The 261,009-nt window shown below is 43.1% G+C and overlaps 7 protein-coding genes across 9 annotated transcripts; 5 read left to right on the top strand and 2 right to left on the bottom strand.

Annotated features, from left to right (window-relative positions):
- Nucleotides 1–14,365: 14,365 nt before the first annotated feature.
- syt10 (synaptotagmin X) lies at nucleotides 14,366–28,282 on the top strand. 2 transcript variants are annotated; one of them, XM_069139867.1, is made up of 7 exons: nucleotides 14,366–14,800; nucleotides 15,544–15,937; nucleotides 19,315–19,876; nucleotides 22,375–22,495; nucleotides 22,769–22,940; nucleotides 23,108–23,237; nucleotides 24,585–28,282. In XM_069139867.1, the coding sequence occupies exons 1-7, from the start codon at nucleotides 14,599–14,601 to the stop codon at nucleotides 24,690–24,692; spliced, it is 1,689 nt and encodes a 562-aa protein (XP_068995968.1). In that variant the 5' UTR covers nucleotides 14,366–14,598; the 3' UTR covers nucleotides 24,693–28,282. The 2 variants fall into 2 exon arrangements, with proteins under 2 accessions (XP_068995968.1, XP_068995969.1); XM_069139868.1 differs by having other exon boundaries at nucleotides 14,366–14,785.
- Nucleotides 28,283–38,442: 10,160 nt separating this feature from the next.
- tnnt2c (troponin T2c, cardiac) lies at nucleotides 38,443–39,317 on the bottom strand. Its single transcript, XM_069139824.1, has one exon. It carries the CDS (start codon nucleotides 39,297–39,299, stop codon nucleotides 38,493–38,495), a length of 807 nt encoding a protein of 268 aa, XP_068995925.1. The 5' UTR covers nucleotides 39,300–39,317; the 3' UTR covers nucleotides 38,443–38,492.
- A 3,768-nt stretch (nucleotides 39,318–43,085) lies between these two features.
- LOC138192433 (transcription termination factor 2, mitochondrial-like) lies at nucleotides 43,086–45,724 on the top strand. Its single transcript, XM_069139819.1, has 2 exons — nucleotides 43,086–43,140; nucleotides 43,991–45,724. Exon 2 carries the CDS (start codon nucleotides 44,001–44,003, stop codon nucleotides 45,156–45,158), a length of 1,158 nt encoding a protein of 385 aa, XP_068995920.1. The 5' UTR covers nucleotides 43,086–43,140; nucleotides 43,991–44,000; the 3' UTR covers nucleotides 45,159–45,724.
- A 10-nt stretch (nucleotides 45,725–45,734) lies between these two features.
- Nucleotides 45,735–56,150, bottom strand: LOC138192432 (cryptochrome-1-like). Its single transcript, XM_069139818.1, has 14 exons — nucleotides 55,185–56,150; nucleotides 51,655–51,763; nucleotides 51,411–51,553; nucleotides 51,127–51,311; nucleotides 50,946–51,034; nucleotides 50,647–50,787; nucleotides 49,311–49,622; nucleotides 48,545–48,696; nucleotides 48,230–48,432; nucleotides 47,770–47,886; nucleotides 47,565–47,663; nucleotides 47,393–47,449; nucleotides 47,116–47,217; nucleotides 45,735–46,638 (listed from the first exon to the last, which is right to left on the bottom strand). The coding sequence occupies exons 1-13, from the start codon at nucleotides 55,340–55,342 to the stop codon at nucleotides 47,120–47,122; spliced, it is 1,863 nt and encodes a 620-aa protein (XP_068995919.1). The 5' UTR covers nucleotides 55,343–56,150; the 3' UTR covers nucleotides 45,735–46,638; nucleotides 47,116–47,119.
- Nucleotides 56,151–59,946: 3,796 nt separating this feature from the next.
- LOC138192446 (ankyrin repeat and BTB/POZ domain-containing protein 3-A-like) lies at nucleotides 59,947–216,927 on the top strand. Its single transcript, XM_069139842.1, is given in 18 exon segments — nucleotides 59,947–61,139; nucleotides 168,767–168,916; nucleotides 190,113–190,320; nucleotides 197,643–197,795; nucleotides 198,628–198,793; nucleotides 202,046–202,135; nucleotides 204,368–204,469; nucleotides 205,265–205,358; nucleotides 207,597–207,732; nucleotides 209,436–209,668; nucleotides 212,004–212,182; nucleotides 212,471–212,576; nucleotides 213,880–213,982; nucleotides 214,291–214,372; nucleotides 215,328–215,396; nucleotides 215,502–215,615; nucleotides 216,606–216,712; nucleotides 216,714–216,927. Coding segments are annotated over 18 exon segments (3,081 nt in total). The 5' UTR covers nucleotides 59,947–60,274; the 3' UTR covers nucleotides 216,838–216,927.
- Nucleotides 216,928–221,800: 4,873 nt separating this feature from the next.
- LOC138192464 (zinc finger protein 11-like) lies at nucleotides 221,801–228,118 on the top strand. Its single transcript, XM_069139864.1, has 7 exons — nucleotides 221,801–222,133; nucleotides 223,674–223,876; nucleotides 224,051–224,152; nucleotides 224,276–224,371; nucleotides 224,462–224,572; nucleotides 224,958–225,081; nucleotides 225,309–228,118. The coding sequence occupies exons 1-7, from the start codon at nucleotides 222,106–222,108 to the stop codon at nucleotides 227,906–227,908; spliced, it is 3,264 nt and encodes a 1,087-aa protein (XP_068995965.1). The 5' UTR covers nucleotides 221,801–222,105; the 3' UTR covers nucleotides 227,909–228,118.
- A 10,109-nt stretch (nucleotides 228,119–238,227) lies between these two features.
- On the top strand, nucleotides 238,228–254,788 carry igf1 (insulin-like growth factor 1). Of its 2 annotated transcripts, none has more exons than XM_069139841.1 (5): nucleotides 238,228–238,477; nucleotides 239,874–240,033; nucleotides 250,049–250,302; nucleotides 250,933–250,968; nucleotides 252,574–254,788. In XM_069139841.1, the coding sequence occupies exons 1-5, from the start codon at nucleotides 238,430–238,432 to the stop codon at nucleotides 252,631–252,633; spliced, it is 558 nt and encodes a 185-aa protein (XP_068995942.1). In that variant the 5' UTR covers nucleotides 238,228–238,429; the 3' UTR covers nucleotides 252,634–254,788. The 2 variants fall into 2 exon arrangements, with proteins under 2 accessions (XP_068995942.1, XP_068995941.1); XM_069139840.1 differs by lacking the exon at nucleotides 238,228–238,477 and adding an exon at nucleotides 239,167–239,234.
- Nucleotides 254,789–261,009: the final 6,221 nt, after the last annotated feature.

A 261,009-nucleotide genomic window follows, 5' to 3' on the forward strand; every position in this document is an offset into this window, starting at 1 on the left:
CGGTCCCTCAAAACTTCTGGAGGAAGTCATCATCTCTAAATCATCCATCAGCAGCATCGGTGTTTTTTATCCTTGTTCTTTTTTTGTCTCAAGCATCAGCCTCTTAAGAGTGAAAAAAAAAAAGCCTGAAAACCCAAATTGCCGGCTTCTACATTTCCGCCCCATCCGTTCCTTGAAACCATTAACCCGAGTCTGATAATCCGGTCTGATAAAAAAAAAAGAAGATAGACCAAGGCTGAAGCGGCGTCTCTGTTAGCTGTGATTACACAACAGTGTTATCCCTTCGTCCGGCTTTGGCCTTTTGTCCCAGGTGATGTGCTGATGAGCTGCTTCTCCCTATAGACACGCTATCTCTGAGGATAACCCGTGGAGAGGCTGCAGACAGCGAGATAAGATGATCGCCTGTTTGCCGGGGAGCCGAGCCGGAGGCAAGACAGGGTGCTGCTTTTATCTAGTGTGTCCTTTGTCAGGTTGTTTCACAGATTCTCCGTCGTTCTGGAGAAAGGAAGAATCAACAAGTGACGGGAACACTGTATGTTTGGAGACTGTCCCTTTCGAAGCAAATGCAGAGTGGCACGATGTTAAAGCCTGTAGCGTCCTTTTCAGCTTTTATAACAGATCTTATGCAACATGTTCAGTGGAAGGAGTCGCTCTGAGACAATTCTAACATATTTTATGAAATATTAGGGATATTCAATTCAAATTATTTGTCTGTTATTCGTGGTTAGTTATGTTTGTATTTCATGATAGAAGTTAATGCCTTTTTAATGGGAGTCTGTCAGAGCCAGAGAGTTTTGTGGAGCCAGCCCCTAGTGGCCCCTCACTGGTATTGCACTTTAAGGCTCCCTCCGCATTGGCTTCACGTTTCAGACATAGAGGCTACGTGGATTTTTATTTGCAATGTTTGGTTTTACTGGAGCCTGGTAGTTAACAGGCTCTCCTCCTCTTTTTGTTGCTAAATGATGATTAGCAAACAGCTTTTAGGTGCATTACCGCCACCATCTGGTGGTAGTAACAGACTACTACCAAGCAGTGGTAAAAACAAGACAATACAATCTAACTATTTGAAAATTCTAAAAAGTAAAAAAAAAAAAGTTATTATTTGTAATAAATGTGCAAATTCAACTATATTTATCAGAGAGTATCAGGTATCTATGCCAGAAACTTAAAATGATTTTGAGGCTTACAATGCAGAGGTTTTAAAGCCTTTCTAGTTTTGTTTCCCATTATTATTGCAAGTACAATAACTCATATTATTATAAAACTAATTATAGCTTCATTTAAATGTTTTTGTTTATCTGCTATACTTCATTGTGTTCGGTAGCATGACTCATTCTCTTAATGGTTTTGAAAGGACATTCAATGTCATCTCGGTTTGTTGTCGAATCTATTAAGGAACTGATTAAATGGGTCTGCTCTGTAGGTTGCAATATTATATATAAATTGAAACTGAATGACACATAAATAGAAAAACTAAAAGTACAATTTAAAACCTAGTTTAAAATATATTTTTTGATCCCATTTCAAAAGGAAATAAGCACTCTATCAGGTAAAAACAACATGATTATTAATAGGAAACTTAATGATCTTTGTATTTAACTTTCTTAAATAATCATATTCTTAATCTAAATTCATATCAACCAACAACAACCAGCTTTGAACCCTGAAAAATACGACAATGATTCAGGTAGCACACAACAAACACAACTAATAAGAGGCAGGAAATCAATCCATCAATCAACCCGGAGCCGGTTTGTTGTTGTTACAGGATTTGTTGGGTGTCTCTGAGTGAAAAGAAGCTTTTTTTTTTTTTGCAGGCGCTGCACTTTGCATAACAGGTGTTATGTAACACAGCACCTATCCCCTCTTATGTGACCACCCCGGTGAAACTTAGCCTTCCCCTTTATTAATAACTGCAGTGTTAAGTGTTGTGCCTCAGTATCTTCTCTAATAACTTTGGGAATAAAAAATAAAAAAAATAAAAACACGCGGGGGAAGAAGACGAGTCCTTCAAAGGAACTTTCATTCATGGCGACGAAACGCATGTAGCTCGATATACCAAACGCTTTGCAGCCTTGTTTGTTTGGGCGTCTGCGCCGTCGATTTCTATCAAAGCGCACCTCAGGATTCTAATAAAGTCGCACAGGCCTTGTGACTTTATCGGGGATTATGTGTTCCTGTCTCGTCTCCTCTCATGAGATTTATTTCCAGCTACTCGGGGGGTGGGAGGGGAGGAGGGGGGGGGGGGAGGAGAAGACGCGGTCGAAGTGAACAAATGAACGAGTTATGGTCACTTCTGTTTTCTCATCGACTGGGGATTATCTAAAGACTCATTTATTCTTCGGACTTGTTTGAATTGTGATTTTTCACGATAATTGAAACCCCCTTTGGTCTCATCATACTTCTGCTCTCCTGTTATCCTGCTCAGATCAATCGATGATTAACCAGACTGATCAGATTTTATAACACATGCGGTACATGCTCACAAACAAGCAGCAAACGCACTACATTTAAATGATGTAACTGACCTACGAAGAGGGAAACAACTAATGGCACACGCTCTGACCGATGTGAGGAACACACCGAGTTTTGTTGAGTTAGCACACACACACACACACACACACACACACACACACACACACACACGCGCGCGTGCACACGCACATCCCTGCAATATCCACAACTGCCGAGAGATTAATGCCGTGGTTCTCTCTTAATTGTGTTCCATTACAGCTCTGAGAGAAGTGGGGAGAGACTCTCCGGTCCAGCCCGGTATCTATTGAACATCCAGGTAACCATGACAACAGCTCAATCAAGGACCAACACCGAATGATTTGCGGATGTCTGCACTGAAGTAATCTCTGGATGGAGGAGTGGACCTGATCGGATGCGAAGGTTTGGTTTCCCCCAGCAAAAGGAATATAACAAGCAAAGCACGAGTTACTTTTACAACGACGGAGCAAATTCTGCTTCTATTATCATCTCACCAAAACATCCTGAATCAATAATTCATGTAGCACACAGCATTCATAGGAGGATCTTGTTTTCTCAGGAGTAACATTTGGAGAGAGCGGCGAGAGTGGCAGGAGGTGATTTGAAAATTGAATCAGTGTGGAGGGAGAAAAAAATCTAAATAAAAAAAAATAAAATGCCATGAATCATGAGTGACATGTTTCATTTCCATCTCCTGGTAGGAGTGAAAGCACCCCACCTCCCCCCCCCACCTCTCCTCACAACCTTCCCCCAACTCCCAGTTATTGATTAGTTAATCTGAAAGAGAATACATTAGATGGAAAGGACACACTTTGGTCTGGCGGAGGGTCGAGCAGACACGTTTTTATTAGTTTGGAGATGAATTCAAATCGTCCGTATTGTCGGGCGAAGGTGCACCAACTTCACATGTTATTGTTCCCCATCAGAACTCAGGAATCTACAGCGAACACGAGGCTCTTTGTCTCTACGGACTACAGCTCGACCTCGGCGATGCCATCCCCACCTCAGTGCCTTTAATCAGAGCGATATGACTGCAGACAGCGCAGTGATTATTGTAATTACGGCGGCCTCGGGTCAGAGCTACATCGATGTACAGTAAAAAGGAAAATTAGTCTGAACTGAAAGCCGGGAGAAAGACACTTTCACGCAAAGCGAGGCTGTCAAATTCCCTGATGTAATCACGATGTCCTTGTGTGTTCTTGTTCTGAACTCAAACGTATAAAAAAAAAAAAAATACAAAAATCACACAAAGAAGATGGAAAATAAAATCGGCTTTTTCTCTAAATCATCTACGACGCTGCACTTGAGCAAAGGAGGTTTTACATTTAACCTCCAAACATAACTTCCTGTTTCAATAGCATTGTCAATTCCCTACTTTTGTTGGCAGTCCATGATGGTTATGGTTTAGTCAGGTTCACTAAAGGTCATGGTTTCAGTTTAAAAAAAATATTATTATTAAAATATTAAATGACGACTTAACTTTGTCCACATGGCTTTGAGAATAAAAGCATTATGAAAAAGTTTGGTTGCACTTAAAAACAAAAGTGATGACTTTCATTAAAAAAACAAAACAAATGGCGATTTTCTCTGTTAGAATCGGACATTTTGTTGTTCCTGAAGCTGCTACAGTAAACTATTTGCCATCTATTTAAGATCATTTAAAAGAAATGAAATGTCACATATGGGGATTTCCAATAATAAAGTGGCCGTTTCTGTTTGTACAATTTGTTCTGCAAGAGCACAAACTGATCTGCTTTGCAAATATGTCCACTTCTGACTGATGAGACCTGTTTTCTGTCTCTCATATCCGTGTGCGGTCAGCGAGCTGACTGGATCAGAGAGAAAGCTCTGGCTTTTAAAAGTGTCTCTGTCTTCACTACTCTTGTACCTTCCGCCTGAATCTTTGTGCTTTTGGAGTTTACTTTCGCTCCCGCGCTCCGGTTTGCTTACTTCGCAGATATCAGCCATATTCTCAATGTTTACTTTCTGTCCAAACTACCGACAGTTTCTCCCCTCTTTGTCTTTGTTTTTCTCTCTGACAGACTCAGATGCTCTCTTGGCATTTTGAAATAAACAAAAGGACAAATGATGAAATCATTCACGTCACCTGACTTCCCACAAAGTCCCGCTCGAAGTCGCATAATTAGCAATTTACTGGCGAAACAAGACTTTTTAGGAAATTTGTTAACGTAAAAATGGACCATGGAGAAGTGGATTCTGGAGGGATTTAAGATGTTTTGACTCCTTAATTGTGATCGTTCATCTTCCTCACTTGCTAATGCGTAAATTTAAAATAAGATTAACAAACGCAAATACCAATTTTTATGTAACTGTAAAAGTCAGACCACCTGTTGCCTCGGATTGTCTGGGATTCATTGTTTTGAGTTCATGCTGGGGAGATTAGATAACACCAAAAGAGACAAGATGGAGGCGAAACAGAGAGAACATGAGTCCTACTTAATGACTGAACATGAGGGAATTAACGACCGCAGGCCTATTGTGAAATACAGTGAGTGGTCTGAATCAGATCCACAGGGAAACAAGATAAACCACATGTCCTTATAAGAGAAAATGATCTGCTCACAGCTGCTCTTTACAGGCCCGGCGCCGTGAATGCTGTTTTATAAAAGAGAAAATATCCTCCTATATAAGAGGTTTAAAAGATGCAAATGAAGTAAATCCCTTTTTCTTTCTTTTTTTTTTATCTGAAGATGACGTTGCCTTTCTTTTGTAAGGCAACCTTCCCAAGAGTGCTCTTTCGCTTCGCAGCGACAGGAATGAAAAGTCCCTTTTTTTCTCGAGGACCTTGCCTTGTCCAGTAATGAGTATAATTGGAGCCATGCATCCAGATGGCCCTGGTGGCCCAAGCTGCACTGTTAACGTGAATTAATTGTGACTGTAGTGAGCAGCCTCTGGTTAAGATAATGACTTCACCTGAGGGGTCCTGAGTGGCAGCCAGGCAGAGGTAATTGTTCCGAACATCCCAGTGAGGCGCTCGCAGCGTGATCAGTCACCACACTTGCCCGAGTGCGTCCGAGCTGAGAGAGTGTGTGTGTGTGTGTGTGTGTGTGTGTGTGTACATCTGAAACGGAGATGAAGAGTGGGAAAAATTGGCTCCTCGTTACTGGGGTATATCAATGATTGAAGGACTACGAGCTTTAGTATTTCAGAAGCAACACCCACGAATCAACTAGAAAACTGTTCCAGTTCAAGTCCAATCCCGGTTTATCTGTAAATGGCAGCGTCTACTGATAGTCTGTAGGTGAGGTGTTTAGGGAACGTCGGTAATTTGTAGCATTTATTGATAGCCTGCGTATGAGGCGTTTAGGGAACATCAGCAGCTTGTAGCATTTACTGATGGTCTGCATGTGAGGCGTTCAGGAGACATCTGTCAATGGGTAGCAGCTACTGATAGTCTGCATGTGAGGCGTTTAGGGAACATCCGTAGTTTGTAGCGTCTTATCTCGAGCCTGCATATGAGACGTGTAGGAAACATCTGTACGTTGTAGCTACACTTTACAGATGTCTGCATGAAAACTAAAGATTTGTAACGTGTGATTTAATTTTCTTTTTCTTAAAAAGGATTCAAATAAAATAGGTATTAAAAAGAGTATAGTTCAAGAACCGGTATCAAAGATGCGGTACTGGTATCAAACATTTTTGATCAACACCCGGCCTGATCACAAAATGCACCCTGAAATGACATAAACTGGTTACAGGGTGATAAAAGTATACATATTACACTAATTAAAAAATCATCCTCCAGTACAATACACAACAGTCTGATCAATATTAATGAATTTGTGGTGATTGTGTCTGACACATCCATTCCTCGGTTTAACTATTGTGCTTCTTTGGCGTTAATATGAGCACACAAAACAAGGCACAGAGCACAGATCATGCAGGCTGCAAAGAAAAACTCGTAAAATGTAATTGTTTGTCGTTTCTGCTTCTGTCGGAGGTTTATTCCTGTTAAAAGGGAGTTTTTCCTCCCTTCTGTCGCCAAGTACTCCTTTCAGGGAAAATTACGGGTGTCCCTATATAATATTGGAAATTCTCGACTACGTTAAACGCCCTGAGATTACTTATATTGTGATTTGCCGCTGATTAAATAAAGAACAGGGTGAAAATAGAGGGGTGTGCTCATCGATATAAAGCCGAGAGGCATAATGTGAGGTTTTCTTCTCGTTTAACGAATGATCAAATAAAATTAAACGTATTGTTTCAGCTCAAATATTTTAACTGCATTCTGCGTTCGATGCGGTGTGTGTGTGTGTGTGTGTGTGTGTGTGTGTGTGTGTGCGTTCGTGTGCGGGAGAACAAATACGAGTATTTCCTATGGAGACCTGCGGTGACAAATGAGTCTGTAGGCCTTTGTGTGCAAGGCAACGTGGGGCGAGTGCATGCTGGGAAAACGTTTATTATTTATATAAAAGTACATGGCGATAAACAGGCACCCTGTCTGTTTTTTTCCAGAGTCGCAGGTGGAGCTGGGGTGGTGAACGATGCCGGCCCGGTGTGGACGTGGGGGCAGGCCCGGCAGTTAACCTTTAAATGGCCTAATTAGACCACTGAGCCATTAGGAAATCCGTGATTAAATCAGACCCGCTCCATGAGGGGAATGAAAGATGTCTTTTTTTGACAGTTTATCCGCAAATCAAGCTTTTTTTTTTTATTTCACTGTTGAACCCATTTCCTCCTCTTTTGCAATATAAGTGGTGAAATTGCGCGTTGACTCATCTACCGAACGTCAGCTTTGAGATAAGCAGGCACTTCCCATCATGTATGAACAAAAGCAAACAGGCCATCCGTGTCACCCATGGATTTATGTTTTTTAAGATTCATTTCTGTACAATATGAGCATCTTGTGAGAGAGTCGTGGGGTGTTTACTCCACCACAGCGAAAGGTCAATTTTAATTATCATCACGTGTCTGCAACACAGTTACACCAACTGTCAAGATTTTCATAATGTTCAATTCATAACATACAGAAACCAATCAAAAGCAATCTCCTCAATAATTGCAGGAGTTTGAAAGTTGTAAAAAAATTTAAAAAAAAAATGTCTTCAACAAAAGCGCTGCTAAAAAAAAAAAATATCACGGCCAGAAAATATTAGCCTTTCTAGACAAAATTCACTTTATTAGCTACACTTTTCAATTTATTTTTTTATTTCTGCAATTTTACAGCAAAAAACTCAAAACTCTGCATATTACATCAGAATTGTTCAATCTTTATCAGCTGATCAAGACAGTTGGAGACAATTGAATGCTTCTAAAAACTAAAAATAGTGAGTACACCTCGAGTTAAAATATATTTTGTTGAAGTATATACAAACAAACATTTCAAACTAGACCATTTCAGCCGTATTTTTAAACTATGTAAACGTTTTGTGAGTTGAACAGCAGATAATTTGTAGCAAAGCGAGGCGGACGGTTCAAAGTGGTCGCATTGTGTCTCTTAACTAATCCTGAATGCGTTTTGTGTAAAACGGGAAATAAACGTCATCTCTCGTTCCCTTCAAAAGCCAGGTGTTCTTGCACTTTGGGCAGATTGTGATCGTGACGGCAGATTTGGTGAGTGCGGTCGGAAAGATTTCTTCCCCCGCAGAGAAAACAGATCTGCTCCTGTGCAGATTGAGCTGCTTGATGTAAAGTCATCGCATTTTAATCTTTTTATTTTTCAATCTTTTTGCACAGGTGTGTATTCGCTGCTGCATGTCCCTTATCCCTGCATGTGTCTTAATAATGCACCATTAAAATAACGGTACTGCCCCCGTTGGCATAAAACCAGGTTTTTATTGGTCAATTTATTGGTGACAACTATCAGTTATACTGCAAAGACACTGCTAATTTGCAGAGTACACCATTTTTTAAACAAACTACTAAATAAGAATGGACGTCAAACTGTGACTTTAGAATTGAAACAACAGAACGGTGAAGAAGTCAAATGTCCAGAGATGTTTTCTGGAGTCCGATAAGTTTTATAGGTGCAAGTGCACCTGAAAAATCAAAGAGCTTTTGTGTTGCCATTATCATTTTACGTGTATACCTTGGCTGTTGTTTCCAGTACGAAGGCCTTACATACTCAAAACTTGAAAAGCAGAAAGTGATTTTAAACAAATCACAACGTGTGGCCTTGAAGTTGGAATCAAAGTGCGATATTTCCATCACTATTGTGACAGAAAACTATTGAGATTTAGCTCATTACTCGCTGCGTGTTTTTGTGTTTAAACAGCTCAGTGTGTTCTCATTTCAAAAAAATGTATTGAGTGCGGAAGGCAAAACTCTCCTGGGTGTAAAAACATGAGAAAATAATCCCCGTCATGTCGCTTTGGCTTTTAAATCTTGACAAAATGGCACTCATCGGCAACAAATCCCAGCTTCGGCGGCTTCGAGTGGACGTGAGGATAATTAACACCAAGCAGTGGGGTTTTTTAGCTCTGGGGGTGGGGGGGCGGCGGGGTCAGTAAACGGTTTGGTAATAAATAGATGGCGCCTCACTCATCGCACAAGTCAAGAAGGACTGAGACCCCACAGCTTTTGTACAAACAAGCCACGAAAAGTTACGCCGCCCTTCAGAGATAAAAGATAAAACACTCTGTAACTGCGTTAAGTGCTCTTTGCGATCATCTTTTTTTTGTTTTTTTTGTTTTCCTTCCCCGCAATCAGTGCGCCTGACATCGACAGAGGACTGTCTCTCTCTTCCTCATGTTGTGCCGATGCATTCGGATTCCTGATGATGTTCTCACCGTCTCCAAAATAATCAATTAGGGGCTGTAATTTCACTGTTGTGCTGTCTTGTGTTTTTGTTTTAGGCAGCAGCACAGCGTGCTGGAAGCCACCCATGCTCCCGCTCATGAATGTTAATGACTAAATCATCTCTCATTCGTAATGTCAGCCAATGTAACAGACCATGTTTTTGTGGAGGGTTTTTTTTTAAACAACAAAAAAAAAAAGCCTGCCTGTCGCCACAAGGCTCCTCTGCCGACTGATTATAGCACTGAAGATGATGAACAGCTTTCTTTTTCATTTGTTTTCATGCCAAAAATAAAAAAGCGGCTGCTGATGCTACAAAATTATTTTTTTTAACCAAACAGTGTTTCTGCTTCATATGAAGTTTGCTCTGATTTAACATGGCGGCACTCCTCTGTTCGCCATGTTTATCTTGTGAGTAACATGAACTGAACATTTTGTACCCTCCGCTGCCGTGCTGGTGGCCACCTCTCTGACATTTACCGTGACATTTGACATTCTCACACTCCAACACAATGAAACACAACCAAAGATCAGGAATTTCGTCGGCGGCCACAAAATACCAATTTTTCTTCTCTACCGACCGTGTGAAAAAAAGGCTGAAGATTCTTGTGGGTTTTTGTTTTTTTTTCTTGCTCGTTTGTTGAGGTTTAAATGCAAATTCACGTGTTTTGTATTCCCGTCTCGACCGCTCTCATCTCCTAAACTCATTTTGCACCCGGTTATTGTCGACAGATAAGAACTGTGTGATACAATTTGATATTTGTGTGATATTGTATGGAAATGTCAATTGAATGAGCCTGACCGGTATGAAATCTGGAACAACGTTGCCAAAGATTTAAGATAAAGTAGAAGTGAAACTTTGAGGCCGACTGAATATTAAACTGTTACACGTGGTGACAGAGTCGGGGTTGATGTTATCTCTGGGAACGACTGAGCAAGATAATTTTGTCTCCGAGGGAGTAATTATGAAACAAATTGTAAACGTACCTTCATCCAATCAGTCATCTGTCCGTGGACAGATAAAGCCTTCAAAGTGTCCGTGGATGCTGACACCGAAGGTTTAGTAATAATCAATGAGACATGAAGAATGTGTTACTGAATCGATTCAAATTCAATTTCCAATGACAAATGATGGGAACATTAGTTTGGAAAGAAAAAAAAGAAGCCCCACGACAACCTCCACTGAGGCCGTCACCGTCTCCAAAAAGACACCACTCGTCACCACGGCGTCTGATTGCTGCCGAGGAAACGTCGCGACTGTCGGCCGCAATTCCTTGAGAGAATAATCCTCACGAGAAAAACAACTGCGTTGTTTTTATTTTTTGTAGAATAACAGCAAAGAACTCTCAGTAGCAAAGGCCGAAGTGTAGGATCATGTTGTACAGCCCCCCCCCCCCCCAAAAAAAAAAGCCTTCTGGTCTCAGGTGGTTGTTAAAATAAATAAATAACATTGCACTCTCAATCAGATGACAAAATATGTCATTTCTAATTGCCCCCCAGAAACAGACATAAGCGTTTTGTGATCTGACGCCATCGTTTGTCAGCGGCACCTTCAAAACTGTCATAAATCATCTGTGTAAAACGAAGTGAACCGACGCAGACGGAGTAAAGTCTTCTATTTTAATGTGGTTGTTTACGGTTTTCTTTGTGATTGAAAGTTGAATTGAGACCGCGTTGCCGGGTGATTCTGCACTTTAACACGAAGAAGAATACAAAATAAAATAAGCTGCAAAAAGCCTGGTTTCCCCACCGTGATGTCAGCGTCCCTTTCAGCACGAGGTTGCGACTTCACTGCAGTTCATGTCCTGTCGCTTAACATTAGTCAGCCATGGTTTATTCAAACCATGACTGTGATCTTCCCACACAGTTGATGAACTTTGCCTGAACTCGGCAACAACATCAGAGAATGATCATACGAGTGTTTTCTTATTGAACATGCAGGTTGTTTTGGAAGAATCTGACCTAATATATTGTTGTTGTTTTTGCAGCGTTTTGCAGTCGCCTTTTCATGAAAGTTTGTTAATATCGAACATGTCGCAGGTGTCGCATGTCCAAATCGCACAAAAGCCGCAACCCAGCAACGCACCTACCGAGTTTGAAGCAGGTTGGACGAACGGCTGAGGAGATATCCCGAGGACAAACAGATAGACAAGAGATTTCTGAAATTACATCCTGAGATATATTATTATTAAAGTATTTCCGCAAAGCACTTTGAATTTCCTTGTGTCCGAATGCTTCTATATAAATAAATGTGCCTCTTCTTGCCTGGTCTATGAAGACTTGTTGGACAATGCAGGACAATGACAACAAACTAGAAGATTTTCCTAAGAAGCCGTACCATAATTTGTCAGGACCAAACTAGTTTTGTTTGTTGAGAACAGACATTATGGTAATGTGAATCAGTCCTGATACAATAACTACAAATCACATCTTTTAGAGGAACAGCATGTTAGTTTGCCTTCTGCCTTTGTGCTTAAGAGCCGAATGGAAATACCAGCAGGGAAATAGAAAATAAATGGGCCATCATTACTTTTGAGTTTAAAAGTTAGCATTAACATAATCGCGCACTAACTCCTCATCGTTCACCGCTCCGTCCTTTCAGCGTGCCAATTAGTCACCTGTAACTGCCATTAAAATGCTTTTTGAGAACATCCCAGCAGGCTCGGGCCTCACAGCAAACACGGCTTATTTCTCTCCGCAATGCCACTCCAGACGTAAAGAGAGGACATTAAATCAGACGCGAAAGCAATCTCGCACACGGTTTCCTGACGATGTATGTGACGCTGTTGTTTAAGAGCCACACTCGCTCGGATTCACGTCCCTCAGAAGATTTGAGATTGGAAATCAGCTGCCGCGGGAAATAAAAACGCTCTGGAGGCAAACCGTTGCAGCAGTCGTGTCGAACACACAGAAAGAAGTGCTTCACAAAAGGTTGACGCGATGTTTGGCGAGGAGTTCGAGTGTGGATATCAAAGTTATTCACGGCTGCGAGAGGCTTCTGAAAATCCTTAACAGCGACGTCCAATTAAATAATTACGCAGCAGTCCGCGCTGCCAAATTGCTGCCTGTGACCATGTGGGTCATATCAGTCGCATGACACTAGATCGAGTCCGCTTTGCCAATTCCAGCTCGGTGCAGCAGTTGATTATTTTGCCCTTCTGTTGATTTAATTCCCAGTTCTGGAAGTCTGCCAAACACCTTTCTGGTTTTGGCTTCACAACACAGTCCTTAAAAGTCTGATGCGCGGCTCTAATGACGTAGTGTCGCTCTGTGATAAGGAAGAAACTGTCTTCTTTTGAGAAACTAAAGTCACGGATGAAGTGAAATTTGGATCTCGTGATGTTGAGAGTTTGTCTTCCTAATTTATTTAATAGCCTGCATCTGAGGAAAAAATGTTGATCTTCCCAACGGCCTTCGTCTTTTTCCTCTGTGCCTTTGCATTTCCTGCATTTTGTTACCCCCCCCCCCAACCCCCCACCTCCTTTGTTAGCTTGCTAAATTCTCTAGACGCCGTCCATGTCGCCGTTACCTAGCAACAGTGTTTTTACGACTTGAACGCCAAGCCTACGATGCGTTCGACATTCCCAGTGTTGTAACTACGAGCTCACGAGTTCCATTTGAACGCAGCGTGAGCATATTAGCAACAAGTTGCCAACTCTCCGGCTACACCGCCACGTTATCGGTACGTTAAGTAACTTACGTAACATACGGTAAGTACCTAAAATGACTTATTATTACCCAACCATGACCTTTTCCTAAGCCTGACCAACTAGTTTCGGTGCCTAAACCTAAAAGCAGCTTACTTTTTCACGCCTGAACGAGGCAAAAGGTATTGTTTAATACACTGACAGGTGTATTACATGCACCTTATATGCATGTCAATATTATCTTACTACCTTTTTTTTTTTCCGCACTCACTATTCCCTGTCCGTCCTGTGCACATGATTGGTCTCAATTACCACACAGCTGTGGTTGGACTGTGAAAAGGGAGTTTTATTTTTTTATTTTCCTTCCGGGACAAACACTAAAGTAACCATGGCTGCAAAATGTTTAACCCCCCACCCCCCGCAGCTCTATTTGTCACTCTTTCATTACAGCCGTTATATTGTCCTCTCCTATCCACTGTAATTTCCAGTTTCCCCTGGCTAAAGTTTTGAGCCATAACAGACCATATTTGCATAAAATTAGTTGCTCATTCAAAATCAAGGACTTTCACAATATTCCCCCTGACATCAGTGTGTTGAAAATCAAAAGCACTAATGACTGGTTGATTGTTTAAGCACTGATCAAGTCCCTGCAGTAAGAAAAAAACAATAAGATATAAAACTGTGAGGGAGGTTTTTTTGAAAACAAGCTGTGAGCAATCAAACAGCAAAAGTCTCAAAAGTACCAAAGGCAGACACCTGCTTAAAAACATGAATTCAAGTTTTTTTTGAAGGATTAATTATGATCATTTTTAGACTGAATAATGAGTCATGTCAACACTCCTGACATGTAACTGAACAGGGCAAGTGAATTGTGATTTCAACTCCTATTAATAAATAAACAAAAATATATAATTGTATAAATGATGTTCCAAATCTATTTTGACCTTTCTAACAGAATTGTGCAAATATTCATGCGAATATTTATTAAAGAACAAACCGTTATTGAGGTGCAGTGACTTCTTAAGTGTAATACCAATGTAAAAAAAAAAAGTAAAAAAAAAAAGTAGGGTAAGTGTATGTCGCCTATAGTGCGTATATAAGTGTGCATAATAAATACCATGCATAACCATGCAGTCTTTCCCTCTAATGCATTTCGGAAAACATGTTCTATACCTGCCACATCACAATAATTAGAAGCAGTGCTGCAGCTGTAATCATGTTTAACTCTATTAAAGAATTATGGCCCCTTTTTGATTTGTAAAATCCCACTCCATTTGATTTAAAAGGTGGGAAAATAATGACTTATTCTGCATCCCTCCGCCCCTCCCTTATCATCCAGGCTTCTATTTATCTTCTATTTTTGAGGGTCACGGGGGACAAAGACCTGTTGAGGGTTGGAAGGAGCGGAGCCAATGAAAGAGGCGAAAAGGCGGGGACGGGTCCCTCACGGTGAACACGCCAGTCACTACCAGAGAAAGTAATCCCGTTATTGGCACCACACCGCAGGACGCGCTCTCCAACGGATCGCTATCGGACGCGGTGAGAGTTGGACTCGAGCACCCCGCCGATTGTTATTCAAGCGCACGGAGCGCGTGTGGCCAATCGCTCCTCGTTGCGCGCTGGATATGGATCAGGACGCCGCGCGCCTGCCTGCTGTCTCCCGCGGACAGGCTGCACTCCGCGGCGCATAAACGGCGCCCAAATGAACCGCAATCCTACCGGCTCCACCGGCGTGCAATGGCTTAACAGGAGAGCCATGAGTGTCCGGACGGAGGACAGCATCACCTTGTGCCAAAGGGCTCTCCAAATCGTAACGGAACTTTGTCTCACGGGACACGTAGACAGGGAGAAATGTTCGGATATATTCCCGCTGGAGAGCAACATACCAGGTAAAGGACACGCAGGTAAATAGAATAAATCATTATTATCTCACGTCAGTTCCCTCAATTAATCACTTTCCTCTGATCTTCTGGAAATAGAGACACCGAGTAGTTGCAGCCTTTTGAAAAAAAAAAAAAGAAAGCTAAACTAATCATCAACTCTCACTAGTTAAAACTTTATTATAACACTTGGTTTGGTTTATTTCGTGGTGTTGAACTGCTCTGAGTGTTTATGTAGTCTACCTGTTACGCATCTTGCTGCAGCTCAGTCCACACTGATGAAATAGCAACAGGTGGGAAATAGACTGAGGGAATGATTCCCCTGTACCCCTATCGTCTTTATTTCCTTTTTCACTTCTCAATCTGTAGAATTTATTCAATGTGTGATTAACCAGTTTTGATTAAAAAAAAAAAAAAAAAAAAAAGCTGCATGTATGACATGAATTAAGCTTGTTAAGAGCAAATTTAGCATTTTTATATATCAGCAGGAACAGGAAAAGTGAGCAGAAGGAGCTCAGACTGATGTTTTTCCTCTTCATGTGATTTTCTTGATGCTACGTGGCTCCTCTTGTATGACTTCATATTGTCCTGCGTTATCAAACAGGTGCATAATGCTGCCCCCTCTTTCTTACAGCTTGCTTTTCTCTCCTTTTTTTCTCCTTCTCCCGTGCATGTTTGTCTGTCATATTTTGTCCCTCGCCTGCTTCCCCTGTCCTCTCTATTCTTCATGTCTCCCTCTCCGGGGTCTCTCCATGGTTACACCGTAGACATCTCTATTAGCCTCCTTGCTGTGGTCGTGGGTTTCTGTGGCCTCGCCCTGTTGGTAGTCTCTCTCTTTGTCTTTTGGAAGCTGTGTTGGCCCATTTGGAGGAGCAAGGCTCTGTCGGCGCACGCCGAAAATGGCCTGCGCGCGGGTTTCCCCGAGGCGCCTCCGCCCAACTCCCCGACGGTCACCGAGTGCAAAGTGGCCGAGCTGGAGAAGAAGTACCCGCTGGAGGTGAAGGTGAACGGACGGAGCACGGTCAAGCTCCTGGAGGCGGCCATGAAAATCAGCCAGACGTCTCCAGACATCCCTGCTGAGGTGCAAACGGCCCTGAGGGAGAAGCTGACCCAGCAGGCTAAAATCCAGAGACAGACCACCGAGCCGACCTCCTCCTCCAGGTACCCTCACATGAACCCGCTGCAGTCGCAACCCCTCCCAGTCTCCCCTCTGCATTGAGGACATAGTAACGATGGCAAGCTATTTATACACGGCGTGTATCTGGCGCCGACAACCACGGCACAATGGTAGCGTTTTCAGTGCCACTTTGGTCGGCGTCCTCCGCCCCTCCTGCAGTACAGAAGCAGCTCACACAGTGCAAAAAAAAAACACGTCCTGACAGTTCGTGACAGCGGCGCCACTGTCCTCGAGGTAGTTTGGCACGTGTCGTGCGGATCGTCACCGACTGGCTGGTGACCTTGACATGGCGTTGCGCAGAGCAAAATATCTGATCCCGTGGCGTCGCTGACACGTCTTCTTGCCGCAGTTCCAACCCTGTAATCGCTCCAGTCAAACTGCTGTGATTTTAGCAGGAAGCAACCCCGGTAATTAAACAATCAGCTCTTGCTTCTTTGTGTTTTCCAGCGCTGCGTTCGAACCAGAACGTCCATAATTAGCGTTGCTGTGGGGTGGGAGCTGTCATGGCGGAGGTTTGGTTTCTCGTGAGCGGCACCAGGCAGCTGTGCTCAGTATCTCAGAGGAAGCCGTTATTGACGTTTGCTTTTCGTTTGTGTCGTTAAGGGCACGTTCATTAAATGATTTTGCGGCCGGGGTCTTGATGAATTATACGCCCACCGGTGATGCAGAAAGGCCAAGTTAAAGATTACGACGCCCACTCTCTCAATCCTTCCACCTACTTTTTTTGACGGTGAGGGTTGGGACAATGTGGCAGCGATGTCATTGATTATCTCTTTTCTTTTTTTTAAATGAGTCCAAAAACACCTTCAACATAACTTAAAAAGCTACTTTTAGTGGGGAAAAAAAGAGGAAAACTTAACACCCTGTAGCTTAGTGAAGTTACAGATATGATCCTGTTTGTTATCAACTCATGAATCGTTGAAGAAAATGATGGTCGTTGTAATATTTTTATGAGTTGTGTTTACCAGCAGGCCAACGAAACCAGGGGTTAGACGTAAGCGCAGTAGGAGTGCAACCGTAGATTGTATATTAAAGTGAACGTAGCTTCCAGGTCTAAAAAACGAGGCCGATACAGAAGTGCCATGAAGTGCAATACCACCGAGGACCACTAGAGGTCGGCTCCAAAAAGCCTCCGTCTCCATACACTCCCATTCAACTTCTCTCAGGAAACACAAAGTCAACCATTTTTTTTTCTCACGCTATTTCAGTTTTGATAACTAAAGTCATTTCTTCTCATTAGTTTTCTGGCGGTCCATCTGAAAATTCATTAATTCGAAATTAAGCTTCAAAAAGTTGTGTTTTTTTTGGGCCATGTCTGTTTGGTGGGTTCAGGTTTCCACTTTTGGTGGGAGGGGCTTAGCGTCCTTGCGTTTCCAATCAGGTTTGAGTCAGATCCACAAATTTGAGAAGCTAGAAGCAACAATTTGGCATCAAAATAGTTTCAATAATTTCCGATTTCAGCTCTAAAGCACGGACAGCCAGAAATGTTGACGCCGTCTTGAAAGCACACAATAAACACGAGATGTTTTAGACGCTTGGAGATTATTTTGAGAGATTATTTTTGGGGAAAGCATAAAATCCCAGCATGATTTTTTTCCATCAACATAATCCATGAGATATAAAAAAAAAGAAAAAAAAAAAAAAGGCATTTCAATTCGGAAAAACCCAAAGCGCCTTCAACTTTTGCAGCGTGTTGAATCTATTTGTAACTTTCTAAGTTTTAGGAGTCAGGAAGAAGAGAGATGAAGATTTGGGTTGAGATTGTGTCGGAGGGGTGAAAGAGGATTAAAAACTGACGACACAAACCACGAGGAGTAAAGATTGTACTAATCTATGTTCAGTTAGTTAGCGTTCGCCGTGTTTTTGGTATTTCAGGCATTTATTTCTCATTTTCTTTGAGGTTTATGCGTGGCTCCGAAACAACACCCAGGCCCCTGTGTCGATAGCAAAACTTGAGTGTAGTATTTAATCTTCGGCTGCACTTCCTGCGCTGTGTCGTTTGTGCCACGGCTGTCAGTTCACTGCGATTGTCTTACTGTCAGAAAGGAGGAGGGCCAGTTGCTAGGTGACGAGATTGGCGAGCCAAACACAGCCGTGGTTTTCTCACAAAGATGTCAACTTCACTGAGATTTGCAGCATGCAGGTAATTCGTATAAAAACTTCAATCTAAAAGGATGGACATGTTTCTTTTCATTTCCTAAAGCAACAGACAGTGGTGGCAAAAATCAGTTGTGATTTTAAAGGTGCCATATTGTATAAATTCAGATTTCCATTCACTTTTTTTTTTTTTTTATTATAAGGCAGGTACTGCTATGTAAATACTGTGAAAGTGTCAAAACGCTTTGTCCAGAGAAACACACAGCCTGTATTCAGCGACTGTGCTACTTGGACTTCCTCAAGTTTGTGATGTCACAAACCCACACTCACGTCATATATCCGCCCTCAGCACAGACCACTTCTCAACCTTTTAAGTGGGAAAAAAAACCCAGAGCGATCATTTCTTCGTGGAGCTAGCAGGCTACAAGACCTGTGATTGGCTTGGGCATGTGTCACTTACAAAAGAGTCAGCCAATCAGAAGAGAGGGTCCTCGATATAACTGTGCCTTAAAGACACAGACACAAAACAGCCTGTTCTTGGCAGAGCTGCGGAGAGAAGCTCAAAAGAGGACATGCAAAACTCTACTGAGGTGGTTTCTGGTACTTAAAAGCACAAAAATAATTTCTTTTTTGATATCAAGGTTGGAAATAAAACACAGGAAAAGTATAACATATCGGACAATTAATATTATTTGGTACTATTTGCAGGATAAAACCAGCCATTTCCAATCAAAACGATGTGTTGGATTTGCCGTTGTGTCCTTTGGGTGTCTAAAGAAAAATCAAGGTTGGGATGTCTTCATTTAAATAACAAACTTCACAAGGCTCAAAAGGACATTATTTCAATTGGGAAGTCAATTGTGAAAATCTTTAGCTCTTTCCGGTTCACACGCATCAAGCATATTTACTCTGTGATCTTCGTGTCATTCCTGGTCGGTGGGATTGGCTTATAGAGCTACAGTCAGTTTGGGCCTCAATTAATGCGGCACTGCTTTATATCAGGGGAGCGTCGGGTGTTTTTTCAATCAACATTTCATACTTCTGTGCTTTTGGTGCTTTGTCTCGAAGACAAAAGACCAAGCGAGGACAGTGTTTCGAGCTGTTGAACCAAACTGTAACGTGAGCGCCACATCATTATGCCTCATGGTCTTGAGATGTAGTTCTCTCCTGACAAACCATTAGAGCCCATCATAACAAAGCCACTCATGCATAACACCGAACCCTCTTGAGACATTTACCAGATGCCCTCTACCCTTTTCAACAGGCACAATTCATTCCGGCGCCACCTGCCTCGTCAGATGAATGTCACCAGCTTCGACTTCAGCATGGACACGGCGCCTCTCCGCCAGTCCTCCACGGCGAGCATCGGAAGAATAAAACCCGAACTCTACAAGCAGAAGTCTGTGGACTCGGAGGACGAGGCCAGAGAGCCCGTGGAGACTTGCGGGAAGCTCAGCTTCTCCCTTCGGTACGACCACGAGGAGCAGGCCTTAGTGGTGAGAATCCTCAAGGCCTTGGAGCTGCCGGCCAAAGACTTCACGGGCACCTCGGACCCGTACGTGAAGATCTACCTGCTCCCCGAGAGGAAGAAGAAGTTCCAGACGCGCGTCCACCGCAAGAACCTCAACCCCATGTTCGACGAGGCCTTCTGTTTCCCCGTGGTGTACGATGACATTTGCAACCGCAAGCTGCATTTCAGCGTCTACGACTTTGACCGATTCACGAGCCACGATATGATCGGCGAGGTGGTGGTGGACAACCTCTTTGAACTCTCTGACCTTTCCAGGGAGGCGGTAGTGTGGAAGGACATTCACGCGGCAACTACGGTGAGTTGGCGTTCACGCAAAAGACGCGGCCAAAATGCTCACAAATGTGGATGTTGTTGCCGTGCAAACGAAGCTTTGGCGCTGTCGCAGAGAAAATAACTCGTTTTTAGTTGGTTTTTTTTTTTTTAGAAAGGTCTGATGAAGAAATATTGTACTTGTTCATTTCTGAGACTTCATTAACACGCTTCCACGAGAGAGGCAGGTGGATCACAATGCATAATTCAAATGCTTTGGGAAATGCATTACATCAAGCCAAACACCCACACGCATTTCTCCAGAAACTGCTGGGTAATCTGCAGACGAAAATAAAGCAACAGAGAGTAAAAAAAAATATCCAACGCCAGATCCAACAACAGCTAAACCTCTAATGAAAGCAAACAAACAGCCACTGCAGATAGTTTGTCTTTGTTTTAATACAGAATGTTTCCATTGTGATAAATATCCATTCACTGTTTCCAGGTTCCACTTCAGCGCCTGTGGACTAAATTATAGTTCAAGGCAGAACTATAAATGTAGTTTCAGACCGACCTAACTGGATGATATTCACTTGCCTTTTTATATTGCTAGTACATTCAAACTCAAGAGACTTCCTGCAGTTTACTTTCGCGACAATCATTTTCCCTCTGAGCACGAAGGCGATCACCTTTTCAGTCCTATTTGTAAGTCAGCCGGATATTTCAGCTCCAGAGATATCAGTGAATTTTTGCCGTCTTCAGCTGAAGAACAAGCGAAAAGTTATTATTGATTTTTGTAACATCGTGAAACCGGGGAATTTCTTAACATTTCTGCTACTTCTCTCCTCAACTTAATTTGGTTAAACGCATCTCACGATGGTTCATGCCTTGGATTCTGGGATCATTTCATCCCGAGTGTTGATACACCCGAGGGCAGCTTCATGGATTTTCGCTGAGACCTAGGTGTTAGTTTACAGTGTGAGAGAGCTTTTATGGCGCATTTCGCTTTTCCAAGAATTGAAGGGTGGAAGGTAGAGCTGCTCATTTGACCGGAAAATAATAACATTTTTTGTTCTACGATAGTTATACAACTTACAATACAATGAGAACTGCAAGGCCAACAAAACGAAGCAGTATTGGATCAAAGTTTGTTCAGATACTGAGAGAATTTGCAGATGCTGCACTGCTTTCTAAACATCTATTGAAGGCTTTAAGTCCCCCCCCCCCCTCCAAAAAAAAAAAATGCTTTTATTCAAAAGTAAGATGTTGTTCTGATGCATTTTGCCGATTTCCTCTTTGAAATTTGAAAATACAGCATTTTCTAAATTACAAGAATAGGAATATTTAGGTTTGGTAACACGGTTATAAAGAACTACAACTCACCTGTTGTTTGGACGAGAAGCAAAAAACACTACAAGCTTTTAGCTGAATCTATTAAATTACAAACATTTTGTGGCCACAATCTGACAATCAATACTGAAATTTCTGAAATAACACGCTGACACTCACCACTTTGCTCGCCAGCACATAAATCTGAGCAGACTCAAATGCGACTAATCAGATATGGATTGAAGAAGGCAGCCGCTCCGTGAGGTGAACATCCTCACGATGTCGATGTTTAACAGACACTAAAACATAAAGTACAGCTGAGGGTAACGTTTTTTGGTCAGAAACTATAATATTGTGCAAATCAAAAATGTTAACGTTTGATGAAACGTCAACTGTGGTGGTGCTTACAGACGTATTCCAACGGCGGTCAGGTTTTTACCTCGCTCACGTGTCCACGTGGCGTTTTCTTTTTTAGACGCTACGAGACTTGTCACGAGTAAAAAGAAGCTGCCGACACCTCGGCGGAGCATTTCCACCTTTTAACTGCGGCGACAGTTTAACGGTGACAGCCAGGCTTTCATTAGTCACACACCTGAAGAACCTCCTTCTCCGTGTCATCAAACTGCCAGCTTGAACTGCAGGTATTAGCAGCAGAGGGCTGCAGGCAGCAGCAGGGAGTAGCTGCTCGTCATAGATCAGCACCAACAGCTCCTCTCATCAAAGTCACATAAAAAAGAAAATCCCCCCCCCCCCCCCCCCCCCCAAGAAAAAAAAATGACGATTGCCTTTAAGTAGACAGCAACACGTGCAGAAAAAACACCACCTGGACATGTTACCAAGGTTACAAACTGTATTTTCATTGGAATGGGAAAATTGAGGGACTTGACCACCATTACATTTTTATTTATTTTTTTTACTGCTCCTTGTGGATTAATTTAGGTTTTTATTGCTTTTTTTCCTCATTATGATAACGTCTATCTGACTGTTTTAATTCTGAAGAATTAGAATAACTAAATGTTAAGTTCAGGTGCTTATTCTTCACATGAGGCTGCTACATCGTGCTGATGAAATGCTCAGTGCTTGCTACAGCCTCCTTTATATGCTGACTGTTTACTCCTTTGGCATTTGTATTCACAGAATTCACCCGGAGCGTTTAAAATGGTCTAAATGCACTCTGCTATCTTTCTTCTTCTTTTTTTTTTTTTCATCCCGCAGGAGAGTATCGACCTGGGAGAGATCATGTACTCGTTGTGCTACCTGCCCACAGCGGGGAGAATGACCCTAACGGTCATCAAATGCAGAAACCTCAAAGCCATGGACATCACAGGCTCTTCAGGTAACCTGAGGCAAAAAGCCGGGTTCATAAATTAAAACTCGGTTGGAATGAGGCAGCAGGTGGCCACTTTGAATGGAAATAGGAAAGAGACGCCAGTAAAAGTCTCAGCTGCTCTTTTACCTGTTAAAAAAAAAAAAAAAAAAAAAGCGAGGAGTGTTCGGTATCCCGTCGACCTTCGGCACCGCTGAATGTTAAAACGCGGGTTCGGGAAGACGTCGAACGACGCTTGTTCGATCCCAGTCAGCCGTGATTTCAACACGCGTGTCTCCACAGATCCCTACGTGAAGGTTTACTTGATATGCGACGGACGCAGGTTGAAGAAGCGAAAAACGACAACCAAGAAAAGCACACTCAATCCGGCGTACAACGAGGCCATCATCTTCGACATCCCGCCGGAGAACGTGGAGCAAGTCAGCCTGTCCATCATGGTGATGGATTACGATCGGTCAGCTGCGCCGCCGTATTGTGTGCATGCGTACGGGAGAGTCTGGTGTTTTTTTTTTGTTTTTTTTTGCGTTGCAGGTCTTTCTAGAAGCTCCGAATGTGCATTAACGTGTGTGTTTTTAACCCCCCCCCTCCCCCCTCCCCTCCCTTCCTCCACCCCCCCGGCAGGGTCGGACACAACGAGGTGATCGGCGTGTGTCGCACCGGGCCGGACGCCGAAGGCCTTGGACGGGACCACTGGAACGAAATGCTGGCGTACCCGCGGAAGCCCATTACTCACTGGCACGCTCTGGGAGAGGTACAGACATCTTCTACTTTATCGATTTCATTTTTTATTCCACACTGTTTTGTTCCCCCTTCTTTTTTTTCTCTCTCTCTCTCTCAAAGAACTCACATTTACAGAGCTTGCTGCAAGCTCCTGAATGTGACATTGACTAGATTGCGCACGATCCCCATCAGATTTTTCTGGATGTCCTTCCAGCTTTGTCCTGCCGAGCTCCTCCCTCTCCTCCTCCACGTTATGTTTGTCTTTTGATTTGATTTTTGATTTTGATTTTTTTTTTAACAAACAACCAAACATCCAATGCTGTGAAAAACTAGAAAATCTGATGGAAATTTTTTTTTTTAAATAGTCCAAATATTCTGTCCGTTTAGTTGTTGAAATCATGTATTATTACTTTAATAATAAAAAACAATTTGCTTGAAGGGATGTTACCAGTTTTTGGCTAATTTATTAGCCGTCTCGCTAAAAGTCAGGTGAGAAAATCAATTTCATCTCTGTGGGCTCAGCGCAGAGACGGCGAATGTGTTTTTCTAGAAGGAAACAGCTGGCTTGGCTTTATCAAAGCTGATCGCCGACACTGTCTGACTGCAACATGTTGCGTGTCAATTAACACATGTAGAAAAAAAACAGACACATTTAATGAGCGGTTAAGCGTGTGAACGGTACCGGTGACTAATACACACGCTTAATAAGATGCAAAAGTGTGACGAAAAGACGAGTTTAAAATTCGCTGGAAGGCTTTTTGCCAGAAGCCAGCTGTTTCACTACAGTTAATGTAATTTCATATTTTTACATGTTTTTTTTTCCTCTTTTGCCACACCTACTTCCCACCTGACGAATAGGAAAACACAGGTGATTACACGTTTTCAGTGGTAAAAAAAAACAAAAAACTACTTCATGCTTTGATGAAAACTGTGATCATAGGCACACACACACAAAAAAAAAGAAACGTATTCTCATTTTAAACGAGTTCTCGACAGCCTGAGTTGTTTTTTTTCCTTTATTAAAGACTATGGATCTATTCTTTGGGACGCTTTGTGCAGTGGGAACAGAAGGGACGTCTGCTTAGTCAACAAAGCGGCAGGAGACGGGAGCTCTAATAAGTACTTGTAAAGCCCATCGTGTGTGACAAGCTGTATGAAATGAATACGTTTTCAGACGATACCAAGCGCACACATAAACGGCAGAAAAGTAGATTACTCCGAACTCTTTGTGTGTTTCGGGACGACCCTGACTGGGCAAAATCTGCCTATGATCACAGAGAAATACCTGCTTAGTTACCATTAAAAAAAAAAAAAAAAAAAAAAAAAAAAAAAAATGCCTCTGTAAAGTTGTGTCGCTTTGTGATGTTTTACCTTGCAGTGGCCGGGAAGAGCAGCAAGCTTTGAGAGTCAAGGTTCGTGTTCTTCGCCCAAAACCTCGGCAGACACCCTGACGGCCGCGGGCAGAGCGATCCCGGCGCCTCTGTAAGAAACCCAGAAGTTTTGTTTAGAGTCACCGAGAAGCCGTGTCTTATCGATGAGAAAGCATGACAACCACTGAATTCTTTTTCTTTTTTTTTCTCTCATGCCGTGTGGTTGTACTTGACCTTTTGTGTTTATTCATCTGAATGCAACTCTTTTCAAGTTGTCTACAGAGCTGCCTATGCACAGCACTCACCGTTGGGTTTCACACATTCGTGCTCGGCAAAATACTCCAAGGTTGTTGTTGTTTTTTTTTTGTTTTTTTTTTTTGCCAAACATCCACACAGGCAACGTGATTCACCGCCGTCTGTATCGACCTTTTCAAACAGCGTTTTCTTTTTTCTGGCCCCCGGAGTTCTTTTAGCGCGTCAAGCATTTTCCTCTGAAATGGCACAAAGTTAAAGGGCTACGCCGCTCGGTGCCACGTTTACTCGATCAAAAGAAACAACAACGACAACAAGAAAAATCCAGTGAGTGCCCGTCTGGGTTGAAGGATGCGGGGGAGCTGAGCGTCGATCGAGGGCTGGGGAAACCTCTCAGATAAAGCCCTCGGTCACAGCTGTCGCAGACGTGTCAAACGGTAGCGGACACCTGTAGCAAACGTGTGCACAGAGACATGAATCAAACACAAAATTAAACCAGGCTGAACCTTACAATAAAAACTAAAAGTGCTATTTACTTTTGTACACGAGAACGACGCAGTTTGTCAACTCTGACAGGGAAAAAAAACAAAACAAAAAAAACACACGTTTTCCACGCGTGACCGCGTTTACGACACGTTTAGCCACACGCATGATAACGCGAGGAAAATATGTGGACAGTTTTTCACGTGGGAACCGACGTGAGCTTTTGCACATGTGGAATTCATGTGTTGTTGTTTTTGTTTTTTTTCTGCAAGGTAAGATACTAAAATTCTGCCTGGAACATGGTGCTTTATCCTCATGATGTTGTAGCAATCAACTGCAGATTTAAGTCCCGTTAAGACGTTTTAAATGGAGTCAGCTGAGAGCGTCAAAGAGTCGGTTATTGTCAGTCAACTTATTATCTTAAGCTGAGACACGACAGGTGAACATTTTCACTAAGACAGTTTTTGCATTATAGATTTTCAGAAAACTGTATGCTCAAATATGCAAATGAGGCATTATCTACCGAAGTACGTGCAAATTTACATACTTTTACCGAACAGAAATCTGACCATTGATTAAAGCCAGGTTCAAAATTCTTGTTTTATTTGGTTGGCATATTAAAGTTGAAGGTTTTTACTGAGAGGATTTTTTTTTTTTATATATATATCGCTCTGTAATACTCAACTGTCAACAGCCATAAAAAAAAATTAAAAAAAGAAAATCTATTTTCGCCATGTATTTATTTAGAAATAAATAATGAATGAATGAAGAAAAACTCCTATTGAGAAAAAAAAAAATCTCAATGATTTATTTTCTTCTCATTCTGTGTCAGAAATCTCAACTTCAGTAGCACTTACACACGTCAAACTTTCCCATTTTATCCAAATCTATATCCTGAAGCTTTTTACACAGGGGTTTGTTCACATCGTTTAGAGCCTGATTTATATTACAGTTCATACACGCTAACAATAAGGGAATGTACAGATGCAAATATACCAAGCGTAATCAAATAAGACACCTAAAGGTCTATTTTGGAGGTTTCCTTTCCACTAGTCTGAAAGAGGACACGTTATGGAAGCAAAAATAGACCACAATCTAAAAATGTACGTGAAAAAAAAAAAAAGATGCCTTTGCCTGAAGTGTCCCGTCTTAATTAACAAGCTAGCTGCTGCTGATGAAACCTGCAAGTGACAGCTGTCAATCCAGGCGAGAAAAATTCGAAGCTGGCTTGTTGTTGTTTTGTTTTTTTTAAATTAAACGGCAACTGAAACTTCACCGTACAACGTTTCCTCTTCGATTATAAATTCAGGGAAATTATAATCCACACAAAGAAGTTCCACACACATCCATGCATTTGCAGATGTTATGTCTATTTTCACATGAAGCCATATGGACTTAAGTTCAGTGCATCAAACACAGAACACGAACTCAGCTCCTCCTTCTATGTGAGTAATAAGGAACTAATAAGAAACCGACATAGCAAATAGAAAAAAGGCAATGTACTGTTATCTGACTTGCACACACACATGCAGTTAATGTTTCCCCCCCCTCCTGCTTTGCCCTTAATATATATAAAAAAAGAAATATTTTTACATGTAGCATGCCTGTCACCACTTAAAAAAAAAAAAGAATTATTGAGGGAAAATGTGAGTAATGATGTTAAGAGTATTTCAAATTTTGAACTTTGTGTTTACAGTTGTATATATATATACTTGTCACTGGCACTGTTTGTATATATTGAAAAGTGAAATCTAAGAAACGTTGTCGTCAATTTATGGAACTAGAGACATCACAATGTATTTCTATTGTTTGGTGATTCTTTGAGCAGCTCAGACTTGTAATCGAGTGACATTTATACACGTTCTGTGATAGTTGTGAACAATTAGTCCAACTGGGAACCCGGTGAAGCCGACTCTACCTTATCAACTTATTCCATGTTTAGGAGTTTAGAGCTTTGAGCTGTATTTGTTTGCCTATTGGTTGAATCTATATCGAGCAAGAACAACTACCGTCATGATGTGTACAGTTTGTGATAACTTTTGTAACAATTTAAAGTAAGCATTTGGGATATAATTTATTGTATCTGTTTGTATTTTAACAACATAAATAAAAAAAAAAAATGAAGGGTCACAGCATGTCTCTGTCTGAGGAGGAAATAGATGAAGAGGTTCAGTCTTACAGCGGCCGCAGGAACCTAAAGGGACCAAAAGGTGTCGAAAGTGAAGGAGATCCGACTCCTTATGAAGCGGGTGATCAGGCCGGTTATTTATTCCTGATGACCCCTTTCACCCCAGGCATGTCAATCAAACCAGGCATGCTCCCAAACATAAGCTCCGTTTGAAGCCTAATATCTCATTAATCACGGAGTTATTTTCAGAAGGACCACCAGAACACTGATCGGACCACTGAGTTTTACCCCCCCCTCCCTAGTGGCCCTCGGTGGTATTGCACTTTGAGGCAGTTCTGCGCTGGCTTCACTTTTAAGACCTGGAGACGACACCCACTTCTGTATAGTCTTTGGTCACACGTAACCCAGACAATGGTCTCCTCAACCTAACCACGTGGTTCCGGCCATTGCTCTGCGGCTATTAAACATTCACACGCGGCTCTCGGTTAACACACACAGGCAGAGTCCACTGGTCAAAATGGTGCAAACACAGGGAGGTGAAAATCGACTAGACGCTCAGGCTGCGAGTGATAACAGGACGTCGCTCTGCCAAAAGCTTCACACCTGTCTCACACCGAGTAAACCGGTTCCTTTAATTACGGTCCCGTCACGACCGCTGCTTCCCTCTGCTGCTCTTTTTCTTTGACTCTTGTCTGATGCAGCCCTCGTGATTTCTCAACACGCTGTCAGGACAACAATAAGAATAACTTTCTCTTCGGAGCGGAGAGCAAGCAGCATTGTTGGATAATTGCTCAAATCAAAATGTCTCGGACTCTTTCAGAGTGACAAACAGCGTGAAATAAAGCAGCAGGGAGACGATATTTCTTCGTTCGTTCGTTTTTGTTTTTTGTTTGTTTTTTTCCACAAACGCAGAGCTGCGTTTCATTCTGTCGTCTTTACTTGTAAGCGGGATGATAAAGAAGCCGCCGTCAGTCTCCAAACACTTGTTTGGCACCCCGGCTGCATCCTTGAACCACTGCTCTTAATAAATGTTATATAACTTCCCATCTGAGCGACACAAGGTTTGTGCTTTTCAAACCTTTAAGACAAAAAGAAAGAAAGAAGGATCCCTCCTTTTCAAACCTGCGTGTGTTTGATGGTTGAAAAATGAAGAGGATTTTGATCTCGCATGCAGCGCGACACGAAGCATAACTTCCTTTTGATCCACACTATAGGACGGCGTTTGTTTCATTAGTTTCCTTGGCAATGAAAGCTGCCCACTCTCTGTCTGCCAAACCCGTATTTAGAGTGGACTCGTAGCCTCGGTTAGCGGCGGCTAATGGCTGCATGTGGTGATGATGCATGTAATTAAACCGTTGCCGTTTCCTGGATGCTTGTCTGAGCTATGTGTTTAACACCTCTGCCCGGATGAAGACCGGAGAGGGGATTGGACGTTATTTGTGAGGAGTTGTCGATCCCAGTTATAAAATCGTCAACATGGAGATGATATCAAATAAAGATAAGCTTCTTTCACTTCTTGTTTAAAAAAAGAAGAAGAAGAAAAAAAAAAAAAAGGCCTCTTTGTAAGACTTTAATGAACCATCGGTGGCTCATCAAAGAGCCTGAGTGCTGGCGCCGTGATTTCATTCATGATCAAATATTCAGTGCATTGCAGACAAAGTATTTTTCTTCGTATTAATTGAGACCAAGTCAAGTGGAGTTACAGAAAATCAGGTTGATGTCTCGGAGATTGAACGGCACAGACAGGTCCGGCTTTATTCTGGTGCGATTTTCCATGGTGCTCCGGGTGCGGCGGGTCAAAGGTCAACTCATTAATAGAGAGGCAGCGGGGGCGGTTTCTATTTAAAGAGCAATTATGGTTAAAGGGGTAAGTGGGCAGACAGTTATGTAATGCCACCACCCATTACAGCTTAATGGGGGGGTTTTATTATGAAGGTATTTTTGTGTCTCATGTAAAGCAAAAAAAAAAAAAAAAAACAGTTTTGAAAGCAAATTTCTTACACTGCAATCAAAAATCAAGTAAAAAAAATATATAAACCGAGAACATAATTATTTGCCAGGCAAATAAAGTTGCTCTTATTGGCTTTCGGGGCCGCCATTAAAAAAGAAATCGCGGCTCTCACACGCGTGGTCGAGTCTACAGTGCATCCGGCGGGGAGGCCGGATTACATCAATCACATATCGAATGCGTGGAGGGAAAAGATTTTCCAAGCAAATATGCAAATGATCTTGTCATTATAGAATCAAGCAAGCAAAGGAATCCTCCGGTCATTACTCTTCCTCCTTACGATTGATGCGTCTCGACAGAAAACACCCCGACTCGCGGATAAACCCGTGACGCGGATCCACGTTTAGACCAGGCGAGGAACCTTTGAACCTAAACGCGTTCGTCGTCGCCCCTGAAGGATGAGAGTTACTAATTACTATGTTTTGATAGTGTCGTTGAAAAAAAAAAAATCGAATAATCTCAGGGCACCGGTGGGAGGAGAATATCGTCGGCGTTGCTTCACGTAGAAACAAAAAAAAAGCTCTGCCGGAAAAAAGTGACAAAAGATTGATGTAATTATATCTGAACTCGGGGTGCTTCTACACGTCCCCCCGTTGGGTCCGAACTTTTCAACGCTTCAGTTTTAAATTTGAAGTTTAGTCAAACGCACGAGCGATGGTTGCACAGAAAATGAGTCAGTAAATAGTAGTTACTGGACAGAACCGCAGTTCTCCGAGTACGTTTGTATTTTTATTTTCTTCCTTTCTTTCAGTACGATGGTCGGGGAAACGCTGGTATTAGCTGATGACTGTTATTGTGTTCTCAGCGGAATAGAGCAGGCTGAGGAGGGTCAGCGAGGGAAATACAAAACACAATCGTGGCTACGACGAGCCACCGACTTTGGCTTAAATGACCGTTCAAGTCAAAACTGATGCACAAACCGGGAAGTCAGGAAATACAGGCTCTTTATAAGAGTGTGCTTAGTTTCCAGAAAAGATTGCGCCCAGATCGGAAGAAATAAACAGAGACGTGGACAAAGAAAGACGTCTCACGTCTCTCCCACTTGACTGCACAGGCACAAACAATGACTGCAATGCAGACAAACAAACACGCCCGAAATATGATCTTCAGGGGACGCATTCGGCATGCTGAGACGTGGGGGGGGACGGGGGGACGGGACATTCCCAGACTCACAATACGACACAATTTAAAAATCAACTGTGAAGCCCTGAAACTTAATGCGAGGAAAACATTTGGTAAAAGTTGAGGTCTGAAGTTGTTTTCTTGCTCCTTTGCAGTTTTAGAAAAGAGAATAACATGTAAAACCTTTTAGTGGTTGGTGCGGTAGCTTTGTTCCTGTCCTCGATGCGACCGATAGAATTGCTTCATAAACCAGCACCACCTGGTAAGGGTTAGATGAGAGATAATAGTTTGGGTTAAAACGTCGACAGCGTTTAATTAACTCATCTTCCGTAAAGTTATGCAACCTTCGTCGTCGTCGTCGTGGCGACATTAAACGCTGTTTTACAAAACTTCCCCGACTCGTGGTCGGAAAATGCGAAGCAAACGAGGGCCACCCGCACTCGGTGTTATGACACCTGAATCGTCATGGCAACAGTAAAAGTCTCCCATGGCTCCACCTCACCAGAAACAAATTCATATTGTACAAGACGTGATCTGACCCGCCTCCATTTTCCCTGCACGTCGCGTTGTTGTAGTTCTCCACCCGACCACTAGAGGTCTCTCGACTTCACATCGTAATTGTCGTTTGAACCGGAGACGCAAGGGTTGGTTCTTTGGAGGACCGCCTCGGTGTTCGGCGGGTATAACGTGAACGGCTCGCCGTCTTACCCTTGCCGTGTTGACCGCGCTAATATTTACCGGTGAAATGAGCGAAAAGAAACTTTCGAGTCGGCGTCTCAGTCTGAAGCCGGCGCCAGCAGCAGCGAGCAGATGTGTGAGGTCTGTCTTGTATTTCAGCTGATTTATTTTTTTCCTCCGGCTGTGAGTCATAGTTTTGACCTGCGTTGTGGCCGCCGCCAAGGGGGGGGGCAGCCGTAAAGTCACCGCATTGGTTTCTATTTATTGTCTTTCCCCACATCACATGGTGACGTAAGAAGGACACGCACACATACTGGACATGACTCATTCACACTTCAACAGGAGTTCAGTACATGTACGTCCCCCCCACCCCCCTCCACCTCCCCCCTTCACCCCCCCCCCCCACCCACACACACACACACACACACACAGTGAGTATGAGAGTTATTATTAAAACACAGAAGAGAATTCTTTTGACAGAATGAAACTTTAACTTGTTGATGTAACTCCACCTGTAAAACTTTGCCTGGCGACACAAAAATGATTAAACTCATCATGTGACTTTAATAATACGGGGCTAGCTGTGGTTTGTGTGCTGCTGCTGTCATCACCGGTTATGATATCGGGAGATTGAGTAACGTTTTTCCCCAATCAAAGGTGAGAAGTTGGAATTTTTTGTTTTGTTTTGTTTTTAAGTTTAAGTTCATTAAGTTCATTTTTTTCCCCCTTAAATGTATGTTCATCTATAAATAAATATATATAATATGAATGCTGTATATTTGTAATGACTTCTGCGAGGAGTTATTCTTAAGGACAATAAAGTAAATTAAAAGATACTGTGATTTTTAAATGTATGACATGGGAAGGGGAGGAGCCACCGGAGATTACAGCCAATAACTAAAGTGGTTTATGAATAACACAGGTGCTACAACGACGAGCTCAAAAAGGGCTCTTATTGACGGGAAGTCCTCAAATTTAAATACAGTTCTGTGAAACTGAACAACCTTTTGTGACTAAACAGCTCATCAGCTCAAACAGTATCTTTATACCGAGCCACTTGACAGCTGAGCGTCCACTTCAGAGGGATTGCTGAGGATTACCAGCAATCGAGGCTGCGCTGTTATTCTTCTCACGGCGAGCACCTCATACTGCAGACGGACACCGAAGCTACGAACTAGTGAACTGCCCGTCGAAGGTTCGCGGACGGGACGCACAGGGCGACATCGGCTCTTTATGTGGCCGCGGGGATGGAAAGAGGCGAAGCCTTTGCCGGATGCCGAGGAGGTACGGAGATTAATGCCCCGCCGGGCAGGCTAAGTCTCCTTTATACCGCTGGTTGTTACCGACTCCCACCTCAATTTGCAGGAGGTCGGGGATAAACCCACGCGGCACCGTCTCCAGGGGGGGCGGGCTGATTTATCCGCAGGCCGAAGCCGTCCGGAGACCCGCAGCTCCGGCGTTCCTCCCGCCGGCGTCCCGTGTGCTTTTTTTTTTTTTTTTACACCGAAGGCCGTTTGCCGCGCAGGAAACCACCAACCGGCAAACATCGTGCTGGTTTTTGATTCTTACTCGGCGTTGAATTGTCTCCTGATCGAGGCGCTGCGTTAAGCTGATTACAACCTGTCGGACTAATTGAAAAGATCGTGAGTCATCAATCACTTCACCTACCTGAACTTTTGCGTCCCTCTTCTTTCGGTGAGCGTAATTACAAAAAAAAAAAACACTGTCGACAGCGTGGATGATTTGACATTTAAATAAAAGGCCGTCACCACCCACGCCAAATGACTCGCTTCACTGTCAGAATCGGATCCGTTTGATCCCAGAAAGCTGCACGATTTAATTATTTTATCCCGTTCCCAACTCAGCATATAGGCTAAACTGAAAGTTAGCCAGCTCAGCCGGTCCAAATCTCTGGTTGCTTTCATCCGGCAGCGCGAGAAGCGTCTCACCAGACACCAGGTTTTTCAAACTCGTGGCTTTAAGTGAAATTAAAGGTACACGAACAAATTCGACAAAAAAAAAAAGCTTTAAAATCCTCAGTGAACACTTCCTGCCCAGCGACAAAATGCTAAACAGACATAACAGCAATAGAGACCAAAAAAAAAAAAACACAATTTCAGCTTATCCGGTGTAATTTATTCTCTGTTTTTGATCATTGTACACTCAAATTCTACTTGAGTGACAAATATACGTCGTTATTTCCCAGATGACTGTTTGTCCACTTCACCCACAGAGAGACAGACTTATCGTCTTTGAGCGCCGATTATAAACAACGACAGAAACATTTCATGACAAAACCGCGCCGCCTGCCTGAATTTACGACATAAAAGCAGAGATAATGCGACAGGCTACTTTTGTTACTTCTCATTTAATAAAAAAAAAAAAATTAAAAAAAAAAGAAGATATTTCCCTTTTGCTGTCACCAAAACAAGTACAAACAGAAAACCGGACGAGCTTGTTTCGCTACGGGTTGAATGAAAATGTGTTTTTATCTGCGTGTTTGCCATCCGGCTTCATTTAATATAACGCTCGTTATGGAAAATCGTAAATAATGAATGGGGACGATGAGCCGCTACGTGTGCTGATGAGTGCCATCATCGCAGACACTGTCAAGTGAAACACACACAGGCTCAACCAGCTGTCGTTTGGATTCTGACCAATACGTGTTTAAATATTTAAGAGATTTTTAAAAAAAAAAAATTTTTGCAATTGTGTCACTATCAGGGGAGAATTAGGGTGCAGATGAAAACAGGTAAAAGTAGTCAATCACCAGTTACAGTATCTTCGTCACCCCGCGTGACTGAAAGATCCAGATTTTTTTTTCTTCTCAAATACAAAGAAATTGTGTTTCTTAAAACCATAAATCAGTAACATATTTCCATATTTTCAAAGCTTTCAGCCAGAAGAATAAACCAGTTCTCCTGACTAGCTTTTAGCTAGATCTTAACCGGGCAAAACGCAATTTATTAAAAAATAAACATCTTCAACATTCCTTAACTGGCAAGTAGACGAATGTAAGTCCAGTTTTCTGTCTCTGTCCGACTCTGTTGTGTCAACTTGTAAGGAAAATATCTGAATCTTTTAGCTGCTTAGATTTTAGATTTTCTTCATCAGCTACCTGCTAAATTTAATCTGTCTGTTTCTTGGGGGGGTTTATTGGAGCATTGTGCCTGAAAACAGCTGATGTTCCGGATGAGTTGTTTAATAGAATTTGCAGGCTGTGACATCAGGCTAAAAGGAGATTAAGTTGAACTGCAAATGTGATTATTCTAAAAAAAAAAAAAAAAAAAATCGATTACAGAGTGGTTATTTTTGGAGTTAAAAAAAAAAAAAAAAAGCACAAATTGCTTAAACTGAATTGATGGTTGAGAACATATTGGATAAGTAAATGCTGAAATTGCCGTAGGAACACAACATGTAACTACAGCTAAACACAAGTAGACATCCTGCATATTTGTTTTGTATTTACATCTTCTGCTGCCCGGCTGTCATAAAATATGATTTATGGAGAAATAGGAAAACAACGGTGAACTGCTCCAAGCATTGTTAATACACATCAGGTCAAAACATAAAATGAGTGCTGGCGGGACTCTTAAATCCTCCTCCTCGAGTAATTTCTTTGCAAAAAGATCATTCGTCAAGCAAGGAGCTCTGTCATCTTACTTTTCTCAAATTGAAAGCAGAATTGTGGTCCAAAATAAAAAAAATTGTGATTTCAGGAAAAACTCCCACTAAATACTGTATGAAGAGAAAAATGACATTAAAGGATTTTTTTTTTTTTTTTTTTTTTTTTTGCAGCGCTCAGAGGACGAAACATTGATCAACTTTGGCCTAAAACAAAAAGATGCAAAACAACTAAGAAGTGAACTGAGAACAACTCGTCGGCACTCCAATTAAAATACAAATCTGAACTGAACCGAATCAGATAATAAGTTCCTGGTCAGAGTATAAAGTGTGGCCTGGAGCTGTCAATCATGCAGCGCCTGCGTTATCTGCCAGTTTTAGCTGAGGTACTAATGAGCAAACAACAGCCATCCTAGTGACCTTCTGGTGAACACACACACACACACACACACACACACACAGACATGCACACACACCATGAAGTACAAGCTAACCTAAAGGGGATGCATCACAAATGAAGAGGGCCAAGCGTCACCCATCGGTTGGTGAATTGTCGTATCGAAGCCTCCAGTCGGGCATGTTAGCTGCCGCCATCTTTGTTTTGTTTTTTGTGGAGGCAGAAGTGACCATATTTGGCCGAGTAGAGGAAGAGCGGGTGGTGGATCCATGTAGGCTGTATGTAAAAGTGGACGTAGCTTCCCGGGTCTGAAAAGTGAAGCCCACGTGGGAGCACGTTAAACTGCAATACCACCGAGTGCCACTAGGGGTCGGCTCTGGAAAGGCTCCATCGACTCTTATTCAACTTCGCTCATGATATCAGAAGTCGATAAAAAAAAAAATCATTCCGTCATTCACTAAAGTCGCCCCTTCTTATTAGTTTTCTGATGGTCCATATGAAAATAATGCCGTCATTAATCAGAATATAAGCCTTAAAAAGATGTTTTTGGGGGCGTGTCTATTTGATTGACAGGCCTGTGTGCGCAGTCAGGTTGTCGCCATAGGTGGGCGGGGCGTGACGACCTCTGGTTTTCAATCGGATCGAGTCAGATTCACCTCTTGACCGACTTTGTATTTCATGAGAGAAGTTGATGCTTTTTGAATGAAAGTCTAATGAAGCCAGAGGTTTTTGAAGCCAGCCCCTAGCGGCCGTCAGTGGTACTGCACGTTAATGCACTTCTACACTGCCTTTCCATTTTCAGACCTGGAGGCGACATCGATTTTTAGATGTACAGTCTGTGAGCTCAAACTGTATCACCATCCAGCAACAACTTGCTCGCAGCTCCAGCAGCAGAGCTGCAGGGACGTCTTGTCCCCCCGGTGAGACACGCAGGTGGTCGATTGGCGCTCTGGAACGCTGTCAGGTCGGGCGTTTGTCACAACATAATCACTTAAAACCCCACATCTTTCAGCCGCGGTCTGGCGGTGGATGTGCGAGAGGGCACATTGAGGTTCAGAGGAGGTTATAAAGACTGCCTCTCCCCGTCTCTATGGTAACCTGCGGGCATACCGCCGTCTCTGGAGAGCGTTAACGGCTTGTCACACCCGTGAGAGCAAAACAGCAGGTGAGGCATCAACCGTTCAAGCTTGAGTAACAATCAAAACCCTGCAGGGAGTCAACGTTTTCCACATAACATGCATGTTTCACTGCCTTTGTTGCTGGTAAACAAGGTTTTTTTGTAGTACAATAATAATAATAATAATAATAATAATAATAAATAAATCTGGTTGAACCTAAAGGTTTGCATGGTGTCACATTCTTGAAATAAAGACTTTTTGATTAGTTTCAAATCGAATACAACCACATAAGTGATGTAAAAATTAAAAAAAATGGATGCCTGTCTTTATTAAATTGTAATTTAATTCTAATTAAAAGGTGTAGTGCTTGTAAACATTTCTGCTGTGTAATGCCTTTTATAAAACCATCTGCAGAAGTTTGTAATCCACAGACTGGTTCCCTAGCACCATCTGGTGGACAGGACATTTCACCACAAAAGACTTTGACATTCATTTGACCTCCAGCAGAATAGTTCGGGGTTACAATGGACACAAGCTGAATGGATTATGTTGTAAATCATACCATATATTTGTTTTTAGTATAATTGGATAATCATACCGGTCAATTTTTTTTTCTTTTTTTTAATGGCATTTGGTGCTTTATTTGATAGTAGTTACTAAAGAGTGACACCAAGTCCTCCCATATATACTCAAATCACAATAGGCTTTCAATTGATAAATCGAATACTGATATTTTTAATGAAGCCTCAAAGTTATTTTTCAAAACTGTAAAGTTTATGATCTTTTTGGTGCAAAGTATAATAATTATCATTCAAAAGGAAACTTTAGATGTTAATGTGAGTCCTCGTACCGGGAAACCGTTTAGAATTGATTAACACTCTGAAAAACAACTATTTTGTTGTCGTTTGTCCCGCACCTGAAAAAAGGTGGATTTTAAGAGTACTATTTTTTTCTATCAAGCATGGTTTATTAAGTGTTTATTCCTTATTTATAAAGAAAGCTGTTGTTGGATTTTAAATATGTGTTAAAAAAAAAAAAAAAGACTTCTAAATAAACACGCATCTGTATTTGGCTGCAGGAGTTCATACAAACACATAGAGGAGCTCCACTTTCCTTCATTACCCCTTTTTCATGTGAGAATACTGGACCAATAAAACTATGGATGATACATATCATCTCAAAACGTCTTTAGATTCAGCAAATATATATAAGAAACAAGTATTTTATTTCACGGTTAAAATCTTTGCACACCGGTGTCATTCCTTAACAAAAAGAATAATCATTCATTGATGTAAATTAAAGCTATGAAAAGCTTGATTTTTGTTTTGTTTTGTCATGATACCTTTAAGACATCAATCCTCCTCCACTCTCCGAACATCAGAGTCTTTTTGTCTTTAGTCTCCTCACTCAGAGCTGCAGAGACTTAAATTAGCTACGTACAAAAAAAAAAAAAAAAAAAAAAAAATTCAGCTGTTCAGCACCTGTTTGACTTTTCAGCCGTTCAACACGACCCGGTTTCCACCGCTGTTAACTATTCAATTAAGCATTTCAACGTCACAATTTCAGGAGGTTTCCAAGATGAAGAACAACCAACAACCACCAGAGTTTAGATCTAAAATAAACTGAGACACCTTAAAAGCACACAATTACACAAGTCTGGATTTATTGTAAATAAAATAGAAGTTTTGTCATCTCGCTGGCATGAAGACTTTTAAACTCTTTTTTTTTTTTTTCTTTTCAAAACCCATAAAGTTTGAAAGAGTGTGAAACTGAATCCTGAACAAGTGTTCTGGTAAAAAGAGCAAAAATAAAACACAAAGGTGGAGCAGTAAAAATAACACCACCGCACATTCAACTTGAAGAAACTCTTCAATCAGAGCGAGGGAACAGATTAGTTAGTAAATACAGTTAATTTGATCTAAACATTCACAAATTAATTGGCTTGATTTTCTTCATTTGATGCCCCCGAACCCCCCACCCCCCCCCCCCCCCCCACCCCACCCGACCCCTCCACCCCACCCACCCCACCCACCCCAAACCTACACACAGTCCCTCTTGTAGCTTTTATGATACAGACGTCGAATAGTCCAGAAGCTACTGCGGCCCTCACTTCCAGGAGCCGGACTTGCCTTTGGCCCCGCGGGACGTCTTGGACGCTTTGGAGCCCCTCTGGTGGTCGCTGACTCGGTTTCGGAGCACGTAGATGTCGTACTTCTGCCTCTTGAGCTTCTCGGCCAGCTCGAACTTCTCGGCGTGCAGCTGGTGGAGCCACTGCCAGAGGTCGTGCGCCTTCTCCGCCAGCTTCTCCTGGTTCAGGTGGTCGATGTTCAGCGGCTTCTTGCGCTCCGTCAGCGCCTTCTTCTTCTCCTCGCGGGCGGTCAGCTTCTTGCCCTTCTTCTGCTCGGCCTTCTGCAGGTAGCCGCCGAACGACGCGTTGGAGAAGATCTTCTTCTTCTTGGCGTCCTCCTCGGCGCGCAGCTTGGCCGCCTCGCCCTCGCGCCTCGCCCGCTCCTCGGCCAGCCGCGCCTGCCGCTCGCGCTCCTCCTCGGCGCGGACGCGCTGCTGCTCGGCCCGGTCGGAGCGCCGGCGCTCGATGCGGTTGCGCAGCGCGATCAGCTCCTCCTCCTCCTTCTGCCGGCCGGTGAAGTGCACCTCGATCAGGGTCTGCAGGTCGTTGAAGTCCTTCTCCACCCTCTTGCGGTGGAGGTCGTCGAAGTCCACCTTCTCGCCGTCGGGGAGCTTCGGAGGAGCGATGTTCGGCACGTAGATCGTCTTGTGCCGGCGCTTGGACTCCTCTTCCTCTTCCTTTTTCTCTTCTTTCTCATCCCTCTTCTCCTCTTCTTCGATCGCATCCTCCTCTTCCTCCTCCTCCTCCTCATAATATTCCTCCACGGTTTCCTCGGTGTCTGACATGGCGGTACCTCGGAGGCTTGCCGGCGGGATGAGAGACGACTGTGGAGTCGTGGACGAGGAGGAACGAGGGGGTTTTTAAGGCTCTGCCTTCGACCATGTGACCGAACGCTGACCACGGTCTCCAGGGTGGGGGTCAGCGGCAGGGCGGATTTTGGGACAGATGGAATAGTCTATTTTCTCCTTCAACAAGTCTTGTCAGTCTCACACACACACACACACACACGTATCCCCTCCAGACCCCCCCTTGCTGTCCACCCTGACCCTGCAGGGCTCCTCATTCCTTTGTAAGGACAAGAGGAGAGACTATTTCAGATACACAACAGATGCACACACACACACACACACACTTGTGCTTTCCAGTCCCACCAGTCAACAAGTAACACCCGGACTTTTAAAGAGCTGCTGGCGCTGATGCGAGGAAGAAATGTGGCAGTAAATTAAAGGGCGATTAAAGACAAATGTACCACAACTCCCCGACAAGTCAGCGGAGGAAGCGAATCGCTGTGATCGAGGAGCGAAACTTTCCCCCCCGGAGACGTTAAAAAAAACAGAGTCATATTTGCATTAAACCGTCGTTATATTTCCACTCATCTCGTTTCATTAGGATTTCCGTCTCTGACGCACACTCACATAAACGGCGCTGTCTTTCACACAGTCCTGAACCCGCCGTGAGGAAGTTTCATCGTTTAACTTGTGAGAAGACGTGAACGGTTCAAATCTTCTGGTTTTCTCTCGCACACGCAGATAAACTTTGACACACACGCGGATGATTGCAAACTTTTCTCTGTATTTCCTTCACGTGGCATAAAGTGGTGATTATTGTATGCGTTTTAACCTGGGCTCATTTTGTAATTAAAAAAGCAGAAACTTTTAATGTGCACTACGAGGCAAATTTTTTTTATTTCGTAAACAACCCAAATAATGTCGCCCCCCCCTCCCCTTCCCCTCTTCCCCCAAAATATGTTATGACATGTCTGCCGCTGGTACGGATCGTAATCCCGCTTAAAAACTTCCAGTAACAAAGCTCACCGAAATCTCTCTCGGTACGTCAGAGCCGGTGGGAGGGGGTGAGGATGGGGTGAGGAGGGAGGTGGGGGGGGGGGGGGGGGGGGGTTAATGACGGGAAACTACAGCTGTCACAAAACCAGCCATTACTTTAAATACCCCGGAACATCAACAAAACTAGAAATGTTATTTTAAGGAAAGACAAAGAACAGATGTCGTTTTAATTGCGCCGTCGACCGCATCGATATCAGCTCGTCGCCGCGAGCCGTTTTATTTTGTAAACCGTGTTTGCACTTCCGATATTTCAACGCTTGAAGAGAAAGGCCGAGGCCACGGAGGACCTTCGGGCGAGTGACGACGACGCGCAGGACGAGCTCTCCGCCGCTCCGCCTCGTCTCCGCTTTGGAATGTAATTAAAACATTCTTGCAATCGGAGACTTTCTGCTTTCAGCCCCGAGTGGATTAAAAGCGCAACCGCTCCCACCGCGCTGCCGCGTTTTAGACGCGGGCGTCGAGCGCTCACAAGTCTTCCGAGTTCTCGGTGGGAAAAGGACAAACGCAGTTATTGGCGGATGATGCCGCTGACGGGGCGAGACGGGTGCTCCGCCGGCGTCCCGAGGACCCCAATTAACTTGCGCCTCCTTAGGAGCGAAGCTCCGCCGCACGCGTATGTCCTCGATAACACGTTATTATCTCCGGGGAGGGGGGGGGAGGAGGTGCAGGAGGAGGGGATTACATTTTCCGACTTATAATAAATCTTCTGGGTGAAGACGGGCTAATTGCGGCCCCGAGAGGGCCCGTGAAACAAATCTTAGCGCCGATGAGAATGCCCGTCTCGTCCCAGCGTGGACTCAGCGCCACTAAAAACCTGTGCCTGTGCACAACATGAGGACGGCAGGTGGTTCCAGTACAATCGAGGGACAACTGTGTCTATCGGCACAGAAAGGCACCAAATGACCACCGGCTATGAATAGCCGCAGCCTCTGCTGTTTAAACACAGAACGAACGGAGTGAAACTAAATCCAAGTGGGCCTGAGGCAACTGACACGCAAGCGCTGCAAATCTTTTTGAGTTATCGTTAGGATAGTTTCTACGTAAAGAAATGTCAGATTTCCACGTTGTTTTTCTACCTTCTGAGGTTTGACTCTTTTAATGACGTCATCTCGTCGCGTCCCCTTTTTTGTCTGCTGTGGTTTAAAGGCACACGGGTGGGGGTGGGGGGGGGAGATTAGCGCCACCAACTGTTTAAACTGTTGTCTAAAGTTCAAAAATTGTCAAATTTGCAGTAGAAACATGGCGTTCAAAGGAGTTATTGATGTGTTCTATTGTTATATGTATTCAATGTCAATAAATGTTTCGTTTTCTTCATTAGGTGCGTTACTAATAGCGAGGCTTCAACTGCAATAGTGGCATAAAATTAACAGAAAAAAAATAATCATTTATTGTTAATATTTATATGACAATTAATCATCAATAGAAATGTCATGATCGTGACAGCCGTAAATATAACTGGTTCATGGTCAAAACAAAGTTTTGAAAGTTTAAGAAAAGTCAGTGCAGTTCAAGGAGAGAAGTTAGCGATGCCCTGGATTAACAGTGACCTCTGGTGGTCAATACTGCGCAGTAGAGATAAGTGTGTCCAAAAGGAGACTCTTCTGTAGGAGTGCTTAATATGACCCTAAAAAACAGTATCAAAATATTTCAAGATATTTCTGCAATAACAATATTCTTGACAATATCAAAAAAGTACTGCAAAATATGTTAAAAGTAAAAAATGTATATACATATTTAAAATTATACCAACATTGTCGTGAAAGATCAAATGCGTCACACCGCCAGTGGAAAGGTCTCTTTAAAGTCAATATTATCAGGCTGAGAGTTCTCCATGCAGATGAAGGTAGTGTGTGTTGTTTTTTTTATAAACTCCAGCATGCTGTAGTGTTTTTAGTACAAAAGTTCCGGTCAAATAAAGTACGACTGATTTCACATTTACATTTTCAGTCTTTCAGCTTTTTGTTATATCCTGAGCATGCAGAGGAGGATATTAGCAATATATCTTAATATGAGTATACAAAAATAAATAAAGATAATCCCCATTTGCTCACCGATCACAGCACATTTCAGCTGAAGTCTGACGGCAGCGGCCACGTGCGAGAAGTTGCAGATGTGTCCTCGACGGCTCTTCTTCTTCCTTTCCAAGAGCTGAAAAAGAAAAACATTTAGACTTTAAACAATTGCGATGATTCGGTTTCATTGTGTTGACATTAAAACGTGTGTTTTGTTGACATTGACTTTACTAACACAATGTTAAAGGGACCTACAAGCCCCAGGTGGTAAAAATAATAACTGCAAATTAAAACAAATATATATTTTCATTACGTTTTCAGGGTTTTTTTGTAACATAAAAAAAAAAAAAAAATTATAATAATGTGCAGCCAACCCAATTAGAAACAAATATGGCTGCCCGGAGAGAGAGAAAAAAAAAATACGGTCACAGTTTGGAAAACAGGTTAATATTTTTGCTGTCCATTCAGTAGTCGGAAAAATAATTCATCCCGACGGTTAGAAAAGTCTTTGAAGATTCTGGAAATACCATTACAGCAACTAAACATGTCTTCTAAACATCACCTTACCTTGCGAAAGTTTGAAGCAGCTTCCGTAAATGGTCCTGTGGGCGGGGCTTTGAGCACCCGCCCTCCCACGAGCTGCAGACAGTCACGTAACGCGCACGTGTCGTGCTCCTCGACTCCGCCCACCGGCTCCGCCCACTTGTTGTGAAAGCGGAGCAGCTGGTTGTCTGAGGAGCGGAGTCCTGCAGCCGCGAGCGGAGAAACTGGTAAAAAAAACAAAAACACAAACCGCCTTATTGTTCGTTTTATCTAAACAGCTCGGTGCTCTAACTGAGTCTACAGTGGAATTATATCAGTCTTTTTTTAGCTCAGTTGACGCTACACAATACATGTGTAACATGTACTGTGCAGCCGGGACACCGTGTTCCCTCTGTTTGTACATTTTTTTGAACTCAAACATGACACTCCCATGCAACATATTCCATATTTATTTAGCCTGCATGTATTCATAAATAATGCATAATAAGTAATAAATTAATTTCATCATAAAGTATACGGACTTTGTCTGTGTAGTGATTTCAAACCCTCGAGTTGGATCTCTTCCACGTGTCACAAGACGAGTCTGAGAGGTTATGAAATCATCAGCAGAAGAAAAGCATAAGTTATATCACACTAATAAATGTATTTTTTTTCTGACTTTTTATCTAGCGGGACATCGGAAATAAAAAAAAAATTCACTGGTAGTAGCTTCTGAAAGGGAAATAACTGATGGTTTTCTCATATTATTGATGGTAAATTAAATATTTATGTGTTTTGGACTGTTTGTTGCAGGAAAAAAGTTATGTGAACATGTCAGCAAAGACAAGGAAGCTGTGATTTGGCATTTTTTTGTTTTATGATATTCTATGGAGCACAAGTTGTGTTTTGCCAACTGCCAGTTTGGGAGGTCACAGTAGCAGCGACACGCCCAAATTGTCGTGAATGAGTGCTGTAATGTGTCGTAAAAGGAGGTTGCACGCACCGTAAATAACATTTCTAGGCTCACACTCGGACACTTGCTGCAAAAGCCGCCGCCGTTCACGAGTTCACCGTTCCTACGCTTTGCTCTGCACACAGATCCTCCGTCATGATCCGCGTCACCACTGCCTCCTTGTGCACCTACTACCAGAGGATGAGGCTGCTGCTCCCTCCCTCCGCCTCCGCCTCCGCCTCCTCCTCCGCCTGCACGGGGACCTCTCCCGGCAAAAGACTGGAAAACCAGCGCACGGTGGACTCCCTCTACGAACTGTCGGTGGACGTGAGAAAGGTGCGCGAGTGCAAGAGCTGGGTTCTGTCCGAGAGCTCCGCGTACGTGTCGGAAACCGCCGGCCTGCTGAGGGACATGGGGGCGGACGCGACGGCGATCGCCAGCATCCTGGAGACCCACCCCGAGGCCGTCCTGTGCCGGCCGGAGGACGTGGCCGCCCAGCGAGACCTCTGGGCGTCCGTGTGTCCCGACAGGCGGGAGTTGATGAGCATCATCGAGAAGTTCCCCGCCTCTTTTTTTACATTAACTCACCACAGCAACCAGAGGGCCAACATCCTGTACCTCCAAAGCCTTCGCCTCAACAAGAGGATCATCAGCAAGCTGATGGCCAGCGCCCCGCAGAGCTTCGGTCGGCCGGTGGAGCGCAACCAGCACGTCATCCACACGCTGCGCGAGACCTACCTGGACCTGGGCGGAGACGAGGGGAACCTGCGCATCTGGCTGCAGAAGCTGCTCAGCCAGAACCCGTACGTCCTGCTGCGGCCGGCCGAGGCCTGGAGGGACAGCCTGGCCTTCCTCAGGGAGCAGGGCTTCACCACGGAGGAGCTCCTCGGCCTGGTCTGCAGCCTCAGAGCCTCCATCGCGGAGCTGAAGCCCGAGGCCATGCGCCACGCGCTGGCCTACGTCCAGGCGGCTCTGGCCTGCTCCGAGGTCGAACTCAAACAGACGGTGATCCGCTGCCCGGCCATCCTGTGCTACTCCCTGTCTACCCTGGTGGGCCGGTTCCAGGGGCTGATGGACGTCGGCGTGAGCGTGGAGCAGGTGAAGGAGTCTCCCAACGTCCTGGAGCTCACCACGCAGATGGTGCTCTACCGTATCCAGAAGCTGGCCTCCTACGGATACGACGTGCGCTCCGGCACGCTGGACGTTGTCGTGGGAACCAAGAAGGACTTTGAGATGAGCTGCGCCAAGCTGCACCTCGGGCAGCAGCGGCCGCTCTCCAACCCCGTCGCTCCTCTCCGATCCGCAGAGGAGTGACCGCTGCAAATATATTTAAATGGTTGGGTGACAAGTTTTCTGAATGTTATTTGAGGCTGCACGGAAAAGTGAGGCAGTTCACATGTCCACCTGTTGCCTTCATCGTGGTCTTCTTTGACGCTGATACTGTGTTTTTAAATCTTACTTATGAAATAGAAGTACTGTATTTTAAGACCGATATATCGAGCAATATGCTGCCCTGCGTGGAAACGGAACAATAAGCCAAGGAATATTCTGCCAAGCTTTTAAGATGTATAGAAACGGCCCTCTTAATGTTGAGATTCACTACTGCAACTAACAGAACTGATTGTGGCAACGTGGATGCGACAGATGAGCAATAAAGGTCAAGTCATACTTTAATGTTTTTAGATTTATTTATTTTTTGATCGAGTGTCAAAAGGCTTGCTCTTCAGTTATGCCCAAACTCGACAATCTACGTTAAATTTAAATCCATTTCGGAGTTTAAAATCTAAAATTGGACTGTTTTCAACACCAAAGAATAGACTTGAGAACCTGTTGTTATATTTAAGTTTTTAATTAAACACTGAGAAGGAACAAGAAGCAGAAGTGAAGCAGTTCTCTCCAGTGGTACATTTATTGGGGGATTATACAAGGGGAGGGGGGAGGAGTGGGAGAGGGAGGAGGGAGGGAGGGAGGGGGGTGAACCATGATATGAAGGCTCTGTATTCCTCTCACCTTCCCTCCATAACCAGGGCAATAACACGACAGTAAATGTCAAGAGGACGTCGCCTCCACAGCGGTGAGTAATATAAAAAACAGTCCATTAGTAGCAATAGAGAAAGGAAATGATCCAAACACTCGTGTGGAGATATATATATATATAAATATATATACACATATATACACTGGATGGCTCCTCGAGGAGGAACTCGGGAATGAATGATGTTAGCAGATACAAGTTTGTTTTTTTTTCACATTGTTTTTTTGTATTGTATTTAAATGGACGTGTGTCTCTGTGTGCTTTTTGCTTTCATTGAACAAAAAAACAACGATTCCATCCGCGATGATTTTCTCATATCAAAAATATATCAATGGTTCTATGGCTACACAAAGAGAGGAAAAACACACACAATATCCAAATATGTACAAGTTGCATGTGAGTTGCAGTTAGCAAATTTCATTATATACACAAAGGTTTTTTTGTTTATGTTTCTTCTTCTTCTTCTTTGTCCCGGTAATATTTAGATGAGCACAGTATAACAGCCGCTCTGGAACCGGGCGGCGCGGTCCACAGTTAGTGTTGCAGTCCGATTCACTGGAGGCGTGTGAGAGTGTGTCGGGGGAGGTGGTGGGGATGCTCGTCCCGCAGGGAGGTGTGTGTGTGTGTGTGTGTGTGTGTGTGTGTGTGTGTGTGTGTGTGTTCCTGCAACTTTCAAGTCTTGGCGTCCGTTTTTGTTTTTTTGTTCGGGACGTTTACACGACGTGACTTGACGGCGAGTCTGCAGAAAAAAAAACACACCTGCACGGAGAGAAAAACAAAAAATTCAGATTATAAATGCATTCAACAGTTTTAATGATAAAGCCACAGTACAGACAAACATGTAAAAGGGAAATATATGAACTTTACGTTTCAGTGGAGGAATCTAACCGACACAAAAGATTCAGCCATTTTTTTTCCTCTCGGGGTATCTGCTCATATTGATTACTGAGAAGACACCACTGCTCTACTTTTACCCCCCCGAATTTAAAATCCGAGCTCCAGTTTTAACTATCAGATATTAATTTCATTTGAAATCAGGCTATATCAATGAGTTCAAGATTTATTTTCTAAGAGAAACAAGAATGAGAAAACATTCACAAGAACACAAGGATCCTAAAAATAAAAAAATAAATAAAAAAAAACATCTGATTAAAGAGCTATAAAATATCCAAAAAGATCGTGAGACTCTAGTTTGAGCTCAGCGGATGTTTCCCGTGATTCGTGTTTGCTGCGTACCTCTTCAGTGGCTCTGCCTCAGGACTTTAGAGCCTCTGCCGTTCCCAGAGTCCTCGCTTTGCCGTTTGCCGCTGGTCTGAGTGTTGAGGTGGTGTTCGGGCCCTGAGCGGGAGGACACCAAAATAAAACAGCAGAGTTTAGAAAGCTGCTCTGAAAAATACGGTTTTGTACACAAAACAAAGAATAATGACACTAAATCTTTTTTTTTTTTCATCTTCAACCACATAAATAAAGATTTCATCACGCAAATATCAACAGATGTCGTAAACTGGTTCACCTTTCTGGATGTGCTGGGCGCCTTGATAACGCATCATGCTGGTACCGGCTGTGTAACCTGGAACATCGACAAAAGGGAAGGATTAGCACAGAAACAACAGTGGGGGGGGGGGGGGGGGGTGGGATTTGCATGATGCAGCATAAATGCTTGACCGCTGCCGGTCGGTCCTCACCTTGCTGGTGTGTGCCGATGCTGCTCTGTGGCTCCCCCTGCAGGTACATCATGACTCCACTTTGCCAGTCTCCCTGGGAGTGAACCAGCATCGGATAGGCTGAGGAAAAAGAAAAGAAGAAAAACAAAAAAAACAGCTTCAGTTAGCTTTCGCCGCGGACGCGGCGTCTGACGTGCGGACGGGAGGAGGCGGCGCCCCCGCTTACCGGACGGAGCCGCGGCGTCGTGCGAAGCCTCGACGGGGAAGCCCATCGCGTCGGAGGACGTCTCGCCGCTTCCGACGCCGTTACCGATGGAGATGGAGGGAACCGTAGCCAGCAGACCTGCGGATACAGAGAAACAGACCGTCAGCTGCTCTGATGAAGTCAAATGCAGATAAATCCACATCAAATCAATCAGTTTTCTCTCAGTGGTTTGTCCCTTCTGTAAAAGACCCGCTCCACACGTAGATGTGAAGGGTTCATTCGAAGCACACAGTTCTGAAGTCTCAGATGTTTATGTTGTGACTGTATTTGGATGAAAACTGATGTTGATTTAGTAAAAGAATGTTAATAATTAATGCACAAAAAAAAAAAAAAAAGGAAACCGATTTCGGTCGATCGTCGTTTATCTGATGAGCCTCCTCGATAATATTAACGGAGGTGTCGGAGTGCGCCGCGTGCTCACCGAGGCCTCGGTAGCAGGAGAGCTGCTGGTAGATCTGTTTCATCCGCTCGATGTTGAGGCGGCTGGCCTCCGCGTGGTGCACCATGGGCTTCGGGTAGTGCACTCCGATGACGCACTTGGCCGCCTTCTGCACGGCCTCCGGGGCGTTCCAGGGGTCGTAGATGTACTTGGCCGGAAACCCCCTCAGAATGGGCAGGTAGCGCCTGAGCGACGGGGAGAAGAGGTTCAGATCGCGCGGCGGGGTGCGGGCGGTGATCGCTTCGACATTTCTCTCCTGGTTCGAACGCGCGCGGTTCGGTGCAGACGTGAACCCACCGTATGTAGTCTCCGTTGGGGTCCGTGCGTCGGCCGAAGCCCACGGGACAGTAGCAGTGGAAGAACTGCTGGAAGAAGGAGCTGCAGGAGAGCCACATCCAGCTGCCGGCGTTCACGCTCCAGTCCGCGTCCAGCAGCAGCTCCTCGAACACCTGCGCACGGACGAACAAGCCTCGCGTTCATTTTTTTTTTTTTTTTTTTTTTTACCCCGCAGGTTCGGTTAAAGTCTCGTTACCGTCGGTGTTTGAATATGAAAGAAAAAAAAAAAAAAAAACGGATTAAAATTGGTAGAATTATGGGCGGAATTAGGATTTTAGATTTACGCCATTTATTTTAACTACCTACATATTTCATAAACAAACTGCTTAAATTAGGTTTTGATGAGAAATACTGACAACATTTCCAAGTTTTAGCTTCACATTTACGAGGATCTGTTGCTTTAAATTCATTATTTTGGTGGCTGGACAAAACCAGCTGTTTGAGGATATCAAATTTAATGTCACTGTTTTTGGACATTTTACAAACGAACCGTCTGTTAAAGTCCTTTTCTGCTACGACCTGCAGTGAAACTTGTTTCTGCCGAAGGCATGAAAACAACTTTCGGACGCAAGAAAACCATCAAATCTCGGTGGGAACCCAAAACGCTAAGAAACAAAATCAAGCTTCATAAAAATCAGTAAAACAGAAGTCCGATCAAATACAAAGCGCTTCGATATTAGCAATGAAAAGGCATAACGACAACTGGGTTTTCGCCCCGACGGTCTACCTTCATGCCCTCCTCCCAGCTGATCCACAGGTCTCCCCGGGTCAGGAAGCAGGCCACGGCGTGTCGGGCCAGGTGGTGGATCCAGCCCTCCTGCCGCAGCTGGGTCATGATGGCGTCGATCCAGGGGAAGCCGGTCCGGCCCTCCGCCCACTTGGCCAGCGCCTCGGGGTTGCGGTCCCACGGGATCTGCACACAGATGGGGTTGCTCTCCATCTTGTCGAAGCAGGGGTTGTTGGTGGCCGCCGTGTAGAAGAACTCGCGCCACAGCAGCTGACCGTAGAGGGAGAGCGGAGGGGAGCTGTTCTTCTTCACCTGGTGGGGGCGGGACGGGAGGAGGGGACGGGGGACGGGGGGGGAGACGCATGTTCCAGTCACATCAGCCAATAATCCTCTCTACACAGGAAAGACAACAGGACGTCACACCTACTGATGCTTTAGAGGCAAAACTTTACATCCGACTACGTTTCAGTACGAGTGATCGGAATAAAAAAGGAAAATAGTCTCTTGGACATTTTTCCTCTGAAGAACTTTATATTTCTTGAATGTAAATATTTCCGCGGCCGTCCACCAAATACGAAATCATAACTCAAGAGGGAGGCGGCGCCGCTCGGGATAATCCATCTCCTTACAGAATAAATTGGGAACCATTACATGGTGGGATAAACAACCAGTAAATCACATCTGCACACGGGGCACACTAAAGCACGCGGAAGGAGACAAAACAGCTTTTATGCCTTTTGTCTTTATAGCAAATGAAAAATAAAATGAACGTAGAATAAATGTGAGAATATGATCTTTTTTTAAAAAAAAAAACAGTGTCGATGAATCGTGTTGGCAGTTTTCCAAACTGCGATTTATGGATCATAAAATACTTTATCGGCTGAAAATGTTTCTATTATCCCGACGATGAACTACTTCTCATCCCGGAAGCCTTTTTCTCTCGTAAAATTGAATAAAAAGCCGAATTACTTCCGTCACGGCAGAAATCTCACACGTGTCTTTTGTTCAGGTTCGTCTTCAGCTGACTCGCTCGCGCTCTCCTGACCGGCTCGTGAAAGGGATCAGAATTAGTTCCTCTGGCAGCCATCTTTTCTTTTTTTTTTTTCTCAGACTATCTTTAACCTCCTAATCACAACATCGGGACACGCTGCCAGTAAACCCGACTAAAATAAACTGGGATAAATGAACGCTTTGGATTTAAGCTACAAATAACCCCAAAGCCCTAAATCAGTGAGAGCCAGCACACCCCATGCAGATTTATGAAAAGACCGTACGCTCTCGGTCTCTCTCTGTCTCTGTGTCTCTGTGTCCCTGTGTCTCTCACACACGCTTTTACCTTCCTGTAGAGGTCGGTGAGCTTGAAGTAGAAGAGGCGGCAGGAGAGGCAGCCGAAGCGCAGGTACGGGCTGAGGCCCGTCGGGCTGGCGAGCAGCGAGTTGGCGTTCATTCTGGGACGCTCGAAGTTGGCCACCCACGCCTGACGGGAGCACAAACGGTCAAAACATTTGACGGTGACAATTCGGTATCTGGGAAATTCCACCCGAACATAACCGTAAAATCCACTTTAAACGACAGCCGTATAAATGTTCGACTTGAAAGACACTTCTCGGCCGGATTCGATCCGACCCGACTGACCTTCCTCTCCAGATGCCGCTCCAGTCGCGTGAGGGCTTCGGTCTCGCCCCCCGGCCACACAGCTGAGGACAGACCCTCGGTGTCAAAACCTGCGGGGGGTCGCAAAAAGAAGCGCGCATTTAAAAGTTAAGCTCGCAGTTTTAGTATCTGAACTGTTCAAAACGGTCGTCGCTGAACTCACCCAGTTCCTCCAGGGACGGGACCCCGAACTTGTCGTCGTGGTCGTCGGACAGCGGCGTGGCGCACTTGCCCATGACCTCGGGCGTGATGGACTCGGCGGGGACCTCCACCGCATCCATGCGGCTGATGAGGGTCTGGAACCGCTTGTAGGTGAGCGGGGACTGACCGCCGTTCAGCTCTATGATCCTGCGGAGAAGGAAAGCGACGACGGGGAAGAGTCACGCAGGTTTGTTGTTTTGTTGTTTTCGGCGGACGGCGGCGGAAAGAGCGGCGACGCGAACTCACCTGTCCAGGTCGTAGAGCGTGTGGGAGATGCGAACCGTCACCTCCACCCCGGCCTCGGATGCCAGCTTCTTAATCGCCGCATCTCGCTCTTTGCCGAAGGGCTCGGAGTCGTACTCGTAAGAGAGACGAGTGATCTTCCATTCCTGCGGGAAACGGGTGATAAAATAAAAAAAAAATAAAAGTTAACGAATAGTACGGACTTCACGCGAAACGATTCTGCAGCTGCAGAAGATGGAGACGTCACCTTGAACAGTCTGGGAAAGACATCGGTGGGTTGTCCTCGAATCACAAACAGACGAGAGTTGAGCTTGCGGAGGCTCGAGTCCAAGTCCTCGAGACTCTGCAGTAAGAACCTGCGCAAAACACACACGGTTCACATGTCAGAATATTATGAATAGATGTCGCCGTGAAAAGAAGCGATCTGAGGCGAGCAGCGCTGAGTCATCGGAAACGTCTGACCACAGCGAATGACGCGGAGACAAATGGAAAAACACTGAAGGAGGACGGCTTCTGCTGAACGTGTCGCTGCTAGGTAACGACGTCGCTTCAGGGAAGAACTGACATTCTGGACAACTGTCAAATATTTTAAGGAAAAAAAAAAAAAAAGATGCCGATCTTTTAAAGTCAACATCGTTCTGCAGAGCGAAGCTCAAACATTCAAATTTTGGGGACGAGAGGAAAAGAGACGCTCGAATCTTAAAGACGGGCCTGAGCTAATCCTTCGGGCTGAAGTGAACTAACAGAAGGAAAACGTGACCAGCGGAAACATTTCATTTCACCTTTTCCTCCCATTTCTCTGATATCGTTTTCAACTGTACTTCTGTTCATTTTTTTTCTCTTTCTCAGCGCAAGAAATCCTGTAAACACCAGAAAACACACACACACACACACACACACACACACACACACACACACACACACACACACACACACACACGCACACACACCCTAAAATGGAGCTATTTAAGAGGCTGGATGGGTGGTGCTCGCAGTTTGCACCCCTTCACTCGACTACATGACGAGTTCAGCAGAGCAGAGGAGACTGTAATGATAGTTATTATCCTCCCGGCATAATTCATTGGTGGGTCACAGATCTGAGGGGGCGTCCACACACACACACACACACACACACACACACACACACACACACACACACACACACACACACGTCTCAACAGACAATCATTCACGTGGCTGTTACATCAAAATATTAATATTTTCAAATGCTGATATTTCACGTGTGAGAATATATCAGTGTTGGTGTATAGTTGGTGCATTGTGACTTTAAAAAAAATATTTTTTTTTTTTTAATTTTTTTTTACAGAACACATTGCAGAGAACTATTATTAAAATAAATTAGAATTTGTTGTAATTGTGTTTTTCTTTTAACAATAATTACATACAATTGTGAAAATCCCAGTGAAGTTCACCGTTTCAACGCGCGGGTGCTTTGCCCTCCCGACCCGCAAAGCCAACCTCCGACCATCTGACTCCACTCCACGACAAAAGCAGTGAGCTTGAGCTTAAACTTACTCAAACGCAAAGCTTCGCTGCGCCGCGCAAAAAGAAACGCGCCCGCTTTTCATTATTTTTCCTACTTTTTTTTTTATTTTTATTTTTTTAATAAACAACTCTTTTGTGGAGCGACCGCACACTAATTACTAATTACATGAAAACGGAGATGAGATGTTGGGATGAGCTCAGCAGAGATAGTCGGGGTCTCGCCTGCAGGAGCGGGAGAGCGAAAAGGAGGTCAAAAAAAGAGGAGAGGGGACGGTCGCTCTATACCACTAACACACTGACCTACTTCGGTCCTGCCTGACGATGTCGAGGGGGGCGGGGCGGGGGGGTGGGGGGGGCGCTATTGTTATTGCGTCATCTCGCATCGATCCGCCTCGTTCACTGAGGATCACCGCTCAGATCTCAACGAGAAGAGCGCACGAATGCGTCAGCATTTTTGGAAACGGAAGCTTTCAGTCATACTTGTACTTGTACAAGCAATTAAATTGGGTTGTTGTTTTTTTTTGCAAAAAGAAATTGACTGTATGGAGATTTTTTTTTTTTTTTTTTTTTGTAAAAGCAACAGCATGGAGCAGGAAAGCAAAGAAATAACCTCAATTACTTTAATATATGTGTGTTTTACCAGGGAGGTCTCTTGACCGATTTTAATCCTCTCATTATGTCTTTATTTCTGTACAAAAAGGAGTTTAATCAATGTACATGTCTGATATGTGCATAAAATTGTTACATAACCGTGGAAGCGTAACATGGATGCTCATTACAGGCGTGCTAAATCTGCCGATCAAGCAAGTTTCCACACAGTCTGGGGAATGAGGAATGCCAACTATTTGCTTTTAAAACAACAACAACAACAACAGCTCCATGTCCATCAGGTGTTTTAATATCGCCATACACACCGACCTGCATTTAATATCCCACAACCAGAGTGCCAATCTGCGGTCTGTGCTTGTAATGAGTTGTGGGAAAACTTCATATGAAAGCGTATGGGAGCTGCAGATGTGTAAAGAAACACTTTTATAAACAACAATTGTACCTCACGAATGCCACTCAGACAATAATCCCAGTCTCTCAGACCTCCACACCAAATCAGTTTACCAATCTGAGATCTTACTCGCCTTTCTGAGAGGGTGGGGGGGGGGTAATGTTATAAATGATGTGTGATGTCAACGGCCATTACTCATTTTGACCCATTTAATTGATATAATTAGTGTTTCATCTGCTCTTGATGTTTCGTTTAATGGTGATTACGGGGTAAAGATGACCGTTTTATGCACTTTTAGATCGGGATGGAGAGCAGGGGTGCAAAGCACTTAGATTAGGAGAGCACATTATACGCAAGTGATTTTATATCTCCACATTGATATCAACGATTGCTCATCGTTTCCAATCCTTCTGTTTATTTCTAATATTTTGATTTATTATGACACAGTCATTTCACAGTTTCAATATGACACTTAAAGTCTGGTGGAATTGAATTATTGAATCTACGGCTACAACTCGTGATTATTTTCATTATAAATTAACCTGTCGATGATTTTCTCAAGTAACCGATAAACTCTTCGGCCTTTAAAATGTCAGAAAAGGGAGAAAACTGTCAACCAACTGTTCACAACCAAAAGATATTTAGTTTGTTGCCAAGTAACCAGACATAATTCACATTAAAGAAGCTGTCATCAGAGTTTTCAGTATATTTTCCATTAATAAATTACTCAAAATGTTTAATATATTATCAAACTAGTTGTCAACTAATGGATTAATTTATAGTTATTTTTGGTATCGGTTAATCTAAAAATCATCTTCTTAATTGATCATTTTGTCTGTAGAATATAAGAAAATTGTGGCAAAAAATAGCAGTACAGGCTCAAGATGGTATCTTCAAAGGGCTTATTTCAAGTGTCCAGCAAAGACATTCACTAAGACATCATACAAGACCCCATAAATCATCACATTTAAGAAGCTGCAATCTGAAAATAATTGTCTTTTTTTTTTTTTTTGCTTGAAAAAGTTACACAGATTATGGCCAAAATTGTAAATCTGACAATAAACTAATAACTAATAATTGATTTGTTAATAAACAGACGTGATTTGCAACAAACATGTGAAACATGCTGAAATGTGTGTTTGTTTGTTTGTTTGTTTTTTTAAAGTCAAGTGCACGCAACTTGATTGCAAATAAATAAAGTTACGTCTCAGGTGCTCCTCACTCCTTGCATGCGTGTCCGCACGTGCTTGAGACGCTCGCGCTCTGCTCACCTCCACCTGTTGATCCCGACGTTGGAGGATCCCGCGAACCAGGGGTCGAGGATGTACACGCAGCGGACGGTATCCGCTCCCAGCAGAGATTCCTTGAGGGACGGGTTGTCGTGGAGCCGCAAGCCCTTCCTGAACCAGTGGACCGTATTAATGACCATTACTCGACTGGACGAGTCCCTTTTTTTTTTTTTTTTTTTTTTTTTTTATAAATCCTTTTGGAATGATATCAAGTCTTTCTGGTGCTCGCTTGAGTTTTATTCCGACTCAGACAGGGTTTAAAAATTAAAAATAAAGTCCAACAAAAAATAACAAGGCCACTGGGAATCCAAACGTATGAAGAGAAGTCCTTGTATGCTAAATTCGCATACAACTCTTTTGTTTACGGTGGTGAAGTCCGACTCGTAAATTAACCTTGCTCTAACAGAACCTTTTCCATAATGTCGAAAATTTTCCAAACCCTCGACTGCTGAACCATTTGGGCACGAGACCGGCGCGCGCGCTCCCCGGCAACGTGACAACAAACCCGGCGGGCTTTAGGACGCGTCCCGCTGAGGCGCTGCAAGCCTGGTTTGTTGTGTAACTTGTTTTTCTGAATGATAAAAAAAAAAATAATAATAATAATAAAATGCACGTATAATGAACACCCGTGCACTCTAGAGGCAGATTTAAGTCAAACTGAATAACAAGAGTGACTAACTGGCTCGTAAATTAAAAAGCTGGACCGGCTGCTCCCCGCCGCCAATATCGGGAAAGCTGGTTATGTAAATAAAATTTCTAACAGCGATGCTGTCAAATCCGACGTCCTAATGTCGCCTAGAATATACTTAGCTGCTGCAGGAATTTGTCGGTTCCGTTGCGAGTCGTCTCTCAAACCGCGGAGCAGATGTTTCCAGTATGTATATCAGAGGATTTGTTTTTTTTTTCCTCCGCGTCTACGAACAGCTGCTCAACCTTCTCGCCGCACCTACAAACCGTGACTCCGCCCACCAGAAGACGTAAAGGGCAGCTCCGAGCTCTGTGATTGGTCCAAGTCATTGTGGACGTGGTCACGTTTCTGCAGCGTGCTTGAGATAGACAGTCAGCGTGTACAGTGAACTGATTTGTGGTTTTTTTTATTACCGAGTTATGACCACGTATCGCAGACTGATCAGCTGCTGGCATGTTGTGTAGGTTAACTAGGGAACATCTGGCAATAATTATCTGACAAAGCACGAGGTCGTTTTCTAGCTTTCTGCAAGTTTAAGTGCAGCTGGTAATTTATAAATAAATAAATAAACGCTAAAGTTATACTGAGAACATACTGTAGTCAAAATGGGAACCTTTCAAACAGCCAGCGCGCATTTACGTGTTCACTATGAAAGAACCCGGATCAGCACATGAAGTCTGGCATGAGCGGACGATACTCCTGCGTCACCGGCATGTTAGTGTGTGGGTGTGTGCGTGTAGGTCTGTAGTAGTACGATAGGTGACGCACTTGATAAAACATGGCTTTTTTACCCTCCATACTTTAACATTTGTTGTCAAAATTGATCCCAACTTGCAGGCATAGATCAGTTGGAAAATGTTATATTTGCACGTTATGCTGTTTAAGCAGCATAAAGTGCAAATCTCAAAAAGTCTCAGACTTTTTCTGTTTGCCTCTGACTCTTCCTATATTAAATTTGGGACTGTTCACGTCTCTTTTTTTTTTTTCTTTTTTTTTTTAAATCTCTCTTATTTCTTAAATCACTCACAGTTGCTTTGTTCTTGAAAGGTACCAAACAAATTAACTGGAGTTGCTGTTACAAATAAGTGTAGTAATACACATACATACCATCGTATCATTATATGATATACATATTATTACCCCGTATTCATATCGAGAAAAAGAAAGAAATGCGTCACAATACTCTTACATAAAATGGCTTGTAATTATGCAAGATAGAAAATGTTGTCTTGGCCAGTTGTAGTACCTTATACTGTCCACTAGGAGGGAGTGTAACATCGTGCCACTCACGTCCTCCTTTGCCTGATTGACAATCTACATACAAACAGGATAATGAGAAGTTCTCACATGATGCTGCCCTTTTTTTCTTTTACTCTTCCCATACTGTCATAAAGGCTATCTCATATATAGCTCTATATATATAAAATCATATATAGGCTAATTTGCTTGTATTATTATTACATGTACAGTCAAATTTGAGAAATATCAATTTATTTTTTAACAATACAGGCAATTCAGACCAAATTAGAGCATACACAATATTAAAACAATAAAGGGGTTTTACAGCCTAATGTATAGACATAACACAGTATAAGGCACAAAGCAAGGGGAAAATATAAAAGCACACGATTGAATAAATTACCAAACAACAAACGTGACTGTACAGCCTGACTGAGGAAACATGTTTACATTATACTATTTCTTCTGCTGGCTAAAAAGCTAATATTCTATCATCTTGCAGGGGAAAAGAAAATCATGATAATTTTGCTGTTACCAGGCAACCAAAGCTTAATAAGAGAGGACAAGCTCTGGAGCAGCGCGGTGCACGTAGAGACGCAGCTGACAGCTGCCCACCTCCACCACGCTCACCTGAGTTAGTCAGCAAGATCTGCTGCATTGCATCAAGAGCCTGTGGCAGACTGCACGGGGAAGAACCCGGTTACCGTCACAGACTGGAGGAAGAGATGTGCTAATGGTGGCTTCAGCCTACAGAAAAAAAAAAAAAAACTATTTCTATAATGTGTATTTAAAGACTGCTTTATGCAAATAACATTGTTATGATAAGATATATATATATATATAAAAAAGGTACTGTTTTTCTTGATGGAATTCATGTAAAAATGTATATTCTCGTCACATTTCTCTGTCATCAGCTGCAGCGTCACAATATTTGCTGACAGCTAAATAATTCAGCATTCACTCAACCCACATTGGTCCTTATCTGTAATTATCTTACAGCATTCAGGGGCCCACTATGTTTCTGCGGAGGCTCGTGACAAAGTGAAATACTTTTTAAAAAAATGTTTATAACACGTGTTGGTAGTGTTATTGTGTAGCATTTGCCAGCCCCACAATGACAGGAGAACACTGGCATGATTTGTTTTTACACATTTCCCTGTCAATCACTTCTCCCTCACCCCACATGCCCTGAAATTTCCAGTGTAGTAAAAAAAAAAATTTTTTTTTTTTTTTTTTTTTTTTTTTCAGTTCTGGTATGAGCGATGCAGTGTCATGCTAAGAAAATATGAAAAGGGCCTCCGGCATGGCAGGCAGCGTGGACAGATGGTTGGTCCAGCTAAGACGTACAAGGAGCAGCCCCGGCAGAACGGATGAATCATCATTCCACCAACTGTTCCTCTCAGCACGTCCTCACAATTCTGCTCGCTCTCTCTTTGTTTTCATGGCCCGGCAAAAAGAAATGTTGTATTATGGAGAGTGGATGGTTCAATAACACTGTGATAAAGTGGTGCTAAACCTTAAAATAAGGGCGGTGTTATCCGTGTTATCGCTGGATGTGAGAAATATCTGTGATCGGAGAAAGCTCTGGGCGATGTACTCTGAACAGTTAAATATTTATAAGGATCAGGCATTAAGGATTGTGGTGTTCCTCGTGAAAACGACTTCTGCTGCAGACTTAGTTTCACTTCTCACGAACTTTGGTGGAAAACTTGCCAAAAACAACCCTCCCCCCCCCCAAAAAAAAAAACCAACCACAACAACAGCTTGTCACTGCAGGACTCGGTGAATTTCATCTATTTGAAAGACAATATAATACGGAGGGTAAGGAAGAGGTCAAAGTTCAGACAGGGGTCAGTAGGAAACCTAACAATAAACTATATTTATACAGCACTTTGTAAAACAAAGTAAGTGCTTTACATGGTTTTACCAGACCATGGCAGTTATGAGGTGAATAAAATCAGGCAAATAATACATAAACAAAAACAAAGGACAAAAGTAATAATAAAACAGGTGCATCCTTGAAAATAACAAAATCCGATTATAAAAAGATATGTTTTAAGAAGTGATTTAAAAGGTGTCAAAAAAGACAAAAACTTAGACCCTGTCAGTCAGAGGCTGGTTGGCACGAGTGGCTGCAGGTGTGCGGATTGAGGAATTGGCAACAGGTGAGGTGGGCGTGGCAGAGAGGAGACTGGACACGGAGAGAGGGAGGCTGGGGACCTCTGGTGGGTGGAGGGAGTCCTAACGGGGAACAGACTGTGAATAAAATTCATCTATTTTCAATTAAAACGCTCAGAAAGCTGCTTTTTCAGACAGGTGCAACATTTAATTACCCACTAGAACTGCAATTGTTATAATCAGGGATATAGGAATACATGAAAGGAGAGAAAACAAGTGCATGACCTCTAGTTAGCTGGAAAAAAAAATAAAATTTGATCGACAAGAAAATGTCCCCTCCTCAACGTTAATCCTCCTCTACAGTGAGTTTCATCAACAACAACAAACACATAAAAAAGGTTGTTTTTTAATGCAGCTCTTATGTTGGGCACTCTCCATATTTCTGCATGATATTGTAAAGCATTTTCACCATGTGTTCTCTCGGTGGGAATCCTCCTCTTGTCCTGACTCTGCCGTGACACGACACTGCAGCTGTGACACGACGCTGCAGCGACGCCACTCCAAATAACAGATGGGTTTAGAGCAGCAGCTTACGTTTCGTATATCTCCATTCGCGCCGGTATGTTCCACCAGCGCAGGTATCCTCTGCTGAGAGACCAGCAGGTAGTTTGTCTCCGTCAGTCACAGCTGATGGATGATGCTGATTGGCTCGTTTCAGCCCGCGGGGTCTCCAGGCTCCTCCTCTTCGCCACGGTCCTGCCTGGCGCTGCGCACACTGTTGCAGTGAGCGCGGAGGGTTCGTGCGCTCTCGGGTTACGCTGATGAAGTTGTGGACAGGAGAAGAGCGAAGACGTTCAGCCACTTCGAGGAGGACAAAAGCAGATGTTCGCTTCTGTCGTTCCACTGTTTAAACTGCGGGGGATATACTGAAATCACCGGACGAGCGACGGAGGGAAAAGGCACCAAAAGACGAGTTTGTGGCATTTAATTGAGAGACCAAGCATACCCAACAGTATGCGGTGCAGTTATGGCAGGCAAGGGTAAGACAGTAGTGAGGACGCTGGAGGATTTAACGCTTGATTCTGGTTATGGTGGAGCCGCGGACTCGGTCAGGTCGTCCAGCGTGTCGCTGTGCTGCTCCGACACGCATCAGTCCTTCTCGCATGGGGGCAACTGCTGGCATCTGACGGAATCCATGCACAGTAGACAGAACAGTTTGGACACAGTCAACACCGTCCTGGCGGAGGACACGGAGATACTGGAGTGGTCGGGTCAGTGCGCCAAGCTGCCCGAGCTGGAGGACGTGCCATGGAGCCTCGGCGAGGTGGAGGGCGCACTGAGGAAAGACGAGGAGCTGATGGTGGGCGACCCGCCTCCGGAGGTGCTGGCACGACTCTCGGCGCTCATCAGCCGCGCGCTGGTCAGGGTGGCCCGGGAGGCGCAGCGGCTCGGCCTGCGCTACGCCAAGTGCACCAAGTACGAGATCCAGAGCGCCATCAAAGTGGTGCTATCGTGGACCATCTCCGTCAACTGCATCGCGGCGGCTCTGAGCGCCCTGTCCCTCTACAACATGAGCACCGGGGACAAGTTCAGCCGGGGCAAGTCGGCGCGCTGCGGGCTGGTCTTCTCCGTGGGGAAGTTCTTCAGGTGGATGGTGGATAGTCGGGTGGCTCTCAGGATCCACGAGCACGCTGCCATATACCTCACTGCCTGCATGGAGAGCCTGTTCAGAGAGGTGTTCAGCCGCGTCCTGCGCAGCGCGCTGGTGGAGAGGGACAACGGGGTCCCCAAGTTTACGCTGGAGTCACTGGAGCAAGCCATCAGCAACGACTCGGAGATCTGGGGGCTGCTGCAGCCCTCCCAACACCTCATATGCGGCAAGAATTCAAGTGGTAAGCAAAAAAAAAAAAAAGCCAAAAAAAAAATTAAGAAATTCTTGACATGCAGTGCTTATTTATTGTAATATGATTGTCACCTTTGTGGTTTCTGTGCATGCTGGGGGCTTCTGGTATCATGATAAAGTCAAATCATACTCGGTTTTTCTCTCTGAAACAAGGAAAGCAGCACTTCCTGAATTGCTTCAGGAAATCTCTAGAAACAAGTGGCTGTATCTTTAACACAAGGCAGAGTGGTGACTCAACTGGGAGGATGAGGCTTGATCTGGGAAAACTCAATTCTCTTTTCCAAATCAAACACACACACACACACACACACACACACACACACACACACACACACACACACACACACAGCAGGCTATATCTTCCTTGCAACTTCTGTTCATGTTTTGTTTTGAGGACAACAAAGCTGTATGGATGGACAGTCGTTGATCACCAGCAAGGTGTAGCCCGCTTGGAGAAGTAACATGACTATAAACTGTGTAATTATAGTGATGGAATAACCGCTGCTTATATATTGCTGTGGGATTCCAGCCCCAAAACAAAAGGACTTGACAGTTTCTTGAATATTTATCACCCTGAGCTCAGACCTCCAGGCCCCACCTCTGAAACAGGAACTGCCTGTATCTCAGTTATCAAAGTAGCAGCAGCAACTGTCAGAACAGGTATTTATGGTTTGGAAAAAACAAAAAACAGATCAAACAAGCTCCCAACTTCTCTTTCTTTGAAGCTATTGTGTTGTCATGCTGACGCGAGAGCCATGACCGTTAATGAGTGTTTGTGACAGAGTTTTGGGAGGCGCGTGTGCATTGTGATGTGTGCCCGCCCTGATTTTTTGTACTTATTTATATTTTTTTGCACAAGCAGGTTTTGTTTTTATAGTGTGCTTTGGCCTTGTTGGTAATGCTACTGTCTCACTGCAGAAGGTGTAACCTGTCAAGTGTGGGCCTGGTCCCCCCTCAGCCCCGAATGAGTTGGCTGAAAACTACAAACTAGAAGGGGCTTGAAATGATCCAAACTTGGACCACGTGATGTTGAATCATATTGCAACTCTGTCGCTGGTTGTTGCAGCGTGATTTGCAAGTATTATTTTTTTTTTTGCACACGTATCTTGTGGATGATTGGTCTGTAATAGCAGCAGAAAAGATTGTTCCAGATGAAGCCTGAAGAAAAAATTTTATCTGAAACAGCTCTCGGTGATGCGATGCAATCTAAAAATCCTTGTCAGTGACGCCGGGTTTCTGTAACGGGTTCTTTTCTCTAAATCCAGCCCATCTTGGTCCATATCATTTCACCTCAATACATTTCAATGTAAAGAAGGACTTTAGGGATAAAACAATTAGTCGATTGACAGGGGGAAAAAACAACAACATCTACAACTAAATTTGGATGCCAATTTTGAGCAAAATGTGAATTTTCTTGAATTTTGGACTGTGGTTTGATGACTTTTATAAGACTAAGTTAGTTAAATGAGCAAATAACGGGTAGATGACTTGATAAGGAAAATAATCTTTAGTTGCAGTCCTAAAGAAGTGACAGCAGAAACACTGAAATTGAACTCGAGTGGAAATTAGCTTCCTATTTTCCTTATCGGTTAATCTGCCTCTCGATTAATTGAGTCACCTTTTTGATTTATAAAGTTCTATTCAATTCACCCAGGTTGGGGCGCGAGGGGAGAGCGCAGAGAGAAAAGAGCAGCATAGAAAACGGTCGGTGGGGACGGCAATCGTAGACTAGAGACATGCAGCCAGGGACATCGTGTTGTATCATGTTTTTATGTTTAAGTGACCAATCCCAAAGATATTCAATCAAAAAAGTAAATCCTCCGGATTAGAAGCGTTGCAGATTAGTTGTTCTGCCTATCAGTTAACTGGGTTACAGTTGATCTTAACAGACTCCCTCGTTCATCCTCTTATTTGACGTCGATATTTGACCTTGTACACGACTACTATATGTCTTTAAAATGTAGCTGAGCAGCAGGTTACTTCTCTCTCCCCCTCCTCCTCCTCCTTTTCCTCCTCCTCCTCTTCCTCCTCCTCCTCCTCCTCCTCCGTAGAGCGCATCATATCCTGATGGTGCAGAGGAGGCTACAATTTTGCACTCACACAAAAAAGCAGCATGTCATTCGGAGATGCTTAAGAAGGCAAAAACGTGAGGATTTAAAAAAAAAAAAATGCTGTTTCTTTTTTTCCCTGACCTACTTATCAAACATTAGATGAAGCTGAACTTTTAATTTAAAATTTTTTGACAGGACCTGGCTACACTTAAAGAGGAGTCTTTTTTTAAAATTTTTTTATTGAATTTAAAGACCTGAGGCCAAATAATGACCCACCCTTCATCACGTATTATTCTATCATCCACTCAGGTGCCTGTAATTCCATCTTTCGTGTAGTTTTGCTGGCTGAAATGAGGCTATATATATATATAGACGCAGGTGGGCGGGAGCAGGGTAGCCCTTCTGGTGCTGAAACCTCGGGTCTCTTGTCTAAAAATTCACCTGAGGAACAAAAGCAGCCGCTCGGCACGTAACGACTGAATCCACGCGTCTCTGCACTCCCACTGACCGAACGCGACAGCCCCTCTTCGCGCTGACTAATGAGCACGGCCATATTGAAGCGTTTCTTCGCCGCCTTTGCTTCCAGACGTAGACGCTGCAGTTCCAACCTGGACTTTCTGAATCTCTGCAGGGTTTCTAATATTGAAAGGGAAAAAGGCAAGAGTGCATGAGCGGATTGGAAAAGAAAAACCTTTTGGGAGGTTGAAGCTGCTCACGTCTTTCATTTTGATTTGCTTGTTCTGAAACAAGTCCCACCTAGAATATAGTTGACTGTCAAGGGAGGAGATGATGAAGCAAAAAGGAAAACACATTCTTGCTGATGTGACCAATAGGTTTGTTGCCTTCATTGATGTTTTTGTGGTGGTTTTCTGATCAGAAGTGACTCAGATGGCCAATCGCAGAAATGAGTCACGACTTCTTTGTTTCTGAGACGACTACGCCCTCTTTTAGCTCCGTTTTTGGTCTCCACCAACTCCTGAGGGAACTGTCTCCGTTTTTTTGGCGGCGAAATGCTCTTCTGTGTCCAGTACCTTGTTGATAACTGCGTCCGTCTGTTGTTTGAGCCCGAGCGCGTAACTAATAGCTGTTTTTAGACCCCTTTTTCTGAATACAGCTGCTCGCCACGACGAGAGCCGACCGAAAAAGTTGCAACCGGAGATCCAAAAACTTGCTGTAAATCTCTCTAAAGCCGAGTAAGGCAACAAATTCTGCTAATTCTCTGTAACGTCATCACAACAAGAAAAGCCTTTCACATTAATTTTTCAAAATATCAATTAAAGCCACTTTAGCGCTGACCTGAACTGTTACATGTGTGCGTTTTTGGGTTTCATTTTGGCAGCACTCACAGCCCCTTACACAGTCACTGTAGTTCAGCCCATGAAATGCAAGAAAATAGACTTAAAATACACTCAAGGCTGCAGCTATGTGGATAAAGTTCATGTGAGAAGGGCGACTGAAACTCGAGGGCAGTTTTGTCCTGTTGAAAGTAACTGTAGGTGGCAAAAATTTGAATTTGAAATTTTGACAAATGTTGCCCAATACCTGTGTAGACAGGCTTTTAAGGGCACACACACACACACACACACACACACACACACACACACACACACACTGGCAGCATTTCATGGGCACCAAAAACAGCCCCATTCATTACTTTCTGTGTGAGGATGTCAGACCACAGACCCGCTGCTGCATTAGTTTGCAATAATCAACTTTCCAGGGAAGCATTCTTTTTAAAAAAAAAAAGTTCTTTCACATATTGACTTTGGTGCACTTAGATGAGCATTTGGCACAATTATTGCATGTCAAATCTTTTAACGGTGCCACCCTGCCAGTCATGTTAGACCGTCTAATGACAACCGACGTGGGAAAAACAAACAGCGCACTCATCAGTTTTTGAAAACTGCCGGGCTGGCGTTTAAATTAGGATTCCCAAATGACTCGATTGTATCTGATTATATCTGTCGTTTGTCCGTGACCTTCCCCCAAGGAACCGATCCAACCTCCGCGGGACAGATGACACAACATAATGGAATTGCATAGCCCGCTATAGTCGGTCTATTAAATTAGCAGCAGGGGCGCCTCCTCACCCTCCTTGTTCACTGTCTGTCTTTCACACCATATTTTATTGTGTTTTCTGCTGCTGGTGGTGGTGGTGGTGGTGGGCGGGGGGGGGGGGGGGGTGTTTGCATATTTGTTTTCCACTGTTTTTTTTTTTAATAAGCTCAACTCATAACCACATGATTCTGGCAAAGCCTTTTGTTGTCCATTCTGTTGTTATTATCCGCCTGTCCTTCTTCTTGGAGGAGGAAGAGGAGGAAGAGGAGGGTGGGGAGTCGCAGATGAGCTGACAGATTGCTGTCTTTCTGGTCGAGGTGTGAGGAGCTGCCGGTTGTGATGGATTTTGATGTCACAGTAATTTCATAAGAGCAAAAGGCTCGCTCCCCCACACCTCTCCAGCAGCGCTCGGTGATTTATGAAGTTCTGGCGAAGTTGTTTTCAAGGTGTATTTTTATGAGACCGCATCCATTTCTCGTATGAAAATATTGGCTTTGATTTCATGTGCTCCCCTGCGATTCCAAACACTCGTGTGTATATATATATATATATATATATATATATATCTCAAAGTGTTTTTTTTTTTGTTTTTTTTCTTATTACTTCCATGTCATTGGAGCGTGGATCCTCCTTCCATTTTTCAGAAAGTAGGTGAATGCACTGGGTCAGGATGAGATAATAAGAAGAGCGAGTGAGAGCGTCGAATGCCTGATGCTGTGAGGGAGGAGGGAAAAAAAACAAAAAACAAAAAACGGGCTGGAGTGTCAGCTGGAGGAGCTGGTGCAGAAGGGGGCACTGGCTCAGGTCCCTCTGAGATATAATTACCATGCAGCTCTCTTTAATTAACACTCGTGCTTATCTGCTAGTCATTAAGATTAGGAATTAGCAATGGGAAAACACCAGGGAGCTGCAGAAAGAACAAAGATGATAATTCCTCTCATTCATTTTTTTTTTTTTTTTTTTTAATACCAAGTTGCTTGCGGGTCCATGGCGGCGTTTGATCTGATCCGGTCTGTGTGGCCGAGATAAAAATGTCCGAGAGACATTTAGACCTGTGGACTCAAAGCAAGTCCTTTGTCTTTGTAGTCAATACTTGAACTTTTTTTTTTTTTTTTTTAACACTCCCTCAACATAGCTGCCTTCGTTTAAAAGCACAAGAATCAGTAAACTGGGACATTTTACCCTTAAAACAGTTATAAATGAGGTCTGAAATCATCTTGACAGCATATTGCTCTGCATTGTTTCTACTTTGACATTTCTATACAGCCATATTCTGTTACTCATCAGCCAACAAATGTTTTGGGGGAAAATAACCAAAGTTCAAAAGCGTAAAGCGTTTTTTGTTTTTTTTCTTTAACCACCAGTATTGCGTGTCTCATAACGTTCTGCATTTACTTTAAAATGACGCAGGAATATAGAGTTTCAGTTTCACTTTGTGCCTTGTCGTGAAATAAATTCGCATTAGCTGCATTTTGAGATGTGGCGCCAAGCATACAGTTTTATAAAAGATATCTATTTTGTGAGAGCTAGTTACTTCTATCGGACTTTTCTGATCATTACGATCAAATAATATTATAGCCACTGGACCGTAATGAGAAAGATTTAGCCCCATTTCCCACTCCGTCTCATTTAGGGACGTTTTCTGACCCTCGTAACAAAGAATAGTCACTTCCCAGCTATTTTTCTAGAACGTACGAAATAAGGTGAGTGGAGATAACATACCTGATAATAAGACACTTTGAATGCAGATTCTCTGTTTGACATATCTATATCGGCTCTGACTAATATTTGTATTGCACTAACTGGGGCGTGAGGAATGTGTTTTCCATGTTGTGGCTGTTGTTTATGGTGTTGAATCGAGGCTGAATCATCGCTATAATAAGAACGGGCACGCACACACACACACACACGCACACACACACACACACATTCATTTTTTGTGTTTTGGTTTCTCATGTAAGAAATGATCGTGACGTCGCAGCTTTTTCAGACCCAGTTCACGGTCATGTAGAAAGACTTGTGTGTAGAGCAGCTCCCCGTGTTGACCTTTGACCTTTGCTGTGAGTGCGATGTCTGTACAACAGGTGGGCTGTTGGTTTTGGAGTTATGTGTTTGATGAGCTCACCTCACACACACACACACACACACACACACACACACACACACCTCAGGGAGTAGAGGAAGAAATCAGAGCAAACAATGGCATCATGTCAAAATGACCTAATTGTACAGTCCAAGTTTTGACAAACATCCAACTGATGGCACAGTGAGATGAATCCTGGAAGTGTGGAGACGCGCCGGGCGTCTTTGATGTTGAGACAATTTGTGACAGCAGCTGTCAGAACAAACTGTGTAATTTGATGTTATCTGTCAACAGTGCAAACACTTAATTCAGCACTTACATCCTGTAGGGATCCAAAGCAGTGAACATCGGCAGCCTTTTTTTTTTTGTTCGTTTTGTTTTTTCTGACGTTGCGTCTGCTTTAATTTGAACTTCAGTAACAATTTGTAATTTTCTTTTAGTACTGTATTTCTAGAAAGAAAAAAAAAGAAGAACTTTGCAGCTTATTTTCCGCTCTAAATTGTTTATAAGCGAGGCCAGAGGATGTTAACATAACATGCACAAGAGTTCACCCAAACCACAGAAGAAACATGTTTACTTGGATTCAAAATTGGATTTCGCTTTTAATTCAACATCATAGACGATCTCTCTTTTGTTTTTTTCCCCCCTTTCTGCTGCATTTCAAATGTTTTAGATGTGTATGAATTAGGGTTCAGCCTCTAACTAGAATGTTTCATGACTTTAAACGGTCAGTTCAGCCAAATCAGATGAAAAACATAGTTTTGACTTTTTTTTCCTTTTGAAAAACTGCTTTGAAAATATTGAACTTCACACTGCAGTTCATTTTTTTTCTTTTAAACGCCACTTTAAAAGAAACTTCCTGTAAAGATCAGCACAACGTGCAGCAGAGGTGAGAATCAAAGCGGGGACTTTATCGAGCTGCTGCGATATGCCGCAAGATTGAAATCAGTCGCTTCGCATCTGCGGGTGAAAAACCACATTATGACTCGTCAGCTGTGCTGCAAGTTCCCCTCCGTGTCGAGTGTCTGAAGGTTTCCTGTTCCTCGGTCTTTGGTGGTTCTTCTTCTCTGATGCGTCTCGTCGCACTTTCTAAGCGCGAACATTTAAAAAAAAAAATTTTGTGTGGTCTCTCGAGACTCTCTGCGCTTTTAGAAAACAATCCGAGCATGATAATATTTGCAGAATAATTCCCAGCTGCACTCGAGCCGTCGCCGGAATTCTTAATCGGCAACTAACACAGAAGTTCTTCTGAGGAAAAACAGGGCTGCGAGTGAGGCCAATCGACCGGTTGTTAGAACTCGGACGTCATTCTGTGAGTCAAGCTATTGACCGCTTGTGAAACGTTTTCTGTACCGCTGATGTCATCCTTAGACGGGAAATGAGGATGTCGGTGCGAAAAGAATCACACCCTCTGACATCCATTTATTGAGTCAGAGATTGCTTTTTGTCTTTCTGGGAGGTTTCTGTTTTTGTTTTGATTGCTTCTTAATTCACAAGTGGTAGACTATCAGTCAGGGCTGTGTGTGGCCGTCTGAGACGTGTTGCCAAAAAAAATAAATACAGGATCTCTGTGCGACCACAGAAAGAGAGGGGGGAAACAAATAAACAAACAAATAAAACAACAAAAAAAAATCGGCCCTGATTGCCCTCTTGAATTCTAATGTTTGATTAAATCAGTTGTCGGGAAACAATTATGCATTGTTGCATGCAATCATATCACTTCAACAACATATTCATGCTGGGTTTGGGTATTTATCACAACCCCGCCCTCGTGCTGTTGAATTATGCAGCTGGGCAGATGACTTCCATTGTTCCGGCACCGTGCGAGTTGTTTTTAAAAGCAGCAGGCATCAGTCACCGCCTCGCCTCCCGTGCTTATTATCCTCCCGCTGATATTACTCCACGCACTTAATACGGACTCTCGGAGGTTGTTTGTGTGCGAGGAGAAATGCATTTGAATTGGAAACAAATACACAATTTCCTGTCGACATTTGTGCGACTGCTCTGCAGCCTCTCTGCAGACCGCACTTCAAAATGAAGGAAAGCGAAAGATGCGTGTCTCTCGGCTGCCGTCCTCCTTCCCCCGCAGTTGAGATGAATTTTTTAAATTCTCATCACTTTTTCTGATTGTGTGGCTTTGCTACCTTCTAGAAGAGGATCAAACTGTTTTTTTTTTTTTTTGGGACGTGTTTTTGAAGCCTCTGTCTCGTATGTAGGAGCTCGGTGTTGAACTTTGATAGTTTTGTGGCTCCGACCGCTCTTCCTCGTTACATTCTTTCGAAAGAAAAAAAAATCCCTCCCATTCGGTACCAAATTTCAGTACCTACCGTACCTTTTGTTACTTTTACACAGAAGTGAATCTCGTCAGTGAGCAGCAGCGTTTACGATACGCGGTATTTACTTGGGAGGCTCACGGAGATCAAATAAAATCATTCGGTTTTCAACTTCGATAAGTAAATCTGACATTAGAGCACATTATGTCACTCGTTTCAAACTCTTTTTTTTTTTTTTTACTGCTCTGAGTTACTTCACATTAATTAGCGATAGCTTCTTTGCAAACTTGTAGCTTCAGAAAAAAAACAAACTCAGTTACACTCTTCCCCTTCTAAACTGCATGAAAACTAAAGACTTGAACCAAAATGTTTTTATTTTACAACATTTTTATTGGAAAAAAAAAAAAAAGCATTGCTCAAGAAGTGGTATTGGTACCGGTATCAAAACGTTTGGACGATGCTCAGCCCCAGTCGCACGGCACCGACTGACTAATATCCGAGTACTTCCATAAAGCGTGTCATAGCTCCGTGTTGCCCACAAACCCAGTCGACCGGGATAAAGCCAAAAAGCCCAAACCTGCTGGTCTTGCGTTAACGTTGTGACCAGATACCAACAAACCAAATGGGAATCAACGTAGTATGTTTGTGTGGGACAATGTGGGACAATGTGGGACAATGTGGGACACGTTACCCACGCTGAGAGAAGCTCCATCCAACTCCCACGCTGAGTAAATACAGTGAGCGTGAGTGGAAGCTAAGGTTTCACAGTAAACGGTCCTTTGCGGCGCCACAGTCTGCCGACCTGTGTGACTGGGAGTTCTTTCAGCTTCTGATTTCCTGCACTCACCTTTAGGTTTCAGTGGGAACGCCTTTGTTGCCGCCGCATTTACAGACTTTGAGAAAAGCGTCTTTCCTGCAGTTCTGACTTTCGAAAACTGAAGCCAATCAAAACCTGGTCTGACAGCGTGGGACCAGGCACAACAGTGATGTGCAGTCCTACATGAAGTGGGGACACCCAGTCTCCCTGTGCTGGAGTTTGCACCTCCTGTAGTTTCGTTATCCTTCTCCGTGCACCTCGGCGCTAGTTGAAGTCGTGCAAAAAAAAAGAAAAAACGAACCTGCTTCTACAGCCGCTTACGAACAAAGACTCGATGTCCGAGCTCGTCTTTGCTCCACTTGGTTCTGTGACTCAATGCAGCCGTTTTACTGAAAGAATTAAACATGTTCTTGAGGGTTTCAAAGACAAAATCAGCTTCACAAGGTTTCTGGACCAGAACCCGGACAGCGGTATCTCAACCCTCCTCCTCTTGTACCAGTCTGCGCCCTTTTTATTCCGTAAGCTGACACTTCTTCTTCTTTTTCTTCTTCTCCCGTCGACCAGATTTCCTGTAAATTTTATGAGAACTTCCTTCGCGTACAGGAAGTCTTTGATGTGTCTCTCCTTTACACTGCAAGACTTTTATGTTTTTTTCGCTTGTGGTGGTTCAGAGTTTCTTCAGTTGACCTCAGCAGGTTTGAAGCTTTTTTTGTGTGTGCGTGTCGGCGCCTTCCTGCAGGGCTGGACGGCTGCTGCCGGTGGCGGGTCACATTTTTGTTCAATGTGAACACTCATAGTTACCTGACGTCTTCCAGCAGCCTCGATAAGCATAGATTACTCCCAACTGTAACATGATTACTTGGCTTCCTCTGGTCGGTCCCTCGTGTTCGAGCAGAGGTGATTAAAGGCTTTGCGCGAATCACCGAGGACGGTTTTTCACATGGCTTTCTCATGACCGTCCGCATTTATAGAGACCACTTTGCAATTGGCGTGTTTCAAATTTCAAACTTCACAATGACATGAAATGCCAAACAAAAGGGCAGGAACCTTTTTTTGTTTGCTTTTGTTTGTCTTTCATTTAAGCATGGATGAGCTGCAGTAAGTTGGCTTTAAAGGATCAAAAAGAGATTAAAAGCTGAATGCTACTGATTGGATGATTTCATAAAAAAAAATAAAAAAAATAAAAATAAAATAACCTCACAGATGATGTCTGTCAGCTGGTGGCCGGTGGAGCCGAAACCTCCCTTACACAGTTTTATCCACGGGCTTACTGAGGAACTGCGCCTGCCTTGCAGTGTAGTGCTTGCGTAATACTTGTAAGTCATGGACCAAGAGGAGCTTCTAAATATACAGTGTGAGTCTTCAAGTTTATACGGGCGGAAAGCAGCAATGCCAGCTGTTTGAACAAAAATAAATATAGACCACAAGTAGTTAACTATAAGGTTGATCAATAATTAACTGTTGATTTATCAAATGTACTCAAAAATGACCAACATTTGTGAGTTCCAGCTTCACAAACATAAAGAGTTGGCGTCATTCTCTCATTTATAAAGTCGGATATTGAAATTGGACAAACTTTTACTAAGTGATGAATTAAAAAACAAAAAGCCAAGCAGATTAATAGACAATTTAAATCACCATTTGCTACAGTCCTGCTGCTAATGAGTATTTGCTCTCACAGGTGGCTACGCCGCTCTGTTCTCTTCTTTCTTCTGTTGATGTGATTGAAACGAACACAACTTGTCGCGGCCGCGATATTTTAGCTGATGATTGTCATACAATAATTGCGATTTATTTCATGCACAATATTGGAACACGACTTATTGGGACGAACCTTTTCGTGGTGATTTTTACAGAAGTGCGACAAAGTCCTTGTTTTGTATGACAACAGTAAGTCTGCGTTCTTGGCAATTAAGTCCCAATAAACATCTTGAATAAGTCGCAGTTGTACATTTCCATCTGCTCTAATTTCTTAATGCTGGCTTGATTAAATGTAGGTAGTCTGATTTATAGCATTATGTTTTAATATTGTGCTCAGAGATGCTGTATCATTTATTCAGTATGTAAAGATCAAGTCGCGAGTCAGTAACGTTTAAAGTATTTTTTTTTGTTTGTGTGAAGCTGAGATTTATGACTCAACTCTGACTCAAGCTCACACCTTTATCTTTTTGTAACACGTCTGCCTTCGTTTGTCGTTTTACTGCGTTTACATCAGAAAAAGGTTCGCATTAATGTCAAAATATTTACTCCCTGAATGACTGAAGAAGAAGCGCGGAGCGTGTTTGTCGCGTTCGTGCGATTGTTTGTGAATTTGTTTTCCTGTTCACCTCACCGCACCAAACTCCATTGAAAATCAGGTGGATTTAAGGAAAACGCTTAAATCCAGACACATCTGTAGTCGTCAGAAAGTAACAAGAGAAGCAGAGCAAAGGGGAGAGTGTCGTTTGTTATTTCTGAAACGGACAGAGATAAATAGAGCTTCCTGCCGGTGTCCATGTCCTCCTGTTCCCCGAGCCACGGGGTTTCAGCGTGGCGTGTTTCATCCCAACAGGACGCGCACGCCATTACAGCGTTTAATTAATGAGGGCCGAGCGCCGGATCACTCTCCGCCTGCTCCCAGGTGGTGATGGGAAATTAGGCTCTCTCGCTCCGGGCAGAACCATCTGCTTTCCACAGTGACACAAAATAGGCCAGTGGTGTCGAGAGCCGCAGCATTGTGGGTAATGAAGTCCAGGGGAATACCTTTGTTGTTTTAAGACCCTCACTGGAGCGCCCTCCTTTCTCCTCTTGTCTTCTGACTCCGCCACTTAATCCCGACTCGACGAGCGTGAACGCCGACTCGCACAGCTCGTAGCGACAAAGACAAACGCGATTTTTAAATTTAAAAAAAAAAAAAATTCTTCTTCTTTTTGTTTGATTTTTAAAGCCCACAGTTACATAAGCCGTTTCTCAATGACTGCTCATTGTGGAAACAGGCGTCCGTGACATACTGTCGCACTACAGCATCCCGGAAAATGTGAAGTTTGCTCACAAAACTCAGGTCGTGTGAAGATGGAGCAATTTTTTTTTTTTTTTTTTTTGCTGGCTGCTATCATGTAGGCGGGAAAACGCTTCCTCCCACTGACAAGCAGCATTTCATAATGATCACAAGCGAGACGTTAAAAACAGAGAGCCACTTCGGAGAACTTCTGCTCTGAATCACCGCACACTTGTTGCACTCACCAGCTCAATTTTCTCCTTAAAACCTTTTGCTCTCCTCCTGCGCTGAGGATATTTTATTTGACATTTGATACCTGGTTGTTTGCCCTCTTTTAATAATTGCTTTTCTCTCTCTTTTTGTTTTGTTTTATGTGGACAGTTTTATTGTATTAGAAAGTAAGGAAATTAGCTTGAAATGTGGCATTTTGATTGATTTCAACCTTCCCGGGGTTCACTGCTTTCATACAAAGTGACAAGGATGATTATGGTGGTTACTCACCTGAAAAATGGCTTTAGAAATAAACCGTGGCCGCTTCAGCTGCCCTTAAGGGGAAATGACATTTAATTTCTTTAATGTCTGAATCTACAGGCCATGTCATGAGATAATAACGTTAATGCTGCTGGATGGCACTTCAGGGCCCGCTAACAATCAGCTGCGAGGTGATAAACGGATGATATTTGTGGTTATGTTTACCGAAACAGATCATTCACCTGAATGATCTGGTTCAAGTGGGTAAAGAGAGAAAGGAGAAGTCCTGAAGGGAAGTATGGAGGATTTTTGAAATCAATATCCTGTAGAGACTAAATGAATTTCCTAGAAGTCTTGTTTTTTAAGTCAAGTTGAGCTGGTTAAATGTAAACTGTGTGTGTGCGTGTGCGTGTGCGTGTGAGAGAAACATATTTTTCCCATTAATCATCCTTCAGTTAGTTGCCAAGCTTGGTTCCCTTTGTTTACGTAGTGTCTAATACATGCGTCCACCTGTAGCTTTCACACGGTTGCATAATGACATGAATTTTTTTTGGTGATTATCATTATTATTATTATTTTTGACTCTGCTATGCCGCCGGTCCGGTTGAACCTGCTTTGCGTCATCCCGCGGCCCTTTCGCCCGACGTTACAAGACAAGTAGAGGCAGAGCGCGGTGGAGACGGGTTGCATCACAGTCTACTGTTTACCAAATCCCGCTTCGGTGCCAATAACCGACTTACCGCGGGCGTGCAGACAGGTGTCTGGACGCAGGCGTGTTTGTATTGCTGCACCTGTGGGAGTATTTGCCAGCTGCAGTGACAAACACCCATATTTGATCTCTTTTCCTTCTGAAACTCAACACTAATAAAGTCCAAACTAACACCTTGTAATGGATTTGAAAGATTTTGGACTTAACGCCATGTGGTTCTCACTGTAACAAATATGTTCCTCTCCACTTGTGAGGACCTTCCTTTTAAATTATGCATATCCCCACCAGTTATTCCCAAAGGGGCATTTATAGTTTCGACAGTGCAGCTACTTTAGCCTCCTCCAGGCAACAATACAGATGGTTCCTATGTTTTTAATGGCCACTGAAGGCCACGTGAAGCGAGCTATAATGATCTCTGCGATCCCTGCTCTCTGTTACAGTGAATGCATCAATGTAAATGTGACCGTCCAACATTTGGGGTTTATTACATTTCCGTTCTTAAACTGGTCCTCACAAGACACAAAAGCACAAACACGAGCAGCTCATCGGTGCCAGTCGACGTGCTGCGTTCGCCACCTGTTGCAGGTGTAACTCGCAGTATATCTGGACTGTTTCCGTCAGCAGATTTGAACAAAGCAGCCTCACAACATCATCATCATTTCATGACATGTAAATTGGTCCGCAGGAAGAAAAAAAAAGTCCCTTAATGTGCTAACAAGCTGTAATTTCGGAGCGCGGCTCGCCGTTAAATGTAGAGATACGTACTCATGCATATTCCAAGTTTATTCAACAGGGAACTCGCTCACCTATGCTAATGCACACCTACACAATGCAGTTCCTGCTTCCACTCATTCTGGGTGGATAATCCTCAAGCTTCACGGCGGCATATATTTCCCCCCACTCCCAAAACACTTACTCAATCTCATCAGTACCCACAATCCATCATAATGTCCCGGAGGCCGCCTGCTACTGTCATCACAATGCAGTTTTGTTTTTTTTTGCCTTGTTTTCACCCATGAATGTATCATCGAGGGAGGTAGGGGGGTGAGGGTGGGGGGAGTGGGGGGGGGGTTGTCAGCGTCTCTCTTCCTGACCTGCATTTTGCTCTGTGGAAGCTCGGTTTGAATGCGTGAGTCAGACTGAGTCAATGTGAGTTTGCATTAAAAAAAAAAAATGTCCAGTGCACCAGAGAATATGAGGGACGCTTTTCTTTAGTCTAAAAAGCATCAGGAAAAATAGTGAGAAATCAAAGGGTCCTCTCCAAAGTGAAAACATTACAATTACATCACGGCCAAAGCTGATGTGTGTTCAGCAGGCTCAAAACCCAAAGATGAAAGATGTTCGGTTGAATCGGAGGCATTGATTTTCAGACACATGCAATTATTTGGTATTCGTCCTATTTGCTGACATCATTAGGCTTTCATATCACTCCTCACAAGTCTTGTTTGTGTGCAGTTTATACATGTATGTCCAATATTTGGCTCCTTTAAGCTCTGTTTTGGTCTCCACCAGTGCCTGAGGGAAATATTTTTGGCTCTAAAAGCTTCACCAGCTTGTCTTTGTCTGCAGTTTGGTACTTTGGCTTTTTCACCAGAGATAAATGTCTTCTGCTGCTGGAAACGAGTCCGAGAGACGAAATCCAAAAAGCGTGTTAAGGCTCGTAGAAACCAAACGATGAACCGAACGATGCTTCAAAGCTCCGCAGAGCGGAAGGAAAGTGCAGAGTCCGCAGATAATTCTCGCTTTATGAGTGACGCCTTTAAGTCATTTTTGACCCAAAGTATTAATTTCTTTTGTTTGTTTGACGGTCTTCTTCAACCATTTACTGAAAACCTAATTCTTTGAAAACCACTAAATAAATCGTGAAAAATTGAATATGAGTGGTTTTGTACTCTCCAGGCTCAAGAGCACCCATTATCTATCTATGCTCCTTATGAACTACTCTACAATGGCAAAACGGACGCATTTATTATTCCCATATTAAATAGTACAAAATAATAAATGCGTTTGAAGGTTGGAAATTGGCAGTTTGCCCAAACGTTTTCATTTTATTTGAGTTTTTTTTTTTTTTAGCTTTGAACAGAAATGTCATACTTGCGATATCAATACGCATCCATGTGAAACCCAACATGATGCGACTGAAAGCTCTGGAAAATGTCCAGCAAATGTAGCTCGCACTAAAGGTTTTAGTCCGAGACGGTGAATTGTTTACAGATACTTACATTTTGCATCAGCGGCCTCAATGATGATACAAATCCAGTTAAGTTTAATGAGTCCCCGTATTGATTTTCATGCCATACAAAAATGAATGTAAGCCAATAGATGGAATACGTCGAATATCTTCTTGCCTATTGTTCGGCAGAAAATGGTACTTAAATGTAGGAGATTAAAAGACACTGGTGTATTTATTTTTTTTTAAGGCAGAATTTTATGTTTGATCGCTGGAGCTGAAACTGGAGAAGGTTATTGATTACACTGTTAACCTGTGGTGGTCCCCGTTCCATCTTATTTTCAGTAGTTGCCATTCTTCACACTTTAAAGAGACTCTATAACACTTCTCTTTTTGGAGTGTCGTCTTTTTCTGAAGTTGACAGTTGTCCTCTGTCTTTTCTGGTTCTCTCTCTGCTGGAAGTCGACGCCCGTGAAATTGCCCAGGAAACATCGATCAACGCCTTCATTTCCCAGACTACCCTCCTAGACCTCTGATCCTGCCTTCGGTCGGCTTACTTTTAGGGGTTTCCGCCCCGGCTCCTCTCACGCTGCGATCATTTTGAGTGTCTTCTCGGCAGCATAAATCCCCTTTGTCCTCTCGGGGGAAGAGAGTGAGGCTGATGGAGTGCCCCTGCCATAAGTTCTCCTCAGGAAGGATCGGGCTCATCCATGTTTTAGTGCAACACAGAGGTGATATATTTATGTGTTTAGAAACATCATTCTGGAGGTTAGAGCCGTGATTTGTGGGCGATAACAGAGATTTCCCTGCTGGGAGATGGATTGGTTGGCTCAATTGGAATTTTTTATTTTCTTCAAAGCCTACATCGGGAAAACCCTGAAAATGATGTCAGGCTATAAAAATCTGTTTTGGGAGTCTATATATGTGTTGGGCTATTAAATAAATGTCCTGTGCTGTGTACTTCCCAGTTAAAAAAAAAGAGGCTTTTTAAAAAAACAACAACATTGCAAATAGAAAATTTAAATCTAATCTAAATAATAAAACATGAATGGATAAAAAAAGGACTTCATAATTCATATTGATTAAGAAATATTTAAAAAAAAAATAATATTAAATAAAATAAACCACAAATAAAAATATATAAACAACAAATCAAAAATAGTAATTTTTTTTAAAAAGGTGAAACTATTTTGAAACATAATAAATGATAAGCAACTAATAAGCAACTAATAAAAAAACTATATATATATATATATATATAAAGGAAAACTAAAAACAAATAACCTAATTAACATAAACAATTAAATTAAATAATTAAAATAAAATGTTATGAATGAAAAATAAAGCAAACAACAAATTATATCAAACTGATTTAATGAAAATTTAGAATAAATAGGCTACATGGTGAGAGCCATATAACGGCATCCTCCCACGCTCTTGAAGATGTTGCCGTTACATATATTTATCATTTTGTGTATTCATATTAAATATAAATAAATGCCTGGAGGCATTAAACTGCATTCTTGCCACTTTCTGCAGACCAAACGAAGACGCTGCTGTCCGTCTCTCACATTTCCATCAGTGTAGCGATGAGACAGCGAGCGAACCAGCCTTAAATAATTCCCGTGTTTACAGCGAGCTGTCTGACAGGTGACACCGGAGGCTAATAATGTGACCCGACACACTAAATTATATGCAGAGGAGAGTTTACCGCGTGGAGGAAAATGTGCTGCGGTTTTCCCTCCTGTGTCCTCTCGCGCCACGGATCAACTTAAAAAAAAAAAAAATTACAAATAAATAAAAATTCGCGTTTGTCATCATTTCGTTTGTGCACGCAGGATCTTTAGCATGACAATCAGTCGGAGGGACCGAATGTACCGCAGGACCGCTTCCATGCCTTCATTGTGGGACCGGCCCCAAGTGTCAGCTCTTCGCCGGTGCTGTTATTGTGTGTGTGTGTGTGTGTGTGTGTGTGTGTGTGTGTGTGTGTGCGCGCGCGTGTGCGTGTGCGCCGCTACGCCGTACGGATCCTGCTCCGTCAGACATTTTGCCTCCAACACCGTTAATCACTGACGTATGCAAACAGATACACAAGCAGCGCCGACGTCGCATTCAAAGAGTCCACCGGGGGAAATAAACAAAGTGCTCCACAAAGGGAGAGAAATGACAAAGACTGTCAGACAGTTGCAGAAAAATCAGCTTTGATCACGTTCCTTCTGGGAAAAAAACACAAAAAAACCAACATGTGAAGGATGGAGCGGGCGTCTGAAATATTCTGCTGGGTTTCTTTCTTTCTTTCTTTCTTTTTTGCGGAGGATCGTTGTTGTGTGGAGACATCTGTAGAACAGGACTAATTGAAAAGGCGCTTCTGTCACGTAAACATTGTTCGCACCCTCGAGATGACAAAAATCGGAGGCTTTCCCGCCTCCAAAGGTTTATCGGATGCGTGAACGCTTCTTTTGATCTGAAGACAGTTGTCTGCGTTGCTGCTGAAATGTTAGAAATTTTGTGTTGAATTAATTTTGGCATTTAACTTTTTGGTTTTGTTTGCGATAGCAAACAAGGATCGTAATTGAAGTTAAGTTAGTCGTTTTTTTTTAAGTGTTTCACTCGTAGCTTGTGACCGTGTCTGTTTTTGACGAGCTTCATTAATATTTTTGCACCACTTTAATTGATGAGTTAATTAAAAAAGTAATTACATATTAATCTCAATCGTTTATCAGGCAAAAAAGGTCAAATGTTTCCCATTTGCAGCTTCTAAAATGTCATTTTTATTTGGTTTATCAGTTAAAACGAAACCAAAACCAAAACACAAGATGACTCATCTTATGTTTTCTTTTTCTTTTTTATACATTTTTTTTATCCGCCGTGACCCCGGATCACATCACTGATAGTCCGTCATGTGTGCAGCGGCTTTGGGAAGCTGCAGGTTTCATTACTGATCAGGGGATTTCTGAATATCACCCGGCTCATCTGCCAGTCACAGAGACGTCAGCGAGCGTTAATCCTGAGCAGGATATCTTTTAAAGTTGAACTGTGCTGTATTGGATTTATACTCTCCTCTCGGTTATGCAACGGCGCCATGAGACCTAAACGCAGGCTCGTAGGGACGCACCGCTGAAAGCCTTTTTAATATCAGTATAAAAACATAAACCCGGGGATTTAGTCGATGCCGAGTATCGACCACCAGTTTTAAACACATTAAATTAGAAGATGTCTGGTTCTGCTGCTTCGATTTTGGTCCTTTTTAAGAAATTAAAACAAAACAAAAAACAACAATGTGAGTCTGACAACAATAATAACAAGAAGAAAAAAAAAATCCATTGTGGCTCTAACTATACATCCTCCTTTTTAAACCTTGATTGAAGATGTTCATAAGCTGAAATTCTCTTTTTGGCTCCTGCAGGCGTACTCTCCAAACTTTATGAGAAGAATATGCTCTGTACTTCAAAATTAAGTTTTGTTGACGTTAAGAGCTGAGTCATTTCCGCGGATTGTAATGTCGCTCCCTAGTTTGGTCCTCAACTTTCATCCAGACCAAAACACTCCTGATCACTTCGATGATTCATTGATTTGTATATTTTTTTGTCTCGTGCCAGATTGAGGTAGACTTTTTGCTTTTCAGCGAAATGTTTGTGACTTTGTCATGAAATCTGCTGAACATAATGGCCTCACCGTGTGTCGTAATGATCTCCGAGGTGGATTCTTTCCAATACTTTGATTTGTGATTAACCGCAAACCCTAAATAACGGTTTAGTTTATGTGTAGTTATAAAAAGCGAATGTTAAACCCTGTCACCGCTGACGAGGCCGGCTCGGCTTGGCTCGCTTATTTTTGTTTGTTTTTCATTGTCCCTGGATGGTATCCGGCACGAGCGTCCACAGTTTGACCAACTCTCTGTTCAGAAGTTTGTGTCCCGTCCCTCCTTCGCTGGAACAGTTCGGTGCAGGTGGGTCAATGTTTCTTTGGACTTTTGCACCCAGTGAGTGTTTAATGAAACCGGTCTTGTGTCCAACTCCGTCCCCCGTCCCTCTCACCGATACGTGTTCCTGCCCGCCTGAAAAACAAGGAAGGTGGACCGGTGTTTGGAGCAAAACTGGCCCCGGAGGTGTTGCACTGTTGTAGAAGTGAAAGGCAATTTTGTTGAGGTGGTTTTTGAAAATGCCATCACGGCGGTTTCATGCTGGGTCGCTATAGTAACGGGGTTACTATGTGCAGTGGAAAACGAAATACAGTACAGTACAGTAAAGTAGAGTAGAGCCGGTACCGTCAGTGGAGAGGAAGCTTTTAGAGCCACCGGAGTTTCTATAGACTCAGAGCCTTTTTGTAATCATATATGAACTCGGATATTTCTCATCTAAATGCCTGCATCCAGTAGGAGTAAATATTGTAATATGTGAGACATAACTTGGAGAGATTATGGAAAAAAATAGTGTATTTAAGTTTGTTTAGGCCTTAAGTCACATGACTGCTCTAAACCGTGTACAGAACATACCGACACCAGCCTGGTCGTTGGTGCGCTGCAGAAGAGCTGAGCCAGAGGTTTTAATTTTTCCATTTAAGATTCATAAGAACAGTCTGAATATTTATTATTGATCATCTGGTGCTTATAAATAAATCAGTGCCGAGCAGGAACAGTGCAACCTAATTGTCGTGAAAATGTGTTGCATGGTTGCAGTCATTTCGAGCTGTGTTGTTTCCTCATGTTTTCATGTTCTTCCCGTGTTGGTGAGGCTTTTCTCTCGGTCGGGGTTACTTGCATTTTAACTAAAAGCTTTTGAACCGGTAAAAACTGGAGCGGAGAATGTGTTTGTTTCTGTGATAAACTGTTCATACCTTTTTTCTTTTTTCCCCCCGGTGCATAAAGTTCTTCTGCGATGCCGGATGGATAGACAGGTTCAGATCGAGCTGAACTACAAGAGCAGCAGTTTTCTTTTTTTTTTTTTTACAAATAGCCTCCTGATTGTTCTCACAGAGACTCCTGCTCCGGAGGAGGGAAACTTCACATCTCTCCACGTCTCTAATTTGCGTTTCAGATCATTTGTTTTCCACAGAGTCCCACGTTTCTTAAGCCTTTAAAAAAAAAAAAAAAAAAAAAAAAAAAAAAAAGTATAATAACCTCTCTCTCTCTGTGGAGTGAGCTAATTTGTTATCGCGTGTGAAGATCTTCAGCTGTTAGCCGGCATTCGTGAGTCAGCTCGTGGCGAGGAGTAATTGGGACCGGACTAATGAGGAATCACTGTTCCGAGGTGTAGTGAGCTGCCTCGCTGCCTGTATCCCAGTGTCAATGTTAGAGCCTACAAACCAGCCACTTATAATTGGAATAACATACTTCCTGTAAACCCGTTTTGTTTCCCTAGTTTGTAAAAAGATTATGTTGAGATTGTTGGGTGTGCTGTCGAAGCGATGCCGCGTTCACGCGAGTCTTCGACGTGGGAAATACGAGTGACATCGTCTAAGTCCTGCGGTGCTTCACTTCCTGGATAACCGGCTTAACCGTCTCAAACCTGAACTGTTTGTAAGTCTTCTTGGGGCGAATCGGGTCTCGAGTAATTTGAGGACAAGGTCAAGACACGATAAATATGTTAAAAACGTTACGTTATGCGAGTCGCGTACTTCGGTTACTTCTAAGAAATCCGCTTCGCTTTCTCCTGGAGTTGAACTCCTAGCTCTTCGGTCACATGAGTAACTTAACGTACGTAAGTTATATTCATCATGCGTAAAAAGAAAGCAGGCTCGATAGTGACTCGGTGACCTCTAGTGGACTGACGGCTGTTTTCAGCTGCTTTGACGTGATCGCAAGCTGCTTCATCACAAGAATATTTCACATTTAAGGATAAAGCTGATGTTCAACCGCAATATATTTTCCTTAAAAGCGGCGAATGACTGATCTGTCTCGCCACTTTGGGGAAGCCAAAAACAAAGTCGTATAGACACCAGTGACAAATTATCACCTTTAGAAAATGATGGCGAGCAGATGGTGCACGCGCATCCAGTCGACACCAAACAACAAATGAATTCTTTAGGAGTCGTGAAGTTGACGGAAGTCTTGTTGCTCCTCCCAGCTCTAGTTTCTGGGCACCACCGACTCCTCCGAGGGAAAACATCTGGCTCTTTAGATGCTGAATGCTTCACTGTGACAGGTTCTCCTGTGGCTAGAAACATTGCGAGCCAGAATAATAAAAAAAAAAAAAAAAACCAAAAAAACCCCCAATGCAGTGCAGCTAGTTTGCAGGAAGTTCAGAGAGGAACTTGAGTCTGGTGATCATTTTCTAAGGGTTCGTCATGAGTGACACCTCTCGCATGGGAATGTCGGGAAATCCCATGAAAGTCTCATGACTAAAACAAGGGACTACAAAAAATGCATGCGATACTCTTGTTTATCAAAACCTTCTGACTTCCCTATTGAACATGTAAGTCTTTATAAATGGCTGAAAAATACAAAGATGAATGTTTTTAAACGGTTAAAACCAATGTTGTTTTTGGTGTTGTATAATTGTCAAGAAAGCGTTAATCAAACAGGTGTAAAATGTGCATTTGTCTGGGACCATTTTGAACTGCGGATTAATACACATTTACTGTGCTCGAGAGTATTTTGGTATGTTTGTTATTGACTCAGCTAATCTGCAGTGTGTGTGTGTGTGTGTGTGTTCGTAGTAACGGAGGAACAAGTCACCCTGTACAACTGCAAGGCTTTTCATAGACCACAGCTTTACCGCAACTTCAGAAAAATAACATTTCATAAAGAAAATATTAACTTAATTTCCTCCACGTGGCAACTCGACCCTGAAGAAGAAATAGAAGAAAAAAAACAAAAAAAACTTTCAGCATTTTCTGTTTGTGCCGTGCAGCTACACAGGAGGCTTTTGGAAACACTAACAATGTTGAGCAGCACTGACTTTGCTGTCACACGCCCACTCAGTCACCCTCAACAGACCCACATGTCGTGGCTGCAGATGAACAAGCTTCCTGCAGTTGCTATGCTCCTGCTGTTTTGCTGCATTCCCAGCGTTGTCGTGTCCTCGACAAGAAAACTCGGCTTCGTGGGCAACTATTCTTCTGTGCTCCAATCAGTCTGGTTACGTAATACAATATATAACATAATTATTGGATATGTCAATCTATCCCCTGCTTTTAATTTGCCTCCTGTCAGAATGGGGAAAAAAAAGTAGACCATCCCAGACATCCACCTCCTCGCAGGCTTGATGGGATGCAGGATCCTGGGTCGGCACCAGTGTGTCCTCCCATTAGGGTGTGCCCAGATAAAAACACAGAGACAGGCAGAACTCGGCATGATTACATGCTCGAACCACCTCGACCGGCTTCCTTTGATGTGAAAGAACCAGCAGGAGCGGAGACGGCGAGAAGGAAACTGTGCTTGTAATCTTTTAGATTTTATACCCAGCAGTGAACATCGGTTTGACTTTTTGATTCATTAGTTGTTGATCAAACGAAGGTAATAGTGATCGCCAAATTCGGGAAGTCGCAGAGTTCATTGGACAGGGTTTCAGACATTATTCAACCATCTGTCAAGCACTTCTGTTGAAGTTCATTCAGACATCCAGCACAGCTGTCTACATTCACCCATTAAGTACTTCCTATATGACCACATAATGTGTTTTTTCTCTGTTTGGAGCAGACCAAGGGGATGTTGTGGTCGAGCTGCAGGACAAAAAAAAAAAAAATTGTGAAATTTAAATTGCAAATAGAACTTGAGGTTTATGCCCTTTTTATTTTTACCCTTTTGCAAACTATTTTCCCTGCATCGCAATGAGTTTAAGTAACAACTAGATGTCTGTTTTATGAGTGAAAATGTGCTTGCAGACGGTAATTTAATGCACGGGTGGGTGTTTCTCCTCGATGCTTATTTGGGCCGTAGACGAGCCCCAGATGACCACTGCGGCCTGCTGAGCCCGTGTGTGTGTTTTGTAACGCTGGCCGTTCAGCCGCAGATGGGGTCACGACTTCAGCCGAGTGTAACTGGACCAGTAGACATCCAGGACATGCTTTAGACGACGCCGGCCCCTCCGGTGGATCTTCCGATCCTCGTTTTGGGGGGGCTGGAGATGCGGCGTCTCGGAGGACGGGAGGTGTTGGGAGGCCAGAATAGTTCAGCCTGTTGGTTATGCAGACCGGGCTTTAAAGTAGGCCAGCTCATGCCTGGGAGCGGCCGTGCCAAATGAACTTCCTTGGTTGCTGTGTGTGTGTGTGTGTGTGTGTGTGTGCGAGGCGTGCGTTTTGGAAGAGCCTCCAGGGAGCCGGGGCTGTCAAGGCGATGTGAAGCACTGGAAATGCAGCAAAAAGGAAATTCACTGGGTTTGGCACACCAACAGTCTCTCCCTGTGTGCAGTTCAGGAAGCTTCACATTTTGTCTTGAAATAACCTTTACACTATAACTATGTATATCGGTTCAACGTTTGTAGTGTTAAAAAAATCACACACAAAAAAACCACATTTCTGGAGTTCAACAACACAGAAAGACTTTCGCAATCGATGGGAAGCATCCTTATCACGGAGACGGGAAATGGGACAGGACGTCCTGCCGTCTGAATGCTGCTGGTGGTAGAAGATTAGAGGCAGCAGGTGGTTGATGGAAACTCTCAAGTGGATCCCCCCCAAAACAGGCCACGGTGGCGACGTGGAGGTGCTGGGTTGTGCATACTGTATGTAAAAGTGGACGTAGTTTCCGGGTCTGAAAAATGAGGCAGATCCACCGCTCACTCCTCCCCAGCTCGTCCAAATATGGTCACTTCCGGCTCCGAAATAGCAAGATGGCGACGGTCAGAATACCGAACTCGAGGCTTCATAACAGCGGGCGACGCCACTGTCGGTTGCTGCTTGGTTGTGCAATAGCAGGTGTGAAAGACGGAGTGACAGAGTTCCTTATGAGCAGCATCCAAGGACCGATCATAGGTCAGTTACGGTGACATCAGAGTTGTGAATCAAGTGTCTCACACAACACAGGAAGTGACAGAGATGATAACAACGGGAAGAAATGTGAGAAATTCTACCGTTGAGGAACAAAGGGAGATTGTTAGAATAAAAGCTCTTCCTCACTCGGGCTTTCCCAAACTGCCCTTCTTTACTTGTTATCAGTCTGAAAAAGACTTGAAATTCAGGTCGGAGTTCACTCTTCTTTTAGCTCTCGGCTTGTCTCATAGGCTGCTGAATTCACCAGCTCTTTTGCCGACTTTTTGGAGACGAATTTCAGAATATTTTCGCCTTTGAACAGCTGCCTGCTCTCGTCGGAAGTCACGTGACTCGTTTTTAATGTAAAAATATTGATACCAGTGACGTTAATCCAAAAAAAAGAACATGATATACCCTGTCTGCTGGCAACAGGAAGAAATGAAGTACATTTACCCGCATATTAAACATCTGAAGTAATTCTACTTGAGCAATTCTCCTTCGGGGAACACGCTAACACGGCATTACATTTATCTGACCTCCTGCAGTTACTGGTTGCTCTAAAAACCTGTTAGCTCATGAGAAAGAAAAAAAAACCAACTTTCATTTGAATGTCAACTGACTCTTTTAATCTGCTACCTAAAGCAAGAAGCAAGCATTAAAACACTCAAAGGATTTCAACCTCTTCTACATTAGGATCTCCGTTTGATTTCTGTATTCCTGCAAAAAAAAAAATACAGCTCTTCTTCTGTTGAATTTTAAATGCAGCCGTTCAATCACAGGCGTGTTCCCTCAAAGACGTCGCCGCTTCCACACAAATAAAGCAAATTTTTCACTGCCACTCACAGCGGGGCCTTTTCCTCCACACTTATTTCACTGTCAGAATCCACCAGGAGAGACTTTTCAACAGCTTCGGTGATGAAAATTCGATAGCTGCTAAAAAGGGAGGAAGTCCCACCGCTCCCACGAAGAGTTCTTTTAAATGAACGGCTCGTCTCCGGTGAAACTCGCGGCTTTTTTTTTTTCTTGCGGCCTTTTTTTTGTGGGGGGGGGGGGTAGACGCAGAGGGACTTCATGTATTTACACATACAGTATGAACGCCGCAGACTTTAAAACATCACACCGAGCAGGAGGAAGGGAAGTGCAGAAGGGGGGGGGGGGGGGGGGGGACAAAGATCGGGGGAAGAAATAAGGGGGAGAAGAGCGTGGAATAAACACAGGAAGACAATAGGGGAGAAGTGAGAAGAGACAGAAAAACGAGGAGGAGGCGGTGGAAGAAGGCCCGAGTGGCGGGCGTTGGGGAGGGGGCTGCTGCTCGTTCCCGCTGAGCAGGCCGGGATAATCAGAGCAGGGAAATGAGCCGAGTCCCACGCAGTCCTCGCCAACCGCCCCGGAGCGACCGATGACAAGCCTGATGGATGACGGCGCACAGTGAGCACAGTCCTGTGGGAGACGGGGGAGGGAGGAGGAGGAGGAGGAGGGGGAGGAGGAGGGAGACGAGGGAAGGACCGGGGAGAGAGCTGCAGGTGGTCAGAGAGGTAGACGGAAATGCCACAAGATACTGAGGGTAAAAAGAAGGAGGAAATATACTTATTAATGACCACTGAGTGCCGACGGTGAAGTCAGACGAATGTATCGCGGAGGCGGAGCCGCTCTGGAGGCAGAAACCACCTCATTGGCTGAGCTGAGCCTCAGCAGCCTGGTTACAGACCTCTGAATTGACACCCACATCTCCATTTCTGTCTGCAAGCTGTTTCCTTGGTTGAAAAAAATAAAAATAAACTCAAATCATGTGGATTTGAAAACGGGGAGACGTCACCTTTTGGTTTGTGTGTTTCTTTGTAAGCAGACTTACAAAAACGATAAGTCTTTATTTGGTCAACACGATAAGTTATCCAACTGGACATTATGTCAGTCATACCGTATCAAGACTAAAATAACCTGTTTCGAGCAGTAAAAATAAAACATGACCTGAACACGATGTTGGACTGAAAACGTAGAGATAAAACAAGTACCACTATCAGCCTGAACTTTAAAGCATTTGTTGATAGCATGAATTGACTTATAATTACAACATGAAATAAAAATGACTTGTAAATACCCGCTAAGTATAATAAAACCTTTAGATCGGCACAGAAATTGTAGAGCTGACCTGCAGCACGAAGCCACAGGCGAGTGTGATGAAAGTGAACTTGTCTGGCATTTTCCTATTAACACTGATGACTCGATTGTGTTTTTCAGCAGCTGCCAAGAATTCTCACCGAGCCTGACTCTCTATTATGACTGCGTTTTTTTTTTGGTCCAACAATAAAAAGAGAGCAGTGATTTGGATGGATTATTTTACAAACCTCTCTGAGCCACCTGACAACTCTACAAGAGGCCCATGTTTGATATTCAAAATATATTTTCTCTTTCTTCCTTGCTATAAAAAAACCAAATTGTATCTGCTTGCAGAGCCGGAAAAAAAAAAAAAAAATCTAAAATTTGCCACAAACTGTGGTCCAGGGACCCTCAGGGGTCACTGATGTGGCTCCACAGGGTCTCCAAGTAAAGTATGGATTGGCCTCACCTCTCTACAATAGTGTATGAACGGGTTTCTCTTTCAGCACTGATGTCAGTGTTGACGGTTACACTCGACCTCCTGGGGATCCGAGTTTATATACTCGAGCATAATGAACGGGGAAAATGTCCAAAACTGGAAAACAGACGCGATACTTTTATGTTTTATTCACATTTTACACGTGTCCCGATGTGGCGTCCCCGGGTCGCTCTGGGTGAAACGACAAGACAGACGAGACGGTGTCGTGGGGAATCTGAGCCCCGCTTTCCAATTGGCTGGATGGCGTCCCGGCCTGAAGTGCACCTCGTGGGCTCGTTGCTGAGAGATCAGCAGCCAAGAGAAATAAACAAGGCAGTAAACACCAAATGCCAGGAGGGCGGCCAAAAGGGAGATCTTATTTTTTTTTTTTTCAATCGGCCCGAGAGGTTCGTCCAATCGCAATATGTCCAACTCCCCACAAAATCTCCCCGACCGGCTCACTCCAGGGTTTAAAGTGATTGGTGACAGATACGGCCGGTTGTATAAGTGCCACTCAGGCAGTTTAGAGCGGCAATAAGGTAGGTTTTTATGTGAAGCTACAACAATCTTATGAACCTAATTCATCTAATTGAACCTCCGGCAGTCTCAGTCCTCGAAGTCACAACGTTTGGCAGAAAATTCTGGTAGTCGCAACAACAAAAAAAACAACATTTAATAAACAGAAGATTATCATCTAGAATCAAGGAAACAGTTGTTTAGCAGAAAAATGCTAAATATTAGGGAGTTCCTACTTCTGAAATCGGAGGGGTTCTCTTGAGTTTCTCAGTTTTTATTTCATTTTGAAATGAAAAAAAACTTCTTTTTTTGGGGGGGGGGGGGTCTGTTTGATTGACAGTCCTGTGGTGCAGTCAGGTTTCTGCTAAAGGAGGGCGGGGCGTAGCTGAAGAGACGGATATCTCCCAAAGATGTTGGTGTCGACCAAAGCCAGAGCAAAAAAAAAAAAAAAAAAAGAGTGAATATTAGACTCATCATGGTACGCGTAAACATGACGCCCGATGAACGCTGACGTTCACCGCATCAATTTACAGGGTGATAATCTGTTCACGCTGTGTTTACACATCGCCATCGATAGCCACATCATTAGCTGATTCAGATAAGAATCGTTCATTTCCGCTCCCTGAGCTCGTTATTTGATATCGTCACGATCTCGACGCTACGATCTGCAGACCTGTCGGCGTGTGATGCGCTCGCGTCCGACAGCGCAGCGTGTGCGTGTGCGTGTGCGAAGACGACGTGTCAGGGCTGATGGGGAGCGACTGATGAGCATATCGGCGTCCAATTTAAATCCGCCGCCTAATAGACGCTGATGAATCAAGCCATCAGAAGTGTCGGCGGGAGCCAGCTGATACGGAGAAGGTGCATTAGCACATGTCACACACCGAGTAAAGAAAATAGTTTGTGACAAAGGACGCTGGACGAGACGCTTTGTCTCCAGGCAGACTGACAACGTGGCGGAGCTCCGTCTCAGTTGTTTTATTATTACTGACACTGATGGATGGCTTTAATTATTAATTCGCTGCAAAAATCTCCCATCTTCTCAAGTCACCTTTGTCTGTTATTGATTTCTTACAGCTGGATGTTGAGGTCTGTCCAAGCTGCCTCTTTGTTTTTGTTTTTAGACTCAGATGTCGTTTCTCTGTCTTGTTTTAAAGAAAATGTTCCAAACAGGCTGATTTAATTGGAAAGTTGGTTCAACATTTCAGGCAGATTTTGTTTTACTTCTTTTATGAAAAAGACAAAAACATGTACAAGAATATGAAGATTTAGTTTTGTGGTCAATTCTGCAGCTCACAATAACAAACTGTGGAAGATTCTGCATGACGAGAGAGTTAAGTTTTCCCGAAGTTTTCTTTCCACCGTCGACACATCTGCATGTCCTGTGTTCTTTCATCAACAAAGCAATCAGAGACGTGTGTGTGTGTGTGTGTGTGTGTGTGTGTGTGTGTGTGCGTGTGCGTGTGCATTCATTCCTGTGTGTCACTTTTTAAGTTCGGTCATGAATTATAGAGAGACGAGGCTGATTTCCTTTAGGGAATGCTCCAGAAATAGTTTGTGGAGATGCTAAAACTCCCGGGTACCTTATCTCTTTTTTTAAAGTTAAAAATAAGGACTGTTTTAAGTTACCGCTGAGAGAAATTCTGAGTTTGCACGCGAGTCTATTTCTGGCCGTTTCGGTGCTCCGGGCCGGTTATCCACTCGAGGTTTCGATGTTTTGTTTTTTTTGTGGCCAAAATTGACTTCAGTCTCTTTTGACTTTTCTTCTACGTTTGCAACCGTTTGCTAACGTGCCAGCTGGTATGTTTCCGTGAAGACGAGTACACTTGTGGCAGAAGTGGTACCGGTTGAGATGTTTAGCCGGTCGACCCTTCGGGTGTTATTACGCATTAATATGGAACTTTGTGCGTAAGTTAAAATCTGTAAATATGAGGGGTTTTTTTGCAGCCCAGTGCTCTTTTCGGTACAAGTTTGGTGTGCTGCAACAGTTTTCACGAATCAGCAGTGTCAGATTGTCGTGCGGATTTCTGATGCGGATAAAACGCCGTAAGATGTGACGACTAATGTGGTTTGTAAACTTGCCAGCATTAGCGTTCAAGCTACAGGGCTTTAGCTTTACTATTTCAAAATAACAGTGATTTTGCAGCAGACTGGAGTGCAGTGTGTGGACGGATTAATATTGCAGCAGCAACTGGTTTCATTTTATGACAAACGTTAGCTTTGGCTAAAATGCGAGCTGAAACGGCCGGTAATCACTTTAAGTATTGTTTTTGTTTTGTTTTTGGTTTTTTTTAGTTAAAGGAGCTGCTGCTGTCTCAGCTGATCAACTGACGTTACACAAACAACGAAAGAAAAATGGATATAAATGAAATATGAAAACAGGAAAATGAAGGCGGTGAAAGTAAAACAAGTCAATAAAAAGTTGAACTTTATTTTTCTTTTTGCCCTCGCTTTTAATTATTGAATTAACTCAGTTATTCATTGATGTATTCGGTTATATTTTAGAATTCAGTCGGTGGGAGTATTCATGAATAAATTGGATTGGTGGCCGCGGCTCTCGTGATGACGTGATGGCCTCCGTTGTCTGTGACACTCGCACCTGATTAAGCGCGACTGTGATCTTTACTGTGAACGGCAGCCGCGGCTTTTTAGCCGTCTTGAAATTTGTGAAACAGAAGCCACGCAGCGCTTTTGCAGCAACATCAGGATGACATATTCATTCGTTTATTTTGTATTTTTCAAACGCTAATTATCGTGCATTTCGAACGGCAATGCAAAGCAGATGAGCTTTAAACTACACAGCGAGGCATGAAAATGAATTGACGTGAGGATGAGAATACTAAATAATAACACCGTGGTGGTGCAATGCATGCGTATTTTTTTTTCCACCTGTACCCGGCGTGTAGCTCGAGCACACAGGGTACCGCTAAACGTGCCCGAGGTGGTGCAGATGGTATTTTGTATGCTGCGTGCGGGAAAAACGCTGCTTCCAGCTGCGTCTACCCTCCATTCAACCCGAGACCAACACCGACTGCAAGAGCGTGTGACGCCGCTATGTGTCTGTGCTAATAATACTCTTTGTTCCTTTTTTTTTTTTTTTTAACCGCAAAAATGTGACTTTCGCTTTTACTTTTCGTCACCTCACGAAACCATTATCTTTAGCGGCCGTTGCCGTGACATAAATCAGAGCCTAATGAGGCTATCTGTATGCTGCACGTATCAGCTGTGAGATTTTAACCGCTAAGATCGTCCGCACTGTGGCGTCTTCGGCATACCTCGGTGCAACAGTTAAACACTTTTCAGACGTAACGAGCACATGAAATCATTTAGGAGGCTTTTTTTTTTTTTTTAATTTGTTTTATTTGTTGAGGGGGAATAGTTTCCCTCCAGCTTGCGATGAGGCCGCTCAGCTGGGCTCCTTTTAGAAGCTCCGCTGACTGACTCTCTCTCAGCCTCCAGGTGGGTTAGATTTATATTAATGCCACTAAAATCAGCCGGCCGTCGCGTTCGCTCAGCCTTCAGCGGGTGCGGCGGTGTCAGTCAAGGGAAGAGGATGAAAGATGCACTTTTTGAGGGAGGTTACTCGAGGTTTTTAATTCTCACGAAGTTAAAGTTCCCTCATTGAAGTTGCCCTCGGGAGCAACACATGGAGACGCAACTATTGCAGCATTTTAAGACTAAAAAAAAAAACCCATCAAACTGGTCAGATAGTAACTTTATTCAGATCATATTTTAAAACTATATTTACATCATGCCTTTATATGAAGTCAATGTTTCTATCATACAAGGGCATAAAATGACAAAGGAGCTATTATTATACAGTGCGTTCTTATTATAATTTGAAACTGCAGGTCTCTTTGGGTTTATGGAGCTTTTTATTGGGTTTCAGTTCATTGTTTAACTGTCTGTCCGGCGAACTTCCTCTTTTGTTTCACCGGCAGTCTCATTAAACGGCAGAAGGACTCGGTTAGTGAAAACATAGTCGAGCATTTAGCGGCTAAAGAGACCGAAATGTCCCGCGGGTGTTGGTGGAAATTGAAAAACAGAGAGTATGCAACAGGTTGACAGACTTTAATGCGCGTTCAGTTAATTGTTTGGCGAACAAATAAATTGCTTGATAATGATTTTTCACGTCACATTCATCAAACACGAGCACCGATGGAACAAGCTTCTCAATTGCCGTCATTAACCGTCAGTTAATGACCGCACCAGGTTTTTTTTTTTTTTTTTGGAGGACCGGACTCGAGCTGAAATCATAATTAACAAATGCGTCGTCGCTGCCGGGGCCTCAAATCCAGACTTTTTATCTGAGCTGTCTACGTCTCATATTGGCTTTACATCGAGGCACCAAACACGTTGTGGTTATGGTTGGCGTGAGGTTTGTTGACTTTCGCTCCAGTCCGACACCGGTCTCCTGCGTGAAAGATGCTGAGTGTGTACTTTGTCACGTGACCGTTTTGGACCCGCCCTCGTCACGGTGCACAACGTACCTTATCTGTCGGACGGCAACGGCTGTGACAAAATGGTGACCGTGTTAACATTAGCTTGGTTTACCCTTTTAGTTTAGTGTTAGAGTGCTAACATGTGCAAATTAGCACTAAACACAGAGCGAAGTGATGGGATCGTGAATCTGTCACCGAGCTGGTGGCGCTTGAGGAAAAAAGTCTTTGGAATAATTTATCTCTTGATCACGAACATCTGCACCAAAGTGAAGTTAGACCAAAGTGGACCAGCCAACGAACCAACTGAAATTAAATCGATTAATTAGAAACAGAAACATTCATTAATCATTTAAAATAATTGCTGGCTGAAATGTCTTTTTTTTTTTTTTCTTTTCATGTTTCCCCTCTATAATGACGGCCTTAAAAGAAAAAGCAGAACGTAGACAGAAAACAGGATAATTCCGCAGCGGCAGATGATCTCCTCCATCCTCCCCCCCTGTTGCTTCCATCTCGGTTTCGCCACACAAACTCTGAGCCGCGCTGAGCTTTTTTTTTTTTTTTTTTTGCCACCTCGGGGACTGACAGCGGCTCGTAGCAGCGCTGCCGAGCTGGTACAGTAAGATAGGCACGCGATGTTGTTTGCTACTCCCAGCAGATAAAGCCCACTGAGAGAAAGCAGGCGAGTGGTTGAGTCTAGCACACTACAGGGGTCAGCGGCTCTATTATCTACCCTCTTCTGAGGCCCTCCATTGTTGCCGAGGGCCCCGTCTTATCTGCAGCCACTGGATCTCTGACACAAAATGAATAATTGCACCCCTTATCGCCACGTGGACTCAATCCATCCCGGGGATGCGGCGCTTCGTGGGAACAAGGGGGAGCGGCTTTTTAAAAAAAAAAAATTAATTTAATCTGTAGCGCTCGAGTATGACTGCTGCGAATCAGCGTGTGTAGAAAAGTATACGGAGGAGAGAAAAAAAAAAAAAGGGTCTTTCAGTGGGTCGGGGAGAGTCATGAGCTGCTGCCGGACATTTGTGAAGGTAATGGTAATGGGCCTCTGTGCCCTGCGCGGCACCCCACTGTAATTTCCTTGCTGGTCTTTTATTGACTGACTGTCATTGTGCTAGGCAGCCCTAAAGGACACCCATCTGTCATACATCTACTTGTACAGGACTTGAACCCGAACGCAATTCAGTTGTTTGCCCTCGGTAGACTCGCTTTAGATGTTTGCCAGCTGTGCAGGAGTTTTACAAGCGCTCTTTTACCTCCACTGTATTCTTTCAATTATCGCTTGTTGCCGATGCGTGTCATCAGATTGCAGTGTGTTAGAGTGCAAAAATGCACTGAACAGATCATACTCCCCCCTAATTATTTCTGCGTTCGGTCCATCTTGCTGCTTCAGACGCTCCGCAGTTCATTCAACACTGTTTTATTTTGCTCGACTGCTTTAATAAGACACATATATATATAAAAAAAAAAAAAAGAGGAAATAATTGTTTACTTTCACAATTGTTACACTTCGAGGGCGCAAAGACACAGCAAATAGGAGATAATAGAACCCCCCAATCATTCCCAACAACAAGGCACTCGGCAATCAGCAGGGTTTGTGATTTGGTGAGTCATTTTACCGTGGCAAATTATAGCTTTTAGAAAAAAAAAAAAAAAAAAAACCAACATGAGCGGGAAGTGTTTTTAGCTGGCAAACATATATCATGTATTACACTGAATAGTGAGCGCCTGTTGTGCAGTCTGTATGTCCTCCAGGTGATTGCATGAGTTCCTGTGGGAGCTTCCTTCCGACATGACTGGACATCCGTGTTAGGGAGCCTGCTGTGAATCCTCCGGGCGCCGGCCCGGGTGCCGCCATGTGACTGCCAACCGACCTTCAATATTTACAGTTAAATAAATCCCACGTTTTTCAGATTACAAACACATATTTCGCCCAAACATATGGGCTAGTCGGGGCCTTCTCAACCCAAGTGGGTTCAGGATAAACGACGCGCAGTGTATGACCGTTGGGCAGTACCAGCGGCAGGCGCGCCGGACCTTCATCGTCATGGTAAGAACAATAAAGACGTGGTTATCATTGCGACACGGTCGTAGTTTGGCCCGGTTGAGGGCAAGTCATGCTTTGGGTGAAAATTATGTTGCTTACTTGCGAAAGATGACAGTCAGATAACATTTGAATTAATAACATATTGTTGTAACTTTTGCAAAATTGGACTTAAATGGCTTATTTAGCCGTTTAATTTGGAGGGTTTGCTGTTTCCACGGCAGCATCTCCTCAGAAGCACCAGTCCCACTGGTGTTTGTTTAAATCGAAGTCTCTAACAGACGATGTAACCACAGTTTCCCCTCTGTCGTTAGAGAGATTGACCTTTGTCTTATAATGTGCGGGGAAAACAAACCGACAGTCATCTGTTACATTATTCATACAGCAGAAACACTTTTAAAAAGGAAAATCTGTCTATAATCACACAACTGACTCATGTTTTTCACATCATTCCTCCCGCCGAGCTTGAAAGTCAAATTTCTTCCTATATTTATACTAATGTGTGACCCTTTCTACATAAAACCTGCTCCTCACTTTGACCGCTCACAAATAAATAAATGAATTAAAAAAAAAAGATTTCTGCTTCTTGAAAGCGAGGCAGAAAGAGACGGACGTATCTGGACTGACAAAATCGAGCGACATGAAAAGGGCAAAGAGGCTTGTTGGATGAGACAGCAGAGGTGCAGAAGATAATCTGCCATAATGAAACTATTACCCTCACCAAAGTCCCGACGTGACAAAGACACGAAGCAATTATGCTGAAAGAGAAAGGTCAATTTGACCACATGCCGTTAACCCGGGAAACCTGCAAATAAAGGCATTGTTGATGTTGTTCGGTTTGCTGCTCAGCTAACTATGAAATGCGCTTTCTTGAAAACAAAAATTTAAAAAAAATTACCAGATCATTTAATTAAATGTTTGTCAACTTTTAAAGTTTCTTTTTCAAAAGCTCCATTGACGTGTTGTCAGCAGCCTGATCGCCGTAAACACCGAGTTTTGCCACTTCGTCATTATTTACCTCTGGATCAGACGTTTCCTGTCAACTCGCGTCACCAGCAGACAATTTGCAGCTCCTGATGGCTTTTAATTTGGTTGTGGCTTATTAAACCTCAATGTTTTTAATTTGATTACTTGTGTGTGTGTGTTGAAGTAAATCAACATCTGAAGAGACTGACACTTCCCAAACTTGTACTGGCACGCACAGTAAATGCTGCTGAATTACACAGCAGTAACTCAACAGAAGCTATTTATAATGCAGTGAAATGTGAAAAATGGGTCTGTTCATGTTCTAGACCAAAGTATTTTATACTTATTTACTATTTCAGATGAAAATTTGACCATGAAAGCACAGTATCTCCTGCTTATAAAAGAATCACATCTCAACTTTTCAGCTTTTGTCATGAAATACTCAAAACGGTAAGTCAGAGCCAATCAAAACGTGCCCCTTAAAGATCAATAGCGCCGTGACCTTAAATCTGCCGGATGGAAATAAACCTCAGCCGCTCGTTGCCGTCTGCTCGGGAAGAAACGGGCTCAACCGCGACACGAACTCCGCTGACCAAGCGAAGTATCGACATCGAGCTGCACATAAGCACTGAGCTCTGCAGAAACATTTCCTCGCCGTGCCCGTTGTGGTTTTACACACCGCCACGCTGTGTTTAGTCAAACGCTCTCGCAGCACCGAGCGATCGCGCGCAGATTACGGCTACTTTCACCCCATGTGCGTCGGTGGCCAGGTTGTCGGAAATGGGTGTTTGAAACGGTACGAGTGCAATTAACAAGCTGAGATCACACCGTGACCGACATTGTAGCCCGAGGAGGGGGAGGGGGGGAGGGGGTGGGGGCGGGGGCGGGGTGTTATTGTTTGTCCACTTTACGGGGTGTTTGTTCAGGGTCTTAAGGCAAATCAATGGCAACCGTGGTGGAAAAATCAAAGTATTGTCAAGCTGGAACGATTTCCTGTAGTTCTGAAACGCATTGATTCTGAAGGGATGGGGAGGGGTAGCACTGTTATATTTGTTGTTTGTTAGTTTTTTTTAGGTTGTCTGGATATTACGGTTATCATCCATCCATCCATCCATCCATCCATCCATCCATCCATCCACTTGGTAACCATGCCCTCTCATCTGCACCTCCAGTTGTGTGGGTACCACAAGGTTTTGTTGTGGGTCCTATTTTATTTACAATATATATCCTTGGCACATGATGAGTTTTTTAAGTGTATTTTGGGCCTTGGGCCTTTTATTTATACAGCAAAGTCGAGATAGACAGAAAATGTGGCGAGAGAGATGGGGGAAGGACATGCAGTAAAGGAACCGGGAACTCTGACTTTGAGGGCGTTTTAGCATATCTGGTATGCATCCTAAACATTTGGCCAACACATTGCCTCATACTAAGGAGTTTTTAAAAGTATATCTTATCACTGCGATGCCGATTTTATACATCATATATACACCTCTTTTGACTGGAAGGCCTTGGTTCATTTTTTTCATCTGTTAAATTCTCAGTTGGAAATCTTGGTGTCACGTTTGACCAGGCACCGAGCCAGGACCAACATATCAAGTGTTTGATTCCTGCCTTCCTTCAGGAATATTGCTCAACTCGTGTCATCACCGTGTCCTCCGATCGAGGTTTTTCCTCGATCCAGAACTGAAGGAGACTGTGCCTTTGAAGTCGTCGCTCCTAAACTTTACACATTTCTCTTGTTGGGCTTTAAGTGTTTTGTAAATTAAAAATTGAAGATTTGAGAAATATTAAAAATATAGAAATAACCAGTCTGAGGTTACAGATTTGTGTGGCTTTTTATTTTCAATATGATCAGATGTGAACATAATATCAAAAGCTTGTAGAATTATAAAATGCAAAGCAAGCAAAACAAACCACTCGACAAACCATTTTGTAATTGGAGAAATGTTTATTTTGTTTTAAAAGCTGTACACTGTAAACAACTCAAGTCTTTTGTATAGTTTGGTTTGGTGCAGCACATTCAATTGTGTTGCCATGGTGACCAAACCAGCACCAAGATTCAGGGTAATTATGGGAACATTACCTTCATTACCGAGTGTGGGAGTATAGTCATACTTGGTTGGGGTTGTGAGGATATAGAACTACCATTTATTTCATTTAAAATGGGGAACTGAGCGAAGTCTCGTAAATCTGCTGGTATGATGGATTTACATTGTTCATTGCTGTTGAGATTTTTTTAATATTTCTTTTAAATTGTGTTGAATTTTAATCCAATTATGGTTTATGGAGAGAGCAGCAGTGCATTGGCCCCACTAAATGTCGCAGGGAGTACATTTATGACTCCAAGAAGATGAAACTTTCCTGCTAGTCTCTTTCCCTTCTGTCCCCTTTTTATACCATTTGCGGCAGATTCCTTTGCAATTTATGAGCCTGTTAGGGTTCCTTAATTTGAGCTGCAGCCAGTCCTCCTGGCCGCAGCACAGTGCCTGTGGAGGAGGCCATTACGTCTCCGTTTAGGGTTTAGAGATGACCCGGGTCACGGATGACATCAGAAAAGACTCATTTCCCTTGCCAGAGACTTCCAAACTTCTGCACCGCAACGAGGTGGCGGAGCTGGCACAGTGTCTTCTCCTACCGCCGTTGTTTTCATCTCGGCTGAATTACTGCTTTCAAAGGCAATCTTTGAGCTCTCGCTTCACAGATAAAAACTTTGCCAAACGTAATTACAGATACAAGAAAAAAGGGAAAACACTACAAAAACATATATGAAAACTATTCTCTCGTGTATTTTAAAACTGTACAAAATGCCTGCAACAAATACGCCGAAACTCTTTGTTCCATCTTTGCGGCACGAAATTGAACTATGTTATCTTCGGTCGTCATTTGTCATGCTGCTTTAGAGAATTGACCGTCACAAGACAGACTGGGACAAGTTCAATCCCTGTGGTCAAATTGGGGATTGAGGCTCACCAGAACCTCATATTATCCTCCAGCGTGTTTCGCTGTACACACAAACACACACATCTTTGTACTTCTATACCTGTGAGGACCTCCGGTGACAGGCTCTAACCCTCAACTCATCCATCACAGCTAGATGTCTAACACCAACACTTATCCTCACCAGAACATGATGCTCAATCTGACCCTTAAAGGAATAGTTCAGCCTTTTTTTTTTTTTTTTGGAGGGAGTCCCACTTATTTATTTCTTTTCGTTTTGGCTAAAGTTAGATGAATTTGATTCTCAGCCTGCAGCAGTTGGCTTTACAAACCGATGAGAAACCGGTAGCCTGGTTAGATATGCACCATGTTGCAATTCATTTGCTTTGTGTTTACAAAATTTGCAGTGGAAAAACGAGAAGTTCTGATTTTAACGGTGGACATGTGTGGGTGCCAAATTTCAGCTGGCAACCTCACCGTCATAAAATCTCTCATTATTAAAAGTCAGTAGTTTACTTTATAGTGAGCAGTAAATTTATATTTTGGACACTTATGAACCATGCAACACACTGCATTATGGGATTTATAACAGAATGTAGTGCACATGTGATGGACACTACTCGAATTCATTTCATTTTGGGGAATGTTTGAGGGCATCAATTTCACACCTCAAATTTGGACACTCCAATAAATCAACGCAGCAAATGTTAAAATATAATTAGGAAATGTAGTTTTCTATCTAGTAGGAGGGTTAGATGTGAATATGGTGGAAGAGACCAACCAGCTGCTGGCTTCATATTTACATTAATCTTCTCATCTAATTGTCTGCATGCAGCTTAAATCTTATCTTAACCCTTTGGAACAAGTGAAATCGTGCCAAAAATATTCTTTTAACAAATTGGTCCTCACAATGATGACGCACGCACACGCACACGCACACACACACACACACACACACACACACACACACACACACACACACACACACACACACGCTATCATGTCCTGGCCTCTCCCATCCCCCGACAAAGCCCTTCTCATCACTCTCTATTACATCATGCAATTAAACTTTAACATAGGAACTTTGTATGGGCTTATTTCCAAACACAGTGTAGCTCAAAAATTGATTTCCCCTTAACACAACCCCGAGCTGGCATAAAAACAACCCGGTAGATTTTGCGATTAATGTTGCAGAGCGATGGAGCACACGAGATCAGGCGTCACGATCAAACGAGCCGCAGAGGTGATGAATTATGGGTAATTGTGGGTTTTCCCTCAGAGAGTGCGGAGAACACTTAGCATCAAATCTCTTTTTAAGAACTCTTTATGAATATTAATTGTTTGGTTTGTGAATCACAGGTTTGTAGGTGAAGGAATCATGAAGTGAAACGGATTTCCTGGAGGCAACAAAAAAACAAAAACGAAAAGTTAAATGGATGAAAGGTCAATGGGCAGAGCGAGACAACAATTGTGTGATTGCTCGAAAGAACCTTGCATCAAAGTTAATTCAGCTCGTGACCAAATGTGCACAACATCTCCAGCCACAAGACGGAGGAAATTATTACACTTTCATCAAACGTAAAATCAGGGAAGTAAAACTTCAAGGAAAGCTAGCAGCTGACCTACAACCATCAAAACCCTTTTATTGTGAAACGTTTGCAGGAACATGTTGTGCCTGAAATCGGACAATAACACTTTAGATGAGTAATCAGGAACAACCGTTGACAACAGCAGGATTTTATTGCTGATTTTACGAAATATCGAGGCGGCTTTATTGACTGTTTTATGTGAACTTGCTATCACAGCGGTTACACAACCTTAAAAAGGAGCCACAACTTCACAGTACTTTGAGTAATAGTACGACACACCCAGGGCAGGGTTTTAGGGAATAAAGTCGACTTTTTAGTTTTATAAGAAAGGAAATATATCCAGTGTTTTTATTTGATTAACGGGATGCACGCATCACACAGGGTACCTTTTAATCAGCTAAAATCTCTCATAAGTCATACTGGCATACAGTAGTCATATATGGGTCAATAGCAGCCTGTTGATTCTGTGTAGTCATAAATATAATTAACAAAATGTCTGCCAAAGGCTTTTAAAGCTAAGTCTTCTTTGTTTGCGGCTCGCTCCTTTTATAACACCGCATGTACTGCAGGATTTATCTCTGCGAGGTTCGAGGGTAGATGCAGCTGCATTGTAATGAAGTGAGACAGCACTTACTGATATAAAACAGTACAAGGACAAAGGAGCTCACAGCCCATATAACGCAGGAGTAGACAGTGCAAGACGCCCACTGGGGACGGTTCCTTGGCCAGTTCTCTCTTATCGGGACGGCTGAGTGAGCATGCGGACGCCCGGAGGGAAGAGGATGTTGAGATGGTGGGTGGTGCCGGACGGAGCGAGCCACTGCAGCGTGGCTCGGGATAGGTTTTTGAACGGCCTCGTTGGAGGTCATCCGGCAATTGACCTTTGCTTTTGTGTCGAAGGATGCTTCGGAGGATAAATCAAGGAGGTTAAACAGACGGCCATTTGACAGGAGGAATTTTCTGCAATCCAGTCGGGGAACAAAACCCGGAAAGTGTTCGTAAACTCGTGCACCACCGCTGCAGATACGCAGATAATGTCATGTCTGGATTAAACAACGACAGACGTGTTGGTAATCACCCCCCCACCCCCCACCTGCCCTCCCCCTCACAGACTCTGTGTGGACTGTGTCATTGACCCAACAAGCGTTTGGTGCACATGCTGCCCGTGATCAATGTCCCGTGTGCGCGAGTGTGACAATACCACCTTTGAGGCAACTGGCAGCGATCGCACGTGTCCACTACAAAAGCACAGAGAACGACGAACGTCCGTGCAGATCCGGTGGAAGCTCAACCTGGAGGTGGTGGTGTGAATAGAGAACGATGGGAAGTGGGACTGACACCTTTGGGAATCAGGATAAAAAAAAAAGACAAAAAAAAAAAAAAGGGATCAAATGATCGCGGATACTTTACATTACACTTCTTTTTTGCTTTTTTTTTTTTTTTTTTACGATCCGTGAATCTCTAATCCGATCACTTTCTAAACAAATCGTTCCCGATTAAGTTAAACACAAAACCAACAGACTATCAATAATATATGAGGTTTATTCTCCAGAGTAAAGAAGTGCATCAGTGTTAACAACTACGATTTAAGGTTGGATGATAATTCTCTATATAAATTCAAGATAAAAAAAAATAAAAAATACATTTTGGTTAGTAATATGTCATAGAGAATTGGTTTTCAAGGTTTTCTTTTATACAGATGAAATAATACTGGTTAATAATACAGAGAGTTTTATCCAACACTTTTTCTGTCCAAACACATTTATTTTGAGCAACTGGAGTTCGATGTCTCATGCAAGAGATTTTAGAGTCTTTTCATGAATATTGTGATATTGATTTCAGCTGTATTGGCCTCTTGGGAATACATTAAGTTAAGTAGAGCGTACTCAAAGACAAATATCTCCATCTCACATGAAATATGCTGGTGTAGAAATGATCATTGAGTTAAAGAGTAAGGTAACTTCATTTCATGTATTTAATCAAGAAGAAAAGGAATAGATCTGCTGGACTTTGCTGAATTTGAGTGTTTGCTGCTTGCCTGTGTTTACATTTTCATTTTAAATAGAAAATCGGACTGTTGGTCAGAAAAAAAACTATTGGGGCCAGCTCCTTGTGGCCCTCAGCGGTATTGCACTCTAATCTAGTTTTGGGCCTTATCCACTATTTTGACTAAATGATTGATTAATTAAAACAGTAAATAACAGGCTGATAAATAATGAAATGAAGTGTTAACCGCAACCTTAAAATGTGCCATTTATGTAAGAAAGACACATTAAGAGACTGCTGAATTGTGAGAATCATCACATTCAGACCAGATAGACATTTAAATCTGGATGAACGTTTGTATGTTATAATTGTAGCTAACTCAGGAGACTCGTAAACACCATCACTTCCAGTGGTCATGTTGACGTCTGCCTTTATTTTTACCAACTTCATACCAACAACACATTAGAAGCCGGTCTATTTGCACAGCAGTGTTTATAAAATCAGATGAAGTGCACCAAAGCCTCTCCCACAGAGGCTTTAAGCTGTTTAGAAACTACTTGTTCGCTTTTTTTATATACAAAATATTTTTCTCCTGAGTTTTCAGTCTGGAGCTTCTGGCGCTAAAGTTTTGATATATTTTGTTATTTTTTTTTCGAACTTGTTTGGACTCTCTCTGCTGTCTCTGTTGACTAACTTGCCGGTCGACCAGGCTCAATCTCAGTCAGAGCTCAGCCAAGCATGAGGCCGGTTCAAAAGACAACGGCCGCCCAGGATCCTGCATCCGTGATGTCACAGCCGGGCCTCACAGCGAGGCAGAAGCCCTTCATCTCCGGCTAACGAGCTCAATTACAGTAGCCGCGGCTACAGTAGCATGGCCTCGGGGTGGATGTGCCTGTCGTGCGCCCGGTAGTTGGTTGTAGTGGGGTTGTTTTCACCTCGCAGGGCTTTTTATTTGATCCCAGTATGGTGAGTAAGCAGGAAGTGGTGGTGGCGGATTAGATTGATATTTTATTCCAGTAATAACAGACATTCGTTCAAAACACATTTCTGGCTTCTCGGGTAACTTCAGGTAAAACGACCAAAATACAGATTTTCTCGTTTACCTTTAGTGCATTTGTTCTCCTTTACCCTTAATACATATTTTCTCATTTTGTATTTTTCCCATTACCATTTTCTCATTTCTCGGCTGTTGCCGGATAAATCTCACGGGATGCAATTAACAGGAAAAGACTGCAGAAGGAAATATAATTCTGAAACACATTCTGCAAAGTGTTCATAACCTCAACTTGTGACAAACATCAGCAAAATGAAATTGCTTTGTTTTTTCGGGTTTATGGCTAAAACTAGGAAAGATTTTAGTTTTTTTTTTTTTTTTTTTTTTTTTTGGGGGGGGGGGGGTTATCAGTGGACCATTTAGGCTTTAAAATGACAGAACATAGTTCAAAACTGCCTGTCACAATTTAATAAACCCTAAGGTGACATCTTGAAATCCCATTTATTGTCAGAAAGATAATGTGCAGTGATATTAAACAGAGAAAAGAGGAAATTCTTCACACATTTTTAAGCTGTAACCAGGCAATGTTTGGCGTTTGTACAAGATAATTAACGATTTAAACTATTAGATGATTAATTTTCTGTGGAAATAATCAATGAATGATTAATTTGTAAAGGTCAAAAGCCAAAAAGGTTGAGGACGACTGCTTTTAGTGTTGTGTAGCTATTCTATAGTCCTATTTGTCCACGTGGAATTTATATCATGGAGGTGAGTGGAATTTTATAATAAAAAAAATCAGCTGCAACGTCTCTTCCCAGAACGAGTCTACTCCGAGTAATCAATACGACATGTTGGAAAGACATTTCATATAAAGGGCCATTGTGTCTTTCAGAAAGTAGTTCAAATGGAAAGTGATTTTAAACACATGAACATAAGTTGTTGCCAAATCTTTCAACAAATTCCAAACATCTCGACTGTGTTATGGAGAAGACACAAATCTCAGTGACAAACAAAAAAACAAGCTATTTTATGGAGCTTTAAAAAAAAAAAAAAAAAAAAACCTGTTCTCCCCTTTTATCAGTCCCAGCTCAATGTTTTTTGTGTTTACTTTACCTTTAAAGCAGCGTGAACATCACCTATATTCCTTCCAATGTAATAAAACATGGCGGGGCAGACCCTATTCAATCCAGACTGTCACTATCTTCCTTCATACAGCATTTCAACAATAACACACTAATTTGTGATAGACAGATATATATACCACCTTTCCACCTTGTGCATTGATGATTTCGAATCACAGCCCCTTTGTTAATATGTTCCAAAATTGAAAAGAAATATTGTTTCTACCCTTTACTTACACCTATTTCATTTGGTTTGTTTTTAATTCTCAACACTTCCGAGGGATGAAGGCATGCTGGGAAATGCTAAGTCGTTTTTTTTCCCAATGACCTTGCTCCCTGTCTTTTTTGATTTGTCATGTGCGTGGGGCGTTCGGGGCGAAGGTAGCAAGAAAAATATTATCACTGGGGCCGCTCGTGATTATGTTACGCTGCAGATTCCACCGCTGCTGATGAGCACGAATCTAATATCTGGCGAAGTCTCCGCGGACACATCCTCGTCATATCGACGCCCTGATTCAAGCAGAAAGCTGCTGGCTTCGTTACTGCTCCAGCCTCGACCGAGGAGTGGAGGTTGCGCGAAGGTACAGTTGGGGGAAAATCTGCCAAATTCACTCATCAGCACCCCGTGTAAATCATTCTGTCAGCTTGTAAGGTTCGGTAAGGTCAGCCTGTCATTCTTTTGGTTTAAAAAAAAAAAAAAAAAAAAAAAAAAAAAAAAGACACAACTGCACACAGAAAGCCACAGGGGAGGCAGAAACACACTACCTACGGTTCAGCCGAGGTTTCTCTGGAAGCCACACTGCTGCTTATCTCACTCGGAGGGGCAGCGGACTGGCAGGAGCTCTGGGATTTAATCAAGGGTGATAAATTAGCATTTGTGTTTTGGTTCGCTGTTGTAGTTTATCACAAATTACAATCTTTTTTTTTTTTTTTTTTTTTACATTTTTGACTCAGTGGAGAGAGGAGGGAAACCACTGGGAGTCAGATAAAGCTCTCAGGCCAGATTCATCCTCTGGACAGCACATTTGCATGAATGAATACAAATCAGTGGAGTGTAAATGTTTCCTCAGCAACCAGCCACACGGTCCTATGAAAAATATATGAAAATGAATTACTCTTTGCGACAGAAAGAAATAATCCAAAATTCAAACCTCTACGGTACGATGACACGGTGTTGAAAAGATACCAACAGCTATTAAACTGATCTTCGTGTGAGACCGTTTCCTCATCTGCTAATTGCAGGGTCAAGAATGAGCTTTTCGGCAGTGTGAGGATTCGATTAAGTATTTATTGACGAGCAGCAAACGCTGTCAGGTAGGAAACGATTAGAAGGAAAAAGGCTGCTTTAGTATGCATTGATCAACGTATTGCCCCCGGCCTTGTCAGCAATATACCGCGTGTAATACCTTTATGTTTCCCCACTTATGTTAATGTGTGAAAAATTATCTTTTAACTTTTGCTTTTGTGTGTGCAGGAAGTTTATGATGCTTTAGTTGCTTGCATCAACCAATATATTGTAATTTATGCACAGTAGTCCAACTTGGGGTATTTTTCCCAATAAATAATACAAATTATTGCGCAGCATTTCCTCGTAATGTTGATATAATCCTCCGAAATATTTCTGCATGTATATAAATGTAATTTCCAGGAAACAGAGTTGACTCGCCCGCATTCTGAAACAAAAGCCGACACGCTCGCAACATAATAAATCGAAGATTGATATAATTTGAATGGCTTCTTTTTGGATATGTGCTTTTTCATGTACATGCGAGAGAAAAGACTTTTACTCGCAATGTGAAATGATCGAAAGGTTTGTGTTTTCACTTGCATTGTGTCGATTTGATGTCGGATGAAAACCTTTAGTCAAAACTTTGACTGACAGTTTGTTATTTAAATTAGAAAACACAATCTTACACACCTTCAATTCACCAGAAATCAGCTGCAATAACGCGGCGACACCGACATATTTCTAGACTTCGAACTTCAACCGCAGTGAGAGTAATTTTCACAGAAACCAACTCATCAAAGGATTTTTTTTTTTTTACCAGATCAAGGTCCAAACCAAAGTTCATGTTTTTCTTACACATACAAATTTTTGTGAGCGCACTGAAGAACTTTTCCTGACGTACCTTCGTCCCGTCGTCATCGCTGTGCTCGACATCGACACGATCGTAGATGGTTGTGCTTCTGACGCTAGCGTGTTGTCAAGTCGGCCTGTTGCCTTTTCTGTTTGACTGTAGAAAAATGAATGAACAGATTTCATTTCATTGCCACTGTACTGTGACTATAATGGCATTAAATACGTTTTCAGCGTCTTTGTGCATTGTTTTCCAAAGTTAACTTTTAATTTCTTCAGACCAAATTACAGTTTGTCTCTTCAGTTTTACTGACTCGGCACACAACGTCTACCTCGATGTCTAATCTCATTTGAAAAGCTCTCCATAGTTGCTCAACTTTTGCTTTGGGCCCCAGAGCTGTTAGATATGTTCTCCACTGGCTGTTTAAAGGGTATTATCTTCTGCAAATGGTGTAGAAACACGAAAGCAGAGAAAATATCTGTCATTATGTCGGTCCTCTTTCTCTGCGGTTCAGTTTCTATTACACAGGAGTAAGAAGAAGAATATTTTAGGCCTCATTGACTCAGTTGAAATGAGACAATCTCTCCGTACAGGTATAACCTTCTGATTCCTAACTCTGCACGGTTCGGCTGACCTCCTATAGCACACTTCCTACAAGCAAATCTTTGACCTTCAGCTGATTTATTAAGGTGCTTCCACACTGTTTCCATTTGTACTTAGTATTCAACTCTGCTCTCGGGCCTGTCTCCTCGGGTACTTTCTGCCTCCGCGGGGAGTCAAGTAAATGTCATTTTTTTTCTGGGAGATAATTGGACGTGGAAAACATAGCAGGAGGGATTTTCTACGTGCCTCACTCTTGACAGTCTGACATGGAGGTTAACGTCTGTTCACATCCACTACTGGAAATTTTGGGCTTGACACAGACGATCTGACATATCTGTGGAGTTGTTGGTTTTTCTTTTTTGAAGAAATGTGCTCTCCTTACCCTTTTCAGTCAGATTACTCATTAATATTCAGGGATATGAATATTACAGAGGTGAACTGATAAACATCCCTTTGGGACTTTCTTCTGAGGTAGCAGTTCATCTGACGGTCAAACATTTTGGCAGAGTTTAAGATAAGTGTGGTTTAAGTCGCTTCAGGAAGGTCGAAGACAGGCATACGAGGTGCGATCCAGAAGTTCAGAGACTGTTCCTGCTGCACATAAACGGAGCACAGCACGGTAACGCAGATAGAGCAGGAGGAAGCTTTAACCTTCGTGAGTAAGTTTTCAAAGTTACGTCCCTTGATTCGCCTCCGCACCTGAGTTACGCACGTTTTTGTGACCGCTGGAATGTGAACGTTTGCGATCTCACCATGCACCTGAAACGTGAGCGGAGAAACATCAAATTTGGTGTGAAAGTCATTGAGAAAATATTCAGCAGATTAATTAATAACGAAGTGTAATTAGGTAGTCAGTCGCCGCCCTCGTGTACTGACCAGTGAACATGCCTGAGAAGGGATCCTCTCAACATTAGCATGCGTGTTTTGCCGGAAATGTCAACAAGGACAGTTTGAGACTGAACACACGGCCTCCTGTTTGCTGCCAATGCAAAGTGTTCATGCTGAATATATAAACATAATGTCATATCGCTATTCACTGACATATGTGCTGCTTCTGGCAACAAAAGAACCAGTAATATATCCAGTATATTCGAACCGGTATACAAACTTCTCATACATTCGGCACCAGTGACATTTTCTTCCAAACATATCTGGCAATGCTAATTAATAAATCATGCCGTGTTTTATAAGAGTGGTTATGAAAATAGTCAAATTGATAAACATCGTCTTCATCAGGCTCAATTCATTTCAGTCAATTTTGACTCTTAAATTTGTGATATGAGCTTTGATTTACGAACGCTGATGCTGCTGCTGCTCTCCAGCCTGTTAGAATATTTTTTCAAAGATATTCGAGGCTCACGTCTGAAACGCGTAGATATAATCCTATAACTGTTTGCCTTTTCTAAAACTCCTTTCCTTCATGTGGCTTATTAAGTGAAATGAAGCTATTTAAATAACATGGCAAATAGTCATTCCCCAGCATAGCTACGTTTCCTCAAAGTTCAAGTCCTTTTTATGTGGTGATATTTCATTTTATTCTTCGTCATAATGACTTTACTCCAAAGGTGTCAGTGAAAGGAGTGTTGATGAACCTCGACGGCGTGTCTTTCTCTGTAGCACATTTTCTCCTCTACTCCCCCACATCATCTGACCGTTTGATTGACAGGCAGGCGTTCTTTTTATTTCAGTGGGTGGTGAGTTACATAAGGATGAGAGCTGATGGAGGGATGATTGCCCTCTGCACTGTTCCTTCCATACAGCCCTCCATTCAGCCCTGGACATCCAAGGGATGCCGGTCATCTGACCAGCACACAACATAGTAACACAAGGTTATTTTCAAAAGTACTTTACACGTGGTCAAGGTCATTGTAGAGCTCCAGTTCTGCACTTGTTATTGAATTAGAGTGTTGTTTTTTCTTGACAGTTTCTTGCCTCATTCTGCCTTGTTTAAAGAAGGTCAAATTTTGTCCTATGAATTGCTTGAAACAAGTGCATATCCACCATAAAAACATGGAAATAACTTTTTGAACTGGTCACTTTTTACACATTGTGGGCTCATTTTTCACTGCAGCAGTAATTCCTGCACCTCTATGTAAACATCACAGCCAGGGCTAGAAGCAGAGAATTGGCAGACAACACAGGTATAATGCCATCAATAATAGAAGAAGAAAAGAAAAAAAAGAGATGCCAGATACCATCCACGGATAGTGGAAAGACAAAAGAAGAAAGAAAATGAGCGGAGCACCGGTTGCCTATTTATTAAATTCTATTCATTTAAAAAATGTCGTATGTCCAATTTGCACCAAATTTAGCAATGCACATCCTCGGGTTCCCAGCAATACACGTACCAAGTTTGAAACAGATGGGACGAACGGTTGTCGAGATATTTCAAGGGACAAACATGCAAACAAAGATTATTTACTTGTTGACCACTGTTCTGTGCAGAGGTTTCATCATCTCACTTTAAGGTTCATTTTTTTAAAGCAGCATTTATAGGTGACAGACTGAACAGAGATCTAAAAAAGTTAAATAACTGATCCATTTTGAAGTTTTTTTTTTATTGCACTCCTGTCAGGATTTCCTGGTTGGTGATGATGGACTTCAGTATGGCCTCAATATTCATAAAATCCAAACTAGCGTCTATTCACGCATTACAGTATGTCCCCACAGCAGAAAACACACATTCTGCACTGCACTAAAAATAGAGAACCATTGAAAACTCTTGGAATCGTCCTCCAAGCATCTTTAAGAATCATTACTGCTTGAATTAGAAAAGTGGAATAATTCATTGACATGGTTCGGGCATTTCTTTGTCCAGATTATGAACAGTAATAGTTTCCTCGAGGGGCCCTGAATAGCAAATCAAGGCATCCGTCAGGCACTAATGCTTATGATATCATAGAATAGATAATTACCTCCAGGCCGTTTATGTGCCATCCAGTCGGAGCAATCCGTGAGTGAATTTCATCCAATGCTTTAAAGCCAGACACCCTTAGAATACAAGTTAAAACTTAAGCTTGCAATTTGTGTAATGAGACACATTCTCTGTTTTTTTTTTTTTTTTATTGATTACCAGAAAGATACAGAATTACCTATGTATTGCAATGATCCTACCATATCTGTCTGTGTTCTCAGCTGGATATAAGAGTGTAATCCCTGCTAACATAATCATCTCTCTCCTTCTTTTCCATGCTATTGGACCCGATCTCGCTGCTGTCCACTACAGGTAAGCTCCTTTGTGTTGCACCAACATCGGGCTTAGTGTGGTTTCTCAATTTTTCTTGCAGCGTAATGGTCCAGGCCACTCGCCAAGCATGAAAACAATTTACCGCAGCCTAACAAGTTGTGAAATTGGAATCTGTACATTTTCCAACTGTATTACAGCCACTGGATGTGCTGGCTTTATTTCATTGCTCTGATGCTGGCAGCATATAAAGCAAACACATTATTTTGTTAGTATCTTGTGTAACAGATTAGAGGAAGCAGAGAGAGAGAATATTTTTCTCTCCTTGTTTCTCTTTTAACAATTCGGTGTGTGCGACATCTCATTACTGGGCTGCAGCTGATTATTCCTTCTATTATGTTTTGTTCTTTTAACAGTCTAGGAAATGTGATATCTCATTACTAGCCTGTTTTTGCTGCTGGTTGGCCATTGCTTTTTTTATTTATTTTTTTTTAACTAGTATACTCTCAGGAGGTTTGATATTTCAAATCTGTGCTTCAGTGAAGCACTGCCACTACAGTTTCTGCTTCAAATCAAATTTCCTTCTTTACATCTCCATTTATTTGATGATTCATGTTTGTCAGTTTCTCTTTTATCTTCCGTCGTGTGTAACACTGTTTGTTTTGCTGTTGTACGATATTTTAATGGGTAGAATTGCTTCAGGCGAACAACCGAATATCTGTCCTTAATATTTCTACTGTAGCTCTGAACTTTCCGCAGCATTCGGTGCATGACCCGGTCTCATCAAAACAATCCGACCACCTCTGCTCGGTAAATGACAGAGATTTGAAAGGGTTGTGCACTTTAAGAAAACGATGGAGGTTGGCATTATTTGGTAATAGCTAACTGTGCATTTTAATTCTGATTTACAAACCACAAAATGCTCGTGGTGCCCTGCAGGTCTGCTTTGACATAAACCTTTCTGCATTAATTATATGGCTCGTCCAGCTGCGGACGCTCTTTAGTATTCTGGGGAAAACTTCTTTGATATCATGTTTGGCCCAAAAATTGTAGCCTACTGCAGCGTTACGCGTTACATTCGTCAATCGCTTTACCAAAAATTTACCAAGAAAAATGTTGCAAAGTTTATTATTTGGCAACACTTAATATCATGAATTTATTACTCACAATTTTAAGGCCAAGGAGCGTTAATCCTTCATGGGGGTTAGAGGTTATTTTAATTTTAAAAAAAATGAACCAAATTTGAGATAGTATTTGTATTGGTATTTGGGGAAGTTTACACTCATTATCTTACAGAGTGGTTATTCTTCATCCTAAATATATTTTCTAATCATTGTATCTTTGAAGAGGAATGAAGAACATCCCTGTTCCTTTATTTCCGTGTCTTTGACGTTGACCATGGTGGTCAGATGTAGCCTCACTCTTTTTTATTCCTGTAACAGCCTTGACCGCAGGCAGTTTGTTTTCTCATTGTCCGTCAGTCCCGTTCTTGTGAACACGATGTCTTAAGAAACGCTTTGAGGGAATTTCTTTCAATTTGGCGCAAATGATCACTTGTACTGGAGGATGATCCGGTTAGATTATTGGGGTCAACATCCCATTATTGTGGACACGATAACTAAGGAACACCTCGAGGGAATTTAGCGCAAATGTTCACTTGGACTCAAGGATGAACTTTTTGTTCTATTGGAATTAGTTTATTGGACAAGAACGTGAACACATAAGGAATCGTTCAAAGTCTTGACTCCACATATCTGGACCGACATGGATATAAACTACAACTTGACTGGTTAGCTGAAGCGTACAACCTCGAGGCAGTAATTTGAGTTGGATGACATCATGTATGAAGCCATCAAATGCATTTCTAAAACCACTTCCCGTTTTTTTGTTTTTTCATTTTAAAAATAATCCGTTGGAAACATTAAAAAGTGAAGCAACTCAACTCGAAACTACTTTCTCAGATATTTGTCTTTCTTCCTCATTATTGACATCAAATCGCATCGTCATTCACAGGAACCTTTGGGAAATCACGTGCTTGTAAAGTACATTGTTATCTAGCTGTAGCACATAGAGTTTAGTATGTTGATTTGGATGTTATAGCGTCTGTTTCAAACATTCGTTCTCCAGCTCGTGTCCCCTGTCAGGATTCCATTTAGCTGTTTTTGGATGCTGCTGTTGCTGTTTCAGTGGTCCATGTTTTTGCCTTAATGTTTCTTCCAGGAGGGATTTGTTGCTTTGATCCTGCAGCAATACTGTGCTCTGGCCACCATCCGAAATTATTGCCCACTGGGCTTCGAATGCAGGCAAAATTGGCTTTGGCGAGAAAATAAAAGGGGGTCACCAGCTAGTTGTGTGGTAATTTATTTCTGGAAATACTGCCAGGCTGAAATCGCTGTTTTCTCTGCTCTGACTGTGAGCTTATGCCGGAGAATTAATGTGAACCTTGTGTGGCTCTCTGAAAGACTGTGATGTGAGGGTGCAATGAGATAAAAACAAAGCAATTTAGTAAAATAAAAACAAAATGAAAAAAATGTTGGAACCAATCTAAAAGTTTTCAACAGAAGAAATCGCATGCTACAGATCAGGGGTCTCCAATCTCCTCCGAGCTCCCAAATGACTAGTTTTACTACGAGGTTCTGAGTAGATCACAGAAGTTTTAAAGAATAGACTTACTTGTGCAGCCCTGGTATATTTGTCCGAGAGACCGGCGCTATATCAACGCGATCAATCAATGAGTGGATAATCTCCCCTTGATATCCTTCACCTTTGTCTGCCCCGCTCCGCCTTTCATGAAGGTTTTGACTTAAGTGGCAGCGGTTCCCGATCGAAGGGGAAACACTGCATTTTCCTGGTTAAATCTTATATTAGAGCACTTTATTTGACATTTTTCAAACCAGTTTGGCCACACACGAGTTGGGTGCACCGGTATTTAGGGAACATCTGTGTAATTGTGAATACAGAAAACACCCCCCTCAATTGAAAACATAAAGAAATGCGTACAGAAAAAGCATGCACGTGCTGTTGAATTTATGCTGTTGCGATTCAAAATGTGTGTGTTCAGTATCAATCTGTTATTTTTCACATGTTCATAAATGTGACTAAACATGTAGCTTATGGACACTTTCATTTTATCAAAGTAGCTCTCGGAGGAAAAAAAGGATGGAGACCCCGGCTATAGATTTTGCTCTCACTGTGAAACGAGGTATGATGGAGCTGAATAGCCAGTAAAAAAAAAAAAATCTGTTGGGACAGTAAATTTCTCAGCTTCCCTGCCACCGACAGATTGGACAGAATATAAATTCTGGCTCCGTCTGACAGGCATCGTGCCCTGCAACAGGTGAGCGAGCATCAGACGGCTGAAATTAGCATGATGAATGCAGCCGGGCCTTTTCATCATAGCAAGAGCCTCTCTATCAGAGCGTAATTACCACTCTGCCAATGTTTGCTCTTCACACATGAAAAGGGAAAGGCACAGATTCACTGCCTTGAACTTTCCTTCAGGTTGTAAAACATGTTTTTTACAACATGTTTTTTACAACATGTGTTTCCTCGGCAGTCGAAAATGTCAGAGTATCTCGTGTGTTGCTTGGCATTTTACTGAAAGGAGGAATTTTCGCATTTTGTGAAATATGTCTGTAAAATATTCTCGACAACATGCCGCGAACAACATCATTCGCTTTATGTTTGTGACAGTTTGACTTCTCGCATGAATTTGCCTGAAATTGCTTTGCGGTTTTGAATGTTTGTGCAGGTGCACCGGTAACCGTAAGTGGTGCGAACGAGGCGCGGTCGATAAGTTCAGAGGATTTTGCTCGTGAACTTTTGAACAGAGAGCAAATTTGGTGTCCAATTTTTGAGGAACAGAAAGAAGTCGCGGGGAACAAAAGGTTGTGAGGCTCAAGCATTTTCAACATGCTGTGTGTGGCCGCGTTCCATGTTGTTGGAACCAAAAAGCCATCGCAACAGATCAGGTTGATTTGCAGCGAATGTTTTTATTTTCCCTCGGACGCCTCAGAGCGTCCGGGTAGAACTCGGTGTTGACAGTCTGACCCCGAGGGACGAGTTCACGGTGCAACGATCCCGACCTGAAGTGCCTCCTTCGTTCTTGGACAGCGAAGTTCTGCTCCTCTTGAAACATTAATGTTACTCAAAACACCTCGCCCGGCTCATTGCTTCGTTGCTGCAGGCTCTCCGAAAAAATTTCACCGTTCTCTGTTGACGATTTTTTTATTTTTGTTTAGTTTGACTCTAAATTTGATGCAGGTCCACGGAGAAATCACAAGTGGTCACAAAAACGCATTCAACAAAAAATATATATATGTACTGTACTGTATGTACTGTATATACTTTGCATTTTTATATTTAATAGCTTTTACTGTTATTTTATTGCTTTCCTGTATCTATAGATGCTGCTGTAGCGAAAAGATTTCCCCTTGGGGATTAATAAAGTAACTACCTACCTACCTACCTACCTACCTACCTACCTAACTCAGGTGCTGATGTGGATCAAGCGCAGCATTATTGTGCTGCACCTCGTTTGCGCTCAACAGGAACAGTCTGAACTTTTCTGAAGGTGTTTACTGTACCGACGTGAGAGCGGTGTTAATCGTCCAACTTCAGAAAAGAAAGATTCAGTGAATTTCCCAAGATGACAAACTCGAGAGTTCGCTGTCTGCTTTTTCATCCTTTTTTTGTTCAGTAACATAAAACGTCTTATCAGGATGCATGACAGCTGCCAGAGAGGGAACTTATCTGCTTAGGATGAGGAGGAAAAGTTGATCATACAGGACTTTTCTCACTCTGGCAGGTTACTTTTTTTTTCTTTTTTTTTTTGCTTGTTTAAGATATAAAATGTTTGTATTACTTCTTTGACATTTATTGGTAATCTCAAATTAACACTCATCATCATTCGCTATCTTTACACATTGCGCATGCTCAATATATTGTATTTCTGTCGAGTCGTAGTGTCATTCTGCAGCTTGGAGTGCATTTGGAAATATATAAGGAGAAGCAGAAAAAAAAAAGTCTGCTCCCTGTATGTTGTTGATGTATACAGTCGCTGTAGGAGGTGATAAATCATTGTTTTGCTCACTGGAAATGTGATATAGCTTTATGCCACCATAAATAAACCAACAATTGCACACAGTTTGCCTTTACCCTCTCCTCTCCTCTCCTCTCCTCTCCTCTCCTCTCCTCTCCTCTCCTCTCCTCTCCTCTCCTCTCCTCTCCTCTCCTCTCCTCTCCTCTCCTCTCTTCGTTCTTTCTCTCCGCTTCTAACCACACGGTGAAATCCGGTTAGTATTCATGCGGCGGCTGCCCTCTGACTTACGCATTTGTCATTTAAAGGGATATAATTAGCTAATGGAGTGTGTCTGACTCAGGTCAGTTAGTCTGAGGCAGAGCTCTAGTCAGAGGATTCAACCAGCCCCTCAATCCCATTTAGCTCCGATATGATTCAACTCGAGGGATGTTGGCTTGCTGTTGCTTTTTGCTTTTAAAGAGCTCTTTGAATAAGTGAGTGCCAAAGCGCACGGAGGGGCAACTGCTACAAATGATACAATGGAGAAGATGTAATACGCGTAAGACTTTACTCAGCTCGATGTTCTGAGGTCTAATTATGCAGGGAGAAAAAGTATGAAGTAAATCCTCAAGGTCAGCCGGTTTGAATAATCGCTGCAGAGCTGGGCTTCTCTCATTTCGTTATTTCCCCACCTGTTGACCTAAATTTTCCTCTCCAGAGTTTGTCTCCTTGCAGTGCAGCTCCACAGACCATAATGCTCTGCACTTGTAAACAAAGTTACATAACGCGTCAGGGCGCAACAGAGAGGAGCCAAAATTCTGCAGAGCATTTTCACCGAGCTCGGTGAATAATTCAGAGCCGCTGCCGTGAAGATGCACGAGCCGCCGCCGCCGCCCCACACACACACACACACACACACGCACACACGCACACACACACACACGCACGCACACACACACACACACACACACACACCTCGTCTTACATGTAGGCTGTCATGTTTTTTCTTGAAGGACAAGGGTACGCTGACCACCAGGTGTTCAGGGAGAGATCCCGCCACGCTAAGGTTGCACAGGTTTTTTTTTTTTATTTACTTTTTGGCTGTAGAGCAAAACAGACTTAATCAGCTGGATATTGTTGGATAGCTGCCTCCGGAGGGCCAGAGGGTGAAAGTCGTGGAGGGAACTTGAAATGGAAGGTTTTATGAACGTGCATAAAGGGTGTTTTTATTTGGCTCGTAAAGTGACTTGAACCTTTTTAACATCTCCTGTGGAATTGGAGGTTTATTTATGGAGGCTGTATTTCTATTAATGTAGTTGACATCAGCAATTTAGTCACCAAAGGCTCCTCCAAATGTTTCACAATAAAAGCCTTGTTAAGAAATGAAGAATTTCCTGTCGACTGAAAAGCTACTGTACGGACACTGTACATTGTAAAGAGAGCAGACAGCAAACGGTGACGCCGGTGTGACTCTCCTGTGTGCGTGTGAAGGCAGCGCTCCCAAGCCTCTACCGCTGACACCGAAACCTACTACACAGTCAGGTAATTACGGGGAGTTAGTACATTTAATGGCCTCGGTATCAAAAGTGGCATTTTATGTAATGACTCAGGAAGAAGCCGGTGCCTTCCCAGAATGCCCCTGTGGCCTCGGCGTGGCCCTGCGCCGGGCCGAGCTGTCAGCCTCCCTCACGTCAGCGGGGTGAGGCGAACTCAGCGGAGAGGTCACGGCTGGACAATCTACTGTCTGCACGTCTGACCGGCACTCCGCTTCGCTCTCGTAGCTGTCGGGGAAAAATATTAAGACGTATGTGCGTCGTTGCGTAAGTGCAAGCGACATTTAAACTCTAATTTAACCCGACTTTTACGTTTCTGCGGAACGATCTCGCGCTCGTGCTTCAGATTGTAAAGCTTCCTGTCGTGCTCCTCCTCGGTGAGGTGTCATTTCCTTGATAGTCGGTGACGTGCGGCCCCGGACGCAGAGGTCGCGTCCTCTGCAGTTGTTTTTGTCACGTCCGCTTCCATCTTGTTTTTTTGTTTGTTTTGTTTTTTTGCACGCTGCCGAGATTTAGCTCGAGCTTTTAAGGGTCGCACGCTCTTTATTTACTCCGATTCCAGCAGCAGTCGAAGACGGGGGCGTCACGGGCATTTCAAGCACAGGATATCCAGTTTGGTAATTCATACAGATTCTGATTTATTAGTCTGAGAGTGCATTTGCATGTGCAGTTTTCTAATATCAGCATACAATGCTGGTGAAGGCTTGTCGGGCCGCCCCCTCAGAGTCGATGACTCAAATCATCTGTCGGAGACTCCCACCAGTCAACCGAGTTACGCACACAAAACCTAGATCCCTACTGTACTGTAACGATAACCACCAGCCAACACATTAAATATACATGTAAATTTGGATCGACAGGGATTCATTGCCTCGCGTGTCTTTTTAGAGTAACGACCTAATGTTTGACCACCTTACAGACGTCATGGCACAAGTATTTATTACATAAATGGTAAAAAAAAAAAAAAAAAATAGTAATTTCATCTCGTCTCCCTCTGACCCAAAAACACACATAACTGTGACCTGAAACTGTAAAAGATTGTGACATGAATTCGAATTAGACTTCAAACGCCCACGTTGGATGTCGCTCTGAATGCATTCGTTAAGCTGCCTTGAGTCATGATACCAGCTGTCCTAAAGTGACAAGTATTCATGAGCAAACGGCATGATATACGTGGCGTTTGCAGGTCTCTGATCATTTAAATTAAGAGCGTTAGAACATTTTTGCTTTGAACAGAGTGCAGTTTTCAACCTATTTGAAGTCTTTTTAGTACTTTGCAAGGTTTTCTCCCATCTTTTTTTTTTTTAGATTGGTCAAAACATGAATGACTTGAATCTGCTTTATTTCACGTATCTGTAGTCAGACATGAGTCTCGTCCAGAACATCCAAATAAGTCAAACTGGTCATGATGGTAACTCAGGCGGTCGAAGCGCCGTATATTCTTGCCGCGTCTTTGTCGGGAGGCTGGCGACGGTCTGACCCCGGACCAATCATCGTTCACGTTTGTGGAAGAGGTTTCGTGTCGTCGTCTATCGTTGCCGTTGCTCACCGGCTATCGGTGGGCGGTTACGTCGTGTTGTCGGGTTACCAATCAGATCGAGTCAGATCCACCGCTCTCTCCTCCCCCGGCTCGTCCAAATATGGTCACTTCCTGCTCCAAACCACTCCGAACTAGCAGAGTTGGCGAGAGCACAAATTGCTTTTAATGGAGGTCGAGGACTGAGTGTTTATTCACTTTCACGCTAAACGATTGGCGTTTTTTTTTCCAGGTCACTGACAGTTGAAACATTTTCAACTTTTGCGTCAAACTCACAGTGAAGGAGGGGGCGGGACAAAACGCACCTAACCACCGAGGCCTGTTGCTGATTGGTCCGGCCTTCAGAGTGTCTGCGTAAACGCTAATACGAGCAGACAATAATCACCAAGTGAAGAAAACTGAAGCTGAAATCAATACTGATGGACAAACGCGAGCATATTATCCCTCTTGACTTACTTCTGTGCCCTCACAAGACCTCTCCTTCCTCCCCTGACGACATAAACCTTTCTGTCTTATCTCCATCCTCGTCCAATCTCTTAATTATCCTCTGTTGCTAAGGCAACTTCCCCCCCCCCCCCACTCTTCAGACAAGTGATCCAACAGATAAGGCAGCTGAGGGATAGAAGATCGATCGGAGTGAAGCGCTGCTGCAGGGGCTGAATTAGAATTTGTCGCAGTCCTTCCCTCGCTTTCACTTCGCAGCCGATCATGTGACACACACACACACACACACACACACACACACACACACACACACACACAGAAAGACACGCACATATCGGTGGTGGTGGTGGTGGTGGTGGAGGGGGGGGGGGGGGGGAGTTGAACAATCAAGTACAAGAGGAAAGAAAGAAGCTCATTTCCTCTTCTCGCTGTGTGAGCGTGTGAAACTTCGCTGATATGTTTCTTTAGAGGGCTGAGGGATCATTCTGTATTTGTGGGGCCGTAAATCAGGCGGCTGCGGTGCGTCCAGCAGACGTTATTAATCAGGAGTCACTGCCCCCTTGCTGGCTTCACTTGAGTCAGGATTGACTCTCCTGAAGGGGATCAATTGAATCAGCTGTGACTCACAAGGTCTCGCGTCGCAGCGATCGGTGAGCCGTCGTATAACTTGACTTTTTGGATTCAGAGGAGGGAGACGCTCAGAAAGGAGGCTGAGAAACCGCAGGACGGAGATGCAATTTTGTTTTCGCTGGATTTTTAAAAGACGTTCGGTTAAGCTCTCGTATTGATCTGGAAGAGGAGAAGAGAGGCTTTCATCGGTTTGGCGATGATCGCCAATCATTCAGTCCTTCGGCAACCACGTCTCTGAGCTGCCTTCCGTTGACCTCATCGATTATCTGAAGCCACTTTGTTCGGAAAGTGCGATGTTTTCAAATCATCTGCTGGCACGCTTTGCGCTGCCCGTTACCTCCTGTGCAGTGCAGGTTATCGATTGCATGGGCAGGTGATCCAAGGTGGATTCATCCCATCAGGCTACGTTTAAATCAGCTTGTGTCCAAAACGGGAATTCACCAAATTGTAATGTGTGTGTGTGTGTGTGTGTGTGTGTGTGTGTGTGTGTGTGTGTGTGTGTGTGTGCGTGTGCGACCTTGATTTTCATTGATCACATTGTGTCCCCAAAGTTGAACTAGATAAAACTTCGACCCTTAAATACACTGACTCACATTAGACATGCAGGGTTTCAATCAGGGTTATATACTACGATCCAACACGGTATCACGGCAAAGAGTCAAACAGACACGCTCGTCCACTACAGAAAAAAAAACGTGAGATAGCCACGCTTTCGTCCGTCTAGGCATAAAAGTTCCACGTTTTGTATGCGTGAAACTTACATGCATGTAAATGTCATGTAATGCGGGATCATGTGACCAAGGTACTGCTGCAGAGATTTTGAGGCCAAGTACAAATACAAATTTTTTTGGCAGCCTTAGGAGGGGTGACTTGGTGAGGTTCAAGTTCAGGAGGTGACAACGATTTTCTTTAGTTGTTTTTTGTTTCCTAACCCCAACGACGAGTTTCATTTTCCTGTAATTCACATGGAATCAAAGCACGCAGTAGGTTTCATTTTCCTCCGCGATGGGAAAACGTGTAACTTTCACGCCTAGACTGCCCTCAAAAGCGTGGCCATGTCACGTTTTGCTGTCGTGGACGTGCGTGTCTATTTCACACTTTGCTGTGATATCGGGTTACACGATCGTATCGGCACTTCAGCCATTTTAAACATGAAGATCGGTTGAGAGTTTCGTTTCAGTGAGTTTCACCCTGAACCTCCTGGATCTTTGGGTTTTGAACTATTCAAAGGACAAAACAAGCAGTTTGAAGACATCAGCTCGGAGCTCTGGGAGATTTATATTCTTACGCTCTGGCTGAGATAAAACAGTCGTCAGAAGCCTGTAATTGATTGATTAAGCTGCTATGAACTGAAAGTATTAACTTGTTAATCTGTTTTGACTTTTGACGGATGGAAACACACTTTGCCTTTCATGTTTCTACTGCTGAAACTTTAGTCAGCCTGAAACCCCTTATTGTGTATTATTCATGGAACTGGTTACACTATTTTCACAATTTATATTGCATTATCATCGAATTACATTATGGCTGTGTTCCAAATTACATACTTCCCTTTGTACATACTCTTGCATGTTTGTGCTTGAACTCGGACAGGGAAGTGTTGTCTCAACTTGCATGCTGCCGTTCTGCACTTACAGGAAATAACCGCCGCATTTGAAGGCATCACGTGCCAACATATCTGCCAGCTTTAATTATTTTACCCGGAAACTAATGTGTTTTCGTGCCCTCTGTTTGCACGCTCATTAAACACATCAATGGCTTCTATCCAACAGCATTTGAAAAATCTTTTCGTTGGTGGAACAAGATGGCGACCGTTGAGTGTGGAAAGTTTATACTCAATTGTTGGACCGTTTCAAGTGCAACAGTGTGAATGCACTTATCCTCTCAAAATAGTGAGTGTTAATGTGCGAGTACGTCATTGGGAAAAGCTCATGTGTCCGTGTGCTGGGGAGATATTAGAGTTCACAGGGTATGTTTTTCTTCATCTTTCAGACTGATTTTATTGATCGTAAACAGAAAAGAAACATTCACTGCATGTAATTTAAATTGTCATTACCGTCATATATTGACATGGAAGATATTCTATTGTCAGTTTCGGGCGACTTGTTTACAATAAAAGAAACCTATTTACACCTATTTACAACTTGAAACCCGTTTTACCCTCTCTTTTCACTGCATTATGTGACACAATACGAGCGCTGAGCGTCGCCACTAAATGGAAACCGTCTTTTGTAAATATGTTACATATAAACATAATTATTCAATATCACCTCGCCTTCCAGTCTACAATTAACCTGAGCTCGACCCAGCGGGCTGCAGCTCGCCGGATAATCACAAGTGAAAAATAGTCTTAGCAGTGGCCGCGGTGATGATGATGATGAGGAGGAGGAGGAGGAGGAGGATGAGGGATTATTGATTAGGAGCGGGTTGTGATGGCAAAAATCATTCAGCCCATCCAGCAGGAGTGGACACTGCCCGGAGGAAAACATACATTGATCTCACTGTACCACCACAACTCTGTTTTCAGAAAATATTATCTGTAAATCACACACAAACACTTTGTTTTTATGATGGAAAGTTTCACCAATAAACACACATGAACATTTTGAGAGGTAAAGCTCTGCAGTTAAAACGGGCTTCAGTGTATTTCTCCATCGAAGCTGTTATTATTGAGCCCTGATGAAGGCTATAATTTTGAATCTAACAAAAATATCTTGATCGGCGGTGCAATTAGAGCGAAGAATAAAGAACGACAATAAAAAGAGGAGTGCTCCCTCTTCTCAAGCTTTCAGTCCAGAAAAAAAACTACAGAGCAATTTTAGTTTTTGAAAGAAGGAACAGCGGATTTTGGCTCAAATGAAAACGCACAGGAAGTCGGCGTGTGATGCATCAGTGTCCGTTCGTCTGGTTTTTAGAGTCTTGTAATGCTCTCGGACAGAAGTCAAACTCGTCATGTAACATGCAGATATTCCATCTCAAAGTCTTCCTATCGAGACATTTTAGCCTGCCGTCGAGTCATTAAACTTTCACTTTGCTTTTGACAAGTCAGCTGTCTGTCACTGCAGTGCAGAACAACTTGTCTGAAGATCTGGCATCGTTCTTCTTTAATTCTGCATCGCCCACACGCCTCATGATCTCCATCTCATGATGATTTTAACAAACAGGCCCTCGTTTCTACAAAACCCTTGAAACAGTGATGTTTGTATTGGAAACAGGCGGAGCAGGACTCCACCCTGAACATCATATTGTTTACTTTCCACAGTGTAAAAAATACTCCATTACGAGTAGAAGTCCTTTAATAGGATAAACAATTCATCCTATTTTCTAAAATCGATGTTTTACAAGTAAAATAAAACCTTTTATTTGTAAAATAACCAGTAATTATGAATGGAAAATACTTAAAGTTGTATTTGAATACAGTTCGTGAGTAAATACACTTTCGACAAATTACATCATACAAGTGAAAATATGTGCAGTGCTTTCAGAATATTTCAACATTTTGAAATAAAAAACGAACTCGTTTCCCGGAGAGGTTTCATTAATCTTGATTGTAGAGACTTATGCATCCTTCAGATTCACTAATTTATCGAAAACATTCAAAACAAGTCGATTTATTTTGGAAGCAGTTTGCAGATTCGACCATTTTCCCCCCAAACATTGTGGTGAATGTCGAGAAATACACTGCAAATTAGTATCCCTGCTCCTTGGCTGGGCCTTCAGCTCCTCTGCCTTCCCCATCCTGCCTGGACGCCTCAGATCAGCCCGAGTCTTTATGAGCTGCGTGTGGCCTTTCCACCTCCCTTAATCTCACGGCAGCTATTAAACATCAGCAGCTCCTGCTGCTGGCGTCTGAAGGGACGAGGCCGACGGCGGCGAGACGCAGGAAAGAGACCGAAATCGGATTTTTGTGCTTTTGTTCTTTAAGGAAGAAAAATGCACTTTCGATGTGCACTTAGTGCTATTAACGTCACAGTCTTTCTCTTTCGGAAACATCCGACGTCTAAATGTGAACCTCCGACTCCTTCATTTAAATGTTCTTCCGTAATGTCAGTCGGTATTAAAAGACGAAACATAAATTTAAACTATAAAATGTCAAAACAATTACAGTTCATGTGAGGAAAATCTTGAATCTGTAGCGCTCCATGAATCTGGTCAGTGTGTGTTTGTGTGCGTGTGTGTTTATTGTATAGTGGGATTAGAAAAGCCCCCCCGCCCCTCCTAATCGGATTATTACACAAAAGCATGCTGGTGGAAATACCGAGCTCGGTAATTAGCAGCACTATTAAACATCCTTGTCAGTTTGTGTGGCGCGTCTTTGTGGAAGCGAATGGCACAAGACGTTGTGTTCGCGAGCCAAAACGCGTATTTTTTTATTATTTGTTATTTACAACGTTCAGCGGTCCTGAGAGCTCAACGCACCAAGTGATGAGTGTAAATATAGAAAAGCACAAACCCAATTAAAAAAAAATGGGACGCAACGACAGACATACTGCAAGTTCCACAGAAGAATATGTTTCCAGGTGACACTGATGAGGCAGTTGTCACGGTGATGGCTCGCGGAGTTAATGATTCTGTGGCTTTGCATCACACAGGCTTCATTAGTGTGTCTACGATATACACGCTGGTGCATATTGGAAGAAATGACCGAGTCCTCCAATCATAACGATGTTAAGCTTTAATTGTTTGCTAATTTTCCGACACCAAAACGTTTTTTTCTCAGCAGACTCTTCGGTACTTTTACAGCAGCGCAGGTGTAGATGAGAAAACTGAAAACTGGCTTGCTGGGACACGTACGAGTCTTCGTGAGCCTCGAGTTCACGAGTTGTGACGTGTTTGTTGACGTTTACGGAAGGGCAGAGGCCATTGAAGTTCATTTTTCGTTGGATGTTAAGCTGATATATTGTAATTTTACTAATGTAGAGTTTGACTTCATAATTTGGATAACAGTCTTCGTCTGAAGAAAAATGTTGATCTTCCCAACGGCCTCATTTTTTCTCTGTGTCTTTGCATTTCCTGCATTACGTTACCCGCCTGTTAGCTTTCTAGATTGTTAGCCTGTGTGGCTTCTAGACGCCGTCCATGTTGCCTAGCAACTTAATCGAACGCCAAGCATACGGTGCACACGGCTTCCCCATGTCGTAGCAGAAGTCTGTTGGCTGGTAGTTAACTTGTGTTGTTTATGTTTGCATTGAGTTTCAACATTCTGCCGAATATGTTTCTAAAATTTCCTGTTTTGTTTCCTTTCAGTGTTTTATTTTGTTTCTCCTGGGATAGTTGTGTGCTAAGTTGCAGTCTGTTGACCTTTCGAGGCCACTGTGTGTTTTTAGTCTTATGAAGCATAAAAGCACCAAATATACGCTTTAAATTTGAATTTAAATTGGATTTCACTGACTTTGAGGTGGATAATGTCCTCGTTTGCAGGTCTTAGAGCAGCACTGTGCTCAGTTTCAGGCAGGTGTCTCTCTGGGGTATCCTGAGCAGTTCTTACTGTAATGCTTTCTGCTCTGTAAAATGTCCACCATGACTTCACAGAGTCCAAGAATAAATCTGTAAATTGCTAGTTTTTCTTGGGAAACAGCCAAAAACCCAAAGATATTCAATTTGAATTGACGTTTGTGCCTATTTAAATGACATATAAGTATAATTGAATAGTAAATTGGTCTAGTAATCTCTGAATTGACTTGTTACTTTAGTGCTAATTCATCTAACTTAATTAACTTGCATGTGTTTGATTGGCAATTCTGCCATCTTGTTTGTGACTTTGAAACCTGTTGTTTGTCTCTGGTCATAAGTATGTGGCCACTGGGAAATACACCGAGCCAATTTTATTCAGCGTGCTTCCCGGACCAGGACCCGATGTGTTAAATTGTTCCCTCCTGAAAAATTAAAAACCAGCGGGATGTCATTGCGAGGCTCCGAGGAACAGGCCCGTCTCATTTCCCTCTCACGAGTGCGCCACACACACCGCAGGTTTGTTATCACTGTTATGCCGCGCCTGTCACCCCAACTGTTAATTATTCACGGTTAATAACCACCTGCACAAGCTTAATTTTGGCCTTGACATTTCATTAGCTAATATCAGATGCCTTCATTTGTTTTCTGGAATCACAATTCAGGATATTAAGTTGGATGACATTAACTTCGACGCTGAAAATGATCTGATGAACCTCGTAAATTGTAAAGGGTGTAATATTTCACGCACTGGAACGTGTGATTACAGGGACAGCTTTTATTGCTTTATACATATCTAGTCTCTGTGGTGAGATTTGCAACACTGATAATAATGACATTAAAAAAAGTCAATTTGAGCCATGCAAAGTCAGAATTGGATAATTTTTTTGGCCAAGTCATTGAATCTCTTGGAGTTTTGTTTATATTTTCGCTGCCATTTATCCAAATCCAATATTTTCCATGAAGTATTTTTGTGTATAGTGTTATTGAACTTGTTTCCTGAGTGGATTTAGCTCCTTCCCGCTTGTCAACAATCCTTTTCGTCAAGTTCTGCTTTATCCTGTAGCTGCTAATGAAAGCAGAAGTGCAGGAAAATAAAGATTTCAAGAGATTTTCCGACAAAAAAAAAAAATGACTTCATTGATTGGATGAGTAGACGACAAAAACAAAAAAGCTAAAAGTGAAGTTTGAAAAATTACTATTGATTTATTAAAGTCTGGCATAAATCATGCTGCCTCCATAAGTGCTGTGCTGCAGCCCAGAGGAGGCGAATCTTCTGGACATCCAGTCATTTTATTCCATTTAAGATGACATATTTTGCTCAGTTTGTTGTTGAAGCAGTTAAAAAAATATATATAAGTTTTGTCCTGAAAACACCTGTTAACTTTTAAATCCGCATCAGCACAAAGGTGGACTGTTTTTGTGGTCGTTACAGGTCGTGAAAATTCAACTTTTTAGTTAGTGGATGTCAGAGAATTTGACATTTGACCCAGAATAATTGTAAATTTAGGAGGTTATTATCATAAATATTTGTTCTTGTTGTGTTTATGTGAAGAAAACAAAGACAGAACATAGTATTATCAAGTATAGTAAATATCTATCTGGTAAAATAAAGCTCGCAAACTGCTGGGAATAAAATAATGTGGCTGGATTTTGCCTCATCAGCAAAATCCAGCCAAATTCAACTGAAGGTTGGACTTCGAGTGGGAACCCTGTCATAAATTCAGAGGTGATTTCATGTATTTTTCTGAGGTTTTTTTTGTTTGTTTTTTTAATGTCCGTGGACTCTTTGGGCTGCAGGTACACTGAGGAGGCAAACACAACAGAGAAAGAAACATGAGAATAAAGACGAGAAGACAAAGAAAAGAAAAGTGTTACTTAACGGAGAAAATTTGCATCTCCCAGTTGATCTTTAGCACCAAAGTCTTTTAAGGTGATCGGCCTCTTTCAACATCCGACAAGAAGATTGGCATCTCAAAAAAATTCTTTGTCGCCTCACTGCTTAACTACAAATTGAATCTCTCTTTGTTATTAGTGAAGACAGCTGCGCTTTATCAGTGTAAAAAGACAAAACACCAAAGGTTTCTGGCTTAATTGATTTCCGCTGTAAGAGAAACAAGCTTATGTGTACTGAGAGAAATCATCCGTTGCCCTTTAGATTTTATTCTCGTCTTTCTTTCTTTTCCATCAGTCAGTAAATTAAAGTTGCACATCACTGCCAGCCGTAGAAACATTTGCATTTTAAAACCCCGTTTCGACTCTTCATGCGTCTTTGGTGATCAGATACAGAAGCTGTCTGACATAAAAGTGCAACTAAAACGCATCGAGATGTACTGCAATCCCGACTTCCTCAAACTGCAGATCCAGCGGTGGAAGAAGTTCTCAGATCTGCTCATAAATCAAAGTACCACAGTGGAGAAATATTCAGTTATGAGTGACGTCGGGATCATTCAATTAATCATTTTTTTTAACTCCATTAAATGTAGTGAGGTGAAGTAAATCAAATTAAAAAAAAAAAAAAAGGAGCCACAACCTCTGCAAAAAAATCAGTCGCTTCACCATCAGAATTTGACCTATTTGGTTCGATAACATTTGGAAAACCTAGAAGAGCAGCATGATTGAACATTATCCTGATTAAAGTTGGCATCATATGTAAACTCAATCCAGACAGATTTATCTGCTGGTTGCAGCTTTAATCAGCATCGTGTGAACTTGTTTGGGAGACATTGAGACGTAGCAAACATTCATTGATACGTATGTCAAAGTCCCACGCTCTAGCTTTAATCAAACTCGGTGGACAGATCTGTCGAATCGGCATGATTTCAGTGTTGATCTTCTTCGCACAAATTGAGTATTTTAGCGCAGAAAGAAGGCGCCAGTCCCTCAAGATGAAGCCCCTGCGGTGAGTTGAACTGAACTCCTCCGCAGTGGATCGACTGTCCTCTCCTCCTCCTCCTCCTCTCTGTCCAGTAAGCATCGGTCAATAAAGACCCAATTCTGGCTGAACAAACACCGTCGCCGGTGCGGGAGGGCATCGCATCAATCTGCTCTTTCTGCGGCGCACGAGCCCCGCAGATCGCCTGCGGCATCGCTGCGCGTTTCCTGTCGGGCACGACACTCCGCTCTCGTGCGCCTTCAAAAAAACATAAGCGGGGAAGGACGCGTGCCTCCGATTAAAGCGAGGCCCCCTCCGAGCGGTGACCCGGGCCTGACCGTGGCGGCGCTCCAAGATCCGCTGGATGAGGATGCTCCGGCGAGGCGGCTCTCTCTCTCCCTCTCTCTCTCTCTCTCTCTCTCTCTCCCTCTCTCTCTCTCTCTCTCTCTCTCTCTCTCTCTCTCCCCCTCTCTCTCTCTCTCATCGGGGGGGATAGAGGAGGGTTTCTGTCGAAGGCTTGGCTTCTTTTGTCTGTAAACATTTTCCTCGTCAAGCGCCGGCCTCTAATTCACCTGGCAGCTCACTCGGCGTTATATAAGACATCCCAGTGTTTTTACTGTAAGAGCGAAAGCTGTAACCGGGAGCTCAGCGGCAGAAAGAGCAGCTCTGACTTCCAGGACAGCAACGTCCAGGAAGATCCTCCAACCAATAATTCACTGCACAAATAAATATCTGCAACGGTTGCACACGAAGGTCGACGACGTTCGACTTTGCTTGCAAGGAGAAAAAAAAAACAAGAAATATTTCTTTTAATTAGCAAACGAATTAATACATGATTCCAGATTGTCCTTGTCCTGTAATGTAATAACACGCATCACTACCTGCCAAATAATTCCTGCAGACTAATTTAGATTTGGCATTGGGGGACCTGTACTCAATTTTAAGATGAAAAAGTTTAGAAATTCCCCAGTGCAGTTTCAAAACTTTATTCGAGCTGCCGTGTTTTTCGTTTACGGCCCTGCGTGGCTGTCTGACCCGTAACTTAAGATGTTGTTTCTGGAAGTGTGCTACGTTACGGGGTCCGGATCCGTCACTCAGCGTTAGCTCGTAGACATAAACGGGAGGCGAAAAGGAAAACAATCGGAGCTGATTTAGAGGAGAAACAAGTGAAGTCATAGTTGGAGGGAACCCAGAAACAGATGGATCTCTTATGATGTAATAACCACTGCAAGCATAACATTATTCATTTCCACGCTTTATAGACCCAAGAGTAAGTGATAATACATGATGAGATGTTGTGAAAACTAACGGGCAAGGTGACGGTAAAGAAAGCTGTAGTGTGAAACGGCGCGTCTGTGGTTGCCTGTAGTTTGATGTATGGACCTTGTGCACCGAGCCGTACACGGTCCTGCCAGCCAGCCAAAAATGACTATTTCCAGTAGATTTGTCAAACTTGAGGTATCGCGTTCATCGCTTCCTTTTGTAAGTAACTCTTGCAGCTCGGAGGGGAAACGGCTGGAACCCGGCGGCAGATCGTGTTTTTGTTGAGCTCCGGTGGTTTTAATGTCTCACTTTGCTGCGGCGAAGCGTGTCAAGACACTGTAACATCAGCGCAGCAGCTACAGCTGCTCAAAGCTGTCCGGTCAGAGGTTAAACCACAGACTGGATATAACAGTGGATGAAGTCTCCGGGTCTGGAAAGTGAAGCCAATGTGCCGTGAAGTGCAATACCACTGAGGGCCACTAGGGGCTGGCTCCAAAAAAAAAAAAAAAAAAAACCTCTGACTCTCATTTAAGAAAACAACAACTTCTCATGAAATACAAATTTTTGTCCAATAATTCTTCTGGTGTCATTCGCTAAAATCACACGTTCTTATAGTTTCCTGGCGGTCCGTCTGAAAACATTCAAATCGTTAATTAAGATATTAGGCCTCAAAAAGCAGTAGGTTTGGGGGCGTGGCAGTTTGATTGACATGCCTGAGGTGCAATCATGTTTCCAGCACAGGTGGACGGGGCTTAGTGTCATGGACGTCATTGTGTTTTGAAGCTACTGACCTGTGTTTGACCTCACTGTTGTCGGTATTCTACATTTGTACAGCGGCTCTTGTAAAGCCGCAGTGCATTTTGCTATCTGAACAGCCGACCCGTTTGCTTTCCTGTCACCGTTTTGATCTGCTTCTTATCAGTTGGGATGGGAAGGCACTCAGGTAGGAGATAACAAAGACTTTCTAAGGAAGACATCCCGCCTGTGATCAGACACTTTTTGGGTTGTTTTTTTTTGGGCATGCCGAGCACACTGCGATGGGGGCAAAGAAAGGAGGAGCGAACGGGCCCCTACAGCTGCTGCTCGCTTCACTAAGGCCAATTTTATTAAAGGATATTAAAGGGTACAAGAGTACAGATGTAGATCAAACTCCCTGCTGGTCATCAGGAAACTCCTTTTTCTTATTTGGAGCTGACTCGGTTCATCCTTCTTCGGATCTGCTTTTCATTTTAGCTGGATTTGTAGGAATTGACTGAAGGTGGTTTTGATGAATTGTGTTGCAGCTGGTATGAAAACACTTGGAAAAAAAATATATCCCACAGTTTCAGTTGTTTATTGTGGATATATATTGCATGAATTTGGATTAAAATCATTCGCTGATGGGGTGATAATTAAAGAAAAGGTTGGACAAATCCAACGTTACCTTTTGCGAGCAGAGAAAAAAGCTGCAGACTGGTCTGGAAGGGTTATTCGGTTTATTCATTGGTTTTAGGGGTGTTTTGGTTTGTGAAGCCCACAGTGAGACCTTCCTCACTCTGCCGAAAAGAGCTGCCAGTACAGAAATCCATTTAAATTGGTTCCAATACTTCAATAAATGCTGTTTCAGGCGATTTTCCATCCATGACTACAGTTCAGGCGGGAAACACTTTTTTTTTTTTCGCCTCGCCAGCTGTTTCAGCTGTCAGTCAGCTGGTCCGTCTGAAGGAATTTTCCAACAGAAATTGATGTACCTTAAATTTAGCACGGACAACGATACTCCCAAGAATCCTGTCGGTCCACTGACCGTTCATCCAGCACCACCTACAGCTCAAAAGCGAACCCTTGTTGGCTCTTATAGTAACTTTTAAAACGACCAGATTCTCCTCAGCCTCAGTTTTAGATTAACACAACATGCTGTCAATGTTAGCATAAAAACACATGCATACTAAACCTTGTTACACCTAAAAGTTAAACATCATGTTCAAGTCTGAGCGATAAATGACTTATGAGATGTAGCCTACATGCTAATATGAGCACATATGCTAATGAATTTTATAATACCAGTTGGTATTGTCATTATGTTCAGCTCAAAGCACGCTATTTACTGAAATATAGCTCAACTTATTGTTCCTGGGAGTCTGTTGGTGGAAGTGATACAAAACTATTACAGACCACTCAAAACTATTACCCACACAATGAATTTAATAAGAAACCCATACGGGTAGGAAACCAACCGACGTGGTAACACGTTTGGTTTCATTTTGCTACTGTAGCTCATCTGGGATTTAATTGAAAACCATTAAAAACTCTCCTCTTCTATCTCTATTTCCTATTGCCCACAAGGGAATCCGACAATTTTGTCTCTAAAATGTGGAAGATTCAGGTCGCGTCGTGAGTAAATAAGCGGTAAAAGGGAACAGCACCCAATCGGAGTTTGACACCCTCAGAAATACTTTCTCTGTAAAAAAAAATATAAAAACACCTGTTTGAACAGCTCCAGGCACTTTTGATGAGTCCATTATTGCACTGGAAGGTATCTAGTGCAATAATGATTGCATCACCGGCGCTTAACGACACACTCCGCAAAGTCTTTCTCACTTATATCCACTGTGTTAAATTCCTGCTGAGGATTTTCTTTTACCGTAATGTGGAGGTGGGGTTCAGAAATCACTGGAGCGGTGATGAAAAGTGTAGAGAGGATCCGACTTGTCATTCTTCAACTCACACCATTCAGGATGAGTCTTTTTTTTTTTTTTTTTTTTTTTTTTGCAGGGGGGAGGTTCGGCTGGATTGATTCCAAAGAGCAGGAAGATTTTTCTCACTTTGCTCCCGTCGTCCTCTGACGGAGGAGAAAGACTTTTCAATTATTGGGCCAATTTAATCGAGTACATGCTAATCTGGATGGATTCTGACTTTAACCTTAATTAATCTGGCCGGTCGTATGGCTGTTCATCTGAAAGACATCTTGAAGGTCTCTTTTCATTTAGATGTAAGTTGCCTGATGTCAGTGTGTCAGATTTTGTTGTAACTGAGGGAAGTTACTACATACTGTACTGAGGTGTTTTCAACGTACTTGACTTGTTATTAGCCTGGTATCTACGGGTCTCTATATAAAAGTGGACGTAGCTTCCGGGTCTGAATAATGACGCCAATTCAGAAGCTGCAATACCACCAAAGGCCTCTAGGGGTTTCCCCCAAAACAGCCTCCAGCTCCATAGAATCCCATATAACTTGTCTCATGAAATATGAAGTCAAGACATTTTTCCAAATACGGTAACTGCCGGCTTCAAACCGCTCCGAACTAGCAAAGATGGCGACGGCCGATATCCAAACTCAAGGCTTCATAGCGGCCGTTCACGAACCAATGGGTCACCGATGGTTGCCACTTGGTCTGGCCACACTCCTTTGAAGATTCCAGTCGTTGCCTCCTAATGGCAGTCGACCTTGTGTTAACTTTTAAACGATTTCACGTCAGCAGAGATATTTTGAAGTATAAAACTTTGACGATGAGTTTCTCTGGAAAGACAATCTGGAAGAGAATGTATTTTAAAGTCAGTCTTAAGAGTTTTGTTGAAAACTCGAAACATGTCATTGTTGCTTTAAAGAAATCAGAAGGTGCAAAAATAAGTTTTAAGAAACCTCCATTCAAGCCGAGTGAGAACAAATTCAAACGACAAACCGTCATCGTTCACGTTAACAAAGCGACTTCATGGTCACTGTTTGACCCAGTTATGTCACATGGTGACGCACGCAGACGGCATTTTCCTGTGAAATGACGGACGATCATTTTAAGGTTTGCTCAGTGGTGGCTCACCTCCAAATAAAGTTTTGCATTGTTTACAACAGGTCCGATTCTCTAAGTGCTCGTGTTTCTTGGCTGAACAGACTTCCCAGATTTCAGCAAATACTTTAGTGAGCACAATGTTAACATGAACAAATGGAAATGATGAGCAAAGTACATAAATAAGTCAAAATAAACTTGGAATGATCCCTTAAAGGAGCAGTCTGTAGGACCTGGTGGTGAGGCTGTAGATTAACAGACAAATTAAAGTTTGAACCAGCTGCGTTACAAATAGTTCTCTCCGTTTTGAATCGATCCAGGTGCTACCTTATTTTTTGTTAATTTTTTTTGTTATTAGAAGTAAATTATATCAGGAAGTGAAGCACAACGACAGGAGGCTAACACGCTCATTAAAAATGAAGGGAGAAAATTACCACTTGAATCAACAAAGCAGATTCCAGGTGGTGTTCCTGAATGAGGCGCCTCACGGTTTGTTTAATACAATTGATCAACACGAAGACGCCGTGAAGAAAACATCCTTGTGAGAGTTACAACAATGGGTCGTTTCTGATTTGAGGAGCGCAGACAAACATGTACGACAAATCTCCAGGGTCTGTTATTCATTAGGGCTCAGACTGCCTTAAAGCGGCGTGCCAACAAATTGGATTAGTGCAGCATTTACAGAATTAAAACACATTCTGTGGAAAATTGATCTGGATGAAATGAGATACTTGAAAAGAGCCCAAACTGCTCACCGAACCTTGTCGCTTTCATCTCCGGCGCAGAGATTCACTCCCAGATAATTCACTCCCCGGAGGGACAGATCCGTATCTGAAAAATAATATCTCACCCCGACTGTTTGATATGTCTAATGTGCACAGATTTGCAAGACACACCTCGGCTTTACCCTTATGGATAGGTTTACATAAAAAAAACCTTTGTCAGTGGGGAGAAATGCTGTAGAGAGGAGCGTGAACACAGCTGGAGGTTCTTCTTCTTCTTCTTCTTCCTCTTCCTTCTCTTCTTCTTCTTCTTCTTCTTCTTCTTCTTCTTCTTCTTCTTCTTCTTCTTCTTCTTCTTCTCCTGCAGACTGATTAATGGCCGCCTCTGAAAATATACACCCCGTTTTTTGTTTTTTACACCAAAATACAATGACCCGGGTTATTTGAGGCATTTGTTCTATTCCGGCCAGCTGTGGTTTTATTTCTAGCTGCTTGAGTGTGTGTGTGTGTGTGTGTGTGTGTGTGTGTGTGTGTGTGTGTGTGTGTGTGTGTGTGTGTGTGTGTCTGTCTGTCTGTGTGTCTGTGTGTGTGTGTGTGTGTGTGTGTGTGTGTGTGTGTTTACAGAGAGAGAGTGGGTGTTATGTAAAGCCTCCACCCATTCGGGGTATGTCGGGGCAGTTCGGTAATAGCAGTGGATTTTAGGAGAGGAGTGTGCGATGCAGGATGAAGATCCTTCTGGAGCAAAGATGTTAAAACCCTTCAAAGTGAAATATTTATACTCCAGCCCAACAAATGGTGTCGCACCATTTGTTTTCATTTCCTGCTTGGAGTTTGGAGCCAAGTGGCAATATGTGTACAGCATCATTTAAAGGAGCTCTCAATAGAGGATTTGCACTGCATGCTTGTACAATATTGATGAGTGCGGCCTGTACTTTAACTTCAGGGACATCTGAAACATGTCGGAGCCATGCTGTACAGCAGGTGGCGGTGAAATACTATAACACCTCCTACAAATTAACAGGAAAAAAATGGTTGTGTTTTGGCACATTTGAGAAAAAATATACAATATTTTTTCAGTGTGCAGAGATTGAGAGAGTCTGTGGCTCATTAAAGGATGTACCTGTCTGCAGGTTCCTCCGGCAGTTCGGTGGGAATTTACTGTGTGCTCTTGTGAATAATGAGGGGAGGCGCTGCCAGTAAATTCATCTCGCCAGCAGCCAACAGCAATTTTAATGGAGCTTTTTGTTTCCCACCAAGATTTCTCTGACCTCAATAAAAAAAACAACTCAAGAAGTAAGTCGGGCCTCGGTTTTGAAGTCGCAATACATTGGCAAAGTAAAGAAAAACAAGGAAGGAGTTTCTTTTCTATTGTTTTTTTTGGAGGGGCATCTGCTGCAGTAAATGATTGTTAGAAGTGCTACAACAAAGAATTTACATGATTTGCTTCCTCCCGTAAAATCCATGTTGGGCTGCAGCTAAGGATTGTTGTCGTGTCTTCACGTTATCGTTTTCACATCAATTTCAATAAAATGTTATCAATAGAACCTCAGCAGCATTATCGAGAGAAACCCGACAATTCAACAATTCCCACTTGAGAGATAGCTGGAATGAAAAACTCCCTTTTAACAGAAGATAGTGAAAGAATTTTCCTGAAGCTTCTCACAGGAATTCCACAACTGAAAAAAATATTTTGTTTTTCAACTACATAGGACGGTGATTCCCAAGCAGTGGTGCCGGAGGTCCGTGAGGCGCCACCCGGTGGCACCAAGAGATTCGTTGAAAGGTTTCACGAAGGCACTCAAACTGCCCAGAAAACATTATTTCTCAAACTCTCGCAAAATTTCAGTTTAGTTGAATAATCCAGCAATAATATGTAATAATCACCCAAAAATCAACTCAAAATTCCTCTTTGTTTTGGGGGCTTCTTGGCTCTTCTCCTAGTTAACCCGGTATTGTATTGATTCATTGACCCAAATTGTGTTCATTTTGACCCGCAAAAAATGTCAGTGTGTACATCCTGGGCTGCACCTTCAGCTTGCTTACGAAAGTATTTCCCACCACCCCCTGCTAACTCCTTTTCCTTCCCTTTCAAAAAGCCACACGTTCGCCTTCCTCGCTGTGTATTTACGGACCATCTATGTATATCTCACACTAACCCAGAGGGTGAGGTCGGCCCCGCGACGCCAGCGCAGCGAGCCAGGCGGCCGGGGCCTTCCTGTCCTGCTCCTGCGGCTGGAAGTCTTGACTTGTGCCAGGCGCGCTGAGTCGCGATGGTCCTCCGAGTGAATAAAAAAAAAAAAAAAAAAAGGCCGGCCGCACCCTGAGAGGGAGCGCTGCTGCATGTGGACCAACCGGTCCTCCAGCCGACCCAGCATCTTAATTGGATGGCGTTACGTAAGCCGGACTCCCCCAGTGCACTTGAGGAAAAAAAAAAAAAAATGCAATGAGAGGCAGCGCAGTCCTTGAGTGCATGAAGTATGAAATGTGTGGCGGTTGTGGGGGGGGGGGGAGGGGGGGTAAGGCTAAAGATTCCATTCAGAGATTGCAGAAGAAAAACGGGTGGAAATTGTCTGTTTTTTTCCGCACCAACTGATAAATCTTGCGATGCCACTGTCAACGCAGGTCCTTAACTTTTGTTGTTTTGGAAGCGTCAAGCCCGATTGCATCTCACTTTTAATTGGCAGCAGCGTTTCCCTCGGCAGGCCAGTGGATGTGTGTCCTTGCCAGCAGCTCTGTGTTGCTGCGTTCTTGTCTCTTAACGTTTCCGAGGATTTCGCTGACAAACAGCAATGTGCAAAAAAAAACAAAAAAACTTTTGAATTTGAGCCGCTGATCGGATGCAGATCACCTTGACACTGCTGGAACGGTGACGGTAGGGAAATTAGTCATCGTAGAATTTATCTAACATTCTGCTACTAACACTTGATCTAACTGACTGCGGTGAGTCACAGAGCTTCTGCTTCTGTCTGCAGTACTGTGCAAGGTTTGAGGCACTAAAAGTAAAGTGAGCAATGAGCAAAGTGGTCATTTATATTTAACAATTATCCAAATACGAGGTGGAATAAGAGCCAGGGTACCCGGCAGGTATGAAGGATTTTTTTTTTTGAAGAACGTGCGGAGTTCTTTAGTGGACTCGGTCTGTCCCCGTGTCTTCTGTCTCGTAGGCCGACTCCCTGATGTTGAGGTCAATGCCGTGTTTCAAACTCTTCTGAGTGCATTAAGTGCGTTCACACTGTCGAGTACAGAAACATGCAGGGATCTACAAGTACCCGGATGATGCACTCAAAACGGTTAAAAAAAAAAAAAAGGCGTGTGAAACGCTGGACACTTTCCACCCTAAACGGTCGCCATCTTGGCTCCGAAGAGGAAAGGGGGCGGGGCCACCGAAGTAACGAATTTTCCAATTAAGGCGTCTGAGGAAACTGCAGCTGTTCCTTTTTTTTTTCCTCTACTGCTGCTGGACATAAGAACCAGTGTGTTTATTAATTTTCTTAAAACAGAGGGCACGAAAACACGTTGCTTTCTGGGTAAAATAATTAAAGCCGCAGATATTTTGGCGGGTGATGTGTTCACACGCTGCGGTTATTTCCAGCAAGTGCTGAACACCAGTGCGAGAAAATATAACGGCACTTGCTCTGTCAAAATTCCTGCACCAGAAGTAAGAGTCCTATCATGTAAGAGCACTATTTGTTAGCGCACCAAGGGAAGTACGTCATTTCAGAGTCCCTGTTCTTCTTTTCTTCATGCAGTTTGTAAAGTTTGCTGCAGAATATATCCAGGACTGATCAGACGTCTCCGCGACGGATAGAAAAACCTGCCCGTCTACAGTGCCCGGGACTTTTGCGCAGCCGTGTTACTCCCAATCAATTCTTAAGTAGCTCTGCTCTGTAGTTTTCATGTTGTCTTTGATTTCAGTTCATTCGTTTTGCCAGAATCCAGCAGCGCTTCCCACTCCGCTCAGAGCGCAGCGCTTTCCTCCGCTTCCTGTTTCATCTCACAAGAAGATATCAGGAAAGTCATCGCAGGGCTAATTTTAGTATAAGGTGATGTGTTTTACAGGCTGCAAAGTGCAGCTTGTTTAATACAACTCTGTTTGGAGAGTTAAGCCTGTTGAAATTAGTAATTACACGCGGCTGAATATCCCTTCGTCCAGCATGTCCTACAAATACTACGAATTATTTCTAAGCAGGTCTCAAAGTCGAGAGTTTGCAGAATACTCGCAGGACGAGAAAATGTTTTTTACTCTTAAACCTGCATTATTTTGGGCTACTGCGGTCCATAATATGTCCATAACGCTCGACTGTGTCCACCAGCTGGTTGTTAACTTTGTCTGGTTCGGTGCTGAGTAAGTCGATTTCTTTAGTGCTGCTGCCAAAAATGTTATTAGGAGAGCGGCGACGGTGAATCAGAGCAACGAAGTTGGGGGCAGGACGAGCCTGAACAATGAGCTGAACCTCTGTAAAGCTGAGGTGAGTTGCATGATTGAGGTGGTTCATCACTGCAAGAAACTTGTGATCTGTTATTAATATAAAAATATGAATTATAGCTGCTTTAAGTGAAACATTTTGGGTTTCTTTTTGTGAAATTTAATCGGCACTTTTCAACATCCAGGATAACAGTTCAAGTTTAGCATTTTCTGCTCTTACTATGATTTTTTTTTCTCGTGCATTGCCAAAAAACTATTTTTGTTTCACACAGATGTTGTAACCTTCAAGACGAGAGATTTCAGCATTAATATTCATCTAGTCATGTGTTTTTAGATTCTTATTTTAGGCTCCTGCAGAAGTCAGAAAATGACAATACAGTATTTTCTGCACTGCCGTTATTTACTTGTTTTTTTTATTTACCCTTAAACTTGCCGGCTTTGAAGGTACAAAAAAATAAATAAATAAAAAAAGCTTTGGAAAGTTTGCGCAAAGCTGCAGCTGTGTTGCAGGTGTCGGAGGGGGGATAAGAGGCTTTATTATGGTTTATGCTTTTGTGGCTAAATACTCTCTTTGATGGGCTCGTGAAGAATGGCAATAAGTGTCCAATTACGCCATCGGCTTTGTTGCTGGAAGACGCTCGAGTTCACGACGCCACCCGTGCAACATCTTAATCTGTTACACGAGTTTGAGGAAGTGTCTTCGGCTGCGCAGAAGCTGTCGGTATCACGAGTAAACAACGGCACAGGAAAGTAGCTTGAAGGATTATAAAGGATACAGACGGGGTGTTAAGACAGAAAGCGCTCCTTGATTTGTGGAGTTATTATCATAGCATGTGTTTACAATTCTTTGCTCTTCTCCGGCGTCTGGAAACCACTTCACTTAGTCGTGACTCTGCAGAAAGAGAGAGAGAAAAAAATTATTTCCCTTGTTACAAAAAAGAGACAGACAGCAATCAGGAAAACAAAACAAAAAAACAACCTCCCTGACTTTATTCCCTTTTTTCTAACCAAATGATGCATGGATTTTAAGGTTGAATAGAAACGCTTAGTAAATGACAACAAAGGTGAGTCGCCTGCTCGAGCGCCGCGGTAACATCCTTTTAGAGTCAAAGAGAAAGCGACGCCTTGGAAACGAAGGATATTGTGGCTCCGCGCTGAAAGGGAGATTATCCCCAATTGTTCCTTTCAGCTCGCCTATAAGCTGTCCTGATTTACTCTCAAATCAAATCATTCACTTTGCAGCCTCGTCGGCGCACTGTACACCTATACATCAGGGAAGAAGTGTCAGAAGCGGGAGTGTGGATTTCTCAAGTTGCAGCTTTAAAAGGCAGATTGTGCGGCAGCGGCTGACTGTAGCACTGCGTGTTAGGATTCAGTCGTAGAAAAGCTCCCGGCAGGCTCGTTTATTAGGAACCTACTTCTGATGGAATTACGGTGAGTGAAATAGGTCATCAGGTTTCATGCTTGGTAAACTCTTTTCATCTGGAGGCCGTGCACCCCCAAAAAGCAGGGAAAAACAATCATGGAAGGCTGCAGAGGTGGCTGCCGCATGGAGGGCGGCGTTATAACGAAACTGGAAAAAAACGAAACGGCTACTTCGATCAGCTGAAATAACGGACGGCGACCTCCGCGGAGTCAAATCTCAGCGTTACAAACTGAACAAATCGATCGCCTCAACCCATCCACAAAGAGTGGAGAGCCAACAGCATTTTTTTAAATTTTTTTAACCGTATACAGTACACTGCAGCGTTCAAGATTTTTTTAATTTACATAACCATGCTTTTAAAAACAGTAAAACCTTGATTCATACAATACATTTACTTAATTTTTATGATTTCACCAGGTAAAAAAATTTACTAACATACGAGACAAATAAATGGACCCTTATATATATTATCTATGCTAAAAGCTAGCCTTTTAATCTTTTGCAAGTACTTTCACAGGTGTGTTTTAATTTTAGATTACTAACTCATTGAAGGTTTTAGAAACAATCACCTGATCACAGCTTTGTGAAATGGATTAACAATCAATGTAAAGAGATAGCATGGATAGAATAAAAACACCACAGAACAGAGTAACTTCTAAATCAACATATTTCTTTAACATAAGAAACCTTTCATGCAGCAATTACCAAAGCTTTCTTGTGAATTTCCTTGAGAGGTAGGTTGCAGTTGAAATTCTGGGAAGTCCAGTTCAAAAGGAACACACTATAACAACAGGAAAATAATAATAATAGTGATTTTGTTGAACGGCAAACTTGCGAACATTGATTTAATTGCCTTTTTAAAAAAAATATGTTTCTTGATCGATCACATCTGAACAAACAGCTGCATTTTCTCTTTCCGTCTCTTAGCGCACTTCTTAATGATTTTCCTGAGAAACAAACTTAGTTGAGCATCATTAGGAGATGGATAACGGCATAGGTGACAGTTGTTTCTGTTGCCTTACCTGCTTCAGCTGGAAATAAATATTAATCGTGCTCATTACTTTCAGATTTAATGATGGAGTACGGCCATTATTTCCAAGATCTTGACAGTCTGGAGCGACCCGGATAATTAATGGGAATGTATTGACGATCGTACACCGTCGTGATGAACGTGTCTAATACGTATTAGAGAAGACAAGCCTGTGTTATTACAGAAGCTAAGTCAGCCCTCTCATATATATGCTAATGGAGGGGCAGGTAATGCAGCAGTCTTTATTTGAAAAGAACCATGAAATCAATCTGCGGTCGCGGCGACTGGCGACGCGTCGTGTTTTGAGATCGTGTTCAGAACAATCGAAACCCATCTGCTGTTGATAAAGCAGAAAATGATCCCGGCGAAGGGTTCCTTTCAGACGCGAGCGAGCCTCCGACAGCGGGGAAGAGAATACAAGAGGCCTAATAACCACAGCAGAATACAGTAACAGCGTTGTGGGACTGAAATCTCCCACCACGGTTGTCATATTGGATCTTCATAAAGTGCTGCGTATATTGTTTACCTGGGTTGTTATTAATAGCGATTCCATTCACCGCAGTGTTTGTGAGATTGGTTGCCTGCGCGGATTCCCCCCAGAGCTCCTGAAAGGCTCCGGGTCATTCACTTAACTTAACGTGTCAGTCCGCAAAAACAGCTAACCGTCTGCAGCAAGGCGACACAAAGGGATGACATTCACTCTTTGCTTTCTTTTTTTCTTCCGGTCGTGTTTTCGCTGCCGTCAGCTGACATGTGCAACGATTCGATTCCATTGCGTGCGTTAGCCAGTAAGTTGAGAATCGCAAACGTGCCCGTAACCAGCGCTCGCAAAAACACGTGCAGCTCGGGCGCTGAAGTCGATCGAGCGACGTAGCTTGGAATACTTACTCGTGAAGGTTGTAGCTTCCTCCCGCTCCGTTCGCATCGCGGTGCTGCGCTCCGTTCACGCGCAACAGGAACAGTTTCGAAACGTTTAAAAAAAAAAAAAAAAATTTAAAAAACTTGAATGCCAACAATGAGGGATCATCTATAAAATGTATGTTGGTCACGGTTCTTCAAAACCTGCATTAATCAGTCCCTTCAGGATTTTGAAGAGTGTTTTTGTAATTGTTGTGATCCAAAATTCTTAATTTTGCAGCAGCTTTTCTAAAAAGATTGTGACGGGGTTTGCTGAGTTTTTATGTGATTATTTTGGTGAAATTGTGGCAAAACCAAATTGCTAATCAGAGAAGAAAAATCGGATTGTTTTTTAACTACTTCCCAACAAAGTAAGAGTCGTATGTAATCACTTTTCTTTTATGACAATAATCATACTGCACAACACGGAAATAGATGGAAATAATTCAATCCTCATCTTTATTTTCTAAATTTAAAGAACCATCATGGGCTGAAAGTCATAAAAGTGACATACTTTTACAAAGCAGACAGTCTGTGACTGCTATAAAGAATATATGTTGTAAGCTACATCTTCAGTAAAATAAGTGCTTTAAATGCTTTTTAATTCAAGACATGAACCATGCACAAAATTAAAGTGCAATACACAACTGTAAGCTGTAATTTAACACGTACTGTACGATAAGACTGATGCCAGGAAGTGGGATAATTGGGGCCCCAATTCTCAATTTAAAACCACATTTCCCATAATCCCCATCACTTCCTGTTTTGCTTTTTTCCGATCACTCAGCATGCAGTTGATTTTGAAGATGAGATCAGAGGTTGAAGAGCCTTTTTGGCTCCAAATGAGGAGTTCTTTTTATTGTTAATGCCAATTGTGTTCGGAAAGACTTTGAGCTTTAATGTCTTCAGCAGAGCTTCTCCTGGGCAATTTCGATGCGGGGAAGTCACTAGAATTAAGCAATGTGGCAAGCTCTCGCAAATATGGCACAGATTGGTCAAATTTGCATTAATTATTGTGGTAATACGATCACAATATCCTGAAGGGACAGATGGATTAACTAACTTTTTGGACTGACTATCACTGTTTTTAACTTGGTAGCAAAACACTTACTGATAACACAGAGAAATGCCAACATTCGTTAGGAGTCATATTTGTGGCCACCTGTTGAATCCAAGTCCAACATTTACTCCTCATTCTGCTCTCTTTTTGGTTCGTGCACTGCAGGTAGCGACGCGCGTTTTGTTGCTCAGACAATGAGGACGCCGATGAAAGTGACTGAGACTAAACAGTGAATGTATAAAGTTTGGTGAGAGGAAAATCCTGCAGTTTCTGTGTTTCCTGGGGATGAAAGTTGTTGAAAATAAAAGGTTTTATTTGTTTTTTTCTATAATTTCCCCGCCGGCTTCCTCCTCGTCGAACATAAACAAGGCAGCTGTCACGCTGACTCTCATTGTTACCGGCTACTTCTGTAACAGAAAGCTGAAGAATGTTGACCAGTTTATATCCAGCTGAAGGCCTCTGCTGCCCAACTTAATGTCGCCACAGCTCCGAATAAAAGCAATCAGAAGAGACACAGAAACACAAATGTGTCGGATGCTTCCTCTTAAATATCTCTGGAGAGAGGATGGAAACACACATTTATACATATTTTATTCGGCTGAGATTTGGGTAATGATTGTAATTAGATCATCATTTTGTGTTATTGTCGAGCGGAAATTCCTCTTCCTAAGTTCAAAGCCAGATTTAGATATGGATTTCAACAATATGCCTTTTCTGTGTGTTTAAATTCGTCCGTCTTCGAGCTCCCCGTCTGTTTGTGTTTCATCTCCGGTTCGAAAAGAAAAACAACTTGACACACTTCTTCTTTCCCTCGTGGTAACGCAGTAGGTGTGGGTAGTGAAGTGGTCCTCGCATTGGCCCACAATGGCTCGCTGCACTTCTGCAGAGCCAGGTAACTAGGCAACAGCCCTTGCCGGTCGACGGAGGTGTTTTGTTTTTTTTGCAGAGGATGCTGCGGGGAAGCTGTGACTTTTCGAGATCCTCCTCTTACGTCACGCTCGCAGTCGAAAGATGCTCGCCGAGCGGGGAGGACGAGGGGGCTTTCTTTTTTTTTTCTTTTTTTTTTTTTTTTGCTTTGGAAAGGTTTAAAAAAAAAAAAAAAAAAGATGTTTATTTATACGGAGAAGGAATCTCCTCTACCTGCAGTTTATCAGGAAATCGACTGACAGGCTGAGGTTTGTCATTTTCTTGGCCGTCCCCGAACTCCCAGCTCGCTCCCATGGAGCCGGGCCGCCTGCCATATGGTGCCGGACACGGTTGAAGTGTGCTGAGGGAGTTTCTGCCCGGAACTGGGTCACTAAAATTGCTGGCTTATAATTAGGGATGATCAACTCTCTATTTACCTTCCTATATTCCACTATCTTTAGACTTTAGCGTTAATGAGGTAGATCCATCAGCTTAAAAAAAGACTTAAATTCACGTGTTTAATATGCAGAAAGGGTCTCCCACAGGCTGTGAATAATAGATTGTATTGGTTCCACTGGGGATTATTCACCATACGATGATTGCAGAGTGGGCGTAGTTTACGCACTTTTATGTGTGACATAGCGTGGAGTTGTTTTCCATCCATCTGTTTTGTTTGTGTGTTTGTTAGTTTTAATGAAACTTAAGTGAACGATCCATAAGTGCAGGTCAGAGTTATGCATTTTAATGAGCCGCCATGTTGCCATCATCGATGTTACTGTACGTCGCGGGGAGGCTGAGTTTGTTTTATTTCTATTCTGGTTGACCTGCCCGGGTTTCTGCATCACCCGTGGGCCGAGTGAGAAGTGAACTTTATTTATTTATTTTTTATTTGTTTTTACTTCTCAGTTTCCTCGCCACGGCTCCGGCTGTGCGCGCTCCCCGTCTTGTTTGTGTTTCTGAAGGTGTGTGTGTGTGTGCGTGCGTGCGTGCGTGCGTGCGTGCGTGTGTGTGTCTGTGTGTGTGTGTGTGTGTGTGTGTGTGTGTGTGTGTGTGTGTGTGTGCGTGTGCGTGTGTGTGTGTGTGTGTGCGTGTGCGTGCATGCGCGCGCTCAGAGTTCCTGGAATTGTCCGCATGTTTAATTCATGCAGGAGTTCATGTTTAAACCAGACTGTCTTTGTCAGGTCGACTCTTCCTCTTCCTCTTCCTCTTCCTCCGGCTCGCCCCGGAGCCCACGGCGTGGCAGGAAACGGGGCCCGGCGGGTCGGTTTGTGAGGATTTAAAGCGGAGCGCCTCGGTCGTGAAGCTTCACCCGATGCCTCCTCTGACTGCTCGTGACACATCTGTGCTGCTTCAAAACAGAAGCTCCGCCTCAAAGTCGCGCGAACAGACAAACTTTGCACTTAAGTGGCCCGGAGTGACGGAGACGGAGAGCTGTTTGACTTTTTTTTTTTTAACGTTTCAGAGATGTGGAGGCCGGAGTTTCGCTGCTGGAGTGATTATTCTGGGCGACAGAAATAGATCTGGGCACATTAGTGGCATCTGAAGCAGAGCAGATTGTAATTTAGGCTGATTGGATCTGTGAATATGAGAAAAAAAACACTTTTTTTCTTCACCTTTCAATCTTTCAAACAACGTTTGCCTGTAACTACGATACGGTTATCGTGACACAAATTATCTTCAAGTGGAGTTTAGGTTAACTCCTATCAAAGCATTTATCTTAAATCTAAAGGTGTCCAATACAAAGGTTAATTACAAAACTTTTCTTGAAAGAGTGACCAAACCGATCAACTAAACAATAATATAAAAGCCTATTTACACTCTCAGTCGAGTTTTTTCTGCTTTGCACACACGTTCGGACTGTCGAAGCAACACCGAGGACAAACTGCAGCCAAAAACATGACGCCCAAGTTTGCTCGTAAGGAAATAGATCATTAATGTGCTGATTCGTAAATCAGTTCACAGAAACTATTGATGATCTGTATCTTTAAATGACTAACTCGGCGCATGCAAATATTACAGTCAAATCATAATAGCACCTGTTTCGTCCATCTGTCTCCGCCGGTGTCCTCTGCAGCAGCTCTGCGCTCGACAGCGAACAGAAACAAAATGTAAATCCGGAGACAGATGAAGACAAATGAAGTCACGCTGCCCTTTTTGTGATTGTTTTTCTCTTTGTCAATTTGGAGATTCCGCGGTTGACAGCCGACGCACCTGCTACTGTGCAGTCACGAGCTGCCATTTCTGCTCCGTAATTGTCTAATTTTTTTTTTTTGTAATGCTGGTGAGCTAATCTGAGCTGGAAGCAGCAGGACGCTGACGCGGAGAAAAAAAAACAGAATAATTTGGTGAATAATTTGAGGCTGTTTTCCGTCTCTCGTTTCATAAGAGCACGTGTAGAGCCGTAGAGGCGGCGAGGGCTCTTTTCTTACCTGACGGTGGAGGTCAAAGGTGGCGGCAGAGACGCGGCTGACAAGCGAATCCTCCCCCTCCCTCCCCCCCGTCACCGGCGATCCTGCGGGCGGCGGTGACAGTAAATGGCAGCCGGAGACGGTGTCCTGATGTGACACCCGCTGGAGCTCTGACCCAGGTTGTTGGGCGCCCCCTCCTCCTCCTCCCTTCCCCTCCCCTCCCCCTCCCCCGGCCCCTCCGCGAGTCAGCACCACCCGTCACCATCCGCTGTCAGCCGAGAGCCGGACAGGCTGACAGGCTCCTTGTTGCTCTCCGGCTCCTTCGTACGGCCGAGTTACAGGACGATGCTGCCGTGTGGACGGCGGCTAAAATACAACAGCCTGAAGGTCTCGGATCATATCGGCGGTGCGATCCCTAAAAATATCCAGATTGTCCATCATCAGATGTCAGAAGGTAGACATGGATGGTGGATGAAGTAAATTTCACCATTAAAAAAAAAAAAGCAAAAACGTGAAGAGAAAAACATAATTTGTGTCTATTTATTCTGACACATTATATATATGATTACATCATCCACACAAGGCTGCAATACGTTTATTCATACATGAATTCATAGAAGAGGAAACGGGCTGTGAGATGTTATATCAAATTGTTGTGTTGTTATTTTGGTTGGCTATTTACACATCAAGCAGGGAAACGGGTGAATCACCGGTAACGTATGTCATTTCGAGCGGGCTCTCAACTTAGCGTCGCTTTCTGGGCAGAAACGATACGGCGTCCCGCGTCGGCGCCAACGGCATGGACAGGAAGTTGAGACGTGTCTCCAAACGTCTACTTTAAACTACTTAAATGAATAACGCTGCGCGGAAGAGTTGCTGCATGGCAACAGAAATGTCAGTCCTTGATTTGTTCCCCTGCCGTGTCATAAAAACGATCCCGATAACTGAGTTGACTTGCTTATCTTTGGGGCAATTTATTAACTAATTTAACTCTGGTGGTTCCTGGACGCGTCGGTCTGGTGTGCATTCGCTCTCTTTAAAGCTTTGGTTTGGTTTCCTGCCGGCTCTGAATCACTGATTTTTGTCTGTCTTCTGTTTGCTGATGAACGAGAATCATACAGTTGATTTATCAGACCTGTTTTTCACAGAAAATAATGGCATGAAGCTGCTTGACAGAGCACAGTTTTTAAAAAAACAAAAACAACGTGCTAAAAGATGCTAAAACGCTCCTTGGAGATACTTTAGAGAACCACTCAGTTCAGTGATAATTCTCAGGCATTAGTTATGAGATCCTTCAAAGTAAAAGACTCATTCATTAACGAACTCTGAAGTTAACAAAATAGAAATATGGAACTAAATTAAATGAACTCATTGAGCATTTCCCCCTGAATTTCAAGCCTGTAGTTCTTTGTTGTTTCCTGCAAAAGGAACCAGATAGTCTCTACCAACTGAGATCCGGGCTGGCAGTCTTATTAGCCTTCAGGTGGGAGCAGACAGGCAGCGATTCGGTGACCATGTAACTCCACTCCTCCCGTCATGTTCATGAAGAGCCGAAACCCGGCTTCAAGGCTCCGTCAGAGCCCAACGCTAAGCTCCTCATCTCTCCTTCCTCTGCCACCCATCAAGGATTTATCTCCTTTCAAACAGACCGCGAGCGGCGTGTCAGCGCTGCAAAGTCACGCAAGGGCAGCTGTCAGGAGGAGGAACGGGGAGCCGGTGCAAGTCTGATTCCTGATTTCAAAGCACAATATTCATGGCAAATAATCTACCTCTCCGCCTACCATGCTAATCTGACATGTGATACACTCGGGAGGGGCTTCTTCTTCTTCTTTTTTTTTTCTTTTTTTTTTTTTACTTAAACTAAATTCCCAAACCTTCCTCCAGTGAGACCAAGCTCAGCTTATAGAGGCTGCGAGGGAATAGACCTGACACACTCCAGCCTTCTTTGGGTATAATTACACCGCCAGGACTCAACCTCTCTGGCAGCCGGTTGTTCCGCATCTAGTCTCACCTGCTTTTAGTCGGTTCCTCTTCAAAGGGTGTTAAGAGGGGACTCGGGGTTACCGCCTGATTCCTGCAACTCAGGAGCGATAAGAAAGTCGCTGTGGAAAACAGGCTTACTGCTCTGCTTCAGTGGGTTTAACTTATTGAAGTCTGGCTGGCAGAAATTCAACTTGACAGTAAGAACATGTGGCTTTATATCACATAAACAGATCAATACGTGACCAGATTACAGTCTGTAAACATCAACAGTCACTCTTGACTAAACTGAGTGTTTATGTAACCTGAGCGTCACGTCTTGAACGGAGGGTACGAACACTGGTCTTGTTAAACTTTGTTCCCCCGACCATCCACCCCAACATCCTCTCTACAACTTCTGTGAAGTCTAAAAGTATTCAACGGCTGGAGGGAACATTGCAGAGCAGGCCGGTGTAACGGCCAAACGTGTAACACACCCGCAGAATTCACCAGCTCAGTCCGTGTCACATGAAAAGCACACGCATGTACGACCGAGGTCGAAAAGGGAGATCATGTGACGCAGGTCATGTTACATTACATTTCATTTAGCTGACGCTTTTATCCAAAGCGACTTACAATAATCATGTGTTGTAAAGAGTCTGAGTAGAGTCAACGTGGATTTCTTTTAAGTATCGTACACACATAATGTAACGTATTTAACTTCCGTAGGGTTACTGCCATAAATGTACTTATTCTAACCCAAATCATGATTTTTTTATTTTTTTTTCCAACTTAAAACACTTGGTTCTTGGTGCCTAAACCACATGCATGTACTTTTCAGGCCTGGGCGAGGAAAAACCACAGACTGTTTACAGTCATGGACGTGTCTTCTGGGTCTGAAACAAAAAATAAGTGCAGAAGTGCCATGAAGTGCAAAAAACAAGATGGTGGTGGTGAGAAATGACAGAATTCAGGCTTCAAAACGACAGCTCATAAACTGATGGGTGTCGTCATGATAGGATGCAATGTAGAAAATCTTGCAGTGGACTGACGTGTGTGTGACAAGCTTGTGTGAGACCAGGTGACAATGATCCAAACTAGAATGACATTTTCTACCAAAATAAGAGTTAAACTCCATCAACAACAAAAATCCAAAAAAGATCCAACTATTAGTTGTCTGGTTGAGACGAAATCTTATGAAGACTTTTTCAAACCAACTTCACATTGTTGGACAAAAGACAGATTCGAATGCCACAAATGCACCTGGCGGGATTTATTGAGGACTTATTGTCCACGACAGCTGGGCACATTCGAACATTACAGTTAAATATGATGTCCACAAATCAAACCAGCAGCTCGAAGCACCAACAAGAAACCCGACTGCTGCAGCATCTGGCGGCTGCAGCTGAGAATAATTGAACATAATTGAAGGGGAAAAAAAAAACGGAGCACGGCGACTGTCTGAAACTTTCAGCAATATGAGCATGTTCCTCACCGCAGGAAGTGAGGCGTAATAACACGACCCCACCTGAGTCCCTGAAGACAATGTGGGGGCGGAGGGCGGGGGGAGGAGGTGCTGCTGCGGTGATTTGTTTCTGCATGAAACCCACAGATGGAGAGAATGTACACTGCAGGACTTTCCACTTTTTTTTTCTGGAAAGAACCACGTTAGAAAAGTTTTCAAACTGTTTTTAACGAGTGGAAAATACCCCCAAAAAATGGGTGAAATAATTTCACTCTTTCTTTGGAAAAGTGAAGTAGATTCTTCTTTAATCAAACTGAAACATAATGATGCAGAGAGGTTTTTTTTAAATTTCTTTGTATCTGTTGATCCTCATATCAGTGAAATCTTTATTCTTCATATTAGACTTTTTTATTTTAACTCCATAAGTGATCAAATATAAGCAGTTCTGAAATTCTGTCACTTTATTGAATTATTACATAATTCATTGAAAGTTAGTAAAGAGCTTTTTTCCAATTCATAGCAACATAACTCATTTATTTATTAACCACAGAGCAATCTAACTACTCGATTTCAATATATTATTTTATCTTTTGCACAAAATTACATTTTAGATGCACAAATGCAAACGAGATGTTAATGAACCTGCTTTTATTTCGCTGTGATAAATGAGTCGGTCCACTGTGACACTGATTGGTTTGCGTGCCGCGTGTGCACAACCAGTAACCAAAATGCAATTAATAAAGGCTAAATTATTAATCAGATGGAGCAGCTGATTGTCTCGGAGATGAGTCATTAAGAACGTCTTCGTTGTCCGGACGTCAACGTGCGCTCTGTATGTGGGGAACTTTTCATCCGTCGCAGCGTGACTTCTGCACACGCCGAGATGCAAAAAAAAAAAAATCCGGCACAGCTTCGTTTCAGATTCCAGTCACTGCAGCCCTTGTTAACACAGATATTTTCTGTTTGTGTGCATCAGTGAGCTCATGTTTCCGCCCGTATTTGCGTGCGTGTGCGTGTGTGTGTGTGTGTGTGTGTGTGTGTGTGTGTGTGTGTGTGTGTGTGACAGACGTGATCAGACCTGCTGCCGGCCGTGACTCCTCCTCGGGGGTCGGTGCCTCTTCGGGGTGCACAGCAGTCAGACGGTGTCACTGATACAGTAATTGCAGTAAATGCAGCCAGCTCGTATTCGCGCACTCAGACATGCTTTGTCACGTTGCGCCGACATCTTCAGAAGATGCCGACTCCTTTCTTTGCAGCAGTCCCCCCACTCCCCCCGCCCCCTCCCCCACCTCCCACCCTCTTCGTTCCAACTAACGTTCCTGTGTCTGATGACCACGTTGCACATTTGAACTTGTTTCCTTCCACGTTAGACTTTAGTTGTTTTTTTTTACTTTTCAGGAGAATTCAATGGAGTTCATCTCAGCAGTTCGTCTCTGCATGTAGGTTGTTTTCTCTGTATGTTTTATATTCAGAGATCTCCTGCCCACCTGTTAACTTAATATGCTGAAGTGCTCTAATGTTGTTTTTTTTTTGCCTTTAAAAGCTCCAAAACACTGACCAGCAACATTTCCTGTAATTTTCCGTGCATTCATTTAAGTTAGCATGCGTTTGGTGCATTTGTATGCACGGATAAGAGTGGGCATCAAGTCACCGCGGTTCGTCATCCCTCTCATTTCCTGTCTGTTTCCACTTTTAGTATCAGATAAAGGCATACAAATCATCTTAAAAACATGATAATGATGTTTTTCTCACAGAGGACACACTCCACTTACTGTATTGTTGAGCTCGCAGGTCGTTCCGCCGTACATGGCCTTTAAAAGTTCCACAATAACAACGTGTCCTCATACCTTTCTGCCAACAGCCCCGCAATGCGGCGCGACGTATTTTTTTTTTTGTAGAAGCCTTTATGGCTATTCATCGGACTCAGCAGCTGTTCGTGCTGATGCAAAATAATGATGTCAGAAGTTTTCCTTTACGGCTCGCTGCAGTGAAGTGTTGTTATCAGGATCATTGAAACGGTTGCGCCGCGCAGGTGAAGTGAGGACAGGCAGAGTATTTCGTATCATTCATTTGGAAAAGAAAGTAAAGACGGTGTCTCCTCTTCCTGCTCTCATCCCTCACCTGTTAAGAGTTTCGTATGCGTCATGTCTTCTATGTCGTTTTAACGGGCATTTTGTTTGTGTTGACAGTTCCTCCTGAACTTAACCTCAGTCAGGGATGAAATGTTTTCATATCCGATAGAGCAGTTTTCTCCTCCAGGAGGCAGAAAAGTTTGTTTTCTCCCGGTGGAAACATTTATTTCAACAATGATTGAAATTACGCTGGTGTAAAACAACAAAAACGCACAGAAAGTGGTTTGTTTAGCGTCTTTCAGCTTGTCGTTTTGGTTGCGTTGCCCACAACTCAATAAACACAGAGATATCGGAGCATTTAGTAGCTAAAAACAGATACTTCCGTTGGTGGAGACCAAACGCAGAGCTGAAACCCCGATTTCCACAGCGGCCGGAAACGCGGCTGCAAATGAATACTTCGGGCTGCACTGTTTTCTTTCTTCACGTTATTTGCACGTTAATCACATGTAGCTGCTGCAGATGCTCCGTCAGACAGACGCACAGCAAACACCAGAGGGCCACGCGGGTAAACAAACCCCTTCCTCGGCCCCGTCTGCTCTCGTGTTCCCGGCCGGCTGTGTGCGGCGCCTGGACATATGGTGGCCATCTGGGTGAGCCCAGAGACGTCGGAGCATTGTGACTGGGTTGATGTTCGGGGGGGCGGGGGGGCCCGCGGCGTCACGTTAACCCTCTCGGCAGCGAGCGAGGGGGGAGAGGACAGACGAAACTGCGAAGAGGCTTTCACAGAAGAACTCTGTCCATCAGCCGTCCACAAACTGTCACACGTTGCACTTTCATTTCCGGGAATGGTCCAGGATTTTATCAGAGAGACGTCCGCAGCCCGAACGAATACGAGTCCGGGATCTCGTGATTGGTGCTCGTTTATGAGAGCAGCGTCTCCCCCGCAAGGACCTGGACATCGTTGTCTGTCATCTTGTGGAATCAGTAAATCAGCTGGAAAAGCCTCCGATGTTCTTACTATTTACTCCGTCTGCACTTCACTTTTTAAATGCCCTCTGAGATTAACGCGACACAATCACAAGAGCTTCTTTTTTTCTTTTTTCTTTTTTTTCGCATGGACATGGCAGTGGTGGTGTTTAGTAGTTATCTACACATAAAGTATATATGGCGCAACATTAAGCTGGTATTATACTTTATGTTTCTGCGGCTACGCTACGATACGCGTGACATAAATTGTATCATCCGAGCGTTTACGTATGAACGTCCACAAACTCTTTTTGATTGGAGTGCAACAAATGAAGCTGCTAGATGCTCCAACATTTCCTGTATTTATCAAGTTGTGTGAAAAAAAAAAAAAAAAAACTAGCTGAAAGAAGCTAAAAGAAACTAAGAGGAGCTGGGGGGATTCAGGGGACTGAAGTTTTTTTTTTTTTTTTTTTCCCCCACCAGGTTAATTTCAATCACTGTTGACATAAAGATAGTATTCAGAGTGGATTTAGGAGTATTGGTGGAAACAGTAATGTCAGCTGCACAACAACAATGGCGGAGAGTTTTGCAGAGAAGAAGACAGCGTGTTATCACCGGTGTCACTTCTGGAGGTTATTTGGCGCTGATAGACACATAAAGCGAAGTGAGTCACAGCTACTTCTGTGTGCATATAAGTTACTGGAATTTGGAGTTTAAAGGTTTATCAGCCGAATGACTTCAATTCAAAAGTCATTTTGACTTTGTGTTCAAAGTCGAGCGAGACTTAAAAAAACTTTTTTGCCACACGAGTCTTTGAATTTTTCACCAGAGCTCGTCACTTTGCTTCAGGCTAAGAAGAGACGGTGACTCCTCAGCAGGACGATCACTGCGAAGCTGCAATATATATAAAAGAAAAAAAAAAGGATTTCCTGGCCTTCTGTCTCTTTCCTGTGCTCACATCTTCCCCACACATCAATCACTTTTACATTTCCCCTTTTCTCTTTTTCTACACGTCTGTCCGTCTCTGCATCCTTCAGCTTCATTGTAGTTCGTCCCCATTGTTTTTTCACGGTCTCTTGATCGTCTGTGTCGCGCTCCCGCTCTTTCACCGTCGGGATCAGAGCTCCGCGGCACCGCCGGGACGTGTGAAACCATCGGAGGCCGACCCTCGGGTGGGAGTGGTGGTGGTGGTGGTGGTGGTGGTGATGGGGGGGGGGGCTCCGGCCGGTCGCAGCTGCGTAACCTCAGCCGCCTCCCAACCTTCCACGACTGACTCGCGCTGCCCTGCGGCCCCGGCGACCTGCGAGCGCGCCGCGTGGTCACGTCAACCATGTCGCTAACCTTAACATCAAGACCAAGTCATACCGCCCCCAAATATGAAGCTGCCAGTCCAAATCTGCACCGACTTTTTGACTCGCGTCACAGCTATTGTTTCAGCTCGCAGTAGATTTTCGTTTTTACAGATATGTCCAGAGGAGAGAGGACTGCTGCAGTCCATAGAATTTTTTTTTTTTTTTTTTTTAACTTCCCATGTGTAGCAGAGATGATAAGTTCTTCATCGCTTTATTATCTGGAAGTGCTTTTTTTCTTATTAATTTCTGTTGCGTGTAAAATGTATGTGTAAATGTAGTAGCTTGTGAGGCCGCAAAATAATCTAATTCTCTCCTTATTGTGGCTGTGAATTTACCATAATTCAATCAAAACCAATAACAAGTGTTTAATATTGTAAAAAAAAAAACTCGTACGCGGCGGTTAGCGGACACCGTGTCTCGCTTTAAACCGGAGAAACATTTTATATTCACTCCAACGCTCAAATTGCAGCCTGCGACACAAAGTTAGTTCGGCTTTCTGTGGTTTAGCCATTGAACAACATTAATAACCTCTTTATTATTTCAAAACTATTTCACATAAAGTGCCTGCAGCAGCAGGGGAGGAAACATTTCTCACCCAAAATTGAACGACTTCGTGATGCGTCGCACGATTGCGAATCTGCGCACAGGTGTTTTATTTTGAAAATGAACTGGATGCTCTTGGTTTTCCTCTATCTGACTTCCTGCCGGGCCGACCTGCTCAGTTCACGTAATAATACTGTTTCTTTGTTTTGTTGCCGTGGCTGTGGTTGTGGTTGTTCTGTTTTTGTTCATTTTTACGCCGCCTGTGTTGGCGTGAAGGTCAAACTGCTCTCACCTCTGCTTTCACTGCTCTCGATGGACCGAGCAGCTCGGCACTTTTTCTGAACGACACTTTTAAGTTGCAGTAAAAAGATGTTGACGACGGAGAAAAAAAAAAAAAAAACACTTCCGTACAATTTTAACATTTAACGTCCCGTTTCTGCACGCGCAGCTTTTTAATTACCCGCCCACGCATTCGTTTTCAGTACTCGTTCGGGGGAAGTTACCGTAGGAGGAGCGATGCTGCGGGGATTACATCATGTCAACAAGCTCTGTCAACAATTACAATGAATATCGGTGTAAATTCTCCCGCCGTGTCGAGTGCAACAGAACTAGCGGGAGAGAGAGAGAGCTGTCAATCAAACACAGTGTGTACACGCAAAAGCAAATGTCTTGAGAAGACGTCTAATGAGTTTCAATTTATTTCAGGGCCCTTGACACAGTAAAGTCCTCACAACAGAGGTTTACAAGATTATACAGAGGAACCCAACAACTCAGCAATTCCCGCATGAGAAGCTGGGAGGGAAAAACTCCCCTTTAGCAGGAAGAAACCTCTGAAAGTCGGAAGGAAAAAAATACCTTTTAACAGGAAGAAACCTCCGCCGCGCCGGGCTCAGAAGTGGACGGGTTCACAACCAGTTTCTGACTTTGTCCAAATAAATTGTCTCTTCTGTCTTCTAAATATTCAAACTGTTAAATAAATCAAGGAAGTTAAGCACATACGTTTGAATAGTACAAGCGTGTTCTTCAGTTAAAGCCCTCGACAGTAGTTCTGGGGGGTTTACACGAGAAGTTATTAAGCAGTAAATATAGGTTTGTGAAATCGGGCCCGAGCAGCTGCTGCAGAAAAGGGGTTAACTCACATCTCGGCGTCTCATAAACAACCTCCATCTGCTGAGAGAGGCTGAGAGAGGCAGCCCAAAAATGTGGAGAAATATTTGAGGTGGACATGAATTTCCTTTTCTTTTTTTTTTTTCTACTTTTTGTACGTTTACATGATGAAATTACTTGTAATCAGGCAGGTTGCTCGGTCCTGTTGTCAATTCTGTCTTCTGTCAGGCTGCTGGTGCTTTAGAGGAGATGAAAGGTGGGTTGAAACACTCGCGTCGTCCCGGCGGCTTTTGTAGGAACTTTGACAGATGCTTCTCTTATTCCTATAGATTCAATAAAAAGCCACAGACTATTTCCCTTCCTTTAGTTGTGCTGCAGAACCAGACATGCCGCGGGAGGTGGGGAGGGGGGGGGGGGGTGCGCGTCAGCTCTCGTGGCATTATTTTTTTGGAAGGATTATGCGATCGACAAGCCCTCCGATTTGTGTTTTTTTTTTTGGGGGGGGGACGGGACGGTTGTTTGACTTCCACCGACTGATGTGGCGCGAGAATCGCCCCGCTGAACACGGAGAACAGATCAGGTGTTGTACAGCAGGGCAGCATCCCTAATGTGAAGTCGTTACCCTTCCCGCGGGGCACGCCACCCAAATGTCAACATCGTTCCTCGCCAAATTAGAGACGTGTTCTATTTGGGTTCGCGTGGCGGCGGGGGGAAATGGAGGCTGCATGTATCGGTCCATCTCTTTACACCTGCTACACTGTGAAATGAAAAAATAAATATGAAAAACAAACAAAAAAAAACAGCACCAGAGGTGGATTCCCGCTGGGAAATCCCAGAGGAGAGAGAATCCTCCACGCTGTTAGAGAAGGTGTGAATGCGTGGCTTCCTTGAAGCTGACCATTAAATCAGTTTATAGCTGTAACGCAGTCCGCCTCTTTTGGGAGCGGGAGCAGGTGAGATGTTGAACACCGAACTTTTTTTATTTTTGGGATGAAAACAGTGGTTTGATTTTATTACGGAGTCCTTTCACCCCGTGGGAACTTTTATAAAAAAAATTTTTTTTTAAAAAGGACCTTAAAAAAACAGCTGATCTGCTCTCTGTGTTCAGCGGGATGTCGAATCGCTGCGTCGGTCTGTGTAATGGAAATTAAAATCCAATCCGTCCGCGGCGCCGTCGATCCGGTCATTCTTCTGAAATGCTGTTCGGTTGTAAACACTGTGAGGAAGCCTTGCGAGATTGGGAGTTTTTCCTTCCAACGAGCGCACATTTTTCAAAGCCGAATATCAATCATTCAACGCGCGGATTCCTGCTGTTGTTTTGCCTCCACGCCGGCGAAGGCTACAGCCATCCGGTTCTTGTGAACGCGGTATCTCAAGGATGCCTCGAGGTGAATTCTTCCAACCTGGCAAAAACATTCACTCAACACCTGGGATGAACTGAGTAGATTTTGAGGGGGGAAAGGTCAAAGGTCGAGGCCACCGTGACCTCGATTCTACACGTTCATTTGAACATGACATCTCAGGAACGACGGCGCAGAATTTCTTCGAATGTGACGCGGTCGTTCACTTGGCCTCAAGGATGAACTGGCTAGAGTTTGGTAGTCAAAGGTCAAAGTTCAAGGTCACTGTAACCCCGTGTCCCTCTCATCCGTCTGTCCCGTTATTGTGAACGCAATATGTCAAAAACGCTTCAAGGGAATTTCTTTAATCTTGGGGGGGGGGGGGGGATATTCACTTGGTACCAATGATGAACTGATTAGGTGTCGTGGTCAAAGGTCAAAGTTCAAGGTCTTCTCTCGTTGAGTTTGACCAAATGGAAAAAGAAGCCCGTTTTACACAAAGATCCCGGCGACTGCTGTAAAGAAGACCCATCGTCACACCGGCTTTTTCCATTTAAAAAAAAAGAAAATTGTTTACACTGGAACCAAACAAAGCTGGCGTAATGCTGCCTGAGTGTGTTGCTTTAGATAGCTTACCATGTCGAGGAGAGCCAGCACTGCAATGATTTGGCCGCGTGACCACCTCCACTGCCGGCTTAAGTGGCAAAACGACGAGGCTGAATCGCGCCAAAACAGTCCGTCCCCGCAGTTATTGTTTCCACCTGTTCAATACTGTAATAATCTCTTTCCTCCTGTGCCACATCGTTGTTGATCCCGTGCTCTTTGTTCCAGCGTTTTTCGAGGTGATCCGTGAATCCTCTTCGTGCGCTGACCTGTGGTTGTTTCCGGTACCGTTGCCCGTTATCTGCTCTTTTGGTTATTGGACTGTTTGGAAACAGGGTTTTTTTTTGGAGCCCTCTAGTTGATGCTTTTGCCCTTTTTTTGAGGGGGTGGTGGGGTGTTGTCCAGATACCTGAAACCGTGTCAGCAACACTCCCGCCTTGAACAGCCTGTAGAAAAGAGGTCTTCCCCTCCTATCAGAAATGTTGCTTCCCAAACGGGAAGATTTTTTTTTTTTGTAACTGGTTGTGTAACTTTTTATGGACTTTATTTTCCTCGCTCTTTTTGGAATATTCTGCTGAAGGCTGCACCTTAAAGTAAACTTCCCTCTAGAATATTTAAACAGTATAATCAGCTAAACCTGCTCCTGGATCATCAATAGTGTATTTAACAGTATTAAAAGAGAGAAAATTCTAAGTTTAAAGATGATTTTTTTTTTTTTAATTTTGTTGACGAACACTCTTTCTACTTCCTTTCTTTTTTCGTGTCTGTTTGAAGTACGACTTCAGGAACGCGTAGATGTTTGTGTGCTTGCGTTATCGTTTTCAGACCACTTCGTGCTGACCCTCTTTGACGGCACTTTTTTTTTCCCCCTCCTTGCCGTCCCCGGCTCGTTACACGCCGGCCTGATATATGTGCTTACGTCTGATCGCATTACGCCGCTGTGCGTCTCCTCGCCCCCGGTGATCGGGATGAGTCAGGCAGCTCCATTGAGAACGACCTCGCGTGGCGTCTCATCCGGGGGAATGCCGACCACCCGCTTTGAATATTTAACATCTGCACAAAGCAAACAGCCGGCCCACCGACCGACCGACTGACTGACTGACCGACCGACTGACTGACCGACTGACTGACGGACTGACGGACTGACAGACGGACGCCACCCGAGGCACAAAGAAAGTTGTGCGTTGGTTTAATTCGTGTCACGACAAACGCCGCATGTTTCAAGATGTAAATATAGTAAAGCATCTGGCGCGGCACCCGCAATCCATCTGGCTTGGCATGATAAAGGTGCCCGAACGATGAAGGATTTGTCTCCTCGTGATGATGCTGCGGCTTCATTAAGCAAAACAACCCACAAAAAACCGACACATCACATTCATGTTTTTTGGTTTTTTGGTTTTTTTGCAAGGGTGTAAATTATGATGCAGAACGTGTACATGTATCGTTGGCTCCAGTTTTTTTTTTCTGATGCTGCCGGGTGCTTTACTGGCAGCGGTTTCGGCACAGGACCAGAGAGCTGTTTCGGAAAGCCATCTGGTGCAGCACCTTCCCCCCCCCCCCCACCTCAAAAAAAAAAAAATATGTCTCTCGCGATCGGTAATTGCTGTCGCGCTACAAGTGAGGCAAATTAATATTCTGGTGGGAAAGTTTAGAGATCGTAGTCATCAGGGAGATACAGGAGTGGGGTAGGAGGGGGCGGGGGGGTGTCATCGCCCTTGTTAACCTGCAAACCTCTGTTCTCCGCTGCAGAGGGAGTGCAGAAGCAGACGGGTTGTTTATTGGAGAATGTTAGTCTGGTCTGCTTGACTCTGTGATCCTGTATCTGGCTGAGGTCTGACCCAGATCATTGTATTAATAAAGGAGCTCCCAGAAAGGCTTTCCCCTCTGTGTTCTTCTGTTGTCGGTAGTTGATTATTTCTTTTCAACAGCCAGCGGTGGAAAGTAACAGTGTTTGCCCAATAACCTATAAAGGTTAGGCAAGTTTAGTTGCATAGCACATTTCAACAACAGGGCAATTCAAAGGGCTTCGCCTAAAAACAGTAAAAGCATCAAAACATCACGCAAAAGAAAAAGACGTTTAAAAACAGTGATTAAAACATTAAAGTAAAAGGAACAAAGACGAGCTAAAATAGAATAAAAGTTACACTGCAGTGTAAGATATCAAAAGAATACAGAAATAAGTTGCAGCGTAGTGCAAGAAATTCATCAAGATCCTCAAATCTGGTTCAATGAAAATGGAAATATTCACATTTTGAAAGGCGCAGTTGCCATTTTTGCTCAAAAAGTGTTGAATCGATCATCAAAATCAATTTTCTTTTGGTCAGCTGATTGATTAATTGAATAAATTCTGCAGCTCCAGTGGTGACACCAGTACGGCTGCAGAAATGTAACACTTCAGAGAGGAGGACTGCAGTGATGCATCTCCGAATATGCAAATAAGTTGGCAGGAGAAAGTCTATAAACAAGCAGCGAGAGTCAGAGGAAGGAGGTTTTTTTTAACAAATGAGCAAACGCTGCAGAAATAATTCCGAGTGAAGACATCTGTATGTGTTTTCATGCTGGGTACATTTGTTTGTTGTGATTTATTAATGAAGATGTTTATTCACGTTAAATTGGAGGGACTGGATTTCTTTTTTTTTTTAATTTAAAATAGGTTCGTAGGAAAAAGAGTTGATCACTCGAATGCTAACGAAACGGATGAAACATCCATCGGGTCAGTGAGCAGCAGCCGAAGACTACGATTAAAAAAAAAATGTTTGAACTCACGAAAACATAGTTTGAAGTACAGTGCACTTAACCACCGACGCTGGTCCCTGATTGGTCCGTCCTCACGAGTGACTGAGCAATAGCTCGGTGGAGCCAGGCTCAGTTTTGATGACATCATAACAAAAACAATGCAAACGACGATAGAGGTTTGTAGTGAATTCAGACCCTGCCTCTGCACACGTTCAAACTGCAGATATGTAACTCCTCAAAAGCTGAGAGTACGTTAAAAATGTGTAACGATGAATTATTAAGCCTGAACACCGCGGCCATAAATACACAATGGGACTGCACACAATCTGGTTTTGTCCACTTTCCCTGCACTTCTGCCCTCACCGCTGTGAGCTTCCACCAACAGCTGGGTCACGGATCCATGAGTGACATTTGCAGTTAGCCAGTTGGGTCAACCATGAAATCATTTTGGCCATTTTACCGCTAATGTGGTGCGAGTCCCCAGTACATTCATTCATTATTGATGAGAGAATAAATCTCTGTGGTGTAGTAGTTGCAGCAGTTACCCGACTGAATCGGCCCCCTTCTGATGAGATGCTTTTTTTTTTTTGTTATACGCCTGGTCATTGGTGTGTGTGTGTGTGTGTGTGTGTGTGTGTGTGTGTGTGTGTGTGTGTGTGTGTGTGTGTGCGTGTGTGTGCGCGTGTGTGTGGGGCTCTGGGGCTTAAAAAAAAAAACAGTCACTGTCAAACACTCAGTTGCACAGTTTTTTTTTCTTGTGTATGTGCTTTCCTTACAGTAAACAAAAAAAACTAAAAAAAAAGGCTGCTTTTTCCAGCTCCGCCAATCCAAGCGCTGTTAGGCAGCAGTCGCCTGTTGCCATGGTAACTACCTGTTAATATTCCAGATGAGTTTTCTTGCTGACAGGAGGGGGAGACGGGGTGGTGGGTGGTGGTGGGTGGGGAGCACCGGCTTCTCGCTACAGGAAATCGATTGGACATTCCTGCAGAAAATGGAGGGGCGGGAGGGGGGACGGGAGGCTGAGACGTGCGGTCAGCACGAGGCCCGCGATACCTGGGATGTTTCGTACCTTCAAAGTGACCTCATCGACCTTGAAATGTCACTTAGAGGCTCAGTGCATGTCGCATATTGCAGATCAAATTGTCGTGATTGGGATAAAAGCTTTAGTTCTTGTGGCGCGATTGTTTTTTTTTTTTTTTTTTTCCTGAAAGTGGTTTTTTTTTTTCGAAAGGAGAGTGTTCAGAGGTCGAGCATTAAGCTATTTTAGGTTTCTTTGCTCCCGAGTGGAAAAAAAACAACCATTCAGGCAGCGATCAACTGTCTCATATAAAGGGATGGCATTGATCACGAATCCCATCATGCCCTGGACTTCATCTCAAACAGTCCAGACAATTCCGTTTTCCATTTCTCTCATTAAAGAACCTCTTTAAAAGAAAAAGAAAATAAAAAAAAATGGTGCTTTTCTCGTGGAAGAGGCAATAAAGTCTGAACAATGAGTTATTAATTACACACACAGGCTGGTGAAAATAAGACAATCAGTCGATCAATCAGTTGGCTGATCAAAAGAGAATAATTGGTAATTTTTCAACTATAGATGCCCAAAGTTTACCTTTTCTACCTTCTCAAATTTTGAGATCTTTTTCTTTTCTCTGCTTTATGTGATAATAAAACAGACAATCGTTAATTCGTGTGAAATTTATGATTCATTTTCTGTCTTTTTATCCTTTCCAACTGAAAGACCGAATGATTAATGCAGAAAATGATAATCGGAATAATTGATGATGATCGTTAGCTGAAGCATTACACATTTGCATAGCTGTAGTGCTGCCAATTTTGGGGGATTTTTTTTTCCGGTCTTTTTATCCGCTCTCGTTTTCACTTTTAGGATCACTGTATTACACCGTTAATACAAACTCTACACTTCCTGTATATGTTTCAAATTAAAAGCCCTCAAGAGGTTTAGTAGACTGAAACTTTGCACTTCTTTAACAAGGCTTTTATTTTTCTGAAACGTTTGCAGGAACGTGTTGTGACTGAAATCGCTCTAAATATTTATTTTGTTGACTTAATTCAATTAAAGCAATAGAAATATACACTATTAACTTATTGTATGTAAACTTGACCAGTTTACAGTATGCAACCTTACAAATGAAGCCGCAACTCAACGTTGTGTGTGAATGTATTTAAACAAAATAGCCCCACACCATATCTGGAGTTAATATCAGTATTCTGAGGATTTTTTTTTTATTATTATTTTTTGCAAAACAGAAGTCAGACAATATGAGTGTAACTTTTTTTTTACATGTCAAATAAAGTAGTATTTTTTTTTTACCAGAACTCAATAAAAAGGTGGAGTGAGGCATTGCCTCTGGCTCAGCGAGAAACCCTAACAGGGATAACAAGACCTTTTTGATTAATGCACAGATACAGAAATGTTTTCCCCCTGGTGTTTTCAGGGAACAAGTGTCTGCTGCAGAAAAATAGCTCCAATTCAAAATGTTAAGGTGTGCCATTAAACCAGCAGTTTTTTCTGAAAGCTCTGTGCAAAACACATCGTCACCTGTGAAAGCGGTACGGCGCCTCTGAAGTTCTAATAAAAAATCTGTTTGATGCCTGTTGGACTTCAAATTCATCTCCCTCTGTGGATGTAGTGGATTCAGAAGATCCTTGAGATGTCTGTCTCGGGTAGTCGGGCCTTTGAATCTGATGTCATGTGTCCCTTTCAGCCGAAAGCTGCGGCATGAAGTCTTTTTCAAAATCCTCTGAATAATATTTTATTGCTTTTCTATCATAAAGCGAAGAATCGGGCTTTTTCTTTTTTCCTGAGTTCTTTTCAGAGCCGGCGCTTTGAAAAGAAAAGAAGAAAAGGTTTTCAACTTTCAAAGACAAACCTGTCAGGTCATGCTTACATTCACCTCCATCAAGGTTCAGTAAACACCGTGTCATGATTTGTGAGAGGGTTTCCAGTGTCTGCTCCACTAAACTCTCACAGGACAACCCGCAGGGAGACTTCTGAATTTTTCTCGGAAATTTTAGAACAGGTAGATGTGAGATTTGGGGGTTTGCATAGTGGAAAGGGAGGTGCTTGAACTGTAGTTATCTAAGTAGTTTTTTGTTTCCGTTTTTATGTATAAATATATCATTTCTGAATGCTTTTGTGAGCCCATTAGCTAAATACAGAGTTAGGAGACTCTTAGCTGAGCATAAAGTCTTGAAATAGAGGGAAACATTTTACAAAGCGCTGTTTAAAGATGAAAAAATATGCCAACCAACACTTCTAAAACTTACACAAGAAATAATATGCTATTTATTAATTTTTTTTTAGGTTCGCCTTTTCCTGCGTCCTGCGGTCTGTATTCTGAGTTGAAATCATTTTAACTGTCTGCAGTCTTGAGCATCATATTTAACTCTCAGATTTAAGAGTGACATTGATTTAAAAAGGAAAACACATCCTTTTAAGCCAAACTATTTCTTCCGGGAGTGTCAAGTTGCAAATACTTCATAAAGTTGAAAAGAACGATCGGTTGTAGGCTAATATGAGCCAATTGTTGCTCTCAGCGTCCCAGAACACAGAGCTGAGTGGGAGCAGGACAAGAATTTTAGTTTTTCTTGTTGGACCATTGATCTACACATTTTCACAAACTATTTGGTTCTTGAAGCTTGTTGATGTAGTTAATACTCGCAGGGTTAGTTTGTAAGCGACCGTAGCTTACGTGGCTCATAGGTCATATTAGAGATGAATTAGTCCGGCACTTTATTCTGAGGACTATATTTAATAAAGACTTCCAAAAAAAAAAAAGGAATAAGATAGCGGTTTGACAACAGTGCGAAAGATCATTGGCTTAGCTCTGTGGCTAATGGGACAGCAAGTTTACACAGTTTATTCAAATGATATCCTCCATGGACCGGTTCACACTCCAACAGAGGAGGTTGGATCTCAAATGTGTGTGGTTTCTTCTTACTCAAATATTGGACTCCATCCTACTGAGCAAGATTCATTTATTGTACCAAAGTGACCATCGGAGTTACATTTCTTTCTTGAAATCCATTTTAAATTCACCAGGCTCATGTAAACATCAAAAATCTGGCTGAAAAGTCGCTTCATTACCACAGCAGCAGCTGTGCGCTTTAAAGCGGGATAATAAAAGACTTCAGGGTCTTTGTTCTGTATTTTCAAACTGTTTTGATCTCTGGGATTTCTTTTCTTTATGTTTATTCCTCTGCTTCTCTGCAAAATGACTTTTCTCAAACCTTTCTCTGGAGCGATTTCCTCCCATACAGACAGCTGTTGTGGCCCTTTACAGCTCAATATTCTCTACATTATTTATGATGACTTGCATGAGCGGCAGTATTTCTGCGGCGATGACTCGGGGGATTTCGGTAGCTTTAAAGTAGTCTTGTCCCCGTGACCCAGTCTCCTTCTTCATCTGCCCGACAGCGATAGAGATGAAGGAAGCCCCCAGAATAGAAAATGCAGGTCATATCTGTTTATCTGGGATTAGACTGTTTCTGGAGAATGCGTACGTGTACCGCTGAGCTCATCCAATTGCCTCGAGGTCACGGAAAGATGTGGTTGAAGTGACACAGAATTATGAGGTTATAAAAGACGCTTCAGACTCTCATGTTGCTTGTCATTTATTAACCAGACGGTCGTTTCGGCGTCCCTTCTTCCCTCCATCTTTTTGCCTTTTTTTTTTTGTCTGCTGGTCTCCATGGGACCAAGCTGGCTTCTTTCTCACCTCTGATATTTATTACACAAACATCACCCAGGATCAAATATTCCTACTTTTTTTTTCTTTTTTTTCTTCAATCCACAGAAACCAAGTGTTGGTGAGAGATAACATGTAACGTGAGTGGGAGGTGGGGAAATAAGAGAGAGCTGCAGACTTGTTTATATGTCTTGATCTGACAAGATGAATAATTCAGCGATGGCGCTCCAGGACTGTATTAAAAGAATAGTTTGGGCAGTGGGGAGAGACAAAAAATGGGAGGAGATGAAGTGCGGGCGACAATGAAGATGGGACGACTCGATAACGGAGAGAACTGTGAATTATTCAAACCCCCCCAACCCCAAAAATCTCCAGCGGAGGAAGGCGTGAATGCCAGTGTGGTTCAGGTGATTAGAGGACACCGGAGAGATTTCTCCGCTTCACTGTGGGACAGCAGATAGAGACGGACTGACAGCTTCCTTTTCACCCCGAGGCCCGAGGAATCCCTGCTTTTCTATTTGCCATCAGGCACTCTTGATTTATTCTTCCAGAACTTTTAACTTTCTTTTGGGCTTTGCTTTCCCCAGACATTTGCGGTGCCGAACAAATTGCAGCAGGGCAAAAGTGATATGCTGTTTACTCTGCACTGTCACAGACTCTTCAAAAATTGCCTGAGTCCCTCTTGATCCCAAATCCTTTGCTTAGAAAAACATGCAATTTAGCAATATAAAGTCCCGCGATCAGGTGTTGAATCATCTTTATTCAAGAGATTTTCTATACATAATCACTGCGAGAGATATAATTACAAACATTAAGCTGCTTTAATCAGCAGTTTTAAATCAACAAAAAGTATTTTTACGTAAAAGAAATCACTCTTCCAGTAGAAATCATCTAATCTTGTAGTTCCTCAATCTTTGAGCCCCTTTTAATTCATTGTTTTGGTTTTAAGGCCCACAGATGCAACAAGCAGCTGACTTCAGTGAAAAAACTTTCGACTAAATGTTCACCACCAAACAGGTTTTGAAACTATCTCAGTGGAGATTTAGCAGCCAGATGTTTTCCTCAGGAGTTGGTGGGTGGCAGCTTAAATTCACCAGGAGTCCAGGAACACAACTTCAAATCTATGCTGATGTAATCTTTTAAAAGCATCTGTTAGCAAACGAGTTCACAACATTTGATGTTTAGAGCTTGTTTCCGACTCATGTAATTTCAAAACTAATGCCGAACTCAAACCTTTGACATCACAGTATGCTGGAGAGAAACTAGGCTCTTTGAAATATCATTCGACTGCATTTAAAGGAGAAAGTGCTCGTCTGCACTTCTACAAAGTATCTGTATCATGGCTTTGCTTATCTGTTTTCATGAAATGTAAATGTCTTTTGTGTGTCTTTTCTAAACATAATGAACTGTACAAATGAGGCTGAGGGTGCACACCATTTCATAAATGGACACTGCTTTTGTGATGTCATCCGTAAGGTTTCCTGAACAGCAGCTTTGAAGCTGAGTTCCAGGTTATACGTACCTTTAGGCTTTAATACAACTCAAACGGGTAAGTTATCTAAAAATTCACAACCGTGAATGAGAAAAGAAACTGGAGACCAAAAACGTTTTTTGTATCAGGCTGTAAACATGTTTGTTTCTGCTCTAAAGTTGCATCTTAAAATCAGCGTCTTTGGGGATTGACTAGTTTTTAGAGCCTCAAATGGCCATTCGAGGAACTGCAGTTTTTGGCACTCGGCTTCATTTTTTTCAGCCGAACAGGTTGCTGCTTGGTGCACACTTGAAGGCATTCAAAGTTGCACGTAAAAATAAGCGACTGTAACAACTAAACTACAACTATTCACACTTTAACATGGTTGGATGACACATTTAAACGATGAGACAAGCTCTTCTTTTGGAGCTCAATGAGGCCCTTAGCCTTTAAACTGTTCTGGGTCAAATCCTAAACCAAAATCTGTTTAAAACCAGTAACCGAACCCTTTAAAAACACTGGCACCCTGTGAGATATCCTCCACTGGGACCACTGTGGTGGCCTTGGAGTTCAAGCACTGGCCGTGAAGCCCAGCATGAACCTTTTTTGCATGTCATTCCCCATCTGTCTCTCCTCGTGTCGACTATTAAAAGCACAGAAAAGTTTCTCCACAACACTTAAAACCAATCAAAAAACTGTCAGCACTGACTTGGGAATTTGCAGGTCAAAATGTACCTATGGAGCATTACTAATTAATGGCACTAAATGTGATGGAAAGTGAGTTTTCTTGGGGGGGGGGGGTGTCTGAGTTACGTAAAATCATTTCAAGAGCATTAAAATGACAGTAATTCAGTGTGAAGCAGCTCCTAACTACACCTTGAAATATACTCATTTAAATGCTGTTGAAATGGTAATTGCAATTATTTAAAATAAAAATAAAAAGTTCCCAAAGTGGTTTTCACTTCTCTGCAAATCATTAGTTTCTGGGGAATCTTTTTATTCCGGAGACCCAAACCAACCATTTTTTTTGTTTGAACACCACATATTTCACTGGAGGAATTTCATTTCTGGACACACCCTAAAAGCTCAGTGGTTAAACAGCAATGGGAAAAGTTGTTATGATAATTATTAGAGGCTCTAAAAAAAAAAAAAAAAATTGGGTCGACCTCCCCGGAAAGGCTGTGGGAAAAAGAGGGAAGCGAGACTTTGACGGGGGAATACAGGAATTCCTGGGCTGTACACTGTGGGAAGAGGACGTGGTGGGAGGAATCTGGAGCTGGACAACTCCCTGGCCTCCTTTTCCTACTGAGGGGAAAACTCCTCCAAAATGAGCCTGCTGCTCTGTGTCCACTGCATGGGTCTTTTGTCTTATGTGCTGGCAACCAAACACAGACAAATTGACCAAGTTCCTCTATGCTGTAATTACTGTTTGCTGAGTAATGGCGTATCCCACTGCGGCGTGTCATTAGGATTAGCGCTCGGCGCGGTGTCGCTCTCCATTCTTCTGTAGCAAAAAAAAACAAAAACAACAACAACTCAATATCCAATCTGTCACGAGTTACGCCACACAGCCAAACAAAGCCTGGCTGCAGTAACAGCACCTAAATGGATTAAGTCTCGCCAGCCAAACATAATCTGCTGCACCTTGTTTGCGGGGCGAAAAGAAAACCAGCGAACACACCTGCGATTATAACAAGATGTTATGTAAAAGGACAATGCACAAGCTCGCACTTTGGATTCATGACTTTGAAGTGGCTCGTTGCATAATTGGCTAAGTTATAGTTCAAGTTAGGAAGTCAAAAAAACAGAAGGAGAGGGAATTAGAAGAGGGCTCGATTTTCACTTCAGAGGAAATACATTTTAAAGATATGCAACTATGTTAAAATAATGTCCTCTGATTCATCTACCTTCACTGTTAAAAAGAAACCTTTGTGTGAAAGAACAAATTCATTAAAACATTCAATCTGGGTTTATTTTCATTACATCAGCTGCGATGTTTTCACCCAAAAAAAAAATGAAGATATAGTCATCTGTGACTCCATGTTTAATCATTTTATGTTTGCTGTTGCTGGTGAAATGAATGTGGGGTTTTATCATCCAGTTTACCAACCAACCAATATTGAGCTGAAAGTGCCGATTTGCATTTCTGGACTCTTTTCCAGTTTGCATTTTTCTGCTATTTCATGGTTTTTAATTAGAAATCAGCCACACAAAAAAAAAAAAAAAAAAAGTGAGGGGGCTGAAATGTTCTGCAGATTAAAACTTAGCGAAATATGATACATAAATGCCGCTTTTGACCTTTTTTGGGCTCTGTTCTGCCTGCAGGTGTGCTGAGCCTGCCGGAGAGTCTGAACCTGCACCGGGACCAGCAGCGCTCGGGGAGGGGCAGCGAGGGTCAAGGATACACCCAGGCCGAGCTGCGCACGCTGGAGCAGTCGCTGCTCGCTACCCGGGTGGGAAGCATCGCAGAGCTGAGTGAGTGTCATCTTTATACGGAACACACAGCGAGAACAGACTCCACAGAGGTTTAACCGGGTTGGAAGGAAATGAAACCGACTTAAATTATGCAATTTATCACTTCTAAAGCTGTAAAAAAAAATCTTTTAAGATTTCACAGTGTTTGTATTAATGATGAAATATTCCAAACCGAAGGTTAACTTACAAGCTTTTCCTGCGTTTCCTCCCATTGTTGTCTGTAAATTGAACTCGGTCAGGTGTCATCGTGCAACCTTAGTATGAAACTGTGGTCACATGACGTTTAAAATACAGACAGGTGATGAATTAAAGTAAGAACCTGAAGGTCAGAGCCCTGCAGCGAGGTGACTCGACGGCTCTCTGACGCTGTGGGGGGTTTTGATTTGGGACCACTTGTCCCCGCCAGAGGGAAGGGTCACCGCAAATCAATACAAGCTGTGCTGAAAGATCATCTTTATCCTTTGATGAAACGTTTCCACCCTGGAAACAGTGGTCTCCATCCACCTACGAGGTGTCACCGAATGGTATCGTGAAAATTTTGGGAGTCATATTCTGTGGCCTTCGCAGTCACCAGATCGCAACGTGTTCAGATGCCTCTTTCGACTACCATCATCTAAACACTGAGCGAGGGAAGTTATACGTGTCCAATTAACGCTCCCAAGAGAAGTTAGGACTGATGAGGGAATCTCTTTAAGTTTCCTCAACTGTCTCGATCCTCCTTCTAAAAATTCGCAAGTAGTTCTTCATGAAAATTGCCAACTCGAGAACCCTGAAGATCTCACGAGCGGACCCAGTCCAGAAAAACGTTGGCATTCAGCTGCTGTGGCCGCAGAAACACAAATATGTGCCACGACTTTGAAAAGCTGAAGAGATGCTCTAAAACTCTTTGTTCAGAGTCAGAAGGAAAACTCACGTGTCCATCCGCCGATCGACCGCAAAACAGCAGCGTGGTGCGCACGTTATGCAACAACCAGGCTGCAACGAGCACGTGATCGGTGATTACAGTATTAACTCGTGTGGTTAATAGCTGTCACTATTTAATTCAGACATAGGTATCAAAATAAAACAGAATAAATATTACATTTATGAGGCTACACGGAATATTACGTTGTTTAAAAAAAAATTGTGTATGTCACAGTGTCAATACCACCCATATATTTAAGGTTGCATTTTGCTTTTCTGCACTTCTAATTATACAATTCTGTAAATTGTATTATCTATTATGTTTAAAATGCCATGAAAATACTCGGATTTAATGATATTAAATGCCAACGTTAAATATTTGCATCTCAGGCCCAGAACTAAATGCTCGCTGAACAGAACTGCGTATAAAACCTCTAAGTTCAGCTCACAGTAAATGCGGCAGTAATTGTTCCGGACATTAAAACTGATCGTTTAAGGACTTATTTCCATGTCTATTTGCCAAAATAGCTCCATTTGTGTGAGGGAATGCACACTCCCAGTCCCCGCGGGCTGTCACGGAGGTCTAACCCGACCCGCCATCATTCCTCCGTCCCTCTCATCCGTCTCTCCTCCCTCAGCCGCCGACGCACTGCAGCCAGGAACTGTTCTATTACAGCTGCTCCGACACCTGTTTACGAGTCGCGCCCGGGGACCTTTAAATCCAAGGTCACCGCCTCAGAGGCTTTTAACCTCAACTTGAAAGGGAGCGCTCCACCTTTAACTCTGACGCCTCCCGCCCCCGTCCCCGTCCTTTTCACAGCCTCGCGTTAGATCATCCTGTCACCCGCAGACGTTTGCACGATGTGTGGCTGTGCGTTTTGTGTCCACGCACATTTGTCCTGGATGACTGTTGGCTTCGACCCGGTAGCACATTAGAAACCAGTAAATCACTGTGCATCATTGATTGAAGTAAGAATTCAAGGTCTTGTCCTCAGCCTGTGGGCAGTTTGTGGAGCAGGCCGTCCATCATCATCACCTATGCTGAAATAAAATCGACACAAGGGAAGAAAATGCTTTGACATCCACTGCACCTAATAATGAAACATAAGTAATATGATCTGCAGCCAGATATCACACCGAGGCACGTAATACACCAGTCAGTCCACTAGAGGGTACCGTTTTAGTGGCCTCGCCAAGGCGGAAAAACTATACGCATGTTTGATTAGTAACAAAGGAGGAGGTCATGTGACGAAGTACAAAGAGTGATAAAGTCAGAGGAGGTTGTGGGTGGTCGGATGGAATAAACAGAAATTTTACCTCGTCAACTGGTGCTCGAGTCCGTGAAAAGGCCAAAAATAACGTAGATTTCTTCTAAGTAACATACTGTACTGTTGTATTTTAAAATCTTTTTTCTGTTTGCCGTAGTTTTAGAAGAGAGACGAGGAAAATCTGTTCCTGGAAATGATGACATGCACACAGATTTAACAAGACGATGAAAAGTTGAAACCTTTTTATTGACGGCTCATTATAATTGCTGACAGGCTGCATGATAAGAGACAAAACCTTATATGAAAACTATAAACGTAAAAAGCAAAGAAAATGACATACTGCATGTAGGAGCTTTCCTTTGATGTCAATTCAAGGATTCCCAGCATGAACTGCGGTAGCAAAACTTACGTTTAGGATAAAAGCAAATAAGTGCGTTTACCTCCTGCAATTGCCGGTGAAAATGCCAATACGCAATAGAGAGCAACTGTTCTGTGGTTATTCTTGCTAATTTGAACATATCTGTCCAAAAGATGCTGTACTTGTATCGGAAGGCAGAACAAACAAAAAAAAGCAGAGACGGCTGCTTGTTTGATTCCTGTTTAATGCACCGTGTGCCGGACTCCCTCTGCTGCGCTGCCTCAGCTGGGCCTCCTCACCTCCGGGGTCGGCCACGCCATCGCTGCCAGAAGCTGACGTGGGGCTCGTAAATGCGGTCGCTGCCAACTGCTCTCGGTCATTTAGTGGATTTCAGTGGGTTACTGTGGCATGGTTTCCTCCCCGTGCTGCGCTATGTGAACAGATTGATCAACATTTCACAAATCGCTGAATAACAGCGAGTGTGAATCTGCTTATCGAGTGCACGATGACTGCAGTAAGGGTTCTACTTTAAACATGTTGCGCCATCTGCCTTCGCAAGGAACGTAAAGAGACGGCGTCTCTGGAGATTTAGCTTTTCATTTCAGACACATCTGCACATATATAGTTTATTCATCAAAACAGGTGCAACGAAGTCCAGGAGAAGTTTGCTTGTTATTTAAAGTGCAGCTTGCGTGCAATCAGCCACTCCGATGAATGATAATCTGTTTATTTCTTACAGTCGACAAATATTCAAAGCGTTTTCAAATCTGGATTTATTTATTTTTTCAATTAGCCACACAAAATTACTTTTTTATTGTAACATAATTTGGATGTTGGTAATCAAACAATCCGCCAAGTTGCAAAAAACATTCTGACAACATGCAGTAGTTCATTTCTATTCTGCCAAAATAGCCCGTCTTGTAATCTGTAGTGATCGTAGCATTGTTCAATTATTTTATGATGTTCAGGCACTGGAAGAACTGATGGTCCTTCTGTATCAGAAAACATCAGACACATTTATTGATTCGCATTGATCCACTGAAGCTCTCAGCAATGTAGTAAAATTTCAACCTGAAAAAAGTATAATCAGTCAGTAATAACTTTACAGCTGCAAGACCGAAATCATTTGGCTCTGTGGGTAGAAGATTTGCTGGAGAACTTTTAAAATAAAATAAGTCTCTTTGTTCTCATCATCTGAGGGAGAGTGAGATTTAAAAAACTCAAAACTGTAAATTACACAGCAAATAACAGCCTCGTAGCAACGAGTCAGTAAACATCGAAGTTATTAAACCTGCCCTAAAAATCCTCAACTGCAAATGTGCCAAATTTGATGCGAAGGAAATGAAGCACAACAAACGCTGCATCCATTTTAGTGACAGTAGGCAGCCTCTTCACTGAAGGCGACACGCTCGGCAACCTTCAAAAAATAAAGATTTATAGGAGGCGTTTAATAGCAGGTGGAAAGGGTGGACTAAAATCACAAAGTTTTCCTTTTGTTGCTTAACTCTAAACACAGATGGGAGTCAAGATTTTAGTCTTGTGTTTTGTGTACCGTCCCTCCACCCCGACCACCTCCCTGTATGTCAGTGCAGTTAATAAATGCAGAGCTTCGCTGACTCATAAAAAAGTTTCCTCTGACTGTAATCGAGTTAGCGTTTTTCAAGATAAGAGAGATAAGAGAGTTCATTGCATTTACAAATGTTTATCTATCTGGGGAAGGTTTGGCTGAACATACGTGTTCTTTTTACAGCAACTCCCTGTTCACATTTACAGCCAGAAAACATAAGATAACAAGAACAGTCATTAACAGAGCCGGAAATCAACCGTTAACAACAGTGTAGGCTGAATTAAAGCCGTCGCGGTAGGGTTTCGTGTTTCGTTGATTCTGCAGAGTATCCGGCGGGAATGCTGCAATAAAGATGGAGGAGTATTTTCTAATTCAGTTCAGCCACGTTGTTCCTGGGACATCAGTCTGCCTCTGGAGTGGGTGACGTTTGGGCCGGAGCAGCGAAGATGAGATATAAGATGGCAATTTTCCACCCAGAAGATTGTAGATAAATAAAAAAAACAGTGGTTATTACTGTAGAGCTCTCCGACAGATATAGTGTGGTTGTCTGTTTTATGTGGAAATGTGTCCTCTTCTTAGCACACATGATGAAAAAAATTTAAATAAAAAAAACATGGTCGATGAACATATTTTTAAAATAACCCAATGACACTCGAAAAAGTCTGCCGCAAACTGTGTCAGGGGAGAAATACAGTGAATCACTTCAAAACAAAAACAAATAACTTCATTATGGAAGAAAATATGTGCTTTATCTAAAAATAAAGGAACACAATATGAGCGTTTTCATAAGACCTAACAAAGAGAGGCCTTTCAGTCGTCTGCTCTGTGATTCCAGCGTGTGCAGAAAACATTTTAAAGCGAGCTTTGGGCTGCAGAATTGTATCGGGGGACATCAGACATATACACGTACGTCACCCCCCCCCCCCCCCCCCAAAAAAATATTTGTCCAAAAATTTGTCCAAAAAAATATTTGTCCAAAAATTTGGTTCATTACAAAATATCTGCAGAAATAGAGACATTGTCATCAGTCTCAGCCATGCTTTCTATTTGGTGTTAATGTTGACATGCTACCGTGCTAAACTAAGAACCAGTGACATTCCCATTAGCTTCAGTTGTACTTCCTGTTTAGTGCGCACGTTAGCACGCCAGCACTGAAATGGTGAGCATGATAAACATATGCTTGCGTAACATTGGCATGTCGGCATTGTCATTATGAGCTTTTTGGCATGCTGATGTTAGCATTTAGCTCAAAGCACCATTGCCATAGAGAACCATAGGCATTCTCATTTGAACTCCGAAACGTTTTAAATGTTTATTTCAATTATCATCACCAAATGCAGCTATTGTTGTTGTTGGGTTTTTTTTTTGCAAAGATGTTTCATGTTTAATAATGCAGCTGGAGGGCAGTTGTGTTCCTGTCCTGCCCCGTTAGTCTTAACAGATTGTGGCAAGAATAAAACAGAATCTTTTGGGACGTAAATCTATCCAGCTAGATTCCTGGAGAGTCCGAGGACACCAGGTTTGTCCTGTTTTTGTCGAATGGGAGAAACGAGGTCCTGCCAAAAGAATACGAGCATTTCTGAAGCGTATGTGAATTGTAGCACCCGTGGCATCAAACGCAGAGTAGAGTGGAGGCTGATGGAGGTTGCCAGTCATCTAAGTTGGGACCTGGTTGATTTGCGGTAATAAATCCAATGAAATAATGAGAAATCATGTGTTAATGATGTGAAAATGCGACACACACGAGTGTCGCAGCAAGAATGTGGAGCGGACCCACGACGGGGGAGCAGGTGTTTCGTTCTCAGACGCTCGCTCCACTCACGTATCGCACGTCAAATCCTCTCAGCACGTCTGAATTGTTTAAACTGAAATCAATTTGAACCTATTAGCTCAACAGCTGAACAATAAACAAAAATGACTTGAAAGTAAAGCGGCGGCGCAGAGCCGGTTTTCAGGGCAATTTCACACCTGACTTATTCTGTAATTAATTGATAATAAAAGAGGCCGTTAAAGAGCAACATTCATCACAACATTCATAATTTCATTCTCACAAGGTGGAAAAGTAAATCTTTTATTTCTGAGGTCGCCATTATCTCCCTGGTCATCCTGTACGCTCATATTTCACGTCTTTGTCTGAGCGAGGTGAGCGGATCGCCGACGGGTGTTTCTCTCTCTGTTTCCACTCCGCGTTTGTGTGGCAAAAAGGATCCATAGGCGCCGGACTGACATATTGTGACCGGGTGTGACAGAGAAAGAGGCCGTTCGTCTGTCAGCACGGCCGGCTGCCCTGTGGGTCGGACAGCAGCCATGAGGCAAATAAACGGTGTAATGTAATACAGTGCAGGCCTCTGACAAAGTGCCATATCAAGGTACCTGTCTGCCACAGAAAAGCAACTCGGTGTTCAGTGTCTTGCCTAAAAGCATATGGATTGGGCAATTAGTGGACAACCAACTATGTACTGTGCAGTTAAATTACTGTTTTTATCAAAGGAGTCTGGTGGCTTTCAAGAGAGCATAGTAGTGTCATACCGGTCTTGCTGTTACCCCCGGTAACCACCGGTGTCACCAGAAATCTGAAAGAATTTCAACTTCACGCATGATGGACCAAATCGTTGTTTCTTTCTATTTGACAACTAAATTGTCAACTTTTTTTGGGGGACTAATTGTCACATTTCTTCTTCTTTCTTTTTTTTTTCTTTTTTTTTTTTACGCCAATGGGTTTTGTCCACGGGGGGGGGGGGGGGTGTTAAACACCGGAGGCGCCGCTCGCTCTGTATTTTCCCTGGCTGACAACGGGCAGCTTGAAAAATGAGTCACGGTGTATTGTATTGTGCATAGGCAGAGAGGGAAAGTGCTTACTCTTCAGGGCTGAGTGGGTTTCACAAATGGAGGAATCCCTCTCTCCTTCCTCCTTCTGCAAAGCTGCAGGAGTTGTGCGCCGGTTTGAAAGGCTACAGCAAATTGCACTGCGATGGGATGTTATTGCTCTTTTTTTCTTTTTTTTTTTTTTTTCAGGAAGTGATTATTCTGCTTGCTGAATACCTGCCTGAGCATGATTGTTGGCTGCAGTGCACATTGAGCATTTTTTTTTATTTATTGTGTGACCACATGCTTTAAATTTCAACGGCCTTCACTCTCATGACAAATCATTATTGAAAAATCATACTTTTCCTTCTCTTTTTAACCCCCTACGTGTCATTAACATCTCTTCTCGCTTTTTAAAGCCGTGAGTCAGACATCCTTCCCGTCCTCTCCGCTCCATTATCCCTCACCCAGGATGAGAATACGGGATAATGGAATCGCTTCGCGCACACAGAGAGGTGTTACATTTCATCTCCAGCCCGTCCGTGCTATTCTCATTTTTCATTATATTACAGTTAAGCTACTTTCCCTACTTCGCCATGCATCATCATTCCTAATCTCTCACAGTCTGACCCATTTCCCAGCAGGTGATGGTAAAGAAGAAGGGGGGAAAAAAAGGAGACAAATGAGTCGATTAGGTTTCTCTTGAGTTGATAGAAGCTCATAAAAAAACATCACGCAGTTAGTAAACGGCGTGATAAGGTTGCATTTCTCTGTTTTTAAGCTTTTATCCATCAGACCTCTTCAGCTCCTGATGGTGATGTCAGCCTCACGTCCTTTTCAGGATCTGTCTAATGGATATGTCAGTATGCTGGTTGTCATTTTATGCCCTCCTCACTTCCTTTTCTGCTGTCGTCTCAGAGGTCCGCAGTGCCATTCATCACGTACTCTGTCCATCTTAGAGTCACCGTGGTTTCAAGAATATCTAAAAAAAAAAAAAAAAAAAAAAAGGGCTTTAAAGATGAGCCCGTCTCATTCAGTCACCGGAACAGGGTGCGGCCATTTTTTTCTTATCTGTCTCCCAGCACCTTTAGGAAAACAGCGAGGGCATGCTGACACAAACAACTCTCCTCACAATCGCTCTAAGCACACACACACACACACACACACACACACACACACACACACACACACACACACACACACACACACACACACAAAAGAGCCTCGTGCTGGAGAATCCTGTAGCCTCCTGCAGTAATTACGTGAGGCTGGCTTCATTATTGTATAATAGTTTAATGCCTCTGGATACCAACCACAGGATCCTGCTCGCTCACCGCAGCTCAGTGGAGAAGATTGAATGGAGATTAAAAAGACAGCTCGTGGAATAACTCTAGGATTTTTTTTTCTAAGAGAAGGTTTTCTGGGCTAAATTTCCCAGAAAAATGAGATCTTTCTCCGTTTGGATCCCTGTAACATAAAAACACGCTCTTGGTCATTTCAAGGACACCAGACATCAAGGTCAAAGCATCAACTCACTACCTAAGTGTGTACCGACAATCACCTTCACTTTGAACCATTTGAATGCAATGAAAGCAAAAATTACCTGTAGTATCACTTCAAAAGGAAAGCATTTAGGCAGATAGGAACTATATTTTGAACTTCCCAGTAAGAATGGCTTTGGTAATTAGCAAGTCAAATGATTTCTCTCAAACTTGAGTTAATAGACATTTTTAAAGATTTTAACTAACGAAGGGACATGATTTTCAAATATTTTAGTTTTCATTCAAATGTTAAAACTCTATTAGTAGATGTGACTATCGTTCTTCCTTAATTCCCCTTTTTTTTTATTGACAACTGGTTGTAATGCGCTCCCCCCCTCCCCCGTCAGAAGGTGGCGGTAATGCACCTAAAAGCTGTTTGCTAGCTGCCGTTAAACAACATAAGAAGCAGAAGAACGCGTTATTACGAGGCGCCGTAGCTTTGCAGGTAAAAATGTGTTGGTTAAGAGCGAATTTCGAATTGTAATTGTGCTTGAAGTGCCGTTCCCTTATTTTAACACGAGAAGGGAAAATCAGACACATCAGGTTAGCGTTGGAGACTTGAAAGCGCGTTGGGTGTTTAAGTTAATACGTCTTTAAGGTTATGCACCCTTCGTTGTCATGACAACACTAAAACACGGTTTTATAGAAAAAAAAAAAAAGTCCCAACTAATTTTTGGAAATGGAAATTTCCGCGGTAGCAGCACGTGACTTAAACGCATTTAGTGCCACCTTGGGCCTCTCTTCAGAAACATGAGCGGGTGCTCTTTCGTCCTCTGTAACCCATCGACAACATTTTCAAAAGTTGATGCACGAGCCCAGAATGCGAAGGAAGAGCCAGGACAGACCGCGGGTAAAGATCTCAGCAGTTTACTTGCCAAATGAATATGCATCACATGGCGACTTGCCGGCAGCAGCGAATGGGGAAGAAAAAACAAAAAAAACAAAAACAAACAAGCGGAGCCAGAGATTCACTTAAAGAATGACCCATCACGCCCCGAACAACCGTGCGCTCCGTTCCTACAGACCCGTAGTGGGCAGCGAAGTGAAGGTGATGCAAGTGATTACACAACATCAAACACAGGACCAATTTCAAACCGTAATGAGGCTTTTTCGTCTCCGGGTTCTCGAGATGTTTTTGTCCCGCAAGGACACAAACAGCGACTGAGGGCTCTTGAATTTAATAACCATCGGCTCGCTGGCGCCGGAGATTAAACTGGGATTACTTACTTTCCTGTTCGTGTACAAGGTCAGCAGCGTGCGTTTTAAGTCTCCCGTCTGAGCGGCTGGTCGACGCACAGAGTGTTGGAGTCTAATTAAAGTCTATTGAAGGTGCTGCGTTTTCCAACGATGGCGGAAGCATGCGCGCAGTCTGTAAACCAGCGTGAGCGTTGGAATGCGCGTCACCTCTCCGCAGAGGTAGCCCACGACACCCGCAGGCAGATGTTCCTCATTAATGATTATTACCCGTCAGCCCGACACGCGAGAGCCGAGGCCCGCTCGACATCGCCTCACTCAGCTCTCTGTGACTTCAGTGGCTGAGGGACGGGCTGAAGTTATCTGTGCTTAACGTCCGCTCCGCGACCGAGTCCTGCCGCAATGAGACGGACGTTTCACCGCAGACTGTTTCCCCCTTTCGCAGCGGTGCTGCTGGGAGATAATGCAGCCCCACTAATTGAGTGTTTTGGAGGGAGCCAAAAGGGCTAATAGAAGTTTGGAGGTAATAAGGCGGTGAATTGAACAGGCTGCTCTTCGCTCTCACCTCGCCATTTCCAGAAAAAAAAAAAAAGGAATAAAAAAAGAAAGAGAGAGGCCAGACAACTGTTTGGAGACAAATAATGGCAGCTGGAGGCGACAAAGCTTTGATGAAAGGACACTTTAAGAAAGGGTGCTGATAGCTGGTGGTGTTTTGACTGGACTTTTTTTTTCCATCGAGAACCTCGCCGGTTTCACACATAAACAGTTCATCAATGACTCGTCTTTTATTCATATAAAATGAATTACCCTCTGGAGCATTATCGCAGGTTACATTAAGACTTGTTGAGGTTCAGTGAAGGCCGGTGGAGGTTTCTGAGTAACAGAGCAGAAGGAATAAGTGTAAAGGATCCAAGACAAGTATCACAAGTATGATTTTACTGTGGTTCCACACATCGAGAGGCTGGACTGTTTTCCCAAAGTGTTGTTTCTACAAAAGACTTTTTGTTCACGGCTTTTCTTCAGGATATTATTTTGAGAGTGTCAATCATGATGACACCTTTTCTTTTTTTTTTACAATTTTTGAAAAAATATCCGGTAAATTATATGACAAAGGACAGCAGTTTGTAAAGGAGTTGCCTCTAATTAGACCTGTGGTTTTCAAATGATTCGAATAATAAATATTTCTGTTAAATACTCATTGTTGGTGACACAGTCCATGTAAGAGAAAATTGTACAAGAGATTGTTAGAAAAGATGCAGTGAATGTTTCATGGCTTTAAGACTGGCTGCCAGTCGGTCCACCACTTTAGTCTAGACGGAAGTAGCTCAACAAACTTTGGATGAATTTCCAAGAAACTTTCTACAAGTAGCCACGGTACCCCCCGAGGATAAATTCTAATGACTTTGACGAGCCCATCACTTTTCTTCCCGTGTCACCATGAGGCTGACATTCAGGGTTGTTTTTGTGAAATGCCTTGACATGTTTGGTACGCACGTTCGCGAACCGCTCAAAGTGAATTAAAACATCTTTGATGATCCCTTTTTGTTTCTATCGCCATCATCATGTCAAAACATGTTGGTTTATGACCAAACCTACTGACATTACGATTAGCGTCTTAACTTGCGAGGCGGCGGGATGGGCGAGATCGCTCAATCACACGAGAATCCGGCTCGTCAGGTTTCAGCATCCCGTGAGGATCTCCAGATAGCTCCGGATAGATCTCCAGGTACCATTGTGGTTTAAATGTAACGACAAGAAAAAGCCACTGCCGAGTATTTTTCTTTTTTTTTAAGCACTGGTTAGCAGTTTTTGAAGACGACCTTTCAGGTCGTTCATGAGGCCAGTTTAATTAGCCACACGTGTAGTTAAATGTTTAGGGTGAATTAACAAATGTTGGCATGTTAACATTCTAAGCTGGAGTAGTAAACATGGTAAAAATTCTACCTGCTAAAAAAATTACCACGTTAGCATGCAGACAGCATTTCTGAAAGCATCACTGTGCCTGCAGACTCAGTGTGACTGTGGACTATTTGTCTGGTTAAATGCAGTCTACTATAAATTAGAATTGTATTGTTATCACTGCTTATTTACTTTGCCTGAACTATTTTCTCGACATGACTGCTGCAGTGCAGTGCACACAGACATAAACATCCTTTCGATTTGATTTGTTGCTGTGCTTCGGTAAACAGCTGGACAAGTCATTTTTGACCCAACTGTAATTTTGAAGCTCATCTTTAAAAAGGGAACCAAAAAAAAAAAAAGCCCTCAACTGAAATATGAATGGTGCAGAACGATTTAAGATCATTTGACACAGTGGATAATAAAGACCACACATAAGAAAGGTATTTATTATACAGTGCCGCAGTCTGCAGTTTTGCTTCTGCCGATCTTCATAGAAGAGCCATTAAAGTCCCTAAAAGAGCCATTAGAAAGAATAAAGTGGCATCCATTTAGAAGTCCCCTCCTGCGAGTTGCATAAAAGATGATGACAATAGGACAAGAGAGATAGTATGTGTAATCTACTGCTCCATTTCCGCAGCCGGGAAATATCTGGAAAAACTTAGATAAGATGAGACGAAATTAAGCTACGGTTCAGAAGCCTCTTTAGAATAAAAGAAGTCGTTATCGAGAAGGCTTTTGTATTATTTTCCCCAGGTTTGTAGTCGTTGTTAATGAACAGGATTGTTTCAGGGATCCCTGCGACTTTTACAAATGAGCCGTCACATCTTTTTTGTTTTTTTCTCTGGCTTTTCTGCTGTTGTTTCGTCGCTTTCGGTCACAGTCACAGTCTGAATATGCCTTAATGGCCAGAAAAAAAGTAATCATGTTGGTCTCTGCAGAGCCGATATTATCCGATAAGATATAGACACAGATAAACACTTAACCTTCCTAAACACAGATTTCATAATGTTTTGCAGCATCTTGCATCATGGGACCCTCATTAATCCATTTTGGTCAAAGTTTCCTCCAGGGAGGAAAAACAGCTTCCCTGGAGATTTGACCCTTCCTGGGCCCGCTGCTCCTCAAATGGACGTATGAAGAAGTTAACAGAGATCTTACTTTCTATTTTGATTATTTCATTTGTAATTAAAAACTAAATATTTCAATATCTCATTTATTCTGTGCCCCATCATCTCTGGATCCTGGTGTAAAACAGATGGTATCAAGCTGCTGCTTGCCTGCAGATATGTTAAAAATGTTATTTTTTTTCGGTGCAGTGGCTGGATAGAAAGTGCACATTTGGTTAGGTCTAATTCGTTTAGCAATAAAGTTGAAAGACACCTGAATGTCAGAGAAACATTTAAAGGTGTATGAATTGATTTTTAGCCTCTAGGGGGCAGAAGAACTGTAAACCAAGCAGGTGTTTATTACTTTACTTCAATTATTGCAAACTAACCTTTTGGCCCCAAATTTCAGAGGACATATTGTGAAACATGAGTACGCACATTAAATCCTTGAATCTTGAAGTCGTGGCTAGCATGTACATCAAGCTGAGGCGGAGTAAATGAGTATTTATTTATTTCTAATTTTTCTGGTCACCGATCTAATGATATTTTCCTTTAAAGTCTGGTGTAATCGCCACCTAAAAAAAACAAAAAACGATCGTTAGCTCCTACTTCACCATTTATCTTCGCTTGATAGCAGCTAACCTTGTTTTATCTTTGTCTTCCTGCCATACGGTGCTGAGCGGGCAGGGCGCCTGAAATGCCAAACTTTACATTAAATGAAGCCAAAACAACATGCTAAAAGAGGCTAAAATGGCACGTAGAGCTTCAGAATTTGGTGCTAAAACTCCAGGGACCATTTTGTTACACATGCAGTCGTTCGATGCAGTGTTAATGTAAAAGTATTGATTAATAGAGCGCCAACATTTTGATCATTAAATAATCTTCAGTCAGATGGGGATTTACAGCGTTTATAGATTCTCGATTTCAGCAAAACTCCTTTTATTGTCTGTCATCGTGACCAGTTTTATACTCGCTGCCTTGGTCAGTGTGATATTTTCAGCAGCAGTTCAGGCCCGCACTATATCTTGGACAGCAAGCATTGATGCCCAGTGCTTCAGAATGAATGGATCATTGTGTAGCATTTGTAGCAAGACACTTTATTGTTGTTCTCTCTTAGGCTGTTTTCTTTCAGGCCAACCTTGGCAGTTAGTATCCCCACCGCTTTTCCATTTATCAACACAAAGTGTCGTATTAGAGTGAGTTCGGTTTCTGAAAAGACGGATTATGAGATGGTTCAGTCATCCCTCTCTTCCTCCTTTGAAGCCTCTGTCCCAGTAGAAAAAAACAAAAATTTGGATATATTTTTTTTTTTTACCCTTTTGTGTCATTCCTCGTTGGCTCGTCACAGTTTCTCAGGTCAGCTAAACTCCTGTGACTCCAGATGGTCGCCAAACCTCCGACTGCACCCTCACCAGGTCGCTCTAAAAGTGTGATTTTGCTTTATTAAACCGGCAAGTTGGGAGCAGTAATATGTGTAAAAAGCAGCTACCGCGCCGCTGCTTGTATCAACGGATCCCTTGTCTATTCAAATAGTGACCTTCCTTCACGTGCCCCATATTAAATGTGTCTGCTGGTGATTAATTTCCACTTGAGCACCGCTGGTAAAAGTATCTGCTAGTTCTGTGTTGATGATGACATCTCCTATAATTGACTGTGATTAATAGTTGCCATGGAATTGCTAATGTGCCCCATAGGCAGAGCTGCGAGCCGTTCGTATTACCGAGCGATGATTAAATGTCCTCAGTCGGCTCCCCGGGGAGCTATAGGCCATGACAGTGTGTCAGAGGACAGCAGAGGAATCTTCCATCTCAGTCCTCCATTAGGGAGCACAACAGTCGTCTCGCTGTGATAATCTTGGGTCACATTTGATAAGAAGTTGGCTCATGTCACTTTGTCGGCTTGAATTATGCACTTGTTTGCTCTTTTTTCTTTTTTTTTATTGGGGTGAACTGCATTCAGACACTTGAATCACATCAGGTCAAGTGTCTGTTCAATTAGTCGTAATACATGTCCGAATTTTTGTATTTCTGGCAAACAGCTTTACTGTGTTGGTTCAGTCTCACTGCCTTCATAGTTGCTGCTGTTTTTCTACAGCCGTCAGCACGCAAACAGAGCGAGCTGGTGAACACACTGCAGCCTTTAGCACATAAAAAGACAGATATTTCCCTTCATGGGATGGTGGAGACCAAAAACTGAGCAAAAATTCAACAGCCACTCCAAATAAATAAAAGTGTTTACACCTCCCCCAAATAAGCAAAACATCAGGTTTTTTTACCCTCTAGTGGACAGACATGTGTATTACATGCTTTTCCATGATACCTGATTGGTAGATTGGTTAGATAATTTCTAAGTTGGCTTACCCTATAACTATTAATTACTAATAACATTAAGACCTTATTTGATGTAGGAATAGGATGGGATAGAAACATCCTGTGGTGCATCCTAATAAATTCTGATTTAGAGACCACTCTCAAATAATTATATCCAGATACAAAAAAAGCGTAATGCAACTCTTTAGTATACTTTCCCTGACTTGTTTTAGCCCTGCTGAAAGATAAAATGACATCAAGGGCAGCCATGCATCTCATCCATCTCATTATCATTAAAACATTTTGCTCTGTTGATGGATGTAAGCTAGTTCCTTCCCAGAAGGGCCTCCATGCTGAGTAGCTGCAGGAGATGAATCCTGAATTTGCCCTCAAAATATATAAGAACTCTCATCAATAATTTCCACTGCATCCTTGTCAACTTTACACCGAGAAGAGGAAGGAAAAAGTTTGCGAAAAAACAGCTCGTCTACTGAATCTACACCCAAATAAACCTCATTAATAATTTCCACTGCATGCCCTCTAATTTTTCACCAATAAAAAACACAAAAAGGTTGGTGAAAACTAATGGATACCTGCTACAGCTCAAAGTCTACATTGGGCAAAATGCAATTTACACAGATAGGTTATTACGAAGATAAAAAAAAATATGTCTGAAAAAATCTCGATAAAATGAAATAACCTTTACAGATCCTCCACATCAAATATACGCTAACCAGAAAATTAACATTTACAGCATGACTTCTTATTAAAATCTTATGAAGAATTGAAACTGTAAACAACTCCCTTATGAAGGAAAACAGGACCAATGAAACTATGTTGATGTTCTTGGCAGTAGAGATTGCACAAGCGTGCTGACATTATGAATTATGCTGTTTTATTTTTTGGTAGAAATCCGCCTGAACATTTAAACTTCACTCAAAAAAACATCTTTGAAATATCTTAATGTGCTTTTACTAACAGGAGGTATTACTGCCAATATTGCTTTCCTAATATAAACTATAATATGATCACATTCATGACAAACATATTAATATAATCACATTTATTACAAACATATTATTGGACTCGTACTGTAATTACTTTGTAAAGAGAAGAAAACGACTGCAGAAGAAAACCTTGTCGCATTTAAATGACTCTACGTCAAAGTAAACACGCTGTTCCAAGTACCATAACTCAAAGCACATTCCCTGCGGCTTCTCGTTATGAGAGCATAATTGCATCGGGCTTTATTGTACCTGGTGAGGGGAAAAAAAGCTGTGAAGTAAAGCTATTTTAAACCTTGACAAAGAAAACTTCATATGGTCCATGTACTTCAAGTAGGGAAAATAACCATTAAAGTTGGCATTAAAAAGCTTCTGTTGTTGAGTTGTCATCATGAAGAAAGTGCAGCTCGGGTGAAACAGTTTGTGAGTCTGTACTCTTCGATGCCAGGAGGTCTTCATTAGGAAGTCTGGTGTCTGAAGTGCCTGCTATATTTGAACTTTGTCTGAGACGGAGGTGAAAAGATTTTTAGCTTGAATGACTTGTCAGATGGGAATTATTAGCCATGTGAAAACATCAAACCTAAAACTCACATTATACCTCATGCGTGCACCACCTGAAGAAGACAGGGTAATTACAGCTTTTGTGGCGGCTCTTTGACAGAATTTAAAGTGCTGACATTTCATTACAGTTGGTCCTCTTCCCTTTATAATGCAACGAGAATATCAAACTGAAATGTCTCAACAATTATTGGATGGATTACCATGAATCTTTCATGTCTTCGCAACGAATTGTAATAACTTAGGTGACCCCACTTCTCCTCATCTGGTGCATCTGCGGGTCACACTTTTTCACTTATGGTTAGAAATATCTCAACATCTACACAACGCATTGGGACAAACTTTGGTAGGAATATCAACGGTGCCCACAAGATGTTTCTCAAACACGATGCTATGAACTCTATGCTACTGTGATTGGTTGTTTCACTGTCAATCAACTGGTCCTTAAACCTAATCTTTACCCTAATCCTAACGCTGACCATCCCACAACTCAGCAACCAATCACAGGCAAGGCGGCCCTCCTGCTGATCCAATCTACTACCAGCCAAATACACCCTCACAGAGAGACACTAGAGTGGCTGTGAACTCTTGTTATGTTTCTGTAGAGTCACAGATGAAAGGAGTTATTTTCACCTCTAATAACGTTTTACATGAAAATTATGAGCTCTGTGAAAACAGTGAAGCTAAACATTAGTCGACTGCAATGTATCATTAGGAGAAAACAGCGTTTTGTAGCCGCTGTGTGACAGAATTTAAAGTATTTGTGACATTTCATTATAGCAGGACATTTTTGCTCTATGCTGCTTTGTCATTTTTATTTTTTTTCCACAGGGGAACAGAGAACAAAGTTTTGTTCTGTAATGAGTCCTTCCAAGAGGGAAGGACTTGGCTAGGAGAAAGGAAGACACTAAGCTGTCCCCTATGATTAATTCAAATGAGATGAAGCATGAACCCCATAGGAGTGTTGCTTAGATAATTACAGCAAAGGAGATGGGAGCAAATGTTGTCCTGCTGACAAAACCAAAGTCACAGGAACAATTAATGATGGCGAAGAAAGCTTGATTATCGGCTGCCGCGCTGGTTTCAGCTCAGAGGGACAGCGGTGGTTGAGCGGTTTGCCTCTAATGTTAGTTGTGGTAAAAAAAAGAAACCTCAATGTGGTCTGTTATTTATGGACGTGGTGTGGTTATAGAGTTCTGTTTTTACTCAGCAAGCCCTGCAAACCCCAGGGGAGAGCTGTCAGTTCTGGGAGTTAGTGCTTCTCCGTTGTCTCTTTTATGGGTTTCTCACATTGTATTCCCGTCGAGCCGAAGTGTTTCGTAATGTAAATACACATTTCAGTCATCTTTGTTTTGTCTCCCTGATGTTTATTAATGTCTCTCTTAATATTCAGGCCAGTAGCACGCCGCACACACACACACACACACACACACCGAGCAGCTCGAGGACCTCCTGGGTACCTGGAGTGGAGAGGTTTTCTATGCTCGGTTTACTTCACCAGCTAAATGCTACTGAGCACCAAACACGCTTAGCAAACAGTCTGCACACATCAAGTACAGAAATTTCATAGAGCTGCAAGTGGTGACTGTTTTCTGTAATAGTTTATGGGCTATATTTTTAACATCCTCAGGTCAGGCTGCTTGTCTTGTTAGCAGTTTCAGAAAATGTATAATTTCTCACATTTGATTAGTTTGAACAAGGGAATATTCGTTATTTATGTTTGATAAAGTATCAAAATTGTGGCTTAATCAATTAAACATTTCAGCGTCCTTGTAACTGTGGTGACGGGCAGTTTCAAGACATCATAGAAACTTCAAATTAAAGGGCAAAATGCGGAGTTTGGACAAAGAAAAGACACAAATATGCGTTTTCTGACGTGATGCGCCGCAAAAGCAGAATATCACAAATAAAAATCAATTGTTGTAGTTGGGTTTGGTCAGTTTTAGGCATGCATATGCCTTGGTTAATATCGTGATTGTGGTCATAGTTAAAAGAAACCACCACGGATGTTTTGTTGACCCCTCCAACCACCCCAACCACATCAGTCTGAGAGCAGATCCAACTATGACTTCTTGGATTTGCAAACTTCAAAAGCTGCCCCTGCTGCATGTCAATCATATCTAACATGTAAAATCAAACAAATCAAAACAAAGTACCAGTTGAATACAATCATGGAAACAGCATGTCTGCCTTTGTGTTCAATCATCTATCGATGTATCTAATTGTTTCCTCGACCGTCTATGAGGCTCCGTGCAGAACGTGCTTGGAGCTCCGAGCTCTGTTTGTGTCTGTCTGCCTGTGATCTCTGTCGGAGGCCTTTAGTTTGACAGATGGAGAACCTTGGGCTCAGACTCACCGCGTCACTGTGTCTAAGGAAGGCGGTTTCAAGACAGGCCAGCTTTTCCCTCCGACCGGGTATTTTTGGAACAAACAATCAGAGAATGAAAGTGCGTTGACTGCTGCACTGCAGCTCAGAGCTCCAAACTTTCACACATATTGTTATATTTGCATATTACTTCCAGTAAGAGAGTGCATAATGTTTTTCCGTCTCAACTCAGTGTCCATGTTCCTCTGTAACCTCCAGCGTTGCAGTAAAGTGAGTAAATAATTAGATCAATAGGGGGATACACTGTTGTTAGAAATCAACCCTGCAGATTCACGCTGCAGTGTTTTTCCCTCTCGGAGCAACGTCGTTATTCTGAACCGCATCACTAATGACCTCAATGATGAACTGCAGTGATGCAGTCTAAATCAGAGGATTATAACTCTCTAAATGTCAACGCTAAATATCTGCCACTGTCCTGCACATGTATTAAATATCACAATTTGAAAGGGGGCGTCCTGTTAGCCGAGTAGTTGGGGCACGAATCACGTGGGCGTTAATGCTGACAGCAGCGAGGACCCGGTTTGATGGCTGGCTGGACCTTTACTGCATGTCATCTACATCTAGACCTTTCCTGTCGGCACCGTCTGCTTTATAAAGGCAGGGAAAATGCCCAAAAAAGAATAAAGAAAAGAAAAAAAGAGATTTTGAAATTCATACCTCCCCTGGTGTTAAAAATTATTGGAGCTGTAACATTTCTTCTGACTTTCATTTGTTCTGTGCTCCCGCTGCGCACAGACACAGCTTGAAACAGATCACACTGAAAGGAATGGACCATATTTATCAAGAAAATAGCTGGAAATGTACTCTGTTGTCCAGAAAAAAAGCTTTACTTAATCTCTGAGGCTCGGGTTTTTTTTCTTTCTTTTAATTAATTTTATTGCGAGTCCTCAGGAACTTGGAAAAGATGTTACATGATTTGCTCACTCATGAATGAAGTGAAGTCATGCTGTAGCCCTCCAGACCTCTAATCATCGCCCACATTCAAACACATCTGGTGCTGTTCCCATCCACAGCTGTGTACACGGGAGAAAAGTACAATAACTCTACAAAACAGTGGAATACTTTGATTTCTATTTTTATTCAGGACATTACGGGTGGGCTCACTCTCCATTCAGGTTAGAGCTAAACTTGTTTTGCAGCAGTCAAATGAAATGACTTGTATCTCCTGTGCACGCCATAAAAACGAGGCCATACCACCAGAGGTTGTCTCCAAAAAGCTTCTGGCTCCATTGACTCCCATTCCATTTGTCTCATAAAATTCTCAGTCAATAAAATTTCTCCACGAGTTATCTGTGTTGTTAGCTAAAGTCGCTCCTTCTTAGTCGTTTTCTGGCCGTCGATCTGAAAATATTCCTGTCGTTAATTAGAAAATAAACAATCTCAAAAAGATGTGTTTTTGGGGGCGTGTCTGTTTGATTGACAGGCATGTAGTGCAGTCAGGTTACAGCTATCTGTGAGCGGGACGTTGAATCGCCGGATTTCCGATCAGATCAAGTGAGATCCACCGCTCGCTCCTCCCCCAGGCTCGTCCAAATATGGTCACATCCTGCTCCAAACCGCTCCGGACTAGCAAGGTGGCGCCGGCCAAATTCCGAACTCAAGGCTTTAAAACGGCCGTTCACAAACCAACAGGTGACGTCACTGCCGGTTGCCGCCTGGTACATACCCAAAAATAAGAATAAACTGTTCATATACGACCTGTCTGACTTTTCATGTTTTACCGCTCATGACTCATGGACGTTCTCTGTCTCATCCTACAGTCGTGTTTCTCAGAGCAGGAAATTCACAGGGTTTTAAAATGCTTTACATATTCATTCCACACACACGCTCACCCACTCAGACATTGTAGATTCCCTGCGACTCTCTCGGTGGTCACACGAGACATCGCGGGGGAATAAAAGAGAAAACGAAGAACTAGAGATGAAATGGGGGCAGAATATGAGCTTCACACGTCTGAGTGCTTCGCTGAAAAAGACCCGATATGCGTAAGATTCATTTCAAGGCAGCAGTTTCCCACTCAGGACTGTGTGGGCATATGTGTCTGACTAAATGCAGGGTGAATCAGAGGGTGTGTGAATGAAGCCGTGCATCGCTACAGAAGTGCTGCGAGTACTCGTGTGTCAAAAGAGTAGGAAATGGGTTTGAGAGTAATGCGTAGGACTTCCTTATAATGACTGGATCTGTTGTCGGTGGAGGACACGTTGTTATTGTTTCATCTTCATGGAATTTGTGTCCTTTTTTTTTTTGTTGGTAAAATACATGTACAGTTCTCATCTATTAAAAAATGTCCTGCAGGTGATTTGGTAACCCGGGCCATGCACCACCTCCAGCCGCTGCACATCAAGAACCCCAGCAACGGGACCCCGGTCCACCAGAAGACCAACAGCACGGTGCACTGGGAGCCCGAGGCCCTCTACACCCTGTGCTACTTCATGCACTGCCCGCAGATGGAGTGGGAGAACCCCAACGTCGAGCCCTCCAAAGTCACCTTACAGACTGAGAGGTGAGTCGAGCGGTGGCTTCACGCGCCCTGTTCAGACCTGAGGTTAGCATCCGTCCTGGGTGATCCTCGCTTTGCCGTTCTGGATGCAAACGAACACGTAAATGAGCACATCAATAAACACGTGAACATGCACAAAAAACTAAGTCAAAGCAGCAGGCGTTTCACAAAATAAGATGTCCTTGCTAAATGGAGCCTCATTTTAATGCACCGTCAATTTGATATTCATGTCCTTTTTCTGAACAAAAAGTTTGTAATTTACAAACTGAACCGTCAGGCTTGACCTGATCGATTGAGAGGGTCGGGCTCTGCCCTGCGGTCGATAAATGAACTGTTTGATGGGGCGAGGCCTCTTCCACAGCTGTGGGTCTGATGTGTGTCAGAAATTACAGGGAAGGTAAACAACAACAAAAAACTAAATAAGGTCTGGTAGGAATCATCTTCAGGTAGTCAGCCTGTTTTGATTCAGTTAGCAAATAAGATAATTGGTGGCATTTTTAAAATTGTTTGCAGGAAAAGAGGAGCGATAATACACAAAACATGTTTTCCTAGTAAAGAAGCAAAACACCCATGTTTGTGGCCTGGTTAGATGATTTTATTACAATCAGTTGTGCTTATGTGCCTCCTCCCACTCTCCCTGTCTCTCTCTCTGCATAACCTCTGTAGTTTGTCTGGGAAAAAAAAGAAAAAAGAAAGGGCAGCGTCGTATTTGCCAGCAATGGGGGCAGACGGCTGAGGCAGGGTTAGGAATGAAGACGCTGAGACGCTTTTGGACTCAGGACACAGGATATGATTTTACCAGCGTGAGTCACTCGTTTGAGCAATTGCAATGCAGATATTTCTCACAGAGCTCCTCAGAAATAATCTTAATTGTTTGGCTTAAACCTCAGTTGGTGGAGATAAAAGCCTTGACCCAATTCAATGGATGGGTCCTCCCAGAATGAAATGATCTACCCTCAAACAGATCAAAACTACCGATGCATTTAAATTGCTTTACAATAACTCAAAGTAAAGATAATAATGCCCAAGTTTATCACAAAACATTTATCTAAAAAATTGGTAACAGTTGGAAAATGCTTTTGATATCCAAGATTTGAGTGGTGACGGTTCACCTCAGCAACAATAGAAAACTGGGCCAAGGTTAATATAAGGTATCCCTTTATAACTTCCATTTTTCTTCCATTTTCGCCCATTTTCACACATTGAACACCCTGTGATTTATCTGTCCACACCACGTTTTATTACTGTCCTCCATTATTTACATCTATTCTCCAGAGATTGGTGTTCATCTGAATGAAGACTTCATATAGCTTGCTGTATTTCATCCTTTTTAAAGCAACTAATTATTGAAAGAAGACCAATGGCTTTTTAAAAAAATGGCAAAAGAAATTTTAATTTCTCAGAGGTCTTAAAAAGGAAGAAGTCTTGTTGACCACTTTGCTTTTGAAATTTAGACTTGAGAGTGTTTTGTTCAATTTGGGATACAATAAAATGGTCAAAAATGGGCCATTTGATTACGATTACTTTGCCATTCAGTTAAGTCAATTAACCAGCTCATTGAGGTTTAAATCAAGCTGTAAGATGATTTATGTCACAGAGAAATGTTTGTGTGAGTCGGTATAAAAGCGCTACGCTCAAAATGCAGGTACGTTTATCCGTTCTGACACATTGCCGTGTTCAGTTAGTGGCATTCCAGTTCGTGCAGATATTCCTACTTTCTTGCACAAGTTTTTTGCCCCACCAGCGATCTGGTAAGAAGCTGCGTGGGCTGGTCAGCGCTGACACTTCCTTATATGAGCAGATTGATGGGAACCAGGGGGACTTCACTTTGGATAGATGGACGGACAGATATTCCAACATCTTTCCTGCACTCTGAAGAGATAAAACTCCATCCCGACCACCTTGGGGAGCGCGAGGATTGTCAGGCGGAGTGACATGTCAGCAGGCTCTCGGGCCCCCTGGAGAGAAAAATCCTCTATTTAGCATTCTGCTGAAAGGTTGAAGACGAGTAAAAAAAAAAAAAAAGGGCCTGAATAACACAGTTATGGGACGAGAGGGAGACAGATTAAATTAGATTAAACAATCTTTTACGATTGTTTTGTGAACTCTCAGTGACGTGAACAATTGCTGAGATGAGCTTTGAATGTCTACCACAACGTTAAATCAGCTTCAGAAGCAGAAAAAGTGGTTTGTCACTACAACTTTTGAACTTTTACAAGAAAGATAAAGAAGCCGGAGGGAATTAGAGTTGTAAAAGAGCTGCAGCAGGTTCCTTGATATATTCAGTGTTTTGGGCCAGACGTTTACTCTTTTAACACTGGCAGTTCTGGGAGTTGGTTGTCGCTGCAGGCCCGCTGTCTGCATGGATGGATAACATTACCCCTCAGTGTTTTTCATTCCTAGCTGGGCCTCCCTCTTCTTCAAACCCTCAACTGTAAATATGTCTTTCGGAGAAGCAGGCACCAGTTAAAACAGCGAGAGAAAAAAGGGAGGAGGTCCTAATTGTCACATCGGTCAGCCAACTGCTAAACAGAAGAGAAGCCTTTTTTCTTTCTTTTTTTAAGTCTTGCCAGAGTTCAAATTCCTGGCAGGCTGAAGGTGCAAAGACTGCGGTTACATCTAAAAGCTGCTGTCTTGATTAAACATGTGCTTACAGCAAATTTACAGAAGGGCCGGGCAGCTGCATAAACAGCAAACATACCGGTCCCAAATGGTTTCTCTGGGTTGGTTAAGGGGTTGTATTTAAAATCATTTTTTTGAGAAATGATGGTTGCCAGAGGGTCATAAGGGAGAAAAAGTTCCAAAGGGACCTTCACTGATGGTTTCGTAATACAATTTAACATGAAATCAACCCATTTAATTTCATGTTTTAAGGTCTTCTAATGTGCATTTGAGACCACTTAATGGTTTTAAACACCTTAAAGGAAAATACTGTTTTATTATCTTCTAAACTGGAATATGCAGTCACAATTACTCTTAACTAATCATAAGTAATGATTTCTCGTGGATGAGCTATATTTGTTGTTATAAATATCCTTAGAAGCCGAGTTCATAAAAAGAGCACATCAGGACGGGTGAAAGAAATGAAGCTTTATATTTTCCCTAATGAGAACCTCATCCAGCTGTTTTGTCCAGAAATTACCTGCACCCTGCAAAAAGAAACGTTAGCGTGCGCTGTCCTGTTTGTCATCAGTTCACTAATGTAGAGCAGACAAAAGAGGGGATCGTTACCACAAATAAGCGGGATAATTATTCTGAAAATATAGTCAAATGCTAATGGCCATCAAGCTTGTTAGCGCAGCTCGCCCGCTAATGGGACAAAAGATATTCTAGCATTATCGCTTATTGAATAATTTTCTCACTTGTTTTGGCAAAAAAAGGTAATCCAGCTATATTTTGTATTCTTTCATATTATGCCTCACGATACTTAAGAGCGGGTCATTTTACCGATGTTGCACAGTAACAGTGATGCCAAAGCTAACGTTGGTTAACAAGGTAGGAGGCAGAAAGAAAGGATTTATTTTTCTAAATGAAGCAAGTAGATGACATTTTAAAAAAAAAATACGGGAAAAAGTTGCATGCTCAGTTAATTTGTATGGGATATTTGATTCACATTATAAAACACTTAAGATAACCTAGGATCATTGCGTCACGTCTGACAACTTGTATTAACTTTTTTTTAACCGCGAGGATGTATTTCAAACACAGCTCGTCAAAACACATCTTTGTTCAGTCCCATTTTTTTTTCTTGCAGAAAAGGCTGAATAAAGTATGCATTAGCTTCAGCTCAGAAATACATTTTTGCCATTAGAATAAAACCCTTTTGAACATTAAAAAAAAAAAAAAAGTAATTTCACATTTCCTCTGAGTGGTTTTATTCTTGTGAAGAGACGGCTGAACAGGATAAAAAAAAAAAAAAACATCTCTACCAGTTTTCTCTTTCGAGGTTTTTCTTTCCACGGTTCAGTGAGTGGTCACATTGTGGTGTGAAATCAATGTGACTGACTAGATATCCAAGAGAACCACCAACTTACTGAGCACTTTGCCTTCTGAGATTTATCCAAAATGTAATTTCATGATATAACTTGCACCTCGCACTTATCATAAATACCTGACTTCGGGTTTTTTTCGTCAGGGTTTTTTTTTGTTTTGTTTTGTTTTTGGCAGCCGGAGCTGTCAGTTGGCCGGCGGAGTGCGGTGCTGATCGCTGGGAGATGCGAGGCTTTTGTAATCCTGTCCTCCGAGGATGGAATAAGCCACTTGCACAGGCACAGTATACAGCGGGACTGAAGCTCTGAATTCGTAATACAGTCTCTGGGTGGTGGGATCTGAAGTCTCCGGGGACCTGTCGTAACTGCAGAGTTTTCAGAGAAAAAAACTATCTGAAAATACAACAAAAAAAAAAGGATGCAAAGAAGGTTATGTTTTGGATTTGTTTTCATTATCATAACACCAGGACTAAGCACAGTGCTCTTTCTTTATTCCCACAATTTCAGATTTTTTTGTTTTTGTTTTTTGCATGGGATATAATGTGGGCTACTATCATGTTTGTAGCCATCAAGCGCATATTTAAAAAAAAAAAAAAAAAAAAAAAATTCACGTTTTTTTTCAGTCAGCCAGAGACAGCATGTTTCAACCAACTCATGAAGCTAAATCTTAGCTTTATTTCCTAGCCAGCTGCCAACAACAGCTCTCATTCAGCAGAATGAATCACGTTTTATTTTATTTTAAGTATAAAATCAACCTGCAACATGGTACGAGAACACTTTACAATCACAAAATAGCAGCCAGCTAAGAAACAAATAATAAAAAAAAGAAAAAAAAGAAACGATGGTTCAGGGTCAACTGAAAAACAAAAAATAGGAAAGTTTGAATCCAAATCTTAAAAGTAAAGAAACTGTCCGCTTCCCGAACCTAAACTGGGAGTCAAAGGTCAATGAGAGAGCTACTCTTCCTGCGTTACCTCACTCACCCACTAGCTGGCTAAATTGGTTAGGTTAGGTTAGGTTAGGTTAGGTTAGGTTAGGTTAGGTAGTTACTTTATTAATCCCCAAGGGGATTTTTATTTTTTTTATTTGAAATTGTTAACCTCTGTGGCTCCTATGTTGCTGTTGCCTAGCAATGGCGTTCTCACAACAAAACAAATGGGTACCAGTAAATAGTACATTTTAGAGGTGTTATGTTATAGAAGTGTTAGGTAGGTGTGAAGGTGTCGTTTTGAGCTTTAAGAGTGGTATTGATACAACTTTTAGCACAAAAAAACCCCCAAAAAATGTAATAACTTTTTCTCTCGTGTGTGACATATGTATTTATTTATTTATAAATTAAGATTATAAAGAGTTAGAACATCAACGTTTATTCCAATTTTTCATATGTGTCTCTAATTTCTGGCGAGTTCGTAAAACCTGACAAAAACAAAACAAGTCATCGTGATGGTGAAGGTGACGTTAAAGGGGTTGACTGTGTGACGAATGACTGACCTGAATTTGGCTGCCGTTTCTCTGCGGGGGGAAAAAGATGAATGGCAGACAAAACAACACGGGAGTGGATGTGAGAGAGAGACGGATTAAACAAACACACACACTCACAGACTCGCACACTCATCCAGGAAATAAATGATGAAATATGAACATGTCACGCAGGCAAGACCCATTACTGATTTTGATTAAAGAAGGTAATAATTACTGATTTTGATTAAAGAAGGTGAAAACAGCATTTAGGGGGGAGGGAGGGTTGCAGCATCTAAATCTCCTTCTGCTCCGGACCAATTATCGATATTGATTTAGCGTAGCGGCCTTTCCAGATATCTGTGAGAGCATCTTTAATTAGAAAGTTTGTGGACTGGAGTCTTTATTAAGGGATTTTATTTGAAAGGTGAATAAAGCACACGGATCATTATGAAACGCAGCCAACTGGTGATATTATCAGTTTGAAAAATTCATTTTGACACATAAAGGTCACATTAACAATATTATTGCATATGATGCAACATTGATGGCGTGTGTTATATCTACATTTGTAAATGGAAATAATTGAGGAGAGAATGAATTTTTTTTTTTTTTTTTTTTTTTTTACATTCGGAGCCACATTTATAAATCATGATCACGTCGTAAAAAAAAAAAAAAAAAAACGTTCTCCATGTATGTCTAATTTTTTTTTACTTGCAAAGCATTCGAGTTTCCCTGGTGAAATACTGAAAGGTCCTTTTTTTTTCTCGTGCAATGTATATCATAGAAATTGCTGTTTTATATTTGTTTTTTGGATTTCTTGGTGGCGCCCCCTTGTGTTGCAGTAAATCAATGGAGGACCTCGTCTCCAAAGGCAGGGACATTATTCTGATACAGAATACGTGTAAAAAAAAAATCAGTAACGTTTGCGCAGTATCACAAACAGCAGACGGCCGACAGCAGCTGCAACAACTACCCACTTTAGCCTCCCTGCAAAAGTCTCCTCCTTCTCCAATTTATAACCATGAACACACATCTTAATCTGCACCTTAAAGTTTTCAATGCATCGCCAAACAAACACAAATTCCCAAAAGTGCACCGCCACCATCACTTTGCAAGCTAAATACTTAAATAGCTGTTCAGCTGCAGCATGATAATCCTTAAATGGACACCAGTGAAGCACTCAGCTCAACTATTTTATTTAACGATGCTCTGGAGTCAAAATAACAAAAATGATAAAAAAAAAAAAAAAACGTTATCTTAACAAAAAGAAAAAAGTGTACGTTTTTGGAATAAACGGTGTAATGGATGAAAATGACAAAATCACATTTATCTGATGACGGCAGGGTTGTCTCACCGTTTGGATGCCTGAACCAGACTTTGTATAAAAGTGGTCAAAGTCTCCGGGTCGGAAAACTGAAGCCAATGCTAATGTGCAATACCACGGAGGGCCACTAGGGGCTGGCCCCAAACAACCTCTAGCTCCAATAGACTCCCATTCAACTTCTCTCATGAAATACACCATCAGATTATTTTATTGCGGTGGTATGTTTTTACTGGTTTGATTGACATACCTGGTTGGTCGGGTTTTTGGTACGGGTGGGCGGGGCATAGCGTCACCGGTTCTCATTCAGCTCCGCCCCTCGTTCCTCCCCAGCTCATCTAAATATGGTCACTTGTAGCTCCAAAAAGATCACTTATGTGCAATTTGTGTGTTCTAACAGCCGATGGAGACTCAACAACAACAACAACAACAACAACAACACTGATTACCCATGTAGCTCTGTTTCCTTCCTTTAAATAATACAAAACTAAATGTGATTTTAGTTGGACGTTAAAGTTTAAAACTCAAAAGTGAATCCTGTCTTTGCTCCGCAGGCCGTTCCTGGTGCTGCCGCCGCTGATGGAGTGGATCCGGGTGGCGGTCGCCCACACCGAGCATCGACGAAGCTTCTCCGTGGACAGCGACGACGTGCGGCAGGCGGCCAGGCTGCTGCTGCCCGGCGTGGACTGTGAGCCGCGGCAAATAAAGTAAGACGGCTACTTAACAACAAAGTTTACTGGAAAAAAAAAAAAAAAAAAAAAAAAAAAAACAAGTATGGCTTTGGCGTTTAGCTTCGCGGTAGCCGCACAGAGTTGCTGAACATAAAATGGGGTCTCAGTTTCTAATTTAAAAGCTTGTTCATGAGATTGGGCAGTTGGTAAATGGAGTGCGTTTGTCTTTCTTTCCTGGACAACAGTAAGCAATCAATCTTGTCTCTGTATATACCCACCGCCTCCTGTTTCCCGCTTCCTCTTCCTCATTCACAAACACTCCTAATCACTCAGAAAATGTGTTGGTTTTTTTTGTTTGTTTTATGTCACGGAGTCAGTGGGTTTAAGAGTGTTTTCACATTTAAAATATTTGCAGAGAAATAATGAATAGCACGAGAGAGAGCGAGAGAGAGAGGTGTGTGGTTAATTAACAATCTCCTGACATGTCGCGCACAATAGTCGTGAAAAATTAAGAGAAACACGGTGAAAAGGTTTCTCCGTGACGCGGTGGAAACTTCAGCTGTGACAGCTGCTCACAGCTCGGATTAAGAGGCTTTACGGGAAACATGACTGAGTCACAATGAGTCATAGCAGAATCCTCACCTGCAGAAAAGGAAGCTACTTTCCAAAAAACGAGGAAAATAGCGAACCAAGAAGCGAGCAAAGAAAAATGGTGACAAATTGAGATCTTGGCAAACAGCTCGATGCGCACAGCTCGTTTTTGTAACACCGAGTCGGTGGAGATGCATGTCCACCGATCTCCAAATCCATTTCGGAGATAAGCTCCGTCTCAATCAAAAGTAATGGATCTGCCGATGTCCGTCCGCAGAGCGGAGGATTGTTTCTGTGCCACCAGGAAGCTGGACGCCGCCTCCACCGAGGCCAAGTTCCTGCAGGACCTCGGCTTCAGGATGCTCAACTGCGGCCGGACGGACCTGGTCAAGCAGGCGGTGAACCTGCTGGGACCCGACGGCATTAACAGCATGAGCGAGCAGGTCTGGCGCTTCTCACACGCACACACACACACACACACACACACACACACACACACACACACACACACACACACACACCAACTCCTACACGCTGTACTGTACGCGGCGTTAACATCCGCACACCTACGCAACCGCGGCGGAGTGATGCGCAATCAATTGTGGATTTCAAATGAGTATTACAGTCCGTCGCAGTTCAAACGCACGCACACACACACACACACACGCACACACACACGCACACACACACACACACACACACACACGCACACACGCACACACACACGCACACGCCGGGAGCAGACGGCTCCCTATGAGTAATGCACCGATGAATACAAGGCAGTGATGCAAAGGAGAAGAGTTCACATTATTATCGAGACGCCCTCGTTGTTGTTGTTTTCTTCGCGTGTCAGCGTCGATATCTGCTGTGATATTCATCACCGGATCAGCTGATCCCCGACGTCCGGCAGGGAAGTCATATAGGAAGAAACTCCTTGTAACGTCAGACATCGGCTCGTGGTAGAGCTCGTGATCACTATTGGAAATATTGCAGATTATTTTCTTAAAGGTCGTACCAAATCAAAGCCCCGAGAGGTGGTCATCGGATTTACCCCCAAACACTCAAACCAATACTCCGTTTATTACCACACACGGCAGCAAAAGCAGCAGACCCTCACAATTACTAAAGTGGGACTTAAGTAGGCAATTTTCCTTGAAACATTATTAATTATTACAATTAATTATTATAATTGCTGCTTGTTTTTCTGGAAATTGATTAAGTGTTTCACTTCTAGCTCATAATCATAATTTGATACTGAAAAGCTTTATGGAAATTAGTCTACAGATTGCTGTCGATTGAGTTCAAACAGGAACTAATGCTGCCAAAATAAAACGTTCCAAAATGTAAGCTGTAAAACACTTTTCTTTTCTTTTTTTTATATTTATATATATATATATATTTTGTACAAAAAATATTTCGTGGGCAGCGTATATGAACTTCATGCATGAAACCAAACACCGATATGAATCCAGATGTTTTTGTCAGACGAACATCTGCAGACCGCAGCTCCGCCCTGCTCTGTTATTCAAAAAGAAAGGACGTGTATGTTCGTTACCTGATACTGCAGCACTTGTCCTGACAGGCCGGGTCGATATCTCACTCCTAACGTCATTTGGGAATCTCTAACTTTCCCCGGTCAGTGGAAATATCGGTTATTCATTGAGCTGCTAAGTGGAAGCTAATCGTGAAATCTAATTTTCCGTGGTTGGACAGCGCCGCGCCCGGTTGGGTTCAATTAGGATATCTCTGGCAGTTCTCCACTCAGACACACAAAAAACCTCCAGATCCGAAGGATGTTTGTACAAAGCCCCTTTTTCGATGTGTCTTAAAAAAGCGTCTTCTGGTGTCTCTTGATTCATAAACCCGAAGACAATCCGACTGAAACCGCATTTCCAGGTCCTTGTTAATATGACGAATTGGTACTGACTGACACCTTTTCCTCCTCACGTAGACGACGCTTGACATACAGGCTTTTATCTCCTTGTTAAAGCGGCCAAATGGAGCAAAGGCACTGGCCGGCGTTACAAGGAGCAATAAAGTGAAAGCTGCTGTCTGTCAGCTCGACGTTTTTGAGCTCATCGTGGTGATCATCGGGGTCCGCCTTCCCTCGCTCTTTAGCGAACCTGCTGATTAAGTAGATCGGTGTCCAAGAAATATTAAACATAAAGACTGTGTTATGAAGGAGTCGTAAAAAAAAAAAAAAAAAGCCCCTGTTGAACTCATCGGCCTCCGAGCAGACGCACGATTGACGTTTTATGGAAAATCATCCGAAACACTTTAGAAAGTCTGATAGATGGGAAAGAAACTCGCCGTTAACTCGTTCACACTCAAACACCTCTTACACCAAGCTTCGCCCTGCAGCTCGAAGTGCAGTGTGTGTGTGTGTGTGTGTGTGTGTGTGTGTGTGTGTGTGTGTGTGTGCGTGTGTGTGTGCGTGTGTGTGTGTGTGTGTGTGTGCGTGCGTGTGTGTGTGTGTGTGTGTGTGTGCGTGTGTGTGTGTGTGTGTGTGTGCGTGTGCGTGTGTGTGTGTGTGTGTGTGTGTGTGTGTGTGTGTGTGGGCGTCTGAGGCCGGAGAGTGCTCTGCGCATATGGAGAGATGTGAGATGATATGTTTCAGCCCTCCGACGCTCTCGTCGGTTATTTTAAGGCACCGATAATAATATCCTGAATATTAGATGCAGCGAGTGCTGCTAACATGCACATATGGCACTTGTGAAAATAATGATTTAATGAACATTTTTGAGCGTTAAACAGCTGCTCGTGAGCTCCATTGGAAAAAAAAATAAAAATAAAAAATGCACAAATCCAGGTATTTATAAATGGTGTATTTACCGTCGTCTCCATGCTGGAAGGACTCTCCACCTCCGTGGAAGAGATTCAGACGAACAAGAATTTCCATAAAAGCTGATTATTATTTTTTTTTTACATAAATCATGTTAAAGTTTGCTTTGGAGTCTGATTGGAAGTAAACACTGAAATTGCCCGTAACGACCGCTCCGCTGACGGCACGCCGAGCCGCTTCTCGTTGAGTTATCGTTTATCCGCGGAGCCACAACAGCCACATTAACGGGAAGAGCAGCGGGTTGAAATAACCCGAAATGATCCTTTAAGAGCTTTGTTGATGGCACTTAAAAAAAATAAAAAATAAAATAAAAAAAAAATGTTCATGGTGCAGTTGAGAGAAATTACAGAGAAATATGTCTTTCAATTTTATGTGTGCTTCGTTAAGAGGTGCTCACCTCCGACAGGCGAGCGCATTCGCTGAATGATGAGCAGCAAATCATAAAGTGAAGCTGGAGAAAACATCCCTGGAAGTTTCTTTTGAAGGCGTGTCTTGCATCTAACTTAAGATAAATATAAATTTGTTGGGATAACTTAGCCCTCCGTGCGGCGCTCCTTTCGGAAACCTTTTGGTCGACCCTCGTACGTTGCGACCTCTTCTTCTGGATCAAAAATACAACGATAATATCAAATGTTTTCATATTTACGTGAGAGGAATTCTTTGCTTCCGAGTACGCCTGAGGCTAAATGTACTGTATATTTTTTTTTCCTTCTCCGGTGTGCTGTAAGAAATAAAGCAGTAAAAGTTTTCCACCACTCAACGCCTCTCCTTCACACACATCCTCCCCCACCCCCCCGCACCCCCACACCCTCCCCTCCCCACACCCCCCACACCCCCGCACCCTCTCCTGCAGGGAATGACCCCTCTCATGTACGCCTGCGTCCGCGGTGACGAGGCCATGGTCCAGATGCTGCTGGACGCCGGAGCCGACATCAACAGCGAGGTCAGTGTCGCCTGTCGGCCGCCCGTCGTGCCGCACAATGATTCCACGTTTTGTTTTTGTTGTTGTTGTTGTTGTTGTTTATTTTGTTTAACATTCACATCTGTGTTTCTGTGTACCTGTGACAACGATGAACCCGCTTTGTGTCTCCACCCCCCGCCCCCCTCCCCTCCTATCTATTGTCATTGTCTCACCTGCTCTCGGCATGCCCTCCGTTCTCTCCCGGCAGCTCATTACACGAAGTGCACCGATAAGCAAGAAACGAGTATCGTTTTTTTTTTTTTTTTTTTTCTGCACAGGAACAACGGCGCTCTGTCTGCGCGCCGACACAGAATAATAATCCGCTGATAGTCCCTCAGCGCAGGCGAGTTACTTCATTACGTTTGACACTGCAGACATCCAGCAGCGGTTTGCTTTATACCGCATCAATAATGCATCACCGTTGTACAAGTATGTGCACTTAGTGTAACTGGCGACCACGGACTCCACACAAAGCATGAACCTCTTTGCACTTATTTGCCGTCTAGAAAAGTAAATACTTGAAGTAAAAGTGAGGCTTTGCTTTTAAAAGAAAAACCTGCTTTTGTCTCTGCAGTGTGTCCTGTGTGTGTGTGTGTGTGTGTGTGTGTGTGTGTGTGTGTGTGTGTGTGTGTGTGTGTGTGCGTGTGCGTGCGTGTGCGTGCGTGTGGCCGCTTTAATTGTAGTTTTCAATTAGAGTACGCAGAGATAAAAAAAAATGTTTTTGTAAAAATGCTCATGGGCTCTCCTCCGCCGTGGTGACCTCATCGTGATCGCTCCATCGGTTCAATGCCTGTGTGTGTTCAGTGCGGTGTTGACTCAAAAGCAGCGTGCCGACTCAGTGAATCATCCTTTATTGATTGATAAATGTGTGATAAAGGCTTTGTTTACCCAAGTTCAAACAACAACAACCAAACAAATAAATCTCGTGCAGGTGGTTTCACCCGCACGAGGAAGTCTGGAGATGGTTTCAACCGTCGAACCGATATAACGGAGGCATGTGGAGCCTTGTTTGTTCCCAAAAAACAACATTTCCGGTTGAACTAGTTCATCTGTGTAAGGCGTCGGGGTCAGGTAGGGCAGTTCGGATCCCAACTAACCTAAGGTCACATAAAAACAACATTTTATGATTTACTTTGGGACATAGAGGTACGCAAGTGCTTTAACACGAGACGTTTCTTCATCTTAAGGGTTCACAAGCCCCCCAAAAAAAAAAAAAAAAAAAAAAAAAAAGGTGTCGAACACCGACCTGAAAAAAAATCCCCAGATTACAGTTTTATGGCGGCAGATTTTTTTTTTTTTTTTTGGAGCTACGATTAAAAACTTCTCAGATGCGTCCTGTGTTTGTACTTTGGGTGAACTAAGCCTTCAAAGTGAAGTAAAAAGCAGCTGACGTTGCATATCGCTGAAACGTGCGCCGATCGAAAACATTTTGTTACGCTTCCTCTCCGCAGACGCGACATTTGAAAACACCGCAGGCGGCGATTTTCTCCGTTTCTTGCTGGAACTTCCTGTTATTCTGAAGTAATTAATAATTCATCCCCGTGAACACAAATAATCCACTAGCAGTCCCACTGCTGTTTAGCACCGCAGCTCAAATGTAATGTGGCATGTTATTAAACATCTGCTTTTCCTGCGGGCGACATTTAGAAATCATTTCTGTAATTTACTCGATGAAAGGGGGGGGAAAAAATTAATAAATAAATAAAAAGCTGCTGAAAACATCAGGCGGTTTAATTTCGCTCTGTCGCTGCTTTGTTGCTGAGTCAGCACCAGCCGTCTTATCGGTGTTTTGTAGTCGTTGCCGATGTTTTTTTTTTGTTGGTTTTTTTTTTGTGCTCTGGTTTTATTTCCCTGTTGAAACTTTTTGAAAGGCAGGCAGATTACAACAGGTCAGTGAGCACTCGTCCGGCCAGATGTATACACAAACTCTGCCTCACGTCTTAGAGGCCGGATTCGCGCTGCTAAACATTTTTCTCTGAAGCTCAAAGAGAGAAAAAAAAAAAAAAAAATCCCCCTCTGCCATCTTTGCCCTCCTCTGCTTCTACTTCTCCTCCTGCATACTGCTTCTCACACTCCTCTTCCCTCCTTTTCTCTAACCCCACCCCGTCTCCCCGTCCTGAGCTGTGAATGTTAATGGCTGTGTATACACATATAAATATATATATATATATACATATATATCTCTCTCCCTGAACTTCACCTATGACTTCCCAGGTGCCAAGCACAGTAAACAAGCACCCCTCAGTTTATCCTGAAACGCGCCAGGGGACGCCACTCACTTTCGCCGTGTTACACGGACACGTCCCTGTCGTTCAGGTAGTGACATTCACATTAACCTGTGGCCCTTGCCCTGTCCTTTGTACCAAAATAATAATAATAATAATAATAATGATGATTTTGAATATTATAATGATGCATCATGCTAAAAATGATGCCAAGTGTCCTTCTTTTTTTTTAATTTTTTTTTTTTTTCTTTAACTTCTCCTACTTGATCCTAATCTGTGCAGCTGTTATGTGGAGACGACTTGTTCGACTTGTTTTGATTTATGTATGCTCTTAAAGATGTGTAGAAGTGACCCAGGTCCCCCCACCCCACCCCCTCCCCCTCCCTCCTACCTCCCCCACATGGTTTCACCCGGACTGAGTCTTAAAATGGGTCCCTTCAGCAGAGGCGAGCTAAAACAGAGCAGAGCTGACACACAGCCGCAGGGGATGCCAGATTTCACTGTTTTCTTGTCATTTTTAAAAAATATATATATTTTTTTTATGTATAATACATTTGGTTGCTGTAGTTACTGTTTGAGCTGATGAACACCGCCGCCCTCATCATTTTTATTAAATTTTTAATATGCACGAAAATTATTATTTGATTTATTCAGCCTCCCCCCTCCCCCCCAGACAGAAGCTAATGAGGATGAGTAGTGTCCAGAGTTGGGGACAGTCGAGGTTTTCTCCCCTTTCTTGCCGAGCCTGACTCTAACACCACATCTTCCCCCTTGCCTGTTTTTCCTCCTCCGTATTCTCCCCTCTGGTTTGTATCCCCATCCCTCCCCATCCCTCCTCATCCCTCCCCATCCCTCCCCCTCCCTCTCCACCTCCTCTGCCTCGCAGTTGCTGCTGGATAACAGAGCGAATGTGGAGGGCGCCCTGCAGGATGGGACGGAGAACTACACGGAGACCCCGCTCCAGCTGGCCGCCGCTGCAGGTAAAATCTCAGACGTGCAGCGAGGACGATTGGGTTTTTTTTTTTCCCGGATTTCAGATGTGCACGCTTGACCCGAAGCATTCTTATCCCCGACTCAGCGTATAAGGGATTAGTCACGACATGTTCAACTCTGAGCGCACCAGAAGGCATTCTCACTCTGCTTTAATCATCCAATTAATTTATCGCTTTCAATTACTATCTGGGATTCAGCAATGCAGTGAATCTGAAATTCTGCCTCTCGTGACTGCGTGGAAGAAGCTGCAGTGTTTTTTTTTGTTTTTTTTGTTTTTTTATTCAAGCAAAATGAGCTCCGAACTGACTGGAAATATGTGTCAAAACAGAACTACGAGCATTTAAAGGGATTGTTTGACATTTGGGAAAGCTTAGTTGCTTTCTCGGTGTTAGACAAGGAAAGTTGATGCCACTCTCATATCAGTCTGTTCAATATGAAGCTGCTGCCAGTTAGCTTAGCTTAGAATAAAGCAGAACCCTCCAGGGTTTTGCTGAGCTTTCTGTGATTGTTGTGATGAAAAATGTTTGATTTTGAGGCAGTTTTTCTCAAAAGTAGCAGTCCAAGAAAGAGATTGTTTTTTTTACTACTATCTAAGTCATATTTCATCATTTCCTGCAGATATAAGCATACAGCAGGCCACAAAAATTGCTGGAAATATTTTTGTTCTCACCTATTTATTTTCTGAACTGAAAAAAAGACATGGACTTAAACTTACAAAACAAGTCCTGAGTTTTAAAAGTGACACAGCTTTACAAAACGCACAAAACTAATTCATCCTGATCACAAGTTGAAATAGAGTAGTCGGTGTTTCCGGGGTTCACCGTGTGGGAGGAGGTGTGGGCATCCGCGTTGCCACGGCAACAAGTGATTAAAACACACGGCCGCAGATAATGAACACTTATTAACATGCTACTCATTAAATGATAAATAATGCAGATGAAATAAAGACAACGGTCCCAAAGCTAATTTTGTTAATGAATAGCGACGAGTGAGAGACTTTTCAAAGCAGGAGGACTAATTTCATGCAGTTTGGAGCGTCGTGTTGACGCTCCTCACCGTTTTACATCACATTAACTTTTATTGCTGCATAAAAGCTCGAATAAACAACGGCAGAAATACATTTACACTTAATATAAACACATTTTCCGTTCATTTTAGGTGGAGCAGTTTCACGTCGGTATCACGAGATTTCATTGTATCCGCTGAACTGTCGGTTGTAAAATGTTTTGACAGAAGTTTCTGCTCTTTTGATGCCGTCTCGTTTCACCGCCGACGCAGCAGCTCTCTCTGCGGCGGTCACTCACTTTCATTCAGCTCTCCGAGGTGGAAAACGTGTTTTTATGATCTTTGCTTTGTTGTCGTAGACTCGAACAGACACTTAAAAGAGCCACGAGAAGAGCCTCACTTCTACCTCAGAGGCTTCAGTGCACATAACATACTTGTGAGAAAAGAAGACCAGCAAGTCTTCACCTTCAGGAAGCTGAGATTTTGTAAAAATGTGAAAACGACTCGCAAATAATTGCAGACGAGTTGCTCATTTTTCCTTTTTTAATAATCCGGTTAAGGCAAGGTGCAGTGTGATTTAATACGGATGTTGTCGTGTCTTCATATCTCTCTGTTTATATGCAATAAAATGTGTTATTCGTAACAAATTAAAAAAAAAAAAAAAGCACCCAGTTAATAGCTGTATAAAAAGTATACCACAATTTAAAACCATTACTCACATACCAAGAAGAAGTAAAGATTATTATCGATGCATTTACATGTGAGCAGCATTTTAATGTTGCAGCTGGTGCAAGGGTAGAGCCAACTACTCCACGTTAGATCGATAGATAGATAGATAGATAGATAGATAGATAGATAGATAGATAGATAGATAGATAGATAGATAGATAGATAGATAGATAGATAGATAGATAGATAGATAGATAGATAGATAGATAGATAGATAATAGATAGATCGATAGATACTTTATTTTTTTTTCTCTACAGCGGCATTATAGATACAGGATTTATGTAAATGTATCATATTTTATTTGCTGATGACGATGCTTTGAATGTAAAATCTAAACCGGCAAAGCAGGGAGTAACTGTAGCTGTGCAAAAAAACGCACAGAAATGTGCTTTTAATTGGGGAAACGTGGTGGAATTTTAAGTGCAGTCTGAGGTACTCGAGTAAATTGTCTGAATTTGAGCGTATCCACCTTTTATTCCGTCCTCGTCAGGTAACTTCGAGCTGGTGAGTTTGCTTCTGGAGAGAGGCGCCGACCCCATGATCGGCACCATGTGTCGGAACGGCATCTCCTCTGCCCCGCTGGGGGACATGAACTCGTACAGCCTGGCAGCGGCGCACGGCCACAGGTGATACAGGCAATCACACGCACGCACACACACACGCACACACACACACACACACACACACACACACACACACACACACACACACACACACACACACACACACACACACACACACACACACACAACAACAACGAGGCCCCAGCCAGCCAAGAAATATCCATTACCACAGTATTGATCCATTTACACACTCTGCCCTGGTCCATCTGCCTCTCACATAATCCGGCAGCATATGAGAGGCCGACATCTCGGTCGCCCTGTCAGACAGCCGGCGACAGAGTCTGTTCAGCTGCACTTACGGCTTTCGGTTTGACATCATTTCCATGCAGCAGAGTGAGATAACGACCATTAACATTCAGGCCAGAGAGAGAGAGAGAGAGAGAGAGAGAGAGACGGAGAGAGATGTCAGCAAAAGGAGCCAAAAGCCAACAAAAACAACGCAGCGTTAATAGGACAATCAATTATAGTGTGATGGTCACGCTGCAGTGAGTTTTGAGGAGATTCAAACTGCATCAGGATGGTTTGTGAAACGATGTGCGCGTGTAGAAGTTCTGACATCTCGTCAACGTCTGCCCATAAGACAGTCGTCGATCTTTTGCAAGCCCGGGGTATTTATCTGCATTGAATACCGTTCTCTCTCTATATATATATATATATATAATAAAACTGAAACACACCGACGTAGACACCTACAGTAGAGAGATGTTGTTTTCTTACAAGAGAGTTAGAAGAAAACTTTCATTTTCTCGATTTCCTTCGGTCAAGAAAGTTTGCTTAGCTCGGCACAGAAATCGCACAAAAAGCTCCAGTCTCATTTTTTTTTTTTTACTGCGTTGGCGTATATATTGTAAGCTAGTCACTAAAATATATTTTTTTAAAAACACCTGAGTTTTGATTCGAGTTTGGAAATAGAGCAAGGTCTATGAAGATGTGTTTTGGTGTAGAACAACTTCTCTCACCTCAATCCAATCCAGCAACCGTGGGATGAGCTGACCTGCCGGCTGTGATCCACTTAACAGACCTCACGGACGCTCATGTTGCTGAAAGGGAACAAATCCCTGCAGCCAGGTTCTGGTGGAAAAAGCCTGAACGTAGAGGAGTTAGGAGCTCTTAAAGCAAAATTAGAAAAAAAAAAAAAAGTTTAAAGAGTTAATATACTATGACAGCATACGGTGCAATTCTACTTCTGCGCGGACGTCCGCTGGGATCAATTGACACGATCAAACAACATTTTACTCGTCATCGATGATCAAACGATCTCCCCGACAGGATATGATGTTTGCTTACACTTGGACTCTAAAACGCCCCCCTCCCCCCCCTTATCCGAAGCAGATGGTGCACCGAAGCACTGATCAGGCTGTGATCACACTGTATGTTGTGTGTTGAAGCCCATTCTCCTCAAAGGACGGGCATCTGTTCCTGCAGCATCGCTGCGTTCACGCCGCACCAACAAATCTGCAAACTAATTTTTTTTCTTAATCATAATCACTTCATATATTTGGATTCCAAACAGGAGTGATACAGGTGCAGAGCACGCTAATACATTTTAGCTTCATGAAGTGCACGGGGATATTTTGAGTGTCATCAGAGCGCGAGAGCCGAATGGGCTTAATGTGGATTTAATGCGTTTTTTTTGTCGGTCTAATTTAGAGCCATTTTCTGGTGTGTGTGATCAACCACTTCACGGCTTTCCTTCCCTCCTCTAGGAACGTATTTCGGAAGCTCCTGTCCCAGTCGGACAAAGACAAGGGGGACGTGCTGTCCCTGGAGGAGATCCTGGCCGAGGGTTCGGAACCCGGGGAGAAGAGGCTGGTTCCCCAGGCCAACGGCGGAGGCACCCTGCGAACAGGAAAGGCCAAACTGAGGGCCCTGAGAGAGGCCATGTACCATAGCGCAGAGCACGGCCATGTGGACATCACCATAGACATCCGCAGCTTAGGTCAGATTTACTAATACATGCTTCACTGGCGCACGTGCCTCCGCTCTGTGGTGCCTCCAGCTGTCCTGGAGATGTGCTCATGCTGTTCCTGTCCTGTCCCGTCCTGTCCAGTCCTGTGCTGTCCTGTACACACCACTCAGCAGTCACAGCCACCCATCCAACCATGAAACAGTCGCAAGAGTAGGACTTTTATTTTTATTTTATTTTTTTATTTATATCCGAGGTGATAATAGCTCGGGTCAAAGGTGTGAACGCGATGATGAAACTCTGTCCTCAAGCTGTGCTCATTTTGTAAATGTGGCAATCATCAAGCTTTCATCTCCTCCTCCTCCCCCCCCCCCCGGTCCGGCTCATTGAGCGCAAGACTTAATGCGACTTTGATGGGGATTCATTGATTTTAATTGGCAAAACAATCTCACCGGCAGCTCCCATTTAGTAGCTGCAGGAAATATGCTTGTTTGCTTTCTTTTCGAGAGTTACACGACCAAAAGCTCTCATATCTGAGCAGTAAAATGTGAAACGACCACCGCGAGCTGCTGAGTGTGGCTCAGTCCAAAGTTAAAAGAAAAAGGAGAAAAGAAAAATCCGCATGCCAGCATGTGTAAAGCTCAGTAATTAACACATTATATATCATTTGTTTAATCAGAACAAAAACCAAAAGAGTTAAACTACACGGTGCCGTTTACACATGAGATATAACCTGTTAATTAGTGAGCGCCACAGCTGCTGGAAGGCGGATTTTACTGCTGTGGACAAACTGTTTCCTCCTGCGTGAATAAGCATACTTCCCATAATGTCGAATTATTCCTTTGAAAAAATTCTCGTCTATGTTGGTTTAAAAGGTGAAGATAGAATCAGGAGGAATGCTGCTTTCAAATGGGGTCGTATTCACCGCGTACACGACGAGAGTCCATTTGAACGGCGCCCTCTTGTGGCATTCACGACGTCAGAACACGAAGCTTTCTGTAAGCCTCGAGTTCGCGAGTTGTGACGTGTTTGCTGATGTTTACGGAAATGGCAGAGGACATGGAAGTTCATTTTTCGTTGGATGTTGAGCTAGCATATTGTAATTTTAGTCATTGGGAGTTTGTCTTCATAACTTAGATAACAGCTTACGTCTGAGGAAAATGTTGATCTTTCCAACGACCTCATTTCTTCTCTCTGTGCCTTTTCCATTTCATGCATTATGTTACCTGCCTGTTAGCTTTGCTAATTTGTTAGCCTCTGTGGCTTCTAGACGCCGTCCATGTTGGTGTTTTTATGGTGGGGTTTTTTACGACTTGACCACTTGAACGTCGAGCACACGGTGCACATGACTTTTCATGTTGTAACCACGAGCTCACTAGTTCCATTTGAACGCTGAAAAATATCCGACCGGATCCAGACGAGTTACTAAAAATGGATCTTGTGGTGAGAATATTTTGTCAGTCAACTTCTGTTTTCAAGCTCAAGAATCTCAACTAATGCATTTCTTTTCAGCTAAGTGTCAGAAAAGGGGTGAAAATTGTCATCAAATTGTGTGAAATTTGCATTTTGTACGATCAGCAGTCAAAAAAGAAAAAAACGAAGATGAACGACTTACACGGATATCGACCTTAGAAAAGCAGCAAATCATCAAAATTTTAAAAGCTCAAATAAGTAGGTATCGTAAATAATATCGTTAGAAAAACCGATTAACACTCAAAGACTTAAAGGAAAACACAAAATCACCTGCCGTGGTTGTCCAAATATTATACGATGTACGATACGAAGACGTCATACTGTCTTGTTTTTATCGGATACAGTCACCAAAAAAAGTTCCCAGTTAAAGTTAGTGATAGTTTCACAGCCATGTTTGGAGCATACTTCCAGCAAACACACAATAAAAGGAACATGGTCAGATTTACGACTTTGGCCTCCTACAAGTTGGTGTAACACTTGTTAAACACACGTTAAAGTCGGCCTCGATTGAATCACATCATCTTAAAATACAAGTGAAATACTTAAATATAGACATTTAGTTTCCAACTACAGCAACACTTACATCAGATTTCGAATTCACACAACATCCAACCTCATGTGATTTATGCTTATTTTCATGTCCATCATATCGATGCAAAGACATCACAGCCATTGTTCAACCGGGCGTTCTTTAATTACATTGAGGACGTTGCCTTTATTTTCCCGCCGGTCCCTCTGACTCTCCACTAATCCGACACTCACCATGCAACCGCCCTCCAACTCACCCTCACACCATAACGTGATGGAAACATGGTCGGTCCTGTCGCCCTCGAAGCTTCTCTTTTTTCTGTTACTCCGGGGTGTGTATTCACTGTCCGTGTGTCGGTGTTCCCAGGCGTTCCCTGGACTCTGCACACCTGGCTGGAGTCCCTGCGAACCGGCTTCATGCAGCACCGCCGGCCGCTGATCCAGGGCCTGCTCAAAGACTTCACCTGCATCCAGGAGGACGAGTACACGGAGGAGCTGATCACGCACGGCCTGCCGCTCATGTTCCAGATCCTCCGAACCAGCAAGGTCAGCGCGGCTCGCTTTCATGTTTCGTGTAAACAAAACTCTTGTTAGGGGAACATCAGACAAGAGTGAGGCTGGCTTTTTGTTTTCTGGGGAATACAAACTGCCCTCTGTGCTCGTGTGCAGGGGTGACATTAACGCTCACATTTGCATATATTTAGCTGCGCTCCGGAAACCACATTATCATACATTTGCATGAGATTTTTTTTGTCACAGATAGTTTTAAAAAAAAAAAAAACAGCAATCCACAAAAACTCCAATAAAGTTCCCATCCTCACTGGTGTTTTGCAGAACGAGGTGATCAGCCAGCAGCTGTCGGTCATTTTCACGCAGTGCTACGGGCCCTTCCCCATCCCGAAGCTGACGGAGATCAAGAGGAAGCAGTCCTCACGCTTAGGTAAGACTTCAAACTAACCAACGCTTCACTTTTTGTTTCTAAATGAAGCGGAACGACGGAAGGAACTAAGACGCTGAAGTGAAACACAAAGAGGTCAAAGGTCATTTGTCGGTCATGCCTTTTGTTCCTTAAATTTTCTCTCCATGACATTGAACTCTTTGCTATTGCCACTCTGCTTCTGCTTTTTTTTTTTTTCCAGCAAATGATTTAATGAGATTTGATAAATGGGTTGTAGGTTAATTTGGTTTTGTTTTTAAATACGTCTGTTTGCGTTTCAAAAGGACAAAAAATGCAACTAAATACAGATCAAATGTCAAATTATTGCTTCAAGCTTACGCTGAAACAAGATTACAGCTGAAACAACATTTTTATTTTGACATTTTCAAAATATTATAACTCAATTTTATGTTTTATTTGGTCAAAGCAGCACTTAATGGAGGAGCCATCCAGAGGACCTTAAAATCAAACTACCGAGGAGGACTGTTTGAAGATGATTAGTTATGTCAGAGGAGGGAGAAAGATGTATTATTTCATTTTCAGGGTATTTTGCATGTCTCAAAAAGTCACTGCCTTCCTCAAAAAATATTTTTTTTTACAACAAAACAAAAAATATGATTATCTCTTGGCTGCTGGAGGTCGTGAAATGAAAGTTATAAAAGGTTTTTGTGTGTGGCTGCTGGCTGTCTGAGAGATGCTTATAAACTGGAAGTGGGATTGTGCAGCAGGAGGCTTTTCAATCCTCTTTTCTTGTGGAGTTTGAGTCACCATCATAAAGCCAATTTCAGAAAAACACTTTTGGTTAAATAACATTTTAAGAAAATCATCTGAGATTTTATCATTAAACACATTTGACTTTGACAATAATGACATGTTTTGCATTTATCTGATCTTTTCATTAGAAGCAGGGAAACATTCAGTGACTGTGCTGCAGCGCCACCTGCTGCTTTTCTTGAAAAAAAAAAAAGGTTAAAATCATGAATGGTTTATTTTGTGCGTGAAAAGAATTCAGGCTTTTAAAAAAGATTGACAACAAATGAATCAATCAGGACGGTGAAGGATGCACTTTAAGAAAAGAGCTTTTGGGCTTCGATTCAGCTTCTGTTTATAATTCAAATCAAATGGAAGTTGTTGTATTTTGATAATTCAGCTCTTGATATCGAGTGATGAGTCGTCCTTGAGGTAATTAATGACCACATTATCTTAATATGCCGCTGTTTGCTGCTCTGCATCTGTTGTTTTGGAGCGTTGAGTAAGAAGAAGCATCGTTTTTACTCTCGTCTGCCTTTTTTTTTTTTTTCCTCAGACCCGCACTTCCTGAACAACAAGGACATGTCTGACGTGACCTTCCTGGTGGAGGGGAAACCGTTTTATGCACATAAAGTTTTGCTGTTTACAGCTTCGCCCAGGTAAAAGGAAATGTTGTTTTATTTTATTTTATTTAACAAAAGAAGAGCAGGGATTTACCCTCCAGATCCACCACCAGTGTTCAAATCTGGATCGAAAATATTTATTTTCGTATCCGCATTATATTGTTTACAGTATTGATTATCACTTGTGAATACCGTCTGGTGTTTTTATGGCTTCATGTTGTTTTCAATTTCTTCAACATTTGTTTTTATTCTGTTCTGAAGCTGTGCATCACTTTGGTCAACATATGCTGTATTTTACAAAACTTAACTTGAGAATTTCTCAGATTTCTTTCTGCTTCATCCAGGTTCAAGTCGCTGCTCCAAAACCGACCGGCAGCAGAAAACACCTGCATCGAGATCAGCCACGTCAAGTACAACATTTTCCATGTAAGAAGTTCAGTCTTCAATTTTAATTACCAATGAGGCTCAATTTTAGATATTATATTTTTTCAAATGAGGCGGGATACAACTAGCAATTACAACCTAACTTAATAAGGGATTGTTTTATACAAGTATAAAAACACGAGAGAATTTAAATAAATCTCATCCCAACAATATATCAGTATCAAATTAATAGACACACAACATAAATATTTTTGATAATCACTTATATTTCTTTCTTGAAGAAGTGTTCAAGTATAACTCTTTCATTTTGTAAACAAATCCCCTGAAAAAAAATTGAATTCAATTTATTATGTAAACAAGTCGCAGCCAGTTATATTTGTTCCTTTGTGCCACAGAGCTCCATTGTTATCTGAAAACTATGAAAAGAATAAAATAAAACACATTAGTGAGCCTCACTGTTGCACCGCCTGACATGTTTCTTCATTAGCACGAAAACACACTGGAGTTTATTTCATCTTTGATTAATACACCAGATTAAGTATTAATCCAGCCCTGAAAATAGTCCCCAAACAAGAAGAAGTGTGCGCGAATATACTGACTCTTTACAAAATTAAAAAATAAAACTCAATTTCGTGTCCCAGTTTTTAAGATTGACATCTTCCTTTGGAATTACTTTTCTTGGTGCTGAGTGCCACAGACAGAAGTTGGACAGCACTCAGTGGGATTTGTTGACAATAATTAAATATATATTTTGAACACTGACAAGATACTGTTACTGTTTCATTGGTCGGACTTGCTACTGCGTTTTTATCTTGGAAATGGAATTTGTACATTGTTGTTGTCGGGTGAAGTCAATTTTACTGAAATAGATTCCAACGAGAAAAAAGTCCCACCAAAAAATACTTCAAACCTTCGAGAGAGCAACAGAAAAATTATCCGTTTTCCACTTCTGCGTTTTTGCACAACAGACTGAAGCCTGCTCTGTTCTGTGTTACAGCTGGTCATGCAGTATCTGTACTGCGGCGGCACCGAGTCCCTGCACATACGCAACACTGAAGTAATGGAGGTAGGACAGACTTAACCACAGCCTGCCGAGCGACAGCCCCAAGTATTAGCATTTCTAATCCCGAGTCCTGTGCCTCATTCTGTGTGGCTGTACTGTTCCCTGCAGCTCCTGTCTGCAGCCAAATTCTTCCAACTAGAGGCCCTTCAGAGACACTGTGAGATCATCTGCTCCAAGAACATCACCACGGAAACCTGCGTGGACCTCTACAAGCACGCCAAGGTGAGAGACCGTGTCCGGCGGCTGATGGCAAATGATTCTGTTAAGTCGTGAACAGGCCAAATATTATCATTCCTATATTTAAGGTGCCACGTAACATTATTTAGCTGCTGCAGCCCGGCAATTAAACAATCATATTGTCTATTTACTTAAAGCTGCTGTAATCAACTTCTTTTTTTTTTTTATTATTAATAATAATAATAATGGGCCAAATGACTGTAATATTAAGGAATCACTCATGGTGAGCATTTTAGTGTCTTTCAGGCTTGTTTTTGGTTTCACCACCAATTTTACCGTTTAGAGTCACTCTGACCACCCTCGTAGTTCATTATCATGTTTTCAGTGAAAAGTTGAATTGTGGAAAGGCCACAATATGCTAATTAGTCAGCAACAACAACAACAACAAGGAAAAACAAAGTTTGCGAGCAGCTGGTGAACATATTGGAGCGTTAAGCTGCGAGAGAAACAGATATTTCCATCAGCAGTTAGTTGGAATCAAAACATACAAAAAAAAGGAATAACATCCACGCTAAAGTTGCTGAATGTGTAAACAATCCACCGCTTACTAACATGTTTGCCGTATCAATTTCATTTTAATCTCTATAAGCAACTTTTTTTTTTTTTAAATTGCTATTAAATAGGTTTATTGTAGTGGTTTTAAACTGTTAACTGAGAGTAAACTGACTGATTGTTAAACATTGTGTGACCTAAAAAAAAAAAAGGTCAGCCTGTTGACATGCTGACGTCAGCATTTGCCTCGAAGTTTTCATAGTTCTCAAAAATCCCGGCAACATGGCTCCTCCTAAAGGCACCACACCGCTGTGTGTTCTGACCAGAAATGTCCATATTTTTAAACCCAAAACATAAACCGTCAGAGTAATACCAGAGTCGTATATTCTCTTCAGCTCAGAGAGAGTCAAAAACTCTCCATTTTTTTTTTTTTTTCAAACTCTCTGCCTTCTTGTGTCTCCCGTCGTCTTCTTCCGATTGCAGTTCCTCGGCGCGGCGGAGCTCACGGCTTTCATCGAGGGCTACTTCCTGAAGAACATGGTGCTGCTGATCGAACTCGACGGCTTCAAGCAGCTCCTGTACGAGCCCCCCCCCCGCCGAGAGCCCCGCGTCCAGCCCGGGCATCTGCTCCGACATGCTCCTGGACCTGGAGAAGACACTGGCCACTCGCATCCACTCCATCCACCTCTCCACCTCCAAGGGCTCCGTGGTGTGACGCTGTCCTCTCGCCCGGGAGCGCCTCTCCGATCCGGCCACAGCGTCCACGTAACACCACGTTTAAGCACCCGGTGTCCCCCAACACCCCCCCCCCCCCACCCTACCCCCCTCCACCCCACCCCCGCTGCAGAAGACGAGCAGTCGGATGTTTTTCGTTTCAGGAATTCCCTTTAAATCCGCCTGATGAGGGTTTGACGTCGGCATACGAGACAGAAACTTGGGACTGTTGTTGTCCTCGTGGCTCCCAAAAAAAACAACAACAACAGAACTGCCTTGACCCAACAGTATCACTTAGACCTACCCGTGATTATAAAACTTTCTATTGTATTTCATCTCTAGGATACGTGCATGAAATACACACTGTACACTTTTTTTCACTCCGAAAAAAAATGAAATAAACGTAGATTAGAGTTTAAACTCGATAAAAGCAGCTTCGTCGTAATCTCAGAGAAACGAGACCGCGGTTTACAAAAGCGGAAGTGGACGCCATCGCAGCAGAAAGTTCGACAACATGCCAAAATAGAAAATATAATCCTTCTATACAGCCAATAAAAGTGATCCGTAGCAATGCCAGACTTTTTAGGCGGACTCGTTTTCATTTCTGTCACTTCTACGTCGGATGCGTTTCACTGTGTTTCTACCTACTGTGTGCGGAGGCCAAACTGATCACAGGAACTTCCGCTGATTCGGATGAAAAGACGGCCCACTCAGTGAAATCTATGCTGACTTATGCTTGAAACGTGGAGGTCCTACTGGGAAATTAACTTGTGATAACTCCACGGATACCTTTTTTTTTTTTTTCTTCTTCTTTTCTGCATGACACATCCTCAACTGAGCTGCCCTCATTTTGCTTTTTAATGCAGAGCTGACTTTACGGACCTACTTTTACAGAGAGGGGAAGTAAAGGGGGGAAAAAACGCTGCTTATTAACTTTCTATCCACTGCAAAACAGACTGAGCGGGATTTGGCAGGGACTTCTTTCTCTCTGACGATATTTAAAAGCAGAGTGTAAATAAACTCATCGTGTTGGTCGTTCCTTTTTTTTTGTTTTGTTTTGTTTTTTTGTAAACTGATGTACAGTATTCTCCAACACTCGCTTGGCTGATGACACCAGTCTCCATGAATGTGCTCCCTGCTGTGTGGTTGTCTCGTTTATGCAAAGTTGCATGTTTTAACCTGTTCGTGTGACTCCTCTGTTTTTTGCTTTAGGCGTGCTTCTGTGTGTAGATCGGTGGGGCCGAGTGTCGTCGATTGTTCCGGTTGAAGTCCAATCAGAAGATTTTTTTTTTTTTTTTTTTTTTACCCCTGAAATGATTTATCTCTTTCTGGTACGTTCCTAATGGATCAGGGTGGATCACGTTGAAGTCACTTTTTGTTTTTAGGCGTTACCTCGGCTGAATCTCTTTAAAAACATGAATTTCATGAAAGAAACGTTGAATTTCTGCCCACTGATCCCAGCGATCCGTGTCTGGATGAATTAACCAATCCACAGGTTTTTCGCATTTACACCTGGAATTGAACTGCGTTCTCGTTATCTCAATTGAGCCCGTAATTCGATCAAATCTCAGAAGGCATGTTAGAATCGTCAACAGATGGCACATCCCAGCTGAAAGGAAGCAATGCTGCTCAATGAGCATTTTGTTTTTCCAGTGCCGAGCGAACGTTGCTGCTACGACAAAGCTTTGGGTTCGCAGGACGAGGTGGAGTTAGGGGACCTTTCGACCTGCAGCACTGATGTTTGATCTTAGGTCAAACGACAAGGACGAGATCTTCATCTGGCTGAGATGTGACGACCATGCGACCCTTAACCACCTCCGCTGGACGATCCCACTGCGTTCTGCGTCAGTTTTACACCTCCTGTTAACATGCGTTTTACCGTATCCAGACGTTATCCAGCTGCAAATTGCATGTAAATACCAGGTGTAAATGGGGTAAATCTGGACCGTGTTATTTCACTTTTTCTTTTCTTTTCAATTTGCAAATTTGAAAAAAAAAGAAAAAGTCAAAATATTGCACAAAAAAAAAGTTTCTACATTTTGCCAGGGCGGCAAAGTGTCTTCATATAAATCAATAAATGCAAAACGCAGCAAGGAGCATTCAAACAAAGCAAATAAATAATGACGTACGTAAAGCACGTGGCCTCAGAGGAGAAGACTGTAAGGTTCCTCAAATCAATACATTAAGCAACTTTAAATCATTTTCGATTACTTGATTTAATTGCACAATCCTTACTGTGTCTTCTGCTTCTTTTTAATTGGCACCAACGAACAGTTGTAGATATTTGGCGTTCCACTTTGTGAATTTGATTCCTCACAAAAAGTCCCTTGTGTCTAAACTCGGTCCTGAAAGTGTGCAGGAATTCAACCTTTTGCTCCACGTGATTACATTTTCCCGCACGGCTTTGTCCACCACGTGTGCATCAAATAAACACTTATCAATTCTAAGAAGTAAAAATAAAAAGGACTAAAATGCCAAAACCAGACGTGAAGCGGCAGCCCCGGACCGTCGGCCCGCTCTTTAAACGATGCACGCGCGCTCAGAACGGAGCGAAGACCTCATGCAGATCAACAGTATTTTAATATAACCGAGACAGTTACCTCTCTCCCTTCGAGGAAATCAAACAGTATATTTCATGAATGTAAGAAAAGTTGAATATTTAACAAAACATTTGCAATCCAGCAACAAACCAAAAAAAAAAAAAAAAAGATGCTTCCCTCTGTTTCTCAATGCAAACGTCTCTGAAGTGTCCTCATACTCTGTGCTGGTCGTTTCTCCGTTTAAATCAGACCGTACCTCCAACGCAAGAGTCTAATCTAAAAAATATTGTAGCACACTCAAAATTACTGAAATATTTGTTTTTGGGCCCAACAAGTCATTTTAATAGAAACGCATACAAGTTGGTTTTAGATTCTGTAAATAGTTACAGAAAGGGAAATATAGATATTATCCTACGACTTTATTTTCTTACCTACGTACAGTACATAGCACTATATATTTTATTTTACATTCCACAGCTATTTTGTTTTACAAAAGTGAAAAAGATTATATAAAAAAGATGCTTTTAAATTTCAAAAAAAAAAATTAAGCAATATTTCCATTAGATTGTATTAAGGAGCTACAGTATAAATGTGAGTTGAAAGAATGAGAAAAAAAAAAAAAAGCCTGGACATATTATATTTCTTTGGATTTTTGTGACACCCCATGTTGTATTTCTTCAACCGGTTTTACCTTGAATGTTTAAACGGAAGCCGGTGAGTTACTTCGTCAGCGGACGGTCGGCCGAGTCGTCCGACACGCCCACATTTGAATGGAAACCTGCGAACTAAATGTGAAATGTAACTCAAAAGATGCAAAACCTGTTTTGTCTCCTCGGGAGGTCAAAAGGTTCATGATGATGTCAAGCACTTCGTGTGCCAGTGTTACTGTAGCCTCACACACACACAATCAGAAGCAGTAGTTTGTTGGCGGTGAGCTTAAATGAAAGTCTCGTTGTGATCCAACAGCAGCTGATTATGACTTTAACATTAAAAATATATATATGAAAAAAAAAAAAAAAACTAGACGAAAAAGACTTAAAGCTCATTTGTTTTTTTATTGGTCTTAATGTTTAGCGAAGGGCTACCTTTAGCTCGCCACTGTAGTTTTGATTGGAGCGCGGGTCAAAGGTTAAATGTCGGTTCGCATGGCTCTTCTTGTTTAATGTTGTTGAGAATGTCGCTCTGTGCACCGGCTTCGTCTGACAAGACTCTTCCCCTTCATTTGCCTGCGTATTTGTTCCCCGGTAATAATAAACAACATTTCTCCTAGACGCAGTGGAAAAACGTGCATGGGATGTTCACTAGATTTTAAATCCACTCGGGGAGGAGAGGGGAACGGGGGGTGGTGGAGGGGGGGGGGGGGGGGGGGGGGGGGGACTTTTGCTATTTTATTTTTATTTTTTTTCCTTTGATGAAAACATGTATATTGTACAAAATATATATATATATATTAAAAATATAAATTATACATGGTGTGAGAAGCAGGGACGTGGTGGAGTATAACAACAAAAAAGGAATGTTACACTCGTGCTACAGTTTCTGTTGTTCCATGACATGCTTTTGTGGACAGCTAATAAAAAGACCACAGTTTAAACCATACGAAGGCTTTTTTTTTATTATTATTTTTATTATTATTATCTCTGCTGTGTTTTCAGCCACGTCGGCCCTCCATGAAATATGTCGCACGGCTGGAAAAATGTTCACCTCTGCAGCCAAATATCTCCACAATATGGACAATGAAGTTCAACAGATTGGAAGTAAACAAAGCAGGTTAAGTTTGGAAAAACTTGTTTTTCTGAAACGGCAGCATCCTCTGAATAAAGACGTGACAAATTTGGCCGCGAGCCCGGTACGGCGTTGTTTTATCGATCCGCGCTCTTCGACCCAGCAAATGACTCAACGTACTAAAAGTCGTTAACGACTCCCTCCCGAAGCCAGCGCACTGTCTGCAGTCACACCGATGAAGGTCATAAAAAGTCTGGCGGAGAATCTGCCTGCGACCCTTTTATAGGGATTACACAAGGAAATCCTCTCATGAGTGTATTATACCACCGTGCACGTTACAGTCGAGCCTGGATCACCAACCGGGCAAAGTGGGCATATCTACCTGTACTCTTTATTTTTTTACTTTATACACTACTGGCAATAATCAACGGCTCCACAAACATAACATTTGTACACTCCTAAAAAAGAAAATAATATAATCTTTTCTGCCATGATGTAACCAGGAAATACTAAGAACATATTTACTCTGAGTTTAAACATTCAACAGCAAATCTACAACGACTAAAAACAAGAATTTATCAACAAATTGGAAGAATTTTGTATATTTCATCCTGAAGCTCAAATCGTCGTTTCCTCGAAAGGCCTCTAGGTGGCAGTAATAACCGCCCGTCCTTGTGTTTATGAGGCGAAGAAGAAGGACATGTTTCCGTCTTTTTCCTTCGGGCACCCACAAAGTTCAAATGATCTCAAGGTGCAAGTTTTCTGGACCAAAGTTAGCGGACTAGATGTCTTCAGCTGGTCGTACGAGCGGACATTGACGTGTCCACGAACCACCGAATGAGACAAGTGAAACTCGGGTGTTGTTAACTACGCCTGCGCACTCCCACCAGAAATCGAGCCGCCCTTCCTCCCCGCCAACCTGCACCGCAGGGTCGGGCGGACGTCGACTCACCAACGGCCCCGAGTCGATTTGCTCAATCTCGTCGACGACTTCCCGAGACGCCATGGAGAGCCCGCACCACCACGAAAACGGTGAGCCGGTGAGAAGTCAAACACGCGTCGCCCATCGCGAGTTATCGGGGTTTTTTTTACGGTGTGTGCGCACGATTCTGAACATGGCGTACGCCGCTCCGGAGGACGGCGGCGGTGTGCTTTGTGCTGCGTTAACGAGCGCCTCGCGAAGCCGCCGTGCGCGGGGGTTAAAAGGAAGGAGCTCAACGATAGTTGGCCAACAACCAGTTTTGTTCATTTATCGTTGCGCAAATGCGTCCGAGTTAACTGTTAGAGGCAGTTTAACCACCCGCGTAGGTTACCGACCGGTTAGTAACCGCCATAACGGCTGATAAGATGCTGCCTTCACGGCCTTCGGCTAAATCCGCAACTAGCGTTGCTGGCTAAAAACAAAACAAATAAAAGACGTGGTAATGCGAAAGTCTGAACAACGCGTCTTCTTACTTGCGTGTACCCATTACTAAACACGTAAGGCCCTGTCAAAGAAATGTTCGTTGCTTTTAGCACACACTCGGCTTTTCTTAAGAAAAGTCACGACTTCCGATTTACCTTTGTTGTGGGCGCTGGGGTCCGGTGCGTCTAATTACGACACTTTGTGCGAGTCCTTGAACGCGTCCCGGGGTATTTTAGGAGGTTGGTTCGTTTGCGGTCGTATCGTTAATTTAAAACGCTGTTTAGGAATAGTTTTGTTTGTAAATAAAATAATAATATAAATAAAATAAATAAAAATAAATTACAAGATGGGCCCATCTCCAGGCCAATTTTAGTTTTTAGACCGTCATTACCTCAGTTTATCTTGTAATTAACTGATATATAAGTAAATAAGTGGTTAATTCAATTCCGATAATATGAAGGGACGTGTAGTCTTCCAGAATAAGAGCACTAGTTGGTTTTTCAGGCCTGTATGAACCTGTTGCGCTCAAACTCCAATTAATTTGGTCATCAATTCATCTAACGATCAATAAAATGTCAGAAAATGATTAAAAAAAGAATCTGTATAATTTACCGAGCTGACATATTTTGATTGCTACAGAAAAAAACAGCTTCTGTTCACATTTTAAATGCTGAAATTGAGGCTTTTTTTTTTTTTTTTTTAATATAAACAAAATTATTAAAAGTTTGATGGACAACCAAACATATGCTTTCAATTAATTGTTTTATAAATGTGTCTTTCTATTTAGAGTTATAAAAAAAAAATTACAAAAAGAAGCTGTAACTTCTATGTGGCACTGACAATAAATTTGATGTATATTTTAGTATACCAGTTTAAGAAAATAGTATTTGACCACATGGCCCTCATCAAACTGGAGGTAAATCAGGGTTTCCTGAATAAAAAAAATATATATATATATATTCAGTGCAATGAATAAACCTCTGGCATTACCATGGAAATGTGTAAAAATACAAATATTATTGGTTTATTCCAATTTGTATGTAATTAATTCTAAATATTAAACATTGGATGTAAAGTAATTGCTGTCTTATAAGACATATCACCGATAAATCATAAATCGAATGATACTTTGAGCTCAGCTTGTAACCTTGCATGTTTATTTTCCAGACGCGCCTCTCCTGCTGCCGTCCCTCCGCCTCTTCATACCTCCGCTGCGCCTCGTGTCCGCCGCCATGTGGCACATCGTGCAGAGGGGCAGCGTGCACGACTACGGGATGGTGGAGGAGTTCATCTGCACGGTCACCGACATCGTGCCGGAGCTGCTGAACGCAGACGAGAAAGCTCAGCTCCTTCTGGGACTCAGAGCCCGGGTGAGACGCTTTAAATGAAGCTTTGAACCGTCAAAGCAAACGTGCAAACGTAACGGAGTCGCCTCGACCTGCACCTAAACAATAAACAACAACAAACCTGAATTATTATTACTATCACGCTCGTAGTTTTTCTTGACTTTAACCGACTCGACCGTCGCTGCTGTCTGGTCGTAGGTGGTTCTGGAGTTGTGTCAGACCGAGCAGGTGACGGACACGGAAACCATCGAGATGCACCTGGACCGGATCAAAGCCCTCGTGTCCGCCTGGGCGGCGCAGGTTAGCTTCCTCAAAATGTGACGTGCAGGTCTGCAGCGTCGTCGTGTTTTCCCTTCTAGGTTTTTTGTTGTTGTTGTTGTTGTTCTGCTTAAAGTGCAGCTGCCGTGCGTGTTTCTGTTCCAGCCCAGTTTTGCAGACGTCGAGTTCCCAGAGTCGAACTTCGTGGATCAGGTCGAGCTGCTGCTGAAGGACCCCGAGGAGAAGGAGAAGTTCTTCCAGGTTTGTCTTCAACAGCCACAAAACGTCCGACCTCCGACGGTTACGTGGTACTTGCGGACGAAGCCGTAATTATTCATATTTTTTCTGCAGGATGTTTTCCCCACGGATTTCGGGCCCGAGTACGACAGCGCCCTGCAGGTGCTGATGCTGGACTTCCTGTCCAAACTGGAGAAGCTTCTTCCAGTACCGGACATTCAGCAGGTAGCAGAGCGAGAGCGGGAATCTGACCTTGTTCACCACGACGGAAGCTGAAACTATCAGACAGACCGATTTCTCAAATCACACTTACAGTTTGCATTAAAAAAAAAAAAGAAGTCCTTCTTGGATTCAGAACTTGGGAAGTGAAACCTGAACACAGTCAGACGTGATTGTTTACATTCAAGTGCGAGTGACGCTTCCCGAGGACGTCGTTATCTGCGATGTCCAAAAAAAAAAAAAAGAAATCAGAGGAAAAAGATGCTCTGAACACGTCAGGGTTTTTATTTATTTTATCGACTGCGAGCGGTTCGGTTTAAAGTGAAGAGAGAGAAATGTTAAACACGCGTACTCGGCTTCAGTTTTTAATGGTCTTGCGTCTCCTCCTCAGACGGCGTCCCTGCTCAGCGCCGCCCCGGCCGCCCTGGAGGAGTGCGCCCACTCCGTCCCCGACCCGCAGCACCTGAAGACCGTGCTGCTGTACCACACCACGCTCGGACACTTCGATTTATCCGGTGAGTCTCCGCTCACGTAGCTGCTGTCTGTTCCTCGTTTTAAAAGGCTGCATTACCGTAAAGTGACCTCGTTTTTTTTACCAGACTGTTCCTTTCACCACCCAATCATTAATGTGCACATGGCTGATTATTATTTTTTTTAAATCTTACTGTGTAAATATTTTGAGAGCACCAATTGTCATCCCTACAATATTGTTTCAATATTGATATCCCCCTCCCCGACTCAGACGAAACTCCGACCATCCCGTCCTCCTTCGGGAACTGCATCCTCTCCTCGCTGTCGCTGCCCCAGCTGGAGAAGGTCGTGATCGGTCCGGACCACATCCAGCGTTCGTCGGACCAGATGCAGGGCTGCGTGACCGTCCAGGTGGAGGGCGAGACCGTGACGCTGCTGGACTTCATACAGATCGAACAGCCGCCCGGTTTGGTCGAGACCGACGACCCGGAGGAGCACGAGGTGACCGAGGAGGAAACGGTCGGCGACGAGTTGCGCGAGGACGCCGGCGACGCGCTGAAGCCGGCGGCTTTCCAACCGCTGAAGCAAAGCAAACGTCTCCAGCTGAAGAGGAAAGCTTTAAAGGACAAGAAAGACTCGGCGATGGCGAAGAGGCAGAGGAAAAAGTACTCCAACAACAAGACGTGCCCGGTGTGCGGGAAGACTTTCCTGCGAGCCGCCGCCATGAGGCGACACCAGGAAATCCACGACGCGAACCGCGACCTCAAGTACCAGTGCGGCAACTGCGACAAACGATTCAGGGACCATTACGACATGAACCGACACACCATGCGCGTCCACGAGAAGGGCGAGATGGGCGGCGGCGGCACCAAAGAGGAAGACGTGGCGGAGCCGTGCACCTCGGAGATGTCCGACAACAAAAGCTGCTTGCTGTGCGGGAAGTATTTCGCCCGCCAAGTGGACATGGAGCGACACATGAAGTCCCACTCGGAGGACCGCCCGTACAAGTGCTCCTTCTGCGAGAAGAAGTTCAAGAACCTCTACGTCTTAAAGAGACACCAGAAGGAGATTTGTAAGAGCAGAGAGGAAAAGAGGCCGAAGAGGAAAGAGGCGCAGCGCTCCAATCTGCCGCCGCCGCCGTCGGAGGCGTCGTCGGACGGTAAAATCTGTCCCATCTGCAGCCGCATCCTTCCCTGCACCGCCGACATCGCCAAGCACTTGCGGTCCCACTCCGAGGAGCGGCCCTTCATCTGCATCGCCTGCGAGAAGGGCTTCAAGTACAAAGACACGCTGAAGAAGCACCAGATCATTCACGGCCACGAAGGCATCCGGGAGGAGGAGAGCAAGACGGTGGAGCAGATTTTGGCCGAAGCGGACTCGCAGAATTGCGCCGACGCCGCCGAGAACAGAGAAAGCGGTCCGGACGCTCCGCGGGGTTGCCCGTCCGCGCCGGTGCAAAAGTTCGTCAGGAAAGGCCTCAAAGTGTGCCCGGTCTGTTCGAGGGCGTTCGACAGCGTCAAGACGTTGAACCGGCACGTCCAGTGTCACACGGACGACCGGCCGTATCACTGCGTCCACTGCAAGAAGCGCTTCAAGCACATGCACGGGCTCAAGAGACACCAGATCTACGCCATCTGCCACAAGAAAAGCGCCCGTTTCCTGTGGAGGAAAGAGGCGAGGGCGGGGCCCAGCGACGCGGCCGGCGCCGACGCCGCCGCGCAGGGCTCCTCGCTCAAGATCCCCGTGTGGTGCTCGAACTGCGGCAAGCACTTCGAGTACCCGTCGGCGCTGAAGGAGCACCAGGACAACGTGTGCAAAGTGGACCTGAGGGAGATCATGAAGTGCGACGACTGCGGCAAGGAGTTCAAGAGCATGACGCTGCTCAAAGTGCACCAGAGGATCCACGACCCGCTCTACTGCAAAGAGTGCGGCAAGATCCTCGCCAACGAGGCGGCGTTCGAGAGGCACAAGCTGATGCACCGGCCGATGCAGTGCACGATGTGCGACAAGGCCTTCACCCTGCTGAGGCGCCTGAGGGAGCACTACGAGAAGCAGCACAACTTCACGGGGCCGTTCCCCTGCTCGCAGTGCGACAAAACCTTCATCCAGCTGTCCTACCTCGCTATCCACCAGAGAATCCACAAGGGGGAGTTCCCGTACACGTGCAGCATGTGCCCGGAGAAGTTCCGGTCCTCCAACTGCCTGACGGTCCACCAGCGGAAGCACACCGGCGAGAAGCCCTTCCTCTGCTGGCAGTGCGGCAAGTGCTACCGCTCGGCCTCGGAGCTCACCGTGCACATGGGCACCCACTCGGAGGAGAGGCCCTGGGCGTGCACGCAGTGCGACATGGCCTACCGCACCAAGCTGCAGCTCACCAACCACGTGGAGCAGATCCACATCGGCGTGCGCTACCCGTGCAACAGCTGCGGGAAGCAGTTCATGAAGGAGACGTCGCTGAAGCGCCACGAGCTCATCCACACCGGCGAGAGGCCGTACCAGTGCACGGTGTGCGGGAAGACCTTCCTGACCGCCAACGAGCTGCGGCTCCACAACCGCTATCACACCGGCGAGCGGCCGTACAAGTGCGAGGTGTGCGGCAAGGCCTTCATCCAGTCGGGCTACCTGAAGTCGCACATGCGCATCCACACGGGGGAGAAGCCGTTCAAGTGCGACGTGTGCGACAAAGGCTTCAGGCTGTCGTACCACATGAAGAAACACAGGCGGACTCACGCCGGCAAGCCAAAGAGCTACGCGTGCGAGGAGTGCGGGTTAGCCTTCCTCCAGAAGAAATCCCTGTGGGAACACTCGCTCACTCACGACGTGAAAATAGAAACGACTTTCACGGACCAAGTGAGAATAGAATTTCAGTAGAAACCTTTTTTTTTTGTTTGTTTGGTTTTTTTTGGTTGTTGTTGTTTCCCTTTTAAGATGTCCAGGTTTTTTTGTTTGATCATCGACTTGACTTTTTTTGATTTGGTGATGTTTGTTTTGGTGATTCACATGTTATGAGACGGTACGTGTTGGAAACCAGTGATTCATTACTGCTTACGTCGCTTTCTGAAATAAATCCGCCTCAAATGATTTTATTGCTTCATTTGTGTTTTAAGTTAAAAAAAAAAAAAAAAGAAGCGCTTCAGATTTTAGTCGGTATTCATTAATTTAATCAACAAGCAAAATGACGAACAAGTGAGTTACTCCAGTGTACACGTTGTTTCTATCCGTTTTATATCATTTTAAGTTCAATAATTTATGGTTTGGGCTGTTTGTTGGGAAAAAACAAGAACTTTTAAAAATTAAAATTGTGACTTTTTCTTTATTATTTTCTTCAGTTTTAGAACTAATGCAGAATTCATTTTTGTCCATTTAAAGCCCACAAATTTACAATTTTCTGTGTCAGATCTTGATGTCTTGAGAGACTGCAACCAGAATCTTTTGGTTGTTTTTTTTTTATTTGCAAATTGACTCAAACAATTAATCATTAAAGTAGTTACTGTTTAACTTTCTGTCACGCCACTAATTGACTTAGTAAAAAATATATTGTAAGACTTGATCTGTGATTAGTTCCTGTTTGTCAGTGAGTTAAATCAATGAAGGTCAAACTTTAAATCCAACTTAAAAACAGAAGCGCAGCAGTGACGTGTCCCGATTCAGTCCAAAGTTTAAGCTTCTTGTTTCTGCTGTTAGTGACAAAAAAACAAAACAATTTAAATAAATAAAACACATCAATTCACAAATCACACATCACAGGGTTCCCTGGAGTTAATTGCCAAGTTGTTTTCACCTGTGTTCTCAGCGTTGTTTCCTCACCATCCTTTTAATTCGTGTGAATGTTTTGCAGCTGTGATCACACTCGGGCGTGGAAGCGCAGGTGTTATAACAGTGGCAGCGTTCCCTTTTCGGGGCGGCTGGTGACACCAATGATTATAAAACGGAGCCGTGGTTGATTCCACCTGTGTGTTCACTAATGTGTTAAAACGTCAGCTGTGTGAGGTTCAGTATGCAGGGTGGACATGATGCCGGTGGGCAGTCAGTAGTCTTCTCCAGCCAGTAGATGGCAGTATAGTCATGATAATGAGGCCTCACCCTTTACAGGGGAACTGTATAAGCTGTCAGTCCCCCCCACCCGCCCCCCACTCCCACTCCCTTTCCTCTCTGCAAGCTTCCTAATGCATAAATAATACCCTTGTTTATCCTTCATTAACAGCCACATCTCAGTAAACACAGACATTTTTATACACGGAAGTCTGCAGGGAAGTTTGTTTGCAGCTTTTTCCACTTTATGCATAAACTTCACAACAATTTGCAAATTCATGCTCTGCTCTTCCTCGCAGTGTGTGTGTCACCTGACTGTCGACGCAGCAGAGTGAAAGATGAAGCAGCAGCAGCAGCATCCCCGTGTTCAAGAGAAACTGCTCCCATCTCTCAGGACAAAAAAAAAATCAAAAAAGAAATATCAAAGGCCGACTGAGTCAGAATCTCTCTGGAGTGTTGGGAGCAGATCACTTTTTAACCCAAAGCATATTGATTTATATGGGGCTGTAATTGCTTCAGTGTGTCCTGGATTATTCCCCCCAGTAATTGAGGCCTGGCAGCGGGGCTCTTTACTAGACATAGCCTCCTCGGTGCCAGGTGGTGGGCAGAGAGGAGCACCGCACCCACTCCCCCAACCGGCCGGAGGGGAGCCTTGGAGCCGGTGTCCCCGCCCGACCTGCAGCGTGCCGTCTCTCGCAGGCCCCTCGTCCAGCTCAAACTACAGCACGAGGCGGCGCATCGAAGCCGGAAAGCACTGACGGCTCGCTGCAGCGTCACCGAGTCCTCAATCTACGCTTTGCTTGGGATGTTTGGCCTCTCGCCTGTGGTTTGTCTCTCCAGGATTAGTTGTGTTTACTGAAACCACACATTAAGGCTGTCATTACTCTTACATGCTATTGTTCAGCATTTTTTGTTTTGTGTTTGTGTTTCTGACTCGGTGGAACATTCCCGGATTTTGTAAGAGATGGGAATGTTTGCACGCTCTAACAGGTCTGGAGATTAATGTGGTCACAAAAATACACAGGTTAGACAAAATAATGTCAAGGCTCCACACCCGGGAAGGACCCGGGTCGCTTATAAAGCCGACACTGCTCTAACTTTTGTCTTTGCACCTGCAGTTCAATAAAGAGAGGTCATTAGGAGTGGAAAACGATGTATTGAAGTAATGACAGTTTGACTTTTGGTGGATAGACTGAGACTATCAGGTTACTTCGTAGGGGGATGTCCCAGATGGATGTAGGAGCTAAGACACTGGAGGTGGTAGAGTGGAGTAGACAGATTTTAAAAATGAGTGTTTATGGCACCAAATCCCAACATGAGCAATCTTAGGACAGTAATGTCAGCAACCCAACAAATCTCCTACAACAAAGAGGAAAAACTTCCTTTTAACAGGAAGAAAAACCTCTTACAGCAAAAAGGGAAAAAATACTTTTAACAAGTAGAAATACTTCCTACAGCAAGAAGGAAAAACTCCCTTTTAACAGGAAAACGAACCTCCTACAGAAAGAAGGAAAAACTCCCTTTAAACTGGAAGAAAAGCCTCCGACAACAAGAAGGAAAAACTCTCTTTTAACAGGAAGACTAACCTCCTACAGAAAGAAGGAAAAACTCCCTTTTAACAGGAAGAAAAACCTCCGACAACAAGAAGGAAAAACTCCCTTTTAATAGGAAGATGAACCCCCTGCAGCAAGAAGGAAAAACTCCCTTTAAACTGGAAGGAAAAACTCCCTTTTAACAGGAAGATGAACCTCCTCAAACAAGAAGGAAAAACTCTTTTAACAGGAAGACGAACCTCCTACAGAAAGAAGGAAAAACTCCCTTTTAACAGGAAGGAAAAACCTCCAACAGCAAGAAGGAAAAACTCCCTTTAAACTGGAAGAAAAGCCTCTGACAGCAAGAAGGAAAAACTCCCTTTTTAACAGGAAGAAAAACCTCCAAAAACAAGAAGGAAAAACTCTCTTTTAAAAGGAAGACGTACCTCCTAAAACAAGAAGGAAAAATTCCCTTTAAACTGGAAGAAAAACCTCCGACAACAAGAAGGAAAAACTCTTTTAACAGGAAGAAAAACCTGCCCAAAAAAATCATTAAAACTCTCCTCTCAATGTGGTAGTTAAATTTTAACAAACAACAAGCTGTAAATACAACAGTTGGCTTGTTGAACAAGTAGGCAAAGTGTTGCTTTTTTACACACTAAGCACACAAGGTGTAACATTAACATATTAACATTTGGAGTTTATGCAGATTTCTCTGATTAGTGCTGTGAAATCGGTATTAATGAATTAAGCAGTAAATTTAGACCAAAAGCTCCTTTTTGTTTGTTGTGCGTTCAGCTACTTGGAACGAACCACAATCAAATCCGCTTCCATCCACACTGAGCTTGTGTGTCTCTTGTTTTCATCACCAGTAAATGAGGGGGAACAGCCTCCAAGTTTAGTTTGTCGAAAATCCTGCCACAAACAGTTAAACTGTCCCAGAGATTTCTTCTTTTTTGGGGGGGTGTGGGGTGTGTGTGTGTGTGTGTGTGGGAGTGTGGGGGGGGGGGGTTTAAAAAAAAAAAAAAAAGCAAAGTTTTGATCATCAACAGGCACCGCAGAATTTCCTGGCCTTTTTGCCAAAAATCCCGTGACCCCTGCGTGTTACTACGGAAACACAGCGTATCAAAACAAGCACCCCCATTTTCTTGCATTTGCTCCATGACGCACCTTTATTTCTTCCATATGACCGACGTATATGGCACAGCGGAGGGCCTTGATAACAGTATGCGCTGCGAATGCACGGACAGCTGTGCCACACACACACACACACACGTACACGTACAGCAATAACCACCACGCTTCGCTTTCTCTATTCCCAATACGTAATTTTGTTTTACATGAGTTGAGAACTTGTGATGTTTGGGAGATGCTTGTTCACTTGTGTTCAGTGTTTCTGCTCACGCAGGTGTTCGTCAGCAGGATTTTAATTCCCCGGAAGAACACAGAGTCCGCTTTCCCCTTAAAGATGTCCTTCTGGGTGAGTTTTTTTGTTTGTATTTTGCAATGATTACTTGTTTATGAACTTCTCTCGCAATATAAATGTTTTGATTGGTGCCTTTCGGGAGGGTAAATCTGCTTAATACGAGTACGATTGAGCACCATGTGTCTCTAAACGAAGGGAAATTGATAGCACCTGGGTCAAAGTGCCGCTAATTTGCCAGGCCTTGCTCTGATTGGCTAACAGATGTCAAGTGACAAGAAGGTTTGGGAAGCCAGTACTCTGGTTTGTGTTGGGGATTTGGGGAAGAGGGTGGGCAGGTTTTTGTTCTGGTTTGTTTTGTTTTGTGGCAGCTCTGAATGATTTTGAATTATTTAAAAGCCCCAAAACAAATAATCACCGCCTGCGTGTGTGTCCGTCCTCTCCCTTAATATCACCAACACAAGAGAAGACGCACACAAATAAGAAAATCTGAAATTACCCCTTCAATCACTTGAAACAGATACCCTCATTTCATTGTTTATGCACCACTTCTTTTTTTTTTCTTTCTTTTTTTTTTTTAATGTTTTTAGTCAATGGATTGAAGGAGGAAGCGTAACACAGAAACCACTGAGCTGGAAAAACCCTCAGACTAATCAACACAATGGAGAAGGATTGCTCTCCTAATCAAGTGTGTGTGTGTGTGTGTGTGTCCTCAAGTGAACCTGTGTGTGTGTGTGTGTGTGTGTGTGTGTGTGTGTGTGTGTGCCCCTAAATGTATCCCCAGCCTCACACTTTCCCTCCCATCTTGGATACCAGCCCTCCATCCTCACCGCGTTCACGCAAAAACCAAACGCTTCATCTGGCTTTTCATGACCCCCCCGACACACACACACACACACACACACACACCACCGTCGCATTCATTTGCATTCAGCGCTGCTGTCTGTGTCCCTCTCACTCGGACATTTGTTTGGCAGGACGGACCCAACGGGATGCTGTCAACGCTGCAAAAAATTTCCATCTTTCACGAGCCTTTCTGTGCTGCGTTGTGTTATAATGTAAGAAAAGCTCCAAATGAGGTGATAGAAGTCAGTTTGTGACCAAGAATCTTCTTTCTTTTTTTTTTGTATAACCCTCGTTTAACAAGACAGACTGAAGCAGATCATTATTCATAAATTCAAGAAATAACCCTTTTAACAGTGGAACTTGAATGCAAATACGTGACACTATCCCAGTGGCATCATTTCTTTTAAACATTTCCTCAAAGAAAAGTTTTTTTTTGTTTTTTGTTTTTTCTAAGATTCATTCCTGATCAAAACTGCACAGACAGACACTTTTTGCAGCGAACACCGTCTCCTTCCTCCAGTAGAAGGGAGTGAAAACAAGCCTTTTCCTGGTCAATGAGTTCACCGGGGTGGACGTCTCCTCAGACAAGGCTGTGGGGGGGGGAGAGGAGGGAGGAGGGTGTGGGGGGGGAGAGTGGTGGTGAGGGGGTTCAAAAGTCTTGCAACCAAAGAGAAAAGAGAAGGAGGGGAGGGAGAGAAACCTGGCACCGAGGCGGCTCAGAGAAGTGGGCATTAGAGAAGGCGAGCAAGGGAAGGTCAGCCCCCCTCCCCCCCTCCTCCTCCTCCTCCTCCACCCTCCCTCTTCTTCTTCCCACTACTGCATCAGCAGATGTGCTGCACAAGCCCATCATCAATACTGCCAGACCACAGCGTCAGTGATAACAGGAAAGTCTGTGAAGCATTTACACGCTCGATTGTGTCGTCGTTTTTTGTTTTTTTTTTCAAAGTCAGCAGCCGGTGAAAGATGAGATGATTTGGCGTCTAAGTTCAGCTCCTGGCATGACAGACAGGGCTTACGGGCGTCAGTGACCAGGACGCGTCCCTGATCTGCCGCTAACAAGGTCATCGCCCTGGTTCGGAAAAGCAGCTTTGTCCTTCCGATCGGAGGAGCATCATTATCATATTCCACGTTGTATCAGCAGCTCCTGAACGCTGACGCAATCCACCAGAGACGCTGCCGTCCTGCCGGGGGGAGATAAGTCACAGATTGAGGTCGCGGAAACCGAAAATTAGGACTTATCGCTTTGCAGTAAACAAAAGTTGAGCAAAGGAGCTGAGATCTTTGGATGCAGATTAGTTGTTTTAATAACACCGACCATCTGTAGAAATGCGATGGTGTTAAATCCAGCTGCAGCCATTTATTTCCATCATCAATTCATCTTCTCCTTAATGAATTAAAAATCATGATGGATGGCCATAATACGTTCACCAGAATCACATTTTAAATAGCAAAAATATTCAATTTACTATCCTATTTCACATCTTAGAAGCTGGTATCAAAACTTTTCTGGATTTATTTATTTTTAACAAAAAAAAAACGCAAGTGGCACATCAATAACCAACAGTTGTAATCCTTAAATTGGTTTGAGGGGTTTGGGGATGTGAGAGGGTTTGGGGGGGTTGAGGGGTTTGGGGGATTTGGGGATGTGGGACGGTTTGGGGGGGGGTTGAGGGCTTGGGAGGTCGGGGATGTGGGAGGGTTTGGGGGCTCGGGGATGTGGGAGGGTTGGGGTGGTCGAGGGTTTGGGGGATTTGGGGATGTGGGACTGTTTGGGGGGGGTTGAGGGTTTGGGAGGTCGGGGATATGGGAGGGTTTGGGGGCTCGGGGATGTGGGAGGGTTTGGGGGGTTGAGGGTTTGGGGTTTCGAGCTGGAAGAAGGAAGCAATACAAGTACCTTTTCTCCCGGTGTGAATTGCCTCAGCTTGGCCCCTCTGTTGTACAGCCGTTGTTGACGCTCCTGGGCCTGGAGCAAATTCTCACGTGACATCTGACCCAGTGTGTGGAGTTTTTCTCGCAGGTCCAGGACGTACTGAATTTCACTTTTGCCGGGGCGAGGACCCTCCTCCCAGTTTTCCTTAAGCAGGTCGAGCAACCCCTTGTGGTTTCCTGCCAAACAGCAGTTCAAAGGGAGAAAATCCCGTCGAGGCCTGGGGGACCTCCCGCACTGCAAACAACAGAGGATCAAGCCATTTATCCCAATTATGTTCATCGTCATGTATAAATTTACAAATCATGGACTTTAAAGTCTTATTCAGACGCTCCACAAGACAATCAGTTTGTGGGTGATAAACACTGGTCCGAATAGACTTAATGCCCAGTAATCCATAAAGTTCTCTTAGTGTTCGTGACGTGAACTGGTCAGTCAGAATCTCTTTCGGGATTCCGACTCGGGAGATGACCTGAAACAGAGCCTGCGCAACACTCTTTGCCGAAATGCTGCGCAACGGCACTGCCTCGGGATATCGTGTTGCATAATCCACCAGGACTAACACAAAGCGATATCCGCGTGCGCTCCTGTGAAATGGCCCGATGAGGTCCATGCCAATACGTTCAAATGGGACCTCCATCAAGGGTAGAGGATGTAAAGGCGCCCCAGGAATGGCCGGCTGGTTTACCAGTTGACACTCCGGGCAAAATGCACACCAACGGCGCACATCGTCGTGAACGCACCCCCGTACACTGGCCCGCACCCCCCGTACACTGGCAATCTGTCCCCAAGATTAGGGGGTGCGTAAGGCAGGAGGCTAACCGCAACCTTCACTTTGTTTTTTCCCCCGATATCTAATTTCTACAGCCACCATTGGATAATCGTGAACATCCCCATGCACACACTTAATTCTCACCCACGATGCCTCCACCAATGCCCCGGGCCGAACCAGGCTCTGGTGGATCAGAGACTGTATACAGCCCGAATCCACCATCGCCTGATGTGTACCCCCCTGGATCCTTACCGGAACGCGATACGTTGCTCCTGGACCGGGGGAGGGTGTTGGAGGGCCGGCAACCCGAACCGTCTGTCCTGCCTCCATTAACGGACATTCCCTCCGGTAGTGTCCGGGCTGCCCACACCTCCAACACTCCTGCCCTGGCAGTTGAGGACCCCCCTGCAGGTTGGGAAGGTTGCCGGGGCCGGCCGGACCCGTGGGATCGGTGAACCTGGGGGTTGTTAGTGCCCGCGGAGCTGGCAGGGCCCGAGCCACCCCCGGTTGCTGGATCCGCCACCGCGGCGCGGGAATCGGTCGGGGTGCAGCCGGCGGCCGACTGCCGTCCCCCTGCCCGCTGGGATGAACCGCGAGGTGGTCCTCGGCAAGGGTGACGGCGGCCTCTAGCGTCGCTGGACGGTGGCACTCGTCAGTCCACATTCGGCTCAGCTGTGCTCATTACACCTTCCCGGCACCGTTCCCTGAACCACTCCTCCCACTCTCTACCCCCTGCAGCTGAGCTAACCACACCCCGCCACCACAGGGGGATTTGGGAATGTGGCAGGGTTTGGCACCAGTTGATTGAGAGGGCAACAACCAATCACAGAAGTGGGAGCTTAGAGCGTGCCTCCCCCTGGCTGATCCAATCAAGGATCACAACTTTGTTTTATTGTCGATCAGGTGAAGTCTAAAGCCGCACAATAAATAAAGAAATCACTTACCTCAGTGGGTCCCAACATTTTGGTTTGTCTTGTCTTGAATGCCAATTATGACCCTTTTTCATAAACTGGAAAAAGCTGTGTTCTCAGTTCTCCTTTATTTTGGTGTTTTTGCCCCAAAGTAAACAATGTCACCAAAAAAGCTTGTGTCAATACATTAACAGATTAAGATCTTTTGCAAAGGCACAATCTGAGTTAAGGTTGGTCAGTGTCTCAGCTCAGTGGGTGCCATCATTTTGGATTCGTGACTCTTTAAAATCTGCCTATTTTAGAGATTTATACGTGAACTGAGGATAATTCCCAGGAAGAAAGTTGCACCTATTAATTCATCAATATTTAATTTAAATGATGACTATCCTTCAAACTCTGCTTCCTCTTAATCACCTCACGACCCCCCCCCCCCCCCCCCCCCCCACCCATCTCTCCCTGATCCCCTGTGAAATCCCCTGCCCATAGGTTGAGCACCACTTCTTTCATATAAATTAGCAGGAGTGAGTGAGTGCTGCCCGTGTCATGTAGGGACATTTGATCGTGCCTGCGTTTTGACCCACTTTACTCCAACAACCCGAACTGTTGCGTGTCTTCAGCCTCAGTCCCCTTTTTTTTGGATCCGACCTTGCTTGCTGTGTGATGCGCATACGCACAGCGGCCGAGCATGCTGGGATACGCGCTGCTGTCCTGTTTTATGATTGGGTCACAGCACTGATCTCATGTTTGGTGATTGGATTAGTGTTGATATCCCGTACCGCCTGATAACCACTCTTTAAGCCGTCGCCTCGTGTGAAGCTTCGAGCTGTCGTTGCTGCCTATTTTATTATTATTTTTTCTCCCCCTGTGACACAGTGGGAACACAGGGGCCCCTCATTTTAACACGAGGACGGTGGGTGGTCCTGCACAATGGGTGACATCAGGGAAGTTGCTTAAATATGAAATAATGTCTTCTTTTTTTTTTAACCATAAATTCCCAAGTGTTTTCTATTTTTCCATTATTTTCACATCAGTTCACACAAGTACCAGACGTCATTTCCAGACAAACGTACGAAAATTAACTGAAAATCATCAATAACAGAGAAAAACAGAGCCATAAAGAATAATTACAAGAAATGACAGTGACAGTGTGTAGAAAAGCACCAAATCCTGCACATATAGGCGCAAAAGTTAAGAAAACAGCGCTTCAGCTGTGGCTCCCTGGTTATCTCTGGCTCGTGTTTGCTCTTTACTGCAATAAAAATGTCACGTTTTTCCACATTCACTCCAGTTCACATGTACTTAGCTTTTTTATTTAGCCTTTTATTGGGCATTCAAGTTAGCAGCGCTGCGGTGACTAAGTGGAAAAGTGCTTTTAATGATTTATTTTAGCGTTAATCAGATGGGACTCCGGATCGACTCTCTGGTGAATTACGCGGTGCCAAATTACGCACAACAACCAAGTAACCTCCAGCTTGTCTTTAACTTCTCCTTCACGAGCTTTCAGGGCATAAAAACAGTGGTGTTGTGAGTGCGAGCTGCTGCTGCTGCTGCTGGTGGGGCAGCGCCGCTTTTTCTGCCTTGATCTGAACTACTAACCAAGTCTTAGAGATCAAAATTCAATCCCGTTCTGAGAAAAAAAGAGAAATGACGTTATTTGAATATGTGCCCAAAATCCTTAATGAATAACTTAGGACGAGTAGGAGGCAAATGCTGCCCCAGCTGTTTCCTGTTGAAAATGTCTGTGTAATGTAGATAAATGTGAGGGATTTTCTCTCTAAATCCGTCTCCTGTTCGCTAAATCTCACTTCTCCAAAACGAGCCTGCGCAATGGAACAAAGTCGGAATATTGAGATGTGACATTGCCCGCATCTCATCCTCTTTCTCCCCGTTTTTAATGACTTCAAACAAGTTCATTTTCGCCGGGCTTTGTCTTGCGGAGACCCGTGGGGATGTCTAGCGCTCTTTCCTTTCAGTGGCATTTATGTGATGTCTTCAAGGTAACTTACCTGATTTCCTTTGACACTATAGATTATCACCTTGGTTCTTCACTTGCTCACTATTTGCACAGAGCATCCTTACCTAGTTTAAACTGCAACAATAAAAGGGATTTTTTTTTTTATTATTTTTTTTTTATCGCTCATTTATATTTGACAGCTTTTTAGATGCATGATAACTGTGGATTTATTCTGATTTTGTATCTTTTTCATTCAGTTATGGAGCAACTGTCCTGCATGTCCTGTTGATTTTTTTGAGGATATAATCAGAGATTTGTGCACCTTTTTTGCTTTAATTGACTTTTTCTTTTTTTTTTTCTTTTGGAAAGCGTTGACTTGAATCGTGCATGACTTTCCCTGCACGGATGAATGGGGTTTTCATCCTCAGCTCCTCTGTGCACTCTACGCTCTTTTTCACCAGAATTCCCGAATGCAGCTCTGCAACTTTCAAAGTAATTACTGCTGAGTGTGCATTATTAAGTGCTAAATATCTAACCTGATGCTGCGGGGTTGAGAGAGAGCGGAGAGCATATCATGAAATACTTATATGCGTCGGGAACTGTGTCGGTTGGAGTTGTGATACAGATTGATAATGTCCTGTGTTTTATTGTCTTTATTATGTTCATTTGGCCCAGTCAGCTTCCTCCGCTGGCTTTGGCGGGAGAGCCTTTTTTCCACCTCACATTTTGGATCGGAAAGATCCCCCGGCGGTTTTTCTCCATCTTTTTTATTCTTTCTTTCTGAATTTCGAAGCACTTTTGTGCGTAATAACGCGCTGACAGCTGGGTTTTAGCACATGTGTGGGATTGGGGGGGGGAATGCTGAACTGGTTGTTAATGATATATATCATGGATGAATTTCATTGATCAATACGGGTTGTCTTTAAGTTACTACTGACTATACAGGGTCTGAGTGGAGGGATGATAATGGGGAAAGTGTGTTTTCAATTTGGACGCGCTCTGCTTCGTTGCGCACAGGCGCTCCGCAGCATCAGGGCTGGTCAGCCTCCTGTTGGACTGATTCAGGTACCAAGTGGAAGTTTGGATTTAATACATTTTCCTCCAGATCTAAAAAAAAAAAAAAAAAAAAAAAAACCTGTAAAGTTACCATCTGTTTCTTTTCTCTGCTAGCATCAGGGAATATCCTGAATCTTAAAGAGAAAACCTTAAGCCCACTGCTTTCTGTCTTATGTTTGAAAATGTGTGTCACTGCCACTGCTGATGTGCCCTTGAGCATGACACTGAGCCACCAACTGTCAGTGCAGATCTGCTCAGTGATCAGCAGTGTTATAAAATATGTTTGCTTTAAGTTGGTGATTAACTGAAACTTTTTCTGTGATGATGCTCAGTCTGTGACAGCAGTGAAAATATTAAAGCTCTCCCTCTCTCCCTGTGCGCAGAGTGCGATGTGCTGTATCTCCTGTAGCCACACCCTCTCACTACTGCTGTGCGTCCTCACCCTGACTCCGACGGCAACAGGGGCGGGGCCTGAGACCCTGTGCGGGGCGGAGCTGGTCGACACGCTGCAGTTTGTCTGTGGAGAGAGAGGCTTTTATTTCAGTAAGTGCACCTTTTTATTTATTCATAAAGGTTGGCTGTATATGTCCCAGAGCTCTCCACCTCCAGCGAGCTCATAAATAAAAAAGCAGCCGGTTTGACATCTCGTCTTGACTTTCCCTGCATTAATGTTCCTTCCTTCATTCATTCCTCGTCCACTGTTACATCTTACCTTTAAGTTCACGTGCGTCTCAGGATGAAGGCTTTGATTATTTTTCTTTCATTGTTGGTCCAAAGCCAAGACTCTGAACAAGTAAACCCAAATAATAATAATAAAAAAAAAATGGAATAATGATAAGTAACTATTGTTGGTGGCAAATCACCGTTTTGTCCGTGGGGAGAGGGCTTTAAGTGGAATTTGGCTGACTATCTCTGAGAAAAAGGAGGGCTAGAAACTAAATGTTGCAGTGAAGTTTTTTCTTTTTTCCACCAGAGAAGGGAAAGCTACCCAAAGAAAACCCTCGACCAAGAATCCAGGATTTAAATCTCCAATTTTTCCATTAAGGGTACAACCCAGCCCAGAACAGCACAGGATATATGGAGCAACCAAGGTTAGGTGCAATGTTCCACCGGCAGCCAGTGTTTCTCAGGACATGTATCCTGATCTTTCTGTCAGAGACGAGCAGCGCGACTATACATTAACAGTATAGCTGGCTCAGACGCTGCAGAGCTTAAGTTTTATAAGCTCATTACTCACATTTCTTTGGCTGACATCCCTCAATTAACCCAATTTGCCCTGAATGTCCTCAAGGGAGCATCATATCTCCACCAAAAGTCTTCTTTTTTTTTCTATCATAATTGATTGTCCCTCCGACTCCTGTGCAGTTTTGACAAAACAATCCATTATTAATGGTTTGGTTCGGTCCCAAAGTTATGAAGGATTTTCCACATGTGGTAGACGTTGTCAGCTGCCAGTTTCAAAAAGAAAAGAAGATATAAGATTTCTGTGGGAGATCAGCAGCATCTATAATGCATATGCAGTTGTTCTCTTTTCCAGTAATTGATTGCTTTCGCCTTAACCTGAACCTGGAATGGTTTGAAAATACACCTTTTTAAGAAGTTGGTGACGGATGGAAGATTAGGGGCCAGAAGGGGGCCAGTCTTGGAATCGCAGCCTCAGTGCAGCAGGGGGAATAAGACAGTAGTGGCTAGTGTACAGTCATGCAAAACTAAAGCCAGTAAAAGCCCAAAACAGATGAGTCTACAGCCATGTTAGCAGCTCTGTGATGCTAACACGCTAACGGTTACCATGCTTACTGACTCAGTTGGCTGCTAACAATCGGCAATTAGCACTAAGCTTAAAGTAGAACTGAGGCCCATGGAACCGTCTTTAGATTTAAAGGTATTTTCTCAGGGGATCAGCAAAGTTATTCCAATTCACTCTTAAGTTTCATGGAAATCCGTCAAATATTCTTGAAAACATTTCACACAAAACCACAAGGGGGCACTCGAGGAAGTGAAAAGTAAGGAGATCATAAAAGTAATAAGGGTTCATTCTCTGGGGACCAAGAATACCTGTACAACTTTTCATGGTAGTCTAACCGATAGATATTTGAGTTTGGACCAACGCTTGCTTGTGTAGCTAAAAACTGGACAATACGCTTTGAATATTCACGGGCTACCGCCTTCAGCCGCTGGTAGAGGTAGAATCCTTTTATCAAAGACTCGAACTTGCTTCAACATTGTGCTCTTGAGGCACATGGGATGGGATGACGGCTTTGCCTCAGAGGAGGTCTGATAGGCAGGGAAGCGTACAGGAGCATCCCACTATTGCTAGATAAGAACGTTGATGTTTGACATTTCCATAGACAACCTGGATATTATTCTCTTGCGTATACAAGTTTCTGCTGCCTACGATATCTCCTCATGAGAACATAAAGTAAAATTAAGGTTTGGTAAAGATCGTTGCAAATTTAGGCAACTTGAGAAGGATCAGGGTCTGTGGACGGGACATGGTTTACTCGGATCTACCGCCCCAACCTCCACTTAGCATGTGGCTTGCAGCATTTGTTCAAGGCTGATCAATGGCACTCAGTGTAAATTGCGTGGTGCAGAACTGCCTAATATGGTCGCAATTGCTTGAGATACCAGGTTGGACCGAGTCCATTTCCGGCATGCTCCCGTCTTGGTCATGCACAGCTTAGTCTGGCTAAGATTTGGGTTCATATTGGATGATTCTACGCCCACGAGACTTGTTCAATGTCCCCAAACAGTAGAGTGTAGAAGTTGGGCCGGTGAATGGATGTGATACCAGAGTTCATATCCAGTCACACACAACTCTACCTTTCCCTAACCTTAACCCAGTGTGTCTGTGCCATAACGTTAACCACACTGTTGTTGGTTACGCTAAGGCCTTGCACGAAATAGATTATTTGAAATCGTTGGTGTGGAACGGTCCAAAAATCGTCTTTGAATGGAATGAGATTTCTTTACAGACTCATCCATTATAAGCTGTCTGGCAGTGGTGTCGCCATGCACCTTGCTGCTGCTGCCGCTGCTGCTGCTGCTCTCCACCATCCAGCTCCGTGCAGCTTTTCCAAGACCAGTCAACATCATTCTCTGCATCAGGGGCCTCTGTATTGGCATTTGCCAGAAAGTTGTTGGAGAGCCACCAAGCTACTGCAAAGCTGCGAGTCTTGTTCGTCCAGATGCTGCTGGCAATACCCGCATGCTGTGAAGTGGTCATGACAGCCTGTTTGATTGCCAGTTTTCTGCCAGTTATGACTTTTTTTTGGTCTTTTGGATTCCCTCCGCTGCAGCACTTCTCTTGTATAAATGTCCGTTTAAGCTGAGAAACAGTGGAAAATCATGGACTACATGATCAAACATTACATTTTAGTAAATGCAGGCCTGGGACTGCTGTTCAATTTGATTTGTCCGCAGCCATCAGCCCATATTTTGGGTTCTGAGTAAACAGCTGCTCGAATTTGGACTTTGGCATCCTTTCTTTGGTCAGTCGTTTTTCTCAAAATCAATCTCCCTGGTAGAGCTTCTCTTAATATTTCATACCGCTATGTAAAATGCTCCCAAGAAGTGTCTGCAGCTGGAGCTCGAAGTTGTTGAAATGTTAAAGAGTTTGAAAAGGTATGCGGGTGTCCACAGATTGGACGACGTGTTTAAGGTGAGCTACCGATAGCCGACTTTTACTGCAGTTTAATAAGTGCTTCTCGCAGGGTGACTTGACTTGTAGAACTGTTGATATCCATCTCACGAGAAGGTGTTGAACAGAGGCCAATGTAACTCATGATCCTCATGCAGGATACACTTCTTAAACAGGAACAGACCTTTTTGTGGTAGGGGGAATGTATTTGTCTTTCCCGCATTACCTTACACTGAGCTGTCACTGAACTACACAGCGTCCATCTATCAATGCTGCATTTTCCTGTTGAGAAAGACGTGTATTTCATGAATACTCCATCCTTTTTCTGAAAAGATGATGAGGTTTGAGCAGCAGGGTGCCGTGCCTCGGAAAATATGCTGCTCCACTGTCTTCCTCGGTTTTCTCTCGCGCTCTCATATTCTCGCCGTCGTTCCTTTTCCTTCCCCATTTTTCGTCGGGTTGCGTAAAATATCTGGAGAATCCATTTGGGTGCTGTCGTCTGCAGCACCCGGCAGCAGAGGAAGCGTTCTCCTTTCCCTGAACTCTTCCCCTCAAGTCTGGCCGTGTTGAACTTGGCAGCCCTCTGATTGATAATGTGTCCAGAGACGGTGTTGCAACGACAATGCTCGCACTGCTTTTTGCCAATCCACCTTAAGCACGTCACCAGTAAAGTAGCACACTTGCATTTCAAGAGTGCAGATTTCCTACCCCTGACAGAAATGCTAAACACTAGTTGGTGGAAATTCTTTTTTTTTTTTTTTTTTTTTTTTTTAAAGGTAATGAAACAAACTGCGGTCTATGAAACAGAAAAAAAAAAAAAAATCCACAACTGTAGTCAGTTTTTCCAATTATTAGCCTGACCTAGAAATCCTCAGTTGTCTTTGTAATGCTTTAGCAGGCAGGACTGCGGGCTGATTTCACTGGGATGTTCATTCCATGAATCAGATCTGTTATGGGACTTTTTTTGGCGAAACGTACGTACTAAGTAGCTCCGTGTCCTCAGTCACTTTTAGTTCATGCTGAAATATTCAGTTATTCTAGAGCGAGTACGAGGTATCTAATCTCACCGCTTGTTTCTGCACAATGAATTACGACAAAATGAAATAATCCATCATCGTTGGCCCGCAGTTTATTGTTGGTACACGAAGTTCAAATCCAAAGTGCAGCGAGATATGAAACATGGTGATTTGTTCGGTGTTGTCCTGACTCGCAGTCGTGGCATGTGAGGTGAATGTGGAAAGGAAGGAAGGAAGGGAGGAAGGAAGGGAGTGTGGGGGGGAGAAATTGCTTTGTGCATACCATTGATGAGACTTCCTCTTCGCTGTTTGTACCTGTCGATTTCTTTTTTTTTTTTTCTTTTTTTTTTATTCAAAGCTACTCGAGCTGCAGAGAGCGGTAGAATGTGTAAACAGCACATCACAAAGTACAGACGCGCACACGCACGCACTCAAACACACGCACAGCTTCGGCCTCGTCCTTCAGCAGCAGGGGATTATGGGGATTACAGGATGATCAGGACACCCCTCCCCTCCACGCTCCCGAGTTCTTACACTGGACCCGAACACACAGCGGAAGGCTCTGCGATCTGAAGAAAGACCTCCTGTGTCCTCTCCGTCGCTGCGAAAAAGGTGTCGTTTTCCCATTAGGACCTGAAGTAAAAAAAAAAAATTTAAAAAAAAATCTCCGACCTCCCGGTGAATTACAGCTCAGCCGAACAAAGAGGCGTCTCATGAAAAGGACAGGCAGGTGTCCTCCAGATTTAGAACTGTACATTAGGTGAAGTTGAGATCCGGGGGATTTGAGGACACTCAGGGGACTAAATGGTGCTTTACCTTTTGAAACTCGTCATCAGTTTAATCCCGTCACATAATGTCCGACCTCTACAAAGGAAAACAAGGATATATCTGGTAACATAAGCGCCGAGATCGCTGAGATTTATAGCCGATATCCTTTCTGACATTCAGAAAATAGCCTTTCATTTCGCCTTCCCCTTAAAACCACTGTACTCTTTCCCATTGTTGAATGAACCTCACCTAAAAACATAACCACTATTCTTATTGTGTCAAATTTATGTTGCTAATGAGTTGGTTCTGACCATTTTGGTGCCATCGGCAAAGTGTTTACCAGCAAAAAACATTAAATGCATAGACCCAGTTTATTAATTGACAACCCAAGTTAATGAATTCCATACACTTGTTAGATTTAATGAGACATTATAATACAATCCAGAACTTTCCCAAAGATGTTTTTAGACCATCGCCAAGAAAATGTACCCTCATAAAGTGCCTATTTTATCTATTTTCATTCACAATACCTTGAACGTTTTCTTTTTTATTCTAGTGGCGGTGCATTTGGACAAAGTTTCAGTGTCACCGCGCAGGAACACTTCACTCATGCCATAAACCCCTTGTGGTACCGGTGATAAAGAGGTAGTTTCCAGTACTTTATGCAGCTCTTACAGTCCCTGCCCAGCTGTAAACTGCCTGACACTTCACAGGAAGAGCAGTGCATCGGCTCCAAGAATCCACTGGTTTTTATTGACCATGACCAAGCTGTAAAACTCAGATACTTTCTGTGCCACTCTGGAATGGAGGATTCCAGCCATCTCTCTCCAGTGCCGCTCCTTAGAGAAATGAACACTACGCGTGCTGAGCCTGTCAAACACCAGACCAAAGATGTTTCATGGAGCCGTGCGCTGACATCCGATGAAACACTTTAGAAACGATGACGTAGTAAAGACGGTCTTCAACCTGCGAGATATCTGATGTAAATCATTCAGAGGAACGAACCGACCCAAAGAAATGGTTCATGGTTTCTGTGGCCTCCAACTCAAAACTGCGGCCGGTAAACGCTTCTATACTGCTGGTACGTGCGCAAGGAGGGTGACCTCTTGTCAACGGAAGACGAGCTGCTAAGTGTGTTTGGCTGGACAGCAGGAAAAAGTCCAAAAGAACAGTTTGTGCAACCGATTCAGAAGAACAGGGATGTGGAATACGATACAAACACAACGAAGCATAAAACAAGCTTCCACTTTGTTTTTTCTGGTACTTGCGCAGGCACTGCGCTTTGTTGCACGTGGACATCTGCAAAGTATTCTTTACAAACTTTAGTAGATGATAAATTGTGTGTCCTGCCAACCCACCTGGAAGTGGAAAGCATAAAGTGGTCTTTAGGTGAATGGCTACAACTTGTTCCAAAGGCGACAAAGTTACGGAAAGAAATAAAAAATCCCAGAACATGTGAAAAAGGACTTGTCAAAGCACCTCTGCAGCGCAAAGGCCGTGTTCAGACAGAAACCAGCACCGTGTTTGATAAATCACTTCTGTTAGAGCGCCGAAAAAAAAAATGCCTCAGCTTTTGCTACAACACGATCCGGCATCATCCCGTAAAATGTTGCATTGGTCCCTGGCAGATTACGTTGCAATGTGAAGGCTAAATCTTTGGTTTAACTGGCAATTGTTGGGAGGGAGGATCAAATTGTCACTTTTCGCAAATACTATAAACCACTACATGGAGCTGCAGTGACGAGTTCATTAATAAGATGAGTGACAGAAAATGAATCGGCAACCGTTTATGGTTTTTGGCATCTTTAACAACTTGTTGCTTTTCTTTGTCATTCATGAAACCAAACTGAATATCTTTGGCCGTTCAGCTGCGGGAATGTTTTTTGCGTGACTACGGAAATAATGGGCAAGCTAACGAATGATTGCTAGCTGCAGCTCTACCGCCTTCCAGTCTTTTGGTGTATAAGCCTTCAAACTCTTGGATGTTTTACTCCAATCAGTGTATTTCATCCGAAGTTGCTCGCACCAATTCAACCGTTTTTAAGGTATTGCCGTTCTCGGTTTCAACACCCGTTGACCCGCCGCTTGTCCTTTTTAACCTTTATGGTCAGTATTTTCCTAAAAAAAAAACGCTCCGCTACTTCGATTGACCTGATTAAACAAATCGAAGTCCTGCAGCGAAGCAAGCTATGAACCTTTACGAACAGCTTTTCTTCCTACAAGTGGTCAGTATTTGATACTGAAAGGACAAATTTTTGCACGAGTATTCCTTCAAACTAACCTTTGCTAGTTGGGTCAACGAAGCCAATGCTTCTTTTAACATTTAACATTTCCCGCCTCTTGACGCATTAAGCCATTGATACAACACAACAGCCATCTAATCACAACTGTACTGGTTGGAAACCTTTTATCATCCCAGAGTCCGTTTAAAACAGCAAAAAGCAACGAGGCGGGAACTACTTGGCAGAAAAGGCTGTTTACCCTTATTTTATTAGCAACAGTCACATAAAACAACTCTTTGTTTATGAGGGATTAGAGCAAGTTATCCATGGCACTGAAGCATTTAAAACCAAAGCTTTTATACCTGATTATTATTATATGTGTGTTTTTCCCCAACCTGCCCGAGCTGATTATCCTATGTTACAACCGGCGCCAGCTGATTTCTCTCTCCCTTCCAGCTGTTTGTGCAGCAGGGTGGCAAACTACTTTCAGAATAATAGCGGATGTTAATTTGTAAGGCTTTATTGGGAGGGATTGGAAAACAGGCCAGGCAACGAGGCACGGCCCCACTTTTGGCTTTCAGCAGCCATTATATAATCGGCAGCCAGGGCTCAACGTCATATTTCTCTCTTCCTAAATTTCTTGACATCAGGTGTTAGTATAACAGCCAAGGCTTGTCCCACTGATACACACCATCTGTTTGCTCAGATGACTGAAAGCACAGAAAAGAATTTCCCACAGAAAACACTGTGGAATACCTGGAAAAGCTGTCAGAAATGTTGCATTCGAATCGATGAAAAACACAGATGTCAACATCTAAATAATTTTTCTTTTTATTAACTGTCTAGATGTTTCAGTTAACACACCTATCTTGGAAGCGCGAGCTCTGGGTGAATCCGGTTCCTCAGTTTCCCTAAATAATGCAGGTGCACGCTGTATTTTTAGCCTCATTCTACCTGACGTGCATCATGAAAGCCCCCCCCCCCACACTCCTGCCCCCCTCCCCCGTCCTCTCATTCACACCTCCATTAGCTTCCAGTCATCTTTGTGTCTGGGGGTCCGAGCAGAAAGATGCTTCTGTTTCTGAATGAAAGCGGCTCTCTGTCCAAAACAACGTTGTCAGGACAAGGCAGACAGAGAGCAGAAGTTAATGCACTTTGTCAGCGCTGGCAGGCTTCTGAGCCAAGAGCTATTAACTCTGAGAGGGAAAGGCATTTCCTCCTTGTAAATGCCATATTAAATTATTATTATTTCATTTGGTAACAGGGAAAAGCCCATCAGGGCTATATTGTTCAAGGTGAGCGGGGAATTGTAAATGGAGAGTCTGGGTTTTTCTAAAAGCCACCAAAGAGGGTGGGTTTTGAGGGGTGAGGGGGGGTTAAGGTAGTTAAAAGAGGAAGTTGGTACTGGCGTCATTGCAACTTGATGTGGTCATCAGAGTTAAAAATCGGAGTGTCACACCTTTAAACGGTCTTGTATGTTTAATTTTGGCTAAAGTCTCCGCGGCACCTTTTTTCGCTGGGCGTGACTCTTTCATGAATCCCGCCTCCATCTTCAGCGTGTTCTCTGAATGAGAAGGCGCTTCTGCCAAATGAAAATGTGAATGAACGGCGGGGGCACAGCAGATCGAAGCCTGCCTGGATCTGGATGTTTCTGCAGGTGGATCGGGCCCAGAGGACTTTGCGGCTTGGCCTCGCTGGACGGGCCTCTGTGTAAAAGATACCTGGGCCAAACTGGCTTAGCGGGATATTCCCATCGTTTTGGGTGACTGTGACCCCCTTCTTTACAGGCAAAGCAGCTGCCAAAAGCGGGTCCGCGGTGTGCAACGTGAGACACTGTAAAATTTATATCAGTGTCACTACGGCTGGTCATATATGTGCCCCCGGCCACTATCACTGCTGTAGGCCTAGTATGACGTCTGGCAACTCGCCACCATTCGTTTAATTCATTCTACTAAGAAATATAAATCATTGGAGAGGAAAGAGAATCTGATTTATAGATGTTGAATTGGCTGTTTGCCGCACCTGCATACTTCATACGCAGTTTACAACGATGAGGGCAGATTTGCCACCTGAAATTCAAAGTCAATTTTGAATCAATGAGTCCTTTATTTCAGAAAGTGGCAGACAAAAGCAGACTTAATTTCTGACTAGTGGTCGTTGACTATACTGGCTGTAAGGATTAGCAAATTTGATCAGCTGTAGACAGCTTAACGGTAGTTTTGTGAGTTGCCCCAAAATTTCTCTAGTCTGGCTGAGGGTTGTTTTTCTGTGTCAAACTGAAAGTGCCCATTTCAGGCAAAAAGCCAAAAAAAAAAAAAAATAATCATATACGTAAAAGTAATAGAAACTATGAAACATGATTGTCCCGATTGTTCGCTACTCGCACATGCACCACAGTGCTCAAACGTAACCCCACAAAATGATGTAGTGTGAAACTCCCATGGTCTATAGAGGGTAAAAAAGAAAAAAACATGATATTGTCTAGTCCCCCAAATGCAAGATGAAGCCCCCCCCCCTTTTTTTTTTTTTAAACCAAATTTCCAGAAAAATGTATTTAGACCAGTGCGGTGTGCTTGCTTTCTTCTGCAGTACTCTGAGAACTCTCTCAACATCGTTTTTTTTTTTTTTTCCCCTGTTCGTTCAGCTTAGGTGCTGCACCTAGGTATTGTAATGGTGGGAAAAACCCTGTTGAATATCACTCTTATTACAGTAAACATGCTCAATGCTTCAACATGCAGAAAAATCCAAAGCTCGACAGCCATGCCGTGCCAACTTTTGATCGCCTGACTACGATTAGACCATCGAGAGAGCTCGAGCTAACGGGTCCCTTTGCAAAGCGGCGGTAACGTCTTTGTCACCTCAGTTGTCTAAAAAAAACAACAAAAAAGCCTCCCGTGCTTCCTCTCCGACAGGTAAACCAGGCTACGGCGCCAATGCAAGGCGGTCACGTGGCATTGTGGACGAGTGCTGCTTCCAAAGCTGTGAGCTGCGGCGCCTGGAGATGTACTGTGCACCTGCCAAGACTAGCAAGCCTGCTCGATCTGTGCGTGCACAGCGCCACACAGACATGCCGAGAGCACCTAAGGTTAGTACCGCAGGGCACAAAGTGGACAAGGGCACAGAGCGTAGGACAGCACAGCAGCCAGACAAGACAAAAAACAAGAAGGTGAGCAAAGCACTAAACAAATACACTCTAAAAAAAAACATGGGATAAGGATTGATGTTTGGGTCGTTCATTTATCCTGTAAATATCCTGAGAATGTTTAAACAAAACGAGTTTGAAAATTTGGGAAACACGCTTGTTGTTTATTCCTGCAGCCAACGGCCGGTTAGCTTAGCTTAGCGTAAAGGAGTGAAAACAGCGGGAAACCGTTGTGATTCGAAGGCGCGTGGCGCGAAAAGGTACCACCAAATTGTGTTCGTTTTTTTTTCTTGGATTAAAAAGAGACATGATGCATGATGATAAGTAAGTTTTCCAAGAGCTACTGGGTGAATTTCGTTTCCGTAGGACAGGACCAAACTAATTAAAGCTCACGAATATGAGTTTAGCCTGCACAAAAAAGACGTGAATTGGATTATGTTCCCAATTCTTATAAAACAAGACTAAGCTGACGGGTTGCTGGCTGCAGAACAAATGTAAAAGTGGAATCAAACCGCTAATCTCATTAAGCGTATTTTCTACATTTTCGAGCATTTAATTTAAGGGGTTAACAGGGTTCGAGTTTTTTGGTTGTTTGCTGCATAGTAACGAAAATATTGTCCATTCAACTTAAGTGGCTTCATTTTTCTCCCACAGAGACCTACACCTGGACATAGTCATTCATCCTTCAAGGTAATCATGGAAATTGGATCATTTTGTCTTCGTTTTCTTGCTTTGATGTTATTTAAAGCAAATGCACGAGCTCTCGGATGACATCAGAGTTTCAAAAGCGCGACGAGCTTCATGGTAAAATCAGAGGGATTTTTATAAAAATAGGCCTGAAATCTCTTGGGCAAATAAAGAAACTGTAATGTCTAAATGCAGACTGTCTCATTCTCCAGCTGCCAACCTGCGAGGAGAGTGTGATCCTTTTAAGATTCAACAGTGTGCTTTTTACCCTTTTCTCAAAAAAGAAAACCATTAGCAAGAGAAGGAACTAAGTGGTTTTTGTGGTAGACAAAGTGGCACTCCCGCTCCCCAGGCAGAATCTCCACTCTGCTACTGTACATTATGTCCTGAAATTCAGACGGCTCACCATAACAAACTCACACATGCGAGGTCTGGAGATGAAGCACGCATATCATGTTTAGTGTACCTACGTCTGCAGTGGTTTCCATGTAACCGGTATCTGGTGTTGTAGGAATCCATCTCTTATTTTTCTCTTGACGTTGAACTGAAATTTGAATTCTCCCCAGTTCAAGTCAGGGAATCTAATGATATCGCAGCTATTTTGCATATTTTTTCCAAAGACAATAAAACCATTTTTTTTCTGACATATTTGGGGAGGGAAGCAGTTTCTATGGTGCACGTTTTATGCCATCAGAAAACATGCTTTCGGAAATGCAGACAACCCCCCCCCCCCCCCCCCCCACCCCACCGCGCGCGCCCTCCGAACCTCCAAATCCAATATCGGAAAATTGTGGGGATAAGAGATTTTTCGAAGTTATCCAACCATTTGACGAGCAGTTTGGACGGAGTATCCGGGCCCCTGTGGGTGGGCGGGTTTGGCAGTCATTGACTGATATTTGAGCACTGCAGGAGAGAAGCAGTTCTTCCGTAGAACATCAGCAGTGCAGCCTCCGATAGCCGTGTAGCTATTGCTCTTACAAGATGTTTTCCCTCCTTTATAATAAGCCGACAACAATCGGTTATCCACTCTGATCAATGTAACATTTTAGGAGAATCCATTATTCTTCTGTTTGCATTTTGTTCGAGAAGTTGGAGACAGCAAGCTACGCTAGCTACGCTGGAAATGATCTATATAGCCTGATATCCCAACTCACAAGGGGGATATGTGCACAGCGTACGCCGCCTTCTATCGTTAGACCCCAAAGTTGACTTGCATTAAGTGTACAAATTGCCAATTCGCAATTGAAGATATCACCATTTTGAAGGTTCGCTTCGAGCTTCTTAGTTCAAATTACAACACGGAGCACAAATGGAAAGGCTCAAATCACAGATGGGACCGAGCAACAATGAATGCCGGCTCGGTTTTAGAATAAAAAGTCACAGGTGCAAGGCTGTGTATCGACATTTTTAGACCCAGGGTCCATTTCTGGGTGAGACAAACCTACATGCTGAAAAACAAATAAAACTTTAATTATTTGTTATTACGTTTTTGAAACAATAGCTACACTAGACAAACCAGTTATATACAGGCGCTTCGAGTTTCTTGGCAATCCTGTATCTTCATTATTACCGCTGTACGTCTAAAAATGTGCTTCTCTTTTGTTGCAGGAAGTGCATCAGAAAAACTCAAGTCGAGGCAGCACGGGGGGCAAAAATTACAGAATGTAGGGAAGGAGCGAATGGACACATGCCCGGCAACTTGGGAAGAGAGAAGGGAGTGGCCTTACCTGGTACCCCCTGTGGAATGGTTCACTGTAAAACAAAACAAAGAGGATGCTAACAATGGCCCCAAAAAGCTCCTAAAAAATGTTTGAAACCTGAGCGCTAAGAGCTGTTTTAAGGGTTTGACGGGGGGAGGGGGGGGGGGGGTCTTGTGATTATTTTATACACTGCACCATTCCATAACGGGAGGAATTCTTTGTTAATGCAATGTAACAGACTAGTTTAGCTGCTGAGACACGAACAAGAGCTTATTATACCTCTATGTGTGAGCTGCAGCAAACCCCCTTTGGCTCCAGCAAAGGTGGGAAACGTATCTGGGCTTCAACCAATCAGAGAGTGGCAGTGCTGTGGTTGGGAATTGAGTGGTGCATCCTGTTCCCTGAACTTGGCAGAGGTAAATCCTTTTTACTCTGAGAGAGTGAATTGATTCACACTCCTTTGGCAAGACAGGATACTTTGTCCACTGGTCACGTTTAACAGTTAGTACCCCAGTTTGAAGCTGATATTTTACCTTCAGAGTTTGTTTTCATGCATCGTGCATTACTGTGGATATTTTTAATATGTTAAAAAAAAAAAAAAAAAACAAGGTTCGCTTTAAGGACAAGGACCAGGTGGTGATTAGACTTTAAACAATGTTGTCGTTATTTTACCTTGAGCCCAAGTCAAATCCCTACTAAGTTGAGTTGCTAGAAGGCTTGAGACCAATCCAAATCCCTCCTAAGCCCCAGGAAGTGTTGAGAACCTGAGGACTGAGTCTACAGTCCAAACACTTCTTTAACAACAGATCAAGCACCATTAGAGGGGATTTTGAAGTAAGTGGGAAGTGCAGTAGGTACTACAATAACAAGAATGGGGTTTTTGCCTCTTTTCATAAACAGAAAAACAGATAGACCTGAACCGAATTTGCTTTTTGACCGGTCAGTGGCCTGTTTTCGTTTGGTTGTCAGAAATGGGTCATTCATTGGATTCAAAGTGCATTTGGCATAAGTGAGTGGAATAAATCAAACAGCGACAATCAGACAAAAGTGTTTGTCGTCTGCATCCTTTTCACATGTCACCACCCTGGCCAAATTGGATTTTTGTCAACAGTCCAGATACCCAGCGATCAACATAGCAGTTTGATTGGAGGCCTGTGTTCAAGGTTAAGCGCAAGTCATGACAGTTTAGTTACAGCAAGTCAGTGAGTGCTGTAAAAAAAAAAGAAATACTTACCAGTATTCAACAAAAGACACAATGTTTTCTTGCTCTAATAAAGAAAATGTTCCCAAAACTGGCAATACCAAAAGACAGAGAGGCTGCAACAATAGCCACATAAATGGGGAAGTTTAATGATTGATTGATCTTGGCCTGTGATATTTTTGTTAGTTTAGGGAGGCCGAGAACTTTGCTACTTCAGTTGCAGCTTGCATTATCTGCCCCGATGGCAAGAGTTACAGCGAAATTTCACCAGATCCATTTCAAAGTCCACCAGAGAGACACACAGATTAAACGATTTGGTAAATATTGGCAACCAAAATGACAAGTCCTCCTGTAGACGCGAGGTACGGTACACACATGCCAGTACACAAATACACATGCAAAGCATCCACAGTGTAAATGAGAGTTGTGTAACTACGAGCAAGGGTCATGCACACAAGTTTCATGAAATGCCAGTTCTGAGAAGTCCTTGCATGAGGACGGACGGGAACGGCTGTTTGTTCGAGCCTCCATAAAGTCGTCCAAGACAACTCATCTCTGGCTCTGCCTCCTCCTGCCTGTGTATAATCAAACAGTACTCCCATTATGTTAACCTATGCATTACTATCATTCATTGTACATGATGGTTTCATATAACAAAACTGTATTACAAATCCTATCCCCTGTATAATGGTGCTATTTTGTAGTTTGTTACTTGCAAGAGATGGCTAAGACAGACTGATGGCAGGGCTTATATTGGAGGTCTTCCCTTTTGCACAGCCTTGTGGCCACCATTTTAATAGTGTTTTTATTTGTAAGCTGTTTCAATAAGGTAGTAGTGTAAGCGAGTAAATGTATCTGTGTGAAATCTGTGAATGCATGGAGAATAAAAAAAAAAAAGAAAAAAAAAAAAAAAGAAGAAGAATATATCATGTTGTGGTCCCAAGAAGGCAAAATGCTATTTTTTCTACTGTTTTTAAATTATTTTCTCAATATAGATCCCTTATGCCAAATAACTTGACAAAAGTACTGTGAACTGTGATTCTTCCAATTGTAATGAGATTGTTGAAAGTCATGGTGTGCTTTTGTCTGTCCTGAGGCGTATACGTACATATGCCTCGCTGGAAGCCAAGGTACTGACTATTAAAATGACTTAAAGCGAGACTACGTAACTGAACTCGGCAGCGGCCCCTGTGGCCCCAAGTTGTTACTACAGGACAATCATTACACGTTCGACAAGACCCCTCGAATCGAATGCTTTAAAGACAAATTGTCTCATCAAAGTCACATCAGCGTCCAGTTTAAATGAATTCAAAATGTCGGGAAGCCTTCTTGGCTACGAGTCAAATGAGATCAATATCCTTTCACATCGGTCTGTTAGCAAATTAGCTTAGCATAGCGTAAATGCATGCCTTCAGATTGAACTCATGAGCTCATGTTTACGACGTGGCAATACGTGTGTCTGGTGTGCTTGGTGTCTAGTGATTAAGTCGTGAGAACACCGATGCAACGACTAGAATGGATGTCGCGTAGAAGCCATAGAAGCTAAGAAAGAAAAGATGAAGCCTTTGGGAAAAATCAACGTTTTCCTCAGGTGTATTATTAAATCACGAAAAATAACTCCGTACGACTTAAATCAACATTTATTCGCTTACTATCCAACATTATATTAACTCTCATATCTTCTGCTAGTTCTGCAAATCAAACACATCAGGACTCGTGAACTTTGAGCTTTCAGAAAATTCTTTATTTCCGACGGACTCTTCTCGGGAACACGACCCCATTCGAAGGCGGCCGTGATCCAATCCTCAGATTTTACAGATTAGATTCACAAGTATGTGATATATCGTTATCTTTAGAGGAGCTTTTTTTGTTTTGTTTTGTAAAACCCTTCGCACTTTGTCTTTATGCTACGCTAAACTAAATAGCTACTGACCGTGGCTTCAGATTTAGCACAGTCACGAGAGCGGTGTTTATCATTTGATCTAATCACTTTAATCCTCACAGAAGAACAAATTAGTTCATCAAATTATTTCAAAGGTTACATGGTCTCGCTTTAAGAGTAAGCCAGGAGTTTAATTTATTTTGTCCAAAAGATTTTGTTAGCAGCTCCGTTTAAATCGTAACTTTCACAGGTTAATTTAAACGTGTGTTTTTCTCTACGATAAGGTTTTGAAATGGGAATTTGCTCTACGTTTTCGTGTCTATTCCTTAGAAAATTTTCCTATCAGTCAGCCTGGGGACTGAAACGAAACAGAAGCTGGTTGGAGAAGGACTCTACGGTCCCGCCCGATGTTCAGATATACAGTACAAACCAAAGACTTTTTTGACGAGAACAAAGCCTCACTCATCATTTATTATGTCATGAACTAAAACCAATGACCAGATCATTAAGTACGCCATCCCTGTCTCAACTGCACTGCAGCTACAACATGCCCTTCACACACTGTTTCCGGTACTAGAAATACAGCTTATGTATTCAAAAAGTAAAGAGTATAGTTGGAGCAGTGATGCAGAAAAATAAGCCACAACTTCAAATCGTCCCGACTATGAATCAAACATTTCAGTTTGTCGGTCGTTTAAAATGATCAATAAAACCTAGAAGGTGGGAGTGTCTGAGTCATTCACGGCTCTGGTGAGGTGTTTAACGAGAAACTATCATTTCCTGAAGCTCACTGTCCAAGAAAACTGTTTGATTACAGCGCTGTTATTTATGGTGCTCGATTGCCTTCTGTAGAAAAAAAAAATTACTGACAAAACTGTTCACCATTCCTGCTGAATAAACCACTTGTCAACATCACAGAAATGGCTGGAGAGTTCTTTCAATGCCGCATGCACATATACTTATAAAACCTCTGAGGAAACATAATCCTGTAAAGACATTACTCTCCCCCGTTACACAACATCGCGCTGGTAACCTCTATACGTGCTTTTATGAGGAACCCCGTGGATCCAGACACATTAACAACAGATAATTACAAAGTAGAAGTTTGTCCCTCTTAAATCTGTTAAGACGATTCGGCTACGGACTAAAGCCGCTGAGGCTTTGTGCAGCGCGCACTACGAAGCTGAACGTGCTGGGTGTGCTGAATGACAAAGTGATACTTCCTAAGAGGCGCCGGGGTCTGCCAAAGCAAACAGAGCGGGGCGTGGTGCTCCCTGAGGCCAGAGCTGCATGTTCAGCTCTTTGGAGGATGCTCGCAGTTGACAGCGCCGAGCTCCAACTCACTCACTGTCAGCACTTTTTAAACGGATGTACATGGGGCAACAATAAAAGAAAATAAACGGTAAATTGGCTCTCTGGCTGACACTAAGCAGAGATTAAAAAAAAAAAAAAAAAAAAAGAGGTTGGCGAGGTCCCGGTCATCCCGGCCATCCTGGATGTTATTTCATCCCTTTCTATGACTAATACAAAATCAATTATCTCACCCTAATGGTCCAATTGCAGGTTTGCAAGCTTGCAAGATTTAGAGTTCAAATAAATCAGAGCAGCTCGGGCAATGGCGAACAACCAAGCCATAAAAAATACAGCGAGCCAATTATCAAAGAGAGGCGGATCTACAGTATCACCCGTTGCAGAAATCATAAAATACAAACACCAGGATGTCTTGAAAACGCTGTTTGTTCTCTTGTATGTGCTAATTTAGGATTACATGGTGAGCTGAGAGAGTACAACACAAAGATGTTTGAATAACCTCAAGAACCAGGATGGTTCTGGAAGGAACTCAATCCCTTCCCATTGATCTACGTGCACTCGGGATCCAGTGCATCTGAGGACACGGAGTTTGGACCGAGCCCTGAAACACAATCTCTCCACACTCTTCAACTCCTCATCTTAAACACACAATTGTCTTTTGAATGACCTTGTGGTCTGTTTTACTACACTCACCAATTTTACTACTTATTCTGCTGGTTGTTTTACAGAAAGAGAAAAAAAAAGTGGTTGTAAGGCCTCATCAGTCTTCAACCATTCATTCCTGTTGGAACACAGGATTTGACTTTGCTGTTGTTTTTAACTTTAACCTTGCTGTTGTCAGCACAGCAGTTGTTGTCTCTAATCCCAAATAGTTCTTATATCCCGAGGCTAACATCCAGCATTGGAAAGTGATGAGTTGATTGTGACAATTTTACAAGTAGCCCGGTGTTATGTTTTTATTGTTATCGTGAGCCAAGGCCAGATGTAAAACAGAGACACGAGGAGTCCAGCAAGTGCACGTTGCTACCACGAGAATATTAGCAGCTAGATTAAAGCATGTGTAAAAAAAGAAATGAAAAAAAAAAGAAGAAAAAAGTGTCTAAACCATAGGATTTGGAGATTCTCCCTCTTTCTCAATTTCAGTCGACAGTGGAAATTCACTGAGGCTTGATTATAGCAGGAGAGTGTTGGCTCAGCTGTGTGCTTTAAGAACCCATGATGTCAGAGCCTTATTTTCCTTGGAGAGACTCTCATCAGCTGCATTGTTCCAGGAAACCACGGTCTGTTCTCTGGGCAAAAAAAAAAAAAAAAAAAAATCCTGCCCAAAATGCGACCCCCCTCTCTCTTTGCACCCGCATCCCTTTCGCTGAATGCAGCACGCCGGCCTCTGGCACGGCCCGAAGACACACACGTAGACGCGAAGCATCCTGCGTGGAGCATCACATTTCCTTGGAACCGAAGCCTCACCACCACCACCACCCCACCACCCCACCCTCTCCGCCGCGACACTGTTTGTCTTTTCTTTCCTTCTTGTTTTCCATTAGAAAAACGAGTGTCGGTGATGAAAGGCAGCGTGTTAATACAGGACGAGGAAATAACGTGTTGGACCCCAGAGGATTATAAAACAATGCTGCTACTGATGTCATGGAGCTCAGACTTCTGAGGTCTCTTTACGCACAAAGCTGTAGGCGGTGTGATTGAAATACAGCACCGAGCAACTGACAGGTGATGCAAGCAGCTGACAGAGCCGATGAAGAAAACACTCCGCAGCTTCACCGAGTTCAAAATTTAAAACATGCGCAGAGAGCCCGAAATCAAACCTGGATGCAATTACGGGCTGCTTACAAACAAGACCAGCTGTAAATCAGCGACAGCTCCGGCAGTAGTTGAATAAACTCTACTGGCATCGGTCGGAGATTCGACGAGCTGTGTTGTGGAAACATAAAGATTTAATAAATAATGTTCATGGATACCCACTGACTCACATCTGGTCCTCATAAGATTATTTGACTCTTGGCTTTTTTTTGTTAATGTTCTTTGTTAGAGAATTATGGTAATGATTTCTTAGAAATTCAAACCAGGGAAAAATCACTGTTACCAGATAAAGACCTTCACCTCAGCTCAGAGTTCGCTGGATCCTCTCGGAGGCTGTATATCAGGTGGACTCGCATTGCTCTGCAGTTCGTCCACCGTCCGTATCGGGTTCGTGCGTGCAGCCGCCGTGAGGAGAAATGTGGGAAAAGTGGAGGGTGGCATTATCAGAAAGAGAGACAGAGAGCGAGAAAGGTTACAACAACAGTGCGCAGAGCTCACAAGTTCAGTTGTGCTTCTGCTGGAACGGCCGTGCCCCTGTGGACGAGTTCAGGCCTTCAGTAGAAGCTCTCGCCCTCCAACAATAATACTTACCAAATAAAGGCTGACCGCTCCAAGCAAAATCACTTCAGCTGAGTTCACTGGCTATTATTCATGTCCCGCGTCTACATCCCCTTGCTCCCAGCTCCTGTGATGTTAATAAGGTAAGCCTTTTGAGCTGAGAAGAAGCCTACGGGGCAGCTAAGTCAACATTTTTGCTCGCCTCCGCCTTTTATCATCAGCTGACGGTCGGCATCTCGGCGTGGGTGCTTGTCGATCAAACGGCTCGAAGGCCCGATCGCAGCGCTGCGGCATATCAAATTCTCCTTTAAACGAGGAGTTTGACATTTTGCCTATTTCCATTCTCACTGAGGGCTAGATGAGGAGATCGATATGACTCTCTGATTAACGAAGGGAGCATCGATCCTCTCGACGAACTCTCGGCAACACGGTGAAAACGCCTATTTCCTGGAGCGTCAAAGGGCTGCTGTCTTTGCTGACGTTAGCGATCCACATTGGGACGTCACGTGCACCGTGAGCTCGGCGTTCAAGTCGTAGGAACGGTGTTGCCAGGCAACGGTAGCGTAGCGGCCACCTCAAAGCCACAGAGGCTAACAATTTAGCGAGCTCACAGGCGGGTAACGTAATTCAGGAAATGCAGAGACCCACAGAGGGACGAGATGAAGCCGTTGGGAAGGATCAAGATTTTCCTTCAGACGAAGCCTTTTGTCGAAGTTATGAAGACAAACTCTACGTTAGTAAAATTACAACACCCGACGAAAAATGAACTCCCGTGGCCTTCTGCCATTTCCTTAAACGTCAGCGAAGAGGCCACAGCTGGTGAACTTGTGGCTTCCTGAAAATATCGAGTTCTGATGTCGTGAATACCACAAGAGGGCGCCGTTCGTACGGACTCTTCTCACGCAACATAAGTCATCAGAACACCGTTGCTAGGCAACAGCAGCAGGGTCGGCGTCTAGAAGCCGGGAGGCGGCTAACATAATGCAGGAAAAGGTGAGGCTGTTGGGAAACGTCAACATTTTCCTCAAAGGACAGAGAAATTACAAAGAAAAAGTCCATACGGCTAAATATACAATATTTTAACTTTCCATCCAATGAAAAATGAACTTCCACTATTTCTAAAAACGTCAGAAATCGTCGAACACGATAAACACAACCTCATTTAAAGGCGGCAAAATAAGCAACAAAACACCAGAGTAATTAACTGAGCAACATTTGCTTAATAAATCCAGATTTTCATTTGTTGTTTTTCTGCATTAGTGAGTCATATCCGGAGGCATCAGGATTCATACGTGTTACAGATCTTTAGTCGATGGTCCGTTAGAGCCGCGAGCTGCTGATGCCACTCAGAGAAAATGACTCCCTCCGACCACTCGGCGGGCGTCTTTCTTGGCTGCAGTCGGTCTCTGTCCCATCGCCTGCTGGGCTCATTTCAGCATGTGGATTTTTTTTAAAGAAGAGATGCACAATTACTTCCTGCCCTGCGACCTCGCATAAAAAAAAAACCTCTTGACCTTCTTTGGCGAATGTGGTTGAAAGTATCAGCACACCATGTTGATGCTCTTTCATTATTTGAA

This window comes from Embiotoca jacksoni, unplaced genomic scaffold (assembly GCF_022577435.1).
Source record: "Embiotoca jacksoni isolate LCO1_2020_lvr unplaced genomic scaffold, fEmbJac1.0.p SCAF_86, whole genome shotgun sequence".
NCBI classification, from domain to species: Eukaryota; Metazoa; Chordata; class Actinopteri; family Embiotocidae; genus Embiotoca; species Embiotoca jacksoni.

Excerpts from the sequence above, each read along its gene's own strand:
- syt10 (XM_069139867.1), top strand. The coding sequence starts at position 14,599 with ATGAACCGCAATCCTACCGGCTCCACCGGCGTGCAATGGCTTAACAGG. Across the intron at positions 19,877-22,374 it reads ACATTCACGCGGCAACTACG|GAGAGTATCGACCTGGGAGA; the intron begins GTGAGTTGGCGT and ends TTCATCCCGCAG. Across the intron at positions 22,496-22,768 it reads GGACATCACAGGCTCTTCAG|ATCCCTACGTGAAGGTTTAC; the intron begins GTAACCTGAGGC and ends GTGTCTCCACAG.
- tnnt2c (XM_069139824.1), bottom strand. The coding sequence starts at position 39,299 with ATGTCAGACACCGAGGAAACCGTGGAGGAATATTATGAGGAGGAGGAG.
- LOC138192433 (XM_069139819.1), top strand. The coding sequence starts at position 44,001 with ATGATCCGCGTCACCACTGCCTCCTTGTGCACCTACTACCAGAGGATG.
- LOC138192432 (XM_069139818.1), bottom strand. The coding sequence starts at position 55,342 with ATGGTCATTAATACGGTCCACTGGTTCAGGAAGGGCTTGCGGCTCCAC. Across the intron at positions 51,312-51,410 it reads ACGCTCTACGACCTGGACAG|GATCATAGAGCTGAACGGCG; the intron begins GTGAGTTCGCGT and ends CCTTCTCCGCAG. Across the intron at positions 51,035-51,126 it reads CCCGTCCCTGGAGGAACTGG|GTTTTGACACCGAGGGTCTG; the intron begins GTGAGTTCAGCG and ends GACCCCCCGCAG.
- LOC138192464 (XM_069139864.1), top strand. The coding sequence starts at position 222,106 with ATGGAGAGCCCGCACCACCACGAAAACG. Across the intron at positions 222,134-223,673 it reads CCCGCACCACCACGAAAACG|ACGCGCCTCTCCTGCTGCCG; the intron begins GTGAGCCGGTGA and ends TTTATTTTCCAG. Across the intron at positions 225,082-225,308 it reads CGGACACTTCGATTTATCCG|ACGAAACTCCGACCATCCCG; the intron begins GTGAGTCTCCGC and ends TCCCCGACTCAG.
- igf1 (XM_069139841.1), top strand. The coding sequence starts at position 238,430 with ATGTCTAGCGCTCTTTCCTTTCAGTGGCATTTATGTGATGTCTTCAAG. Across the intron at positions 240,034-250,048 it reads AGAGAGAGGCTTTTATTTCA|GTAAACCAGGCTACGGCGCC; the intron begins GTAAGTGCACCT and ends CCTCTCCGACAG. Across the intron at positions 250,969-252,573 it reads ATAGTCATTCATCCTTCAAG|GAAGTGCATCAGAAAAACTC; the intron begins GTAATCATGGAA and ends CTTTTGTTGCAG.